Source organism: Sorex fumeus, unplaced genomic scaffold (genome assembly GCF_029834395.1).
Source record: "Sorex fumeus unplaced genomic scaffold, SorFum_2.1 ptg000098l, whole genome shotgun sequence".
Lineage (NCBI taxonomy): Eukaryota > Metazoa > Chordata > Mammalia > Eulipotyphla > Soricidae > Sorex > Sorex fumeus.
This window is the reverse complement of record NW_026606155.1, coordinates 19758950-20044212: the sequence shown is the minus strand read 5'-3', so window position 1 is coordinate 20044212 and position 285263 is coordinate 19758950. Positions and strand designations below refer to the sequence as shown.

At 52.6% G+C, this 285263-nt stretch overlaps 2 protein-coding genes across 4 annotated transcripts; one reads left to right on the top strand and one right to left on the bottom strand.

Annotated features, from left to right (window-relative positions):
• Positions 1-13661: 13661 nt before the first annotated feature.
• LOC130041273 (histone H3.1-like) lies at positions 13662-14800 on the bottom strand. The gene is made up of 4 exons (XM_056133337.1): positions 14714-14800; positions 14613-14669; positions 14312-14403; positions 13662-14052 (listed from the first exon to the last, which is right to left on the bottom strand). Exons 1-4 carry the CDS (start codon positions 14798-14800, stop codon positions 13662-13664), a joined length of 627 nt encoding a protein of 208 aa, XP_055989312.1.
• Positions 14801-41778: 26978 nt separating this feature from the next.
• ESRRB (estrogen related receptor beta) lies at positions 41779-212548 on the top strand. 3 transcript variants are annotated; one of them, XM_056133628.1, is made up of 7 exons: positions 41779-41795; positions 155682-156091; positions 179199-179315; positions 195999-196109; positions 196622-196783; positions 205305-205574; positions 212229-212548. In XM_056133628.1, coding segments are annotated over exons 1-7 (1317 nt in total). In that variant the 5' UTR covers positions 41779-41793; the 3' UTR covers positions 212474-212548. The 3 variants fall into 3 exon arrangements, with proteins under 3 accessions (XP_055989603.1, XP_055989602.1, XP_055989605.1); XM_056133627.1 differs by lacking the exon at positions 41779-41795 and adding an exon at positions 101090-101367; XM_056133630.1 differs by lacking the exon at positions 41779-41795 and adding an exon at positions 101310-101371.
• Positions 212549-285263: the final 72715 nt, after the last annotated feature.

The following is a 285263-nucleotide window of genomic DNA, read 5'->3' as shown; positions in this document are numbered from 1 at the left end:
GCCACCTGCAAGACAAGTGCCCTACCTGCTGTACTATCTCTCCAGTTCCTTTACTTGTTTGTGGCCAAGAGAAGCCAAGACAGATGATGAATTAATCAGTGCTATTGACTTCCTGAAAGGGTGAGTGGTTTATCTCACGGAGGTGAGCATTCTCCACAGAGAGCAGAAAGGAGGTGTGAGCACAGACAAGAATGAGCACAGACAAGAACACACGGAAGGAATTGGCAAAGGTAGAGAAGACAACACATGCCGGGACCCCATTAAAAGTTCACCAGGTTCTCATTGAGGTTTGTCACATAGGTAATCAAGCATAGAAGGTGGGAGATGGGAGTGGAGAGTGACACCAGGCCTCATCCCCACAGCAAAGCCAGAATACAGGACAGACAACCAACAACACACACCGTTTTGAGCTGATGGATTGAGCTGTTCTTCATTGTCTGCCTCCAGCCACTCCAAATCCAGGCACCTCTTTCATTCAGGGCACCCTCACCAACATCAACATGTGGGGTCTTATTTCCTCCCTTCCTTTAATCATTCTGGAGAATCAGAAAACAGTGGAAGGCAAAATAGCAAGGTGGGGAGGGGGGATTATCAGAGAGGATGAAGCGGTCAGGAATCTTGAAACAGAGCCCCCGGCCGTCTTGGGGTTTGTTTTACGTGCTTAGAAAATGCCAAGCTCCTGCCTTGCCTTTCCACCCCGTTCCCCCTCTCCCAACCCCATCTCCAGACTCTCACTGTGGGCCATCTCAACACGGAAATGGCGAGCAGGGGGATGGGGAGGCGAGCACGCCTGCTCCCATAACGAGTTTTGACCTTGTTGGCGTGACGTGTATGTGCCGGTGTGTGCTCCTGCACGGGCGTATTTCTTTATTCTCTTTGCATGTACCTCTAATTGATCTTGAAAAGAAGGGACAGTTAAAGAAGACGTTAAGGTGAAATGAAGCCATAACTGCAGCTGGAGACTTTTATTAAGTGTGGCAAAGTTCCCTGGGCTGCGCTGAAATTGTTTATTGATTTTGGTATGGCTGGGTGCTCGGGAGTAATCGCCCAGAATGCCGCTAGAGAGAGCGTCTTGTTAGCCCACGCTCAGCATCTCCTCAGTGCGCCTCTTTAACCTGTAAATAAATACCCCTGGTTAACTCCTAAGGTGCCTCTGTCTGGGACCAGAGGCCGAGGCTTGCAAAGTGCATCCCTGCCTGCCCGCAGCAGCAGCAAAGAACCAATGGGGTTTCATTCCTTCTGCTGCAAAGCGTGGACCCCGGGAGGGAAAACAGGGTCAAGTTTGAGAGGAAAGGTACAATGAATGGGTCTCTGTCTGTAGTGTGGCTTTGTTTGGCCTTTTCTTGGGGTTCTCTTAGTCTCGCTGGCAGGAGGTTGGATGAAACCGACCATGTGAGATCTCTCAAGGTGGTGTTTTGTAGGTGCATCTGTTTCTCGTCCTTTAAGTTCCTGGTTTTACTGTGGCTACAACTAGACCTTCTCTGGATTCTTATTAGGGTCAAGCGCCAGGGCTACCTCCAGGAGGCCAGCCTGCAGAGGCAGCTGAGTGGCAAGAAAACAGTGTACAAAGGTGTTGGGCCTATGCCCTCAAGGCTGTGAGAAGGTGGAAAGAAAAAAGGGTTTGTAAGATTGGGAGAGACAGAGAGAAGGAGAAGGAGAGAGAGAGAGTATGAGGGAGGAGAGAGAAGGAGAAAATAAGGTGAGACACGAGAGGAGAGAGAAAAGGAGAGAGAAGAGAAGGGGAGAAAAAGAGAGATGGGGAGAGAGAGAAGGAGAGAGAGGGAGAAAAAGAGAAGAGCATGAAAAAGAAGGGGAGAGAGAAGAGAGATGGAGAGAGGAGAGAGAGAAAAAGGAGAGATAGAAATAGAACAACTTGTGGGAGAGAAGAGAGGAGCAAGGAAGGAGCCTGGGTCCCCTGGCAGGTGGTTGCTGCAGGCACAGGTAAGGTTGGTGTCCCATGAGGACTCTAGGTTGACTCTCAATGAAGTCAGATTGTTTTTTTGTTTAGTATTTATTTGTATTTTTGTGGGGGTTTTTTTGTTTGGGGGCCACACCCAGTAGTGCTCAGAAGTTACTCCTGAGTCTGCACTCAAGAATCACTCTGGCAGTGCTTGGGGGACCATATGGAAGACCAGAGATGGAACCTGGGTCATCCTCACACAAGGCCTTCTGTACTATCGCTCCAGCCCCCGAAGTCACATTTGTGAAGCTATTTTGCTTCAGAACTACAGTTTGCAGTGATGGGGGAAGTATCAGGCATTGGTACCAATACATTATATTATTCCACCTCATCCAGTGAAGCAGCCACACGGCTGTTTTCTTGTTTTCTCCTTCACTTGGAGAGCCATCTGCAATTCCCAGCAGCATTCTTTGCCAGCTCCACCATGGTGCTTTGTCTGGCATACACTAACGGCTCCCAAATCACCAGGCTGAAGAGTACTTGGGACCAGGGCTTGCATCCGAGTCCTTCGACACGAGGAGCTATTCCAAAAAATCACACTTGGCTAAGGCTGTGACTTGAGAGGTAGAGAGCAGCCTCTATCTGTGGGTTCCATGTAGCAAGTGGCCTGGGGCACCACCAGGCCTGGCTCTGGTGGGCCCCCAACACCCTCCTCAACAGCACCAACAATAATACCAGCAACCATGAGTTCTGTGTGATGAATGGCCTCTCCAGCGATCCATAAACAATAACAAAGATGCTTTCTCAGGGCGCAACGTCCCCCTTGGTGAGCGGGAGAATTTCTCTGTGGCGAGGAAGGATGGGGGTACAAGACTCACAGGAGATTTGGGTTTTTATCCCTAATGTTCTGCCATTTATCCCTTGCCATTGTTTTTTCAGGTCTTCACTCGCCTCCCACAACAGAGGGTTCTGGGGCTGGGCAGGCGGCCCTTGTGGCAGAGCACGGGCACTGCATGTGGGGGTTCCGAGGGTCAATCCCCAGCATCACGTGGCTCCTGAGCACCGCCAGGTAAGCCTTCCTCTACTCCCCTCCACACACCCAAAGAAAAGATGCACACTTGTTCCCTATCCAACTGGTTAAATAAGCTCTGTCAAGTTGGTACTGTCAAGATGAAATGAGTGTGAAATCCATTCGCTCTGTGATGAAAGGTTCTTCCGTGGAATCCCAGAGCAGCCTAAAGATTTCCCAGTCCGAGGCCAGATTTTCCTCACATCCAGAGCTGCCCCCCTGAACAGCATGCTAGTAAAACAGTGAGATTCGAAGAGTCCTGAGTTTAGTTGGCTTCTGTGTTCCTATCCCATCTTACTTGCTGTGCTTCAACTGGAATTTCAGTATGAAGGAATTAGAAGGTGTCACACCTGTACCATCCAGAGACTTTGGGTTCTATGGTCTTGGCCAACAAGTTGACATGTCAGCAGAGTTTTGTTATCAATGTCAACTCTAGAATTATGTCAACAGTTGTGGCTTTTGTCTATATACAAAAAATAAATGGAAGGTTAAAAAAAAAGGAAAAAAGAGCCCTGAGGGGTAGAGAGGGGGGAGGTGAAACCATAATACAGTGGATAGGGCTATTGCCTTGTTCACATCCAACCTGAGTTCAATCCTTGGCATCCCATACAGTCCCCAGAACTCACCAGGAGTGACCTCTAAGCACAGAACCAACAGTCAGCCCTGAGTACAGCTGGGTGTGGTCCAAAACAAAATCAAAAGAGTCCTTGGGAAGAATCTAGCTTACATACATGACATATCAATATTCGCCTAAGATGCAGTGACCACTTCCTTTGAAAAGCAATAGGCATCTCAGGAAAATATTTGGTATCAAGAAGACCCATATTGAAACCTCAGCACCCTCTTCAAACCTATTATTTGTTTTCTTGGGGACCATGCCCAGCATCTCTCAGGGCTAAATCACTCCTCATTGGGATTGGGGGACCATATGGGGTGCTGGGGATTGAACCTGGATGCCTATATGCAAGACAAGCACCATTCCCCTGTACTCTCTTCACCTGTTTTTTCTTTCTTTATTTCTTTTGCTTTTTGGGGTCACATCTGGCAATGCATAGGGGTTACTCCTGACTCTACACTCAGGAATTACTCCTGGCGGTGCTCAGGGGACCATGTAGGATGCTAAGAATTGAATCCGGGTTGGCCGCATGCAAGACAAACACCCTACTTGCTGTGTTATTGCTCCAGCCCCACCCCTACACCTTTGAGTCTGATCCTAAACAATTCATTTAATTGTATGGTTTAACATTTCCACATATAAATTGGAGCTGTAAGAATGAACTAAGATCCTGGGGCCAGAGTCATAGTACAGCAGGTAGGGCTCTTGCCTCACACTTATCCAACCTGGGTTCCATCCCTGACACCCCATGTGGTTCCCTGAGCCCCATCAGTAGTGATCCCAAAGTCCAGAGCCAGGACTGAGCCCTGAACACTTCCAGGTATGGACCTCCCCCCCAAAAAAAATAATTAACTAAGATTCTATAAACCTTTATTCTGCAACAGGCCAGATGATCACAATTTCAGGCTTTGCAGCCGTTGAGCTGAGGCCACTGTCAACTATGTGGCAGAGTCCCAGATGGACCTTTCGTGAGCAGACATGACTATTCCAATACAAACAGCTGGGTGGGCCTCCCTGGCTGACTTCTGTTCTAGATGAATGATTAGCCCCAGAAGCTACCTTTCAAACACAGCCCAGGCCTTCCCTTTCATTCATTGCATGGTAGTTGGTGAACACTTAGACCAATCTTAGAAAACTTGTTTTTTGAAAAACCAATTTTTAAAAAATATTTTGAGTGGCCAGAGCAACAGTACAAGCAGATAGGACACTTTTCCTGCTCATAGCCAACCTGGGTTCAATCCCCAGCATCCCATCTGGTCCCTTGAGCCCCATCAGGAGTGATCCCAGAGTTATGTGTGAGAGAGGAGTCGTCCCTGAGCATGCCAGGTATAGCCAAAACACGATCACGATCACGATCATCCTGTTGTTCGTCGATTGCCTCGAGCAGGCACCAGTAACATCTCCTACGTCCTAGCCCTGAGAATCTAAAAAGTGCCACATTCAAGGCTCTTTCAGGATTAGGAGAATGAGACCCATCATTGTAACTGGTATGTGGCATATTGGGTACACCACAGGGAGTTTGCCAGACTCTGCCGTGTGGGCAGTTTACATTCGGTAGCCTGCCAGATTGTCCAAAGCAAAAACAAGATAAGAAATAAATAAATAAATAAATAAATAAAATTAAAATCTATTGAGGGGCCAGAGAGATAGTACTGCCAATAAGGTGCTTACTGTGCACACAGCCAACTTGGGTTCAATCTGCAGCAGCCCATATGGTCCCTTGATCCCTACTAGGAGTGATCCCTGAGCACAGAGCCCTGAGTACTGCCAGATGTGGTTCAAAAACAAACAAAGCTCAACTATTAGGGCCAGAGAGATAATAGAAGGTAAGGCTCTTGCCTTGCATGCAGTCAACCCAACTTTAATCTCCAGAACCCAATATGGTCCTTAAGCCCTGCCTGCAGAGATCTCTGAGCAAGGAATAAGCCCTAAGCACTGCCAGCTGTAGCCTCCAAACAAAACAAAACAAATCTTTTGAAAGTTTGTCCTGGGCCTGGAGCAGTCGTAATCTGCTCTCTCCCTAGTGGCTTATTTTCGGTTCTTCCCAAAGTTCCTAAATTCCAACCCTCATCCCAGCCCTCCCTCCCGCCCGCTCCTGATTTGGCAGTGGGCTGCCCCAGTCCCAGTGGTCTTGCATTATACCCCCAGTCCACGCCTTTTAGAGAATTTAGAGTTCCTGTTAGAATTCCTCAGTCTGTTGCCTCCATGGAGAAGAATTATTTCTGACCTCCCCTGACCCCGTCTCGAACAACAATAAGATGGGGATTGGGAGAAACGTGACACAAATCAATAGGTTATCCCAACAGACGTGATCTTTGCAGCTGTTTTTTCTCGGACCCTTGCAGCAGTAACAAAGATAAATAGCGACTCCCTCCATTGCCCTCGGTGCTGTTGGTGGCCCCGTGCTCACTGCGTGACCTCCAGTCCTGGGCAGCGGTGGGAGCAAGCAGGACGGGAATGGCAGAGAGCAGAGTTGTGAGCCCAGAAGAGGACCTAACGGAGAAATGCACATCCAAGGTGGCTCTGTACCCAGTGGGCTCAGCTCACTTGCCCACCCACATTCACCTCCCTTTAGTTTATCTTCACGTTTCTTTTTCTCTCTTCTAATTACTCAATTAATTTTGGGGGTCATACCCAGCAATGCTTAGGGGTTACTCTCTGGCTCTGTACTCAGGAATTAGCTCTGGTATCACTGTATCACTGTCATCCCTTTGTTCATCGATTTCCTCGAGCAGGCACCAGTAACGTTTCCATTCGTCCTAGCCCTGAGATTTTAACAAGTGCCACATCAGAGGCTCTTTCAGGGTCAGGGGAATGAGACCCATCATTGTTACTGGGTTTTGGCATATCGAATATGCCACAGGGAGCTTGCCAGATTCTGCCATGCAGGCAGGATACTCTCGGTAGCTGCCGGGTTCTCCGAGAGTAAGAACTAGACAATAGGAAGTCATGTGGCCACAAATATGGCCGTGCACTTTTGGGAGCTTGGTTTTATAGTTTCTGGATCGTGGCCGTTGATGGGATTACACGGTGCTGGGGGCCTACCTACTGGAAGATGGGGAATCTGGGTGGAGGAGGCCCAGTCCCCATTCAAGGAGGCTTGGAGATCTCAGCCCCGGGTCCCGCACACCTAAGTTCCTCTGTCAGTTCCTTCGTGCATGAGGCTCGAGTGTGTGGAGAGTGATCTTAAGCATGGCTGTGGTTAGTTCCGGAGGCTTTTAGCTGCCAGGGCTCTGCTCAGGGTGGAAAGGGAAACTCAACTCACTACCATCCAAGGGGCCCCGGTGAGGACAGCCAGGTGCGGGAGCAGGAGACTCTGCATTGTTCTCCAGCTCCTACCTTCACATTTCTTGAGCACCTACTGTATATGGGCCTGATCCTCTGGGAGTTAGTAGTGACTTTTGATTTCCTGACTTGATTCTGTGGGAAGTACAATGGAGACTGGGTCACTGTGACCGGGATCAGGCAGGAGGAGAGGGGAGATGCTCCTAATGCCTTCCTGGGTGCACAGCCAGGAGCAGATGGAACAGGCAGAGGCAACACTCTGCCTCTGTCTGGCTGTGCATCCCTCCTTCACTCTGATCCTCGCAACCAGAATACCACGAATACAAATCGTGTTCCTTTACTGTCTATAAGGTGTGGTCTAGAAGTCTCTTGCCCCCACTGACTCATAATTCTCACAGCAACCCCAGGAGACAGGGATGGTTAGAATCCCCCCCTTTTTTTCTCTTTTTGGGTCACACCTGGCTTTGCTCGGCGTTACTCCTGGCTCATGCACTCAGGAATTACTCCTGGAAGTGTTTGGGGGACCATATGGGATTCTGGGAATCGAACCTGGGTCAGCACGTGCAAGGCAAACACCCTGCCCGCTGTGCTATCACTCCAGTCCCTAGAATCCCCTTTTCTAAAAACTATATTATTTAGGACCAGAGAGCTAGTACATGCTTTGCACATGTCCCACCCAGGTTGAATCCCTAGCACCTCATAGGGTCCCCCAAGACCCACCAGGAATGATCCCTGAGCACAGAGTCAGATGTAAGCCCAATTGTGCCCAGCCAATTGGCTGAAAGCACAGCCAATTGTGGCCCCAAACCAAAAAAAATTATTATTTATCATTAAGACATTCCAGGGGTGCTTAGGAGACTATACAGTGCTGGGGGAGGAACCCAGGGCTCCCTCAGGCTAACCCAGGCTCTAGCCCTTTGAGCCATCTCTCCGGCTCATCATTCCTATTTTCTACAGGAGGACAAAGAGCACGTCTAACTCAGCAATCAGGCTGGGCTGGGCAGCCTCTGTCGTAGCTCTCACCCACCTATGCCATAGGTACCCACTTCCTTGCTCCCCAAGTCTGACTGAAAGCAGTGGTAAAAGCCAGAACGTAGGTCCCTGGAGACAACCCAGAGGAAAGGGGTGCACGTGTGGTGTGTACCAGAACCGAAGTTTGCCCCCTGATGCCGCCTCACCCCCATCACCCCTAGGTGTGGCTCTGGAGTCCTGGAGGCTGCCTGAGGACCCTGGGTCCCTGACACCACAGACCCGAGAGCACTACCTCCACATGGTCTCGTCCTGGTTGACTGAGTCGGGAAGTACTAAGAGCAGACTCAGCACTATGTCTCCATAGAGAAAAGCGCAGTCCATAGATGGACAGTGTCCCAGGATAGATAGAGGGAATGACCATCAGTCACACATGGAATCACTGACCAGACACTGCAGTGAGCCCAGAAAATGCCCCTGGCCCTTCTCTTCCCCACCGCTAGCACCGCAGTCAGCCTTATCTGCTGCTGAGCAAGTGTTCCCTACAGGCAACCTCTGTGCGGGTGACGCTCCCTACAGTGACCATCCCTACAGTGACTCTCCTTACAGGTGATCCTCCATGCAGTGACCCTTCATACAGACAATCCTTCATACAGGTGACTCTCCCTACAGGTGATCCTCCATATAGGTGACCCTCTCTTTGTGCAGGTGACCCTCCCTACAGGTGACCCTCCACACAGGTGACTCTCCATGCAGGTGACCCTTCATACACAGGTGACCCTTCATACAGACAACATCCCGTGCAGGTGACCCTCCATACAGTGATCCTTCATACAGATGATCCTCCATACAGGTGATCCTCCATACAGGTGACTCTTCATACAGGTGACCCTCCATACAGACAACCCTCCACACAGGTGACCCTCCATACAGGTGACCCTCCATACAGGTAACCCTCCATGGAGGCTGGGGAGGGTGTTCGGCCTAAAGCTGTCAGAGGCCTGCGTGGAGGGTGCTGCGGGCATTTGGCTGGGGTCAGTGCCCACCACAGCCGTCCTCAGAGGGGCCCTGTGAGGTCAGCACTGGGGCAGCATCATGGTGGGGTGGGTCAGGGCTGCCCTTGGCAGGGACAGTGGCACCAGCTATGCCACTGGGGGAGGTCGGAGTGTCTCACTCGTCACCCACGTGAATGGTCCCCCTTGCCTGGCATTTGCACACCAACGGCAGTCCCTTGCCTCTGTCTCCAGGGGACACTGGCAGGGGCCGCAGAAGAGCTGTGGGACTCAGTGTCTCCCTGTTCCTGTGGCGGACTCCCCCAGCACTAGAGAGGACACCAGGGTGCCTGTGCGTCCCCCTCAGGGGCTGCGGGAGCCTGAGTGCATCTCAGGCCGGGCACTGAGGTGTGTCCATCTGAGGTGTATCCCTGGGGGGATCCAGGCATGAAGGGACAAGGAGAGGAGGGCAGAAGGGGGAGGGTCCCTGGGCAGGAGGCCCAGGGACAGGTGTGGCTCCTGCCCAGTGCTGGTCCTGGGCACACCTGACTCTCCCAGGAGCAGGGCGGGGCAGGAACCCTGCTCTCTCCCATCACCCCCTACTTGAGTTCTGCCTTTTTTTTTTTAATTTTTTGCTTTTTGGGTCACACCCGGCGATACTCAGAGGTTACTCCTGGCTCTGCACTCAGGAATCATTCCTGGTGGTGCTCGGGGGACCATATGGAATGCTGGGAATCGAACCCGAGTTGGTCGCATGCAAGGCAAATGCTCCAGCCCCAAGTTCTGCCTTTAGTAAGGGTGGGTCTACCCGAAATCCCAATCCCCTAGGACCTCTCTGTTTGCTCCTCCTCTTTCCAGGCTTCCAAACAATAGATTTCCAAGCTCCCTCACATCACAGCAGCAGAATGGAGTGACTAGGAGAGCCTCCTGGAGGTAGGCAGTCTGCCACTTTCCTGCTGTGCTCTGGTTGTCAAGTTCCTTAACCTCCCTGGGCTTCCATTTCTTTGTAAGATGAGGAGAGAAAAAGACTGACCTCACAGAGCTGAAACAAAACTCGGTATAGGAACAGAAACGCCAGGCATTCAGGACCGGGCTGAGGGCCTGGTGGAACAGAGAGCAGGGGAGAGCTCACGTTTGCTCTGATGTCCCGTCTGCATGGTGGAGCGTTGAGGTTACTTACGAGTCTGCTTTCCCTGTAGAAGGTTTAGAATAGGCTTCTCAGAAGAAGTGAGTCCTAGGGGATGATTTTAAGAAAGGACACTGTTGATGAATAGGGTGGCGTGGGTCGTGAAAATCTGATCTTCATAAAGACTTAGTGAGATCGAGCAATTTTATATACCCCCTTATTTTGGGGGGCGGGTATGGTCACACCCGGCGATGCACAGGGGTTACTCCTTGCTCATGCACTCAGGAATTACTCCTGACAGTGCTCGGGGGACCATGTGGGATGCTGGGGATGGAACCAGGGTCGGCCGTGTGCCAGGCAGGTGCCCTGACTGCTGTGCTATCACTCCAGCCCCTGTAACCCCCCTTATTAATGGAAGTGTACTTTGCCACGGAAATCTATAAAACCACTGATAATCCCACATAAAGCTTTGATTTTAGAATGCATCTGTACCTAAGTATATATATGCACTAGATTTTCTTCTTCATCATGTTTAGCGTTTACGTTCATTTGGAAATAAACCGTCACACCCCAGGCCTTCTCAAAGACTCTACAGACCTCGAACCATTTTCAAAGAAATGTTGAAAATGCAAACTGCGGTAAAAATAAATAAAAGCTGATCGTATTGGTGGAATCTCATCTCCATTAAAGGTAGCACAGATATTTTATGGAGCTTTGCAAAGTATAAAGGTAGAGGCTTGGGGCCGGGCACATGGCACTTAGAGAAACAGGCGGCTCGGATGAAAAACAAGGCCGCTGCCGGATGTTGGTTGATGGCCGGTGCCCAGCTGAGAGGGCAGCCGTGTGTGAGTCCTATGCATGGCAGTCGCCGAGACGCACGTCTGTGCAGAGATGTTACCTGTCTTTTTTTTTTTTTATTCTTTTTAAAAAATTTTCTATGGAGGAGTCACACCCGGTGATGCTCAGAGGTTAGTCCTACTTTTGTACTCAGGAATTACCCCCGGCATTGCTTAGGGGACCAGAGGGGATGTCGGGGATTCAACCTGGGTTGTCTGCATGCAAGGCAAACTCCCTCCCTGCTGTACTATCACTCCAGCCCCTGACATTGCCTGTGTTTAGCCGTGTGTCTCCTGGCTCATGTTCTGTTGCCATCAGCGGGATGCTGAGCTCCGAGCCATTTCCATTGCAGCTCTGACTTTGTTCCCTCACAAGCCCCGACTGGCTGCTCCCCATGTCTTGTGCTGGGCTGTGTCAGCGGAGGGCCCTGGGGAGCCAGCAGCGGGGTCCCAGATTCTCTCTCTGAGCCCAGAAGAGGGCCTGGCAAGCTCCCCGTGATGTATTTGATACTCCAAACACAGTAACAACAAGTCTCACAATTTGTTGTGAGAAGTCACTGGTGCCCGCTCGAGCAAATCGATGAACAACGGGAGGACAGTGCCACAGTGCTACAATACTCGAGAGTTTCAGGGGGTCACTGCGCATTTCTGGGGGGTGTGCAGGACCCACAGCATCCACTGCCAGAGCTCCAGTGTCCCCCCAACCAAGACCCCTTTGTCCATTCCCCTCCAGGGTTTACACGGAGTTAACCATTCCTCAGTTGAGTTTTTGCTGCTGTAATGATCCTAGCCCACATAGGGGTTTTGCTTCCCGATTTATTTTAATTGGTGTAATCCCATCAACACCCCTCCATGCTGTCTCCAGAGGCACCGCTTTGTCATTGTTAACGGCAGGGCAGTATTCCATGGCTCGGGAACACTCACCCTGCCTGAGCCAGGCCTCTGCAGGTGGGCATTTGGGAGCAGGAGGGAGGAGCAGGATGGGAAGGGGAGGAGCCAGGGGAAGGAGCCAGGGAGATGGCACATGGGGAGGAGCAGGGGGAGGAGCAGAGGGGAATGAGCAAGGGAGGGAGCAGGGGGAGGAGCAGAGAAAAAGGAGCAGGGGGAGGAGCAGAGAGGGAGGAGCAGGGGGAGGGGCAGAGAGGGAGGAGCAGGGGAGGAGCAGAAAGGGAGGAGCAGGGGGAGGAGCAGGGGGAAAGAGCAGGTAGGGAGGAGCAGAGAGGGAGGAGCAGGGGGAGGAGCAGAGGGAGGAGCAGGGGGAGGAACAGAGAGGGAGGAGCAGGGGGAGGAGCAAGGGGGAGGAGCAGGGGGAGGGGCAGAGAGGGAGGAGCAGGGGGAAAGGAGCAGATAGGGAGGAGCAGGGGGAGGAGCAGAGAAGAAGGAGCAGGGGGAGAAGAGGGGGAGGAGCAGAGAGGAAGAAGCAGGGGGAGGGACAGAGAGGGAGGAGGCGGGGAAGAGTAAGGGGGAGGAGCACGGGGGAAAGAGCAATTAGGGAGGAGCAGGGGGAGGAGCAGAGGGAAGGAGCAGGAGGAAGAGCAGGAAGGGAAAATGGGGAAGGAGCAAATGCCTCACGTGTCGAGTCCTTCAGCCTCCCGTGGCCAGTGCGGGAGGCCTGCTTGTGCCGTAACGGGCATGGGCGTGTAGAAATGGGCCCAGAGGGGCCAGGCAGCTGCAGCAGGGCCAAGTGTGCGGTGTCTGGAACGTGCTGCCAGGCGTGGTGGATCAGGCCCTTTTGGGGAAGGGTCCTGCCCCTCTCACCACTGCCCAGAGGCTCCTGGTGCCCAGAGCCCGTCCCCGAGGCCACTATCCCGTCTCCCAGCCAGCTGGTCCTGTGCTGCTTGCCAAGGAGACAGTCCGGGAGGATAGAACAGCGCTGAGCGCGACCTGGGCACCGAAGGCCCTTTTCCCAGAGCACTCAAACCTGCAGGGAGCCGCCCCCCAGCCTCACCTCAGGGACTCTCCCGGTGTTCCCCAGGTCACCTGTGTTCTGAGGAGACTCCTCCCAACCCACTGCAAGGCTCGGACACCCCCACCTAACTGCAAAGGAGCCAGGATTCTGCAGTCAGTGACCAGCTCTGCGACTGAACTTTCTGGAAGGTGCTCGGTGAATGCCATCACCACCGTCCGTGCTCTCACTCGTGACTCAAGGCACCACCATGAGGCCACATGCAGGTCCTCATGGGTGTGGCAAATAGCCCTGCTCCTCAGGAAACTCAGGGTCTGCAGGGGGAGACAGGCCCACCGTCTCTCCTGGAGCTGACCCTGCATCCGGGACCCACTATGCTCTTCTTGCCCAAGTACTTCCAGTGCCCGGGCCTTCCTGACAGGGGACACTATGATAGCTCATGCTGGGTGACTCCTCACGGTTTCTCTGGAAGCAGCTGCGTCCCATCGTGAGCCTGGTCCAGGAGCACCACAGATTATCAGCGTGGTTTGGATGGCTCCTGATCGCGGGTGTCTGTAGGTGAGAAGAAGGACCCCCCTTCCCTCTCCCACAGACCATCCTCAGGACAGTCCCCCCCCCCCCGCCCTCCGCCTCTCCCCAACTCAGCCCTGGAAACCATCACTTGTCACTGTCATTTCGTTAATTATCGATTTACTGGAGTGGGCACCAGTAGCGTCTCCATTTGTCCCAGCCCTGAGTTTTTTGGTTCTTTTTTTTTTTTTTTTTTTTTTGCTTTTTGGGTTACACCCGGCAATGCGCAGGGGTTGCTCCTGGGTCTGCACTCAGGAATTACTCCTGGCGGTGCTCAGGGACCATATGGGATGCTGGGAATCAAACCCGGGTTGGCCACGTGCAAGGCAAACGCCCTACCCGCTGTGCTATTGCTCCAGCCCCCCAGCCCTGAGATTTTAGCATCATAAACGTTATGCTCTCTCTCTATGGATGCGGCACGCCAGCTGGATGTCCTTGGGCATAATGGTGACATGCTTGGCTGGGAATGCACAGAGGTTGGTGTCCTGGAAGAGCCCCACCAGGTAGGCCTCACATGCCTCCTGCAGCGCCATGACCACCGAGCTCTGGGAGCGCAGGTCGATCTTGAAGTCCTGCGTGATCTCGCGCACCAGCCACTGGAACGGCAGCTGGCGGATCTCGCGTAGTGCCATGGTTTCGGGCCAGTAGCAGTGCGGCTTCTTCACGCCACCGGTGGCTGGCGTGCTCTTGCAGGCTGCCTTGGTGGCCAGTTGCTTGTGGGGAGCCTTCCTGCCCATTGACTTGTGTACTGTCCGCTTAGTACAGTCCTCTCGTTCTTCCCAACTAAGCTGGAGACTCCTTCAGGGTTAGGGAAATGAGACCCATTTTAGCTACTGTTGTTGGTATATTTGGTATGTCACGGGTGGCTTGCCAGGCTCTGCCATGCGGGCTGGATACCCTTGGTAGCTTGCCGGGCTGTACAGGAGAGAGATGGAGGCTTTGGGGGCCATCTCTAATCGTCCCTGCAGGTATTCCCAGTCTACCGGATATAAGCTCCTGGTGACCGGCCTGCTGTAACAATTTGTACACTGATAACACGCACCTGCCTGCATCTCCGGGCAGCACCTGGGGCATTTTCGGCCCCAGGTTGATCACCTTGAGGTGGATGGAGTGTGCCCGGAGGATGTCGAACAGCTGGCAGAGCAAGATCCCATTTCATAGGGTCTGTGCCAGGTCGAACACCTGAGCCGAGTCCCAAGTCACTCAGTAGTTGGCGGACAGCGTCCCAGAGTGGGCAAGTCACCGCACAGGTCACTGTCACTGCTCCACGCTCAATGGTGCTGTGACTCGGCCCAGCTAGGGGAGGCAGTGGTGCTGGGGCCGCTGCCGAGGTCTTTCCTCACCTCGCCAACACCATTCTGTCTCAATCCTGCAAAGCTGCCGGCGATGTCCAGCAGGAACTACGCTCAGAGCTCCAGCAGGCATCACACGCGGAACTCCACACCCGGTGCACTGAGCTGCGCATCACCCAGAGCGAGATGGTGAGCTGGGTTCGGGAGAGTGCGAGGGGTCCAACTGGCGTCGTTGCCATCTTGTCTCACTGGAAACCATTCTCCCCAGAAAGGGGGAGAAGGGGGAGGGGGAGGGACAGTCCCCCTGGCCAGTGGTTCCATCAGCAGAAAACTAATCCTCAGGGGGAAGGGGCAGAGTAAATGTGGGGCAATGAATTAAAATGAAAGCATTGGGATCAGACAGACCCCAACTCCAAGCACAATCTGCCCCAACATGCATTCTCCCAGTTACCAAGCTAAGAAAGCCCAATTAGGCATCCCCACAAAGGCATCTGCACCCACAGATGGGAACATCTCAAGCACCTGTCACCCCCAAAAGAGAAGTGAGCCTCGCACAGGGGGCTCTGGGTCAGCCCCACACAGGCTCGTGGAGCGGGAGCGTTCTGCAGTACGGATGGAGCGGGCCATGCTGGGCCCCATAATGGAGCTCAAAGCTCGGCAGAGGCCCCCACTGTGCTTCCACTGATGCCCAAGGCCCCTGCAAGGCACATCCACTGGAGAGTAGAGAAGTAACTCCTGGACCCGAGGAGCAGGTGGGGAATGTGGAGGGATGGCAAATTGTCACCATCACCTTTGTGGCTTTTCAGTGGGACAAGGAACATTCTAAAAACAGGTGGTGGTAAAGATTGTGCAACTTGGGTTAGAGAGATAGTTCAGGGGCTAAGGCGCTTACCTTGTACATGGCTGAGGGGGTTCAATTCCCAGCACCCCAGTTAGTCTCCTGAGCCCCACCAGGAGAGATCCCTGAGTGCAAAGCCAGGAGTGAGCCCTGAACACTGCCACGTGTGACCCCAACCCAACCCCCAACAAAATCATTTTGCGTGGACATAGAGAAATCTCATAGTATGTGATTGACCTGCCATTAAGCCAGTTGCAAATCAGATTATGTCACTCAGGCTGCCAGGTCACTGCCTAGGTTCCTGGCATGCCCCACTTTCATATATCAGCCTGGAATGTTTCTGGAGTTTGCTCTGGGGCACACACGTGCTCTAAGATCTTTCTGGGTCAAGGCCCTCTCCTCACACCTGTGAAACACAAGCCAGACCAACCACGGGAGAAAGGAAATAGAGTCCCCAGAGACAGATGGGCTTCGGGTTTGTGTGCATCTGGGGCCTCGTAGGATGCCAGTCTCTCTCTGCCCACTTCCTGCTCTGTTTTCTCTGGGTCCGTTCTATTCCCAGGAAACTCTTCCCCTCGTGAAGCCAGCCAACTTGAGGCATCAACAGAATAATTTTGTGTGGACATAGAGAAATCTCATAGTATGTGATATGGCAGGTTATGTCCATGGGATTTAACCCTAGAAAACATATTCATCCCCAGTGGGCGGCAGAAGGTCCCAGGACTTAGACTTAGTAAAGCAATCTCAGGCTCATCCTGAACCTGATGGCTGTGACAAGAGCTGGAGTGCTGATTGGCCAGAACCTGGTCACATGTCACAGGTAGGTGGGGTCAGCATCACCTCACCCACATTAATAGAAAATGACAGAAGCCCCTCGAATGGAAATGAAGAAACTCTAGGAAAGGGAACAACCAACAGCCAGATGCAACACCTTCACTTAGAACACCTTCCCTGGAATTGTCGCCTCCTTGGAGATCCTAGAGGGATTCTACAACTGTTCTTTCTTTTTCTTTTTCTCTTTTTATTATATATATATATATATAATATATAATATGCCAAACACAGTAACAACAGGTCTTATGGTGGAGACATTACTGGGCCCACTCGAGCAAATTGATGAACAACGGGAGGACTGTGACCGTGATAATAATTCTTATTATTATGTATATATACACTTTATGGTTTCTTGAAATTTTTTAAGCTTTTGAAAATTGTGGTTCTGTGATTTATAATACTGTTAATAATGGCTTCCCATGTATGTAATCCCAACACCACACCCCTGACCAGTGTCCCCCACCTCCTTCCCCAAGGACCCTAATATTCCTCCATTTCAATGCTCCCCCACAACTCAGTTGTGTGGATCAGTTCTTCTTTTGTGTTGCTTTTGGCCCTTCGTTGCTCCCTTGCTGTGTATCTTTCAGTCCCACATATAAGAGAGATCATTCTGCACCTACCCCTGCCCTGACTTGCAAACGCCTTACCTTGAGGACTTTAAAAAGGGAGACAAAATAGACTTCTTATTCTTATCTCTCAGAAAGGCTTGGAAGGGTCTTTACTCTATTTTTTTGGTTTGGTTTGGTTTTGGATTATACCTGGGGGTGCTCAGGGCTTCCTCCTGGCTCTGTGCTCAGGGATCACTCCCGGAAGGGCTCGGGGAACCGTATGCAATGCCAAATCAAACCCGGGTTGGCCGCGTGCAAGGCAACCTACTTGCTGTACTCTCTCTGGCCCCCAAGAGTATCCTGGATTTATTCCTGGAGGTGCCCGCATAACCAACAGCCTTGCAGATCACCTCCACAGCTGCAGGGGCATCTTTTGGGTCCCCTGACAGCCTCTCTGAGGGAGTGGGGGGGGGATCCCAGCTTTGCCATGAACAGTGGTTGCATGCCCTCCCCTGCCCAGCATTCCCCATCACTCCTTGTGGACTGGGTGACGCTGGGTGTGCAGGACGCAGGTGACCTGCTACCGAGATGGTCTGGTTCCGGTCCATCTGGGTCTGAGCATTCGCCTCCCTGTGGAGCACAGCTGGCCACCCCCCCCACACACACCCCTATGCATGTGCACACATATGCTCACGCGTGTGCTCAGCCCGCAGGGAAGTTAATAGAGATCTACAACCCCGATTGTACGTGTGCTTTCGTAAATAAATATATTAAATAGGTAAGCCAAATTTATTTCTGGCAACAGCTTGCTACCAACCCCTCCCCCTCTTCTCCGCAGTTCCCGCGGCAACTCCAGCCTCTTCCACCCCACCCCCAGGCGTGACTTTCTCTCTTAAAATTTTATTTTTAATTTGTTGTGATGAATGAGTGACACCTCTGACAGCCGATTCGCAGAGATTAATAGAAACGACACAATATTTACGTCGGCGCTACGAACAATTATCCTGCCATCTATCTCTGAGATTATCTTCCTGATTGAAAACTACTCATCCGTGTAATCGGAATTATTTGGAATTAGAAGGGAATTTATAGCCCCCCAGAGCGCACTCTCTCTCCCCTCGCCCGCGTCCACACCTCGAGCTCCATCATTCTCTCGTCCCTCCTCTGGGCCCCAGATCTTCTCCCGGGTCTGTGTGATGGGGCCAAGAAAATTCTCTGCTTCTCTCGGGAAGCTCTGGGTGAGGTGAAGGTGGGGAGGGCAGTGGCATTTCTGTAGCCTTGGTGTGGGGGACTGTGGTGGTGCTGGGGATAGACCCAGTGTTTGTAGGGAGAACGAGACATTAGATGTCAGCGGTAGCAAGGCTGGCGCATGAGCTCAAGATGGATGAATATAATCTGGTCAAAGAGGTTGCCGACGGGGGGAGGAAAGGTGACTTTGGGAAGCACGCAGTGCAGTGAGCAATCTACAGGAGCATGCCTGGCCCCCAGCAGTGGACCTGGATTGCTGAGGGTACAGGGCTGAGGCTTAAGGCCCGTGGGGCCAGGCAGGACGCTCTGGAGCTGGACCTGGACAAAGGTGAGGGGTGCCGGCTTGGGGCAGAGGAGGTTCCCTGCAGGTGGGAGAGACCGGAGCATCTGTGTGTCCCACTGGAGAGGGAGCACCGAGGTGGGAGGACGGAGAGGCAGGGCATCTGTTCTGTTTGGTTTTTGGGGACAGGGGCACACCCAGTGGAGCACAGGGCTGACTCCTGGCTCTGTGTGTAGGGAGCACTTCTGGCTAGACTCAGGGAACCAGATATGGTTCTGGGGGTTGAACCCAGATCAGCCATACGCAAGGCATGCATCCTGCAAGGTATGATCGCTCTGGCCCTGGGTGTGTGTCCTGCCTGAGATCTTCCCGGGTGTGGGTGTCAGGGGGAGGTAACGCAGCCTGGGACCCCTCATTCTGCCTCTTCTGAATGTTGGGTCCGAGGCAAGGTCCTAACCACTGCCAATCTCTCAGTTGCCCAGGGGGATGGTCCTCCCCACAGGCAGGGACAGTCTGGAAAGGGAGACGAAGTCTCTGACCCCGGGATGTGGCCAGGATGGGTGAAATTGTGGGTGGGCAGTTCCCAGGACTAGGAAAGGCTCAGTTCCTGTGGGGGCCTCGTGCGAGCACTCCTGACCCAGCATTCCCCCAGGAGTCAACACGTAGGCACCCCATAGCCCTTTCCCTGCTGGGTGCCACAGTCAAAGAGCAGAAGGGAGGGTCTCTCTTGTGGGGGGTGAGGGTTAGGACCCCCAAACTGTTCTCTGGTGTTTCTTCTATGTTCCAAGACTTGAAACTACCACTGTGTGTTTAGGTGTAAACCCTACCCAGATGCCACGCCAAGTTCTCTCGTATCTTCAACCCACATGACCCCCCCATTACCCCTCCCCAGGGAAGAGCTAGTATTAACACCCCCATTTGATGGGTAGGAATCGAGGCACTGAGGGATCGGGTGGTCAGTATGGGAGCTCACCCACACAGGGTCCTCATGCCAGCAGTCACTGGAGTTCATGCCGCAGGACAACCCCTCCCCTGGGCTATGGACTGTCTCCCAACCCTGTGAAGAGACTATGACAGTGATATCTTCTTGGTTCAAAAAGACTGAGGGCATCTGGCTCCCATGCTCTTTTTGTTGTTGTTGTTGATTCACCACGAGGTACAGTAACAAAGCTTTCATGTTTAAGTTTCGATCATACAGTCATCAAACACCCATCCCTTCACCAGTGCGCATTTTCCACTACCAAAATCACCAGTATCCCCCCACCCCACCAGATTCCACACCTCCCCCTGCCTGTCTGGCAGACAATTTGCACAATACCCTTCTACTTTAGTTACCTTAGATATTTCGAGACCAGTCCCACCACCACTCACACCTGCCGAAAAGGCAATGCTAGACAATGTGTTTGTATTGTTTGTTAGGAATGCAATATAATGTCATGCAGCTGCGAGAGTGGCCACACACTCTAGGAATTCTAAAATTTTAATAATTAGGGTCTGAAGAGGTCACTGCAGCAAGTTGCTTGGGTCCAAGGTTTGTTGGTGTATCTCTGGATCCTGGCCATGTCCCACGCTCTTTAATTCTCCATGTCTGCTCTGAGGAAGCCAGCTGCCCTGTGGTGAGCTTCCCCGGGGCACAGTCTCAGGGATCTGATGGTGCCTCTGAGCCTCAGCACCTGCTGATGATGGAGTGAGGGCGTCTGAGGTTCCCCACCAGAGTCCTGAGAGGACAACAATGTCTGGTGGGACACTTCAAGCCTGCCATAAGGGAGTGACTGTGCCAGAGGGACTCAGCCAGGCAGGTCCAGCCCTCAGGAGCTCTGAGAGGGGAAGAGTCATCTGAGGCCGCTGAGGCTGGGACTGACTATTACTTGGCGGCCGATAACCCCTGAGTGAGGCTCAGCCCAGGCTGATTTAGCCTGAGAGCATGAATCCTTCCCCACTTTCTTCCCTGGCCCCTTCGAACCAAGCCACTCACAGTCTGCTCGTCGCTGTGGAGGGGACGCGGGCTTGGAGGGGCTTCCCAGGCTGTCATCTTCCAGATTCCAGTCACCCCCGGAAAAGAGGTTTGTACCTTTCACTTGGCAGAGCTCCTTCTCAGGCTGCTTGAAAGAAACCGGAGAAATGCACGTTCTTGAGAGGAGCTTCCTGCTTTAGAGGGCTGGTAGGGAGGAAAGCGTTCTCAGAAGAATCGATTTGAGAGACATACCCTGGAAGAACGATTACCTTCAGCCTCCAGACTGTCAGTTCATCCAGAAATGGTCCAAGCCCCACAATCCAGGGCTTCAAGGGGAGGCTGGTAAGGGAAGGGAGACGCAGGCATCAGGACCCACAGGACTGCCTGGAGCAGCCCGTCATCAGCTCCAGACTCGTGCCACGCAGCTCTCAAGCGCCCTGGCCTATACGAGCTGGGAGGATGCGGAGCTGGCAGGCAGATTCAAGCCTGTGGGGGTCTCGGCCCCGGCAGCCACCGGCCTTTGTGCTTGCCTGCTCCCCTCCACAGGGATGCAGGATGCAGAGAGCAGATGCATGGATCATGCAATGAAGTAAACCACTATGGGGACAAAGAGGGGCATTGGACAGCTCCCCAAAGCAAAATGAGAGTGAAGTCACCCCCAAAAAGGGTATGCTGGGGAGATCAAAATAAGAAATTATCTACTGCCTTACATTAAAGTGAAGTCACCCCCAAAAAGGGTACGCTGGGGAGATCAAAATAAGAAATTATCTACTGCCTTACATTAAATCACCCTACCAACACACAGGCACACGCATGCACGTACACACACACACACACACACACACACACACACGTGACATTGTCCAGTGAGCAATGTGGAGGCCTTAGGATCTTAGGAGAAGCCTCCAGGAATGAGGTCGTCACCATGGCCATTCATCACGTGGATGCCCGCCCTGGCCTCCATAGATACCCATCAGCTTCTAGGTCCCCCTTCCCACTGCCCGGGCCCCGTGTGTGTGCAGGAGACACAGGCAGGCCAGGGAGAAGCTACCGGGGAGGAAAAGTCTGTGAAATACCATGTACAGTCGCCCCTTTCTTCGGAGCCTCTTTGGATGCAAATAGACGATTCTTCAGAGGCCCCGGGCAGGGCCCAGGGACAGGCACTGAACCTTATTTAAAAGCGACAGCAAGATGTCTGTATTTGTTTGGGACTGGGGATGGCAGGGCAGGGGGCACTGCCGTGAGGTGTGTGCTATTCTGAGGGGGCCCGAGAGCCGAACAGACGGAGCCTTTGGTGCCCCATTAGCCCCAACCGGGGGGCAGGATCTCGTCAATGCTTGGGCAGCGCCGGTGCTACTGGGACCTGCACCCCAAAGCGAGGCCATGGAGAGTGGGCGCTTGGTGATCCGGGGCCATGGGCGGGGGTGGGGGGGTGGGGGGTGGCAGGCGGGAAAGTCACCGGGGTAACCAGCCTTAATAAAGGTAGAAGATGAGCTGCAGGCGGGGGAGGGGGGGAGTGGGAGGGAAGGAAATGATGGCAGGAGAAACAGATGCAATTGAACAAGACTCGTGGAGATGGATTTCCCTGCCTTGCTGCAAACTCAAATCCCAGTGCTCAGATTAATTAGCAAGGAAATATTTTCCTGTCTGCAGAAAAAGGCTGCGGGATTGCCAGTGGGACGTGAGGGTGGGCATTCTATCAAATAACTACTAATTAGGTTACTTCCCACTGCTGTTGACATGCTGAGGACACACTCCCGGGCCAAAATAATGCGGGGGAGGGGCGAGCGCGAGGCCAGGCGCCTCTCTGCTCTTTGTGGAAAATGGTTGGTGGGACGAGGGAGGGGACGGGGCTCCCAAGCCTCAAAGGGCCTCGACAGAAGAGAAACAACGGGCTGATTAGCAGCCAGGATGGCCGACCCTGTCCCTCTCGTGGCTTTCCTGCCTTTCTCCGGATGCTGGGTTTTGTTTTTTTGTTTTATTTTTTATTTTTATTTATTTTTATTTTTGCTTTTAGGGTCACGCTAGCGATGCACAGGGGTTACTCCTGGTTCATGTACTCAGAAATTACTCCTGGCAGTGCTCGGGGGACCATACGGGATGCTGGGAACTGAACCCGGGTCAGGCCGCAGGCAAGACAAATGCCCTACCAGCTGTGCTATCACTCCAGCCCCTCTCCGGATGCTTTGAAAGCAGCCCCGGCCCTGGGAGAGCCCTGGGTGTGTCCGCACCCATAACAACAGGTCTGGGTGCTGAGAAGGAGCACGGCGCTCACCCAGGTCTTGGCTGCTGATCAGGTGGTTCTCCAGGGACTCCACCACACAACAAACATGAGCATAGGGCTGAGAGATGAGCTGGCATTGGCCTCATGGATGCTCCATGCAAGTATTCCGAGCCCCTTGGTTTGTTTCTAGATAAAGAAAGTGGAGTTCACGGGCTGGAGCGATAGCACAGCGGGTAGGGCATTTGCCTTGCATGCGGCCGAACCAGGTTCGATTCCCAGCATCCCATATGGTTCCCCCAAGCACCGCCAGGAGTAATTCCTGAGTGCAGAGCCAGGCGTAGCCCCTGTGCATTGTGGGGTGTGACCCAAAAAGCAAAAAAAAAAAAAAAAAAGAAAAGAAAAGAAAAAAAGAAAGTGGAGCTCAGAGAGGGTGGATAACTCTGCAGTGTCACAGAGCAAGGAAAGTGCACCTGCGATTTTGCAGCTGGCCCTGCCCTCGACCCTGCCCTGGGCTCTGCCCTCGGCTAGTGACCAGTCAGTAGCCCCTTCCTCTGTTCCTGTGAGTTCAGTTCTGCCCTCCCACTCCCACCCAGAACATCATCCTTTCCCCAGGGCCCAAGACTTGGAAGTCGTCATCTAGTTCCCTAAATTAGAGACCCCACAAACCAGGCCTGGACCTGGTCAGCCTGGCCAGCTCTCTGCACAGTGCCCACGGGGGCTGGCCAGCACCTTGTGCTCTGACTTCCTTGCAGGCTGGGCTGGGAGCCAACATCTGTATGAAGAGTCCTCGGCCATGTCCCTCCTGAGCCCATCTTTCCTCCTCTATCTGCCCTTCCCTGGGGAGCTAAACTGGATGCCTAACGGGCCCCATAACTCACAGGGGCGCTTCCACCGGGGGAAGTCCAATTCTTGCCCATAGTTTCCTTTATCCCCTCCTCAAAGCTTCATTTTCGTGCTTCCACATCTCTCGGTAACCTGGGTCTCCTGTGCACTAAACTTACACTTGGCTTCAGGCCAAGGACGGGGTCTTCCTCGCCTTTGTTGTCTCTTGCACTGGAAGCTGTCCCTGAGATCTGTGATGCTCTGCGAATGCTGTTGAGTGAGGGAACGATTACCTGTGTCCCTCTCTTTACCTTGCACGCAGGGCCAGAGCGATAGTACAGTGGGTAGGGCACTCACCTTGCCTGCAGCCGACCCGGGTTCAATTCCCAGCACCCCTCGACCCCTGAGCCAGAGCCAAGAGTAAGCCCTGAGCACTACCAGATGTGGCCCCCAAACTAAAATAATTTGCATCTTGCTTGCCTTGAAATGTTCCCCGATTTCTAATGCCTCACCCGATGCCCCACTAGGGTGCAAAGGGTCGAAGTATTCCCTGCTAAGAAGACCCTGGCCTTGGGGCTGGAGTGATGGCACAGTGGGTAGGGCGTTTGCCTTGCACGCGGCCAACCCGGGTTCGATTCCCAGTATCCCATATGGTCCCCCGAGCACCGCCAGGAGTAATACCTGAGTGCATGAACAAGGAGTAAGTAACTCCTGAGCATCGCCAGGTGGGATCCAAAAAGAAGAAGAGGAAGAAGAAGAAGAAGACCCTGGCCTCAAGATCACTGCCTCCCCAGGGCAGCCAGGGTCCCTGACGGTTCAGTCATGGGAGATCTTGCTGCTGCTGCTGCTGCAGATAGAAAGGGGTTCAGGGCCTTCCCTTCTCAGGAAGCCAGAGCCTGGCTGGAGCAGCTGGACCTGGATCTATCAAAGGTGGGAGCGGGGAGGGGAACCGTGCGGCAGGGAAGGAAAGAGTGTCCTGAAAATGCTTCCTTCTTGGTGAGTCCTGTGTGAGCAGAAGGAGTGTATCCACAGAGGGGTGAGAGAGCAGAGCAAGTGGGTTACCTAAAAATAGCAGGGCTGCTCCTGCACCGTGTGAGGCGGGCTCAGCCGCATGGCTGGGGTAGCTTCCGCCACCTGCCTGGTGGGCAAAAGAGAAGAATCCTATGATACCCCCGCCTCCAGGTGGGATATCTGCACCCTATTCTAGAAGAATGAATGGGACAGGTGAGCCAAGCGAGACATTCTGGAAAACCCAGAGGACTAGGGCCGTCTGCGGGGCAGGAGAGATGGCCCCTCAGCGGCAGGCACCGGCTTTCATGGATGGGATAGTGAACTGAGCTCAGGCCAATGCCAGGAGGTGGGCAGGCGAGGAAGGTGCATTGACTGTTCCTCAGATGGAGAAGGAGGTCCTGTGTGTGGATGCCCCAACCCGGGCACACACAGTAGGTGCTCAGTAAGGGCACAGAGGGGGAGCCAGGAGGTGGCAGTTGAAGTGCAGAAAGGAGATGGAGGGAGCCTGGATACTTACATCAGCCTGAGTGGTCTTGAAGAGAAGGGATGGATTTGAGAGCCAGAAAGTCAGAGGTCGAATGCCCGACTCTACACTTAGCAGTGCGGCCTCTGAGAAGTGGCTGCAGCCTTCAGAACCTGTTGTCAACTGTAAATATAAACGTGGGGATCAGGGGGCTGGAGCGATAGCACAGTGGGTTGGGCGTTGCCTTGCACGCGGCCAACCCAGGTTCGATTCCCAGCCTCCCATATGGTCCCCCGAGCACTGCCAGGGGTATTTCCTGAGTGCATGAGCCAGGAGTAACCCTTATGCATTGCCAGGTATGACCCCAAAAGTAAAAAAAAAAAGTGGGGATCAGAAGGACTGGGGAGATTATACAGGGGTTAAGGCATTTGACTTGCATGTATATGACTAACCCCTGTTTGATTTCTGGCACTACGTATGTTCCCCTGAGCAACACCAGGGGTAAGCCCTGAGCATAGAGCAAGGAGTAAGCCCTGAGCACAGAGCAGAGCCAGAAGTAAGCTTTGAGCACTTCTGGGTGTAGCCAAACCTTCCCCAAATTGAAATCGTTAGGACCATCTCTGAAAATTTTTGGCATCACTCAGTGGTGACTTGATAACATCAAGCATCTGGGCAAGAATGGGCTCTATCAATCAATGATTGCTATTTTTATTTAGCCTCATTTGTTATGAGTACCATCAACAAAGCATCATGTTGGAGTCTTAGCAGTTAGAATAGTATTTTAAATAAGAATTCAATTAATAATGCAAATCTCGCCCCCCCCCCATTGATGCATGGATTCGATGGACTTTGAATAAAAATAACAGTAGGCTTTTATAAAATAGAAATTGACAGACATCGTTTAAAATTTATGTGGAAATGCAAAGACCTCATAATAAACTAAAACAATTTTGTCAAAAATCGAAGTTGGGAGATTTACACTACCAGATTTCAAGACTTACTACAAAGCTACAGCAATAAAGCACTGGCATAGGGATCAGCATATTGACAGGTGGAATAGATGGAAAGTTCAAATGTAAACCCATGGATATAAATGGTCAATTGATTTTCTACAGAGAGGCCACGGTTTTCAACGAGGAAAGGATGGTATTTTCAATAAATACTGCTGGGATGGCTGGATGTTCCTTTGGAAATAAAACAAAAACCTCGATTCTTCTTGCCTCACACCATATACAGAAATTCCGTAGACCATGTGATGGCTAATCTTCTGTTGTGTGACTGGACATAGGGGGCCTGGATGTTTGGCCCAGCATGAGTCTGCTAATATTATTATTTCTGGAGGGATACTTTCTGATGAGATTAGCACTCAGATTAGTCGGTTGAGTCAGGCAAATTGTCCTGCATTGGGCAGACCTCAGGCAATCAGCAGAAGATCAGAGGGAAGGTTGGTATTTCCGGGATTGAGAGCACGGTCCTCCCGCTGGACTGTCCCTCTGATTCCCATCAGAGGGTATTTTCTTGGTGTTTTCTTACCAGCAGACCCGAACTAAATCTCAGCTCTGCCTGGGTCTCAAGGCAATCAGTTTTCAGAACAGAATCTCGTCACAGACTCTCCTAGATCTCAGCTTACCTTGTCTCCCTGTGCATCTTGGAACTTTTCTGCATGCATAACCATGTAAGCCCGTTTCTTATAAATACTAGGTAGGCATGTGTTCGAGCTCCCTGGCCCATCTTTAAAGCATATTTTCTACAGAGGTACAGTTGGCTTTTGTGTACTGACCTTGAATCAAATACCTTGATAAATTTGCTTGTTAATTTGAGTGGCTTTCCATCGATATTTTTTGTATTTTCTCATAGGCAATCAGATTGCCTGCAAATGGTGACAATTTTATTTCCTCATTTCCCATTCTGACACCTTCTATTTATTTTCCTTGCCTTGCTGCTCTGATGAGTACCCCAGTAAAATGTTCAACAGAAGTAATTTTAGTAGACATTCTTATCTCATTCCCAATTTCATAAAGGAAGAAAAACTTTCAATAATTTTTATTAAGTATATAGTTTCTTGTAGGCTTTTCATAGAGTCATTAATAGAAGAAGTTCCCATTTACTGTTGGTTGATTAATTTTTTTAATTGTGGTATAGATTTTAGTAAAATGTTTAGCCTCTGTTAAAATGACTATTTGTTCCTTTTTATTCTGAAAAGATAGGAATTACATTAATTGGGTGGGGGAATCTCACTAGCCACTATCAGAGAGCCTGGGGACTATTCCTGTGATTCTCAGCCGATCAGGATGGCGGTTCTACTGGAGGGCCAAGGGTTCAGTGCTGACCCAGCCCTACGGTTCTAGGGATCGCAGGGACAACTCCAGGGGGGCTCAGAGGCCTCCAGGGCTATACCCAGCAAGGCTTCAGGATCCATGTGGTTTCAGGGACTGAAATGGGGTTAGGTGCATATAAAGCCTGTCCCCTAACCCTTGAACTATCTCCCTCACTCTGCATTTGCTTAGAGCTGGGCATGGAGTGCTGGGCATCAAACCCAGGCCCTTACACATGCTAGGTGTTATCTCTGTCTTTGGCACTCTCTCCAGCCTCTGCTTGCTTTTCTGTTGTTGTTTTTGGTTTTTGTTTGGGGATGATACTCAGGGATTACTCCTGGCTCTGCGTTCAGGAATTACTCCAGGTGGGGCTTGGGGGAATGAGATGCTGGCAGTCAAACCTAGGTTGGTCGTGTACAAGGCAAGCACCCTACCTGCTATACTATCACTCTGGCCCCTCCTTGCTTTTTGAGGTCTGTATGACAATCATTTATTCCTGAAGCGAATGAATGTTGTGGTTCGGTTGGGTTTGGTGGATCTTGCTAAGGGTTTATCAATCAGTTTACAGTCTTCTGAGAACCAATATCTGATTAAAATAATTGTTTCTCACATACATATTTATGTTCTATCTAAATAATTTCTGCCTTTTTCTCTATTATTTCTTTTGCTTTCTCAAGACATAATTCATTATTGATTTTTAATTCTTGCTATGAATTCTTTGCTTCCATCTTTCATGTTTTATGATATTTTCAATTCCAGATATAAGATTTCCTCCAAATACAGTTTTTAATTCACTTCATAGCTTTTTCTATACTATATGTTTACGATCATTTAATTATCAATATTTCCTATTTTTTATTGCAATTTCTTCTTTTACTTACCTGTTCCTTAACTGTGCTTTGTTTAATTTCTAAACATGTAAGAATTACCTAGCTATTGTGTTACAAATTTCTTGCTGAATTACTCAGTGTTCAAAGGAAATGACATGATTTATTTTTATTTTTAAATATTTACTGGGAATTGTTTTTATGGTTTTGCATAAGGTCAGTTTGGCTATACATTTTGTAATGTGCCATTTAAAAACGTTTGTTCGTGGACCTGCGAGATAACTCAAAGGACTGGAGAGCATGGTGCATGCTCTATCCCTGAGCACCCCTAGGTGTGGCCCAAAAAACACAATTTTTTTAAAAAATAAAGGCGTATTGTCTATAGGGTGCAACATATGTCTGTCTGTTCGCCATGTTGACGGAGGTACTGGTTTTTTTTTTTTTTTTGTGAAACATCATGAGGTATAGTTGTAGACTTACAAATTTTTGTGCTTGGGTCTCAGTTATACAATGATCAAGTACCCCATCCCTTCACCAGTGCCCATTTTCCACCACCACGGGTCCCAGTATTCCTCCCACCCCCATCCCCCCCCATCCCAATCTGCCTCTGTGGCAGGGCATTCCCTTTTGTTCTCTCTCCTTTTGAGTGTTGTGGTTTGCAAAAGAGGCATTGAGTGGCAATCATGTTTGGTCTATAGTCTACTTTCAGTATGTTTCTCCCATCATGGGAGGATCCTCCCAACACCCTTTATTTGGTCCTCCCTTCTCTATCTGAGCTTCCTTTTCCCCTAGCATGTGTGGCTGTCCTCCAAGCCATGGAGCAATCGGTTAGCGTGCGGTACTTATATGGCAGTGCGAGCGGAGGTGCTGTCTTTTGAGTCCCTCTTTTGCTTGTTCTATCACAGCTGCTTTTCCTATTCCATAGTGAATTCGACATGCAGTGCACATGCCCTCCTGTTCCACAACTCTCTCTCCATCTGCACGTTTACCTAGGGGACCATTGTCCTTCATGCTGAGGAACCGCGAGCAGAGTTATCCTCCTACAAGTCATTCACCAACCAGAACTTCCTCCAGCAGGGAAGCGCCAAACAACCCTTGCCCGGGCAGCTGCAGGAAAGCCCAGCCCCCTGCTGGTGCTCCAGGCTTGTCTTTCTTGAGGGATTGATTGACTCAGGAGGAGCCCCACAATCCCAGAGGCAGGGTTCTTATTCTCCTTCCAGAGTTCAGAGCTACTTGTTGAAAGAACCTCTTAGGATTTGGCTTACAGGGTTACCAGGGGAGGGAAAGCCCACAGAGGCCAGAAGATTCTTCTCTAAGCACACAAGGAATGGGGCATTGTAGCTGGCCCAGCAATTGCCTTAAGTCTGGGTTCCCCTACAAGCCTTAGATAGGACTTTGGTTCTGCTCCTTCACTTGGGCGATGATTTAGGGTGCCCTGGAAGGATCCAGGGAAGGTAAAAGAGGGAAGGAGAGAAACAGCAAAGGGTGGGCTAAGGAGACAGTCCTTGCAGGGGTGGGGAAAGGGCGGTATTTCGGAGACTGCACACTGGGAGCCCCTCTGCCACACCCTGTGGGGAGCATGTTTCAGACTCCTTCTGCTAGAACTGGGAGCTGAGGTTTTCCCTGTGGCTGTCCTCGGGTTTGGAGGGGGCCCCTGGGGGCATGAACCTCCCACCCCTACTTTCAACAGAGCAAGTGCTGATGGTGGGGACAGAGGAAACAGGAAATTGAGAAGAAGAAAGGAAGATGAGGACCAGGGCTTGAGGCGGAGACAGCAGGCTTCTGGATTCCCTTGGAGGCAGGTGAACCCCGACAGTGGTGGGGTAGCGGAGCCAGCCCCATGCACCCTCTGAACAGATATCCCACATTTCTCTTCTGGTAAAAATCTCTTCCAGCATCCGTTCTGCTTCTTCGCCAAGCATTGTGCATGAATCCCGACTTGTGTTTCCAAAGTGGGCAATACCACAGCTCTGGAGGCCGCTGCAGTGGGGCAGTGGGAGGTGGGGACCTCAGGTAACATTGGGGGTGGGGAGGCTTTCTATTGGTTTGCTTAAACAAGGCAGATTTCCCAGCCCTTGAGTATTTCTTCTTTTGGAAAGGGGGCAGTAGGTCAAATCAGTTGGGGAAGCTCTGAGCTAGCCACAAATACCAGACCCCCCAACCGCGGGCCTTCTGGCTAATAACCAGCCCTCCCTGGCCTGGTGCATTCCTGATGGTGGGGCAAAAGCTGCTGGATTATTGCTTAACCCAGGCCACACACGCATGAGAGCACAGGGGCCCGAGGGGGGCTTTGTGGGCCAAGTGCAGCTCCTGTAACAGGTGGGTTGACCGGGAAGGCCCCCGTGGAGGTCCAAGGAGGAGCTCTGACATGCCCTCCCCTACCTCTCCTCCCCTTTGATCTTCTCCAAATCAACTGGGGCTGTCTAGGCTTCTGGAAAATGAGTCTTGCCCACCTATTTTCTTGACCATGTCCCTCTTTGAGGTCAACAGTCAGCTCCTTGGAAACTCAACAACTCCAAGTGTTCTGAAGTTTGTGCCATTTATCAGCACCTCTGCTTTAGCGTCTGCTAGCTTTGCCTTATAATGGCCTCTGAGGCCTCATATCTGTTGCCTGGGTCCATAGCTTCCCACCTCCACCCCTCACCCCTGCATCACAGCAGGTGCTCAGTAAGGAAGCCTCCGTGAATGGAGGAAGAGGGCTGGGTGGGGAGGGCCAGCTACCCCAGACAAGAGGGCCTCCAAGCTGGCTCTTCTTCCTGGACCTCTTGCTAACAAGTCCTCACACCCTCCACCCAGAGGACCAGGAAAGCTGATATAAGCGTGTTGAAAAGAGAGAGACTTCTGTGCCCAGGTGTGTGCAAAGCAGGCCTCTGGGGTGCCTCTGTGGGGAGGCACAGCTCTCTCCTGGCCCCCTGGTTTAATGTGTAAGCCCTCACCTTCCCTGAAGGTCAAGTTTTCATTTGCCCACGTGTTTTCACCTTGCTTGGTCTCCTTGGTTATTACTTCCAGGACCGCTGCAAACTGTCTCTGAGCCTCGGCGCCTCTGTCCAGGCCAGGCCATGCTAACTAAATGGGTTTTCACCGAGATCATCTTGTGGTCTCAACACAGCATACCCCACCCCGTGATAGCACTGCTAGAGAAATCAGCAGTGACCAAGGAGAGACAAAAACTGAGGGGTCTGCTCCACAGCGGGCAGTAGAGGGGCCAGAGAGCTGGCTGGAGGACTGCGTCCTCATCTTTATCAGTCATACATGATTCCTGAAAGAAATCTGTAGCCAATGGTGTGACACTCACCATCATGAGTATGCTGATGTGGCAGGTATGTGGCTATTAATTGTCTCTTGTGTTTCTCTGTATTACAATGCTTCTGTTGGGGCTAGAGTGATAGCATAGCAGGTTGGGTGCTTGCCTTGCATGCTGCCGACCTGGATTTAATTCCCAACGTTACATATAGTCCCCCAAGCCTGCCAGGAGTGATCCCTGAGTACAGAGCCAGGAATGAGCCCTAAGCACCATTGGGTATGGCCCCAAAACCAATAAAATAAAATAAAATAAAAATGTTTGTGTGGAAAATCATCTCATTCAAAACTTCCAGACTCACAACTCCCTGTTTATGAAGGAAAGGAAGATGTTCCATTCTGGAATATTCTGTCTGGATCATAAAGGACTCTCTGGTTCTTACTTGTGACACCCTTGCCTCTAAGTCTCTTCCTGGCAAACTCTTATTTATCCTCCAAAACCTGTTTCAAATATCCCCTTCTCAGTGAAGTCTTCCTTCATCTCCTCTTCGGAAGGGTCATCTGTTCCTGAGATTGAGCTCTACCACTACCTTGCTTATCAATGTCTAACAACCCTGAGCAGATTGTATCACATTTGACTTGCTGGCCTGTGTAGCTTCTCCCAAAGCATTCTTAGTCATGCTTGTTTCTTTGTCCTCTGATACAGAGTGGACACTAGCAAAGACTAACAATAACGACGCTCTGGGATGTCTGTTGGATGAATGAATGAACGTGTAACCTTCAAACAAGCTCTAAAAAAGAGTATTATTAAAGGATACTTGTGTACAAGGACCATGCTCATTAAAATTAGCTTTATTTATTCATTCACACAAACTCAGCACGAACTCCATGGAGCTGCTATTAATGTTTAGCGTGATTTACTCTAAGTGCTAGAGATGTGAAAATGTGTTTCCTTTCAAAGGAAAACCCTTCTGCTTTTCGTCCATCCCACCCTCCATTTGTCTGAATTAGTGGGGCTTTACTTAGTGCAGGTCCAGTCTTCACACTTGCAGGCTGGTTGCATGGAAATTTAATTACGTCTGAATCGACTGATGGCAAATACCGAGCAATCTGTGGGGAAAGATGATGAAGTTCTAGTTACTAGTGAAGGAAAGCTCGCCCTGTCCTTGCAGGGATAGTGGTGAGACACTCTTCTGCCAGAGTGTGGCTGGGATGGGAACCTCCATGTGCAGAGTTTGGACCTGGGGGATGGACGGGGGCGGTCATCTGCAGCCCTGCAGGGTTCTGGTGTAATGACCATAAACAGAGAGCTAGTGCAGGTGGGTAGGCACTTGCCTTGCATTAGGTCACTTTGGTTTGATTCCCAGCACTGCATATGGCCTATTGAGCAATGCTAGGATTAATTGGAAGCAGAAGTCATCCCTGAGCATTGCTGGGTGTGACCCAACTCCGCTCTTAGGCTTCCGGGAAAGGACAGGTGATGGGAACCACAGCAGAGCAGGTGATGGAGGGCAGGTCTAAAGTGGGAGGGGCTCTGTCCCTGTCCCAGCTTGGCCTTTCTCAAGATGGGACTTCTCCAGAGCTACATCTAGCTCCATTTTCTCATCTGTGGAATGGGTAGAATGGGATCTCCTCCTCCTGAGGTGACTATGAGGGGCAGAGAGAGGAACAAGCCCTGAGAAGTACTTAGACTCAGAGGAAGGAGCTCTCCAGACCCCCCTCCTGAGCTCCACCACTGAGAGGCACAGGTTGCCTTTCATAGCTGCCCTTGGTTCCTCAGCTGCATCCTCAGTCCTTGTCCCATCGTCCTGAGAGGCCATGGGGAAACCATTTTGTGAAGTGCTACAGATCCCATGGTCCCCTAAGTGTAGCCAGGAGTGATTCCTGAGCACAGAGCCAGGAGTAAGCCCTGAGTAAGCTACATACAAACCACTGCATGTAGCAAAAAAAAAAAAAATGAACATGTGCAGTGGAGTGCCAGAAACAACCACTTTTTGTGGAGACTGGGGCTTGGGGACTTGGGACCTGGCTGAGGGGAGACACTGGCAAGTGTATAGGACTTCAGTATGAAAAAAAACGGAAGGAACAAAAAATAGGAGATGGCATTCACACCTCTGACACCAATTGATGTTTGCATTCAGAGATCATAATTCATCCATCACATCTGTTAGAATGCTCTGGGTGTGGACCGGAGCAATAGTACAGCAGGCAGGGTGCTTGCTTTGCACGTGGCTGGCCTGAATTTAATCTCCAAAATCCCATATGGTCCCCCGAGCACCAGCAGGAGTGATTCCTGAGTTCAGAGTCAGGAGTAACCCCTGAGCACCACCAGGTGTGACCCCGCCCCAATAAAACCACTCTGGGTATAAGTCACAGAAACCGCTCCCAGCAACTGAGCCTTTAAGTGCCTGCATCATCTCAGGGTTGGCTTTGGAGCCTCGGACCTGAATGTCCTTCCCTCCCCAGGCTCAGTCGCCTGCCAGAGACAGGCTTTTCTACCCCCAGCTTTCCTTGTGGTTGCAACAGGGCTTCTGTGGTTTTCCGTGCCTTTGTCTCTTGATCATGCCCCTAATTGCTCCCACCCTCTCCAGACTCCCCCTACAGTCTTGTCTGACGGGTGTTCTCTCACTCGTAGGACACTGGAGACCCTCCATGTGGTGTGTGGGGCCCAGCCAACCAGGAACTACAGCAGGACAAGACTTAAGGCAGACACACTTGCTCAAGCTCACCTTCTAGAATCTTCTGTTCCTTTTTCCTGAATTCGTTCCCTAATCATACTAGCTGGCAGGAAGAAGCCTATGTCTGCCCAAGCATGTTTGTTGCAAGGTAACTGCCTACACCTGCCAGAGTTACAGGACATCTGAGTGACCACCAGGTGACCAGCCACAGCCACCCTGGGGCACATTAGGAAGGAGACTGCGATGAGTCAACAGGAAAAAGCTCTGTGTGGCCGGGCAATAAGGACTTGCTCAGGAAGGCAGTCTATGCAAAGGGAGGCAGCGGAGGTGCGGTCCATGCAGAGGCCTTGTATGGCATCCATAGACAGCAAACGGGTCAGGAGAATCGGAGCAGACATGGTTAAACTGTGCCTCACAGCACAGGCTTTTGTGTCAGACAGATGCAGGTCCAAATCCTGTCTCTCCCCTTTTCCTGCTCTGCAACCTTGGGCTCCTCATTCACTCTCCAGCTGCCTGCCTGTTTCCTGGGTGAAGCTGGGGAAAGAATCCCTGAGGGAGATGGGGGAGGATGAAGGTATTGCTGCGGCCAGGATAGTCCCCAGCAGCACACACGAGGGGGCGCATGCCCCCCTTTTTTTACTGCTTTGTTGCAGCATGAGGCCCAGGACTTGGGTGCAGGGGAGCCTTCGGGGGATCAGGGGTCGGGGGTGAGGGGTGGAGGGGTCCAGGAGCCCGTGGGCAGGAAATGGACAGGGAGGGTGCACACTTGAACCAGGAGGGTGGAGAGTGAGAGTGGGAGTAGGAAGCTAAGGAGGCAGAAGAAGTATGTTTGTGAGGGGTCAGAGTGGGAGGAGGCTCTAGGGATGGAGGATGGAAGACATTGGGAGAGAGAGCCCGGGTCTGGGGGGCCTTCGGTCTCTTGACTGGGGCTCCCTTTAGGTCAGTCTCTATTCTGGTACCTCCCCTTCCTCTGAGAAGAGGAGCTGCAGACAAGTGTCAAATGCTTTGCCCCCTGACAAATGGTCTCTGCACCCACCTACCTGCGCCCTAGCGGGGTGGAGTGGGAGCACCTCCCAGGGGGTCAGCCTGTGCTTCCCCCCACCTCCTTCCCTGCAAGAGCCCCCAGTCTGGGGCTGAGTTCCCCACCCTCTACCCTGCCAAGAGCCCCTCCCTGCTCCCGGGTCCTGGTGTATAAAGTCCAGGAATCCGCCGGGCCCCCTCTGCGCTCCTGTGTCCCCAGGAAATGATTAATGGCTCGGCTGTACCACGGGACTGTATTTCAGTCTCTTCCCCGGCAGATAGATTGTTCTTTCCAGATAAAGCGGGGGCAGCCCTCCCTGGGCGGCGGGTCCCTGCCCACCCCTCACTGTGCTCTGTTCAGGACTCTGAAAGGGAAATGAGCTGATAAGCGAGTGGGGGCAGGGGTGGCCATAGCTCCCGTGGCCCTTCTAAACGGTGTAAAGTCACCTTGGTGCGCGGGGGGCTAATGGTGCAGGAGAAGCCCAAGACAGCCCCGTGGTGGCACGGAGCCAGGTCATGAGTCTATGGCGGATGGGGGATGGCAAGACCCCGCCTCCCGCTGCCCCTGTCTTTTCTGTGGTGATGCTCACGCAGCTCCGACTCAGCCCAATTCCCCATCCAGGCAGATGCCACTGAATTGTGTCCCCCCAAATGATGGGAAGTCCCACCCATATTACCTGGGACTGGGACCTTATTGGGAAACAGGGTCCTGGCAGACAACCAGCTTGGTTTTTGTTTATTTTTGAGTGTTTGCTTTTTGGGTCACACCTGACGGTGCACAGGAGTTACTCCTGGATCACGCACTCAGGTATTACTCCTGGCAGTGCTCGGGGGACCATATGTGATGCTGGGAATCGAATTTGGGTCAACCCCATGCAAGGCAAATGCCCTACTCACTGTGCTATTGCTCCAGCCCAGCTTGAAAGGAGGTCAGTAGAGGGTGGGCTGTCCCCAGTATGGCCAGGTCTGGCCAGGGCAGACTTACATGAGGCTGGGGGGTACACATGAGGGGACGCATGCCCCCCTTTTTTACTGCTTTGTTGCAGCATGAGGCCCAGGACTTGGGTGCAGGGGAGCCTTCGGGGGATCAGGGGGTGAGGGGTGGAGGGGTCCAGGAGCCCGTGGGCAGGAAATGGACAGGGAGGGTGCACACACTTGAACCAGAGGGTGGAGAGTGAGAGTGGGAGTAGGAAGCTAAGGAGGCAGAAGAAGTATGTTTGTGAGGGGTCAGAGTGGGAGGCACTTGCCTTGCATGCAGCTGGTTCAATCCCCGGCACCCCGTATGGTCCCCCTAGCCCTGCCAGGAGTGATCCCCGGGCAATGATGGTGTGGGCCCCCCTGCAAAAAAAAGAAGAAAGAAGAAGAAGAAAGAAGAAGAAGAAGAAGAAGAAGAAGAAGAAGAAGAAGAAGAAGAAGAAGAAGAGGAGGAGGAGGAGGAGAAGAAGAGGAGGAGGAGGAGAAGAGGAGGAGGAGGAGGAGAAGAGGAGGAGGAGGAGAAGGAGAAGAAGAAGAAGAAGAAGAAGAAGAAGAAGAAGAAGAAGAAGAAGAGAAGGAGGAGGAGGAGGAGGAGGAGGAGGAGGAGGAGGAGAAGGAGAAGGAGAAGGAGAAGGAGAAGGGAGACGGAGACGGAGACAGAGAAGGAGAAGGAGAAGGAGAAGGAGAAGAAGAAACTTAGCCAAATACAAGTGCACACCCATCAAACACCATGTGGCCTAGAGGCAGAGTCTGGGGTGCTGTTACAAGCCAGGAGGTGGAAGGGGTCCCCGGAAGCAGTATAATTCAGGGCAGGTGTGCAGGAAGAGCCAGCCCGTTTGCATCATGCTCTGGGATTTCCAGCTTCCAGACTGGAGAGAGAAAGAGCAGTGCTGCGGTTTGAACAACTTCGGAAACTCACAGAGGAAAACTGATCCTCCCCATGGGTCTGCGGTGAGTGCGGCCCAAGGACTCCCAAAGCTGGCATCTGGGGAACACAAATAGTCCCCAGACCTTCAGGGCAGGAGGTTCACCCCAAAACACAGGCGGCAAGAACAGGGGCAAAGAATGGAGAATTGGGGGCTGGAATGACAACTCACCTTGCACACTGCCCACCCGCATTCCACCCTCAGCATCCCGTATGGTCCCCTGTGCACTGCCAGGCCAGGAGTGCAGAGTTAGGAGGAACCCCTGAATATCACCGGCTTGTGGCCCCCAAACAAACAAACCTAAAGAATGGGGGACTGGTGGATGACATAAGTCAAGGAATTCTGCAGACCGTCAGGCTATCCACAAACAGTCCCCCCAAGTTCCCGCACTGCAGTCTTCTGCCCTCAGCCCACTAGCCAGCCTCTGCAGACCAGAGCACAGCTGACAGCCGGGTGCTTCCTAGGCTGGTGCTGCTGAAACCTCTAGAGGAAGAGCCAGAGAAGCTCGAAGGCACAGGCTGAACAGAAGTCAGCCCAGGCCTAAGGGCAGGTGTGGGGGGAGGCCATACCCCCTGAGCAGATCCTGCTCGCCCCGGGGCCCTCCTCAGCACCCCCTTTGCTGAGTCCTTTTCTTCACAGGCATCTCAGGACACTTGGGGCGACACCTCCAAGCAGAATTTCTTTGTTGCAGACGAGGAACCTGGAGCTCGGAGACACCAAGGGTTTTACCAATTTCCCAAGAATAAGCAGAAGATAAGTGAAATGAGTCAGAAAGAGAGGGACAGACATAGAAAGATTGCCCTCATCTGTGGAATATAAAGTAACAGAATAAGAGACGAACACCCAAGAATAGTTGAAACAAGTGCCAGGAGGTTCGCTCTATGGCTTGGAGGCCAGCCGCACATGCTGGGGGGAAAGGCAGCTCAGAGAAGGGACTACCAAGTAAAGGGTGTTGGGAGGATCCTCCCAGTTTGGGAGATGCATGCTGAAAGTAGACTATAGACCGAACATGATTGCCACTCAATGCCTCTTTTGCAAACCACAGCACCCAAAAGGAGAGAGAGAACAAAAGGGAATGCCCTGCCACAGAGGCGGGGTGGGATGGGAGGAAGATGGGAGGGTGGTGGGAGAGATACTTGGGATCATTGGTGGTGGAGAATGGGCACTGGTGAGGGAATGGGTACTCGATCATTGTATAACTGAAACCCAAGCACAAAAATTTGTAAGTCTACAACTGTACCTTATATGGTGTTTCACTAATAAAAATTAAAAATAAATAAATAATTTTAATGAATAAATGAAAGAATAAGCAGAAGATGGAAGATTTCACCTGGTCTCCGCTTTAATTGCTCTGTGTATGGTGTGGGTGTGTGTGGGTGGGATGTGTGGTAGGGTGTGAGGGGAGGGGTCCAAGGTGTGTGTTGTAGTGGTTATGTATGTGGGGGTTGGTGTAGGGTATGGGGTGGGGTGTGGGAGTACGATATGAGGTAAGTGTGGTGGGGTGTGGGGTGTGAGGGATATGGGAGCTGTGCATTCATCCATCCATCCATCCATCCATCCATCCATCCATCCATGAATATATGTGTAATGTGGGCATGTGAGGGTATGTGTGTGTATTATGTGGAGGGGGTGTACATGTGTGTGTGCTGGGGGGTGTTTGTAGTGGGATGGGAGATATGTGCAGGCAGGGTGGGTGTGGCAGATGTGCACAGCCGTATTGTGTGTGGCGGGTAGGGTGTGGGGCTGTGTTGTGTGTGGGTGTGTATGTGGTATGTGTGGTAGGTATGTATGTGTGTGTGGTATGTAGTGGGTTTGGTGTGGGTATATGTATGGTGTGTGGGTATATATGTAGTGCATGTAGGAGGTGTGTATATGTGTGTGGTATGTGGTGGCTATGGTGGGATATTATGTATGAGTGTGTTGTGCGTGGGCATGTGGAGGTGTGGGGGACATGTATGTGTGTGGGTGTGGGGTGTTATGTGGAGGTGTGCGGAGGTATGTGGGGCGTGTACGTGTGTATGGAGCATGGTGGGTATGGTGTGTGGGTATATGTGGTGCATGTGTGTGGTGAGTGTGGTAGGTGTGTACATGTGAGTACATGTGTGTACATACATGCATAGGTGTCTCCCTCTGAGAAGCCTGGGGAGGCTGGTCCCTGAGTCCAGGAAGGCAGAGGCCCAGGTCTCCCTGAAAGCAGCACGGCAGGGGATCCCGTGTTCAGAGGGGCCCCCTGGGATCCCCTCTGGGGAGGGGTGGAGAGAGCCGCCAGAGCCAGGGCGCCCCCTCCTTGGGAAGAGGCCCAGGTGGAGAGGCGCCCGGTGTCCTGACGTCTCCTGTGCCTGGGGAGCAGACCCCTCTGTGGCGTCTGCGAATGAGGGAGACACAGGGGGGAGCGACACCTTGGCTGGTGTGAGTAGAAGAGCCCAACAGAGTGGGGGTTCTCGCGAGCACCCTTCTCAGGGAGCCTGCGGGCCTGCGAGCAGGAGTACTCGGGAGCCCAGTGCCCAGTTTGCTGCTCTGGGCAGATTCTGTAGAGTGAACCCCAAGTCCTCTCCAGTCTCCGCCCTCCCAGGGCTCGAAACTGGTACTCTAGGAGAGTTGTTAGTCCAGAGGAGCTCGAATGGCGAGTCACTGGGCCTTCATTTGCTCACTCACACACTCAGACGCACTCACTCACTCACACACTCATACTCACACTTGCTCACTCACACACTCATACTCATGCACACTCGCTCACTCACACTCACACACAATCACTCACATGCTCATACTCACACTCGCTCACACACTCATACTCACACACACTCACTCACACTCATACTCACACTCACTCACACTCATACTCACACTCGCTCACTCACACTCACTCACACACTCATACTCATGCACACTCGCTCACTCACACACTCATACTCACACTCGCTCACTCACACACTCACACTCATGCACACTTGCTCACTCACACACTCATACTCACACTCGCTCACTCACACACTCATACTCACACTCACACACTCATACTGATGCACACTCGCTCACTCGCTCACTCACACTCACACACTCATACTCACACTCATTCACTCACGCACTCATACTCACACTCACTCACACACTCACACTCATGCACACTCACTCACACTCATACTCATGCATACTCGCTCACTCACACACGCTCACTCACTCACACACTCATACTCACACTCATTCACTCACACACTCATACTCGCACTCGCTAACACACTCACACCTTCAGACACACTCACACTCATACTCAAACTCACTCACTCACACACTCATACTCACACTTGCTCACTCACACATTCATACACACTCACACACTTGTTCACTCACTTGTTCTCTCTCACACCCTTATACACACTCATACTCGCTAACTCACACATTCATACACACCTGCTCACCTACACCTGTACAAACACACACATACTCACACTTTTCTCTCTCTCTGTCTCTCTCTGTCTCTCTGTCTCTCTGTTTCTCTCTCTCTCTCTCTCCCCCCCCCCCCCCGCCCCGCACCCTTGGAGTTGGAACCCTTGGAGTTGGAAGCCTCACCTGAGCCAGGCACCTGAAATGTCTGGACCGAAGCAGGCTGGTGGGCTCTGCCACCAGGAGCTTGCGTTTCCAGGACGTGTTCCTTATGGACGTGTCCTGCTCCAGCTCCTGCAGGTCACACAGACTCTGACTCCCTCCTGGGGGTTCCTGGTGACCTGGAGAATAAAGGCGGAGATTACACGAAGCAGAGACTCTCTTTGCCTTTAACACTCCAGGAAGCGGAGGCGGGGATGAGAGGCGGAGCTCCTGAGCTGTGGAATCTCCAGCACGTGTGCCAGGCCAGGCAGCCAGGGCAGAGGGACAAGTGCCACAGAGCAGGGGGTGTCCTGGCGCAGGACGCAGAACGGGGCTGGGGACCCAGCCATTCCTGATGCCCCTTCCACCTCAGGGGACCGCCTGGGAAGTCTTCACCGGCAGAGCAAGCTGCCTGCCAGGTGTGCCCCCTTTGCAGGAATCGGGGCGAACCTGCTTCTTAGAATTCCAGAGAGCGGGCTCATTCCCCCAAAAGACTTTTCTAGAAACTTAGTTCCTAGGCAATCCCAGACACCCCAGTCTTGGGCAGACCCCAGACCTTCCCACTAGACCTTCCACTCCTCAGCAGACCCCAGACCTTCCCCACCTGGATCCCTCAGCCTTCTGCAGACTCCAGACCCCCTCCCACCGATCTCTCAGCCTTGGGCAAGCCCCAGACCTCCCCCTTCCCACCGATCTCTTAGCCTTGGGCAGGCCCCCAACCTTTCTGCCTTGGGCAATCCTTGGATGGAGGATGCCAGGCCTGACCCTTCATGCTATGACACCCACCACAACCCTAGGACCTGCCTTAGGCACAGGCTCTCCCAAGCTTCCCTCCCAACCCCCCAACCTGCCCCCTGCACAGAGACCTGCCTCACCTGCCCCCCAGAAGTCAGACGGACCCTTAAGCCTGAGTCCCGGATGCCCCTTGTGGGCTCCCCTCCCACCTGGCAGGAGGGCTGGGAAGTCTCACGGAAGGCCCTTGCTGAGGAGGGTCAGAACTCTGAGTCCACCCAACAGGATCCGGGGGCCCAGGATGGGGCCACTGCCTCATGGGGTCTTGGGGTCATGACCTTGGCCACCCACAACCCCACCTCCACCCATCAGCTCTCTCCTGGAACCCCAAAGACCCCCACCCCCACCCCGCAGTCCCTGCCACTCACTGGCTCCTCTCCCGAGACCCTACACCTCTGTGCTGGGCTCCAGGGAGGCAAAACCCAGAGCGGAATTTTTTTTTTCTGTTTGGTTGAAGACCTGGTTATGACTGTGAGATTTTTTTTTTCTGTCAGCTGCCTGTTATATCAATCACGGAGTCGGGATCTATTTATAGGTCGGGAGTACTGTGTCCTTAGTCACAAAGAGACACAGACGGGGACCGTCAGCGGTGCCAGAGCAGCCGCAAGAGTCGGCACACGGGAACACCTGAGGGGCAGCCCGGCCACACAACATGTGAGTGACAGACGCCTCCCTGCCCACACCTCCGCTCCTCCATCCTCTCCCCCTCCTCTTCCTTCTCCCGCTTGCTCCTCTGCCCTCCTCACTCCCCTCTCTCTTCTTTTCTTTCACTTTCTCTCCCCTCTCTCCTCTGCCCTCTTCTCTCTCCTCTCCTCTCCCCTTCCCTCTCCCTCCTCTCCTCTCTCCCCTCCCCTCCCTCGTCCCTCCTTCCCTCTCCCCCACCCTTGCGTGCTTCTCCTGGGTCTCAGAGCTGCCAAGCCCAGGGTGGGCATGCTGTGTTCTGCAGAGTGTGCTGGGAAGGTCAGAGGGACTGGGACCGGGCCGCTGAGCGGGACGCAGACTCACAGAGTCAATAGACTCCTTGCTCTTTTTGTTGTTTTTGCTAAGGAAAAACTCATGGGTTCTGGCTCCCAGCAGGAAAACTTTGATTAGCTGCCGCCTCTGCCTTGGGTAGAGCAGAGAGAGGAGGGTTGCATGCAGCAGCAGGAGTGCGGGAAGAAAGTTCCCCAGGCTCACTCAAGCCAGGTGATGGGGGCTCCCCTGGTAGGTCTGGGTGCTTCTGGGTTCAGGGGGAATCCTGAGGATTCAGACCACTTTGCGTTTCTGGAGAACAGGAGGAGGTTTCTGCTCCCTCACAGAGAGGAGAGACTGCGCTGGCCTGTTGGCTCCCTCCTTGGGGGTATTCTGGTCCTTGTGCAAAGGTCCAGACTAGGCGTGCAGTGCAAATGTGCAGAGCTGAAGGCGTGTGGCCCTGCATCCTCCCGGCAGGAAACTTCCCATCAAGCTTCTCCTTTCAAGCCGGGCTGATTTCCAGCCACCCAGACACAGGCTGGGTGCAACTGTGGACTCCACACACCACTTGGCCCCTTGGGGGTCCACGCCACCCTGAGGCTTCTGGGAGAACTCAGGGGACTCTCTTCCTGGGTAATGCACGACATCAGCTAAAAATTAATTGCCCTTTGTTTTGTATTATTTATAAGTCTTCCTAAACTTGGGAAGGAAACACAATGGTGATACTTAGCTTGTATTATATTCCGGAATTACTGTATTTCTTTCTTAAAAGTCTAATAGTCCTGCTTTTTATTTTATGATGACCATGACCCATGTATACTATAAACCTACTTCTTGGTTTGTTTGGAAAAACAGTACCCTATCCGAGATATAATTCTTCTAATAATTTATTAAATTAGCAAAGCAGATGGGTCTGGATTTATTATTATTATTATTAATAATAAAAACAAAGGTGTGTTGTCAGTATTTCTAACTTGAGGTAAGTTCATTACTCTGGATAAACACGTATGTGTAGAGAGATCATTTAGTTGCCTTTTCATTTTGACCTTTATGAAACCTGGATGGGCCTTCTCATGGTTCTTTCTAGTCACTTGCATTTCATTCAGAATTACGAGTGACTTTAAGAGAGCCATGAGTTATTTTGGAGTAGAAAAATGGAGATCAGGAAGGCATAAGAAAGTAGGAGATAAACTTTGCCCATCGCTGGGAGTAAGATTGCACTCACTGGTGAAGAAATTCAGAATAAATTCAGCAGCCTGGTATAAAATGGGAATGTTGAAGCCTCCTCTGGATAGTAAAGTGAGGAAAGTAGAGAAAGAAAAAAAAAAAGATGCTCAGGGATGGAGAACATCAGATATGCAGCGTTACTCCTTTCTGGATTCCAAGAACTCTATTTGGATCAATATCCAACTCGGGGCTTGCCACAAGAGCACAGGAGTCGGCCGAGGGTGGGTTATTGTTAATTAACGCTCAAGTGGATTCAGTGATTGAGACGTTGCATTCAGAACTCTCAGCAGTCAGCTGTTTGCAAAGCGGAACTTGGAGCCTGGGACTTTCAGATCTCACCGGCTTCTTAGAGAAAACGTGACCTGTGTTCACCTTTTCTCACAAGAGCATACGGTTTCCTCTCCTCGTCCCTGCTGGCCCGATGAAGTGCAGCGGGAGACAGCTGGCATTTCTGAGCCGCCCTGCGTTCTCGTTAGAATGCAGGTGAGGGTCCCTAAGGCCAGAACAGTCCTTCCTTTGGCAAGGGATGCTTTCCTGCGGGATCGGGCGTTGGCAGGCACGGAGGGCCTGGCTTTCATCCTCAGGTTCTGGATGTGGTTTCCCAGACTTAGTTGGGGACCAACTTTGCATCAGGTCTTCTCTGGTTACTTACTAGCTGCTTCAATAACAATGAATTTTGTGTGGATCGAGCTCCTGTCAAAATCATTCCCCCATTCCCCGAACGGATTCCTTCGTCTCAATCAGTCCTGGGTTCTCTGACTCCTCGTCTACCGCTCCTTGTTGTGGATTTTGCCTGATGTAAGGGCATAGTTGCCCGCATGGGGGTTTGTACACGGATCTGATATGCACCCTGGCCCTCTGGCCAGCACACACACACAGCAACCCAGACTGATTTCCTGTTACATTGGAGGGGGTACGACCAGGAATGGGTGCTTTGAATGATCCCAGTACAGCGCCATCAATTTCAAGGAAGAAGAAATCTCACAAACACCTGAAAAGTGCTCTGCTAATTCAAACACTTTTACATAAATGAGCTCCTTCCACAGACCATGTAAATAGTAATGGCAGCTTAGAGACAAAGTCCGTTCACTGGTCTCTCTATCCTCTCTGTCTCTGTCTCTGTCTCTCTCTCCCCCCACCCCCTCTCCTCTCCTCTCTCTGCATCACTCCACTTACAGGGTTATCTGTCCATCTTCTTCTTATCTCTATTTTTACATTTCATTATCTTTCCTTCTCTCCCTCCCTCCTCCCTTCCCTCCCCTTGTCGCCTTCCCTGAAAACACATTTCTATCTGGCACAGAAAATAAACTCAGATTGTGGGTAGTTATGTTAATCTAATTCAATCCTCAGCGGGTTAAGAGTGAAATTCTAATAGTGGAGCTGTTGAGGGCTTTTTTGTTAATGGCTTGGGGATTACATTGAGTTAAAGGCTCATTTCCTAATCAAACAGAGAGGGAGAGAGTGACTTCGAATATTTATGAGTCTCCCAGTGAGAGTTTAAACATTCAACTCCAAAAGCAGGGTTTCTGCTGGAGGAAAGAGTTAAAACCCCTTAGGGCTGAGAGAGAGAGAGAGAGAGAGAGAGAGAGAGAGAGAGAGAGAGAGAGAGAGAGAGAGAGAGAGAGAATTAGCAGTTAAGCCATCAGCATTTTTAGGTTGTATAGCTTCAGAGAGGTGGAGTAGCTGGGGGCAGGGGTGGGGGGTGAGAGGGGTTATTTCAGAAACTGGCAGGGTTCGCTGATGTATTCAGAGCTGAGTTCCACCCTACAGATGGGGCCTGGGGGTCCCCTTTGCCTTCAGCAACCCAAACCAATTCTCCTCCTGGAGTCAGAGGTGAGGTGTGGAGACAGGGCAGGGGATTTACAGCAGCAGGAGAGCTGGAAGGACCCACAACAGTCTTCGACCTCTTCTCCCCTCCCCCTGTCCATCAAGACTTCTGTGACCCCCCACCCCCCGCCCTCCATCCAGAGCAAATCCTGAGATAGAGCAATAGCACAGAGAGGAGGGTGCTGGCCTGGATGCAGCCGACCTGGGGACCTGGATTTGTCCTATAACCTGAGCACTGCCCAGTGTGGTGCGAAAACCAAATACAGAAAAACAAAACATATTCCCCTCATCTCCAGCTGCCCCGGAGGTGGATGATGAGCTCCTGGGTTCCGAGTCGCCCTGCTCTGGGGTATTCTGCTCAGCGGGACCTCCCAGGGCCCTGTGCCCAGTCAGGGAAGACAAGAGGCACCCCCGCCAAGGTCAAGCAAAGTCAAGGTTCTCTAGAGGTCCTGAGGCTTCCTCTCCCCCATTTCTGCAGCTACAGTCCAGGACAGGAAAAGGCAGAACAGGCCCTGTCCAGCCCCCACCTCACCCTGGGGCTCCTCTCAACCTGAAAGCAGGCGGAGATCTCCGAGACTAGAGGGTCCAAAAGTTCTCTGGGTGCATCTATTTGTTCTGCCACCAACCAAGGGAGCAAGGCTGGCCTTGGGTTTGGGGGGTTTCCATGTTTCGGGGCCACACACCCAGCGGTTCTCTGGGGCTGCTCCCAGCTCTGGGCTGGGCGGGGGTCGTTCCTGCTGGCCTTCTGGAGGATCAGGTGGTACCAGAGGTAGAAGCGGGGCCTCCCGTGTGCTGATCTCACACTCCAGCCTGCATGGCACCTCTCTGGGCTTCCGGGGTCCCAGAGGCACCGCGCAGCTGCCTTTCTCTCCACAGGGCTTGGACCCCCGAGCCCTGGCTCCGCCCCTCCTCACAGCAGCCTTGCTGGTGGCCCGTGAGTCTCACATCTGCCCTTTGTACAGTCAGGAGGCTCTGAGCATGTGTCTGAACCGCCTTCCTGGGAAACGTTTACATGGTTGGCAACTCCCTCCTGGGAAGTCCTAGTCAGCTGCCCTCCACTGTGGAGTGAGGGCTCCCGTGGGTCTCCCTCCTTGGGTCAGGGACTCCCCAGCTGTGACCTCCGAGGTGCTCCCCTTGCACTCCCAGCTGAGCCCCAGCTTGCGTGACTCCCCCCTCCGGGCCCAGCCCCCTCTCAGCACTCTGGGGGTAGGAGAGCAGTACATTTACCTTGCACGTGACCAGGATTTCATCCCCGGCATCCCATAGGGTCCCCTAAGCACTGCCAGGAATAATCCCTGAGTGCAGAGCCAGGAGTAACCCCTAAGCATCACTGGGTGTACACTCCCCACCAGTCCCCCCTCCAAAAAGAGTGCACCTGGGCCAGGAGTTGGCTCAAAAAAACAGAGCACATGCAAGAGACCCAGATTTCATCCCTGGCACCACATGGTCCCCTGTGCACCACCAGAAGTGAGCCACAACACCACCCCATCGGAACCCGTGCATCATGGGGTCGTGCATCTCCAGGACAGGCAGTGTGTTCGCCAGCACTCCTGGGGTGTGGCCTCTGTTGAGTGGGGGACCCTAGAAGCATTTGCTGAGCCAGGCGGCCAGTCTCACATCCCTCCACCGCCCTTGCTTACGCTGCTTGCCCCCTGCAAATCTCAGTTTTCTCATTGATTAAGCGGGAGTAAGCCTCAACTCTGCTTCCAAAGGTCTCTGGGATGCTGAAATGCAGGGTGAGTGTCTGCTCCGTAAGTGGGAGCACATTTGTACACTTCCCATGATCATGCCCTGAGCACCCATGTCACCCCCAAAGAAAGGCTCCCCCAGTAGCCTTTCCAGCACTCAGCTTGTACTGCTAAGGCAGAAGCCCAGGGCGTGGCGGCTTAAACCACAGAAATCGATTTTCTCCTCATTCTAGAGACCGAAAGTCCCAGACCAGGGGCCAGCCTGGCCTCGTGGCTAAAGCCTTGGTCAAGAGGACAGTGAGATCTCTGGCCACTTCCTCTATGATCAAAAGGGAGCTCACCCCAGCATCTCATAGGGCCCCCTAAGCACTTCTAGTTGTAATTCCTGAGGACAGAGCCAGAAGTACCCCTGAGCATCACTCAGGGTTCATCCTCGAGACCTCCAAAGGCACCTCTGAAAACCATCCTGAGGAAGGTCGGGGCTCCCACGTGTGAACTGGGCAAGGGGCAATATGGTACTCAGCTGTGCCGGGTTGTACCTCCTGCACCCTGCGTCGGTCTCCTTTCACCCCTCAGTGGACACCTCCACTAAGGAAAGCAGAGGAGATGCAGGCTTCACTGGAGCCCCAGCCCAGTCCCAAACTGGGGAGACTGGGGAACTTGGGGCGGCTGGACCATGGTGGGAAAGTGGAACTGAGGTCCACCCAAGGAAGAAGGCTGCCCCCTGCCCATCTGCTCCTTTCAAATGGTTTGGTCCCAGCAGCCCTGGGCCTGTCCAGGATGTGGACTCGGGGCTCTTTCTGCAGCCTCTCTCTGTCTTCCCCACTCTCGACACACCCCACTCCTGAACCTGAGGGCTCTGAGTGTCACACCAAAGTCCCTGCTAGGCTGACCCCCACTTTCACCTCTGTGCTGCCAGGAAGAGCTCCTCGCCCCATTCCTCCCCACCGCTGCTTAGCTGCTTCCTTCCTGCAGGTGAGCCCCCTCCCAGGTGCTCATGTACTTGTGTTCCCTCTGCTCTCTGGAAGGGGACCACTGTCAAGGATGGCAACACTCACGCCACCTCCTAATATCCATCACACCTCAGTTCCCCATGACCCATTCTGACACCCCGTACCCCTCCACACCCCCCAGCATGTGGCTTGTTCAGTAAACACCTGCTCAGCAGAGAAGGGCCCAAGCATCCTTGCTCCACGCCCCCCGCCCCTCGGGTGAGAGCTGGCCCTGAGCGTCCATCTACCAGAACCGCACCAGAGGGTGACTGGGGCCTCCAGCCCTCCTTCCTCTGTCCCTCCTGCTTTCCCAGTCTGCAAAGGGGAACAGCGGAAATTTGACTCTGCTCTGTGAAGGACCTTCATCTGTGGTTCAAGTTCCCCTTTCTGGCCTGCCAACTCCTGTCCCCTTTCTGCTCCCTTTGGAGGTTGCCACATGGGGGATGAGGGGCTCCTGGTCTCTCCCCTCAGGTACTGGGTGGTACCCATAAGAGAGAGCCCTTCCCTCCAAGGTACCATCGGTGTCTGCATCGGTGCTCACTGTGGCCATGGCCTGGGGCAGGTGGAGAGACATGAGGAATGTCTGATCTTGCCCTGGATTCTCTCTGCTTCCTGCCCCTTTGGAGACAGAGCGACTCAGACTATTGAGGGTTAAATGATGGTGGTGAGAAGCTGAGGCATCTCTTGGGAACCAGAGGCTGGTCGAGCCCATTAATTAGCATGGCTGAGGGATCTTTGCAGCAATATTCAGGAGTGAAATTATCGCTGATGAGTGTGTGTGTATGTGTGTGTGTGTGTGCACAACTGGGATGGGGTCAGTATTAGGATAAGAAATAAGGAGGAGTGTTTGCTTTGGATTTAGTCATAGGAAAAGACCACTCACTGCCACTCACATCCAAATTGCTGTGGTCATAGTAGGACTTCGCATGTCTATGAGTCTGCTGACAGGGTGGAAGGCTCCCTGAACACTTTGTACAACTCCTGTGAATCTAGGATGACTTGGAAATAAACCATTTTGTTGATTATGGTGATAATGATGGTGATGGTTATGATAGTAATGGTGGTGATGGTGATGGTGATGATGGTGATGGTGGTTGATGATAATAATGATGGTGATGGTGATGGTGATGATGGTGATGGTGGTGGTGGTGGTGGTGGTGATGGTGATGATGGTGATGGTGGTGATGATAATAATGATAGTGATGGTGATGATGGTGATGGTGGTGGTGGTGGTGGTTGTGGTGATGGTGGTGGTGATGGTAATGATGGTGATGGTGGTGTGATGATGGTGATAATGGTGATGGTGGTGATGATAATAATGATGGTGATGGTGATGATGGTGATGGTGGTGGTGGTGGTGGTGGTGGTGATGGTGATGATGGTGATGGTGGTGTGATGATGGTGATAATGGTGATGGTGGTGATGATAATAATGATGGTGATGGTGATGATGGTGATGGTGATGGTGGTGGTGGTGGTGGTGGTGGTGTGATGATGGTGATAATGGTGATGGTGGTGATGATAATAACGATGGTGATGGTGATGGTGGTGATGGGGTGGTGGTGGTGGTCGTGATGATGGTGATGGTGGTGATGATAATAATGATGGTGATGGTGATGATGGTGGCAACAGTGATGAGGTCGATGGTTATGAGGATAATGGTGAGGATAGTGATAATGGTGATGAGGATGGTATTGATAATGACAGTAATGATGGCCACATTTGGCTGTTGTAATGATTTTCTAGGGTCCCAGGCCAAAAGAGTCCAGAGAAAAGAAACTTTCAAAGTTCCAATATTCTTCCCATCCAGTCTCCCAATGGCTTACAAAAATATATTAGAAGACACTTCTCTAGAGGAGTTAAAGGGCATAGTTCCCTCTGCTTTCACATAACCAGTGCCACTTGGATTTGGGGCAAGCTGGTCAAGACTTCCACCCCTCCTGGAATTGTCCACAGCCCAGCTCAGGTTTCTGAGGCCCAGGAGAGAAGGCTGACAGTTGGGGGAGGGGGGTGTGTCCTGGTCCTCCACAGTGTGGGGGAAGTCTCAGAAATGTGGAAGCACAATGTTTTCCCCAGAAGAGTAAAGAGGCAGGATGGATTTGTTTTCCACTTCTTGGATGGCACATCTTTAGGGAGTACTTAGCAAGGTAAAAAGAATGAGAAGTTTCCAATGCTCCATGAATACACAATTTGTGTATTTCCAAGGATTTGGAGAATGAGCATCAGACCCTCGTGGGGAAATGATGAGTCCGTACTGCCGGCTTGGGCTGGGCATACATGTGTGCAAGCTGTGGAGTATGGTCAGCCACGCCGGTATCTCGTCTTTCCAGCTGAGTGTAATCTGAACGGAACATGTAATTACTATTTACTCTGGAGTACTCAGTTGAGAACAGCCGCATGTAATGAGAGTTAATCCTGCTCCACATGCCCGTCTGCCGTGTCTCCTTTAGAAACCAGTGGAAATTCAGTGCCGGCGTTCACCCCAGAACCTGGGGGAGATGAGAAGATACTAAACCCCACAAGTTTGAGTTCTACTCTTGGGCCACTGAAGTCAGATAATGGTAATTTTTTTTTCTCCTGTAGAATCTTCCCTAAGATCTCTGCTTTTAGTGTTAGATGCTTCGAAATGGAGGCAGCCACCTGCCTAGTGCGTGGGATTTGATGGATTTGGACAGCCAGTTGCATTGATAAGGGAAAGATGTTCTGGTGGGGAAAATGATAGAGAAGATTAAAGCATTTCTGTAAAGATACGAAACAGGCAAAAGATTCTGCCATAGCCAGAGGGTAAGGGGGTGGGGGTTGCAGACATCCCCCTGGTAGCCATGGAAGGAGAAATGGGGTGGAGGGGGGGGACCATGTGTGTCTGCTGGAGCAGCTAGTCTCTGGCCACATGCACGTGTTGGCTTTGGCTTAATCTGACTCCACTTTTGCTTTCTTTCCCCTTTTAATTTGAAGGGATGCATTTGTCTAAACATTGGCAATGGGGACAAAGGGTAGAAAAGTGGATGGATTGTAATGACACCTGTGGAACCTCCTTGCTAAAAGCTCAGAAACATTGCCTCAAAAGATGACACTCAGGCTGGAGTGCTCGCACAGCAGGTAGGGCGTTTGCCTTGCACACGGCTGACCCGGGTTCAATTCCCAGCATCCCATATGATTCCCTGAGCACCACTAGGGGTAATTACTGAGTGCAGAGCCAGGAGTAACCCCTGTGCATTTTCAGGTGTGACCCAAAAGGGAAAAAAAAGGTGACATTCTGGGGAGCTGGAGGGATAGTTTAGCCAGCAGGGCATTTACCTTGTACATGACCTATTTGGATTCCCGAGCCCCAATACCCTCTATGGTTCCCTGAGCCAAGCAGGAGTGATCCCTGAGCCAGAGCCAGGAGTAAACCCTGAGCACCACCAGGTGTGAGCCCAAAACAAAAGCAAAAAGAAAAAGATGACATGCTGCACTGAGAACTCATTTGCAAGAAATGAACTGACTGTGGCGGGGGTGGGGGGTGGATGGCCTTCGAGTGGGGGTCACTTGAGGGGAACGGGTAGTTCTGGGGTGCCAGTGATCAAACTAGGGTCAGATACATGCAGGACAAGCACCTTAACCCCTGTGTTGTCCCCTTCTGATTTGCTTCCAGAAGCCCCGTCTAGAGTGACACCCCACTTTTCTCTCTGCCGTAGGATCTTGACCTGGAAAAGGGTCAAGGGTGGGGGTAGAGTTGAACTGCTCCCCAAGCTGCTGGGAATCTGTCACGTTTCGTCACGCTATTGTGTGGCCCTCCCCCCTCCAGAAGCAGGGCTTTGTGGGCAGGTAGTGTCATCACCCTGCTTAGAACCCGCAGACAGACACCCCACATGCGGCTGCATCTGAGAAGCCTGGAAGGCAACCCTCACCTGCATCCAGTATTGACTTGGCAGTTCCCAGAAATGCCTGGGTTTGGGGGTCCCAGAGAAAGCACAGTGGGCAGGGCACTTGCCTTGTATGCTGTGAATCTGGTTTGGATCCTCAGCATCCCCTGAGCCCAATGGGAGTGATCCCTGAGCACAGAGCCAGGAGCAATCCCTGAGCACTGCTAGGTGTGGCCGCAAAACAAAACCAAACAAAAACAGAAAGGGAGGCCCTTGAGTTTCTGTCTTCTTTGTTCTCCCTTATTGGTCAGAGATGGTGACTTGGTGCCTGCATGGTGTAAACTGAAAACGTATTTTAGTTATTCATGAATTGAGCTGCTTAAAACGAACCCAGTGAAGACGTTCTTAGGAATGACATTGGTCCCAGCTGCCGGGTTTCCTCTCCAGACCATTCCGTGGCTTCTGCTCTCTCTTTATCACATGATTAATGTTTTGAATATTTCTCTCAGAGACTGACATAATAAACAGACCTTGGAGCACAAAAGCCCCCTCTCTGTTTTCTGGGTCTCTGTGTGCTTCCTTGTAGAGATTTTTTTTTTCTCATTTTTACTAACTGGCCTTGATTGTTAGGACTAATGGCAGTGAAAATTCCTTTTCCCGTGCCTACCTTCTTTCTGAAATATTCTCCCAGAAGTCTGGCCCCGACCCCCATTGATCCCCCATGCCCCTTTCCACTTCTGTCTTCACCGTTTCATAAAGTGGAGAAAGCACTTTCTTGGCACGCTGGCCTCTTGATCTTGGACCTTTCCGGGTCCTCCCCAGAATCTCCCCCAGGAACCCTTTCTTGCCGCTGGACCTTCACAGCTCAGAAGGTCTGAGCCACTGTCATTTCCATACCCAGCCTGGGGACATGCTTTGTTCTCCAGCCCCCGAAACCTCCCTTCTTCTTTCCCCGGGCCACGTTGCACTCCTCACTGTCTTCCACACACAGCTGCAAGCCCCCTCCCTCTCCCCTGGCGGTCTCCAGCCCTTTCCAGTCCCACCAGAACGCTGTGGCATGTCGCTTCCTCAAGACCTCTCTTCCATGCCTCTTTCTTGCTTGTCTCAGGCTCCTTCATTTCTACCATTTTCATATGACCAGTAACTTCCTCTTCTGCATGTAGGCAAAGGACATTTCTCTACCCCAGGTGTGTGTGCTGGAAGGCTAATCTCCTTAGCCTTCTCTCGGTTGCTGTCGCGATGTCAGGGGTCATACACTGCTGGCGGTGGTGTGCCAGGAGGTCACTCTCTTTGTGACTCTGGGGATCACACAGGCAGAGTCATGGGAGGTGGCGGTGGGGCAGACATCCTGAGTGACAGGGCAGGGATTGAACTTGAGACCACCTGTATGCAAAGCAAGTCCTCTCCCGCGGGCCCACAGCCCAGCGCTCTGCATCTTCTGCCCTGCCTGACTCTCCTGCCTCCTGCACGCACTCTTATTCCCATATGGATGAGGAAATGGGGGTGCCAGGCAGGAGTGTGCTCTGATGTCCCTTCCACAATACCCTACACTAATGGGGCCAGGGAGATGGCTCAGAGGGCTGGAGCACAGGATTTTCAGGCGAGAGTCCTGGATTTAATGTTCTGCACCACCCAAGCACTGCTGGGAGCAACCTAGAGTACAGCTGAGTATGACAGCTGCCCTCATCCCCGTCTATCCCCCACCCCCAACACACACACACACACACACACACACACACACACACACACACACAAACCTCACAAAGAAACCCTTTCATAGCATACGCATAAACTCTGAAATTCATCCAACGTTTTCTCAGAAATCGTTGGTGGTTTTTTTTTGGATAAGGCCTGGGCTTACATTCCCCATATCCCTGAATCCTGGTAGATGAATATCACAACTCAGGTACATCTTACCAAGTTAAGCCTTCAGTTAATCATCCCAACCTCCCCTTTGCCACTGCTAACAATTTTGCTTTTTCCTTAATTAATTCCTCTATCATTTTTTTGAACCACACCTGACGGTGCTCAAGGGCCACTCCTGGCTTTGTGTTTAGGGGACATGCCTGGTGGTGCTCTGGGGACCATAGGCAGTGCCATTATTTGAATGATGGGGGCTGCACATGGTTGGCGAGCACCTTGATCTTCTTACTGTCTCTTTGGCCCAGTATTTCCCTTTTAAAATAATGATCTTAGGGCCAGAGCAATAGAACAATGAGTAGGGTGTTAGCCTTGCAAGCAGATGACCCAGGTTTGATCCATGCAATCCATATGGTCCCCCTTGTACTGCCCGGCATAATTTCTGAATGCAGGGCCAGGAGTAACCTCTGAGCATTGCCGGGCGTGACCCCAAAACAAACAAAATAAAATGGAAAATGATTATAGTATTTCTCTTTTTTCCTTTTATTTTTTATTAAGACATCATCACTGGTCATATCAGTGCATCAACGACCATGATCCAGAGACTCACAAATGAATCTTAGAACCGAGCAGCACATGGCAGAGATGTTTCCAGCACCCAAATATTTAAAATTTTAGAATTCTAGGAGCATCTCGTACTTTTTTTGTTGTTGTTGGGTCACTGTGAGATAGATTCTTACAGACATCTCATACTATTTATAAGAAAGCAACACAAAATAACTTATCTAGTATCTGCCTGTGGGGCAGGCTTGAGTGCTGGTGGGAAAATTTGAAGTGATGGTGGTGAGAAGGTGTAATGGTGGTGGGGTTGGTGTTGAAATGTTGAACGTAATCAATTATTGTGGACTTTATGAAAATGAAAGTTTTTAAAAGACACCATCATTTACAAAAATATCTAGCTGGATAGAGTATTTTGGGTGAGGTGTTCATTTCGTTGAGTTTTGGTACTCTTTCCCTTCATACTCTTCTGGCTTGCGGAGTTCCATTTGATAGATCTGCTGTATATCTTATGTGCTTTCCTTTGTATGTAAGTCCCTATTTTGATCTTGCTGCATTCAGTATTCTGTCTTTGGATTTTGTCATTTTCAATAAAATGTGTCTTGGAGTTTTCCTAGAAGAGTCTATTGTCTCTGGGGCCCTTCAGGACTCTTGAATCTTCGTACCTGTAATCCTCCACTCTGGGAAATTCTTATCAATGATTTCTTTACTGTTTTTTTTGTCACATTTGCCTTCTTGTTCTTCAGGGACTCTGATAATTCTTATGTGTTCTGCTTGAACTCATCCCATAGTTCTCTGGTGTGCTGTTCATTTATTTCTCAGACTATTTCCCACCTTTGGCTCTTTCCTAGCGGTTTCCTCCACCTCATCTTGGAGCTCCTTGATCTTTTCCTCAGCTTCTGTTATTCTGCTATTCAGAATTCCTATAGACTTTTTTTTTTTAGATCACCTACCATCTTCTTCGTTTCTGTCATTTCTGAGTGTAGTTGTCTTTTTATTTCAACTCTCATTCTTCTCTGTGCTTTGCTGACTACCTGTGCTGTTGTTACTTTGAACTCGTCAAACATCCTCGTCATAGTGTTGCTAAAGACACTGTCTGAGGATTTACTGGTCTTGTTTATGTTTTCAATGGTACTGTTTTTGCTCATTGAGCTTGGGGAGCTTCCACATCTTTACCCCACTGGTTTACTAGGATTCTTGCTATACTGGGAGTGAGCCCTTATATTTAAACCCCCTAGAAGGTGCTGTGGGATTAGACTAAAGTCGTTCTCTTTCTTCTCTGCCCATCTTCACCAAGTGACAGAAAGAATAACTGTGAGTAGCATGTAATTTGCTGAGTAGAGCTGCCATGCGCTTCAGGAAGTGTGATGTGGGCCCTTATGATAGCCCAAGTCAGGTGTGGAGGCTGCTGGGCTCTGCCTCCCCTTCCAGAGTAGACCAGGTGACGTCAGCCAGGAGCCAGCCTCACCTGGAATGGTGGTGCAGCAGGTACAAGGGCTGTGGGCCTGTTAGTATCCAAGTCTGTCCTGTAAATCTCTCCAGAGAAGCAGGCAAACTTGTGGGTAGAGCAGAGACCTTGATCCACCCGCCAGATCTAGCGTGAGGAGTTGAAAGAGGTGGGCCAAGGCCCAGGTCCTATTTCTATGGCACCTTCCCTGCTCCTCCCCTCACTGCCTTTCTTTCTTTCTTTCTTTCTTTCTTTCTTTCTTTCTTTCTTTCTTTCTCAGTGGAACACCATGAGATACAGTTGTAGACTTACAAACTTTCGTGCTTGGGTTTCAGTTATACAATGATCCAGTACCCATCCCTCCACCAATATCCATTCTGCACCACCAATGATCCCAGTATCCCTCCCACCCCACACCCCATCCTCCCTACCCTACCCCGCCTCTGTGGCAGGGCATTCCCTTTAGTTCTCTCTTTCCTTTAGGGTGTTGTGGTTTGCAATAGAGGTATTGAGTGGCCATCCCTGCCCTTCTGTCTTGTTCCACAGACCTGCAGCCAGCATTTTCCTTCCCTGGGGTTTCCATATACGGTTTTCATCTCCAGGCTGAGACCTTACCCCGCTGGTGAGCTTGATGCTGGCGCCTCCTCCAGCAGCACCATGCTGGACTTACGGGTCCTTCCCCTGGGTGTGGGCTATGCCCCACCAGAGCCCACCCAGGGATTTCTGGTTGAGGGAAGAGGGAAGAGAGGAAAGGACTCCTTCTCCATCTCCTGTGACTTCTCTCCTCTCCATCCACTCTGGCTCTTGGGGCGGTGGTCCTACTTGGGTGCCAGAGCCGGTGCTTACAGTGTGGGGCCAAGTGTCCTGTCTGGCCTCTAGCCTCCCGTTGTCTGCTGGACATGGTAATTGGAGTGGGCGGAGATGGGGCTGGGGGTAAGTCCTGTGACCTTTGAAGAAATGCTAGTGGGTGTCGGGTAGTCCCTGCTGGGATGTCCCCCTCCACCCACCTCCATCCAGGCCTGTGACATCACTGAGTTCCTGGCACCCACCTTTCCTGGGAACTGTGTTTCCAGCCCAGTCAGAGTTTCTCCCAGGCTCCCAGGCTCCCTCCCCTCCCCTGTCTTTTTGGAGCACCCCGCCCTCATCCCCACCCCCGGACCGGCCTGGTGTCTCCATGGAGGCTCCTGAGAAAGGCCCGGGTATGTTTCAGAGTCTGGCCCGGTGGCTGCCATAGCTGTGTCATCTCGAAGTTCTGGCACATAATTCTGGGCCTCCAGATTCCCTGCTCTGTAGCTCTGTAGTTCCTGCACCGGGGCACAGCTCAACCTCCAGGACCCCTGGGGATGTTCTCCATGAGTGCAGAGGGCAGGATGGAGGAGCTAAGTGAACTGGGGCAGGAGGAAATGGGACCAGGGCTGGCCGCTGGTGTTCTGCCTTCCTGGTATCTCGTGACCATAGGGCATCGGAGGGTCACAGTACTCATCAATATGAAACTGTGCTCACTCAGAATTTCTCAGTCTGGGTTTCTCCCAGCCTACTCAGGTAGCCCTGCACTGCGGGGGGGGGGGGGGGGGGGGCCTCTCCCTGAAGCTCCACACATTCTAGGCACATGTTCCAGCCCTCTGAGCTCCCTCCTCTGCCCAAGACTTTGATTCTGGAAGTGGGAAGAGGGTGAGAATGAGTTTGGCTTTGAAAGACATTTGGTGTGGTTTGCACTTGTCCCCCGCTGCTTTCTGGCCCTGCCAGACCTTAAAAGGCTATCATTCTTTTTTCTTTCTTTCTCTCTCTCTCTCTCTCTCTCTCTCTCTCTCTCTCTCTCTCTCTCTCTCTCTCTCTCTCTCTGTGCCAAGCACAGAGTATGGAAAAAAACTTCTTCCTGCCAGGAGTGTTTTCTATTGCTGGCATATGGCTTCCTGGAGTGTAGCTGTGGGACGCCCAGGCCACCATCTGCTGGTATTGCCACACTGGGCCCAGCCTAACCCCAGGACCCCATCCACAGTTTTTGGCCGCTGATGGACTGGAGGAGTCCAGGCTGGACTAGATGACCTCACAGCTGTGCCCATAGCTCCTCGGAGGGCTGGAGTTTCTTTCTGTCTGTCCCAGGGGCCCACCCGGCTGTGGGGCAGAGGGCTCACTGTCCTTCACCACCAGCAGTTCACAGCGCCTGGCCAGTGCCAGCCATTGGCAAAAGACACTCAGCCAAGAGTCACGTGTGTGACTGGGGCCTGGGCCCCAAGCTGGCGGGGGGCTTGCCAGTTTTTTCATGTCTCACTGACAGGTCTGGAAACTCCGTGAGAATCGATGTTCATGGGTCCAAGGAATATAGCAGACAGGTGATTCTGCCAAAACACTTGTTGGAAAGGGCTGAAAAGATACTGACAATGTGTGGGGTTTCAAACTGGAGTCCAAGGACAAGAACTCAGATTGTGGGCCAGAGGTGGGGGGGGGGGGGAGAAAGAGAGGAGAGAGGAGAGAGAGAGAGAGAGAGAGAGAGAGAGCGAGAGAGAGAGAAAGAGGGCACCACTGGGGCACCCCCTGAACACAGTCAGGAGTAACTCTTGAACATCACCAGGGGTAAATGTTTTATTTATTTAAAAACAAATAAAAATAACACTAATAATAATAGAACCTGTGTGGAGGAGGAGGAGCAGGAGGAGGGGAAGGAGGAGGAGGAAGAGGAGGAGGAGGAGGAGGAGGAGGAGGAGGAGGAAGATAGGCAGGAGTCTGTGATTTTGAGTTTTCTACATGAAATTGTGCAGTATCTCTTCCTGTGATTGGTAGCTGTCGCTTAGGAAAATGCCCTGCAATGTCTACCCAATGTTGCATCTTGCAGAATTGTCCTCCTTTTTTTAAGCCTGAGCCATGTTCCATGGTATGTGGACACACCTGTCTGACCATGTCTAGTTGTATCCAGACACATATATTGCATGTGTAGACCTGACTCATTCATCCATTCACCCTGTGATGGACACTGGGGCCCTTCTGTGGTTTACTGTGATGAATGGCACTGCTCATACACGGATGGATACACAACACTCTAAGACCCTGCATTCCAATCAGATCTTTGGGATATATACCCAGAACTGGAATTGCGGAATCCTGTGGAATTTCTATCAATTCTTAGAGGACTCTCCGTCCTGTCTTTCCAAGTGGCTGTACCATTTTACAACCCTATGGACAATGCACAAGGGCCTGGCTCTTCCACTCTTCATCAGAAATACTGCTGAGGTCCTCTGCACATTTTTGTGTTGTTTGGAACTGGGGTGGTGGGGTGTATGGGTGGGTGTAGTAGAGTTTTAGGAGTTCTTTATTTGAATTAATATTAGTTTCCTTATCAGACATATTATTTCAAATACTTCCTCCCATTCTGTAGGTCATCTTTTCACCTTGTTGATCGTATCCTTTAATATACAATTTTGAAAAAAAGCTTTAATTGAATCACAGTGATATACACAAAGTTGTTCATGATTGGATTTCAGTTATACAAGGTTCCAACACCCTGTGTTGGAACCAATGAACATTTCCCACCACCAATGTCCCCAGATTCCCTCCCCAGGGATTGTAGGAGGGAAAATAAACAATTTTTAAAACATTCTTTAGTTTGGGAGACGTGCCCTGAGATGCTCCAGGTTGCTCCTGGCTCACTGCTTGGGGGACCAGGCAGTGTCAGTGACAGGCACTAAAACTCAGTACCTGACCTGAGAAGCATGGGCTTCAACACTTTGAGCCATTTCCCAGCCCCTCCCCCAAATTATTATCAAATCCAAAATGGTACACATGTAAGGTCAGCTGCTCTACCACTGAGCTGCAGCCCCAAGTCATGATTTTTTTTTATTTTAGTGGGTTAGGAATGTGGCTCAGAGAGGTGGGGCCAGAGTGGTAGTACAGAGGGTAGGGCACTTGCCTTGCACATGACTGACCTGGGCTTGATTCCTGGCATCCTGTGTGGTCTCACAAGTCCTGCCAGGAGTAAATTCTGAGCACTACTGGATGTGACCCAAAAACTTAAGGGTGGGAGAGGGAGAGAAAGGGAGGGGGAGAGGGAGAGGGTGAGAGAGAAAGAGAGAGGGAGAGGAGAGAATGAGAGAGGAAGGTGGAGAGAGAGAGGGAGAAGAGGAGAGAGAGAGAGAGAGAGAGAGAGAGAGAGAGACTGCCTTCCATATGTGAGACCCTGGGTTCTCTCCCTAGTGCATGTGCACACACACTCACACACACACACACACACACACACACACACAATATCTTTTCCTCTCCTGCCTATGCCTTTTGGGTATAGCCAAGAAATCATTGTCCAATTTAATGTCATAAAACTGTTATCCTACATTTTATCCAGAGAGTTTTCTCGTTTAAGGTCTTATATTTAGGACTTGGTCCATTTCAAGATCATGTATGTATATGATGTTAGACAAGGGTCTGGCTTCGTTCTTTTGTGTCTGTGGATCTTGAGTTTTCCCAACGTCATTTGCTGCAGAGGCAGACCTTTGCCCCTGCATGAGCTTGACTCCCTTGTCTGAGAGCACTGACCATACATACGAAGCTTTATTTCTTGCACTGCCTCTCCACGTTCTTGCAAAACCAATTGACACTGTGGAATACCACAGCTGCAGGGGACCCCAAGTAAGGGAGGTGTATGTCCCCATTCTCAGGTCAGAGAAATGAGGCAAGGGATCAGCACACTCCCGGCTCAGCACTCGTGCCAATACAGGACCTTCGTGAGCTAAGGAGCTGTCTGATATTTTGTGTGTGTTAGCAAACGCACACCTGAGTATTAGGATGGTGATGTAGGCAGGACGTGGGGAGAGAGGAAGCAGGGGGAAAGAGCTCAGGTGTGTGATTTATTGGATGGAAGGCGACTTAACTCCTGAGTCCGGAACCAGGCACCACCCACTCTGGGTAATCTGGGTGACACCCTGTGCCCCAGCACCCAAGAGCAGACCACAGCGTTAGAAGGCCTGCGCATGCGCCCCAATGCAAACGCTACCTGAGAGGTGAGCCGGCCCCCATCGCCCAGGCTCCGCCCACCTCCGCCTCCTTCCTGCCCTTCCCCCGCCCTTGGCGCCCTGCTCCACCTCTGCTGAACAAGCTAGGTGGCTCTCCTACCTCCGCGCTCAAGGATGCTTTGGACTCTCCAGGGCTCAGAGCTCAGTTCTCTGTCTTCCCTGGAGCCAGAAAATACGAACACCTCCAACGAACCAGAGTGTGTGTTCATTGAGTGCATGTGTGAGTGTGTGCGCATGTGTGTGCGTGTGTGCATGCATGTATGTGTGTGTGCGTGTATGAGTGTGTATGCGTATGTGCATGTGTGAGTGTGTGCGCATGCTCATGCGTGTGTGCATGTGTGCGTGTGCATGCACATGTGTGTACATATATGTGTGCATGTGTGTGTGCCTCAGCACGTGGTAGTTGCTCATTACATTTTGTGACCACTTGGGAAGAGCAGGGAGCAAGGTGCCAGGTTGTAACCGCTGGGGTTGAGCAGACGCTGAGGTTCGGGGCTCCTTGGCTAGTTCTTAGGGCTGTTTAGGAAACAGCGAATGGATCGGGTGTCTGTTTAGTCACCACACCCCCTCCGATGTGCAAGGGCATTTTCCTTCTGGGAGAGGGGCCACCCTTGCACATGCTTTTCCCCAGCACGGGGAAGGCGGGAGGAGGAGCAAGTGGCCTGGGTCCAGGAACAACCCGGCCAGCTGCATTCTAAGTCCCCTTTGACCTTATGCTCGCAGTGGCCAATGCCACCAGGCATCCTGGCTCGGGTAAGTCACCTCCAGATGCCAAGTGCCCACCTCGGTGTGTAGGTGCTGGGAGGCTCAGAGCAGCGGCCACAGCGGTGAATGCACCCCTGGGCCCGGCCCCGTGGCAGGCAGCCCGGGCCAGCAGGCGCGGACCAGCGGACCAGCGTCCCCCGGAAGGTGAGCGGCGGCGGAGTGGGGGTGCCCGCCTCCCTGGCCGTGCTGCGGCCGGTCCCAGCAGGTGCTCCCTAATTAGCAATCTCTTCATTTCCAATCAAAGCACCGAGCGGCCCCAAAGCCTGTCTTTATGAGGGAGCCAGCAGCGGCTAGGGAGGTGTGGGGGGGATAATTGTCTTCGCCAGTGGCGGCAGTAAGCGGGCTGGCTAATTCATTATTGTAATAACTTTGCGCGTCCTTGGGGAGGCGGGCGGGGGAGGGGCCGCGGAGGCAGGGGTGGGGCGGGGTGAGGGCCGGCAAGGGGTGGGGCACCGTCGGGCCAATCAGCGCGGGCGCCTGCGCCCACCCACTCCCCAAGCTATGGCAGAGGTAGGGAGGGGACAGTGGCTAGGGCGTGGGGCCACGCATGCAGGGAAGACCCCTGGTTCCGAAGGGGCTCTGGGTTCTGACTCCCCCGGCCCCCCACACACAAACTCTCTACGGCTGCAGCCTCAGACAAGTCTGGGATCAGGGCTGGGGATGTGGGGTCCCTGCAAGGGTTCAAATTCCCTGAGTGCCTGACCTTGTCTTTTATACGCATGTACACACACGTATGCACACCCGCATGCACGTGCACACATACATACACACACATGCGCACACACACATGCACACACACACACATGCACACACCAAGCACCCTGTGAGTCTCCTAATAATATCCCAAAGAGCTGCTAAGCTGCTGGCAACTTTTGTGAGGAGAGGGAGTGGACAGTACTCAGGAGGCCCAAGGAAAAGGAAGTGGACAGTGCTCAGGAGGCCCAGGGGAGGGGGGAATGGACAGTGCTCAGGACCACTCCCTCGATCCTTAGTCCTTCAGGACTTGGGACTACCAGGCCCCATGTGGGGGGCCTCCTTCATGCCTACCAGGCCTGGGCTCCAGCCCCCACCTTTCCCCTGACCCCCCACTGTTTTCCCCTGGCCCTCCCTGGCCCCCCACTCTCCCAGCATGGGTGGTCCCCATGAGGGCACAGGCTAAGGTGGCTGAAAGCTGGTAACCCCTAGGTGGGGACTCAAGCTGAGCCTCAAGACAGATACAGAGGCAGGAAAGGTGGGTGACCCTGTGGGGACTCAGCAAAAAACTAAGACTCATGAGGGTCCTGGAATGGAGTAGGTGGGGGGGGGGGGTGGTGAACAGACGCTTGCGGAAGCTTCTGGAATAAAGACTGATGCCTGCTGACTCATGGGCTGAGGACTCTTCATCTTCTGGAACCCAAAGCAGTAGCAATAACAGCCTGGCTGGGGGCTTGTGACAGGCCAGTCCTGCCCCTGGGGTGGCCTGGACAGAGGCAAGGGATTGACTTCTGACTCCCTGGGTGCCCTTTCAGCATCGAGCTTGTGTCCAGTCTGGTGCCCTGGCCAGGAGACGGATGTGCGTGAGAAACAGGTGCCCAATTCCTGAGTCTGAGCCCTGAGCACTTCCCGCCTCTGTGGGCTCAGGGGGCCCCGTGTCAGGATTGTGGGCTCCCAAGCAAGAGCTGGAGCTGTCTCCAGCGGTTCATTCTCCTGTTTACTCTCAGTTTGCTCGTCTGTGAAGTGGGGAGACTGAGTTGTGGGGGTCCCCTGTATGAACCCCTTGCTCCCTCAGCATGAGGCCCTGCAGGGGTGGGGACAGAGCTCCCCTGTTCTTTGTCCCGCTTCCATATTTCCTCATCTGTGACGTGGGGAGGATAGTGAACTCGGGACTCCGAGTCTCCCCAGTGTATGTGTGTGTGTGTGTGTGTGTATGTGCTTATATGTATGCATGTGCATATGTGTATATGTGTGGGTATGTGTATATGCGTGTGCACATGTGTATTGCTCATGTGTGTATGTATGCATGTGTGTGCATTTGTATGTGCATATGTGTGTATGCACGTATGCAAGTGTGTGCATGTGTGTATTGTGTATGGATGGATGTGCGTGTGTATGTGTATATGCTTGTATGTAAGTGTACGCATGTGTGCATTGTGCATAGGTATTTGTGTGTATGTGCATACACATGTGTATATGCATGTGTATATCGATTATGTTTGTGTATGTGTGCGTGTATATGGATGTCTGCATGTGTGTATGTATGTGTGGGCTGTGTGTGTGTGTGTGTGTGTGTGTTCCTGGACCCTGCCCCCAGTGTAGGGGCAGCATCCCTCGACTTACGCTTGGTCTGACCCACAGAGAACACAGCAAGATCGAGTGCCCACCGGGCCATCTCAAGGGTCAGCAGGTGTGTCTGGAGCTGACCTTCCGCAGGCTTGTGTGGGCACTGCATGAGTCAGAGAGAGCCTGAAGGGGCAGCCTCTCTGGAGAGGGGCAGCCTCTATGCATTTCAGCCTCTGCGTCTGCAGGAGCGCTCCCTGGGAGTCAAAGGGGCAGCTGGTCAGTGCAAACAAGTGTCCCGGGAGAGGCACTGGAGTCCTTGAAAAGATCCTGCAAGTCACACTTGTCAAAAGTGCAAAGAGGGGGCTGGAGCGAAAGCACAGCGGGTAGAGCGTTTGCCTTGCACGCGGCCAACCCGAGTTCGATTCCCAGCATCCCATATGGTCCCCTGAGCACCGCCAGGAGTAATTCCTGAGTGCAGAGCCAGGAGTAACCACTGTGCATCGCTGGGTGTGACCCAAAAAGAAAAAAAAAGTGCAAAGAGGAGGCGGAGAGTTAAAACAGCATGCGGGTGCTTAGCCTGGCATGAGCCTCTGGGGTTCAGTCCCAGCACCCCACTTCATCCTCCTGAACACAGAGCAAGGAGTAAGCCCTGAGTACTGCCAGTGGGGCCCAAAAGCAAAACGTCCAGAAACAGGCAAAGCTTGTTTTAATAAGAGGCTTTCTTTAGCTCACCATGACCAAAGGTCAGCATTCGGGAGAGGCGGCCCGTGGACAGCATGATGGCTGAGCACTCCGACAGCCTCCTTTGTGGGACTCAGAGTCCTCTCTTGCTGCCCTTCTCCGGCAGACGAGCTGCATTTCAGGGGCTCCCGCACAGAGGCCCCACTGGACAGCACAGGCTGGAGGTTAGAAAGCACAAATGCCTGAGCCGCTTGCTAGCTGTGTGACCTCAGGCACACTGCTGACCCATGCTAGGCCTCAGTCTCTCTGTCTGTAAAACGGGGCGGTGGTCACACCCACAAGGGCCCAACCAACCCTGCCTAGCTGGCAGAAAGCAGGAGCTAAGGAAGGTTAGGAAGCAAGCAACAGAACACCACTGAGGGAAGAAGAGGTGAGGCAGAGAAGAGCCGACTGAGGCAGGGGTGCTGGAACCCTGGTGGGGTGGGAGTGTACCCTGTGACCAACTTCGCCGAACTTGGTTTGTTTCAGCTCCAGCAGCAAAGTAAGAAAGCAGAGAGGGACTCTCCCAAGACTGAGATCTTACCTGACTCCTGTTTCCATCTGGAGGGGGTGCGGGGGAGCCCACGCGGGGTTCAGGCAGGGAGCTAGTGTACCCCTCAATCTTCCCCATCCTATTCCAACTGCAAAACTGTTGCCTGCTGCACACTCACCCCATCCCCCCCCACCCCCCGCCGCCCATCTGGGAGGCAACGAGGGGCCTCAGCTGGAGGGGGATATTAATGATTCAATTTTCACCCGGGTTCCACTCCAGGGCCTCGCTGGCGACATGCATTTTTAATCATAACAAAACAGAATGACAAAGGGAGTCATTTGCTGCCAAGCAGCCCCCGCTGGCTGTACCCCACCCCCTCCAAAGGGTCTGTTGGGGGAAGGGAGGGGTGCTGATTTCTCAGCCCCCAAGGCAGTCCCCATTCTGGGGCCCAGACTGCCCCCCAGTTTCAGGGGGAAGTAGCTGTGGACACAGTCTCCAGCCTATGGTGCTTGGCTAGTCTTTCTGTCTGTCCCGAGGCTTCTCTTCAGAAAGGGGCTGCTGGCCTCGGGGGTGGGGGTGGGAGGGTCATAGGTGAGGGCTGGCGGAAGTCCAGTAGGGGCAGGTAAGACTGGACCATGTCCCCACCTGGGGCCGGGAGCAGGAGGAGAGAGGGAAGATGTGTGATTTGAAGGGATTCCAGTGGGTTTCGCTTCCCTGGAGCCATTCTCTTGCGCCTTGACTAGGTTTGGGGGCTGGACCCCCGCCCTCTGAGCCATCCGGGTCCCTCGTGAGCTGGCCAGCCACTGAGGCACCTGATGGAGGTGGCATCTTCCTGGTCAGTTGGGGTCACCTTCTCTGGGCGCTGGCCTTGCCGGGCCAGTGACCACCTTTGCAACCAGAGCACGAGGAAAATGCCTGTCCACTCTCCCCAACCTGGGCTTCCCCTGACCTCCCTGACTGCCTGGCCCTCTGCCCTCTGCACCATGCCCTGGGCATCTCGCTGCCCTCTGGCCATTATCCTGTCCACTGGCCAAGGAAGAAGGACTCGGCACCAGCCGCTTTCACGCATCCCCGTGGTTTACCCAGTGTTGGAGAACGGGCCGTGGCCACACTGGCTGGGGGACAGACAGAGCCTTACCACCAGCATCAGCAGCTGGGCATCAGGTGTCTCCTGCATGTTTTCCCATCTTCCCTCATGTCTGGGACACATCTGGGGCTCGGTCGCCGCTGGTGAGCTGGGCTATTCCCCATGGGTTATTCTCTGTGGGCCATGTCCCTCCTTGTGGTTTCATGTTTGTGAGGCGGCTGGTCCTGGGACCCCCGTCTGCCTTCCTGAGGAAGTCCCTGTCTGATTCCAGTAGCTCTGATCCCTGGGCTAATCCATGAAAAGTAACCGTCATGTGTTAGGGGGTTACTCAGGGGTTGGGTACTCCGCACTTTGCCTATACCATTAACACAGTTGTGTTGAAGCGTCACAAGCCCGTAGAGTGGATGCTGTTACTCAGTTCAGCGAATCAGAGATGAAAAGCAGGCCCAAAGAGAAGTTACTTGTTCGAGGCAGCACAGCAAACACCAGGTAGAACTGAGTCAGAAGGCCAGGAAATCTGGCCCCAAACCACGCCATCCTGTGGCTGCCTCCCACCGTGGAGCAGAAAAAGTTCCTGCACCCCACTGGTACCCAGTGGCTGCCCTCGGCTGCTGGGGAGTCGTGGCCATGCTGGAAGTCCTCTCCTGAACCCCTCTCTTGTGCCTGCTGGGGATAGTAGCAGCGGCCAGGCCCCAGGGCCCACCTGGCAACAACTTCCACACCCCAGGTGACTCCTGGTTTAGTGGGGATTGGGGCAGAGCTGGGGTGGAGGGCAGTTGGCTGCTCCCAGATGGAGGGAACGGAGAGGGGCACCCCTCATCCCTGGGCTCTGGGGCTCAGTGCTCCCTGCCACCCTCGCCCCCTGGGCCCCTCTTCTCAGAGCAGGCACTTCCCCATCCCCGGTCCCAGGGTCCCAGAGCCCAGCCCAAGCAGGGAAGACGCGTGAGGAGAGGAGAGAGAGGCCACAGGCTGGAGGAGCAGCTGCCGGGCTCGGCACCTTCTGTCACTCACTCCTACCTCAGGAGAGCTTGGCCAGGGTGTGGGATGCAGCAGGAGGGCCCCGTGGAGGTGCGGGTGTATGGGGGGGGGCACAGAGACCTGTGCAGGTAGCCAGAGGCCCTGCCCAGGCCTGACAGAGCATGTCGTGCTGAGGACATACCCAGGAGAGGGGCAGACAGCCCAGCGGTGAAGGCATGTGGAAATGGTTCCATCCCCGGCACCCCATATGTTCCCTCTACCAGGGGCACAGAGCCAGAGTGAATCCTGAGCACTGCCTGGCATGGCCCCAATATCAGAATGAGGAAGGGAGAGAGAAGGGAGGGAGGGAGGGAGGGAGGGAGGGAGGAAGGAAGGAAGGAAGGAAGGAAGGAAGGAAGGAAGGGAAGGAGGGAAGGAGGGAGGGAGGGGAAGAAGGAAGGAAGGAAGGAAGGAAGGAAGGAAGGAAGGAGGGAAGGAGGGAGGGAGGGAGGGAGGGAAGGAGGGAGGAAAGGAAGGAAGGAAGGAAGGAGGGAGGGAGGGGAAGAAGGAAGGAAGGAAGGAAGGAAGGAAGGAAGGAAGGAAGGAAGGAAGGAAGGAAAGAAGGAAGGAAGGGAAGGAGGGAATGATGGAGGGAGGGGAAGAAGGAAGGAAGGAAGGAAGGAAGGAAGGTAAGAAGGAAGGAAGGAAGGAAGGAGGGAAGGAAAGAAGGAAGGAAGGAAGGAAGGAAGGAAGGAAGGAAAGAAGGAAGGAAGGAAGGAAGGAAGGAAGGAAGGAAGGAAGGAAAGAAGGGAGGGAAGGAGGGAGGGAAGGAGGGAGGGAGGGGAAGAAGGAAGGAAGGAAGGAAGAAAGGAAGGAAGGAAGGAGGGAAGGAGGGAAGGAAAGAAGGAAGGAAGGAAGGAAGGAAGGGAGGGAGGGAGGGAGGGAGGGAGGGGGAGGGGGAAGGAAGGAAGAAAAGGAGGGAGGGAGGGAAGGAGGGAAGGGGAAGGAAGGAAGGAAGGAAGGAAGAAAGGGAGGGGGAGGAAGGAAGTAAGGAAGGAAGGAAGGAAGGAGGAAAGAAGAGAGGGAGGAAAGGAGGGAAGGAAGGAAGGAGGGGGAGGGGGAGGAGGAGGAGGGAGGAGGGAAGGGGGAGGGCTGGCACTAGCTGAGTCCCATCCGCAGCACCACATGCCCCCCTCCACCACCAGTACCACTAGGTGGGGCCTGCTGTCCCTCCTCCCGCCCCACCCCCAATCACTGCTGCCCCGAGCACCAGGCCAAAGCCAAGCAGAGCAGCACTGCATTGTGGTCTCTATAAAAAAATATATAAATGTATTAAAAAGTGAAAACAGGGGCTCATGCCTAGCACACCTGTCCCCGCACCCCTGGCAACGCCGGCTCTCCCAGCACCACCGGGAGTGACCTGGCATCTCGAGACCTTGGGGTCAAGCTGCACCATGTCCTTGGGCCCTAGCATCAACCAGGTGGCCAGCGGGCCAAGAGTAGCCAGAGTGGCCCTGGGCCCACTGAGCACCACTCGGAGAATTCCCTCCACCCAAATAAGACACAAAAGAACAAGAGCAGAAACCCTGAGGTGGGGCGCTGGGTCACCCAGATGAGGCGCCGGCAGGGAGAAACCTCTCCGGGGGTCCCTGTGCTGACCCACGGTGTCCCTGGGACCCGATCACAGCGAGGCTGGAGGGTGTGCCCTGCCCCACCCTGCCCTTTGAGCGAGAGTTCCAGGAACGAGGGACCCTCTCAGCCCATCCCACCTCAGCTCCCACAGCACAGCAGGTGGAACCCACAGATCCTCCCAGGGAAGGGGCGCGTGAGGGGCGCAGAGTAGGTACTCAGATTTCCCTCTAGATTCTTTTTCTGTGCGAGGAAGGAGAGCAAAGTTCTTGTTCCCACAGCTGCCTGAGGCGAGGGCTCCACCAGTCAGGGCTCTTCTAGAAACTTCTGCCACTCTGATAGGACACTCTGATAGATGTTCTGAGTGGACACTCCCCAGGAACAGGGCCTGGGGGCCTGGTTCTCTGTCATGTGCACTTTCATATAGTCACGCTCACCTACAGTCCCCTCACACTCAGTTCAATTCAATTCACATACACTCAGGCACTCATACCTCCATACCTACGTGCATTGTTCAACTCATAGATATTCATACACACACACTCACACTCATTCACATTCACACACACTCTTACACACTCACTCATTGTTCGACTCATACACATTCATATACACTCACCCATATACACACTCATGCACTCAGACTCGGGGCTGGACTGACAGCACAGCAGTAGGACGTTTGCCTTGCACGAGGGCAACCAGGCTGACCCAGGTTCGATTCCTCCGCCCCTCTCGAAGAGCCTGGCAAGCTACCAAGAGTATCTTGCCTGCACGGCAAAGCCTGGCAAGCTCCCCGTGACGTATTCGATATGCCAACACAGTAACAACAAGTCTCATGATGGAGACGTTACTGGGCCCTCTTGAGCAAATCGATGAACAACGGGAGGAAAGTGACAGTGACAGTGGCACTCACACTCATTCACATTCACACATACTCTAACACACTCATTGTTCAAGTCATATGAACTCACCCATATACACACTCATATGCTCACACTCATTCACACACACTCTTTTTTTTTTTTGCTTTTTGAGTCACACCCAACAATACTCAAGGGTTACTCCTCGCTCTGCACTCAGGAATTACTCCTGGCAGTGCTGGGGAGACCGGGGATTCCGGGGATCGAACCCGGGTCGACCGCATGCAAGGCAAAGGCTCTACCCACTGTGCTATCGCTCCGGCCCCTCACACACACTCTTCTACACTCATTGTTCAACTTATATGCACTCATATACACTCCTCCATATACACACACTCATACACTCACACTCATTAATCAACTCATACACTCACACACACACACACATTGACACTCATTGTTCAACTCAAGACTCACAGACACTCACACACTCCCTCACACACATTTTCATTGTTCCCTCACATGTGCTCACACACTCTCCTACACCCACACTCCTACACACACACACACACACACACACACACACACACTCACAGACACACGCTCACACAATGCAGGCTCATGCTTGTGGCTGGGGCAGGGTCCCTGAGGTGCTGCGGGGTCTTCTGGGGACAGCAGCCTCCGCCGCGTCCTTCCCGCTGCAGGCCTCTCTCTGATTTAAGGGCAGGTTTTATTCCCCGGCTGCCCCGGGCTCCTCTCTCTCTGATTGTATTAAAGTCTCTGCAGTTCTCCCCTCATTAATGATTGGCATATTTTTACCTCTCACTAAAGGATCTTCAAGGCGTCTCCCGGGGGGCCCCCTCTCAAATGAAACAATTTCATCCTGCTCCAGAAACGCATCGAAAAGGCTTTGGCAGGATCTTATCACCCTTTGAGAAAGCTAATCAGATTACTTCTACGCATTAGCCGCCACCCAGCGTCGCTCCAGCAAGCCCTGGTCTGGCGCCACTCTGGGATGGCACGGAGCAAGCAGACGGGCACCTGGGCAGCCCCACACCCGGCCTCAGGGGCAGGGGGGGCCTGGCCCAGTGTCTGATACCACTCAGCAATGGTCCCGGTGAGCTCCGGTGGGCCCCGGTGGGCCCCCTCCTGTCTGTCCTCCTGGTCAGTTGCAGCGCGGGTGGGAGTCAGTGTGGTTCTCAGAGCAGGACAGACCCCCGACTATTCAGGAGGACACACACAGGATGCCCCTCTGTGTCCCGTGTGCCAAAGGGCCTTTAGTTTTTTTCCGGAGGGATTTCGGGGCCACACCTGGCCGTGCTCAGGGCTTCCTCCTGGCTCTGTGCTCAGGGATCACTCCTGGTGGGCTCGGGGGACCATGTGCAACACCAGAGCTTAAAGGGGGTCACCAGAGTGCAAGGCAAGTGCAGGCCGCCTGTCCTCCCATTCCAGACCAGAATAGGGGGTTTTGTTTGTTTGTTTGTTTGTTTGTTTGTTTGGGACAAACACCCTCTGTGCCCAGTGCTCATTCCCGGCTATACTTGGGGTGCCATACAGGATGCTGAGGATCGAACCCGGTTGTCCACGTGCAAGGCCAGCGCCGTACCCAGTGTGCTCTGGCTTCAAACCCTGGATAGGGATTTATTTATTTTTTTTTTTCATGAGAACTATATTTCAAAGAAATGACTACAGAGCGTGCTGGAGCAATAGCACAGCGGGTAGGGCATTTGCCTTGCAAGCGGCCAACATGGCTAACCCGAGTTCGATTCCTCCGCCCCTTTGGAGAGCCCGGCAAAGCTACCGAGAGTATCTCACCCCCACGGCAAAGCCTGGCAAGCTCCCCGTGATGTATTCGATATGCCAAACATAGTAACAATTGTCACAATGGAGACATCACTGGACCCGCTCGAGCAAATCGATGCACAACGGGAGGACAGTGACAGTGACTACAGAGCGTTGTTGTTGACTGAGAATATGCTCTCCCGTGTGCCTCCTATTTTCATAACAGCATTGCGGGACCGAGAACCTCTGCTACCCCGTCTCACCGCACACTATCCCTGCCCAGCAACAAGTAGCATGAATTTATTATTTAGCTCTCTTAAAAATTCCAGGTTTTATTTTTATTTTTGGCAGGGGGCATGGGGGCACATTCTGATGGTGCTCGGGGGATTACTCCTGGCTCTGCACTCAGGAATTACTCCTAGCAGTGATCCGGGGACCATATGGGACACTGGGATCAGAACCCGGTCAGGGATGTGAAAGGCAAACACCCTGCTGCGGTATTATTGCTCCTGCCCCCCCCCATTTTAAAAATCATTCCCCTTCCCTTCTCTTTGCTCCTCTTCCCACTTTCTCTCTCTTCCTTTCTTTCTCCTCTCTTCCCCTAGCTCTCTTTTCTCTCTCTCCACTCTTCTTTCTTCTTTCCTCCCTCCGTTCCCTCTCTCCTCTTTCCTTTCTCTTTTCCCTCCTTCTGTCTCTCCCTCTCTCCCTCTCTCCCTCTCTCTCCCTCTCTCTCTCTGTCTCCCTCTTCCTCTCCCTCTTCCTCTTCCTCTCTTCCTCTCCCTCTTTCTCTCTCCCTCTCCCCCTCTCTGTCCTGATGTGGGTCACACACAGTTGAGTGTGGCTCACCCAGGCCCGCCCTCATGTCTGTGTCTCCACAGTGAGAGTCTAGACTGGCTCCTGGCTCCAGGATCCCTGGATGAGCAGAACCCAAGTTCACGATAGGTTCCTGTGGGTGATGCGGGCCAGCTGGCTTTGACCCTGGCTGCCACAGCCAGTGCTGCCCCTCAAACAGCCTTGCCAGCCACATAGGTGACTGGGTGTCCACAGGGCTGGTTCCCTGACCACCCTAGGGCCTTTGTCTCCCCACCTCTAATGCAGGGGTGACCAGAGCACCTCCTGCCTCTGTGGTGGGGGTGAAATGAGGCCACTCACGCGCAGTGGCCCTGAGCAGTCTCTGTTCCCACGCCCCCCCCAGCTGCCCCCTGCCTCTTGTGGGGGCCCCAGACTGCAGACACAACCCTGCCCACTGCCCACCCAGCTTCAGTCTGCTTGAGAAAGTGGGGGACACTGCATGCACACAGCACCCAGAAATGATCGGGCCACCAGACATCCGTGGCTTGTCAGCCCACGAGCCTCCTGAGGCAGCCCCAGTCTGGGACTCTCCCCGGGACGGCCAAAGGACACATTGGTGGGGTTGCAGTGAATCTCCTGGGGTCCTCTGTGTCTCTCCCTCTGGCCGCTGGCAGGAGAGGTGGAGGGGCCAGGCCAGAGAGGCCAGCTGGGCTGTTCCTGCATCTTATCCGTCAGGACTCTGATTAGCGCCTGGGAGACCGTGCAGGGGCAGCTGCCTTTATCACGGCCCGCGCATCTCTAATTACTGTGCACTGACAGATAACGACTAGGGGCAGGACGGGGGCACCCAGGAGGCAGGAGAAGGACAGAGGGGCCCAGAGGGGGTAAGGCACTTGCCAAGGAGCCCACCCCCTCCCCCACCACGGAGGGGCTGCGGCGTGGCCTGGTCAGGTAGGGGGAGAGCGGGTGTCAGACCTTCCCCGTCCGTGGCTTTGGCTGGGTCCCTAACACCAGATGTGTCCCTCTGGTGGCATTTTGTGTTTGCTCAGGGCCAGCTGCCTCGGTAGACAGGGCCAGGCCGCTAGCTGCGGCTGACACGGCCACCAGTGTCAGCTCCGCTTCTCGGGGCTCAGGGCTCGATGCCTGCTTGGGGAACTGTGGCTCCACCATGAAAGGAGTCTGGCCGCCGCCTCCTGGGTGCCCACCGAGAGCTTCCTTCCGGGAAGAGGAGCAGATTAGAGCAGCATTTCTCACCGGGGGGGGGGGGGGGGGGGCGGGGGAGGGGAGGGGACAGGGAGAAGGATCAGGAGGGATTCTGGGTCAGTGGAAATCCCAAGGGGGCCACAGATGAGAATCGCGTCAGTGGCGGGCTACTCAGTGCTGGGGTCTGCATTGAGGGTTCCAGGAGGAAATGAACAAAAGGAAAGAGACTGGGGACTAGCCATTGACCAGGCAGGAAAGGGAGCAGCATACACATTTTTAGAATCCTCGGAGGGGGGGGAGGGGGAAGGGAGAGGGGGGGTGCTGGAGCACTAGCACAGGGAGTAGGGCGTTTGCCTTACACGCTGCCAACCTGGGTTTGATTCCCAGCATCCCATATGGTCCCCTGAGCACCGCCAGAGGTAATTCCTGAGCGCAGAGCCAGAGGTAAACCCTGTGCATCGTCGGGTGTGACTCAAAAAGCAAAAATAAAAATAAATAGAATCCTCCAGCGGAGGGTGAGGCCAGGATCCACAGGCTCGGGGCCATCTGAGTGATGCCTGGGTGTCGTAGGAGATCCCAGCCTTGTGCAAACCCAGACTCACCTGTCTTCAGGTGGGCAGTGAAAATTCTACTGGGAATGGGAGTGGGAGGTGAGAGCCAACTTGTTTCTCAGAGCCCCCCATCCCCCCCCCCGCATGGCACACCCCACCCCCCTGGCCCCATGGCCTGACTCAGCCTGGACTTGAGCCACGGCCACCCCTGGGTGGAGCTCAAAACGTGTAGACGCGAGAGTCGGGGTACCTACCAGTTGGAGCGCTGCCTCCTGCCACCCTCCGAGGCTCCCAGCATGTGGACACTGCCTGAATCCCCTCCTTTGGGGGTCCTCTACAGGCTCCCTTGACTAGGTGTGATTGAGCCCATCACTGATCATGGGTGGTTGGACTCACTCTCCCATCCCTGACCCCTCCCTGGAGAGGGAGGAGACCCGGACTGAAGGTTTGAACTCAGCCAGAGCTATAGGACAGCGAGGAGGTGTTTGCCTGGCACACAGTTGACACAGGTTACATCCCGGGCATCCCAATTGGTCCTCCGAGCACTGCCAGGAGTAATTTCTGAGCGCAGAGCCAGGAATAATCCCTGAACATTGCTGGGTGTGCCTCCCCCTCCGAAAAATAAACAAACAAGCAAAAAATAAAAAAGAAAGTTTGAACTCTTAGGGTGGGCCACACTGAAAGCCTTCAAAACAAACAAACAAACAAATAAACACTGTCCTTCCATTGTTCATCGATTTGCTCGAGCGGGCCCAGTAACGTCTCCATGTGAGATTTGTTGCTACTGTGGAGTATTGAATATATCACAGGGAGCCCTGCGGGCGAGATACTCTCGCTACCTTGCCGGAGAGACCCGAGAGGGGCGGAGGAATCTAACTCAGAGGAATCTAATTCGGCTCAACAGGGCTGGCTGTGCAAGGCAAACACCCTACGCTGTGCTATCACTCCAGCCCAGAAAGCCTTCACACAAAGTTGCCTCATTGAGGCCGGAGAGAGAGAGCACAATGGGTAAAGCGCTTGCCTGGCCTGCGGCCAACCCAGGTTCCATCCTTGGCATCCCCTGTAGTCCTCTGAGCCCTGAGCGCAGCTGGTTGTGATACAAAACAAAACAAAAAGTCACTTCCTTAACAAAAGACATTTGTTTTGCCGTCCGCGTTTGGGACGTTCCCAGGGGTTAGGAACCCTGTTCCAGAAATGGATGAGGGTGAAGAGATCGTAAGGTGGGTTACCCTGAGTAGGGCTGAACTAGGTTCTGCCCACTGTGGTGACCCAAGCCACCCCTCTAGGACTGACCTCTGAGCACAGCCCAATGTGATTCCAAAACAACAAGAACAAATACGTATAAAGCCAAAATGCAGAATGGATAAAGGCTGATAGACAAGTCCCGGGATGCTGAGAATCGAACCCGGGTCATCCGTGTGCAAGGCAAACGCCCTACCCGCTGTGCTATCACTCCAGCCCGGATGGGCAAGTCTGTAAGCCACCCAACCACAGAGCTTCTGGGGGGTTCTGCTCTTCCGCACAGGGCCCAGCTCCCCGGAGGCCACCCTCACTGGGTTGCTGTCTGAGGGTGGGTGCAGGGGGAGCAGGTGGGGGCGGGGGGGGGGGGGCTGGGGTGCAGCTGTGCAATCAGAAACTGCCTCCAGCTGCGCCCCCAGAGGGGGCAATAACATTTCGCAGTGCAGGGGTCTGCAGTGAGGGGTGCGGAAGGTTCCCCTTCCCCAACCCTCACTGTCCAATAAAGCATCCCGTCCACCACCTTCACAGGTAGTAGTAGTCCAGGGGTCCCTTCCACCTCTCTGGGCATGGGGACCAGCCTGGCAGGGAAGGAGCGGGGAGGTTCTCTTAGATTCTGCCGACACCTGGGCCGGCCCCCTCCCACCCGACACACATACACCCCGGGGTCTTGGGGGCTGCAGCCAGGCTGAGCCCACCCACACCCAGCCGGCTGGGTCGGAGGCGCTGCCCGGGATCAAGCAGATGCCCGTAATTGGACTGTTGTTCTTTCATTTTGCCACGTCGTCGCGCGCGGATTATAGACACCACATGCTATAGATTTCCTGTCAGAGCTCATGAATCAAGCCGCCGCGTCTTATTTACTGTTGGAGTCACAGCGCTCGGGCTTCTCGCGGGCAGCGGGGGTCTGTGGCTGCGGGGGGCGGGGCGCTGGCCCGGACCCTGCAGGCTGGCTCGGCTGGGTGCGTGTGGGGCTAACCGCTTGCACCCCATCCCGCCCCCCTCCACCCGTGTCCTCCGGAGCGCTGCTGACCGTCCACCCCTGCGAGTCCGCAGGACCAAGAGTGGTCATGATTCTGGGGCTGGAGAGATAGCACAGCGGGTAGGGCATTTGCCTTGCATGCAGCCAACCCGGGTTCGATTCCCAGCATCCGGGGCTACTGTGCTGCTGTGCAGTGCCAGGACCACCCGGCAGTGAGCGCTCGGGGGCGGAGTGGGGGGCTCTGTGGGACTGGCCCCATCCACCCTACCCCTGCTGTCCTCCCCAGCTCCACAAGGAAAAGTGTCTGCGGGCATTTGACAGGAAGCTCTTGACTGTTTCCCGGGACTCAGCAAGAGCCTTCCTAGCATCCACTCCCCACAGCACCATCCCGGGGAGACCCTGTTCCACAGGGCCAAGTCCGGCTCCCAGTCCAGGCCAGCCCCAGTGGGTGATCGGTCCTGGGTGGGGTGGACCCCCAGAGGCTGGACCTCCAGAGGTGGACTCTCAGAGGCTCCAGAGACTGGACTCAGGAGACCTAGGACCTGGCCCCTGCTCACACTTGCCCTCTCTGCCACCTCCAAGGGTTCTGCAATGTGTCCCCCACCCTACCCCCCACCCCACCCCGGGACTTCTCAGCAACCCAGGAGGGAAGCTTGATTGTCTCCCTCCTAGTCCACACCGTCCGGGCTAGTCTGCGGAATCCTTCCGGACGAGACTCCTCCTTTCCTTAGTTTCTGTTCACAATCTTCCCCATCATCCCACCTTTCCTGTGCCCTTGGTCCAGGGAGATGGACAATGTGGTGGGGAGGCCACCAAGCTGGGAAGGGACTTGGGACAAGGTGGCTGGGTCTCTCAAAGGCTCCTGATTTGACAGCTCTCGGGCAGATGAAGGGGATATCAGCTCTCTGGCTGGAATTGATCCCAGCGGTCCAAGTCAAGTGGGTGGTGGGAAAGAATGAAAGGAAGTTGTTAAAAGGCAAAGAGAGAGATGAATGCACCAGAATGAGTGTTCTAAAAGGCGGGGCTTGATTGTTTTCTCACTACTGGGTCCTTAGGACCTAGAATAATAGGAAGGAATGGAGGGAGGGAGGGAGGGAGGGAGGGAGGGAGGGAGGGAGGGAGGGAGGAAGGAAGGAAGGAAGGAAGGAAGGAAGGAAGGAAGGAAGGAAGGAAGGAAGGATTGATTTTCCAGAAGCCAGGCAAAGGCAGGCTTGGATAGCCATGCTGTTCTCCACACAGATCCTTCTCACTTTGATTCCCAGGCATCTGTTCATGAAGGGTCCATGCTCTCTTGGAGAACCTGGGCGTATGAACTCTGTCCCCCACCCTCTCAACTGCTACCAGCCAGTTGCTCCTCTTTCTGAAATATTCCCCCTCCATGACCAGTCTGAGCCCCGAGAGCACATTCAGAGAGACCTGGCCCCTTCCCTTGCTCAGAAGCTGGCCTGATGAGCCAGAGGGAACCCCGGCTTTTCCCATTTGTGGATCCTCCCTCTGGCCAGCTGGGCTGTGGGGAGCAGGACCCGAGTTACCCTCTATGGGCAGTTCAGGACCAGCCACTTCCTTGAGACCTGCGTGCCCAGAGAATCTCAGCCGGCTCAGGGGAGAAACACTCGCCAGGGGTCCGGGTGACTCAGGGAGTGAGTTCCAGGGGACACAGGCCCCCAGATGGTGGAAGCCACACGTCCTTGACCTCGCGCTGAAGGTGAGGAGGTGCCACCATTGCCAGTCGGGCACAAGCACTTGCAGAGCCCGCGGGATCCACATTCCTGGCCCCAGCGCCAGGGCACTCCGGGGAAAGGCAGCGGACAGCTGCCTCCAGGCACATCGGGGGGTGACTCAAAGGGGCGGATGGCCTCTGCTTGCCCCTCTGGCGGCCACCTGGACACAGCAAGAGGGGCTGTTCTGCCGCTGCCTCTCCCTGTCCCCTCCCGGTACCGGGAACCATCGCGCCTGTGTGATGCAGAGTTCTGGCAGCACTGAATGAGGCTGGCAGAGCCTACTGGCAAGCAGGCAGGGGACAGGATGTAGCACACCTGCCTGCCCCCTGCCCCGCCGTCCTGGCTGTGAGGGCCGGCTCGGAGGGACAGCTTGGGGGACAGCGACACAGAGCCTGTACTAAAGAGGATGGCCCAGCCAGTGTGGGGAAGTTATTCGGTGTCCTCAGAGATACTCCCGGGGCAGCCCAGCGCACAAGTGACCCAGAACACAGGCTCTGGGGCACAGACTTGGGAAATCAAGGGGCCAACAAGAAGGGGGGGGACCCTTTTCTCGTGTGTGTGTTTGTGTGTGTGTTTGTATGCCCCTATCTCCATGTGTGCATTGTGTGAATGTGCATGTGCATATGTGAGCACGTGTCCACATGTGTGTGAATGGGTGTGCATTGTGGGTTTGTGTGCATCCATCTGCATGTGTGGAGGTGTGTGTCTGGGCCCGTGTGTACATGCGTGCACTGTCAATGTGTGCGCATGTATGCATTTTTGAATGCACGCGTGTTTCTTCTCCTTAAAGGACCCAGTTGGATGCATTTGGAGCCCCTCTGATGAAGGTGGGCTAACTCGACTGTGTTTATCTCCTGTGAGGACACAGCCACAGATCCAAGGCTCAGGGTCCCACGTGTGTGTTGGGGGGTGCACTCTCCTCATGCCGGCCGTGCCAGCTGTACTCATCTCAGTCTCCCGGAGCTCACGCAGGCTGCGCTTCCCCTCTGTCGCGCTTGGCTTCTTCTCCTCAGTGCTCCAGACCAGGAACCCGGGGGATGCCCTGGAGGGGGTGGGGGCACCCCAGAGGAAAATATTAATCAACTCTGAGGGTGAGATCCAGGGTTTTCACTGACCTCTTCTCCCCTCACCGAGAACAGCACCCAACAGGGTAGGGTCCGCGGGACGATGGACTGACAGACGGGCAGATGGATGTCAGGGCTCTGAGGCTGAGTCGGATTTTAGCTCTGCGAGCCCTGGAAGGTTCCATTCTCCCCAACAGTGGTCTCCTCCTCTGTAGAAGAGCGTGAGCAAACACTTCCCATGCTCTTGGGGCGACCGCATGAGCTCCGTCGCGCCTCTGCTGGGTGAGGTCTGTGGTTTCAGGTTGGCACAGCTGGAGGGATGCCAGGTGCTGCACGGAGGTGCCCCCCCATGAGTGTCTCAGGGCGAAGGCTTGAGTTGCCCTAGCCTGGGTCTAGCCTCAGACAGAGCAGGGGACCAGTCCCTCGGTGGCTTAGAAGAGCCCTTGATAAGAGCACAGGCTCTGGGGATGATCCCCAGCGGTGCCAAGGGTTCCAGCTTTAGCCCTTGTCACTGGGGGACTTAGGTCAGTTTCCCCACCGTGCAAAGTGGTTAATAAGAGCACCTGCCTGGGGGCTAGTGCAGAGAAGGCAGCGAGGTCTGCTTCTAGGGACCAGTATCACATTGGCTAAGTCCCCTGCGCTGCATCTTTCGAGCCTCGAACCCTGAGATGGGGGGGTGCAATGGGGGGGTAGACCATGAGGAGGACTTCCCCAGGGTTCAAAGGTTGTCCCTTGCCCGCTGCTGCCCGGAGCGGCGCGCACACGCCGCGCACTCCGAGACCCCGCGCGCCCTCTGGTGGCGCGCGGCGGGCCGCGCACAGCACCCTGCGCTGCCCTCCCGTCTGGTACCTAGGCGTGCACGCAGCGGGCATCTCGTCCCAGGCTCGGTTTGATCTAGGTTTCCTCCCCACTCGATGCCTGTAGGAAGAGTTTCCCCTTCTCGCTGTCTTCTTCTCTCCCGGAGAGCCCCAGGGACGGGCAGGGAGGGCAGAGGGCCCGGGGGGACCCTCGGTGAAGGCCCTGCCCTTAGATTCTGGAGAAGAGCTGCTGGGGTGGTTCTTCCCATCCCCTCTGAGTGAGGCTGGGCCTTCTCACTGGTTTTCGTGCACCCCACCTCCAACCCCTAGGACCAGCAGCCTGCACCCCAGAACTGTCTCTTGTCCTGGAATGCCCCTTCACCCTCTGGCTCTCAGGCTTAAAGATTTCATCCGCCTTGGGGCCGGAGCGGTAGATAGTGCAGCAGGCAGAATGCTTGTCTTGCATGGCACCGACCCGGGTTCAATCCCTGATCCCCCCCCCCAAATACCACCAGGAGTGACCCCTGAGCCTCTGCTGGTGTTGCCAAAACACAAACAAAAAGATTCCATCAACCTGAACGCGGCGTGATGTGTGCAGACCCCACATCACGGTGGCCACGGTGGCCTGGGCCTCAGTTCTACACCCCAGCAGCATCCAAGGATGCTGAGGTGGGCACACAGTGAGGATCTAGATCCTGTTGGTCGGCTCCGCACTGTCCGTTGCTTCCCTGCTGGCTCTGTGATTCGTGGTCATGGATTCTCAGGCCAGGACTGACCCTGCTTGGCACACTCTGGGGCAGGGGCAGTCTCCCGGGCTCTCCGGGGACCACCCGCCAGGCCTGCTTGCTATTTTGTCCAATATGCCAGGATCAGCAGCAGAGAAACCACCTTTACTGAACAGGCTACATTGTGCAAAAGTTCCCATTGCAGAGTTGCAAGCACCGAGGCCTCCTCCCTGAGAGATTCAGTAGCACAGAGTGACCCAACCCAGACAGGCTCGGATGTACCCTGCCATCAGGCAAGTCGCTGCGGTGCACAGGAGTATCCCATGGAGCCCGGAGCATGGAGCCCCAGCTGGGAGCTTGGGAATTAAGCAGGAAGCGGGGACAGTGCCAGGGGCTTGGGGTGCTCTCCGGAGGCAGTCGGGAGCTCTGGGTGCAGCCAGGGCATCTGCTAAGGGGCCCACACCCTCCTCCCTCAGGGACCCTGGTGCATCCCTCTCTGGGTCACTGACAGCCACTGTCCACCCTCCTCTCAGCCCCCTCTGTCCCCTCTCAGTACTCTGCCCCAGTGCTCCCGGGGGGGTGTAGTGCCGAATACACAGGCTGGTTTTTGCTCAGGTCACAAGGCCTTAGGTCGCTCTTGCTTCTCTGGAGATGATGAACCATATATATATATATATATATTATATTTTTTAATGAATCCCCATGAAGTACAGTTACAGACTTACAAACTTTCGTGATTACGTTTCAGTCATACAATGATCGAGTACTCATTTGTGGAATATAAAGTAACAGATTGAGAGACTAACACCCAAGGATAGTAGAGATTAGGGCCAGGAGGATCGCTCCACAGTTTGGAAACCGGCCTCGCATGCTGGGGGGCAAAGGCAGCTGGGATAGAGAAGGGACCACTAAGGGAACGATGCTTGGAGGGCTTGGGAAGAGAGATGCGGGCTGAAAGTAGACTATAGACCAAACATGATGGCCGCTTACTACCTGTATCACAAACCATAACACCCAAAAGGAGAGAGAGAGTAAAAGGGAATGTGCCTGCCACAGAGGCAGGGGTGGGGGTGGGGGGCGGTGAAGATGAGGTGGGGGTGACGGGGATACTGGGAACATTGGTGCTTGATCATTGTATAGTGAACTCTTGTTAAGGGGTCAGAGAGATAGTACAGTGGGTAGGCACTTGCCTTTCATGTGGTCAACCTGGGTTCTATCCCTGGCACTGTGTATAGATTCCTGAGCACTGTCAGGAGTGAACCCTGAGCATAGAGCCAGGGATAAGCTCTAAGCACTGCTGAATGTTATCCCTCCCCCCCCCCAAAAAAAAACAGAAAATGAAGCAGCAGCACTGGGAGAAGGAGCAAAGAGAGATCACATGTAGGCAGGCAACCCTGTTTTGATCCCTGATACCACATGGTCCTCCAGCCCCCAGCTCCCGCCTGGCACATAGGCAGGAGAAATCCCCAGGAGATGAACCCCCAGGAGATGCCTCCAGGGGCTACCCTCAGTTTCAGCCTTGGTACCCCATACCCCCTAACCCCCACACCTGTGACCCAAGCTGAATCATATGGCTGGACCCTCATGCAGAACCATCAACCCACACTGCCAAGCCAAGTACTACCCACCTTCAGGCCATCAAGCACTCCATGGAACCCCCTCCCAGCCCTTAACCCCCAAAGGCTTAGATCTCCTGACCTATCCGCTTGACCCATGTGGCCAGGACAATGTCAGCATTGCTGGCTGCCTTATCTGAGCCTCAGTTTCCCCCTGTGTGGGTCAGGGGTGCTGGAAGAGGAGAGTAGCCAGGTGGCTCCCACTGGGATGAGGTCTGCCCGGCAGCAGCTGTTCTGAGGCCCCCGATCTCTATTGGGGAGAGCCTGAAACTCCCCTCTGTGCCTCCCCCATGCCCACCTTGGGGGACTGAGGGAGAGGGGCAGACCCCGATGGGCTGCAGGGATGGAAGTAGGGCCTGGCTCTCTCCGTGGCAGGTGGTGCTGTCACAGATGTGGCCTGGAGGGAATGGGGTGGGGTGTGGGGGTCGCATCCTACTTTCTTTCATAGGGGGATGGGCATGGAAGCAATTTCTGGGCTGCCAGGACTGCCGCTCCTCTTCCTTTCTCCCCCCGGGCAGCTGCGTCTTCAGCTAAGGCAGCAGCTCCAGCAGGCCGGTCGGAGAATGTGTGTGAGTTTGCTGGATGGGTCGTGCTTGTCTGCAGAACGTTTGGGAGAGGTGCTGGGGAACCTCGCCCAGAAGGTTCTGAACCTGAACCCCGGTTCTCTGCCACTCTGCAGGAGCTCCGGGGGGACAGAACCAGCATGGTTTAGTTTTGATTGGCTTGGTTGGGGGTCTCACCTGACAGTGCTCAGGGATTCCTCCAGGCTCAGTGCTCAGAGCCAGGGAAAGAGTTGGAGTCTCTAGAGTACAAAGCAGAGGTCGGTACTGTGCTGTTCACTCTGCCTGCTGAGCCGTAAACCTTCCCCCTGCCCAGATCAGCATTGTCAGGCCAACCCGCCGCCTCATGTCGTGTAGCCCCCGCCTACCTTTCAGGCCACGCGAAGCCGAGCCAGTTGTGTCTCTTGGGGCCTATGCCTCTGAGCTCACTCCAGACCTTCCCCCCTCCTGGGCTGTCTTGCTTTGGGGGTGGCGACCAGTGCCTGAGGAACAGAAGCACGGGTAAGTGAACTCCTGTCCTTCCCCCCACACTGCCAGGGCATCCCATGATTTTGGCCTCTCCCCAGGGGCAGCACCAGCAAACACTTTCTGCAGAACCCGCTTCTTCCCTCAGAGCCCCCTCTCCCTCCACACACCCCTGCGGCAGGGTCCCAGCTCCCCACTACAGTGCCAAGGAGTTGTCGCCCACCAAATAGGGCTACTTAATAGTTTTTTTCACACCCTGCCTTGCACACGTTTGATCCTGGTCCCCCCGAGCCCCATCAGGAGTGATTCCTGAGCACCGATCCAGGAGTCATCCCTGAGTGCTGCACGGGGTGGGCCACAAACAAACAAAAGTTAAAACCCTAGTAAGACCTATGGGGACGGGGTGGGGGGGGGACCTCAGCCTCAGGAATCTCACCTCTGAGAGCAGTGTTTCTAAGAAAAAAATCCCAAGAGAAAGCAGGTGGCTCAAGAGGCTTGTGGCAGGGAGGAAAATACAGGCATGGGCCTATTGGACTTGGGGGGCAGGGAGGGGTTGTTTCAAGGGCGAGCAGGAAGCCGGATGCCAGGTAGGTCTGGCATGAGGTGAACGGCAGCAGGGAAGGAGTGAAGAATCATTTCTGGTTCCGGCGGAAACTTCACTTCTTTAAAATATTTTTCCTGGTTTGACATATTCCTGCAATGAAAGAAAATAAAAATGTGTGAAAGGGGTCGTGGGGGTGAGTAGGCTGTGGCAGGAGCTGGGGGGATGCCAGTTGGGTGTAGAGGGGCCCAGTGTATTTCATGAGTGTGTGGGTGGGGAGTGTCCAATCGGCACAGGGTCCCTCTGTCTGTCTGTGACGCCAATGACCAGGGGAAACGGGAGCAAAGGAGGGAGCTTTAAGACCGGAAAAGGAAGGGCACGGGCTCTGGTGCCAGGAAAGCAACCGAGCACAACCAGGACAGGGTTCTCGCCCTTGTCCGACGTGAGTGATGGCTCGGTTGGCAGTTTGGTTGTCTGGTTCTCCTGTGCTGGGGATGGAACCTAAGGCCTCAGCATGCACAGCGAGTACTGTACTGCTGAGCCCCTCCGGGGCCTTTCATGGATCTTTAAGCTTCTTTCTCTGTGTTTGTTTGAAGACCCGGCTGCAAGACTTAAGAACTTTTTCATTATTTCTCAAACCTCTAAATGAGTGGCTTTCAGACCCAAATTAGTGGTTGTATATCCAGATCTGCATGACTCAAAAACTTGCCAAAACATGCATACATCTACACGCACGTGCGCGCGCGCACACACACACACACACACACACACACACACACACACGCGCGCACACACGCACACAGCAGCTGGTGTGTGGTAAACTGGGCAGAGATGCTGTGTTTCTAGCCAGGCTGCTGTCCGTTGGGATCCACTGGAGATCCCTGGGCCTAATCGAGGAGCCCCTGGGGTTCCCCCATGGTAGTGAGGGAGGCCTTGCTGATCAGCATCCAAGCAGAGTCTTCCTTCAGCTAAGCCCTGGCTAGCGTCCATCCTGAGGAGTACTTTGCATCCCAGAGGAGGTGTGTGACACAGCCCATTGTCTGTGGAGGCCCAGGGTCTAACCCACCATGTGATCTCCTGAGCTCTTCCTGGAGCAATCTCTGGGCACGAAATCCAGAGTAGTTACCACCACAAAAAAAAAAAAAAACACTGCCAGATGTGGCCCCCAAACCCGAGAGAGAGTGTGTATGCAAGAGAGAACAAGAGAGACAGACAAAGAGAGGTGTGTGTGATGCACATCTTCCGAGGCTGTCTGGGCCTCGCTGGTTTCATTTCCCAGGTAAAGGTAAGGTAAAGGCCCTCCCGTTGATCGTCGATTTGCTCGAGCGGGCTCAGTAACGTCTCCATTGGAGACTTTTTGTTGTTACTGTGTCTGGCATATCGAATACTCTCGGTAGCTTGCCGGGCTCTCCGAGAGGGGCGGAGGAATCGAACTCAGGTCGGCCATGTTGGCCGCGTGTAAGGCGAACGCCCTACCCGCTGTGCTATCGCTCAGAGGATTTCCCAAGAGAGAGGGAACCACCAGGGCTGCAGGGAAAGCAGCCTGTGGCAGGACTCCCATCCCACGGAGCAACCACCATGAAACATGTTTGAATTGCAGTGAAAATTCAAAGCTGGCCCACCATGGGCCCCTTGGCAATCCGAGCGGTTCTGCTTGGACCCTGACACCGCCTGAGAGTCTGCAGCCCCAAGGTGGGCTTCACTACAGGGAGCGCATGGAAGTGGCGGAAGTGGGCAGGAAGTGCTCTAAGAAATCACAGATGGGGCTGGAGAGGTAGCACAGTGGGGAGAGCGCAAGCCTTGCATGCAGCAGACCTGGGTTCCATCCCCAGCATCTCATATGGTCCCTGAGCACTGTCAGGACTAATTACTAAGTGCAAAGCCAGGAGTAACCCCTGAGCATCTCCTGGTGTGACCCAAAAACTGAGGGGGGTGGAGAGAGAGAGAGAGATAGAGAGAGACAGAGAGAGAAGAGCATATTACTAGGATCCAGGGACGGCCAGAGTGAATGAGAACAGCTGTGGACCAGGGCCTTGGTAGACTCTGCCAAAGGTTGGGGGCATCAGGGACTGTGGGCAAGTTATAGGGGGAAGACAACTAGGAGAAATAGATTCCTCTCCCCAGAGCTGCGGCCAGGACCTCCGGCTGGAATGCACAGGGCAGAGCCCGTGTCTGTCAACCACCTTTGTGCCAAGCAGGCACTATGCTATGTGCCCAGTAGGAACCATAGAGCAGCTTGAGCCCTGGGGACATGCTCCCGTCACCACACTGAAGGGTCATGTCACTCACAATGCATGTGCAGTGTGCAAGCACAAATGGCTCCAGTAGGGAGTTTCTGGCGGGGGAGACGAAGGGGACGAGCACCCATAGTCCCCACCACTGGCCATCCGCAGGGCTAGGGCTCTTTCCGGACCTCTCCCCCACCATAGCTTCCGCTCAAGGCCGACGCTTACATACTTGGTATGTCACCACCCCTTAGTGTCTGATTGGTTCATGCCTAGTACTAATGATGGTGTGAAACCCATTTATCTTATTGTCACTGTCACTGTCCTCCTGTTGTTCATCGATTTGCTCGAGAGGGCACCAGTAACGTCTCCATTGTAAGACTTGTTGTTACTGTGTTTGGCATATTGAATACACCACCGGTGTCATGACAGACAAGTGTCATGACAGACAAGACCATGCTTGCCAGGCTCTGCCGGGCGGGCGGAATACTCCCAGGTGGGCAGAATACTCTCGGTAGCTTGCCGGGCTCTCCAAGAGGGATGGATCACTTGAATCCTGGTCGGCCGCATGCAAGGCAAACGCCCTACCCGCTGTGCTATCACTCCAGCCCATTCATCTTATTACAAAAAAAAAAAAAAAGCAACCCATCATCTCACCTCCATAAGGACTAATCAGATCACATCTTAAAGGCACCACTCGGATGGTATTTATAGAGATGCCTGCTTCCTTTACTTCCGCTCCTACAGATAGGATCTTGGATCTTGGTTCCCCTCTGACACTCTCGCTCAAGAAAACATAATCTCTTAAGTGAATATAAGTGTTGTTATTAAATGCCCTTCGGGGGCTGGAAGATGGGGCACTTGCCTAGCACATATGACTGATATGAGTTTGATTCCTGGGACCCCATAGGGTCCTCTGAGCACCCCCAGGAGTCATTCCTGAGTGTTGAGCTAGAACTAACCCTGAGCACTGACCCTCCTGCACCCACCCTCCCCAAAAAATACCCACAGATACTCTTCACTAGTAGTGGGTAATAAATGAGAAAGAACACTTGACACGAACATTCTCAGCCACTGATTTCACACTGGTTTTGACATGGTCTTGTCTGTCATGACACTGGTTGAGAGCTACAGCACAATGAGGGTTGGGTCCAGGCTCACCGACTGCGGGCCCAGCTACCTCTACGTGGCTGACACTGTGCAGAGGGCACGAGATCGTGCTGAAAGCTGTATTGGCAAGCTGCTATCTCCACACCCCGGCCTGCTCGCACACCGCCCAGGGGCCACCAAGGAGAATGTCATTCTACACACAGGTCTAATTTATGGAACTGGTGCTTCCTGTTCCAGTGCTTTGCTCATTGGTTGCTTGATTGATTCAATACTGTTTGAAGAACATGGATTTTAGAGATAGCAGGTTGATTACGAAAACATGCCCCACAGGTGTAGGGAATCTATAGAGGTGAATCACAGACTCCCCCGGGGCTGGGGGTGAAGGACCCTGAGTGGAATCCACTATCCTCAACCAGAACAGCTACTTGCCACATTGCATAATGACACCCAATGTACAATTGGATCTTAGGGAAGAATCTGAAGGCTCTCCTTGGTTTTAAGTTTGAAAGTTGTTGCTTTAAATAAGGTACGTGGGACTGGAGCAATAGCACATAGGGTAGGGTGTTTGCCTTGCATGCAGCCAACCCAGGTTCGATTCCCAGCATCCCATATGGTCCCCAGCATCACCAAGAGTAATCCCTAAGTGCAGAGCCAGAAGTAACCCCTGAGCATCGCCGGGTGTGATGCAAAAAAAAAAAAGGCACATGTGGGCCAGAAAGATAGTATAGGAGGTAAAACTCTGGCCTTGCATTTAGCTGTGCCAGCTATGACCTGGTTCGAGCCTTAGTACCACTTGTGATCCTCTGAGTACCTCCAGGAATGATCCCTGAGCACAGAGCCAGGAGTAACCCCAGATTACAGCTGGGTATGGCCCCACCCACCCCCAAAAGTATTTGTAATCTTACATATCACATACATTCCTGCTTGTAGAGAGTCTCTCTCCACAGACCAGCCTATGGCACTCATTGAGTTTTGTTTCTTTACTTTTGGGGCCATATCAGTGATGTCCAAGGATTCCTCCCCACTTTGCACTCAGGAGTCACTCCTGGTGGTACTCAGGGGATCAAACCCGGATCAGCAGCTTACAAGGCAAGAGCCCTACCCACTGTGCTATTGTTCTGGGCCTGCAGTCCTCGTTGAAGACTTGTTAAAGAGCAGAGTGCAACCCACATGAGGTTGCATAGATGAAATGTGAGGGCCATTTAAAAAAAAATGTCTGGCCAGAAGGATAATACAGCAAGTAGAGTGCTTGCTTTGCATAAAGCTGGCCCGGGTTCCATCCCTGGTATCCCATATGGTTTCCGGAGCATCACCAGATATGATCCTTGAGCACAGAACCAGGAGTAACCCCTCAGCACTGCTGGGTGAGGACCCCAAACAAGAATAAAACAAAATAAAATAAATCTATTTTATGATTTGTCATCAATAAATCAATAAATGTTTACTTTTTTTTTGTTTTGTCCCTTGAGGGTTTTGTTTGTTTCTTTGTTTGTTTTGGGGGTATACTTAGTGATGCTCAGGGCCTATTCTTGCCTCTGTGCTCAGGGCCCACTCCTGGCAGGGCTCGGGGAACCATATGTGGTGCTGTGGATAGAACCAGGGTCAGTTTCATGCAGGATAAGTGCTCTCCCTGCTGTACTATCACTCCAGCCCCACTATATGATTGATTTTATACCCATTACACATATCTATATACTACACATAGCGTATACACTATATATTATACACATATATATGCACTAAAATCCATCAGGTGGGACTGGAAAAATAGTACAGTGGGCAGGTGTATGGGTAACTTGGGTTCAATCCTTAGCACCCCCTAGTGTTCCCTGAGTACTGCCAGGAGTAATTCATGAGTGCAGAGCCAGGAATAATTCATGAGCATTGTCAGACATGCTCCCCCCCCAAAAAAAAATACTTATCAGATGTAAAGGAGTCACAAGTGGGAAGAGTTAAAGATGTACTGCTCTGGTCCATCCTGGGACAAGGAGCAAATCTCATTCCTTAGAGGGCTGGGTAGATTGCGATCCAAAGAACAAAAGGAAATGCTCATTGGCTGATGTCAAAGAAACAAACACCCATTAGGCATCTGTTTGGGACAGGGGAAGGTGGTTAGGGACCACATCCAGAAGTGCTCTGGCTCTGTGCTCAGGGATCATCCCTGTCAGTGCTTGGGAGACTGGGGGTCCACTGCATGTAAAGCAAGTGCCTTAACCCATGGACTGTCTCTACCTCCAGTCCCCTATACACACACACACACACACACACACACACACACACACACACACACACGGTATCTCCATGACCCTTTAAACTGAAAGGGGAAGGAAAGGAAGAAGATAAGAAGCCCTCCTCATTTTGTTAGGAAATTTGTTCTACCTTCAGAAGGGACCTCCTAATTTCTAGGGTGTGTTTGCAAAACTCACTGAAGCTTATCCAGCTAATTTGAGGATTGCTGCCCATTTGAACCTGCTCCAACCAAGCAAATTGACCCTAATGGGGACATGGTGCTGCCTTTTCGTCACCTCCTCTTACTTCTTCCGGCCGCCTTTCGCCTTCTCCAAGTCAGAGAAAGTTACAATTTACCCCTTGGCCTCATTCCATAAAGTGAGCTGGTTTCTTCCCCTCAGAGTGATATTCCTTCCCTCTCTCCCTCTAGTGTGGGGATCCCACCTCATGCTGCTTGGAGAACGGCCTTCCTGGAGGAATGACCACGGCTTACTGAACGCGCTGCAGGGAGGGCGAGAGATCGGACAGCAGGTAACGCACTTGCTTTGCACACAGTTGATGCCGGTTTCAACCCTAAACACTGCATACGGTCCTCCTGAACATTGCAAGGAGTGATCCCCGAGTGCAAAGCCAGCTCTGAGTATCACCGGGTGTGACCCAAAAATCAAAACAAGACAAAACAAAAATAATCCTGGGAAATGAGGACCATCTCTCTCTCTCTCTCTCTCTCTCTCTCTCTCTCTCTCTCTCTCTCTCGCTCTCTCTCTCTGTGTGTGTGTGTGTCTCTTTCTCTTTCTCCTCTCTCTTTCTCTCTCTCTCTTTCTGTTTCTTGGTGCCTCATTGGGGACAGGAAGAGATAAAGAGCAACAACAATTAGAACTAGGAATGTAGCTTAATAGTGGAGAACTTGCTTTGCCTATGGGTTCATCCCTGACCCAGAGAGAGAGACAGAGACAGAGAGAGACAGAGACAGAGAGAGAGAGAGAGAGAGAGAACCAGGGTTGGTGTGAAGACCTTAACTATCGAACACCTGGATGCTTCTGTAGACAGTCCAACAAAGGAGGGATAACACAGACTAATCATCATCTTCACTGGATTATTATTATTAGCACTGTCCTCCCATTGTTCATCGATTTGCTCGAGTGGGCCCAGTAAAGTCTCCATTGTGAGAATTATTGAAGTGTTATTGACCCAATGTCTTCATTTAAAACAAACCATTCAAGGGGCTGGAGTGATAGCACAGCGGGTAGGGCGTTTGCCTTGCACGTGGCCAATCCAGGTTCGATTCCCAGCATCCCATATGGTCCCCCGGGCACCGCCAGGAGTCATTCCTGAGTGCAGAGCCAGGAGTAACCCCTGAGCATCGCCGGGTGTGACCCAAAAAGAAAAAAAAAATTAAAACAAACCATTCAAAATGAAGAGCAAGTGTCCATGTTAAATAGAATGTTCAAATTCAGTAGAATTTGCCCTGTGGAAAATAATCTATAAATTACTAATATCACATCCTCAGATCTGCCTCCTTTGCCCGCATGAAACTTTTTAAGAAACTCCCAGTGCCCGCTTATACTCAGGAGCAAGGGGTGTGAGGGTCTGCCCTGGGAGCAGCCTCTGCCTCCTGCCTGTCTATGTGGATGGCATCACCTGCACACAGGAGCAGATGGTCCCAAGCTCAACCCTGTCTTCAGTGAGATGGAAGCCCTTGGAGCTCTTAGGGTGTTCTCTCAAAACACCCGTGCAGCAAAGTGTGTGAGTTTGCAGCTGACTTCATAAATTCCTCCAGGAATGTAACTTGCATTTAAAAAAAAAATAAGTAATAAGGGGCTAGAGCGATAGTACAGTGGGTAGGATGCTTGCCTTGCACATGGCCTTGCACATGGCCAACCCAGGTTCCATCCCCAGCATCCCAGAGGGTCCCCTGAGCCCTGCCTAGAGAAATCCCTGAACATAGAGCCAGAACAAAACAAATGAAAAAGAGCTGCTAGGCTTTTCATTACTTGTATTATATTTTTTTGGGGGTGGGGGACAGCCAGAAGGAGAGAAGGGGGCCCATGTCAAGAACAGATGTAGCCTTCCCAAGAAAGTAGCTTAGTTTTGTTGGTAGAAAGCAAAGCACGGGTGAGGATAGCATGTCCCGGGCCTTCTGGGACGGGGAGAAGCAAGGAGCATGGACAGAGCTACTGAGGAAGGAGGTCACGTCATCGGGTTTCAGGTGACTTCAGGCATGGGGCCTTTGGGAATTGCACCCAGAGCCATGGTGTCCGGGTGTCTGGGTGAGTGGGGGGCTGAGGAAGGGTATACCCCCCCAGTGAGCCCCCTCCATCTCCGTCCCCCTCCAACCCCCCTCCTGGAAGCAAAGAAGTAGGCAGGGAACTGGATGAAGGTTTAAGCGGACTCCAGATGGGGCCATGTGCTGAGTCGGCCTTTCTGGAAGGCCCATTCCCTCAAACACAGAGCCTGCGGCAAGTATTAACACGATGACACTTGGGGCCAGGGAGGGCTCTCCGAGGCTGAGTGCATGCTTTGCATGCAGGAGGCTAATGCTTCATCCCTAACACCACAGGGTCGCCTGAGTGCAACTGGAAGCAAACTTCAAGCACCGGGAGCTAATAGTGGCCCCTGAGCACAGCTGGGTGGGACCCTTCCTCAAAAAAAAATTTTTTTTAAAACAAAAAAAAACCCAAAATGATACTGATACTTGGGCCAGAGAACTGCAGAATCCCTAGAGCACTTCCAAGATGAACACCCCTCCCTGAACACTGAGCCTGAGGTGGGCCCTGAACACCCCCAAATATGGCCCAAAAGCCAAATAATGCTGACACTCCATTTGGGAGGCAGAAAACCAGGGAACTGAGGGCATTCGAAAGGGGAGAGTGTGGAGTTCACGCACAATTCAATCAGCCTAATTAGTGGCTGAATAAATCGCAGTACTACTACATAAAAAATAAATAAAAATAAAAAATAAAAAAAAGAATGGGGAGAGTGAGGCAAGAACAAATGCCAAGGAGAGAATCGACTCATTGAGGGCACCTCTGCCCACGCCAACCCGGAAGAGCAGTTGAGAGGTCCACACTTGTCTTTCCGGAAGGTCCGCCAGAGAAATCATCACACCCCATAGGAGGGCACAGAGGACAGAGTAAAGGTGAGCGTAGGGAAACCGCCTTCCTGGACTTCTGGGGTGCAGCCTCTGGACGAACCGTAAGCCACATATCTCACACACGTCCCCCAGGGGGCAGATAGCCAGGCAGAGTGCTGGCCAGGGAGAGGAAGGAGGTGTAGAGGGAGACTCTCCCTTCTCCACAGCATGCGACACCTTGCAGCACGCTTGCCTCTCTTCCTGGGGGGACCCCATTCCAAGGCCGCTCCCACCCTCTCCACTCTTCTGCACATCCTTCCCGCTCCTGTCTGCTTTTGAAGAACATCCTCCGGGGCTGAGTACAGAGTCCTCTGCCTCTCAGGGAGAGGACTGGCAGCCGCTCCCGGCTCTGCTGGTCTTTGTCCAATGACCCCCGAGGCTGACCCAGGTTCGATTCCTCCGCCCCTCTCGGGGAACCCAGCAAGCTAGCAAGAGTATCTCGCCCGCACGTCAAAGCCTGGCAAGCTCCCCATGACGTATTCGATAGGCCAAACACAGTAACAACAAGTCTCACAATGGAGACGTTACTGGGCCCACTCGAGCAAATCGATGAACAACGGGAGGACAGTGACAGTGACAGTGACCCCTGAGCAGTGTGGCTCCTGCAGCTGGGGGCTGAGTGGGAAGCCACTGCTTACTGTGCTCCTCAATACGCCCCTGCCAATCCCCCCCACCCCCACCCCTGTGTCTCTCTGCCTTACTGCCCACCCCGTCTCCACAGCACGCTCATTCCGAGGGCATCGCTGACAAGCGTATCACCTCTGTTTATCCATCTTAAATCTTGCGTCGCGGCTGCCTTTTACTTGCTTTTCTAAACTCTCTTTGGTTCTTCCGCTGTTTCCCTTCCTGCTTTGTCTGGTCCTTCTTGGAAAGGTGAACTCTTCTAAGTTGGGAATCCAGCGAAAGCTTCATATTTCCAGGGGTCTATGAGGAAGGAGGGTTGAGAACTACCTTGCAGCCAAGCTGGAGACTTCGGGGCTGGCCGCCGTGGTGGGTTCCACGTGTGTCAGGCTCTGAGACAGGGCAGGTGTGGGGTGGGGGGGCTGCCTTCCTTAGCCCAACATTTATTGAAGATATAAAGATGGGCAAGCACTTTTCTTCTCTAAGAGCAGGACTGAAAGCCATCCCCTGAATCAGGCAGTGTACAAAGGCACAGCACTTCACCGTGAGTAACACACATTTGATTTTTTCCTAAAAATCTGATTTTTGCCAGCTGCGTTTGCTCCTTCCTCCATTAGACACTTTATTACAGAAAAAAAAACACACACTGCATTTTACACTGAAAAAAAATCAAAGGTCAACTAGAATTGAATTTTTTAAGGCCAAATATGCTCTGCCCATTAAATGTCTTTGTTCCTACCAAATCGCAACACTCTCTACCTATGTGTGTACTTTAACGCAGGGTTTCTAAAACTCTTCGGCTCCTGACCCCTGTTTCACCCCAAATTTGCAACCACCAGAGCTTCCAGAAGCACCTGGAGTTCCTACCATGTTGGATTTTGAATTCGATTTTTTTTTTTGTTTGGTTGTCTTGGGGTTGGTTTTTTTTTTTTTTTTTTTGCTTTTTTACACTTTTGGAAACCTTTCTGCAATTGCCAAATTTTTTACCACCCCCACCCTAGTCAGTTATGTGAACCCCTAGTTGAAGAAGTTAAGCTTTAGAATGAATTTCCCTAAGGTTTTGGGTCTTAGGCAGGGAATGTACTTCAAGCAGCAGAGGCCATGCCTAGCCTGAGTGAGGCCCTGCATTAAACCCATGGTACCACACGCCCCCCTGTGCACTTCCGCTGGGTGCGGCCCCTATAAATGAACTGTTTAATTCTCGTGATTTCTCTAAGATAAGTCTCCTGCAAAATGGAAATGCCCAAGGAGCCATGAGCTGCCAGTTTGCAAAGCAAATTATTTGTTCTCTCTGACCGGCCTTCGCCATGAGATTTTTTGCAGTTAAACTATCATTAGCCACAGAGCAATTTTTTTTTTAACCAATGATTAAACCCTAGAAACAAATCACTTACCCTACCCTTTGAAACCAACTACTTTTTATGTTTGAATTCATTCAAAAAGGTTGTAAGAAACTGAATATAAATTTATAAGAAAACAAGGTCAAATTTCCTTAGAGATATGGGAAAAAAAATCCACAACTCACTAAAGGAAAGTGTTCTATTGCAGAAACCATTCAGCCAAGAGGTAACTGTTCAATACTTCTTAGGGTCCAGGTACCACTAGGAAGCCATAATCTGTATTTGTTGTCTGTTTTGGGTTTTGTTTCTTTGATTTTTTTAGGGGCCGTATCCAGGGCTGATGCTTGGCAGCTTGATGGTGTGACCTATGATGAGGGCACATAATAAATGTAAAAAAAAAAAAAATGAAGGAAGTCTTGCTAAGTGGCATCAAAGGGCTTGGCTCTAGTCTCTGAGTTTTACATCACCACTTTTAGCATGAGTGTCTCCACTTTGCTTTCCAATTATTAGATGATCTCATCAGCCCAGATGATGGCCCAGACCTGAGGGCCTGATGTTCAGGACTGACTGTCCTTGGGCTCTTCCGGGCTCCTTGTCGTGTGTGAGGGGCCACGTGGTGCTGGAGGTGAGCCCAGGACCACCCTCCCCCCGCCTGTCCCCATGTATGAGGCATGTGCCCTATGGCAGACCCCGCCCCAGCAGCCTACCTCTTCTTCCTTTTACCTCTTCCTCCATCTCCCCCTTCTTTTCTCTGTCTCCTCTCCCCCAACTCCCAGAAACTTGGCAGGCGACAAGTCCATGATGGCCATGAGGGGTCCCTATTGTCCTGGGGACTTGAAGGGAAAAGATCTCTGTTCTTAAGAAGATATGGATGTGTCCTTTCTGACCCCACGCCTGCCAGCTCACTGCCATGCCACAGGATGGGGCTTGTAGGAAGGATCATCCTTCCCAGCAAACAGACCATCAGGGAACGCAGACAGGAAAGGAGTTAAGCACTGGCCTTACCTGCAGTCAAACCATGGTTATAGATCCCCAGCACCATATCTGGTCGCCCTGAGCCCCATCAGGAGTGATCCCCAAGCACAGGGCCCAGAATAAATCCTGAGCACCACTGGGTATGGCCCCCAAAGGCAAACAAACAAAAACCAAACCAGAGACTTTCCAAGTGTCGGTTAGTTGTATTGGTGAGAATGGAATCTTGTGACTCAAACAAAATATCAAAAGGGCTGAAGATGGTAGCTGCAGCACTGGCATTGTCCTGGTGGCCTGCCAAGCATGGCCAAAGTCAAGTAGTTTCCTCAACACGGCAGAGCCCCACAGAAATGCATCCTCAGGGCCTTGCTTTTTTTTTTTTTTTTTTTTTTTGAATCACTGTGAGCTACAGTTACAAAGGTTTCATGTTTGAGTTTCAGTCATACAATGATCGAATGCCCATTCCTCCACCAGTGCGTGTTTTCCATCACCAATATCCCCAATATCCCTCCTGCCACCCCACCCGGCTCCATCCCCTGCCTCTATGTCCCCTGCCAGACAATTTCCCTCTTACTCTCTCTCAACTTTGGGGCACTATGGTTTGCAGTACAGACACTGAGAGGCCATCATGTTTGGTCCTTTATCCTTTACTTTCAGCACACATCTCCCATCCCAAGTGATTCCTCCAGCCATCATTGATTTAGTGATGTCAGGACCTCACAAGGAGTCGGGTCTAGTTGACCCAGTATTGCTGTGAGGGACTTCTGTGTCCCTCTACAAATAAAATTAATAAGTTATAGAGTTGACTGGACTGGAGTGATAGCACAGCGGGTAGGGCGTTTGCCTTGCACATGCCTTGACCCGGATTCGATTCCTCCATCCCTCTCGGAGAGCCCGGCAAGCTACCGAAAGTATTCCGCCCACATGGCAGAGCCTGGCAAGCTCCCCATGGTGTATTTGATATGCCAGAAACAGTAACAAGTCTCACAATGGAGACATCACTGGTGCCCACTCGAGCAATTAGATGAACCATGGGAGGACAGTGCTACAGAGCTTTGACCATCTAGAAGTTCTCCCAAGAGCCCCAGGGGGAAATTCAGGCGATGACACGAACACTGGTAGGGTTTTTGCCACTCAGGACATCCCCTTCAGAGTCTACCTGTGGTGCCATGGCTGCAGCCTAATGGGACATGAGCCGTCCTGCCCCCCTAATGGCCCATTACAGCATAAGGAAAAGCCATCCTGTTTCCACAGCATTTATCTGTCAGCAGGAGACTATTACGAGAGCACAAACTCACATTGTATTAGCGTTATCAGTTAATTATGATCCTTGGGACATGGGCCAGCCAATGGTAGGCCAGGGTGCTGACCACCCCTTGGGATATAACCCTGCACCCCCAATTCTAGCATGTGAGACCAGTGGGCCGGCAGAGGTGTGGGGCTGGAACCGGCCATCTGGGGGCTCCGTGACACACGAGTCAGGCTCTCAGTGTAGGCCAGGCCCCCCACAGCCACTACAGATTATTGAGGGGCACACTTTCCTGTACAGACCCCCCTCAGCCCTCTACTTGGTGGGGGGCAACAGAAGCATCTTGGAGTGCTTGAGCGCCTGTCCACTGCGGTACCTTCTCCATCCTGGTAAGAGTGGCCACCAGTCTGGTGTGTTTCCCCTGGAACATGGCATGGGAGGGTACAGGCACGAGCTCGGGGCAGGGCATAGGAATGGCCTCCCACGGAGTCCTCACACTTCTGCACACAGGGCGCGTGGCAGAGATGCTCCGAGTCCTGTGGGCTTTCAACGTTCCTCAGCACTCTTAAGTCTGCGCCATGCCTGGTGGCTCCTGTGAAGCTTGTGGCTAGGCTTGGAAGAAGAGAGAGGGCTCCTCTCACTGGGGAAACACCGCACAAGGAAGGGCTTCCAGTTCCCGAGAAATGCAGTTGGCCGATGCTCTGGGTGCACAGAAATGATGGGACTCCCAGGGCCCAGGGGCTGCCTCAAGCAGGGGTGAAGCACCCAGATGAGGTTCGGTCAAGAGGGTCAGGTGTTCGCACTGGGGTCAGAGGAACAGGTTATGGCGAAGAAGCAGGAGTGGCCCTGGAGATGCAGAAGTGAACCAGAGAGGAGCCTGGTTAAGGCTCTCGCTCTGGGAAGGAGAGGGGTGGACCAGCAGCCCTGTTTGTGGTGCTTTGGGAGCCTGGGGAGTTTGGGGGCTAGAGGATACACTGTGTCTGGAGTTGAGGTAGGGAGGTTCTTACCCATCTGCCACCCAGAGCACAGCCTGTAAGGCACAGTGGGGCAGAAAGCGCATCCATCAACTAGTGCCTCCTGGGGGGGGGGGGGAGGGGAGCACAGAAGCCCCCTGTGTCTAGGTCCAGGAAGTGTTGGGGTAGGGTCTGCCCAGCCTGCATTCCTTAGGGAAGGACTTGACCTCTGGGGAGGCAGGAGCCGGGACAGGGAAGTGCAGGGACTGGGGCTGCTGTGTGACCTTGGCAGGTCAGCACCACACAAGGAAATGCACTTATTTCCTATTTGCCAAACCTCCCCCAGCTTCTTAACGATTCCCAGTCCCTCCTAGGGAGAGAGGCCTGTGGCGGCCAGACATATCTATTTAAAAGTGCTTGTCACTGACCAGAGCGAGATGTCGAACCTCCACACTGTCCAGGACTCCAGTCTGGGCAGCCTTTTATTCCAGTTCTTTTGCCGGACTTGCCCCTGGAAGGGGGAAGAGGGCAGGAGTGAGCCCTACAAGAAAACAAACGGGACTTGGCAGGGAGGATCACAGTTACCTGCCTCAGATGAAAGTCAAGAGGGACGCATGCTGGGGTGGTGGCACCAAGGGCTGGAAGGCACGCTCCGCATGGGGGGCTCCTAGTTTGAGTCCTGGTACAGCATTGTCTCCTGAGCATCACTGGAAACAGCCCCCAAGGGTGACCTCCCCCCTTCAAGAATAGCCCATGAGGTGAGCATAGCGGAGTGTGGCCCAAGCGACAAAGCAAGAAGAAAAGGAAAGTATGAAATGATGAATGGCTGAAAGAATTTATTTTTGGGGGCGGTGGGAAGCACACCTAGCAGTGCTCAGGGCTGACTCCTTGGCCCTGCACTCAGCGATCACTCCTGGCAGGGCTCGGGAGACCATCTCAATCAGGGATTGTACCCGGGTGGACAGAATACAAGGCAAGGGCCCTCCCCTCTGGACTACCGTCCGGCTCTGACTTTCCATCTTAAAGGAACCTAAGAGTTTTGCTCACACCACGGACACCCCCTCGCTCCGCTTTGTTCTCTGGAGAAAGATGACTTTGTCAAGGTCACACGGAGTGGCCCAGACCCATTCCCAGCGTCCTCCGAGTGTTCCACACTGCTGCCCCTCTGGCTACAGGCTGGTACTGCATTGGCATGGGCAGCAGTCCTGCCCTCCTGTTTGCTGGCTGAGGACTGAGGGAGGAAGGCTCCCGGTCAGGAGACACGGGGAGCAGCCACCTCAGCCTGCAGGGCTGGCTGGGGGCTCCCCGCGCCTCCCTCTGCAATTCCTAGGCAGAGAGAAAGAGCTTGGGCTCAGGGCTGCTGGCCGGGCAGCTGGCTGGGCCATGGAGCAGGGTAGCCTGGGTCTATGGTTCTCCTTCCGGCCTGCAGACCGTGGCTCGGCCAGTTCCCAGGGGACACCCCTCCCTGCCTTCACCGCTCCCCAAGGCTGTGTCTCCGGTGTAGACACAAGCACCGTGCAGTTTCGCCTCACTCTTGAATCAGCAGGACCACTCCTTGGACCCAGTCCAAGGAAATGCTTTGGGTTCCCTGCTCTGGGCTAAAAGGGTCTCTCTGTGCAGGGTCCCACAACTGTTCTGTGTACCGAGTTAAAAGTGATGTACCCACATAAAGTCAGCTGGTCCCCTACAACCAGTCAGGGTCTCCCTGCCTCTGTGGGCTCGGCACACCGCCCCAAATGACAAGAGGTTAACAATTCATCTAGGAAGTCTTTATTGAACAACTGTTATGTCCCAGGCTCAGACCCTGCCCATGGAGCTGATGGTCTGTCCAGAGTGCAGGGTGGATGCATTACTCATATCCATATAGCAACCAGATACTTTATCCAAAAAGTGAGCAACAGAAGGTTCTGGAAGGTGGGTGTTCTACGTGGCGGGTGCAGAGACTGAGCCTGGTGACACGGGAGCTTTTCTTTGAGGGAACAACAAGAAGGACTGCTTCTCTCTCCTAACTGCAGGGAGAGAACATGATATGCATATTTCTTTCTGTTTGTTTGGTTTTTGACACCCACCCCACCCCCAGCGATGCTCAGGGATTACTCCTGGCTCTGCACTCAGGAACTCCTCCTGACGGTGCTCAGGGGACCATATGGGGTGCGGAGGATTGAACCCTGGTCTGCCATGAGCAAGGCCAATGCCTTACCAGCTGTAATATTCTGCCAGCCCCAAGGTACCCATTTTGAAGAGTTCCCTCTTGCCCTATATTTAGAGGATGGAATCCAGAGAACCAGACACCTTCCTCAGGGTAGAGATGGAGGTGTGTAGAAGCCAGGCTTGAGGAAGGTGTCTGGGCATCCCACATGCCATCTGAAATGCCACTCATGACCTCTGTGATTTAAAAAAAAAAATCGAGGACCGTGTGTGTGTGTTGTGTGTGTGTGTGTGTGTGTGTGTACACACGTGCATGTGGGGGGTGTGTCTAGTGACAATACAGACATCTTCATCCATCTCCATGAGATGCTCCCTGAGCCCTGTGCCCGGAGAATCCCACGCACTCCCCCACTTCAGCATGGATGAAAAATCTCAGCTCTGCTTCCCAGCCGGCGCACACCTCCATTTATCCAAGTCAAGTATCATCTGTGGTGCTCCCGCCGGCTGCCCACTCCCCAGCACTCCCCCCCCCCACAACACTGGCTCCTCCTAGGGATCCCCAGGCCCTCCAGGCTTTCACTGCTGAGGTGCTTGAAAGCTGCCTGCTCTTCCACCCCATTCAGACATGATTTTGATGATCAAATTATGGCTTTTCCCTACTGCTCATTGTCTTCCGCAGCTGATAGGAGAACAAGGTGAGGACAGGGGGAATCTTTCCTCAGGGCCTCCCTCCCTCCTTTAACTAATTCTATACTTGCCTTCGCCTCACACTCATTTGAATCATCAAATTGATTATTATCCCAGTGGCTGGCACATCTCACAAGAAGAAGAGCCCCAGAAAAAAAAAAAAAGAGGAGGGTTGGAGAGTTGACATATTGCTGAGTCTGGTAGAGTGCCACCCTAAAGTCGGGAGTTCCAGGAAGCAGGAGAGTTTATAGGGATGGGGTGCGGTTGGGGGTGGGGGGGCAGAAATCAGGTGTCAGGTGGAAGAGCCCTGTCTGCTGGGCTGCCTCCAAGTGGAGGTGACGGGAAAGCTGGTGGTCCTAACAACACCTGTTTTAAACCACAAATCAGCAGGCATTTGCTGGTGCCTGCGCCCTGGGGCAGGGCGGGCTTCTTTTCCACAGCCCCGGGAGCATTCTACAGCCCCACCCCCCTCCCCCAGACACTCTCTGCAGGAGAGCGGTTCAGGACCCACTGTCGCGCAGGCGTTGGGGACCCGCAGAGTGGAGGGTGAGGGTCTGTTTCTTTTCTGTTCTCTCCCTGGGATGACCCTTTGCACTTTGGTGCTTCTCCTGGGAGGCTGTGAATTTCTAAGGCCGGGGCGGACCTCTCGTCCTTGGTGAGAGGGCAGGGAAATATGACTCATTTTTTAAACATGGAAAACCACCCTCTTCCCAAATGCTTGACGGGGGGAACCCTGGAGGTCTGCCAATTAAGGTGGAGGGGAGGGTCTGTAAAGCTGCAAATCTTTCACCCCACCCCCAGTACCACTAGCTGGACAATATTTCTCTCTCTCTCTAATGGAGAAGAGCGCAGGCCTTGCGGCTCTAACACCTGAGTCCTCCTACTCCTCTGGACGTGGGGACCCCGCGTGCGCGTCCGGTTCCATTGAAGTCTCCCAGGCGCGCCCCCCACCCCTCCCCCCGCCCCGCTCGAGTCTGTCACTTTAAGTCCAGCCCCTGAGAGATAGCCAATAGGAGCCAAACCATACATCAGTCTGGCTGCCTTAAAGCTACAGTAGGGTTAGTGGGCTCCAGGTCTCGGGTGCCCGCGCCGCCTCCGCGGCTGCCCGTCCCCGCTGCCCGCTGCGGGTGCGTGCGTGAGTGGGCGCGCGGGGCTGGGCGCGCTCGGCCCCCGGCCTCCCGCCCGGCCCGCCGCCGCCTGCCCGTGCGCCCCTGCCCCGGCGCGCACCTCGCCTGTGCCCTTCACGCGCTCTTCGGCGCCGGTGCCCGCCGCCTCTTTCTCCACCAAGTGGGAATGCTCCAACGGGACTGATGGACGTGTCGGAACTCTGCATCCCGGATCCCCTGGGCTACCACAACCAGTAGGTGCTCCGCGCCCCGGGGGTGGGGGTGGGGGGTCTGGACGTCTCCTCCTGTCCCGCGCGCGCGGCGCTCCGTGTCTCGGGGAGGAGGAAGGGGTCTCAGTTCTGGGAGCCCTGCAAGTGGCGGGGACCCCCGGGGCTTTGCGGGCCACGTCGGAAGGGGGAAGGCGCACGCACACTTTCTAGGGCTTCTTCTCCCGCGTCTCCAACTTCTCCCGCCACCCGCCTTTGGCAAACCCTGACTTTTCCCGGGGAGAGCCGCGCTTGAGCGTGCGCTCTGGTCTTTCTCTCCACTGTTCCCGCACGGGGAGAAAAAATATATATATATTGGGAGTTTTCTGGGACTCCGGGAGGAGCAAGTCAGAACAGGTGCGGGAAGGGCAGGAGAAGTCCCGGAGGAGAAGCGCGGGGCGGGGGGTCCCCAGACCTGGACGCTCATTTCCAAACTGGGCATGAAAAATGATCCTGGTAAGGGAGCGAAGTCGAGCGGAATCTGGAGATCCTGGAGACCGCAGCGCTGGTCCAGTGGACCCGGTGGGGTGTCCCGAGGGCGCGCACGTGGCACCCGACAGCCGGGGGGGGGGTGCAGGGGAGGGGACCCCCGCGTGCTCGGGCAGGTGGGGGGGGGGATGCATTTTCCGCCAGGTGTGGGAACTGCCGTCCGGTCGCAGGGGCCGAGGCAAACCAAACGCAAAGTTGGTTCCCTGCGTTTGGAGGGACCCACGGAACCGATCGGAGCGGTGTCCTGCTCACTCCTGCTGGGGCGGCTTTGCCCAACCTCGCGGGACCCGGGGGTGGTCGGATCCGCCAGGGCGCACGCGGCTGGAGCGGCGCGACCCGACTCCCAGGAACCGCGATTCCCGGCCCGGATCGCACGCTCAGCGCTCAAAGAGGAAAAGTGGGAAGCGGGGAGTCCCCTACCGCACCGGCCCACCCGGGGTGCTGGGTCCCGACTGGTCACAGCGAGGGGCCTCCGCTACCAGCTCGATTCCTCCCGCAAACCTTCAGAAGCACCCCGGGGACCCACCCCGCGTGTTTGCTTCCTCGGGCACCGAGCGCCCTCAGCGCCCCGGGCCGGTGGTAATACCCGGGCCCTGGGTATGGGCACTCCGAGGGACCCTCTCAGCTGGCTTTTAAAAATTAAAATCACAATTAGACGACAACTTCAAAGTTCTCGCGAGCCTGCTTAACTTGGAGCGCGTCTGGCTTCTCTTTTTTTTTTCCAGAAGCAAACTAAATTCGCCCAAGTCAGTTCGCCCCAATGTCCTCTCTCTCTCTCTCTCTCTCTCTCTCTCTCTCTCTCTCTCTCTCTCTTCTTTGCCGCACCGCTCCCACTCCCCCCCCCCCAAAGAACCACGAGATCATTAAAAATAAATACTGGGTAGGTGAGGGTGGGTGGCTGCACAGATCCCGGCTCTGAGCCCCGAGATGGGGGTGGTGGGTACCATGCCTGGCCGAGGAGGCAACTTTGGAGCTTGTGCATGACGGAGTCTGGTGCTGTCACACTGACCTTTTTGGTTCTAGTTTGAGCAGACAACCCCTTTAGAGTCAGCCAGAATTTAGACAGCAGGTAGGAAATGAGAAGGATGGGCCCTGGGTCAAGGGCGCTGATAAATTAAAATGCATTCAGACGTCCATCCGCTTGAAAAGGGGCTCTTCCTCCTTTGAAAAGGTTGCCCAATCTCACCTGCAGAGTGGCCGGCTAGGATGCTGCAGAGTGCTGCGTCCTCCCCAAGCCAACAGCAGCCTGCCCCGGGGAGCCAGTGAAAGGAGATTCAGGCCCCCCGCTGGTGGGGTTCTTTCCCGAAGTCACCCCATCCTACAAATACCAAGTGTTTCAATTCTTTAGGCTCCCGTGCCTTGTCCCTTCTCTGGACTCCACATGTGTCTGTATTCACCTTCTCTGCCTCAAGTCATAGCCGATCCCTGTGCAAATTCATGGGAGGGAGACTTTGACTATGGGCACCCGGAGGAGGAAAGCAGTGAAATGTGGGGTCGGGGGGAACCATAGCAGGTTGGGGATTCATTGAGGTGTGGGCACTGTTGGCAGGAATGGAGAAGGGCCGCAGGAAGGAATGAGGAGGTGGAAGGCCTGGGTGTGTGGGGTGGAAATGGAAATCATTTGTGAGGGAAACTTGACGGGGTGGATACTTACCCTCCCTGGCTTCCTTGCAGTGAACTCTCCTTCCACTCAGCGAGGCTCAGGAAAAGGCAGCCATACAGGAAGCACAGGGAAAATAGCAGGAATATACCTGCCATCCCCACGGAATCTCAGTGAGGTGCTCCTTGGAATCCGTGACCAGGCTGGGCAGTGTTCCTGTACACATGTACTCATGTGTGGACCTGTGTCTGCTGTGGTACAGGGGCACAGAATTTCCCAGGAAGGGCTTCTAGAGGTCAAGAAGCTGATGGTGTGTGTGTGTGTGTGTGTGTGTGTGTGTGTGTGTGTGTGTTTAGGGGGCAGGGAGGTGAATGAGAGGGGTTGTATCGGTCTGATCACACCCTCCCCCAACCCCATCTCACTTCTTCACAAGTAGCTTTCGAGGCTTTGGAAGGACCAGGATGAATGCATCATTCTCCTAGGGAGACTTCTGGGGAGCAGGGCTTGGTAGGTTCCTTACTTTGTACGCAGTTGCTACCCACTGCTGCTCTTCCGAGCCCCGAGAAAACCCAAGGTCGCAATCACCACTGACGGGTTAGGAAGGGCTCCCAGTCTTTCTCACCTGCTAACGTAACAAGAGCATATCTGGGTGCTTTGGTGTTCACACTTTCCCCAGGTGAGAAATGCACGCACACACACACACACACACACACACACACACACACCAAGAAATGCACCCACACGGTTGCACCCACCCACACACACCCGTGTCTTCCTACCTTTCTGTCCTTCATTTTCATTTTCCTGTAGCCAATCCTGTAGGTGACTCCATTACCATTTCTAATCAATATTTTATGTACATACATAATCAGCTGGAGTGGGAGTCAGTGTGCCGGCCGGCGGGTGTCTGTGTACAAACGTCTCCCTGCCCTGGCCAGCCGAAGACTATTGGCATAAAAACCTGGGGGTTATTGGAGGGGGGAGGGGGGCTGCCTCTGCCTTCCGATGCCCACTTTGGCTGATGTTAAAGAAACAAAGAACAAAGTGTCCTAGAGGTAAGATATGTGGGTTCACACGCGGGGAAAATGCCACATGGTAATTCAGAACCACTGGCCCAGAGAAAAACAAAGGGGGGAATTAATTTTTAATGGTATGTTTGGAACTAAATCAGTGAAGAGAGGGGGTCCTGATTTTCCTGGGGAGGGGCTCTAGGGGGCCCCTGTGCACCCTTCAGGAGTTCTGGGTTGCTGGGGGGAGCAGCTTGGGGTGTCAGGGGGCTGGGCTTGTTCAGCACCCCCAGGCAATCCAGGAGGAAACTGGGAGGCCAGCAGGGAGGGCCCCGGTGCCCAGAAAGTCCCTTTCCAGCTCAGTGACATCCTGATAACTGGAAATTTCCTCTGGAAGCTTATTCTCTTTCATCCAACTCCCTCTGTTTTAGAAACAGCCCTCTGTTTAACCAGTACTTAGCACCGATGAAAAGATGTTTCTTGAAAAGGCGTACATGGAGGAACAACTGATGCCCTTCCAACCCCTCACCACCACCAAAACAGGAACCTTTTCATGCTATTGACTCGGAGGAATCAATACATATTCCATTTAGTCCCAGAGATGGGAGGCACGGGGACTTTCGGGGAAAGACTGCAGGGGGAGTAACTGCCTGCTGGGACATGTTCCTGGCACAGTCCTGCCTCCAGGAAGGCCCGCCCCCCCCCCCCCCCGCAAGCTTGGGGTCCCCCTAACTCCACCCTGCAGCTCTGTCCCTGCTGGCAGGTGTGGGCCCGGGGGAACCTGTGGCCACATGGTGGTTTTTTTTGTTGTGTGTGTGTGTGTGTGTGTGTGTGTGCTTTTTTGGGGTCACACCCGGACGTTGCACAGGGGTTACTTCTGGCTCTGCACTCAGGAATTACTCCTGGCAGTGCTCGGGGGACCATATGGACCATATGAAATGTCGGGAATCAAACCCATGCAAGGCAAATGCCCTCCCCACTGTGCTATCGCTCCAGCCCCGGCCACATGGTTTTTTTAAGATCATGTAGACTCATGGTTCCGGAGCACTCTGCACAGTGCTTTTCTGCAGGGGAGCCGAGGAGTATCCTGGGCTGCCCCAGAAGAGGGTCCCTTGGTGCAGGCTGTTGAAGGAGCAAAATTTGGGAGCAGATTCGGGGACAGAGATGTTCTGGCCGGCTGCTGCAGGGACTCTGGGATCTGTCTGCGGCTTCCTCAACATGAGGAATATTCTTGGTGGTTCTAATTTGAAGGGGAAGGAACAGATATATAGACCAGAATTCACTTTTGTTTTGTTTTGTTTGTTTTTTTTTTTTGCTTTGGGGGTCACACCCAGTGATGCACAGGTGTTATTCCTGGTTCTGCACTCAGAAATTACTCCTGGTCGTGCTTGGGGGACCATATGGGATGCTGGGAATCGAACCTGGGTTGGGCTGCGTGCAAGGCAAACACACTACCTGCTGTGCTATCACTCCAGCCCCCAGAATTCACTTTTTTGAAGGAAAGTGCAGCCCACATGCTAAAGCCTACCCCCGGCCCTACCCATGCCTTCTCCTAGCTATGGGGGATCCTCAGCCCCTGCCCACCCTTCCCTGGCAGTGAGGCCCTTCGAGGCTCTTCCTGCTCCACCAGATCAGCCTGGAATTAACCAGAACCCCTCTCCATTCTGCGGGCGGCTTCCGTCTTCCAGGTGTGTCACTCTGGACCATCCCCCCACCCCACCCCTGCCCAGGGGACCCCAGCGTCCTTTGCTTGTGTACCCTCCGATGTGTTCTGCTGTGACTGTTTTTTTTAAGGGTTGGCGGGGGGGGGGGGGTCCCCAGACGGTGCAGGGAGTGTGAAAGGCACCCCTTGGGGTGGGTTTAGGCCAAACCAATCTGAGTCCACATTAGCTGGTTTGCCCTTGAGCCCCTTCGCTGATTTCTGGTGATAAATCAAGGGTGTTGTTTAGCACTGCAAGTGCGGTGACCCGGGCCAGCTCCTCTCTGGGGCCCTCCGGGAGCCTCTGGCCTGGCCTCGCATTCCTTGGAAGAGAGTCTAGTGCGTGAAGCGGGGTGGCCTGGGGCCCCTGGACACAGGCTGCCCCCGGACTGGTTGGAGGCTCCCCCAGGGAGGGCGAGTTTATAATTGCAAATGTAATTAGCAGCCAGGCTCTGGGGCACAGGAAGCTTCACTTCTCTCACACCAGTGACCTCTGTAGTGGCCCGCAGATTAACCCTCCCCGGCCAGTCTGCCCCTGGCCTCTGCCGAGGCCACTGACCTTTTGCTACTAATGGCAGCGCGGTCCTGGGCAGTGGGGTGCGGGCCTAGACCTTTTCCTTGGAGGGGCCATCCACGCAATGACCGGGAGGTTGCCTGAGGCTGTCCCTACTTCCCTAGGCTACTGGGCCAGCGACCCCAGCTTCTGTGACAGAGTGACCCTGTGAGGCCTGTCCTCAGGGGCCTTTCCTCCCTCCCCGGGGCCGCATGGAGGATACTGGGTGCGTGCTGGTTTGTGGGCTTGGGGGGCAGTGCCATTTGATTCTGGGTGCGCGCTGGCCTGTGGGTTTGGGGGTATCGCTGGGGGAGAGCCGGGTGCTCAGGACCTCGTGAGCACAGCCACAGCTCAGCGTGTGGGAGTGATTTCCCCCTCTCGGGCGTTCTCAGGGCTGTATGAACACGGGGCGGGGGGGTCCCACTGGGCTTGTAGCAAAGCACAGCTCTGTGAGTTTGGGGGAGCAGAGATGACCTCTCCACAATCAGCCTTCTTCCCTACTGTCACTGTGGTGTCCCCGCCTGCCTCCCCCCTCCCACCCGGCCAGTGAACTTGAATGGACCGTGTACTTGGGCACTTTGTAATCGGGATTAGGATAGAAAGGATCTCACAGCCCCTTGACCTCCCTCCGAGCCAGGACTTAAGGGGATATCTGGCCCTTTCTTGTTGTGGGTGAAGCCCCTGTTAGAGAACAGAGCCCTGAACCCCGAAACCTCCAACGCAGTGCCCATTCCTCAGAGAGTAGTGGTGGTGGTGCGGGGCAGTCGCCGTCTGTGTGTGCCAGGGTGGTTGGAAACTGGGATGGGGGCTCTGCGATTCAAGCACGGCCCCTGCTCCCCTGCCGGACCCCTCGGACAAAGGGCTGGCTGTGACCACTTTCCCAGGGGACCCCCTTGATTGGATGTTTCCAGGGGGTGAAAGGGTAGGGGGGTTGCAGGGAGGGAGGAGTTGGATTTTTCTGAAAGGCCTCTCTTCAGAGTTTTGGTCTGGGTGGTGCTTGGGTGGGGGGGATGAGGGTCCTTCCCTGCCCCGCCCTGCTCCAGGAGAACAGATGGTCACACTCAGCCAGCCTTCGGCAGCTCTGTTCCAGGTCCCACTCGGTCCCTGAGTAACAACCAGTGACACTGGACTTTAAAGGGGCAGGTGTTTACTCACGACAAATTGCTCCAGGTATCAGCCCACGGGACTTAGAGTATGGAATCAGACCGGATGGAAAAATCTGATAAATGTGCTGATTTCAGAGGTTGAGTTAAAATAAATGCCAACGTTTTCCTGAGGGTTGGAGGTATAGAATTTTTGTAAACCTCCATTTTGCGATTTTTTTTTTAAATTACTACATTTTACTTTCGAAAAGGGCCACCCCACCCCCACCCCGACCCCCACTCCCACCACCACCTTTTCTTCCTTCTCTCCCTTATTCTGTCCCTCCCTGCCCTTATTCTATTCAATAGAGTGGTTCAGAGTTCCTGGGATTGAGCCTTTTCCGGGAGCGGTTTTCTGAATAATGCTATTTTATTCCTCAATGTCATTTCATCCAGAGGTCAAAAGGCAGTTAAACAAACTCCGACAAGGTTTTGTTTTTTATCTTCTGGCTTCAAATGTGATCAATGCTCATTTAAAACTGTATTAGGGTCCTCTCCTGGCCGTTATAGTCTCCTGCCTGACCATCAGTGTTGCCTGAGATATCGGTGAAAAGTCCTGGGACACGGTGTGCCCGGTTAGAGACGCAGGCTTTCCCGTCTAGAAAACTGAGCCCCAGAACCCCAAATGCTGAAGCGGCGGTTTAACTTGTCTGGTTCCTGCCTCCCCCAGGAACTCGAGTTAATGAATTTGTTTCTTGTTTATTTCAGTCTATCATTTTTAAAAATTGTGTTACATGTACTAGATGTATGTTTTTGGTATTTTTACCTGGTGTTATTTTTAGAAGACACCTGGGAAAAAAAAGCCTTTTGAGTAACACTGGCTTTTTCGTGGAAATCTGGTAGAGGGAGAAGAAAATAAAGGATGATGGTTCATGAGATTTCTTGTATGTTTTCAGAGTTAGGATTTGCCTTTGTCAGGGCCGGAGCTAGAGGACAGCTGGTAGGATGCTTGCTTATCTTGCCCTTGGCTGACTCAGGTTCGATCCCTGGCATCCCATAAGGTTCCCCGGCATCCCATAAGGTTCCCCCCCACCCCACCCCGAGCGCCGCCAGGAGTAATTCTTGAGCACAGAGCCAGGAGTAACCTCTGAGCATCCTGGGTATGGGTCGAAAATCAACAAAAAATGTTTTTTCCTTTGTCTCCACTCTACCCCACAAACACACTATTTTTACTCCAGCTCGTTCTCATTTTACTTTTGTGTTTTAATCCCTCTTTGAGTGTACCTGGTTCGGTTTGGGTTGGTTCCCCACATCCTCCAGTATATATTTGGGAAGAAGCAGAGACGTGTGCGTGCAAGTGTGAGTTGTGGGTGTGAGTTGAGTGGTCTTGAGGGACTGGGCGTCATTAGCGAATGAAGTCCCAAAGCAAATGCCCTTGGTGGCCCCTGTTCCGAGTCAGCCTGCAGTGTGCCTTGCTCCGTCCCTGTTGGCTACCTGCTCCTGGCGGAGGGTGGAAACGAGGGTGAAGAGCCCCTGTTTCCAGGTGAATCTCAGGGTGTCCGTATCTGTTATGGGCAGGATGGAAGGTGATAGGGGCTGGAGGTCCGCAAAAGCAATCACGTTCCTTCCCTTTCTCGTTCTCTGCTCTCATCTCCCTCGCTCCTTCCTTCAGCTTTGGTTGGCATCGTCAGGAGGCAGAGTAATTGAGCTGGTCTGTGCTTTTGTTTTTGCCCTCCTAATCGATCAACAGAAAACATTCCCCTTTGATGGCAGAGTATCTCTCCGGCAGGCGTGCAGCGGGCGGCACTTACCCGCTTCCCTTCACCCTGACTCTTTGTCATTTATCTCTGGGGTGTGTTGGCACTGTCTGCCTAAGCAGTCACACTAACAAGCGTTGGCCAGAGAGAACGCCGCTTTCGCAGAAATAATAGCAATGTCGCGATGGTGGTAATAATTATGGCCACGGTAAGAACAGCTTACGGCATTTTCTCCCCCCAAAGCACAAAGCGACGCTCATAAGCAGATTTTATTATAACTGAGTAAGGTTTGCTGTCTCGTCCTCTCCCCCCCCATCTCTTCCCCTACACCCCCCACCACCACCAGTGTCTTCCTGCACACTGCAAATGTGCAGAGGTTCCAGGTTTGCACGTCTGCGTTCCTCCAGGAACTAAAACTGCCTGTTCTCTGGATCCGAACGGAAGGGCAGAGGAGAATGCGGTGCTAGCCACACGGCCAGCCTGAGAAACGTGGGGCGGTGTTTGCCTTTGAAGGAGGAAATGGAAGCGGCTCTTGTCAAGGCAAGGGTGGCCGGGCGGGGACCCCGCGGTCCCCTGCCTCTGAGGCCCATGCCAGGCCGCCGCTCCCGTGCCCCCTCACCTTCCTTGGTCCTTCTGCAGAAGGTTTGCAGACCAAAGGCACACAGAGGACAAGGGGTTTAAGGACATGGCTCAGGGGAAGAGCTGGAGAAAGAAGTGGAAGAAATGAAAGCACCTTGCTACCTTTGACCCTTTCCTGAGTGCTTAGGCTTCACAGAGGTGGTGTCCCGCGCACCTGTATACCTCAACCTGTTCTCCCGAGGTGAAGGATTGGAAGAGGACACCTGGGAACAGCCCCCTCAGGAGCCCCCCACCTCTGGAACTCTTGACAGGGACTCCCAGCTCCGCTGTTTATTACGGGCAGTGCCTGTCACTTTCTCTCTCTCTCTCTCTCTCTCTCTCTCTCTCTCTCTCTCTCTCTCTTCCCACTTCTGGGTTTGGACACCAGAGTCCGAGGCATCAAAGTTGCCAGGGTCCCAGGCAACCTAGATTTTGTTTTTCTTTCTACTTTAATATTCTTATCACAGTATTACTCATTTTTGCCTTTCAAAACCAAGCCAGACCTTAAGGTGGAGGTTCGCTCTCTGATTATTAACTGATCTTGTTAAAACATAACTCCCTCCCCAGGAAGACCCCCCAGAAGAGCGTGGCAGTGCTACCCAGCTCTAGACACGCTGCCCCTCGCAGTGAGAAACGTTATAGCTTCAATTCCCTTGTTGGACCCTGAGTAAAAAATTAATTCATGAATAATAAAAACCAATCAGTCTTGTTGAGTTTAAGAAGGATTAGGAGGAAAGGGTGGGTTTTTTTTTCTCATTTTTTTTCCTTAGAACATTTGGATCTGTGATTCATTGTCCGGGAAGTGCCGGGTGGGTTGGAGCCGGTCTCATTCACAGCAAACAAGCAGTTTATTACCCCGTGGTGTAACATCTTTCTGATCAGTGAGGCCAACTGGCTAGACTGTTAAAAAAAAAAAGAGAGAGACTGTGCGGGGAAATCCCTCCACTCCCTTCCAGCAATCCAGTTCTCCAAGTAAGTGATTTTTCCGGGAAATGAAGGGAGCTTCCTGCAGAAGTGGCACACAACCCAAGTAACCAAGGACCCTTGGGTGCCTTTGGAATTGGCCCTTTTGTTAAAAGCCCAGGCAGAGTCCAACTGTTGGTTTCTCACCCCTTTTGTTTCCCTGGGAGAAATTGACCAGAAATTGACAGCCTTTTCAAACTTGATTCTAGTTTCCACTAATGTTAACTGCCTGCCTCCCACTGTTGTTTGAGCAAAGTTTAAACAGGGCTTTCACCAAGAACTGGTACATAGTAAGTGTTTATTAAATTTCCTATGTTATTATTAATTGACTTGCTTACTTCTAGAAATTATTTTTCATTCTTTGGACACACCTTCTCGGGAGAATGCAGTGAAATCGGGGTGCTTGAGCTGGTATCTCTGTTTAATGCGATCAACACAAGAGGATTAGAGAAGGAATTCCCATTTGGGACTGTGGTAGTGGAAGGAAATATCCTTCGAATGAATACTTAGACCCTTTGGGATAAGAGCTGCTTGGTACAAACAGTTAAATTTGGGTCTTACATAAACAATCTTTTTTTAAAAAATTATTATTATTATTATTATTATTGTGCGAAGGGATACCTGTGAATTTGTTGCTAAGTCTGGCTTCTCCGCCAATGGGTGTTTACTTAAGTTAATGTAGTTAAGAAGCAGTTTCTTTTTTCTACTTTTGATGAAGCTCAAGAGAATGATTATGTCGAGTTAAAAATTGATTAAGTGATTTACAAAGTTATTCATAGTTGGTTTTAAACATAGTGTATTCTTTTCCCTCCCCTAGGGTCCCAGGGTCCCACCTCCACCTCCCTCACATCCCAGTATCCCCAGCCAGCCACCTTGACAGGCGCATTTTTTAAATTTGGTGGTTGAGGTTTGGATCTTTTCTTTTCAGGGGTGTGTGCAGTTTTTTAAATGACTACCCTGAACTGTTTGCCAGTGTTTATTAATGTGAGCTTGAGCCTGCCCTGAGAAGTTCGAAGACACCAGTAGTTTCCAGCATCCAGGAAGGTTGATGTTGTAGTTAGGGAGATTAACCTGCCGGATGAAGTATCCTAACACAGCACCCAGAGCTAACGTGTTTTGCTCTAGGAAGGAGCAGGGTAAGCTGGGTCTTTCTGGAAATCTGGAGGAAGGAGCTGGACGTCTTGTATCAAGAAGCAGGCAGTTGGCAACTACCTAGAGCTGGACCACAGAGGCCGCAGCAGCGTGACAGAAAACCACCCGCTGGAGTGTTAGGCAGTAGAAGATGAGGGGCTCAGCCGGAAACAAAGCCAGCAGGGAACATGAGTGAGCCGGGCTTTGTTCCTCACCAGTCAGGAGCCAGCAAACCCTGTTTCTCCACATGCACCTCTCAGAGCAAGCATAGTTGCACAGCCTCGGTGAAAACAACCATTGTTTTAAACCAGGTACCCTGGAAGCGCAGAAAATGGGAAATGGAAGAGCTCTAGAGCCCCCTACAGGCGCTTAGTGGAACTGCATCCCCTGGGTGCCTGTCCCACGATAGGGTCCTTGCCGGAAGGATCGTGGGGCATTCAGCGTGAACCTACAGAAACTCAGGGTCCTGGAGAGGAGTTGAGAGCTTGAGAGTGAGCTCAGAAAGCAGCTCTGGGTTTGCACCCACCGTTCAGAGCCAGGCTCTAGGGCTTTTGGCACTGCAGCAACCTCTCAGTGTGAACTTGTATGAGCATGTGCGCGTGCGCGCGCACACACACACACACACACACACACACACACACACACACACACCAATTGCCTTGACAGAGGTTTGCATGCATGTGCACACACACGCACACAGACACACAGACACAGACACACACACATACACGCCAATTGCCTTGACAGAGGTTTGCATGCATGTGCACACACAGACGCACACAGACACACAGACACAGTCACACACACACACACACACACACACACACACCCTTTGCCTTGGTAGAGGTTTGCCTGACCTCCATTCTGGGAAATACCAGCCAGGGCTTTTGTGATTCTCATCATAGTAGCAGTGACAGTCATGAACATTTAACCAGCCCTGTCCGTGTACCATGCCTTGTCCACATGCGCCACGTGTCACATCTGGTTGGGGTGTCGGGATTCCACACAACAGGGCCAACTGACCCTAACTCCCTCTGTTTGATTTTGTTTTGGGGGCCACATGTGGTGATGCTCAGGGCTTGCTCCTGGCTCTGCACTCAGTAGTTACTCCTGGTGGTGCTCGGGGGACCATGTGGGATGCCGGGGATCGAACCTGAGTCAACCACATGCAAGGCAAATGCCCTCCCCGCTGCGCTGTGCTATCACTCCAACCCTGACCCTCACTCCCTCTTGACCCTCTTTCCAGTGACTCTGAGTCCAATCTCAGCATCCTCACTCTGGACACTGACCTGGGTCCCAGAGGCACTGCACACCAGCACATGGTCACCTGGCAGCATGGCACTCCTGTATGCTTCTCTCCATCTTTGAGTCTTTACCAATCTCTCCCTGCACACAGGGACCCTGGCCATGGCCCAGAACTTCAGACTTCAGTTCTCTCTCTCTCTCTCTCTTTCTCTCTCTCTCTCTCTCTCTCTCTCTCTCTCTCTCTCTCAAGAACATCTCCTCCCCCTCTCCCCGTGGACTGTTTTCTTTAAATCAGCAGCCTCAGATCTCTTCCTTTTTGTGCACTTGCTGCTTCTTTCTTACACCCAAGTGCAATCTGCTTGGAGAACTTCTATTGATGCTTCAAAGCCCTGCCCTGCTCACTTTCCCCCCCTCTGTGGGAGGCCACGTCTCCCTTTGTAGCCTCACTCTGGCCCCAGCCCCTGGCTGAGTTAGAATATGTTGGCTTTGAACATGGGCTGATCATGAGCGCCAGGATTCAAGCTCCTTCTGGGCCTAGTACCTAAGACCACACCTGGCAGAAAGGAGAGGTTCCATGTATCCTGGTGGCACTGACCCGTGGAGGTTGGAAGTGGGAATCCAGGGAGTCCTCAGAGGGGGTGGAGGGGGCCTATCTCTACAGTGTCTGTTGGCTCATGGGCTCAGGCCTGGCCAGCCGACTGGGGGTCCGGACCACCTCGTGGGGTGCAGTGTGAACACTGGCCAGGCGGAGGGTCTGCATCCAAGCCCCTGGGATGCGCTGGAACAGCTCCGACGAGTTTGGAAGAGGCATCTTCACTGTCTTTCCAGGAATCCATGAGGCAGCTGTTGGGTGCGTCTGTTCTTCTTTATACTCACAGTCCAAGACATTGTAATAAAAAAGCAAAAGTAAGGGGCCAGAGAGGTGGGACAGCGAGTTGAGTGCTTGCCTTGTCACATAGCCGACCGGGTTCGATTCCCATATGGTCTCCTGAGCATCAGGAATGATCCCTGAGCACAGAGCCAGGCTGGGACATGCAGAGCTCAGTGGCAGGACACTTACCCTGCGGAGTACGAAGCCCTGGGTTTGGTCCTCCGCACTGCAGACGACACAAACAGGTAGCAAGGACTGAAACCTCCCACTTCCTAGCATGGACCACATCTGACTCTGTCCTGCTGGGGTCCAGCGGGTGGAAGTCCGGCGTGATGCTCCAGGATTTGCTGCTCTGCCTTTAGTGACCCCGAGTGCCCTCAGGCTTGTGGCTCAAACCTGGCTGGATGGGGAGTGTCTGTGGAGTGAACCTTGCCCCCTTCTCTAGAGGAGGGACCCTCCTTCCCTCACTCCCTCCCTCCCTCTCTCCCTCTCCCTCTCTGTCTCTGTGTCTCTCTTTTCTCTCTCCCCCCTCTTGCTCTCTCTTTCCCACTGTCTCTCCCTCTCTCTCCTCTCTCTGTCTTTTTCCTCTGTCCCTTTCCCCCACTACCTCCCTCTCACCCCTCTCCACTCCTTCCCTCCCTCTTCCTCCCCCTTTCTCTCCCTCTCTCTCCTTGTTGTCTCTGTGTCTATCTCTGTCTCCTTTCTCTCTCCCCTTCTCCTGTTCCCTCTCTCTCTCCTCTCTCTGCTCTCTGTCTTTTTCTCTCTCCCACTCCCTCCCTCCCCCCACTCCTTCCCTCCCTCTTCTTTTCCCTTTCTCTTCCTCTTGCTCCCATCCTCCCTCTCCCTCTGTCTCTGTCTCTTTTTCTTCTCTCCCTCCCTCCCCTGCTCTCCTCTCCCTCCCTCCATGCCCCCCCCCCAGCCTGAACCTGAACTCCTTAACCCCATCCAGTTCCCGTTGCTGCTTTAGTGCCATGTTCTTGGTGGCCACCTTGGGGCCCTGGCAGGCACGGAGCACTGTGGAACGGCCCGCAGGTCCCATTGATGCTGCTGCTCTACCTGGAACCAGACCCGGCCACACCCGTGTTCCCAGAGGGAGAGGGCAGCCGGGGCCCTGGTCAGTAGCAGTGCCTTAGCAGGGAAACGTCGGTCCTCTAAGGTCCCAGGCTCCAAGGGCCTCCAGAGTAGGTGTGTGTGTATGGGGGAGGGAGGATTAGTGTGGGAACTTGTCCCCCTGGAGCTGCCGAATTAGCATCAGAGCATGTGCTGGGGACCATTCCTGATCTCCGTCCGTACAAGGTACCCAAGAAGGGGGTCACTGGCTGGGCGGGGGCTGGGGGGGGTGAGGAAGAGGAAGGGCCCATCACCTGCTTAGTGCAGAGGAACCTGAGGTCAGAGGGGTTGAATGACTTGGCCCCGGGTGACATGAGGGACCCTCTCACAGAGCCAGCCAGGGGGCAAAGCCATGCGTGTCATGCTGGAAACTGCTCAGAACTCAGGGACCGTGAGACACCCCCTCTCCGAATGCCTGTGCTTCCCGGCCGACCTTCCTGTCACTTTTCCTATTCTGCCTCATGACTATGACCACTCACGGGATGCTTTCATCCCTCCCCAAAGGAGGCGGAGTGGGCCCGAGGGTTCTTCCATCCCTTTTCACCTGGTGGTGATGGAGTGGGGTGGGGTGGGGGTGCTGAGGGGAAGCCCTGTTGCCAAGGGGACCGGGAAGGCTGGACAGCACAGCCTGGGCCTGGCCTCTTAGGAGTGGGCGGGTGAGTGAGCTGGAACTTGGGGCCCTCAGGGAGCAGTGGGGAGGAGGGAGACTGCCTGAAGGGGGCTGTGGCGGTCTATGCACCCTCCATTTGGGGTACAGGTTTGGTCTCCATGTATACTGTGAACCCCCCACCCAGTGGAGCGGTGCTTGAGGGTACCCTGGAAGGTTTGGGGCAACGGGAGGACCCTGTCTGCTGTCCCCCATGTTCAGCCCCGCTCAGCGGACAGCCCTCCTCACTCCGGGATGGACCCCCACTTGGCTCTAGAAGACGCCCCCATATGTAGGTCACCCATCTATCAGCCTCATTGGCCCTTCACCCCTGTGAGTCTTGATGCTACCGGGGTAGGGCTGTGCTGATAAGCACTAGAATAATGACCCGGAGAGCTCACTCTTATAATTGTACCCTGGTCACCTCGAGGGGTGACTCCTGAGCACCGAGCCCGGAAAAGCTCCTGATTCCACCAGGTGTGTCCTCAGATCCAAAATAAGTAAATAAAATATGCCCTGTGGTCCGCCCGCCCATCTGTTTCAAATTTTCGCATAAAATACCTTTATTGCCAAAAATAGATCCTCATGAATGACTCAGGTTCAGGCCCCTGCACTCATGATGCCCTAAGCACTACCAGGAGTGGTCCCTTCCCTCTAAAAAAAGGATTGGAGCTGTCCCCCAAGCACAGGACCCCATGGCAGCCAAGCCTGGTGCCCAGGAGAGCAGGTTCAGGTCTCCGGGTCAAGTGCAAGGCTCAGGGTTTGGGCAGGCTGAGTGTCTAGGAAGTGACCAGGCTCAGTGTCCAGGGTGTGTAGGTTTTAGGTGAAGGCCGGAAGCAGGTGCCCAGGTACGGCAGCACCTGAGGGTCTGAGTCCAGGCCACTTCCCGGAGGGCAGAAAGATTGAGGGGGTGTCTGGGGTGGGGTGCCCAGACCGTGGATCTCCTCGCTGCAGTCTTCTTAGCAAGAGTTCGCTTGAATCTGGTGTCTGTAGAAATCTTGGCTCCTGAGTGCACAGGGGAGGCCAGGCAGGAGGAGGGCCGGGCATCCAGGGAAAGCGGTTCCCCTCTAGTGCTCGTCCTTCCTGCCGCCCTCCTGCCTGCGCCCTGGAGGTCTGTGTCCCTGGTCGCCGCTGCCCGCGGTTGTGCTCAGGGCTGTGGAAGGCCGCTGCTCACACGGATTCCGCCTCTTTCTGATCTTCTCTTCTCGGTATCCCTCTCCCCAATCCCCTCGAGCCTGCGGCCAGTAGGTGTCTGGCAGAACTTCGAAGCCTGGGAAAGACCCCAGGAGGCACACGGGCACCAGATGTGGAAACTGAGGCCCAGGAGGATGGCTGGTGTGCAGCCCCCCACCCCCCACCCCCACCCCCGGCTCCCTAGACCCCTGCCCGGGAGAGGCCGGTCTTTCTGGCTAGATAGATAGGTGCTCTGTACTGTCAGCCTCGGGGAGGGACTCCAAGGCTGCGGATACTGAGGACGTGCCCCGGAGCCTGGAATCTACAACCGTGATGTTCTATGGTGCCCGCTGCCATGCCGGGTGCCCGTTCCCATCCAGGCCCCACCGGATCACCAGAACCAGGCACAGCCCGGCGGGCCAGATTGGCCCCAGCGGTGCCAATTCCCAGACAGCCAAGGATTGGGGCCGTGGGGCTGGCTCTGTGGCAGAGGGCGTCCGCTGCGGGGGTGAGACCCTGGGTTCTGTCTCTGGCATGGCAAAAAGGGAAAAAAAGAAAGAATTGGCTGCACTTTCGTAGTTGGATGGACGGTGATCGGGCTCAGGCTGCAGTGGGTGCCCCTCTCGTCTGTCCCTGCCGGCCTCTGCTCCCCTTTGTGCTTACCTCCTGGGCTCTCCCTTTGGGCTGTACTCTGTTCTGAGAGCCCCTGTCCTTTCCCAGTGACCACGTGGAGCTAGGAGACCCTGTAGGCCAAGCCCATGCCTTCTGGGGTGCAGGATGGTGCAGGCATTAAGGCATGTGCCCTGAGCCAGATTCCTGTACCCCAAGTGGCCCAGGTGAGCCCCGACACCACAGGGGACCTCCACACAGCATCCTGGCTACGCCATGGAGGGTTAGCAGTGCTGTGGCCATCTACCCAGTCTGAGGTCATTATCAGGGCCAGCCCGGCACGTGTACGCGTTGGAGGGGCTGGGTGGGACCTGTGGAAGCACATTGTTCTCATTCTCCTGGCAGCTCTGCCAGAACCCTGAAGCTGCTTGAGACTCCTGACCCTGGAGAATTTTTATTTATTTTGTTTTGGTTTATTTGGAGCCGGGGGAAGCAAACCCAGCAGCGCTCAGGGCTTGCTCCAGGTTCCGCGCACTGGGATTTCTCCTGGCGATGCACAGGGGACCATATGGGATGCCGGGGCTCGGACCGGAGCTGGCTGCGTGCAAGACAAGTGCCTTCCCCGTGCCATGGCATCTCTCCAGCCCGGTGGCACTGGAGAATTTGTGACTGCCCCCGTTGAGTGGTATGTGAGCGCACATTCTGTAATGAAAGCATTTGAATTTACAGGTAAGGAAACCAAGACAAGCAAGCTAGCACAGCCTTCTATGAAAAGCCAGTTAAAGGGGTCCACCAGGGGCAGAACATTTGCCTTGTAGGATTGTAGGAGTGAAGCTCTGGGTTTGATTCCCTGCTCTGCCCAAAAAAAAAAAAAAAGCAAATTCTAGGAGTTCTTATACAAGCTGGGAAGGACAGGACAGACAGACTTCTAGAAGCAGGATCTGTCCCTGCCCTGGCTCGCTTCCCTCCAGCTCCCCCTCAAGACCCCCGACATGTGCCTCCCTCCCAGCGGGGGGCACCCCGGCTGGCTGGAGCCACACAGCCCACCCAGAGCCAGCAGGCTCGGCAGGGCTACCCACAGCCTCTGCACCAGATTCTTCCTATATGTCACACATGGCAGAGCCGGCGAGGGAGTCACTGCAGGCTCGTGATGGGGGCACGAGGCTGCCCCCCTGCCTAGGCCAGTGTCCATCTCGTGTCCCCAAGGCTTCCTGTCCTCCCACCGCCCTGACACGGTGGGCTGACTCGGGAAGGGACGAGAACAGGATCCGCCTTTTTTCCCTGGATGGGGACCTGGGAGAACACCATCTGGCTTCTCGCTGTCCACCAGCCCCCATGCCTTAGGTTAGTGAGTCGGTGGCTTCTGTCCTTGCAGGACCTTTGGATTGAAGGTCACAAGAAGACACACACCTCCAGAAGCTGCTGATGGGGCCTCCCGGCGTCCCAGTGCCTCTGTGGAGACCTGGCCAAGGGTGACGCGGGACAGCTTAGAGGCACGACCCTCGTCACCACCCCGATGGGCCAGCCTCCCAGGTCCAGATCTGATGAGCCGTCTGATGCTGCCAGCTCTGAATTTCCTTCCCCTGCAAATCAGCCAGAGCACCAGCTCCCATCTGGGGTGGTACCAAATGTGCAGTTTGACCTTGGCCCTGGCTCTCTCAGTTATATAGTCACCAGCTACGTTTTTCTTTCAAAAGAAGGGGCAGAGAGGCAATGTGGAGGTTAAGGCACTTGCCTGGTATGACTGACCTTGGTTCAAATCCCAGTAATACAGAGGGGTGTCCCCATAATTAATAAAAGGGGGAGAGCTCCCAGAGAGATAGTTCAAGGAGGAGCCCTGATTGGCCCCCTGAGAACTGCTAGGAGTGTACCCCAGGTACTCGAGATGTGGCCTCCCCACAAAAAAAAAGAGAGAGAGATGAGACTGGGGGTGACTCAGGGACAAAACTCTTGCTTGCACATTTGAGGCTCTGTCTTTGATCCTGGGGATCATAAGAATAAAAGGTTATATGAAGTTGCACATTCTCCACCTCGTACAGATGAGAAGGAAGTCTTGGAGGCACACAGTGGGATGGCCACAGTGCCCATGACAGACAACCCGGGTTTGAACCGCAGCTTCCTTCCCGTTTATTGGGCCGGACACTCCTGGACATAGCTAGCCTGGTTTCTGTCTGTCCTTCATCTCTTGTTTGGCAGTTGTTTGGGACTCCTTTGTGTGCATGTTTTATCCCATCAGAATTCAAAGGTGGGGGCCGGAGCAATAGGACCGCGGGTAGGGCATTTGCTTTGCATGCGGCTGACCCAAATTGGATCCCTGGCATCACATATGGTCCTGTGAGCACCTCCAGGAGTAGTTTCTGAGTACACAGTCAGGAGTAACCCTTGAGCATCACCAGCTGTGACCCATAAAAAAAAAAAAAGATTAAAAAAAAAGAAAAAAGAATTCAAAGGCACACAAGAGGGTCTGGTGATGTGCTCCGTGGTAGAGCATATACTTTGCCTGCATGAAGTCCTGGTTTCAATTTCCTGGTACTGCAAACAAAACAAAACAACAAAATTAAAATTTTAAATATACATAGAAAGGGGCCCGAGAGATAGTATAGTGGGTAGGGCTCTTGCCTTGAGCATGGCCAGCCACTGGATAAACACCAGAACTCAAAGCCAAAAAATAAATGTCCATTAAGAGAGAGGGGTGAGGGGCTGGAGCAATAGTAAGGGAGGTAGGGTATTTGCCTTGCATGTACCTAACCCAGGTTTGATTCCTGGCACCCCATATGGTTCCCTGAGCATCTCTAGGAGTGATCCCTGAGAGAGAGAGAGAGAGAGAGAGAGAGAACTGGAGCGATAGCACAGTGGGTAGGGCATTTGCCTTGCACGTGGCCAACCTGGGTTCAATTGGGTTCAATTCCCAGCATCCCAGCCCTGAGCACTGCCAGGAGTAATTCCTGAGTGCAGATCCAGGAGTAACCCCTGAGCATCGCCAGATATGACCCAAAAAGCAGAGAGAGAGAGAGAGAGAGAGAGAGAGAGAGAGGTGAGGCAGAATAAAGATTGCACCAGAAGCCTCACCAGAACCCTGCAGTCAGGGTTACTCCTGACTGTGCACTCAGAAACTACTCTACATAAGAACAGGGGTGCAGAGTCATGGGCACTTGGGTGATAGAGAGATAAAGGTGGACATCAATACCATAAACTCGTCCACTACCCTAACCGTGCTACCTAACATTGTGAGGGCAAAACTGATGCCATGACAAGCTGCAGCTAACATTAAGTCTCAACTTGGCCTCAGTTTTTGTTTCCCTGGAGCAGGACTTGCAGTTGCTGGTAAACTCCCAGTTGAGTAATTTGCCGAGATAAGGAATTGGGCAGTTGGGTCTGACCACTCATGAGGGGTCACTGTGCCCTCCTTAGAAACTGTTACTAGGGGCTGGAGCAATAGCACAGCAGGTAGGGCATTTGCCTTGCACGCAGCCAGCCTAGGTTCGATTCCCTGCATCCCATATGGTCCCCCAAACACCGCCAGAAGTAATTCCTGAGTGCATGAGCCAGGAGTAACTCCTGTGCATCGCTGGGTGTGACCCAAAAAGCAAAAAAAAAAAAAAGAAACTGTTATTAACCATTGCCAAATTGCTGACCACCATTGTAATTGGACCAATGCTAAAAATAAACCAGTACATAAATGGCTTCTTAACTCTGAACCTTAGATAAACTGCTTGTGATTTGGAGTCGGGGTCCTTGTCGGGACTCCACTGCATTGGATGAGATTAGGACCCTAGCTCGAGCTAGCACTGGCTCGGGCTTGTAATAAAGTTCCTTAATTTTTGCATTATGGTGTGTAGACTTGGTCTCTCCGCAATTGGGAATCTGAAACTCGGGCACAACAACATACATATATTTAAATGACTGGGGGATGAAAAGAAGGAACCACCTGAATATTTCAGCACCTGAAAAAAAAAAAAGTCCATTAAGAACCTGGGGTGCTTGGCAGGTGAGGTGGTGGGAGGAGGGAGGCAGAAAGGGGGTGTGTCCTGCCCCAGAGAGGGACAGTTTGGGGTGTCTCATTCTGACTGCCTTTCCAGGCACCGGATACTGGATGTGGCTGGTGCCACCCCTGAACTGTGGGCATGGAAGAAGCTCTTCTGTGCCTTCTTGTTCAGATGGAGAAACTGAGGCACAGAGAGACTGCGGAGACGCGGTCCAGCTTGTGCCCTCTGACACTGGGCTCAGGGGAGGGGCTGCAGGGAGGGAGCAGGAGGGGACGATGCAGTGGCTGTGTGGCTCCCTTCCTTGTCCCCTCTGGTGGTTGGCACTGCTGTGGGACCCATGCCCAGCAGGGCTGGGGAACAACACCGGGGACCCACCTAGGCAACGCCCACGGGTTCTTAGAGCCACACTCCTGGCTCCCAATCCTTTGATTGGAGGTAGAGATCCCGAAGCTCAGGTCAGAAGTGGGGTGCATGGTTCCCCCAGGCTGTGTCCCCAAGTCCCCCCATTTGCCACCTTTGCAGATGGATCTGTCCACACAGCAGAGGTGGACTTTCTGGGAGGACACACAGAGGTGGGCAGCTCTGTATTGGCGGCTGGGGAGAAAATGAAGGTTTTGGAACCAGGCACCCAGAAGCCCCCAGAGCAGGAGGCCGAGGCCAGGTGCTGGTCACAGACACCTCATCTGAGCGTCTGTTCTCTGCCCTGCGGTGTGATGGGATGTGATTGACCGGCGTGTGAGAGGGCTGGGGGGAGCACCCCGGGAGGCGGTGGTAGGCCGCACCATCCCCTTAGAATCAGCACCCCAGTGGCAAATCTTCTTCCCTTGGGTGGGTTTAATTTTTGAGGCAGCCAAGGTCATTTGGCGGCGAGGGGAGGGAATTAGCTGGGTGACAAAGCTGAGCCAAGCGATTTTTGATTACAAAGAGAAGTGAGCCTGGGCCTTGCTCCCCCGCTCATCTGGTCTGTGGGGCGGCTCCCAATGCAAGCTCCAAAAAAGCATCACTGGGTTACGGGGTGGGGGTGGGGGAGAGGGGCCCCAGGTGACCCCGGGAGGGGACAGCTCTCGCCCGGGTGCGTAAGTGGCCGGCAGTGACAGTTACTCTCTTGACCTCAGATCACACCATGCTGCTCCTCACCAGCTGCTGAGTTGATGGGGCTCATGGAGGTCTCCAGGGGACCCCAGGTCGTGCTGACCAGGGTCAGACACAGGCCCTGCCCATGTGGAGGAGCTAATGGCTCTGCAGCTGCCTGTGACCTTCATACTCTCCTGTCAGCTACACATGACCCAGCAGAACTGCACCGCTTGCGCCAGGAGCCCACTCAAGGGAGAGTCTGGTTGGAGGCAGAAGAAGGGCACCCCCCCCCAAATCAGCCCAGTGGAGCGACCCTGAAAATGGACCCTGAACTCTCTCTCCTGTGCTACCATCCCCTGGCCCTTACCTTCTGGATGAACCTCTGGAAACCCCTTCTGTGAAAGCGGGTAGGGCATTTGCCTTGCACGCGGCCAACATGGTCGACCCGAGTTCGATTCCTCCGCCCCTCTCGGAGAGCCCGGCAAGCTACCGAGAGTATTCGATATGCCAGACACAGTAACAACAAAGTCTCCAATGGAGACGTTACTGGGCCCGCTTGAGCAAATCGATGATCAACGGGAGGGCCTTTACCTTTACCTTTACCTTTATTTTATTTTTTTTAATGTAGAAGTACTTCTTGCTCAGTAAGCCACCAAGAGTATCTCGTCCGCATGGCAAAGCCTGGCAAGCTACCCGTGATGTATTCAATATGCCAAAACACAGTAACAGCAAGTCTCAAAATGGAGACATTACTGGGCCTGCTCGAGCAAATTGATGAACAACGGGAGCACAGTGCTACAGCCATTGGTTATTCTGATTGCATTGGGCATAAACTCCACATTGCTCTTTTTTAAAAATTTTTTTAAAACATTTTTAATTGAATCTTTGTGAACTAGACCATTATAAAACTGTTCATAATTGGGATTCAGTCATACAGTGACCAGTGACCCAGCACCCTCCCCCCACCAGTGTACATCTCCCACTACCAATGCACCCTGTTTCCCCACCACTGGTCCTAACACCCCACCCCACAACCCCAGCCTCCCTCTATAGGAGGCACTTTCCTTCTTGCTCTCTCTCTCTCTCCTTTTCCTTCTGTGCATTATGGTTTGCAATACAGGTGCCAAGAGTTCACGGTGTTTGTTCAGGGCATTCAGTATTTTTATCGGGATGATAAGACTGGAGTAGCTTTCAATTGGGTGGCAGCTGTGAGGTGTGAATGCGACTGCCGAGGCTTCCGGAAGTACAGGGAGGTGGAGGGAGGTATCCTATCCTGATCCTGAGAAAGCCTGAAGATTTTGGTCACAAAACCTGCATACTTGAATTTCCAGCAGATTATATCTTGGTAAGGTCCGTCCTAACATGATGGAGTCAGGGGCTGGAGCGATAGCACAGCAGGTAGGGCGTTTGCCTTGCACGCAGCAGACCCGAGTTTGATTCCCAGCATCCCATATGGTCCCCCGAGCACTGCCAGGAGTAATTCCTGAGTGCATGAACCAGGAGTAACTCCTGTGCATCACTGAGTGTGACCCAAAAAGAAAAAAAAAAAAGATGATGGAGTCAGGCCAGGGTATGGCAGTGATTTTGGATTGTGGGAACAAGTGACTGCTGGGGGCTCTGTTTGGGCGGGCACAGGCCAACCTGCCCCACTCCGATTTACCCTGGTCTGTTCAGCCATGCACAGGTTCAAGATTAACTGTGGTTTTTGATCTCTTCCAAGATTTATCTATGCGTCTCTGAAGCAAGCTGGGTAGTAGAGCTTGTATGCTGGCGCTGGAGTTGTTTGTTGGATGTGACTGCCAATGATTCCAGGAATATAGGAAAGTAGGGGGAATATCCCATCCCAACTCCGAGAAAGCCTGGAGATTTCAATCACAAAACCCACATACCTGAGTTTTTAGTAGATTATATCTTGGTAAGATCCATCCTGAGATGGTAGGGTCAAGCCGAGGGTATGGTGGCAATTTTGGATTGTGGAAGCAAGTGGCTGCTGGGCACTCTGCTTGGGTGGGCACAGGCCAACGTGTCCCCCGTTGATTTACCCTGGTCTGTTCAGCCATGCACGGGTCAAAAAACTGTGGCTTTTGATCTCTTCTGAGATTTAGTTATGGGTCTCTGACGCAAGATCGCTAGTAGAGCTTGTATGGTGGTACTGGAGTTGGTTTGTGGGGGACTGCCAGTGCTTCCAGGAGTATTGGGAAGCGGGGAGAGGTGAGGAGAGAAGGCAGAGATTTTTGAAGTTTTGAGTAAGGAAACAGCAAATCATGCCCCCTGATTTGGGGAGAAAGGCAGAACCAGATGGGATGGGAACCTCAGAAGGGTGGCAGGTGGCGGCTCAGCTGCCAGGCTGCAGCCCTTGGGCAGGAGGACACAGTGGACGGAAGGCTGGGCCTTGGTGACCTCACTTAGGTGTTCAGGCCATGAGTGGGTTCCACTCTGGCACTGCAAAAAAATTAAAAAGGGTTAATTGTTTAATTTTGTTGTTACTGTAATTGTTTAATGGCTTGATGCTGCTTCTTGGTTTTTTTGTTTGTTTGTTTGTTTGAGGGGAACACACCCGTTGGTGCTCAGGGCTTACTCCTGGCTCTGCACTCAGGGATCACTCCTGGCAGACTCAGGGGACATCTTGGGTGTTGGGGATCAAACCCCAGCTGGCCGTGTGCAAGACGAGCACTTGCCCTGCTGTACTATAGCTCTGGTCCCTGGTGGTTCTTTAGGTACTTTTTTCCCCTCTTCAACAAAATCGTCATGTTGTATGGGTTCCCAGAGTTGGTTTATGCTGGTTCATGAGGTTTATGCTGTGAGACTGGAAATCGGAGAACCCCTGGCTTAGAGCTCAGGTCTCTACAGACTGAACCACAAGGCAGAGAAGTTGGGGACGCAGAATCTAGTGTCTTCTTTGGTCGCCTTTGCAGGAGCCAAAGCCAGGAGCTGGGCTGGTCTTAGAGCAGCCCCTCAGCCCCCCTGCACAGCTCAGAGGCAGCTGGTTCTGAGGTGCAGATATGGGAGTTGTCTCTGCTTTGCTGAGTGAGCGCCCCCAGAGTGTGTGAGCCCACTCTGGATCCTCAGGGTGCTGGGCTCCCGCAGGGACCAGCCTGCTGGATGCTTGGAAGAAGTGAACCTTCTTGTGGTGGTTGCATTCAGGTCCAAACCCGCAGAATGGAGAGCAGTGCCTGAGTGCAGGGACCCCACAGCTGTGACACGGAAGGAAGTTAGCTGACAGTCCCTCAGGAAAGTGCCCGCCTTCTTCCTCCTCATCCCCATCTTCTCAGCCGGAAGGACTTCAGATTAAAGCCCAGAGTGAGGGCCTGGGCCAGAGTACAGTGGGCCAGGCATTGCCTTGCATGCGCTGACCCGGGTTCAATCCCTGGCACCATAGATGCCCCAGATGTTCCCTGAGTTCGCCAGGAGTGATCCCTGAGTGCAGAGCCAGGAGTAAGCCCTGAGCACCAACAGGTGTGTTCCCCCCAAACAAACAAACAAACAAACAAAAAAACAAGGGGCAGCATCAAGCTATTAAACAATTAACCCTTTTTATTTTTTGCAGTGCCCACGTCATGCCAGGAGTGATCCCTGAGTGCAAAGCTCCCAATACTTCTGGGTGTGGCCCAGTAACCAAAATAGCAAATGCCAAGGGCGAGGGGGCACCCCTGATCTGTTAACTTGAAGAGTGCCCCGCTCTGTGTTCAGCCAGGGCACTGGTGTGGGCTGAGATCACAAACTCTGGTCCTCACCTGCAATGTTCCCTGCCAGCTTTGGGGAACTCGTGGTTCGGGGGAATGGTTGTGCTGGTCAGTGTTCTCCAAGGAAACGGAATGACTAGAATGTGTGCTGCATAGACACAAATGTTCATATATGTGTATGTCCACGCATGTGTCCTGCTATGGGTATGCTACACACACACACACACACACACACACACACACTCACACACACACACACACACACACACACACACACACACACACACACATAGGAGTGGGTTCCTGGACTGTGGAATCTGCCAGGTGAGTGAACACCAAAGCCTTCAGACCAGGAGGACAGGGACTGTTTCCATTGCAGATGCCAGCAGGATCCAGACCCAGAAAGAGTTGATGCTTAGAGTCCAGAGGTGCTAACCGAAAGCCCTTGTCCCAATCTGCAGGCAGGCGGGCTGGAGGAATTCTCTCCTGTGCTGGAGAAATTTGGCCTTTGGCTCTTCAAGCTGATTGGATGAGGCTCACCTTTGTGGTGAGGGCGATCTGCTTCACTTAGTTTGCCGATTTTCTTTTTTTAAGATTTCTTTGACTTTTGGGTTCTTGAGGGCTTGGCTCTGTGCTCAAAGGTTGTTCCTGGTGGTGCCAGGGATCAAATACTCAGCTTCCCATAGGCAAAATATGCATTGAGCTCTGTCTCCAGATCTAGCCTGCCAATATCAGCGGTCACCTCCGGAAACACCCAGAATAACATTGGTGAAATACCTGGACATCTTGTGGGCTGGTCGAGTGGACACATAGCATCACACTGATCAGAAGAGTCGGGGGGGGGGGCGCTCTCTTGCCCTCATTTGGACTCACCAGGGTGCAGGGATGCAGGAAAGGCAGGAGAACCTCAACTGGAGGGAAAGAAGCTGATTTGTATGTTCACCTGGTGTTTTCCTGATTTCTGTGAGCAGAGCGCTCTGTGTGTACGTGCGCGTATGTGTGTATGTGTGCATGTGTATGTGCGCATGTGTGTGCATATATGTGTGTGCATGTATGTACGTGTATGTGTGTGCATGTGCTTGTGTGTACACACATGTGTATGTGTGCGTGTGTGTGCATGTGAGTGCTTGTGTGCACATGTGTGTATGTGCATGTGCATGTGTGTATGTGTGTATATGTGTATGCATGCACACATATGCTTTTTGTGCATATGTGTGCGTGCACATGTGTGTGTGCACGTGTGTGCATGTGTATGCACGTGTGTGTGCTCGTGTATGTGTGTATGTGTGCATGTGCACATGTGTGTGCATGTGTGTGCTCATGTGTGTACATGTGCATGTGCACGTGTGTATGTGTGCATGTGTATGTGTGCATGCACACATGTGCATGTGTGCGTGTGCATGTGTGTGCATGCATGAGTGTGCATGCGTGTGCATGCATGTATGTGTGTGCACGTGCTGTGCATGCACGTGTGCACAAGTGTGTGTGCGCACTCATAAGTGTACGTGCCCATGGATATAACTGTACCTGTTAGTCCAGCTGGGTGCTCACCTGGGATTTGGCATTGCCTTCGAGATGCCCTGGGCAGCCTATGTGTATGTGCACTTACCGCATGCACTCACACCACATGTAAGTATGTTCCTGCATTGTTTAGTACATTTCAGCTATATTGTGCCCCCAGGCAAGAAAAGTAGCACAGCAGATAAGGCATTTGCCTTGCATGCACTGACTGGGTTTGACCCCCTACATCCCACCAGGAGAGATCCCTGAGCACTGAGTCAGCAGTAAGCCCTGAGCACCACAAGTGTGGCCCCAAAAGAAAGAAAAACAAGCAGAAACACTATATATACATATATATATATAATGTTTCTGACATTATATGCTGTTAGTGTTGCTTATCGCCTGTCACTGCCTAGAATGGTGACTGAGCTCAAGAACCTGATTTTCTGTGTTAGAAAAGAAAAGGAACTTTGTTTACTTTGCTAGAAAAGAAGGTTGCTAGCAGTGGTTTCTAGCAAAGAAGGTTGCTACAGTTTCAAAGTTTCATGTACCTAATAAGGACTGTAAATTAACAACCGAGTGATGGGTGTTTCAGTAACTGCCCTTTCTGTAAACCCACCCCCAGACGCGATGCTCCCCTTCAGTCCATCCCCTCTGCACCTCTGCACCTGCCAGAGACCGTGGCCCTCCCGTTCCACCTCTCCCCCACTCCTGTTTCTCCCCCAACCCTACCCAGCTCCCCCCCCCCCCCCCCCCCCCGCTACGTGCCACCCCCCCTGCCCTCAGCCCTGATGAATCAGTCTTCTCTGACTCCAGCCCAGCCTTTAAAATGATCTTAATGATATTTTGACATTTTTTTTCCCCAAAATAACAGCATTTGGAGCCAGGATCAGGAAGGACTTTGTTGGCCAAGTGGCCCATGAACCCAGAGAGGATGAATGAGGTGTGGGCATCAAAATGGTCTGTTAGATATTAGTAATTTTTGACGAAGTCCCAGTGCCCAGAGGCAGGTGAAGCACCTTCTAAGCCTTCTGGGGAGGCTGCTCGGAGCTTCGCCCTGGGCTCGAGGTCGCAGGCAGCCCTGGGACAAGGTGGAATGTGCCCCGCAGGGTTTTCTGCCTGTATAGAAACACAAGGCAAGTGCGCTCTGGCCGACTCTGTCCCCGAGGCCCCTGGAAATGATTTTCCTTTTCCTCTTTGGGAGTCTGTACATTTTGTGCGTGTTTTAGAAACAAACGCCTTTGGGAAAAGGCACCTGCTAGAAGTTCTGTGTTTCTTGGGCCATGTGGGCAAACCCAGCCTATTCCAACCCTCGAGAGGTACAGGGTGGGAAAGGGATGGGTGAGGGCAGAGGGAGGGGGTGTGGAGAATGTGGAGATGTCTGCCAGGGGCTGAAAGGGGGGGGCCAGGACTAAAGGGTCTGGACTCTTCTCACACTGTCAGTTCACCAGGAAGGGCTCAGGGACTTTGCACCTGCTGCCTGGAGCGCCTCTCCCTAACCACTGGGCTCTCCATTTTTTTTTTTTGTTTTTATTTTTTGCTTTTGGGGTCATACCTGGCGATGCACAGGAGTTACTCCTGGTTCATGCACTCAGCAATTACCCCTGGTGGTACTCGGGGGACCATATGGGACGTTGGGAATCGAACCTGGGTTGGCTGTGTGCAAGGCAAATGCCCTACCCTCTGTGCTATTGCTCCAGCCCCTGGCTCCCCATTTAAGCTCTCCCTTTCCCATGGCCGACTCTGCCCCAGAGTTATCCTGGGGTGGGGTGAAGACAGAGAGCACAGGGCAGAGGAGCAGGCTCTGTCATGCTGGGCTTGCTCTGACAGACCCCCTCCTGGACAGGCTGGACCCCTGCAGCCTCTCCAGCCCTTGTGACCCCCCTCAGCCCCCAGGAAAAGCAGGCAGGAAAGCAGGGGCTTCTCGGTAAAGAGGTAGAGGAGGGGGAGACTGGGCGCTGCCCTGCATATGGTGGGGGGACGGTGCCCCGGAGGCGGCATCAGAGCCTTGCCTATCTGCGAAGGCTTCCTGAGGGTTCTCTGCCTGGCTCGCAGAACAGTGCTCCTTGATGTTTAAGTTGTGTGTGTGTGGTGGTAGGGTGTCTACTCTTCGCAGTGCTCAGGACTTACTCCTGGCTCTGTGCTCGGGGATTTTCGTGGCAGGACTTGGAGGACCCTGTGTGCTGTCAGGAATCAAACCCTGGTTGGCCATCTGCAAGATAAGTGCTTGCCCCACTGTATAACCTCTCTGGCCTTTGCTTTGTAGGACACACTTGGGGGTGCCCAGGGTCTGCACCTAGCTTAGTGATCAGGGCTTGCTCCATGCAGTGCTCAGGGGACCGTGCAGTGTAAGGGACCCTGTATCAATGCTTGTGCTCAGCCTGTTGTGCTCCATTTGGCCGCCACATCTTGGCGGGGGGGGGGGGGGGGGGGTTGTCTGCCTCCCAAGGGGTGCTCAGGAAGTCCAGGAGCTGTTCCTGGTGAGTCTTGGCTGGTGGCTGCATGGGAGGGCCTGAGGATGCGTGGCTGCTCAGGCCCTGCAGTGCCAGCACTGCCCTGGGACACCCTGGGGTGCTCAGGGGCTCAGCAACTTCCTTTCGTTCCCTCCAGTCCCCTGTGATGGTTGCGATGGTGGTGGTTGCGAGGCTACAGTTCTCCCATCAGGGTCCTCATCTCCCCCTGGCTCGGCTGCCAGGCTCAGTGTGCAGGTAGAACCCAGCACCCAACGGGGCTGGAGCGATAGCACAGCGGGTAGGGCTTTTGTCTTGCACGTGGCTGACCCGGGTTCGATCCCCAGTATCCCAGATGGTTCTCTGAGCACCACCAGGAGTAATTCCTGAGTGCAGAACCAGGAGTGACCCCCACCCCCCCAAAAAAAAAAAGAAAAAAAAAGACAACAGCACCCAAGGCACCGTGAGTGCCTCTCAGATCTGACGCAGAAGGAGATCTGCACATCTATGTCCACGCCGCACCCAGGACAGTAGCCAGTGTGTGGCAACAGCCCAGACGCCTAGCTATGGATGACAGGATCGAGACGTCGTGGTGTTTATACACAGTGGAATACTCTGCAGCTCTAAGAAAGAACAAAATCATGCAGTTTGCAGCAACATGGAAGGAACTAGAGGATATCATGCTGAGTCAAGTCAGAAGGAAAAGAATAGAGGGAAGGGGGCATAAGACAGTGGGGAGAGCGTTTGCCTTGTACACGGCCAACCTGGGTTCGATCCCTGGCATCCCATATGGTTCACCCAAGTACCGCCAGGAGTAATTCCTGAGTGCAGAGCCAGGAGTAACCCCTGAGCATCGCTGGATGTGACCCAAAAAGACACACACATGCACACACACACACACACACACACACACACACACGAAGGAGAAGGATAGAGGGCTGGCAGGTTGGTACAGCAGGTAGGACTCTTGCCTTCCATGCTGCCAACCTGGGTTCGATCCCCGGCATCCCATATGGTTCCCCCAAGCACCACCAGGAGAAATTCCTGAGTGCAGAGCCAGGAGTAACTCCTGAGCATCGCTGGGTGTGACCCAAAAAGACACCACACACACACACACACACACACACACACACACACACACACGAAGGAAAAGGATAGAAAGCTGGAGGGTTGGTACAGCAGGTAGGACTCTTGCCTTCCATGCTGCCAACCTGGGTTTGATCCTGGGCATCCTATTTGATCCTCCAAGACTGCCGGGAGTGGTTCCTGAGTACAGAGCCAGGAGTGGCCTCTGAGCACTACTCAGTGTGGCCCCAAAACAAAAACAGAAAAAGTGAAAGACATAGATACAGAATGATCTCTCGTATTTGGGACTTTAAGATACACAGCCAAATAGCAACGAAGGGCAAAAGGCAGAATAATGGGAGAACTGGCCCACACAATTGAGTTGGGGGCTTTGATAGCAAGGGGTGTTGGGGTCCTTGGGAGGGGTACACTGGTGATCACTGTGGGGTTGGAGTTATGTCCATGAGAACCTTTATTAATAGTATGGTAGCACTATAGCACTGTCCTGCCATTGTTCATCGATTTGCTCGAGCAGGTACCAGTAACATCTCCATTGTGAGACTTGTTGTTACTGTTTTTGGCATATCGAATAAGCCACAGGGAGCTTGCCAGGCTTTGCCATGCGGGCGGGATACTCTTGGTAGCTTGCCGGGCTCTCGGAGAGGGATGGAGGAATCGAACCCGGGTCGGCTGCGTGCAAGGCAAAACACCCTACCCACTATGTGGTAAACCAAAATATATTCAAAAATCTTTCTAAAAACGTGGAAGAACAGAACAAAAGTGACACTCAGACACACAATTAGGATGGCTCCCAGGGGCGAGGGAAAGAGGATTGGTCAGGGGGGGACCGGAGAGAGAGAGCAGTGGACATCGACCTGAGTCCAGTCCCACCTGGTTCCCTGAGCCCCACCAGGAGAGATCCCTGAGAACCACCAAGTGTACACCCCCCAAACACAAAGGGACATTCTGATAGTGTGATGCTCTAGAACTTTGGGGGTGACAGCGGTGAGAGTATACACAAAGATGGCGGTGGAAAGTGTCTCGCAGCTTCTATTGTCTTATAAGCCAGTAAGTCAATGCAATTGGATTTAAAATTTTCAACACATTAGTTAAAAAATAAAGTGTTGGCTGGAGCTTCACAACCAGAGACTGAATGTTGGGATCTGGGGCAAAGACCTGGGTCTTGAGGGCTGGGGGGGTGAGGAACAGGACAAGCCTGGACTTTTGTCCCCTTGATTCCCTGGGCAGAGCAAGATGACAGGCACGAGCCCACAGCTGACACAGCTAGAGTACAGTGTGCCCCAGCCCAGGGCGTGGTACTGGATGGGGAGGGGGAGAGGTTGTTCCTCTCCAGGGTAGCGGCCCAGAGCCCACAGAGCTGGTGGAGGGGTGGGGGTGCGGCGGGAGGAGGCTGGGACTCTCAGTTTTTCATTTGGGTCTTGATTCCCCTTGGCACTGGACTTCTGGCTTTTTCTCATTTTCCCTTTTACATTTTTTTTTTTTTTGCTTTTTGGGTCACACCCAGCGATGCTCAGGGGTTACTCCTGGCTCATGCACTCAGGAATTGCTCCTGGCAGTGCTCGGGGGACCATATGGGATGCTGGGAATCGAACCTGTGTTGGCCATGTTGGCTGCATGCAAGGCAAACGCCTTACTCGCTGTGCTATCACTCCAGCCCCATCCCTTTTAAATTTTAGAACCGTTTCTCAGAAAGGCAGTACTGCCCCTGGAGGGGGCCTGGCTGAGATGTGGGGGGTTGGGGTGGGGGTGTTAGTAATCTCCAATGCAAGGGTGTGTGTGTGTGGTGGGGGGAGGCAGGGAGGGTTGCTTTCTAGCCTTTTGCTTAAAGGAGTAGATTTCCAGGGGGTGCTGAGTGATTTCTTTCTGAAAAGGAGGTGCAAGGACATGGGTCCAGAAGCTTCTGGAACCCTGGCCACAGTGGCACTCAGCCGGCAACGTGGGCTCAGCTGAAGCTCTGTTGTGAGTGAGGAGGGGGCTGAGCTGTCTTGGGCAGGGGCCTGATGCCCTTGCGATGGCCACAGAGCTGCAGGCCACAAGGTTCAGCCCTGCGGCAGGGAACCTGCAGGAGGAAACGTCCATCCACTCCCTCACTTTCCCAAGCAGGGTGAATCCCCCCACCCTAGCCTGATTGGAGGGGCTGCCCTGTGGCCCGGGATGTCTCCGGGGGCTGGTGGCAGGTGCCCCCGATACTGGACTCGGGGTCGGGACAGACGCCAACAGTGGGCCTCTGCAGGGACCAGGCGCTGCTGTTCTAGGATTCAGCAGAGCAGACTCACATGGGTCCCCCTGGGCAGGTCTGAAAGCATTTGGCCTTGGTCCAGAAGGAGAGCAACAACAACAACGACGACGATGACAAAACCACCAAACCAGGCTTGCAGGAACCTCAGGGCGTTTGGCTCTGTTCCCTGGTTTCCTCTTCGGCTCATGCCACAAAAATGTAGTCAGCCCTTTCACTGGGGAACAGCGGCGGGGGACAGGGACTGATCACGGATGGCCCTGATCACACAGGAGCAGTCGGGGAGGAGCTGCCCCGTGGCACTGGGAGCACTCAGATCATGGGTGTGGAGTGAGCAGGATGCTAGAGGAGAGAGACCCCTGCAGGAAGGGGCAAAAGGGTGCTCTAGGCAGGCTCTGTGGGGTTTCTGGGGCAGGGCTGGGATGTGGTCTGTCTGAGTGGATGGACCTCCCCCCTCCCTTGAGACGGGTTGCTCTGGAGACAGGCTGCCTCCTTCGTGTGTGCGTGTGTGTGTGTGTGTGTGTGTGTGTGTGTGTGTGTGTGTCTGTGTTATCTCTGCAGACTTTTTTTGCAGCCTCCTCGACTCAATACCATTAGTGCGTATCTGAAGCCCTTCCATGGAATTGATCAGAAAGTGGGCCTTGTGGGGGGGGGGGGGGGGGGGGACCTAATCGCATTTGAATCCAAGATGGTATCTAATTTCCTGCGTCTAGTGACTGACTTAGGGACCTCTCTGGGAGCCAGGGACCCCTAATTTGGTTTGCGAATACATTAGCCAAACAAACTGTGGGGGCTCCTTGGAGGAGGGGTGCTTTGGGGCAGCGGGCAGGGAGATGGTGGGAAGACATAGTAAGGGGGCAGGGGTGCTTTCTGCACAGGTCATGGGTGTGGGCTGCACCCAGGATTTCCAAGACCCTGCAGTAGTGGCTTTCTCCTGTTGAGAGAAGGAAGCAAACTTCAAAGGTACTTACTTGTTACTGAATCGTTTGCCGTTGGTTGAGTCCTATGTGTATATAATTTTTAAGGTTTTTTTTTTTTAACCCAGCAATGTTCAGGGGTTACTCCTGGCTTTGCACTCAGGAATGACTCCTGGCAGTGCTCGGGGGACCATATGGGATGCTGGGAATTGAACCCGGGTCGGCCGCATGCAAGGCAAATGCCCTACCCGCTGTGCTATTGCTCTAGCCCCCTAATTTTTTAAGTTTTAAAAATAGCAATATTCACACACATAACTTTAAAAAGTCAGATAATGGGGCCAGAGAGATAGAACCGTGGACAGGCACTTGCCTGGCGTGTGGCTGACCTGGGCACTACTTACTATCCTATACTGTCCTCTGAGCCCCACCAGGGGTGATCCCTAAGTACAGAGCCAGGAGTTCGTCTTGAGCACTGCTGGTGTGATCCCTCACAAATAAGTAAATTTGTGTGGGGGCGGTTTGGACCACATTCAGCAATGCTCAGGGTTGACTCCTGGCTCTGCACTCAGGAATCACTTCTCGCAGTGCTTGGGGTGACCATATGAGTTGCTGGGGATTGAACTCTGGTTGTACTATTGATCCAGTCCCCAAATAAGTAGAATTTTAAAAATAATAAAATCATTTCAAATCTATGTAGGCAAATACTCTGAGTCATATCCCAGCTCTAAAGCTAATACTTTAAATGGATCTATGGTGATTTAATGAGCGCAGAGTGGTGTGAAATAAGTGAATGTGATCCCAGGCAGACAAGAGATGCTCAGTCAGATTTCCCATTTTTTTGGTTCCCTTGACCAGTTTTATATCAAGGTCTTGTTCATTTTGGGAGGTGTGCGGGTACATCCCCAACGGTGTTCACAGGATCCAGCAGCCACTCCTTGTGGTTTTCGGTCTGGCTACGTGGGCTCGATGGGTCACCACTCAGGACTGGGGCCATAGAGATCTCAATAGACTGCAGGCGGGCAGTGTGTGTGGGAGACTGGACTGGGGTCCAGTTAGGGGCACTGCAGGGGCCTCTGAGCACCACAGGTGACCCACAGCATCGCCATTGGTCAGGTGTATTGATGTGACCCTAAAACAAACCCAAAACCCCAAAACCCAAAACCTAGTACTTGGCTCTTGTATGGCTGATGGTGTGCGGCTGCTCAGGCCCTGCAGTGCTGGGCATCAAACTTGGGGCCGTGTACATGGCATCACATGCTGCAGCCCTTTCTGAGCTGGCCTGCCTGTCTGCCTTTCTCCCTTGCTCCCTCTTCCCCTTTTCTTTTCCCCTTCCCTTCCCTTCCCTTCCTTTCCCTTCCCTTCCCTTCCCTTCCCTTCCCTTCCCTTCCCTTCCCTTCCCTTCCCTTCCCTTCTCCCCCTCCCCTCCCTTCTCCTCCCTTTCCTCCCCTCCCCTTCCCTTTCCATTCCCTTTCCTTCCCTCTTACTTCCCTTCCCTTCCCTTCCCTTCCCTTCCCTTCCCTTCCCTTCCCTTCCCTTCCCTTCCCTTCCCTTCCCTTCCCTTCCCCTCCCTTCCCCTCTCAAATCCCTCCCCCTTCCTTTTCCCTGTTCCTTTCCCTTTCCTCTTTCCCCTTCATTTCTCCCTTCTCTTTCTTCTCCACTCTTTTTGATTTGGGGGTCCCACCCAACTACCCAACAGTGCTCAGGGCTTACTCCTGGCTTGGTGTTCAGGGATTGCTCCTGGTGAGTCTTGGTGGTGGACCATATGGGATGCCAAGAATTGAACTTGGGTGGGCAAGGGCCTGACTAGCTGTGTTATTGCTCCAGGCCCCCTCTTCATTCTTTCAAGTGAACCAATTTGAATTCTCACTCAACTTATTTCTTGAGTGTCTGCTGTTTACTGGACACCTGCTCTGTGTGTGTGTGTGTGTGTGTGTGTGTGTGTGTATGTGTGTGTGTGTGTGTTGGGGGGGGCAAGGACTAACAAAAGCAAGTGACTCCTGGGCCAGAGAGATAGTGCAGAGGGAAGGGTGTTTGCCATGCATGCAGCTGACCTAGGTTTGATCCCTGGCATCCTGTTTGGTCCCCTGAGCCCACAGGAGTGATTCCTGGGTGCAGTGCCAGGTGCTACTTCTGAGTAGTGTTGGGCATGCCCCCCCGCAAAAAAAAAAAACAAATAAAGCAATGGTTCCTACCCTCAAGAGGCCAGAAGGGAATTGGGGGGCCAACAGAGAAGAGGGGTGTGATTGCCCATGGAGCTGTTTCGGGGGATTGGAGCTTGCCAGCGGGGTGAAGAGACTTCCTTTCCCTACCAGGAAGGTTTTGCAAGGGCCAGAAGCTACCCTCTAAAAACCAGAATTACGTAACAGCTGGATTAAGGGCTGATTATTAGCTTTGCTTACAGATTTTCCGTTTGCACAAGGATTAGCTCCGGGTGCCTTGAAATAGCAGGCTTGGCCGGTGCATCTGTATCGCAAAGAAAGGGTGAAGAGGAGGATGAGGAGGATGAGGAGGACGAGGGGGCAAGGCCTGCAGAAGTTCCCTAAGCCTGTGATGTGACAGTCCTTTGAGCCTTGGGCACCTGCTTACTTGGTGAAGAGAGAGCCTACCCCTGTGCCTGGACCCCCCCATGCCCCCTGTAGCAGGAACCCCTTGCCTGTAGAGCAGATGGGGGAGCAGGTTCAGCTGTCCTGGGGCAGGGGCGGGGGGTTGTGGCTGACAAGTCCTGGCTGACCCAGGGGTTCCAGTATCACACAGCACCTGGGGGTCCTGTGAGCTGCCCAGCTGTCTGTGGTGCTCCTGTCTCCCCCCCGCCCCCCCCCGCTGTGCCATCCCCTCGCCTCAAGTCCCAAGGCCCTGCTACCTCCCCAAGTACGTATCTGATGTCCCCTCTTGCCTGAGACTGACGGTGACAGCCTCCAGGCCCTCCCACGCCTGCTCTCCTTAGCAACCGGCTCCCAGCCCGCTTGTCCTTCATGGTGCCCTAGGCCAGAGTTCTTCAGCCTTTTCGTACCTGCAGAGTGGCTGCACAGACCGGCAGTTCCTACCAGGGCAGTAGATCAGCACCTTTCTACACCTGTGAACCAATAGATGCTGGTCTAAGAACACTGACCTCCATGATGCCTCCTCCAGGAAGCGTTCCCTGACTTCCTTCCCCTCTAAGAAGGCTGACACAACTCTCCCCAGTGTTCCTGAGTGTGACTTGGTGGGAGGATGAGGATGGGGAGTGTCCCAAGAAGTCCAGGGGCCACACCCAATGACACTCGGTCAGCTGGACCTAACAGTTCAATATTTGGTCCCTGATAGTGCTAGGGACCACCAGGGTACACCCAGCAGTGCTAGCGGGGGAGGGGAGCATGTACTTCTGGGGACTGACCCTGGGTTGGCCTCTATGCTCTCTCCCTGGCCCTGTGAGTGGGTCTCTGCGGACCCTGTGTATCACTCTCCCTTTTTCCTCCATGGCAAGCTCGTTGAGCTAACAGGCAGGGCCCCTGTTCCATCCACTTGGTAAAAGTGTCGTAAATGAAACTTAATCAAGAAATGGTAACTGGGTCGGCGAGAGAATACTGGGGTTAAGGTTCTTGCCTGGCATGCGGTTGATCTGGGTTCAACCCCCAGCACCGCCTAAGATCCCCTCAACCCTGCCAGGAGTGATCCCCGAGCACAGAGCCAGGAGCAAGCCCTGAGCATTGCCGGGTGAGGCTTGGAAACAAAACAAAACATAAACAAAAAGATGGGCTGGAGCAATAGCACAACGGGTAGGGTGTTTGCCTTGCACGCGGCCAACCCGGGTTCGATTCCCAGCATCCCATACGGTCCCCCGAGCACCGCCAGGAGTAATTCCTGAGTGCATGAACCAGGAGTAACTCCTGTGCATTGCTGGATGTGACCCAAAAAGAAAAAAAAAAGACAGAGGAAGAGGTCAGTGTCTCTGTGTTGCCGTGTTCGAGTCACACCTGGGGGTGCTCAGGGAACTGTTTGGTGCTGAGTTCAAGTCCTGTATGCAGAATATCTCCCCTGCCCAGTGAGGAGGGCCCGTGAGCGTCAGTCTCAGAGATGTGGAGCTTCCCCACCTCGTGTGCTCCTTCAGAGCGAAACCCGGCATCAGACAAGGTGCGCCCGCCGCCTGCCTCTGCCCTTGGGAATCCGTGACACTGCCCCTCAGCTTTCTCACCCAACGTTCTCCCTCAGGAACATTGGGAAGCGAAGTGCTTCCCAGAGTGGTTCATGCTTTGGCGTGTGCCGGCGTAGGATTCTGGGTTCGGTGGTGGTTTTTACTTTGCAGGACCCTGGATTTCTGCCCCTCGTGAGCCCCCAGGCTGCTGAGCTGGCTGTTTCTCTCTCCCCCCCATCGCTCCGATAAACTTCCTCACTTTCCTGCCACCCCAACCAGTCAGCACAGAAATAATCCAATTTTATTTGATTATTAGTCATTTCTGCCGCTATTTTCGTTCATTCCTTTTTTTTTAAAAGCATTCTAGATTTAATTGAGTTGATTGATTAGCACATTACTGATTGGAAGGGGACACTGTGTCACCTTCCTGCCCCACCCCCACCCCAGCTTAGACTGACCCCCTGGAGAATGCCATCCCCCTGCCCACAGCTGGTGTGACTGAGCCAGGAGCCTGACCTTGGGGGGTGGGGGGCTCAGTGGTCCGGGACAATTTCTCTCCTTCTCTGCACCTGTGCTTTTGCTTCCGAACGGGGACAGAACCTTCCGCGTGGAAGTCCCTGCCCACCTGTGTCTGCTCATTCCCTTAGGTCCCTTCTGGAGCCACTCTGTGCCCATTGGCAGGTCACGGTGAGCTGGACAAGGGTCCTGCCTTCTGCCAGCTGGTGGGGGAGATGCATAAGCAGGTGGAGGGGTCTCGTGTTTATAACTTGGGGGTCCGGGGAGGTGACGCCATCCATGGGGAGCTGAACACATGCTTTGCATGCTGGAGCCCCCCAGGGTCATTGCCTGGCACTGTTTGCCCTGGGAACACCACTGGCATGGTGTTCTGCATCCTCTTTCCAGACCCGGTGCTTGGGAGAGGCTCAGCAGCTTGTCTAAAGTCACACAGATAGTGGGTGCGGGGCGGGGGTCGGGGGTCGGAGGGAGTGGACAATGGAGACAGAATGACAGCCAAGTGCGGCCTCTAGATCCCGGTGACAATATGGAACAGTTGCAGAAAGGTCTAAAACGGTCCGCTGTGGGGACCGGGGAAGGAGTAAAGCAGGCAGGGTTTTCGCCTGGTACCTGGTTCCAAACCCAGCATCCCAGTGTCCCAGATGGTCTCCCGAGAGTTGCCAGGAGTGGGAGAGAAACAAAAAAAAGGTCAGTTTTGGAGCTGGGGTGTGACTCCGTGGGAAGGCACTTGTCTCGCATGCAGATCTGCTGTTTGATGTCTGGCACCGCAACAAAAAGAGAGGAAGGTTACCTCATCTCCCCCAAGTACCACTTTGCTTTTTATTGTTGCCTTATCTCCGTATTTGGCTTTTCTATGCGGTGACTACGAAGCCGAGGGCAGTGGTGTATTTGTGGGGGGATGAGGGGCCAGAGTGGCTGGAATAATGGCAAGGGTGGAAGTGACGTTGGCCGGGCAGCCAGGGCTATGGAGCAGGGAGGGGTCAGGCTGTTTTCCCCAGATGTCTCCCTGCTGCCTTCCAGCTCCTGATGTGACAAGTTCAGTCAGCTCTGTGGCATTATTCACCTACACTGAGCGTGTGTGTGTGTGTGTGTGTGCGCGCACATGTGCACGTGTGTCTGCGTGTGCACACATGTTTGAAGTATTTTTTCGCAGCTCCCGTTTCAGGAATGTTTTGCTCCGATGCGCTGTCGCAGATGGCTGGGCTAGGAGGGAGAGAACCGAGTCCATATTTGCTGGTTCTGGAGCATCAAGGCCACGCTTGGGGACTGGGGGAGTGTGGCAGGGGAAGGCTTTCAGGGCAGTGGGCTTCGTGTGTGTGGGGAGCAGAGAGAGGAGCCGGACGTGGGGACAGAGACCCAACACCAAACGGGCAGCACGACCAGGAGTAATTCCCCAAGTGCAGAGCCAGGAGTCACCCCTAAGCATCGCCCGGTGTGGTCCCAAAATAAATCACAGTAAAGCATGAGTCCTGAGCCTCTTGCCCTGCTTTTCATCGGCCGCTTTTCTTTTTCCTTCCAGTTGAAATAAGAAAAAAAAACCCATTCCGTGGCAGTGTCACCTTTGCTGAAGCTGCAGAGCAGTGCAGCTCGGTCTGTGACTGCTTCTCTCCTCCCTCACTACCTTCCGCCGTCACAGGGGTGCCCACAAAGGCCACTGAGCTCTGCGCCAGACTTCGCGTCATGTCACTCCACGCCGACCCTCTGCCATCTGCCCTTTTCTCTTTAGTTTCCTGAGCTAGGGATGGTTTGTCCATCTTGCCTCAGTTTTCATGGCCTTGAGCGCTTTGTTTTGCTTTTGGCTTGGGGTCAGACCTAGCAGTGCTCAGAAGTTACTCCCGGTTCATTGCTCACGGGATTGGACTCAGGGCCTCCCGGGTGCAAGACCTGCCCTTCAGCCTGTTGAACCCACCCTCCTCTTCCTGGCCTTGACCCGTGTTGGAGGCACCCAGGCCAGGCATTTTGCTTTTGCATGTTTTGTTTTGGGTTTTGCTTTTGAGCCATGCCCGACTCAAGGCTTACTCCTCCTAGCCCTGTGCGCAGGGAGCACTCCTGGCTGGGGCTCGGGGGACCTAACCAGGCTTAGCTTGGGATCAAGACCTGGTTGGTGCTGGATTGGAACCTGGGTCGGCCCTGTGCCAGGCAAGCTCTGTAATCCCCATAATCTCTCGGGGCCCCTTTCACATGTTTGAACTTCCGGCGTAATGCAGAGAGGTTGTGGAGTGTTCAGGTTACACACAGAACTCAGGAGTCTGAGAGTCCTGGGTTCAAACCTTCTTCCTGGTCCTGATCCCCAGAGCCACATTGGACAAGGATATCTCTGGCCTCCATTCCCCACCTTCATTGGGCAGAGAGAGAGACCCCACCCCGCTGTGGAGGTGCCTGATGGGTCCCCAGTGCCCCCTTGTCTGTTCTATCTGCCACTAAGATCTCCCTAAGGACCCTGGGGCCAGGGGAAGGCTGTGACTAACCCAGTGGGGTGTTGGGGACAGCACGGCAGGAGGCTGACAGTCTGCAAAGCTTCAGAAAATCAGCCTCTAAATGTGATCTCATGGTCTCTCCCTAAGGTGCTCGAAAAAGTGAGCCCCGTTTTAGAGGTGGAGGGAGGGGAGCTCAGGGAGGCTCACGAACTGCTGAAGGTCAACGGAGGAAGGATGGATGGGGGAGGGGCAGAGCAGAGGCTGGTCCAGGAGGACCCGCAGGGGGTGCTTCCTGCAGGGAGCCTGGCCTGGGCTGGTAATGGGTGGGTGGGTGAGTGAGTTGGATGCCTGGGACCATGTCTCCCCTGCTCCCCGGTTGCTGGGATGGAAGAGGGGTCTGTCATGGGGCGTGGGGTGGCCAGGAGCTCAACTCGGCTCTTCAGAGCTGGAGAGAGGGGCACTGGTCAGTTGAGGGCTCCTGTCTTTCCCCTGCATTGATCTCCTGCTGTTGTGAATGCAGGAAGGTCTTCCAGTTGTCTTGGGGCTCTTTTTTTCCCTTGAGGTGATTTCATTTTTAACCCCTGCGTGGCCGGGGGCTCTGCTTCCCAGGCAGGTGTGGGCCTGGCCGCTTCCTTCCTGGGGAGCCGGCTGTGACCTCCCGCTCCGTGTCCCGGGGTCTCTGGCAGATGGAGAGTGCCATCTCTGCTCTCCAGACAGGGAAGTGGAAGTGACAGACGACACCTACCCAGTGCGTGTCTCAAGGACACGCGGCTTCAGGGCTAGGCAGCTTGGCAGCTCCTCCCTGGATGCTTGCAGCCAGGCACGGTAGGAGCTGGAAGATCCTTGTCCTGTTTGTTACTGTTTTGGTTTCCACCCCCCGCCCCCCAAAATCGGAAATGGGGCTGGGAAGGTGACTCAGAGGGCTGGAGCAGGAGACCCTGGCTTCAATCCTTTGGCACCACCTGGTTCCCTGGGCACAGAGCACAGATCTGGGAGTAACCTCTGAGCATCGCTGATTGTGGCCCCCAAACCAGAAAGCGCAAACATTTTATTGATTGGGTTTGTATGTTTTATTTCGTTTTTAATCCACACTGGCGATGTTTGGGTTTTCCTGCTGGCTCTGTGCTCAAAGTTCACTCCTGGTGGGGCTCAGAGGACCATGGGGATGCTGGGGATTGAATGGGTCAACTGCATTCAAGGCAAGCACCCTACCCACTGTACTACCTCTCCAATTCCAGAAATTGATTATTATTACTTTTGGGGGTTTAGGGATTCACACCCAGTGATGCTCAGGAGATATTCCTGGCTCTGCACTCCGGAATCACTCCTGGTGGTGCTTGGGGGGCCGTATGGGATTCCAGGGAGCGAACTTGGGTTGGCCACATGCAAGGCAACTGCCCTCCCTGCTATACTGTCACTCTTGCCCCAATGGAAGAAAGATTAGACGATTTTTTAAAAGTGCAGAACAGTGTGAGGCACAGCGGTAGAGATTGAACCCCGTGTTTCCAGCCCTGGCTCAATTTCCAAGGCTGCAAATAAATAAGAGTCTGCTTGGAAAAGGAAAGCGGGTCTTAGGGATGGCCTTTGGCTGGGTGTGGGTGGAGGGAACCCCAGGGTAGCAGAAGCCCCAGCCATGGGTGCGGGGATGGATTCGAGTCCATGTCTTTCCCCCTTCACATGCCAGAGAAGTTGGTGGCCTTGTGGCTTCTATCTGTGTGTCCGCTGATTTTTCCATCTGTGAAATAGGTCAGAAAGCCCAGGTTCCTGTGAGGACTCGGTCTGGATCTGTGTGAAGCCCCGAGCACTGATTAGCTCAGGGCCCTTCCACAGAGCATGGGGACACAGAGGCCATGCCATCCTGAGATGGCAGAGACACTGGCTAGGTCAGGGGTGTCTCAAGGCTCCTTCCTGACTCACAGGACAGCAGCCCTGGCCGCTCACGTCCTGCTTCTCAGAAGGGAGCCTGTTGTCCCCCGCGCCCCCGCCCCCCCCCCCCCAACTGGCTGTGCCTCTCCAGCCAGGGGCTGTAGGTGTCATTGCCAGGAGTCTGTGTCTCCACAGGAGGAAGACTGCATCCTGGAGCAGCAATTGAAATGCAAAATAACATTTTGATCGAGCCAGCAGGCTGTTTATTTATCAAATCAATAGTCAGAATGCTCATCTGGAGAAGCCGGGTGATAAGTGACAGCATTTCCAAGGACAGGCCTGAACAATCCTGAGCCCCCTGCCCCCACACAGCCCAGACTCAGGGAGGACCAGCCCCACCTCCCTTTTTCCTTTGCTCTTTGTGGAGACCACTGAGGCTTGAGCCGAGCATGAAGCTCTGCTCTCCCTTAGTTCTCTGGAGCGTTCCATGGCTGGTCCTTCAGCCATGCCTGAGGGACAAGGCGGGGAGGGGGGTCATGCGGTCAGTAGGTGAGGAAGCCACCTTGGGGGTCTCTCAAAGTTCTTTCCCAGCCTTGCTTTTCCACTTCTGGTGTGGCCCCAAGCCCAACAAGACCACCACCAGCAGTAGCACCACCAGAGGGGCCTGGAAGGTGGCTCAGTGGGTAGCTCAGGCCTTTGCATGCATCAGACCTGAGTCCACTCCCAGCACTGCCAAGCACAAAGATGCAAACAAGCAAACACCCAAGCCCACAGGCACCCAAGTCAGCTGGAAGGGAGGGAACAGCCAGGTGCACTCCCCAGTTCCCCAGTGGATGGCTGGTCTCCACTCTTGCTTCTCCCAAGCACCCACCTCCCCACACACCCCTGCACAGGCTGGCTCTGGTGTGTCTTGTCCCTTGGGAAGTGGCTGTCATACCTATGTTAGGGGAAAGGGTGACCTGCAGCCTTGGGGACTCATGGCCCCCATTGATCTTCTTGTTTATTCGTGGATTCAGCCACTTTTTATTGAGTACCTATTGTGTGCCTCCAACGTGTTATAGCCCGAAGAAATCAGATATAGCCTGGAGTTCTTGCAGGGGGAAGGAAGACCAGGCAGGGGTCAGGGAGACGTCGCTGTGGGCTGAGCATGTGGCCGCCCTGAGTTGGTCTCTGGTAACCCCTGAACACTATCGGAGTGATTCCAGAGCGCAGAACTTGGATTAGCCCCCAGCACTGTGAAATAGGACCCAAAACAACAGCAATGAAAGACCAGGCTGTTTGGCCACAGTGTGCAGGGGAGAGTGGGCAGGGACCAGTCTCAGAGAGGTGAGGGGCACCCCCGCATCCTCGGGGTCCTCTGAGCAGACCTTAGGATACCTACTTCATTGGAGTGCCGTGGGACATCCCTGGCAGTTTCTGTTTGCTTCTGAAGCCATCTGTGCCCCACCACCAGGGGGCGCTAGGAAGCTGGTGGTACCGGTCTCTGAGAGTTTGGGGTCTTCTGGGCGCTGTCAGATGCTCCTCTGGGTTCACTGGTGAACACTCTAGAGCTGTGTGATGTGATCATGTACAAACAAAAAAATCTGCTCCCAGGAGGCCAAGGAACTCTCCAAGAGGCACCAGCTGGGACGCAAACCTGGGCAGTCCAGAACCACCACTGGGGACTCTCTGGCATTTGGAAGTAGCCCTGTCCGGTGCCCGGAGGTGGGACCCCTAGACCAGCCATTGCAAGCTTCATAAGGGCGGGGCATATGAAGCTGATGTGAGCAAGTCTGACTCCCCTCGCAGAGCTCTGGAGGGGTTGGGGGGGGGGGGGGCGTTGGGGCATGGCACAGAGCTATGATGCTCTCCCTCCTCTCCTCTAAACATACTCCTCTGTGGAGATGATAACCAGGAGCAGGCCGGGTGTACTCCTGGGAGCGCCCCCCCCCCCCACATCCCCAGTACCTCTGGGTCCTGCAGGAAGTACCTCCCCGGAGAGCACCCAGAGGTGGGCTCAGGTGTCTTGTTGGCTCCCCAGAGGGCACCCCTGAGTCCACTGTAGGAGCCGTAGGGAGCAGGCACAGCCAAGCCTGTGCCTGTGGGTAGTGGGGGAAGCAGGGGGGCCACTGGTGCTCCCCGCTGCCGGCGCCCTGCCGGCCCAGGGCAGACCCTCCGCCTCCATATGGCGCCCCTTTGGCAGCGTCTCTTCTCCCTGTGATGGATGCGGCCGGGAAAATCGTGGATAAAAGATCCCGATTGAGAGGCACTAATTACCCATCATTATTTTCCTGCCGTAATTTGTGTGGAGCGAGATTTCAATCAGTTGTCTGCAGCAGCCCGGTTTGGACTAATCTTTCTAACGACAAGATGCTTAATTACAGATTTCGCCGGCGCTCCCGGGCGCAGAGGGAGGCTGTCAGGGCAGCCCGTGTGCTGATGGGTCACTTGGCAGTCTCGGGTCCGGGAGGGCTCCCAAGGCAAGAGGGAGAGACTCGTGGGGTAGGGGTGGGAGGTGAAGGGTTGTTCCTAAGGGTCCCAGCTCTCTGGGTTGGGGCAGCAGGTGGAGAGAGGGGGTGGGGTGTTACCTTGGGAAGGAAGGACCTCCTCTCCAGAAGCTCAACAGTGCCTGACACCCCGAAACTCCCAGCCAGTCCCGAGCTGTTCAGTGCCCTGAGAAGTGGTACCCAACTGGCACTGGGACCTCTGACTCTCTGTGCTGGGGAGGGGGGTGGGGGTGTGTCTGTCTGTAAGGCTAGTCTGACTCGTGAGACACACGTCACTGTCAGCAGTGAAACAGGCATGCAGAACTCCCGGGGACAGTGAGACAGGGCAGGGGTCTACCTGAATGAAAGAAATACCGGAGTCACCTGAATTTAAGGAAAATGTGAACTGGAGAGATAGTATAGCGAGTAAGGCATTTGCTTTCCATGTGGCTGACCCGGGTTTGGTCCCCAGCACCCCGTATGGTTCCCCAAGCCCTTTTAGGAGTGATTCCTGAGCACAGAGCCAAGAATGAGCCCTGAGCACTGCCAGTTGTGGCCTCCTCAAAAAAAGAAAAAAAAAAGCGCAAAATGAAAATGTAAATGAATGGATCCCAGACCTGAATCAAGCCTGATCCTTCGGTCTTAGCACTTGTCATCACTGACCCCTTTTCTTTCTTTCTTGGTTTTGGTGGTTGGGTCACATCTGGAGGTGCTGCAGAAGTGCCTGGGACTGAACCCAGGGCTCCACGCAGTCCACAATGCCCTGTGAGCAAGCCGTCCGTCTGTCCATCTGACCCTGGCCTGGCCTTCCTTTTTTCCTTCCTCCTTCCCTCCATCATGCCTTCCCCTCCCATCTGCTTCTCTTTCTTTCTCCCTTCCTCCCTTCTTTCTTCTGCCTACTTCCCGCCCATCTTCTTACCTCCTCCTCCTCGTTCCCTCTTTTTTCTTTCTCCTTCCTACTTTCCTTCCCCTCTTGTCTCTCCTCTCTCTTGACCTCCCTTTCCTGTAAAAAGTACCCGTCATGAATCCATGGGCCCCTCAGTTCTGGGGGGTCCTGGGACTTTGACAGTTGCTCATATCTCGCTACTTGGTCCCTCCCAGCTGGCCAGCTCCCTACTCTACTTCTTTAATGATCCATCGAGGGGGTTGGGCTTGGTGTTGGGCCACACTCGGAGGTGCTCAGGGCTTCCTCCTGGCTCTGAGCTCAGGGATCACTCCTGGTGGTGCTCGGCAGGTCATGTGGGATGCGGGGGACCAAATCAGGGTTGGCTGCATGCAAGGCATTTAACCTCTGCTCTGTCTTTGGGCACTCATGACCCATATATTGCCTCGACAATATATTCTGTAATAAAACAATCCCCTGGGGCTGGGAGAGATAGTGTGGTGGGTGAGGCACTTGCCTTGCACACAGCCAACCCGGTTTCATCCGCAGCACCAGCTATGGTCTCCTGAGCACCGCCAGAGTAACCTCGGAGCACAGAGCCAGAGTCACACCATCAGGTGTAACCCAATACAAAACATAAATGAACAAATCCCCTTCTGATATAGCTGTTAAAATATTGTGTGACTGAAACTCCACCATGAAAGACAATCACGGAACCCCACCAGGAAACCCAATCTTGAATATCTTTGTAATCTATGATGACTAAATAAAATAAAACAGAAACAGAAACAATCCTTTCCTGTGGTGCTGGTGGTCCAGTGAGCTGGGGCCCTCCTGACTGTGGTGCTTACGAGGGTGCTGCTGGCCGTGCCTGTCATGAGGCTAGAGTTACTGGGCCTCTCACCTGTCTACCCGCTCACACTCTCCAGGGGCAGAAGAGTCTGGACTCCCAGGGTTGTGTGCTCTGTGGCACCCATGGGGTGCTTTCCGCACTGCAGGGACCATGGGATGTGGTTCTCTGCGTGGAGGTAGCACTGGGGTTCAAACACACATTCATAGGCGGCTACTTTTAGTCACCGAACAGCCTCTGTTTTGTTTTTTATTATTTGGGGTTGGGGGAGGGGGTCACAGCCAGCAATGCTCAGAGATCACTCCCGATGGCACGTGAGGGACCGAATGTGGAGCCAGGGATCGAACCAATGTTGGCTCCGGGCCAGACAACTGCCTTCCCCCCTGGGCTGGGCTCTGCCCCCTGCCCCCATTCCACTAGTGATGCTTGTGATCTTGCTGTTGTCTTGGTGGGGGCATGCCCAGGGAGCCGCCACCAGGACCACACCCAAGGGTGCACGGGAATCATCTGGTGCCAGGGATCAAACCCAGGGCAAGGCACGTGTCCTCTCACTGGCCCCTGCCATTATTTTTTTCCTCCTTTGGGGCCACCTGGCTGTGAACAGGGCTTATTCCAGGCTCTGCAATCAGGGGTCACTCCTGAAGGGGGTTGGAGGGCCATATGTGGTGTGGGGCAGTGAACGTAAGTTCCTTAACCACTGTTCTGTCTCTCTGCCCTGTTCTATCTTTCAGGATCCCTGTAATATTTTTAAAGCAAGTTTGGCTGTTACTTTCTGGTACTGCGGGGCTGACCTGTCCTATTAGAGCCTTTAGGGATGGTTTGAGAATCTCCTTTCATGAACAAGAAGGTGGCCTCTGCTCAGCCATAGAAAAGGGCATACAAGGGGCTAGTGAGAGAGCTTAGTGGACTGGAGCATGTGATTTTGCGTGCATGAGGTCCAGCTATGATCCCTGAGCTCTGCCCAAAAATGGCCCTTGAGCAGGATAACCCCTGAGCATGCTGAGTATGGCCCAAACCATAATTTTTATTTTAAAATACATGTATGAGTCACTTGATGAGAAGCCGTTTTTCTTCTGTCGTGCGGTCCCATTTCAGGCTTATTTATCCTCTCCATGCTGAGCCAACTCTTTCCCCTCCTGTCAATGGCAAGTTCCTTGTTGAATTCACCTTCATTCGAGCTCTGAGGGCTTTGCAGGGCGACCCGTTGGCTCCCAGCTTCTGGATTTTCTGCAGGGACTTCCCTGGTGAATTCCTAGCAGTGGCCAAAATCGGTTGAGTGTCAGGTTCAGCACACAGCCAGCTCGGAGATGTGGAGACGGCGGTGGCGTGGGGGCGGGGGGTTGTTCAGGGTGGTCTGTCATAGGCCTGAGCCCCCTTCAGAATAGGCACAGAACCTAGAGGGAGCTTGGTTGACTCCTAGGTACCTGCTGCAAAGTGCTGGAACTGGGTGCCTGGCCAGTCAGCTAGTATGCAGCCTGAGAGAGCGAGCTCGGTCTGACCCAGATTCTTGGCCCCAGCGGTGTGGGCTTGATGGGAGAGGAAGCCAGCCTGGTTGTCGGACCCTGGGACCAGGTCTTCCCTGCCTTTCCTGGAGCGGCTTCTTTGTGCCTAACCTCCCTATCCCCATCCCACAGTGGAGCGCCTGGAGGGCCCCAGAAGATCTGGGCATCCAGTTTTGAATTCTCTGCAGGCGGGGCTGGAGAGAGCTCGATGGGCTGAGCTGTGGGTGCAAGAGAGGCCAGTGAGCCTCCAGTGTCACCTGCTTCCCTGAGCACCATTGCAGGAGTGATTCTGGAGTACCTTCAGCACTTTCAGACATATGCATCCCTGCCCCACCAAAGTGTTTTAGCATCAGGGAGATCATTCAGCAGGTTGTATGGGGCTGGAGTTGATCGCACAGTGGTCAGGTGCATCCTCGGCGTGCCGCAGACCGGGGTTTGATCCCCACCATTCCATATAGTCCCTGAGCACCAAGAGAGCAATTCCTGAATACAGAGCCAGGAGTGATCCCTGAGCATCACCAGGTGTGACCCAAAATAAACAAACCAAACTTTATCCATTCTTCCCTACATGGGGAATTCCTTTTCCTTTTTCTCTATTTTCCAATGAACTTTTCTACTTTCTAAAAACTAATAAATAGGGGCTAGAGTGATAGCACAGCAGCGGGTAGGGCGTTTGCCTTGCATGCGGCCGACCCGGATTCGATTCCCAGCATCCCTTATGGTCCCCTGATCACCGCCAGAAGTAATTCCTGAGTGCAAATCCAGGAGTAACCCCTATGCATCACCAGGTGTGACCCCAAAAGTAAAATAAATAAAAATTTAAAAAAATTAAAACTAATGAATAAATCAGTGAGTTGGAGCAGGCCTGAAGTTCCAAGGACCCTCCTTGACACTTCACAGCACCCAGACAGTACTGGAAAGTGAGGACTGAAGTGTCCAGCCTGTGTTGCTGGGGTAGAGTGGCTACTGGGCCTCCAGGTTCCCTGGTGAGGCCCCAGAGTACATCTCTGCTGGGGTCCTGGCTTCGCTCCTTGGAGCTGTGGGGCGGGCGACAGGGTAGCCAAGCAGGTGAGTCACTCAAAACTTGCCCGTGGAGGGCAGGAACTGGTTGGAGAAGGATCGTCAACCCCCCAGATGCCCAGCAGAGACCAAGAACCCCCTTCCCTTTACGAAGTGCGGGAGGTCCTGCCACCCTGGGAGTCAGGACCCACCCTGGAGGCTGCGAGGCCCCCATGGAGAGCCCAAGTCTGGGCGGACAGCTGATCGACCCCATGAGGGACCTGGGGAGCACCCAAGTCAGGATGGGGACAGGGGAGGAATTGAGCAGGGGCTCCAGCTGCCTCCTGGGCTCTGGTCACTCACTGCTTTCAAATACTGCACCCAAGGCCCCTGTGCCCTCCCCAGGAGGAGTCAGTAGTCATTGACCTGGGAGGAGCTGGGATCCCTGCTTTCAGCTTTCAGCTCCGTTGATGCATCATGGATTCCCCCTTTCCTGAGCTCCTGAGTGCTAGGGTCCTCTCACCCCACCAGAGGCTGACCACCTCCTGCAGCCTGGGGACCTTGGCCTCAGAGCTCACCCTACCCTTCCTGTCTCTCTGCTCCTGCCCGCTTGCCTGCTCCTTCCTGCTTGAGTCGGCTCCTGCCACCACGGCAGCTGACCTAGCTCAGCCCTCAGCCTGCTCTGCCTGAGCTTGCTGCACCATTGCTCCATTTTATTTATTTTTTTGCCTCCGAGGCACCCCATTTCTTGGTCTGTAGGTCAGTGTGGGAGTGTTTCTGATCCTGGGCAATGTCTGGAGAAGGTGTTGTTGGTCTTACCTGGGGGTGACTGGCTCCTACTGGCTTGCACGATAAGCACCTTATCTGCTGCATTGTTTCCCCGCCCCCCCTTTTTTTTTGCTTTTGGGCCGCAGCCTGTGGTGTTGGTCTAGGGGCTTCTCCTGGTGCTTGGTTGTCACTCCTGGTGGAGCTCAGGTTCAGAGGATGCTGCAGTGCCAGGGGTCCAGTCCTGGGTTCTGGCATGCAAAGGTGCAGTCCAGGCCCCTGAACCATCCCCACTATCCTCTTTGGCTTCTTTTTTTTTTTTTTTTTCTTCTTCTTCTTCTTCTTGTTTTGGCCACACCCAGTGTTGAGCAGGGATCACTCTTGGCAGTGCCTGGGGGGAACCAGATGGGATGTCAGGGATGCAGTAGAGGTGGCCACAGGCGACACAAGTGCCTTACCCTGTGCTATCTCTGCTGCCTCATCTGGGATTTTTCAATACCCTAAATTCTTCCCATTCTGAACACTGCCCCCAGCTCCCAATCAAGGAAGCCGATCATGCAGGGCAATTACCTCCCAAACATTCCTGCTTCGCCCCATCATAGTCAACCCTGAAGTTCAAGTAGCCGAGCCTGAGCAGGTACCAGAGGTGCCCCAGAAATGCTCCATTCAGGCACCTCTGCATGCCACGGGAGCTTGCAGCCGGACGCATGGGCAGCGTCAAAGCCATTTTCTGTCCGCAACCTGCTGGGGCACTGGGCTGACCAGGTCCCTTGCCTTCTGCTTGCTCCTCCGCCTGTTCTGCACCTGCTGTCCGGCCCCACAGGGCAGGAGGGGAGGGGACAGGTTGCTGAGGGTCAGTCTCAGCCGTCCTGTCCTTTGCCTGCAACCTCCACAGCCAGGCAGCCCCAGGGAAACATGTGCCCCCAGGGGGTGTCCACTCATTCTCAGAGGCCAGAGGCCAGGGAGTCCTGTGTTTGGACAGTTTTTCCTGGGGCCCTGCAATCGGAGAAGACTGCTGTGCTCCCTGATACAGCGCTGCCCTCCTGAACTCTTCTAGTTCCCAGCACAGACTTTGCTTCTCGTAAGGTGGGAGGGGCGGGGACATGCTCAAAGCCAGGGGCTTCAGGAAGTTGGAGTCCAGCTGGGCTTAGAGAATGCTCACTCCTTATGGCCTGGCTGGGCCACTCCTGAGTGTGAGCCAGTGAAGAGCCTGGAATAGAGAATCTCCGTGGAACATGAACCTGAAGGGCTCCGTCCCACCTCCAGATAGGAATGTGTGAAGAACTGCATCAATCAGCGAAGACCAGGAGAGACCTACCAGCATGGATGCCACCTGCTATTTTTTAGATTAGTATGGTTTTTATTTTGAGGGGAGGGGGGTCACACCCAGCGGTGCTCAGGTCTTCCTCAAGGGACCATTCGAGGTGTCAAGGATCAAACATAGGTTAGCCGTGTGCCAAGCAAGTGTCCTATCCACTGTACTATCACTGACTTTTAATTTTTTAATTTTTTTTTGCTTTTTGGGTCACACCCGGCAATGCACAGGGGTTATTCCTGGCTCTGCACTCAGAAATCACTCCTGGCGGTGCTCAGGGGACCATATGGGATGCTGGGAATCGAACCTGGGTCAGCTGCGTGCAAGGCAAACGCCCTACCCGCTGTGCTATCTCTCCAGCCCCTGACTTTTAAATTTTATTTGAAAACTTTTCTTAGTTTTTAGGCCACATTCAATGATGCTTGGGGCCTGTTCCTGCTTCTGCCTTCAGGGATCACAGCTAGCTGGCTCAGGGGACCATTTGGGATGCCTGGGATGGAACCCAGGTCACTGCTGTGTACAAGGCCGTGCCCTACCCGCTGTGCTATAGCTCTGGCTCCAATCTGACTCCTTCTTATGCTCTGTGTTTCTGGTTCTGTGTATCTGGTTCTTCCCTTCCGGCAAGATCAAGAACTGATATTATGGGCTCTACCTGTCCTGTTCCAGAATCTGATTAGTGCTTGGCACCAGGCAGTGCCCAGAATATGGTCTGACTCTCCCTGAAAGAGGCTCCAGGGAGGGCCAACAAGATAATGCTTAAAGGCCTGGGAGACAGCTCAGAGGGCTGGAGTGCACATTATACATGCAGGAACTCAGGGTTTGATCCCAGCACCACGGGGAGGGTAGCCACCTCCTGCAGCAATAAATGAACTAGCCCCCGCCATCCCTCCCAGCTGCTTCCTTTGCCAATGCCGAAGCCAGAGCAAATTAGTTTTCTTAGCATGGAGTATCAGTCCTCTGAAACCAAGGCTGGGGGGGGGGGGGGGGCGGCGCGAAACCAGGGTCTTAGGGATCCTACAAGGCTCGCGGCTCTCAGGGAGTGGCTGCAGTTTCATCCCTTGCCCTCGGGACACCGGTTTCTGGAATTCCCAAGGGACCGAGGGAGGCGGGTGGCATCCAGTGTGAATGACTTGGTCCTGCATTCCCTTCCTGCAACCCTGGAGCCCTTCCCAAGGGTGGAGGGCTGGATTCTGCAGGATTTTTCACTTATGCTGGGTCTGGGCTGCTCTGGTGACCAAAGAGACCAAAGCAGGTTCACAGAGGATGAGGAAGTGCTGGGTGACCCCAAAGGTGCACATGGGTCTCCTGGGAGGCCTTTTTTTTTCTTTTTTTCTTTTTGGGGTCACACCCAGCGATGCACAGGGGTTACTCCTGGCTCATGCACTCAGAAATTACTCCTGGCGGTGCTCGGGGGACCATGTGGGATGCTGGGAATCGAACCTAGGTCGGCTGCGTGCAAGGCAAACACCCTACCCGCTGTGCTATTGCTCCAGCCCCCCCCCCCCCTTTTTATTAACTCAACCATCCCCTGGCAGGTACTGGCCTCTGCTGAAGGGGAGGTATCTGAGCTCCAGCCAGAGATGTAGAATGGCTCAGGGGAGGGGTTCATCCCAATACCTCCTGAGATGCCAAGGAAACTTGAGGCTTGTAGGAGACTGAACTTTCTGCACCCTGCTCTCCGCCTTCCAACTCTGCGCGCCCTGAGTGAGCTTGGGAGAAGCAGGAGCCAGCTCCCTCTCTTCCCTCGGAATCAGAAGCAACTCCAGGCTTCAGAAGTGCTCTCTGGAGGGCGCTGAGCTCCTGGTCGGTGCCCTCTCGGGAAGGAGGGCAACTGACTCTGAAGTCCTAGAGGGGGCAGGGTCGATGGAAGAGGGGTCCCAGGGCTATGTTAGTGTGGGTGTGGTTACCTTCTGGTTGGGGTTGTAAGGCACCCCCTAAGGCACTGCCTCTGCCTCTTGGGGGTAGGACCCTGAGTGCTGGCCCCCCCAGGTCTCCTCCATCTGTCCCATAAGTTTTCTGGGGTCTTTCCCCTCTCCTTTCACCTGGATCTGAGCTCCTGCTCGCCTCTGCAGAGGTCACCTGGCTTTGGGAACCCCTCCCTAGCCCCTCATTTTAGAACCTGTGTTGCCCCAATTCCCAAAATGTGCATCTTCACCTTCCTAGCTAGAGTTTATTTTTTTTTTTGGCACCGTGCCCCACCTCCAGAAGCCCCGCCTTCCACCTGGGACTGGGGATGTGATTGGGTCACACCCCTGCCCGTCTGCTGCTGGGAGGAGGGGTTTCTGGTTCCTGGAAACAATGAAGCGTCCAGGGGCTGACCAGGGGACTTGGGCAGATGGAGGCCAGCGGCTGAGCACTTGCCCTGAAAGCCTGTGTGTAGCTTTGGGTTTCATCACCCTCACCGCCCCCCCCCCCCCAAAATAAAGCAACTTGGGGGAGAGGTGGGAAAATTCTTGGAATTGGGAGACCCTCCCACACACCCCCATCCCAATAGCTGGCCCCTCAGGGGCTCACACAGAATGGATGGAGTGGGATGGGGGGGGGTGCCCTGGGCCCAAAGAGAGCCTTGGGCCTCTGCCTCCTCCACCCCCAGGTGTCTGGCCCAGCCTCAGTGACGATCACCTGAGAGCAGCTCTGAGCTGGGCCTCACCTGATGTCCTGGGTGGGCGGAGCATGGGAACCTGGTCCTCAGCTCGGGCTACCCTGAGGGTGTCTGGGTCCCTCTGATCACCCAAGTACTGTGGGGTTGGATCCACCCCCTTTGGTTGTGGTACCACCCCCTCGCTCCACGGGCTCCATTATTCCCAGTTTGCCAATCCCCGCCTGGGGCCAGCGATATGCAAAGGAGGGGAGGGGGCCCGATCTTCTGAAATGCAGGATCACAAGGCAGGGGCCTCTCTTGGTGGAAGAAGCAGAGGCAAGGCCAGGAACTCGCTGGGGGCTGTGGTTCCAGTTGACCTTCTGAACCTGCCTTTTATCTCCGAACCCGGCCTCCCAGCCCCTCCCCAGCACCCCCCCTCCGCCCCCCCTCCAGGTGCCCATCCCAGCCCCTCCCCAGATCCCACCCCCACCCCATCCCCGGAGCCCAAAGCCGCCTCCCCCTCGCTGATCGCTCTTTCTGTCCACAGGTTGCTCAGCAGGATGTCCTCGGATGACCGGCACCTGGGCTCCAGCTGTGGCTCCTTCATCAAGACCGAACCGTCCAGCCCGTCCTCCGGCATCGACGCCCTCAGCCACCACAGTCCCAGCGGCTCCTCCGACGCCAGCGGCGGCTTCGGCCTGGCCCTGGGCACCCACGCCAACGGCCTGGACTCGCCACCCATGTTCGCGGGCACCGGGCTGGGCACCACTCCGTGTCGCAAGGGCTACGAGGACTGTGCCAGCAGCATCATGGAGGACTCGGCCATCAAGTGCGAGTACATGCTGAATGCCATCCCCAAGCGCCTGTGCCTGGTGTGCGGGGACATTGCGTCCGGCTATCACTACGGCGTGGCCTCCTGCGAGGCCTGCAAGGCTTTCTTCAAGCGGACCATCCAAGGTGGGTGCCGGACGCTCTGGGGAAGGTTTAGGGGGACCCCTTCTCCACTGGTGCAGAGATTCTGGAAGGCCCCCCTTTTTTGGGGGCCATAAGGTGTCAATGCTTGACTCGTGGAAATGAATGCATCTCCTGAAAGTGAACCCCACGTGCTTTACCACCAGGGTGCCTTTCCCTAGTAAGGGGGACACTTGCGAGTGAAGTGCGTGCACCCCAAAAGCCCGATCCTGGGGGAAAGTCATGATTAAGTAGCATCATTTGCCCTGCAGATCTGGACCTCTGGGAATATAAAGGAATCGTTTCCTCATTTTCAGTTGTGCCTCTGAAATGATTCTTGGGCAACGTCCTCCCTGCCCCTTCTGCAGAGTCTGTCTCAGCCCAGCGGGTCCACCTAGGCCCGTGGCCATCTGGACAGCTGCCTATCTGCTGATCCCTGTTTCGATGGTCATGGGGACTGTCCTTTCCATGAATGTGGAGGGGATCTTCCTGATGGGTGGTGTCTGCAAGCTCCCCTGTCTATGGAAATGGGGCTTCCCGGGACTGTGATCAAGTTCACGGACCACGGCCCAGCCCAGAGGCACCTTAGCCAGCCAGTCCTTCTGTCGGGTTACCTGCTGACCCCCTACTAACTCACTCAGAGAGCCACATTTTTCTTCTCCTTCCTTTCCTTCTTTTGGGGGGCTTGTGGAGGGGGGTGATGGTGGAGTGGGGCACACCCAGCTGTGCTCAGAGGCTACTTGTGGCTCAGTGCTCAGGGATCACTCCTGGCGGGGCTCAGGATCATACGTGGTGCTGGGAAAGAACCTGGGTTGGCCTCTATTAAGGCCAGTGCTCTAACTGCTCAGCCATCTTTCTGGCCCCAAGAGCTGCATCTTTCTTAACTCCTGCCGGTGAAGGTCTTGGCAAGCGAGGGTGACTTGGTTCTAGGTGCGGGGGAGGTTAGATGAACAACTGGGCTCAGAAAACTGACATGAGCCTGCGGGAGCCCGTGAAACCCTGGGGTTCACCTGTCCTTACCCTGCCCGTCTTCCAAGGGCCCTCATACCCCTCCCCTCCCCTCTTCTTCCCTGTAGCAAAGCTTGCCTGGATGATTTTCAGTTTATTCATTCAACAAATATTTATTCGCTTTGATTTCTTCGGATGATTATTTATTAAACCTTTGGAGGGCATTCGGATTGGTCCTGTTTCCAAGTCTGTTTGTTACTTGAGATGGTGTGGGATGGGGTGATGCGCCCTGGCCTCAGATCAGACAGCTCTGTAATATGGTACACTATCATGGTTGTTATTAGCAGTAGCTGAATAAACACTGGCACGTTTGAGTATTTTTAGTTTTACACCATCATTTAAGACTTAATGGGACCTGAGAGATAGTACAACAGGTAGGGTGCTTGCCGTGTAGGTGGCTGACCCGGGTTCGATCCCCAGCACCCCAAAGGGTCACCAGGAGTGATCTCTGAGCACAGAGCCCTTAGTAAGTCCTGGAGCATTGCCAGGTGTGGATCCCCAAACAAAAAGAGTGATCCCTGGGGCTGGAGCAATTGCACGGTGGGTAGGGTGTATGCCTTGCATGCAGCTGACCTGGATTCAATTCCCAGCATCCCATATGGTCCCCTGAGCACCGCCAGGAGTAATACCTGAGTGTAGAGTCAGGAGTAACCCCTGTGCATCGCCAGGTGTGACCCAGAAAAGAAAAAAAAATCCATGAGCACCAGAACCACCACCACATGTGGCCCAAACACTCCTCAAATTATTAGTATTAAGACAACAGACAAAAGGGTTTTTTTTTCTTTTAGTGTTGGGCCTCACTTGGTGTTTGGGAGCTCCTCCCAACTCCACTTAGGGACCTGGAGGTGCTGGAGATTGTACCAGACCCTTCTCCTGCTCACAAAGTGCATAGAGCTTCCTCTCCGCCCTTTGAGTTAACTCCCCAGACCCATATTTGTTTGTTTCTTCATACCGAGCATCCCTTTGAATTGGATTTAAGCAAAATAGTTATCACCTGTGTTGACCAGGATTTAGAATATTCTAGTTATACTTGATAATTGAAAAGCAGAGAGAGAGAGAGAGAGAGAGAGAGAGAGAGAGAGAGAGAGAGAGAGAGAGAGAGAAAACCCAAGGCTTGCAGAAGGGCAAATCTGTTTTACTGTAGTTCCAGCCCCACCGCCCTGTAGCTTTCCCAGAAGGAGGCTCCGTGCCAGCTGCTCTCAGCAAATATTGATGGAGCACCTCCTGTGTGGGGCCCGGGCCAGCCCCCAGCTCCCGTCTCAGCACCGCCGTTTCTGCCAACCGCACAGCCCCAGCCCCGGGCTCCTCTGTCTAGGAAAAACACTGCTGGGTGCTTCTGCTTGGTTTCCTCTTAGCCCTTTGCAGCCCTCTTCTTTCTAGGCTGTCCACTCCTCGGTGGATACTTGGCAGAGCAGAAAGTTTAGGCCAGCTGAAAGGACCAGAAAAGGAGTGATAGTACAGCAGATAGGGTGTTTGCTTTTTTTTTTTTTTTTTTTTAATGTAGGAGTACTGCTATTTATTCAGCCACTGATTAGGCTGATTGAATTGGGCATGAACGCCACCTTACTTTTTTTTTTTCATTTTTTATAATTTTACTTATTGAATCACTGTGAGAGCAGTTACAAAGCTTTTGGGTTTAAGTCTCAGTCATACAATGAAACACCCGTACCTTCACTAGTGCCCATTTGCTTTTGCGCACGACCACCGCGGGTTTTGATCCTCAGCACCCTGTGTGCTTCCCAGAGCACTGCCAGGAGTAATCTGAGTACAGAGCCAGTATTAAGCTCTGAGCATTAGCAGGTGTGGCCCCAAAACAAACAAAAGAAACAAAAAAAAAACCCCAAAGCCCCTAAAATAACATTTTTTTCCCCTTTCTTCCTTGGGACATGGCTTTGATGAAATTTTAGACTCTTTGAAGAAGTGAGTTTTGGAAAAATTACCTTTTGCTTCTCTATACTGTTCTTAAGTGGGTGGAAGTGTTCGAGACCAGATTTGCTCCAAGGGGAGGCTGTGTAGGCCCCCTACCCCCCATCTCTGCTCCCCATCCCCTAGTGGGGGCCTGGTGCCACTGAGGTGCCTTCCACAGGTGTCCACAGGCAGGACTTGGCTTGAGTCTGAATTATTTGCTTTCAAGAGTAGGATAATGATCTCTTCCTCGAATCAAAGGACAAACAGCAGCCATGGGTGCAGTTACAAAGGGGCCACCTTGTTTCTTGGTCATGAGAAGGGTTTCACTTTTATAACCAGAAAGAAGTTTCCATCTGGGACAGGAAGAAAATCAGCTTAAAGCCGACGGTTCGTTCTGGTTCTAGAACTCCAGTTTTGTTCTCACACTCTGAATTTGTTGTTTCTGAATGTACTACATGTAAAACAAAAAACATATATTTAGACAGGGCTAGAGAAATAGTACAGCAATTAAGGCTGTTTCCTTGCCTGGAATGATCCTTGTTCAGTCCTTGACTTCTCATGAGCACAGAGCCAGGAGTAATCCCTAAGCATCACTGGGCGTGGCCACACACACACACACACACACACACACACACACACACACACACAGCAAAGTGAAAAGAGGAAAAGTCAAACCTTTTAGTAGATAGCCACACAGGAGACAAGCTTATGAGAGTGTGTTGAGTCCCTAGAAGAGGGAACTTTGTTTTCTTGCTGGGGGGTGGTGGTGGGTGGTGGCGTCTTGAGTTCTGGCCGGGCTTGGGTCAAGATGCTGCTTTGTCCCTGACTTGGGGATGGTGCGTGTGAGCAGGTGGACCTCTTTTTCTGGAGGAGTGTGCGTGTGTGTTGGGGGCGGGGGGGAGGGCAGACCATTCTGGCAGGACTATGCTTTGCGAAGCTCGGGGCACCGCTGAACCTGGGTTCTCTGTCCCTTCTCCCAGAATGTGGGTTCGGTTCAGGGGCCTGCGGGGGTCTCTGGATGCTCTTCTTCAGGGGATCTTCTCCAAAACTCCCATCTCCATGTCCAAAACACGGGCTTCCTTGAGGCTCTGCTTCCTTGTTGGCAGGACTCCAGGGAACCCTGTATGGTGTCAGGATCGAACCTGGGTCAGCCGCGTGCAAGCCTGTTATTATTATTATTTTTTTATTCTTCTGGAGCCACTTTCAGGGGCTCGAACAGCCTCCGTGCCGTGAAGGCTCCTAACCTAGTGCCAGGGAGTTCTCAGATTCTGCCAGCGCATCCAAGTAAGCAGATTTATTTGCTGGCTTCCTGCAAGGGTTTTTGATGGCACAGTTGCTGTGGGCACTGGGGAAGGGAGGCTGGTGAGACCGACGGGTAGGGAGAACCAAGTGAGGCTCGGGCTGCAGACTGCTCGCGTGTGCTTTTTTTGTTTGTTTGTTTTGCTTTTTGGGTCACACCTTGCAATGCACAGGGGTTACTCCTGGCTCTGCACTCAGGAATTACTCCTGGTGGTGCTCAGGGGACCATATGGGATGCTGGAAATTGAACCCGGGTCGGCCGCGTGCAAGGCAAACGCCGTACCCGCTGTGCTGTCTCTCCAGTCTCTCGCCTGCGCTTTTAAAATCAAAATTGTTGAGACCCAGCCACTTCAAACATCCCTGTCAGCTGGGCGCTTTGGTTGCTGAAGTGGATCCCAGATCTTTCTGGACGCAAAGCCCAGAGTATTTGCTCTTCTCTGGCTTCTTGGCAGGAAAAATGGATCTTGCCTGCACTCCAGGCAGTCAGCCCGTAGATGAAATTCTCCTGGCCTTGCGGGTTTTGGGACCCCTCCTTACCTGTTAAATATTGATCCACTATTCATTTTATGCTATGATGGGTATTGTTGGGGTGGAGGGAGGTAGTGGTGACCCCCAGATAAATGAGCTCAGATACTGTGACTCAGGCAGAGGTGATAAAGCTGCATCTGATTATATTGATTAGCTTATCTAAAGAAGAAATCCCTTTGAAGATCAGCTCTGAGGCTCCACCTTGCCAGCCCAGGCCCCACTTCAGGCTGCTGGAGGTGGGGGGTTCCTCTGGGTGGCCTGATGCTCAGATCACTTCATCTGAGCACCAGCCTCTGATTGCTGTCTTGTTCCCCCTAGGCCTGCTGGGACTGAGTGTTGTGTGTGCCCCACCCCCACACTGTCGCCCCAGGGTCTCCCATTGTACTTGAGAGAAGCTCCCTGGTCAGTCCAGGTTCCAGAAGTAGAGCCTCAGTCCACCCCCCAGAGAGTGATCCCTTCTAGGGCTGGCCAGTTCAGTGTTGGGGTTTGAATGCCGACTTCTAACTGGTCCTTGGGCTCCCCAAAGTACCAAAGCAATGATGGAACCTTTGGGGGCACCTCTCTCAAGCACTGGACCAGAGCATCTTTTTTTTTTTTTTTTAATTTTTATTAGTGAGACATCACGAGGTACAGTTGTAGACTTACAAATTTTTGTGCTTGGGTTTCAATTATACAATGATCAAATACCCATCCCGCCACCAGTGCCCATTTCCCACCACCACGGATCCCAGTATCCCTCCCACCCCCCATGCCTCCCATCCCACCCTGCCTCTGACAGGGCATTCCCTTTTGTTCTCTCTCTCTCTTATTGGGTGTTGTGGTTTGCAAAAGAGGCAATGGGTGACAATCATGTTTGGTCTATAGTCTACTTTCAGCATAGAGCATCTTATTTTTGTTTCTAGGCCGTACCTGGTGTGCTCAGAGGTTACTCCTGGTTCTTCACTCTGGGATTGCTACTGGCGGGTCTCTGGGGGACCATATAGAATTCCAGGGATGGAACCTGGGTCAACTGAATGCAAGGCAAGCGCCTTACCTGCCGTGCAATAGCTCCGGCTGGGTATCCCAGATCTTGACTTTGCCTCTTTCTCATTAAGATCTTAGAAGTCCTGGCAGGGGGCCTACCTCGGCTTGTTGCCCCCAATCTGCTCATTTTTTGGTGTAAAGTCTCTGCTGCATCCATCTGTTAGTTTTGCTTCCAGTCTCTGCTGGAAGTGGAAAAGTCGGCTTGAGGCTGAGCCCTGAGGCTCAGCCCTGCCCCTCTGGCTCTGCCTCCCTCCAAATCCTTCCTGTTTTGCTGAGACCCTCCTACCCATTATCTTTTATCCTGCTCTCCACCATCAGCATTACAGTACTTCTTCCCAGGCTAATTGTAAAGACAAAGACTCCTCTTCTCTGCATCAGATCTTTTTGTTTTGGAAGCTCATCTAGCACCTGCCAGGCACATGCTCTTTCTCTGGGCCCCCTCCCTGTCCCATCTGGCCCCCTTTTTGTGATCTATCTTTAGGCCCCGTATCTCTGCTCAAGCTTCAGTTGCTTTTGGGAGTCTGAATACCCATCCCAGAAACATGCAATCTTAACATTGTTACTTGGGATTTATTTATTTTATTTTGGGGGGACACACCTGTGCACTCAGGGTTCCGGAGACCATATGGAGTATCGGGAATTGAACCTGGGTTAGCTATATGCAAGGCAAATATCCCATCTGCTGTACTATGACCCTGGCTGGCTGGCCCTCTCCTTGAAAATTTTAGAAGCACCCCAACACCCCTCTGGAGAAGCCCATGTTTTCTCTTGGACATGTATCTCTTGCTTTCTCTCACACTTCTCCAAGTAAATTTCTTTCAATAAAAAAAAATACACACACACACACACACACACACACACACGCTGCAGCTTGTCCTCTGCCATCAAACCTGTTTCCCCATAATCCTTAGCCTTCCACTTTTTGGGGTTCAAGCCAGAAATCTAGTCCTGACCTACACACACACACACACACACACCTTGAACTTGGCACTAACATCTTGCTTGGGGTCATATTGATGCCCCAGGACATCCTTGGCACCCAAGGATGGTCTCTGGGGTGATTCTACCAGGACCTGGCACCTCTTCCTGTCTCTGCTGTAGATTAGCTCAACTGTTGTCTGCCTGTTACAGGACCGTGGCACACTGTCTGCTCCACACGTGGCAGTCTTCTTTTTGCTCTTCCACTTCGACTTCCGCCCCAAAGGTTAGCATTTCCTTCAGGAAGGTTCCTTCAACCCCCCCCCCCCCCCCATAGCTAGTACCTCTACCAGATTCTGGAGGCTTCTGTAAGTCCATCTGCTCCCCTCCCAACACAAGCAGCCTAACGTTATGGCCGTGGCTTTGACTTGCCTGCAGTTTTGAGAAGACGGGTGCATGTCTCTCTGAGCCAGATGTTTCTTCACCTTGTTGCACCCCAGTCTTCTCCCTACACCGGGCACAGAGGAGGTTCTCTTTGTGTTTGAATAAAGGAGATTGCCAAAGTGATTCCTGCTTTTCTTGATGGGGGCAAACCAAGGAAATGTGGGCGATTTGCATATGTAAACTTTTGGTATGTAGATAAGATAGTCATGTCTACTTGAACAGTGTGTTAACTGTTGTAATTGTATATTTTAAGTTAACTTGTTATAATTATATATTCAAAAACAATGCTATATATAGTTGTCTTTTTTGTTTGTTTTATTCGGGGTTACCTGAGAGTACTCAGGGCTTACTCCTGTCTCAGCATTCTGGGTTTACTCCTAACAGAATTTGGGGAACCATATGGGAACCTGGGGATCGAATGCGGGTTGGCTACTTGCAAGCCAAGCCAAATGACTTACTCATGTACCGTCTCTCCGGCCCCTGTACTCATTTTGGGGGGCCATCCAAGCAGTGCTCAGAGGACCAAGAAGCCACTCCTGGTCATCCTCAGCCAACAGCCAGCTGGGTTAGCAGTTCCATACTGGGTGGGTGCTGCAGTGCTGGGGGTTACCCATGCCATCCAACGGGGATTTGGGAGATCCATGGTCCTGGATTAACCTGGTGTGGTATATGCCAGGCATGCCCCTTCACCCCATACCCTCTCCCATCACACCTCTTGTGCAGTCAGATTTATCAGATTCCTGTCCCTGAAATGTTGGCTTTGTGCAGTGAGCACAGTCCCTAAGCCTTTGGGACTGTTCTGTTTTAAATCTGTATTTTTTTTCCATCAAGATCTCCCCCCTCCCCCGCCCCGTATCTGGTACTAGCCTGCTTTTGACCCTGAAATTTGTTAAGTCTTGCCTGGGAACAATTAAATTTGCATTTGATTTCTTGAGTTGATCCAGTAGATGGATAGAGCCTTGGGTGGATCCAGTGGATGGATGGAGCCTTGGGTGGATCCAGTGGATGGATGGAGCCTTGATTGCAGTCTGGGGGCTGGGGAGGGGCACGTGGTGGTGCTCTCAGTGGAAGGTGGTTGATAAAACACCCTTGGGGTGAGATTTCACAGACTCAAAACCTGACTTGCTGTCTTTGTCTGTTTTTCTAGTTTTTTATTTGCTTTGTTTTGGGGCCTCACTTGGCGATGTTTAGGGGTTACTACTGGCTCTGAGCTCAGGATCATTCCTGGTGGGCTTGGGGGACCATACATGGGATGCCGGGGATTGAACCTAAAGCAATTCCTGTACCTGCTCTATCACTCTAGCCTCTTACCCATTTTTCTAAAATATGTCCTTACCACTAGCAGGTATGGCCCAAATGCGAAACAAAAACAAACAACAGCACCTATAAAATGCCAAGACTGAGGGTCAGGAAGATGGCGTGAAATGAGAACATGTTTTGCTTACAGACTTGGCCTCGATACCTAGCAGCACCCTGGTCCCTGAGCACTTTTGGGTATGAGCTCCCTCAAATTAAAAAATTTTTAACTAAAAAATTTATTTTTTAATGTTTCAGTTTATAAAGCTTTTTGTTTGTTTTGGGGGCCATACTTAGCAATGCTCAGGGCTCACTCCTGACTCTATATTCAGGAATCACTTCAGGTGGTGCTCCACGGACCGTATAGGATGCTGGGGATCAAACCTGGGTTGGCCATGTGCAAGTCAAGGGTCCTACCCACTGATAGTACTCAGGGCTTACTCCTGCCTCAGCATTCTGGGTTTACTCCTAACCTAACTTGGGGGACCATATGGGATGCTGGGGATCGAATACGGGTTGGCTTCTTGCAAGCCAAATGACTTAGTCATGTACTGTCTCTCCGGCCCCTGTACTCATTTTGGGGGGCCATCCAAGCAGTGCTCAGAGCCACTTCAAGAAGCCACTCCTGGTCATCCTCAGCCAACAGCCAGCTGAGTTAGCAGTTCCCCCTCCATCCCTCCCCCCCCACCCAACTCTATAGTGTGGGTCAGTTTCCCCATTTGTTGCCTTTTGATCTTTCTTGCTTTGTTGGGGCTGGACTCAGCTTTTCTGGGCCGTACTCAGCTCAGTCTGGGCCATGCTCAGCTTTTCTGGATTCAGAGCCCAGAGGACAAAGGATTACACCATGGTACCCTCCTGAGTTTAGCATTTCTTTCTTTCTTTCTTTCTTTCTTTCTTTCTTTCTTTCTCTTAAATAAATAGATTTTATTTGGAGGGTTTTTGGATTTTGTTTTTTTTTTTTTTTAATTTTATCGAATCACCGTGAGATAGTTATGGAAGCTTTCATGTTTGGGTTACAATCACACAATGATCAAACACCCATCCCGCCACCAGTGCACATTCCCCACCACCAATATCTCCGGTATACCCCCCCTTTCCCACCCTCCCCATGCCTCCATGGCAGATATGATTCCCCATAATCTCTCTCTACTTTTGGGCATTATGGTTTGCAGTACAAACCTGAGGGGCCATCATGTTTGGTCCTTTATCTACTTTCTGCACACATCTCCCATCCTGATTGATTCCTCCAGCCATCTTTTTCTTAGTGGTCCCTTCTCTATTCTAGCTGCCTTCTTGGAGGGTTTTTTAAGATGTGGAGGGGAAGAGGGTGAGAGTAGGAGAGAGAGAGAAACGTACTCAAGAGAGAACGTGGGCTTCTCCAAGCGTGGAGAGAGCCCCTATACACATACCAGCATTAGACACAAGAGCATGAAAGTATACATCTCAAGAGGGGAGATGATCAGGGCCCAAGCAGCACATGCGCAAGCTTGGTGTTTCTTCAGGCAGGAGTGGAAGGCATTGATGAATACTTGAGGCATGGCCCTGTGGGCCTGAGTGGAGCGTAAAGCTGACATCGGATCCCTCCCAAAGTTCCCAGGGCCTGTGGCCAACTTTGCAGGGACAGGAGGCCCCTTGAGCACCACAGACAAGAAGGATCAGGCAGGGAAGAGGCCCTGGCACAGTGCTTACGTGCTCACCTGGGACCCTGATGCAGGCTGGGAAGGAAGATCCGCAGGGAGAGGGGCAGGGGATGATGGATGGGCGCCTCTACTTTGGAGTGCCTCCAGGCCTTTTGTCCTGGAACACGAGTCCTGGGATCTCAGGGGATGCTGGCAGCGAGGGTGGGAGTGTGGGGACGGGGTACAGATGCACAGCCAGGGATGGGTGTGCATCTGGAGCCTGGTGCTCACCAGACAGCTGACCTTGGGTAGGTACTTGGGCCTCAGTTTCCTCATCCATGTAGTCAGTTGAAACTGGTTGCCATCTGCTAGGCAGCAGGGGAATGAGGGAAAAATGGACTGTGGTGCCACTGTACAGAGAGCACCAGTATATGCCAGGACATTCCTCTTGAGAACTAACATTTAAACAGGACTGAAGATGGATGGGCTGGAGCGATAGCACAGGGGTAGGGCTTGTACGCAGCCGGCCCGGCTGAGCTGGATTCGATTCCTCCGCCCCTCTCAGAGACCCCGGCAAGCTACTGAGAGTATCTCGCCCACATGGCAAAGCCTGGCAAGCTACCTGTGACATATTCAATATGCCAAATACAGTGACAAAAAATCTCACGATGGAGACGGTACAGGGCTCGCTGGAGCAAGTCGATGAACAACGGGAGGACTGTGGACTGTGACTGTGAAGTTGGATAGGACCACACGCCCCTTTCTGTGGGCAGAGCAGCAAGGCAGGGACTGGAAGTGTTGCATCTGCTCTGCTCAGGAAGCAGTGCTCAGGGAAGGAAGGCCTGCGTGGCTATTTGGGAAGAGTGCAGAATGACACTGTGGATCAGAGGCAGGGTCACCTGTTTAGACTCCCATCTGTGGGCCGGAGATGGAGCTCACTTGTTGAGCACTTAGGCCCTGGGTTCCATCTTTGGCACAGCTGGAAGTTGTCCCTGACCTCCACCCAAAGCGTTCGAGGAAGAATGTGGAGTAACTTACAATGGAGATGGGGTCTAGAGAGTGTACGGCAGGTAGGAAACTTGCTTTGCATGCAGCTGGCCTGGGTTCGATCCCCGGCACCACATGAGTTCCCAGCACTGTGACCCCAGAGCACAGAGACAGGAGTGAGGCTTGAGCGTCACTGGGTGTGGCCCCAGAATGAAACCAGAAAGAAGCTCAAGTGCTTTTTCATCAGTGGACCAGATATGTGGCTCTCTAGTTAGAACATGAATTGCCTGTGTGAGCCCCCTGGTTCCATCCCCAGCACCATGTGGTCCCTGAGCACTGCTGAGAGTTATGGTGGCCAAACCACTCCATCTCCTAAAGAAAATCCAGCTGTTCAGTTTTCCCCCCCAACTTTCATTTTGCTCTCCCTCTCCCCCCTTGGGGGTGATGCTTGGTGCTTGCAATGTGCTAGCAGATTGAGCTTGATTTACTTACCTCATTTTTGGTGTTTGGGCCACACCTGGCGATGCTCAGAGCTCACTCCTTCCTGGCTCTGCACTTAGGGGTCACTCCTGGCGGGCTCAGGAGACCATATGGGGGTGCCAGGGATTGAGCCCTGGTCAGCCGCATGCAGAGCAAATACCCTACCACTGTACTATTGCTCTGCCTAGATCGGCCCTTTAGGCGAGGGTCTCACGCAGATGGCATGGTGGAACTTAGTGGCTGTGCTCACCAGGGTTTGCTCTCTTCCTAGTTGCAGTGCTCATTCCATCTGGCTGTGGTGGGGCCAGACTTTGCTTGTGCTGGACACAAGGGGTCCCGGGGCAGAGATGCCAGATCATGCTTTGAGCATACCATGTCACCCCTGCAAGGTGGGGTTCCAAGCCTCTGAGCCATTCCCTTGCTCCCCAACTGTGCAGTTTATCACTTTTTTTTTTTCCTTTTTGGGTCACACCTGGCGATGCACAGGGATTACTCCTGGCTCTACACGCAGGAGTTACTCCTGGCTCTACACTCAGGAGTTACTCCTGGCGGTGCTCAGGGGACCATATGGGATGCTGGAATCGAACCTGGTCGGCTTTGTGCAAGGCAAATGCCCTACCCGCTGTGCTATCTCCAGCCCCAGTTTCTCACTTTTTACTTGTGTCAGCCCTGGGCAACTTAGTTTTTGTCAGGGCCCTCATCTCCTTGTCAGTAAAACAGGGCTAATAGTTCCTACTTCTAGGATTTGAGGGGGCTGGTGGTAGGGGGACACTCAACTGTGCTGAGGGATCACTCCTGGTGGGGCTTGGGGCAGGGGAAACGACCATACATGGTGCCAGGGGTGGAATCTGGGTCCACAGCATTCAAGGCCTTTGCTTCACTGGCTGTCCTATCTCTTTGGCCCCTAGAATGTTCTTGTAGAGTCAAAGGGGACAGGCACTCATAGTGTTGAGTTTAGTGCCCAGGATATGGGGTCCACTAGCAACGGTGGGTTGGGCGTGGGGTGTGACATCAGTGTGTGTCTCTGCCTGCAAGGCCCGTGTGCTCTGCCATTCCTGCAGTTTGGAAGCAGAAGCAGGGGAGGAATCGAATCTTCTAGAAACTAGAGGATTCTGGCTGTGTGGTGGAAGGCAGTGAGGCCAGGGGACCGCTAGCTCAGCACTCAGCCCAGGACAGGGGGAAGGTTTGGCTTGAGAAACCTTTGCAGGCGGCATCAATGTAATGACTGATGGGTTGTGAGACTCCCTCTGGCTTCTGCTTCAGGCTACAGGGGAGAGAAGAGAAACCCTGGGGACAGAAGCTAGGACATTTGCAGATGGAAGAGAGGAGGGGTGAGAGAAGAGGTCGCAATGTAGAGTAACAGATGTCTGTTCACAGTTGGCCTGGAGTCCAGACAGTGGAACCTGAGCAGGGTGTCGGGTCTAATGGGATTTTGGGCAATGAGTGGTTTTCTGTGGGACACCCCCGACCCCTACCCTAACACTCACCTGCAGCCTGGAGCTCTGGGCTCCTTAGAAATGCACATGTTTCAGCCTTGCAAGGGGCCTACCTGGGTTCAATCCTCAGCATCCCAGATGGTCCCCTGAGCATCTCCTGGAGTAATTCCTAAATACAGAACCAGGAGACTAGGAGTAATTCCTTAGTACAGAACCATTAGTAATCCCTGAGCATTGCTGGGTGTGACACAAAAAATAAAAGAAATTTAAAAAAAGGAAAGAAATGCACATTTTCAGCCCCACCCAGACCTCCCATGGGCTGGGCCCAGCATGCAGATTAGACCTGCCCTCTGGGGTTAGGAAGGAGGGGCCCTGTGAAAAGGGGCTGTGGTGTTGGGAGATGGAGCTATGTGTGTCATCCTGGCTACAGTGGTTTACAGTGCCTGTGACAATGGCATGGCTGTCAAGTGCATGCCCAAACGACCACCGAGACGTGGAAACCTGCTCAGAAATCCATGGCCACACCAGGGCCCCCCCTGGAAAAGGCCCCCAAACAAAACAAAAGACACCTGAGCAAAAGTTCCATAACCTACACCATGGTGCTTTGCAATCAAATCCGTAAATAAATCTCAAAGGAAAAAAAAATTTTTTCCTAATTAAGATCTTTAGTTTTGCTTTTGGACCTCACCAGGCATTGCAGGGGTTGAACCTGGGTTTCCAGCCCCTTTGAGCTTTGTCCCTCCCTGGGTCTTTTTAGGGAACATAGTCTCCTGGGAGTGTGCAGGAGGTTGGGGGCTCCCTCTGCAGTTCTTGGCCAGCTGTGCTGGACAGGACACCAAGGGTGTGGTGCTGGTCAGGCTCTGCAGTGTCGGGAGTCACCCAAGCCACCCTGGTGATTCTTGGGGGTCTTCGAGCTGTTCCTGGCAGTGGTTGGGGGGACCATGTGGTGTCAGGGATCTAAGCAGAACTGGCTGCATGCAAGGCTTCTGCCCCATCCCTGACTGCCTCGCTACCTCCTCAGAGATGCAAGTTCTCAAGTCAAGGAAGTGGTTAGCACCTGTATTCCGTCCTCTGATTGTGCATGAAGAAATAGAGGCTGGGAGCTAGAACGATAGCACAGCGGGTAGGGCGTTTGCCTTGCACACGGCTGAGCTGGGTTCGATTCCCAGCATCCAATATGGTCCCCTGAGCACCACCAGTAGTAATTCCTGAGTGCATGAGCCAGGAGTAACCCCTGTGCATCATTGCTGGGTGTGACCCAAAAAGCAAAAAAAAAAAAAAAAAGGGAGGTTGGTCCCATGGAACCTCTTCCATCTGGCTATGCTCAGAGAAGGACTCAAATGTGGAACAGCCCCCTGCTGACTGGAGGCCTGTGTCAGTGTCAGTCTAACTGAAGTGGGCTCGTGGAGAAGCCAGGAGAGGGAGGTTGGTGGGTGTCTTGCTTTGGCTTCAGCTGCTTGTATGTTCCTGGTGCCAGGCACTAGCTCTGAGTTTGCCCTGGAAACATGGAAAGACTCTCAGAACCTCTGTCCCAGTAGGTGTAAATATCTGCAGGATGGGGGGGGGGGGGCAACTTTTTTTTTTTTGTCATGGGGAGTCACATCTGACAATGACAATGCCCAGGGCTTACTCCGGGGTCTGCACTCAGGAATTACTTTTGGCTGTGTTCGGGGGACATGGGGTACCAGGGATCTAGCCTGGGTGGACCTTGTGCAAGGCAAATGCCCCATCTGCTGAGTTCCAACAGATATATCTATATATTCAACACACACACACCATATTCCCCAGGTTCTGCCGTGCAGGCAGGATGCTCTCGGTAGCTTGCAGGGCTCTCCAAGAGGGACAGAGGAATCGAATCTGGGCCAGCTGTGTGCAAAGCAACTGCCCTATCCAAGCTACCCATGGGTATTTGATATGCCAAAACCAGTAACAAGTCTCACAATGGAGACGTTACTGGTATCTGCTGGAGAAAATCAATGAACAACAGGAGGACAGTGCTACAGTGCTACCTTAGGGGTTACTTTGCACTCAGAAATTACTCCTGGCAGTGCTTGAGGGGGCCCTATGGGATCAAAGCTGGGTTGACCTTGTGCAAGGCAGGCGCCCTCCCCCCTGGTACTATTGCTGCAGTCACAGCCTCAACAGTTTTGAAACCCTCAGCAGCTCTAGGTGGGGAGATGGGGGAGTGGAAGGCTGAGCCCAAGACCAGAAGGAGTTAATTAGCTTCTCTGGCCCCTCAGGGAAGCAGGTGTTGTCTGAAGGCCCCAGGGATATGGAAGAATTTGCTAGTTTCTGGGAGGGAGGTATGCCTGAGAGCCCCTGAGGCCTCCCTAATAAAGTTTCTTAGAGTTTACAAAGTGTGGGCTTTGATGGGAGAGATTAGGATGGTGTGGGCTGAGATGGCCAGATCATAAAGGGCCTCAAGGCTTTTCCCTGGAGGGAAGGTTTAATTTGTTTTGGGGGTCACACCCAGCTGTGATGTGTGTTCCCTTGGCACTCCAGCCCCTAACTTTGTGTGTGTGAGTGTGTGTGTGTGTGTGTGTGTGTGTGTGTGTGTGTGTGTGTGTGTAACATCTCCATTGTGAGACTTGTTGTTACTGCTTTTGGCTTATCGAATATGCCATGGGGAGCTTGCCAGGCTCTGCCATGCAGGTGGGATACTCTTGATAGCTTGCTGGGCTTTCCAAGAGGGGTGGAGGAACTGAACCTGGGTCGGCAAACGCCCTACCCGCTGTGCTATGCTCCTAGACTGACAGTTTCAGAAATTTCAAATCTCTTATCCAAGTACCACATGCACATGACTTCAGTGTGTCTTGTTAGGAGATCAGCCGCAGCCTGGCCCAGTCCTGTCCCCTGTATCCACTTAAGTCATCTGTCTTCTGGCCTTTCACTACCAGTTAGCTACTAATAGGGCTTTGCAGCTCCGGTTACTAGCTGGACAAGCATTTCTTCCTTTCCTGGGGGGAGTGTGGCGGCCCAGTTGGCTTCCACTGCCCAAGTAGGGTTTGTCCCCACTCCGCCTCCTCCTCTAACCTGCAGCTGCTTCCCTGACTTTTGGGGGGAGCATCGATGCCAAGGACCTGCTGGAAAGGCAGTGGAGGGTGAAATTGTGGGCAGCTTGGATGTGCTGGACTGTCTTCATCCAATCCTTCCCCCCACCTCCCCCCCACACACTAGATAAATACCCCCCTGGCCCCCACCCCCATGTGGGCTCTGGGCTGCTTCATCTTCCTGGGCTGCTTTAAGCACTTTGATACCATCACCTAGATGAAGCCTGTGGAGGGCTCCTCCATCCAGACAGGGGGCCCTGGTACAGGCGCTGTGGATCACCAAGGGAACGGATGGAGCAAAATGCGGAGGAAACCAGGGACTGTCGCTGTGACCTGCTTCACCCTTTGTACTGGATCCATTGTGTTTGACTTTTGTGGGCCTGCCTGAAAGTTTTCAAGACCTTGTTTGTTTTTTATTCCCCACAGTGATTGAGATTTTTCTGATTAAAAATATAGATTGGGGACGGAGTGATAGTACAGCGGGTAGGGCGTTTGCCTTGCATGCGGCCAACCTGAGATTGATCCCCGGCATCCCATATGGTCTCCCCAGCACTGCCAGGAGTAATTTCTGAGTGCAGAGCCAGGAGTAACCCCTGAGCATTTTTGGGTGTGACCCAAACAGAAAAAAAAATTGTAGGGGTCGCAGAGATAGTACAGTGTGTTGGGTTCTTTTTTTTTCTTGCTTTTTGGGTCATACCTGGCGATGCTCAGGGGTCACTCCTGGCTTTGTATTCAGGAATTACTCCTGGCGGTGCTTGGGGGACCATATGGGATGCTGGGAATTGAACCCAGGTTGGCTGCATGCAAGCCCTACCCACTGTACTATTGCTCCAGCCTCCTGGGTTGCATTCTTGCTTGCACATGGCTGACTCGTATTCATTTTCCAATTTCCCATATAACCCCCTGACTCCTACCAGAAGTGATCTTTGAGTGCGGAGCCAGGAGTAAGAACTGAGTGCAGCTGGGTATACCTCACCGCTCCCCCCAACCCCCCACCCCCAATCTACATTGTGTGTGGCAGGGGTTTGGATTTTGGGCCATACCCCACAGTGCTCAGGGGTTACTCCTGGCAGGGCTCAAGTGGATAGTATGGGATGCTGGGGACCGGATGCGTGTAAGGCCAGCTCCCTACCCACTGCCCTGTCTCTCCAGCCCCTTGTGTGCTGTCTCCCCGCCTTGTCTCATGTGTGCGCTGTCTGTGCTCAGTTGACTGAGCCTTGCTGTGCTCGATGGCTAGTACCAGTCCTGGCGTCCTCCCACACGTCCCCCCCTTGGTTGTTTTGGTTAGTTTTTCCCATCGAAGGCTCTCTAGCCAAGTGTCGGTGATCCTGGCTGTCTTGGATGCAGGTGGGGCTGGAATGTTGACTGGGAATGGTGTCGGGGGCAGAGTTAGAAAGGCGCTGGGAGCCTCTGTCTTCAATCTCTTCAGTCTTTCCTCCAATTTCTGTCAGGGCCTTGGGAGACCCAATAGCCCCCCTCCCCCTCCCCCCGCCCCAGCTTCACCCATGTTGCTGTTGGGAGGCACAGAGAAGCCTCAATGCTGGAATTTTCCACGGGACTCAGGGAAGAGACCCAGTGGTGGCACAGTGTAGAGCCAGCCCCACAAACCCACTTCCGTTTGCTCCTTCTGGGGGGGCCTGACCCCACCCCCTCACTGTGGCCCCGTGAAGCAAGACCTCACTTAACCTCTCTGAGCTTCATGAACGGCTGGAGTGACAGCACAAGGGGTAGAGCGTTTGCCTTGCATGTGGCTGACCGGGCCGACCTGGGTTTGATTCCTCCGCCCCTCTCGGAGAGCCCGGCAAGCTACCGAGAGTATCTCGCCCGCACGGCAGAGCCTGGCAAGCTCCCCGTGACGTATTCGATATGCCAAACACAGTAACAACAAGTCTCACAAATGGAGACGTTACTGGGCCCTTTCGAGTAAATCAATGAACAATGGGAAGACAGTGCTACAGAGCTTCATGAAAACTGACTTAATGCAAAATGATGTCTAGTGAATCCAGAATGTAGCTAGGGTGGGGTGGGCTGGAGCAATCGTCCGGGGAGAGGGTGCTTGCCTTGCTCATGGCTGACCTGGTTTCTATCCCCAGCATCCCATATGTTCCCTCGAGTCCCTACCAAGAGTGATCCCTGAGCACAGAGCCAGGAGTTAAATCCTGAACACCATTAGGTATGACCCCCACCAAACAAACAGAATGTGTTTTGGCTCTCCGTCCTGCCGCCACCCCTCTTTTCCCCCCCACCCCCCGCCCCTGCCTTTTACTTGCACAGAAACAGCATTGAACAAAATGACATTTTTCAAAGAACTACTATACCGGCAAATGCTTGTTTCCAGCTCTGCTGTTCACTCGCCTTCTGCTGCTCAGGGGAGTTTCCAAAACCCAGGCTGCAGGAGATCGGAGTACAGAGAGTGTCTTTCTTGGCGGGAGCCCCTCTTTTCAGCCTTCCTCCGTTCTTCAGAGACAGCCCTCACTCCTGGCCGCCGCTCCTGGCTTTGGGACGCTGTTGTGGGTCTGCACTGGGTGGGCCGGTGGGGGTTAGCCCCGTGAGACTGCCGTCCGTATTCCCGCAGGAGAGGCTAGAGGTGAGAGGAAGCCCGGAGCCATCACTCCAGCCGCCAACCCGGGCTCAGTCCCTGGCGCCACATCTGGTTGGCCAAGCCCCAGCAGGAGTCAGCAGTGAGCAGTGCCTGGTGTGGGCCCCCAGTGAACGGAAGAAATCATGAAGGGGAAGGAGGGAGGGAATACAGAGGATGTGGGATGGAAAAACTCAGGAGGAAAGCAGAGGGAAGAAGAGGGAAGTCGCTGTTTGACCAGGGAAGTGGGGAGGTGATGGATACTTGCCTCTTGGCTGAGTCGGGGAGCACAGGATGAGGAGGAACATCCCTGGGAGCCGGTTCCTTTGAGGAAATCCTGCGGGACCCACAACGGGTAGCACCACAGAGAATTTAAAGGGTGCGAGCACAGGATGTGAGTCTTCCTGAAGCTGAAGCTAGTCTGATCGATGAGGTCATCCAGATAGTGGGTCCGGAGGGCACGGAACGCCAGGGAGCTGAGGACAGTGAGTGCACGGAGAGGTGAGTCGCCGTGCCAGGCATCCTGGCGTCCCGTGCAGAAAGGCTACCTAGGGGCTGGAGTGATAGCACAAGAGGGTAGGGCGTTCGCCTTGCATGCAGCCGACTTGGGTTCAATTCCCAGCATCCCATATGGTCCCCCGAGCACCGCCTTGGGTTCAATTCCCAGCATCCCATATGGTCCCCCGAGCACCGCCGGGGGTAATTCCTGAGAGTAGAGCCAGGAGTAAGCCCTGTGCATTGCTGGGTGTGACCCAAAGAGAAAAAAAAAAGGCTACCTGTTGAGTTTGTTTGTTTGTGTTTTCGAACCACACCCAGCAGTGCCACAGAGCTTAGGCTCACTCCTGGTGGAGTCTGGATGTGGTGCCTGGAATTGAGCTGTGGTCAGCCGCCTACCAGCCAGCCATGCCTCCTGCTACTGTACTGGCTCTCCGGCCACGAGATATAGGAGAGGGTGGATTGCGAGTGACTGTCAGCTAAACCTGGTGACCATCTCAGCCTCTGAGCCCAGAGGGTGCCTAGGACTACTCCATGGTCATAGTCAGCCAATGGGCAGGTCCCAAGGCTTCCTCTGGGGGGCTGGGGGGGACCAGATCAGGCAGAGCTGGTGGTGATGGAGGGCTGGGATTTCTTCACACCCTGACATCACCCAGAAATCCAGGCCAGGCCCTTCCCACCAGCACAGGCGCTGAGGTCTTATCCCGGCAGCCCACCTTGGGGTGGTGCTCAGGGTCAGGCTGGGTGGGACCTAGAGAAGTTTTCTCTGCCTCCTTGGAAGGTGCCCGCCCCTGCGGGAAGCCAAGCAGAGTCCTTGGGGAAGCGTGTAGGCCACTGTCGGCCCCTGTGAGCTGAAAATGCCCTGCCGCCCAGGACAGACAGGGAGGAGGGATGTCCGGCTGCTCGGAGTCCGAAGTCCCTCAATTCTGATGCACAGAAGAAGGCTGAGCGCCGCCCCCGCCCCCCCCCCCCCCAACCGAGGATGGAGCTCTCCTAGGCTGCCCGAGGGACAGCAAGAATTCTGATGAATTAATCTCATCACTTTATCAAGGAGGCACTTACAGAAATTGCACAGCCCCGGCCACCAGCCTGGCTTTGTTGGCAGCCAGCCGCGGGAGCCATAAAACAGATTGCAAGGAACAAAAATAAATATATAACATTAGAACTAACTCTTCTCTCTCTCTCTCTCTCTCTCTCTCTCTCTCTCTCTCTCTTCCTCTCTTCCTCTCCCCTCTTAACCTCCCCCCTCTCTCCCCTCTCTCCCCCCTTCTCCCCTCTCCCCCTCCTTTCCCTCCCTCTCTCTTCCCTCCCACACTTTGATCCCTGGCACTTCCATGGGGAGCCCCTGGTGGTCCTGGGCCCTGTAGGAACCTTATATTGAACTGGTGGTTTGCTGGGAGGGTCCCCTGGACCCCCCTGAGTGCCACTAGAAAGGCTCAGAGGGGGAAAATAAGAACATTGCTCGCAGTCTTTCTTTTCTTGGTTTATTTGGGCCATACCTGCTGGTGCTTGGGGCCGCTTACTCTTGTCACCGTGCTCAGGAATCACTCCTGGTGGTGCTTCGGGGTGGCATATGGGATGCTGGGGATCGAGCCCAGGTTGGCAACCGCTTGCTAGGCAAATACCCTACTTGCCTGACCGGTACTATCTCTCTGGCCCCCATTGCTTGTGTTCTTGTGGCTTGCGTCCGATGCTCTTGTCCGGGGAGAGCCCCAGTGCGAGTCACACACACCACACGCCCTGCCTGACCAGGGTGACAGCTGCCCGTGCCGCTGAGCGGGAGTGTGAGACAGCAGCAGCTTCTGGGGGGGGGGTCCCCGAGGCAGCTTGGCAGGGTTGTGAGGTGGTAGAGATGGAGCAGAGACCTACGGGGTGACTGGTACTTTAGAGACCTCTGTGTGTAGGTTGGTCCTCAGTGCCCGGGGGCCCTGCCCCAGGCCAACAGGGTGACGGGGTGCAGGGTCATCATGGGAACCGGGGTACAGAAGCACAGTGGTCTGCGCTGAGCAGCTAGAGCCTCCCCGAGTTCTAGGAACCGAGAACCGGGCCCGGCGGGGGAGGCTGGGCGGAGACGGCCGTGTAGCAGGGCTGTGTCCCACAGAGCTGTCCTTCATGTTTATCTTTGTGATGTTATTTACATAATTTTCCTTATCCAGTTTATCTACTATCTGCTTGAACTTATTTATTGTTCCCATGCTTAGGTGAATATCATTTTCCCAGAAGCAGCCCGCACCCACCTGCTAAGAGGGTTGGTGTTCAGGAGACTCCCATCTCTGCCCCTTGTCGCCTTGTCACCTCCTGTCCTCTGCAGAGGGAGGGGGCCGGGGCAAGTGTCAGTGATGGGGAGAGGAGGCAGACGGTTGTGGGCCTCAGTTTCCCCATGACCAAAGGGGATCTTGCTGCTTTCTGGACACTCAGCAATCCCCTCTACTTCTTAGCCCTCTGCCTGTGTTTTCACACTGTGAGTGGAGTTTCTTGACGCCACCTTGGTGGAGGCCCAGGGACGAAGCCTCAGCCTCCTGCCCTGCTGAGGTCTGCTAGGTTAGCCTAACTTACCCCGACTCCTTGGGGCAGCGAGGAATTCTTTTTTTGTTCGTTTGTTTGTTTTCTTTTTGGGTCACACCTGGCGATGCACAGAAGTTACTCCTGGCTCTGCTCTCAGGAATTAACCCTGGCGGTGCTCAGGGGACCATATGGGATGCTGGGAATCGAACCCGGGTCGGCCATGTGCAAGGCAAACTCCCTACCTGCTGTGCTATTGCTTCAGCCCCACAGCGAGGGATTGTGTGGCCTTGGGTCATTCCATTGCTCCCATCCCAAGATCTCTTTTCTGGAGTGGGGCGTGAAGGGGTGTGTGTGAGGGTCCTTGTGAGGGCCGGGGAGCGGGCAGGGGCCGAGCACCCAGGTGGTTGGCATGGGGGGCGGGGACTGAGCCCTGGCTGTGGACAGCACCCCTGACAGCACCCTCCTGCTTTGGAGAGGCTCCGGGCAGAGAAGGGCTCTGGGCACTTTGCTCCTGCTCCCTTGAGGGGAGGAGTCTGGGGTCTGGGGTTTGTATTGAAGAAACCACAGGCATAGGCCAAGTGCTCTGACTTTGGGACAGCCCCCCAGAGTGCTGAGAGGGAGAGTGCTGAGTGGGAGAATGCTGAGTGGGTTAGAGTGCTGAGTGGGAGAATGCTGAGTTGGGGAGAGTGCTGAGTGGGGCAGTGCTGAGTGGGGCAGAGCAGAGTGGAGAGCATGCTCCCTGGCCTGGCCCCTTCCCTGCCTTCCAGCCCAGGCCCAGCACTTCCTTCCTGCAGGCCCTGCCTCTGGGTACACACCCTCACACTGGCCTCCAGGCTAAGGAAGCCTTTTTCTCTCTGGCTTTTGGCCCACACCCAGCAGTGTTTGGTGCTGGGGCCCCTCCTAGCTTGGCCTGGAGCTCAGGTTGGCCCCAGTTTTGGTTCTGGAGGCCCTGGAGGAAGGGGAAAACCCAGGCAACCTGCACTCCCCAGCCTGCGCCCAGCCCCTGGACCTCTTACTCCCCGGGAGCTAATTTTAAAGCTCTGTTTTTGTTTTTATTTTTGCTTTTGGGTCACACCCAGCGACGCTCAGAGGTTACTTCTGGCTCTCACTCAGGAATTACTCCTGGCGGTGCTCGGGGGACCATATGGGATGCTGGGAATCAAACCGGGTCTGCCGTGGGCAAGGCAAACGCCCTACCTGCGGTGGTGTCCCTCCAGCCCCTTTTAAAGCTCTTTGATCCTCAGATCTCGCGTTGCCCTTCCTCACACTTTTCAAGAGGAGGACACTGGGGCTCAGGGCCTGCCGGGCTTCTCTGAGCAGGTGAAAAGCTTTCTAGGCTGGGAGTGAGTCGGTGGGGTTGCAGGTGGCCACGGCAGGCTTCTCCCTCCTAGTTTGGAGCACTGACCGGGGCTGATCCTCGCGACTCTGGTTCCCTGGGCCCCAGGATCCCAGGGATGGGAGGTGGGGGCGAGGGTACTGGGAGCTACTGCGGTTCCTCCCCACCCACCTCTGCTTACTCTGCCTGTGTGTTCCCTACAGGGAACATCGAGTACAGCTGCCCGGCCACCAACGAGTGTGAGATCACCAAACGGCGACGCAAGTCGTGTCAGGCCTGCCGCTTCATGAAGTGCCTCAAAGTGGGCATGCTGAAGGAAGGTAAGCACCGTCGCCCGACCCCTGCCCGCTGCCCACTGCCCGCTACCCGCTGGGAGCCCATGCCACCCACTCCAGCCACTGCTGTCTTCTTGGGGGGTGCTCCAGTGTTCGAGGAGATGGGGGAGGGGTGGCTGGAGGGCAGGAGCTTCGGGCCCCCACTGTGGGCTCCTGGGGTCCTTCATTGATGGGTCAGGTGGGGTGGGTGTGAATGGAGGGGCCTTTGGGACCCTAGGGCGCTCCCTTCCTGCAGAGGAGAAGCTTGGTGCCTTAGTGCAGGGGACCCCTCTGCCCTGTTCCCCCCTGTCCGGTCTGCTTCCTCCATTCTTCCCTCCCCTCAGCCACTGCCGAGTATTGTCCGGCCACCCTGGCTGAAGCCTGGACATAGCCATGGGGGCGGAGTCTGGGTCTGGAGGGTGAACCCCTGAGTTAGGTACCTGCGCCTGTTCCCTGACCGAGCGTTTCTCTGGGACTGGTCCTCCCTTCCCATCTCTCCCAGCCATGCTGGGGCAGTGGGCGTGGGGGTGGGGGCAAGGAGTGGGGGGAGGCTGTCTCTACTGGCCTTGCATTTCTGAGCTTCACAGATATTATACTCCTGGTTTCTCCACACCCCCCCACCCCCGCAAATAAATTACATGCTGGATTTCAACAATTTTCGCTACTAGGAAGCAAAGGACTATAAAATACCTCCTTATTTTCAGTGTTTGCAGGTTGTGTTTTTATTTTGTGTTTGTTTGAGGGCCATCTCCAGGGATGCTCAGGGATGACTCCTGGCTCTGCACGCAGGAATCACTCCTGGCGGTGCTCAGGGACCAAATGGGATGCCGGGATCAAGCTTGGGTCAGTTGTGTGCAAGGCTAGCACCTTACCTGCCATATGTGCTATCTCTCGAAGCCTCAGCATATTGAACTATGGACAATGAGATTCACAAACTGAGAACTGTGTGGGTGCCTCACGCTGGCCTTGGTAGAGTGAGTCGATCATGGCAGGAATGTGCTCCATGTTTGGACAATATGCTCCTTGCCTCTTGGTCTCCCCAGTCCCTGGAAGTATGCGCCAGCATGAATGAGCTTGGTTCAGGAATGTTTTGGAGGAGAAGGGTTGGAAGAGAGACAGAGAAAGAGACAGAAACAAAGACAGAGACAGAGGTGCAGAGGGAGACAGGGAGACAAAGACAGAGAGATGTACACAGAAAGAGAAAGAGTAGGGGGAGAGAGGGAGAGAGAGAGAAGAGAGAGAGAAGAGAGAGGAAGAGAGAGAAAGAGAGAGAGAGAGAGAGAGAGAGAGAGAGAGAGAGAGAGAGAGAGAGAGAGGAGGGGCATATGTTCTGCCTGGCTTTCCAGGGATCTTTGGAAGTTATTACTGATCACCTGGAGTGTAGACTCTGGGCTGGAAGCCTAGAGCCTTCTAGAAGGGAGGAGGCATGGATTAGGCAATGGGATGATTGGGAGGGGCAGGGAGGAAAGGGGTGGTGGGAGTGAGTCTGGAATTCAGCCCCTGGGCTTCTGGGAGCCCAGCCCTGCTATCGGACACCTGGGGGCATCCTCCACCCCTGCCCGAGGGACACCCCAGAAGAGAACTTGAGTGGACCCTGCTTTATCAGTAGGATGGTGGGTAGTGACCTCTGGAGCACCCTCTCCCTGTTTTCATTCCAAGGCCCTTCCCTCTACTCCCGGGGCTAGTGCTAGGGGCCCTAGCGACCCACTTCTATCTCCATAGCCTGCTGACCTAGACATGACCCTTTCTAACGGGCTGCTTCCTGCACCCGCAGCTCCTCAGACTGCCTGGGCCGGCCATCTCCTTTCCAGAAAAGAATTATTCAGTGTCCTGCAATCGCACCCATGGCTGCTATACGTACTCCTTATTTCAGCTCCGCTAGGGGCCCTACTGCTGCTCTAAGAGGGAAACATTTTTTTTTTTCTTCTGTGTCTGGCTTTTGGGTCACATCCAATGATGCTCAGGGGTTACTCCTGGCTCTGCACTCAGGAATCAATCCTGGTGGTGCTTGGGGTCCCTAAGGGATGCTGCAGATCGAATCCAGGTCGGCTGCGTGCAAGCCAAAGTCCCCACCTCCCCAGCCCACCCACTGTACTACCACTCCAGCCCCGGAAACATTCTTAACCTCTGAGACGGAGCAGGCCCCTCTAGTCTTGCACTCTGCCTCATGGGGGGGGGTTCAGCTGAAGAAACACCCCCTCCCCCAATCCCTTTTTAGGTTTGTTCCGGCCACACTGAGAAGTCCCACAGACCTGCTCTTGGTCCATTTCACACCTCCATGCTTGATCTTCCCTTGTGTAGGGGGTACCTCCATCTTGTTGGTGACCTGCACCCCTGGCTTGTACACCTGGTTCTTTCTGCACTCCAGAACCTCCTGGGGTTTGCCGATGAGGAAGCCAAGGTGTGCAAAGACCGGGTGAAATGTACTTAGGTGCCACCAGAACCTTCTATGTGTGGCTTGGTGGCAACCAGAGGGTTTCGGAGCCTGGGATCTTTCTTCCTTCTCCGTTTTGGAGGGCAGGACTGTAGCCCCTTGCAGGGGAGCTGGGGGGTGTGGTGGATACCCCGGGGGGGCAGGGCCAGAGCCTGTGCCCCGTGTTTTCTCACTTCATAGCTTTGGAGGAGACTGGCCAGCAGATTCCTTCTGAGTTTTCAGGGTGCTGGAATTGTCCTCTGTGGTCAAGGCGAGATGACTCCCCTCCGCCCCCATGTTAGGGTCAGAGCTGCCCCTGGGCTTTGTGCTCCTAGCCTTGTGGCATAGATCCTGCATCTGGAAGCTTCTCTCGCTGACCCCTCTCAGCACGTGGGCAGGAGAGGGAGAAACAGGCTACCATGAGGGCTCCCCCCTGACCCAGGCCCTGGACCTGTATGCAGCTTTTAAAGAATTCTCTGCTGCTGGGAAGATAGCCGGGTCTTCCCAATGGCCTCCTGGATGGGGGAGGATATGGGGATTCTGTGAGCTGGTGGATGGGCGTGTGCTGGGCCCGGGAGATGACTCAAAGGGCCGAGTCCGCATGTGGGAGCCCCAGGTTCAGTCCCCAGCACCACCGGCTGTGTCCCCTCCCCTTACCCCCCCAAATAAAGAGCCCGTATCCCAGCGGGACACTGGGGAATTCTGGGGAGACCTGGCCTATGGGGAAACCCCCGTGGGGACTGGGCCCCAGCTTTGGCCACCCATACTGTGACTAGCCCCATGGTGGGTCCTGGACACTGGGTGGGGTGCAAAAGGGCCACTACTGGAGTATCACCCAGAGTGCTTGCCTTGTATGTGACTGATCCAGGGTCGATCCCTGGCACCCTACGTGGTGCCCCAAGCCCTCCAGGAGTGATCCCTGAGGGCAGAGCCAGGATCTGAAAACGGCTGAGTGTGCCCCTCATTGCTCCCCGACCCCAAAGAAACCCACCCAAAGCAAAAGGCTCTCCAGGCTCCCAATTCTGGCTATAGACATGCCCCAGGCTTTGCCTCCTGCCTGAGGTGTGACCCCCATAAGGCACAGGAGTTTTTGTTTTGTCTTGTTTTGCTTTTTGGGTCACACCCAGCGATGCACAGGGCTTACTCCTGGCCCTGCACTCAGGAATTACTCCTGGCGGTGCTCAGGGGACCATATGGAATGCTGAGAATCGAACCCGGGTTGGCCTTGCACAAGGCAAACGCCCTACTGGCTGTGCTATCATTCCAGCCCCAGACACCAGAGCCTTGAAGTTGCATTTCCCCTCTGACCCCAAACGCATTGCTGGTGCAGCTCTGGGGGACTTCATCAGTCCTCTCAGCAGCTTGTCCCTGCAAACTTCACCTCTCACTTCATTTCATTTCCCTCCCGGAGGGACCCTACCCCAGCCCAGCCCAGTCCAGCTCAGTCCAGCCCCAGTCCAGCCCACCCTTGCTTCCTGGCCTCACTCTATTCCCACCTCCCTTCAGACCCTTGTTCCATGTTCTCTGAAACTATTTGATTGCAGAGAAGCTGGGCTGACATCAATGCGCTGAGCCCCTGCTCTCTTTGTGCTCCCCTGGGACACTGGGTAATTGGGTTAGTGGCCAGCTCATGTCAGGGAATTAAAGGAGGCCCCCGCTCTGGTTTCCGCTGCTTAGGGTTGAATGACTTCGCGTGTGGAGGGTATTCTGCCACTGGCTTTTGCCGGAAACGCCTCTTTCCTGGCTCTGCATGAGGAGAGGACAGATGACTTACCTCTTAAATTTGAAAAAAAAATTTTTTTTTTTGTTATTTGTTTACTTTGATTTTGGGGTCGGCTGGAGTGATAGCACAGAGGGTAGGGTGTTTGCCTTGTATGTGGCTGACCCGGGTTTGATTCCTCTGTCCTTCTCGGAGAGCCTGGCAAGCTATCGAGAGTATCCTGCCTGCACGGCAGAGCCCGACAAGCTCCCCGTGGCGTATTCGATATGCCAAAATAGTAACAGCAAGTCTCACAATGGAGATGTTACTGGTGCCTGCTCGAGCAAATCGATGAACAATGGGTTGACAGTGCTACAGTGCATATTTTGGGGTCACACCCCGTGGTGCTCAGGGATTACTTCTGGCTTTACACTCTGAAATTACTCCTGGCAGTGCTTGGGGAACCATATGGGATGCCAGGGGTCCAACCTGGGTCTGCCACGTGCAAGGTAAGTGGCCCTAACCCCCTGAGTATCACTTTCTCTTGTTAAAATTACTTTGAAAGAAAAAAATCCTTTCGCACCAGAGTGATAGTATACAGTGTGTGGGGTATTTGTCTTGCATGTAGCTGACCCAGGTCAGATCCTCAGCATCCCATGTGGTCCCTTGCACCACCAGGAGTGATCCCTGAGTGCAGAGCCAGGAGTGACCCCTGAGCATTCATTGCTCAGTGTGGCTCAGACACCAAGAAGAAAAAAAATACTTTTCTCTTCCCAGAATAAAGTTGTAGTCAATGAACTGGACCCATGCACATGTACACCATGCATGCACACATCCATCCATACAGGCACACAACACATTCACATGTACATAGGTCTGCTCACACAGGAGCTTCCCTGGGGTCGGAAGTGTCTGGGTCACTAAGGCACAATGAACTGATGACCGGTGCGCTGGGTGGTCACAGGGGCTTGTTGGGCTGGTCCTTGTTCACCTGGGGAATGATGGAGCTTTGGATCAGCTGAGCAGTTTATGAGGACTTTGTGACCTGCTCCCTCTCCCCATCAAATTCGAAAAGGTGGAGAAAGGTCCCCTGGACCTCAGGGGTGTCACTAGTGTCTGCCTGGAGGCATCCTGGGCTCCCCCTCAACTGGGGGCCTAGAAACTCTTTCCTTGATCTCTGTGGCCATGTCTTTAGCCCAGGGACCTTCAAAACTTTCATGAATGAATGGACTTCTGATTCCTGCCTGGAACCTCTTTAATCCAGCATTTTATAATATAATAATAATAATAATGCTAAGATTCCACGTTTTCTTCTCATCCTGTGACTTTTCATTGCACTTAGAATAAATCTGGTGCAGGGCTGGATCAGTAGTACAGCAGGTAGTCCATTTGCCTTGCATGCGGCCCACCCGAGTTCAATCCCTGGCATCTCGTATGGTGCCCCAAACACCGCCAGGAGTAATTCCAGGGTGCAGAGCCAGGAGGAACCCCTGAGTATTGCTGACTGTGACCCAAAAACCAAAAAAAAAAAAAAGTTAAAAAAAAAAGAATAAATCTAGTGGTGCTCAGGGGCTCACCCTTGGGGATTATATGCAGTGCTGGGAATTGAATCCAATTGCCTCATGCAAGGCGAATGCCTTACCTCCTATAAAGTGCCTTACTTCTCTCCAGCCCTTGGAATAAAACCTTGACTCTGGTTTTGTGACTCACCCCCACCCCTGTTCCTTCCTTCAGTGCGTCCTGAATGTTCCTGCCTGCTCCCCGCTCCTTTTCTCTGCTCCAGCCTCTCTGATTTGCAGCACAGACCCTGCTTCCCTCAGACCTTCAGGCTCATCAATCCCTCTGGGAATTGGGATCAGCTTCTCCTTTGAGCTACTGCTGAGTTGTGACCTCAGGAAGGCCTCTTCCCCCACTTCCTTACTTGCTGTACTTTCAGTTGGACCTCATTGATTTCCTCTTTAAATTTCTCTGAGTAGGAAAGGCCTTTTATTTTTTGTGAGGGAGGAGGGACCACACCCAGCAGGGCTCAGGGCTTCTGGCTCTATCTCCTGGAAGTTTCAGGGGGGACCATAGTGGATGCTGAGGGTTTAACCTGGGTCGGCCGTGTGCGGCGCAAGCGCCTTACTTGACTGTACTATCTTTCCAGACCCAGGACTTTAGTTTGTTAATTCATTTTTTTTTTTTAACTTTGATACCTGCTAACATGTTAGTGATTGCTTTAGGGAGTCCCAGAACCTTTTGAAAGTTTGGTTCAAGCTCTTTTATGACACATACACAAGTATCTGTCCGGACAGCTTTGCCACCTTTCATGGGAAACAGTGTGGGGACATGCCCGGCAGTGCTCGTGTGCACCCAGACTTGAGCCATCCCAATGGCCCCGCCGGGGAAGCCAGGGTGTTGCTGAATCAGTGCTCAGAGGCAGACACATTCCCTGTCCAGGATTGGGGGCTGGCAGCGCATGTCAGTTGGGCTGTCCATGCTGGATGGGCAGTGGTGGTCAAGGCTCAGTGATGGTGATGCTCAGACATGTCTGGATTACTAGGCATGAGTTCTGCAATAGGTAGCAATGCCTCACATGTGCCGGGAGCGGGTGGGCAGCAGGATAGCCCCCTGTGCCGTGCCTGAGCTGGTGCACCCACATGTTTGTGGCCTTCTTTGGTTGCCCAGCTAGGCAGCCTTGGGTTCAGGGTAGCTGAACCCTGGTCCAAGAACAGAGTACCATGTTCTTCCTCAGCGTGGGGGGCAGGAGGGAATCTGGGCTAAAGTCCCTCTTCCCTGTTGGGGAGCAATCTGCCGACTTCTGGCTAGCTCAGGTTTATAGAACTGTCCTGAGGTGGGGGGTGCTGTGGCCATGTCCCTAGCAGAGAGCCATCAGAGATGGACACAGGATGCACCGGGACAGGAGGCTGGGCCCAGCACAGCTGCAAGCAGTCAGGCAGTGCTAAGGACATAGCAGTCAGTGGTGGGAGGACTTTGGTGAGTCCTCCCAGCAGGGCTGTCCGCCTATGTGGGCAGTAGGCCAGGCTATCCATGCTTGTCCAGGGGTGTCCTGACTGAAGAACTCCCCCTACCCCATACATACACACACATACCAAACTCCACATACATGTGTCAGAACAGGCTCCTTTGCTGTCACTCAGAGAGGTCACTCAGGTGTAAGGTGTGCCTACCTTATCCCCTGCACCCCGAGACCCAGCAGGGCAGCCTGAGACCTGTTCCATACAGCACCCAGTAAGAGGCAGCCTGGAGTAGTTGAGGCACCTAGGGGTGAAACCCAGAGGGCTCGGGAAGACAGGAAGGGAAAGGAGGGCAAAGATGTTTAGTGTCCATAGGGATGGGGTGGCCGCACCCCCAGCAGGTCCCCCACACCTTGCAAACCCACTGTACATTAGAGCCTCATCTGTGCGGGCTGGGCTTCTCTTTTCGGACATGGCTCACCTGGAGCTTGGTCCAAGTTGCACACAAAGGGGCCAGAGTGATGGTACAATGGGTAGCGCACTTGCCTTGCATTCAGCCAACCCGAGTTCAATCCCTGGTACCCAGTATGGTTCTCCAAGTCCTGCCAGGAGTGATCCCTGAGTACAGAGCCAGGAATAAGCCTTGAACACCACCAGGTGTGGCCCCCAAACATGAAAACAAACAAACAAAAAACCTGAATTGTTTTTGCAAAGATGCATCTTCTTGGTGCCTTGGAATCAGCTGCGCTCAAATCAAGAATTGGGTAAAAGTGGTGCCCAGACCGAACCACTGATCAGAATCACGAGAGCATATTTGAAAAATATTTCATTCCTAGACGTCCCTCCAGAGCTCCAAATTCAGAACCTTGAGGAGGCTGGGTGAGTCCTCCAAGTCTATAGGTGAAAGGCGGCAGTTGGAGTTTCCTCTGAACTGGGGTGGCTCATGGTGGAGGAGACAGGGCCCAGGGGTGACATGGCACAGTGCACAGGCTTCCTTTGTGGGGCCCTTGGGCTCAACTCCCTATGTCATCACCACACAAACAGGAAAAATGCAGCGTTTCCCGCCTCTCAGAGACTTTTCCTGACTCTAGGGGCCTGGCCAGTCTTCTTGCACCTCTGGAACCCTGGTGTTCACAGGGGAATTACAGCAGGTGTACACTGGTCCTCTGCCCTGTCCTGCAGACCAGGAGCGAGATAGAAATTGCCTTGTGGACCCTAAAGCAGTACCCAGATGTGAGGTGCTGTGTCCGGGACAGGGAGAGACGGAGGATGGAGAGTTCTGGGTGAAAGGAAGACAAGCCAGGGTTGGGCCATGCAGATTTGCAGTACCAGGAGAGGCCCCCCCCACCCCCATCCTCGGAAGTAGCCTGATGTGAGCAGGGCGGGGGCGGGGGGCTGCGGGCTGCAGGGGTGGCTGCGTCCAGATGCAGCTCCCCAGTTATTTTTAGTGCCTTGGGTATCAAAGAAAGAAACCTAAACTGCCCCCCGTGGCCTCGCCCCTGCACTCTTGGCTATTTTTACTTCCGAAAGACTGGGACGGCATCCAGCTTGGGGAGGGAGAATGAGATAAAAGGAGGGAGGCGGAGGGAAGCAGGAATTATTTTACTTCCATTAAGAAAATAGAAGCCTGATCCTCGCGAGTCAGCAAAGGGACATCTGATCCAGAACGCGGCCGCTTCGGCCTGTGGACGGCCGGGCCTGCGCCTGCAGGGGGCTGGGGGTAGGCAGCCAGGGGTGGGCAGTCCTGCTCCCTTCTTCCCAAGGAGTTTTTGCCCCAGCCACTTGGGGGTACTTTGCTGCTGCCTGTGCTCTGAGCTGCACGGAGCATTGGTTCCTGAGGACACGGGGACACCAGGTGTCCACTGCTGAGACAGGTGGTGTGACTTTACTCAAGGGCACAGCTTTGTCGCCAGCTGGGTGGAGGCTGCAGCTCGGCCCAGTGCATGTAATCAAGCGAGCTCTGTCGAAGCTGGGGGACCCTGTTTAACCGGTGAACCCCCATTTCTTTTCTTCATTTTTTAAAAATTTTTATTAGTGAAACACCATGAGGTACAGTTGTAGACTTACAAATTTTTGTGCTTGGGTTTCAGTTATACAATGATCGAGTACCCATCCTTCCACCAGTGCCCATTCTCCACCACCACTAATCCCGGTATCCCTCCCACCCCCCAATCCCATCCTGCCTCTGTGGCAGGGCATTCCCTTTTGTTCTCTCTCTCCTTTGGGGTGCTGTGGTTTGTGAAAGAGGTATTGAGTGGCAATCATGTTCGGTCTATAATCTACTTTCAGCATGCATCTCCCATCCTGGGCAGATCCTCCCAACATCCTTTATTTGGTGCTCCCTTCTCTATCTGAGCTGCTTTTTCCCCTAGCCTGTGTGGCTGGCCTCCAAGCCATGGAGAAACCTCCCTTTCTTAAGGCGTGTGTGTGTGTGTGTGTGTGTGTGTGTGTGTGTAATATAGGCATGTATACGTACACATACACCTATATTAAATACGCACACAACACACACACACACACAAGGCTTACTCATGACTCTGCACTCAGTGATGACTCCTGGCAGGACTCAGAAGACCTCATGGAGTTCCGGAGACTGAACCCAGTTCGGCCACAAGTGCCCTATCCACTGTACTACGTATTGCCCCAGCCCCGCTTATGGGTTTTATGTTGAACATACTTGGCTTTTGGATTAAGAGCCAAGTTAGAATTAAGGCTTCCCCTCAAAGCTTCCAGTTCAGCCCACACCCTGCCACCTTCAGATGACATGAAAGAAATGACTAGGAACTGCAGAGATAGGTTTAACCCAATCTTCTGCCCCCAGTTCCTAATGTGTTTTAGGGACCTGCATGTTTTGTTTATATTGTGTTATTTAATTGCACAAACCTGAGAAATCGGAAGTGTTCAGAACATTCTTTCAACCATGGGTTCTCTCCCGCTAAGCTATATCCCCAGCCTTTAAAAAAAACCAAAACTTTTATTATCGCATACTGAGACAAAAGTTCACCCACGGAGGTCCAGGGAGATAGTGCAAGTGGTGGAACACATGCCTAGCGTATGCACTGTCTTGAATTTGATCTCTGGCACTGAATGGCCACTCCTGTATCACCAGGTGTATCCCGGAAAGCCCCCAAGACTCAAATTCCCAAGTACTGAGTCACCAGGGCCCCACTGCCAGGCCACACGTCTCCAGAAGTGCCCCTCCCCAAACCTACAGTGTTGTCTATGTAAAAGAAAGGGGGAAAAATCAGGGCCTGGAGTGAGTAGGGTGTTTGCCTTGGACATGGCTCACCTGGGCTCAATCCCCAGCATCCCATATGGTCCCTGAGTACCACCAGGAGTAATTCCTGAGTGCAGAGCCAGGAGGAACCCCTGAGCATCACCAGTTGTGGTCCAAAAAGCAAAAAAGAAATCACCCCTTGAGATCTAATTTACTAATTTATTTCTAGTTCTTAGTTCCACACTTGGTGGTAATCAGGGATCACTTCTGGTGGCAATCAGAGTATATGGTTCCAAGGACCAAATCAGAGTCAGCTGTGATGTGCAAGGCCAGTGCCTTGTGCTATCTCTCCAGCCCCAAGTATCATAATCAACATAGGAGCTAACGAAGCACTGACTTTGGCTTATCTGTAGTCCTTTAAGAGTATCATATCTAATCTACTCTTTGATCCACTCTAATTCTGCCAGATATAGGATTATTATCCCCAGTTTTCAGATGGAGAGACTGAGGCAGAGGCATGAAGAAACTTAACTAAGGTCTCCCAGACAGGAAATGATAGTGTCAGGGACAGCATCCAGGTGGAGCCCTGGGTCTGGTGCTTCTGCTTCATGCAGCCACGGACTTTGGGCCATGCCCCAGTCGCTACTTGGTCCCATGCCACTGGTGGAAGGACCCACATTTGCATGCAGGCTGCATTAAGGGAGCATCTCAGAGGACCCAGCATTCTGCCTCTTCACTGTTTTCTTCCAGCTCCTGTGAGGGGAATCTAGCACATTCCACCTCCAAATGGAGATCTTCCCCTGGGCTGGAACAGGTGGTCCCTTCCCAAGTAGGTTTTATTGTTGTTGTCCTTTTGGTTTGGGGGCCACACCCAGTGATGCTCAGGGGTTACTCCTAGTTCTGCACTCAGGAATTACTCCTGGCAGTGCTTAGGGGGTGCAGAGATCGAACCCAGATGGGCCAGGTGCAACGTGAGCGCCCTACCCCCTGTGCTGTACTAGAGGTTTAATACGGGGAAGATCCCCAAGGGCTGGGTGGGGTCCAGGGAACTGAGGGATGGAAATAATTGGGTGGGAATTCTTCTGAAAGGCAAGGAGAATTGTAACTGCATTTAGAGGTCAAAGTCATGGTCATTCTGACCCAGCAGGAGGGGAGGGCTGTGGGCTGGATTCCAGAATGTTCCTGCTCTGATTGCCTGCAGTGCCTCCGGCAGCAGTGCTGGGTGGGATCCCAGGTAACTAAGGAATGGGGGAGAGTAGAAGGGACGCGTCCAGCTCCGGCGCAGCCCCCTGCCCAGCCTCCTGCACAGAAAGCTACCTTTGTCTTATGCAGAGCTGCAGGGATGCCCAGAGTGGGTGATACTGTTCTGGCAGGGGCTGGAACGATCCAAGGGTTGTAGTCGCTTGGGCGCGGAGGTGGTAGGGGAGGAGTTCACTTTTTGTGTTTTTGCTTAAAGAAGGCAGATTTGGTGGGCAGGGTTGGGACAGTGGGGCAGGGGGTGGGGAGTCTTAGGGTAGGGGGGAGGTGCTGAATCACTTTTGTTATTTTCCTGAAATAGAGGGTTCATAGGTCAGATAAGCCCAGGAAACTGGTCTGATAAGGTCTCTAGGTAGGATAGTCCCACCCGCTTTGAGGGGTGGCTGAGTCTTGAGTGTGTGTGTGTGTGTGTGTGTGTGTGTGTGTGTGTGACATGGACTAGTTCAGTCCTCTGCTGCTTCTTCTCTTCTGCCTCTGAGACTCAGCTTAGAGCTCCCAGAGCCACAGGCTGCCCGGAAGTTGAGAACACAGGCTCCAGCGTCAGAGTGCATTTCTGTTGTGTGACTGGCTGCCCATCTGTAAAGTGGGCTCCATCCTCATTGATGCTTCCCCTGTCACAAACCCTAAGGCAATATAGGCAATGCTTAGAGCAGGGGGCTTGTGTCAGTGGATGTGATTTACTCCTTATATTTGTGCAGGGGAGCATGGGGGCGGAGTCCTGGGCTCTGCTCAAGGTCTCAGTTTTGTAGGAGTGTCTATTCCAGAGATTATCAGTTGCTTTTTGGTATGAGTATTAAAATTTTGTCTTTTAGATTCTAAGGGACTAAAGTAGCGATCAGTGGTTAAAACTGTGTGTATGTCTGATATTGGAGATCCAGAACTTTTTAGATACATATTATTCATGCTTCTTGAAATTCAAAAGTATCAGTAATATAATATGATCTACTTATAATATGATCTACTTATAATATGATCTACTTAATTTTAAGTTAAGTAGTACTTGATTTCTTTGGGTTTTAGGCCACACCCAGCAGTGCTTAGAGGTTGCTCCTGGTTCTGTGCTCAGGGGTCACCAAAGGTGGGGCTTGGGACCATATGCAGTGTTAAGGAGCAAAACCAGATTTGCCCCATGCAGGGCAAGAACCTTTGCCCCATATTATCTCTTTGATCCCTAATTAGTAATTAATTTGGGGGGGGTATTTTGGCTTTGGGACCACACCTAGCAGTGCTCAGTGCTTACTCCTGGCTTTGTGTTCAGGACCATACTCGAGGACGATATATGGTGCAAGGGATTAGACTAGACTTGGCTGCATGCAAAGCACACACCACAACTCCTGTCCTCTCACTCTGGCCTCCTAATTAGTAGTTTTAAATGCTTCCTGAGCCTACTTTTCAGTAAGGTATTTTACTAATACAAGAGCATAAACAATAAGGCTGCTCTTATTTCACATTCAGGCCTCTTCTTTTTTCATTTAATGTTTGCAAGACTTAAGCATTCCAATTTAAAAAGTAATTGCCCGCCGCGTCAGTGGAAATTGCTTTCTGCTGCAAGGTACCGTGCTCCTGACTGCAAGTGGCTTAAGCCTTGATGAATGAGATTGATTTTCCCCCCTCCCAGGAAGTCAGGAGCCAGGCCTTGGTTTCAGCCTTAGTCTCCAGGAATCCGTCCCTCTTCCTTCTGCCAAGCCCATTTGGTTCTGTTTCGTGAGGGCAGATGATTACCACCGCTCTGCACTCCCCCTTTTGGGTCAGGGAAGGAGGAAGCGGAAATGAGGTCCCCCAGCCTGTCACTTCCTTCCTGGATGCCAGCATCCGGGGCTGTTCCCTTTGCTCCCCATTGGCCAGGAACGGGTCACGTGACCAATCCAAGCCCCCAAGGAAACAGGGGAAGCAGGGACATTTTTCCGCTACAAATTCTGGGTTCTGTAGCACATGAAGTGGGAGTGGAGGAATAGGATGAAGATGGGATTGACATCTATAGCTCTGGCTGTCAGAAACAACGATCGGAAAGTGCTGTCTTACTCCTAATGGAGGTGAGGTGACAGTTTGCCACTGCTCCTGAGAAGCCAGGCCTCCCTTATTGGGAGACTTCTTGTTAGGAAAATTGTGCGCATTAAAATTGGGAAAATCTTAAAACAACACATTAGCAGAATGTAGAGTAGGTGGCTCATGTTTAGATTGAGTGCAGAGGAATTCAGACCCCTGTCCCCTGTCCTGGCTGTGAGGAGCTGACCTCACAGGGCAGGGAAGATCCCATCTGTAAGGATGGTTGCTTGAGAACACTACAGGTGGAGAAGATGTCTAAGAAGGGTCAAGAGTTTGGGGAAGGGAGGATCCTCCCAGGATGGGAGATGCATGCTGAAAGTAGACTATAGACTGAACATGATTGCTACTCAATTCCTCTTTTGCAAACCACAGCACCCAAAAAGAGAGAGAGAACAAAAGGGAATGCCCTGCCACAGAGGCAGGGTGGGATGGGGGGGATGGAGGGTGGGAGGGATGCTGGGATCATTGGTGGTGGAGAATTGGCACTGGTGGAGGGATGGGTACTCGATCACTGTATAACTGAAACCCAAGCACAAAAATTTGTAAGTCTACAACTGTACCTCATGGTGTTTCACTAATAAAAATTTTAAAAAAATTTTTAAAAACTTAAAAATTAAAAAAAAGAGTTTGGGGGAGGGACAGAGTCTTAAGGGGATTGAGGTATAAAGTGATGGGAGGCAGAACTGAGCAAATAAGGGAGTAAGAATGGTCTACCCCAAGGGGGTGACTGAGAAGGGGAGGGAAGCACCAGACCCTTCGTTTCCTCATCTGAGTGCTTCGTTTTGGCAAGGTACATTTCCATCAGCTGCTAAGCTTGAGCTCCAAAGATGATAGGCTGGTAAGAGCCATAGTACAGTGGGTAGGGTGCGTGCCTGGCACATGGCCAACCTGGGTTTGATCCCTGGGACCCCCTATGGTCCCCAGAGCTTGCCAGGAGTGATCCTGAGCACAGAGCCAGGACTAAGTCCCGAGCACTGCAGGGTGTGACTCCGAAAGAAATACCCAAGAGAACCAAAGATGAATGGAAGGGTTTGGCTTGACTAGGAGGTGCTCGCCGTGTACCAGGGATCTGGACATGGGTGTATGTGTGTGTGAAAAGCTCCTGTTGGACCAATGGCCACTGTAATGGACGAGCTGGACTGGAAGAGTCCAAGAAGAGTTGGACTGAACTAGCCCATCTGAAGCCGCCCGACCAGGGCCCTTAAGGGGGAAGCCAGGTAGTGGCTTTTACCAGCCCTTTTGGGGCTAGTGTGGTCAGGAGAAATGACACCACATCACCTGGGTAGGGGCCCGCCTGCTCCCGCCTCAGTCCACGGGAGCAGCGTCAGGTCCGGAAGTGGTGTAAGCCCTACAGTAGAGAGGATGGTGCTTCTGGAAATGCTGAGCCGTGACCACCACCCCCCCCCCCCCCAAGAGAGCCCCATGGAGGGATCAGAGCTGCGGGTCCTGGTCATAAAGGGAAGGGGAGCACGGAGGTGGGAGGTGGGGTGGCGCGGGTGTGGTCAGCTTCCCTCACCTCCAATCCCGTTAGGGCTCTTAACGTTTCAAGGGGTCGCTTGTTCCTGCCCTGGTCATGCTGTGCCCCTCATCCAGAGGCTATGGCAGGCACAGCAGCTCTAGGACCCTTCTGGTCTCCCGCCTTCCTCTGCCTCCCCCAGGGAGGTCCCAGTGCCTGGGACCAGATTGTGCTGGAAATTTCTGCCCGAGGCAGGGAAGGGGCAAGGTTCTGGGAGGTGCTGCTGTTGGGCTGGGAGGAGAGGGACAGACCTTGCCGGTCAACTCCTGTCACTCAAGACCCAGTCCTGGTCAGGAAACGCAAGTCTTCATGAGTCATTATGACTCAGAATCTGGTTGGTGGTGGGGGGTTCCCTATTTTCTTTAGTTTTAGGGGGTTTTTTTGGGGGGGGGGCGGGGGACACACCTGGTAATAGTCAGAATTTCCTCCTGGCTCTGCACTCAGGAGCCACTCCTGGTGGATTTAGGGGACTAGATGAGGTGCTGGGGATTGAATTCGGATTGCAGTGTGCAAGGCAAAATGTCCGACACACTGTACTATTGGTCCGGCCCCAGGGGGGTGTCCTTGTTTTCTGCCAAGGCTGTAGGTGGGTAGGTAACCTGTGTGTGCCTTCCAAGGAGGGCTCTGTCCTGACCGCTGCCTGCTCGGAGTTTACATGGTGGCGGGGTGTCTTCATGAGGGAGCTGGGGCAGGGAGCATTCTGGAAGGTGGTGTGGACGCCCTCCTCACCATGCTGGAGGCCTTGGAAAGGACGTCTATCCTGAAGTAGAGGTCACTGCAGAGTAGCCGCTGCTCCGTCTTCTTCAAGACCACCTGCACCCGGGCTCCGGGAGTCGCTGGATTGGGTTCTAGAGATTCCCTTGGAAGGGAGCTGGGTCAGGGGCTTACCTTGCCCACAGTATCCAAAATACCCTTTCTGGCACCATCCACGTTCCCGCCAGGAGGGATCCTGAGCACACACCCAGGAGTAAGCCCCGAGCATGGCCAGGTGTGGCTCAGAACCCAAACAAATAAACAAACAAAACCCACAAGCTCCTGCAGTCACTTTAGGGATCAAATCAGGACCTCCCACCTACTCTACCTCTGAGCCCCCTCTGACTTCCACCCCGGGCTCTTTAAGAGAATAAAGTTTTTTTTCTGTTTTTTTTTTTTTTTTTTTTTGCTTTTTGGGTCATACCTGGCGATGCACAGGGGTCACTCCTATCTCTGCACTCAGGAGTCACTCCTGGCGGTGCTCATGGGACCATATGGGATGCTGGGAATCGAACCGGGTCGGCGGCGTACAAGGCAAATGCCCCACCCGCTGTGCTATCTCTCAAGCCCCAAGAGAATAAAGTTTGAGGAGCTCCTGGGAGCTCCCTTTGCTCCCCCGGCGGGCTGGGCATGTTCTGCTTCTGGCCTCTCTGCAGCCTCAGCTCAGGAGAGAAAGACATGAGCTGCGCTGGGGGTGGATTTCAAGAGTGTCCAGCATCTAGGAAGGACCCAGTTGGCAGTTGGTGCCTGTCAGTTGTCGGGAGGATGCTGAGATGCCAGGATTGGACGCGTCCACCATGCCTGAGCCGTTCTCCCTTCTCTTCCTCGCAGGAGTGCGCCTGGACCGCGTGCGTGGCGGCCGCCAGAAGTACAAGCGCCGGCTGGACTCGGAGAGCAGCCCGTACCTGAGCCTGCAGATCTCGCCGCCCACTAAGAAGCCACGTGAGTTCCGGGGACCCCAGCACCTGTCCACCGCCCAGCTGGGGATCCGGGCCAGTTCAGCGCCTGGGGCTGGGGTGGCTCCGGTCACCTCTACTCCATGGCCTTTCCGTTGGGAGGTGACACTGCATCCTCTTACCCAAACCTCAAAGCTTCACCCCTTGGGGGAAGTCACCAGGCAGCAGCCCTTACAGGGACGTTTTTCAGTCCCTCAGAGCCACCGTGGGCCACTCTGGACTCCCCAAGAAACCGTTTTCTCCCCACCACTGTCCCCTGTCACTCTTTCTGTCTCTCTGTGTCTCTGTATCTCTCTGTCTCTGTCTTTCTCTGTCTCTGTGTCTCTGTCTCTCTCTGTCTCTCTCTGTCTGACTCTGTCTCTGTTTCTCTATCTGACTCTCTGTCTCTGACTCTCTGTTTCTGTCTCTCTCTGTCTCTCTGTCTCTGTCTTTGTCTCTGTTTCTGTCTCTCTCCTTCCCTCTCTCCCTAACAGCAGTTCTTTCCTTGCCTTGTCGCAGTGACCAAGATTGTGTCGTACCTGCTGGTGGCCGAGCCCGACAAGCTGTACGCCATGCCTCCCCCCGGCATGCCCGAGGGTGACATCAAAGCCCTGACCACGCTGTGTGACCTGGCAGACCGGGAGCTGGTGGTCATCATTGGCTGGGCCAAGCACATTCCTGGTGAGTGGGACCTGGACTGTGGTCCTGGGCCAGTGGTGCTTCTCGGGGCTGCTTTTCTCTCCGGGTGCTGTCTGGAGTTACCAGAGAGACGTCCAGAGGGCCGAGGGCTCTTGGGAACCACTAGAGGGGCTCTGAACGTGTGGATCACAGGTGAGGCTCAGGGCAAGTGCTCTGAGTCACTGCAGGCCACAGAAACAGGCCTAAGCTGTCTAGATCTGTCAGGGCCACGCTAGGAAACCAGGCAGAGGCTGCACAGGCTCTTGCCCATCTTCCGTCAGGCACGAGGTGGGAAGCCATAGGGACATTGGGGCATAGGGGGAGGGGTGGGGCTGCTGGTTTAAGTGCTGGGTCTGCAGCACATGGACTGTGTCTCATGGGGAACCGGGAAGCCCAGTGGTGAGAGCCACCTTCACGGGCCTCAGGAAGCTGATGCTGGTGTGTGCGTGGGAAGCCAGAGCAGCCCCCCTCTCAGATTGTATCTGCTGATGTCAGTGTTGCTGCTTGCATGAACCTTCAAGAGACCCTTTAGGTTCTAGGATTGCAGAGTATCACTGGGGTGGTGTGGCTCAGTGGTAAGGCTCTGCTAGGAGAGAGACATCTACACATCTACAGTCTTTCTGTCTCTCTTCTCCCTCCTGCTCCCTCTCTTTCCCTTTCCTTCTCCCTCTCTCCTGCCTGTCTTTTTCTCCTCTCCTCCCCTCCCCTCCCCTCCTCTCCTTTCCTCTCCTCTTTTCCCCTCCCCTCCTTCTCTCTCTCTCTCTCTCTCTCTCTCTCTCTCTCTCTCTCTCTCTCTCTCTCTCTCTCTCTCTCTCTCTCACACACACACACACACACACCCCAAACCATTTTTGTTCTGGAAAACGCATTGAGCATTTTCCCAATGATAGGAACTTTTCCTTTTAGCACAGCGGGTAGAGCGTCTGCCTTGCACGCAGCCAACATGGCCGACCCGAGTTCGATTCCTCCGCCCCTCTCGGAGAGCCCAGCAAGCTACCGAGAGTATTCGATATGCCAGACTCAGTAACAACAAAGTCTCCAATGGAGACGTTACTGGGCCCGCTCGAGCAAATCGATGATCAATGGGAGGGCCTTTTACATTGTCTTCTACCCCCCAATCCCCCATAGTAGATTTTTTTCCTTCCTGATAGCTGATGTGCTCTGGTTTCTCGCCAGCACCAAATACTCTACCTTGCACACATGTGGGGGATCTTGGTACTGTATACATGGTTGAATCTGAGCCCCCTTTTAGTAACTGAGTTCTGGTGTGTGAGCACTTCCTGTTTCTGCAGTCTTTCTGCATTTGGTATGCTTGGTCAGGTAATAGGTGCGCAGAGCTGAGGTACTGGGCTGTCCTCTTACCAAGCCTCAAAGCTTCATCCCTTGGGGGAAGTCACCAGGCAGCAGCCCTTACAGGGACATTTTTCAGTCTCTCAGTGCCACTGTGGGCCACTCTGGCTTTAGGGGAGGGGGATACCTAGCACAAGTGACCACCCTGGATCCCCCAAGAAACCCATTTCTCCCCCATCCCCTGCCCCCCCCCCCCCCCCCCCCACACACGTCCTCGTAGGAGACACATTGTGCATGTGGTGGATAGAAAGGAGGAGGTGGAACTGTGGTCACTTAGCCTCAGGAAGCCCAGAATTCCCTCCAAGGTATCCCCCGGGTAGCCCCAGGGCATGCTGGGGATGGGGGATCTGGGCCAGCGCCTCCTTCCTAAGGAGCTCAGCTTCTTGGGATTAGGGCTGGTGGGTTCTGAATCTGCCCTGTGCTGGGTCAGCACGGGTGTAGGGTCAGGCTTAGATACCTCAGCCTGGATTGTTCCACTAACCCAGGGCCAAATCGGGTACAATTCCCCTCGCTCCCCCCCTCCTTAACGCCCCCCCCATCCACTGCTGCATGCTGGTGCTGGCTCACGAGTGACCCCTGGAGGTCCTGGGGGTTACTGCTCCCCTTCACCCCTACCTCCCCAGAGGTGGGGTGTTGTCTCCCCTGGACCCATTTTCCTGTGCCCGCTCTCCAGCCCCTTCTGCCTGGCCTTTCGGGTATCTGCTGCGGGCACCTTGGTCCACCCGGGCCTAGGTACCATCGGCACTGACCCTATGGACAGGTCTGATTTTTTTTTTCTGGGCTTCAGTGACCTCCCCTGTGAAGTGGGGGCCCTGTGGGCCCCTCCCAGAGTGGACACTTGACCAGCCAGTGCCCGGGGTTTGTCTGGCCCTGAGTATAGTATAAGTGAAAGGCCACTTTCCCACATCACCTCCTTGTCCAAAGCAGACTAGTTTTTTGCAGAAACACGGGAGGCTGGTGATAGAGTTCAGTGGGCAGAGCGTGTGCGCACATGCAGAAGGCCTGGGTCAAGTCCCAGTCCCACAGGGTTCGACTAGGGGTGCCCCTCCCCTCCCAAATAAACCCAGGAATGCTCTGTTTTGAATTGAATGCTAATGGCATAGGTCCCATACTCTCGCAGTGAAATTATTTGGGCTGACCTTCCAGTGTTTAAGGCAAAACAAATTAGTGGAGGCTGCTGGTAAAACTCTTATTAATAAAAGTAGCTGCTGGGTTTAAAATTAACCTGAGGGGCTGGAGTGATAGCACAGCAGGTAGGGTGTTTGCCTTGCACATGGCTGACCCGAGTTTGAGTCCCAGCATCTCCTATGGTCCCCTGAGCACTGCCAGGAGTAATTCCTGAGTGCAGAGCCAGGAATAACCCTTGTGCATGGTCGGGTGTGACCCAAAAAGCAAAATGATAATAATAATAATAATAATAATAATAATAATTACTGAGAGGCAGTAGAACAGGGGACAGGGGACTGTGTGTGTTTTGGGGGGAGAGGGCAGAACAGCAGCAGCCTGGGGACCTCCAGGACTGACCACTGGGTGGGGATGTGAAGGGCAAGCTCCAGAGGACCCCTGGCAGAGGGCACTCGTATTTCTGCAGGGCATTCCAGAGACTGATAGCTCCCAGGGGTGAGGGGGGTGATCCTGAGCTTGAACATGGGAGCCTTTCCTTGGCCAACCCCGGGCTGGTTGAAAAATCCTCAGGGTGGCCATAGCGACCAAGCTGGACCAGTGTGGAGCCTTGGCCTGAGACACTGGCGTGTGCTGTGAATGTTTGAGTCCCTTCGAGGGTCTCTCGCTGTAGGTGCGGGGAGGCGAGGTGGGGGGGGGCTTCTAGGACAGCCCCCATAGTGCTGAGAGGCCACACAGAGCTGGGATGGAGCCCAGGTGCCCCTGCCCGCTTGCTTCCCAGCAGGTTTGTCCCTTTGTCCCTTGAGTTACTCCCAAGCCACCCCCCAGAAGTGAAGCATCAGACCAGAGTACCCCTGTGAGTTGCAACCTCCCTACCTCCCACCCCCTCACCCCCCTCCGGGGATTCCTGGCTGGATTGTCCAGGCAGCCCATCCAGGCGGGCCTTGGGGGACTCTCCGCCTGCCTCTGGCTCCCCCACCCCCGGCTCTGACTTGTGTGCAGCAGCCTCTGGGTGGAGGACAGAGCCCCCGTGGGTCTGCTCCCAGGTAGCCCCGTCTGGCTCACGCTGCGGATGAAATATGGGCTCGCGCATGACAGCAGCTGCGTCCGGAGTGGCCTCGGATCCTATAATTACATCTCCCTTTATTACCTCTGCTAATGGCCCTCCAGGTCGACAGAAACGATAATAAATTAACAGATTATGAACTCCACTTGCCACAAATTATGTGCTTTTTTTTTCTTTCTTCAAATTCAAGAAGCTCATGCTTTTAAGGGGGTGGGGGTGCCCGAGACAAGCCCGGGTGATGGGGAGCAACTTTGTGTGTGTGTGTGTGTGTGTGTGTGTGTGTGTGTCTGTGTCTGTGTGTCTGTGTATGTGTGGTGGTTGTTGGGGGAGGGGGGGAGTCAGCCCAGCATCCTGGAAGAGAGCGAACACCTGACCTCCAGGGGTCAGCCAGATGCCAGGGCGGGCCCTGCAGTGCCTGGGATCTGGGTGACATCCCAACCTCTCCCTCAGCCCCCCTCCCGTTCAGAATTGCTCATCCTGCGTGTGGAGGAGGAGCCCCAGCTGGATGGAAAAGCTGAAGTGAAGGGTGCTCCTTGAGGGGCAGGGAGCACTGACTCTCATCCCTTTGTTTGGATTTGAATAAGAGGAGGAATTTGTGTTCCCAGTAATTGTGGGTGTGATGGGACAGTGCTTGTGTTTGTGTGTTGGGGGAGGGGGCAGCACCCAAGGGGTGCCTGCCAGGGGATCAGCGCGTGTTCTAGGCGTTTCCCTGTTCAGTGGAATCCCACCTTGAATGCTACTTTTATTCCCATTCGACGGATGAGGAACCAGGGACTTAGAGGTGGCCCGGGGTGGGGTCCCAGCGGGTGGTGCCCAGAGGCCAGTGCTATCTCCAGCTTTCTTGGGTTTTGTTTTTTGTTTTGAGGCCACACCTGGCTGTGCTCAGGGGTTCTTCCTGACTGCTCGCAGGAGTCACTCCTGGCGATGCTCAGGGGACCATGTGGGATGCCGGAGATTGAACCTGGGTCCTCGGTTTGCAAGGCAAATACCCCACCCACTGTGCTATGGCTCAGCCTTGAGTCCAGTGTCTGCTTCTTCTCCTTCACAGCTCCCCTGGGGCCCTTGATTTCATGCCACCACTTCTGTTTACACGAAAGCTGCTTGCATGTGTGATGAGCGACCTCTAAGGCTTGTGTGGCTCAGGGTCATTTCAGAGGGACCCAGCAGACGCTCCATGAATGTGAATGTTCCTCTCAGTATCCTGTTGCTTTCCTTCTAGAAGGAACCCCTGGCAGTGGATTAGTGAATTGCCAGGTTGAAGGAAAACAGACCTTTAAAAAACTTGATCCTGGTGGTGGGAAGTTAGACGCTGGTGGAGATAGGTCTTGGAACTGTGTATGATTAAAACCCAGTCATGAACCGCTTTGTAACCATATATCTCAGTTACTTTGTAACTGTGTGGTTCAATTAAAAAAAAAAAGCAACTGTTGTTTTGAGGCCAGTGCTCAGAGACCACGCCCAGTCACCATGTGGTAAGGGTGTAGACTGGTACCACTCAACATTTTTGGGGCGAGTGAGGTTCCTTGTCCAGACATGCTCAGGGCTTATTACTGGCTCTGCACTCAGAGATCACACCCTGGTGGGCTTCGGGGACCATATGGGGTGCTGGAGATCAAACCCAACCCCCCCCTTAGGTTCAAACACCCCACTGTTGTACTCTCCACTTCCTTCTACCCACACCCCCAACTCAGCTCTGGAAGTCACCTCTGCTGCTCAGAGCAGGTCCTGATTTATGCAGCTGTTTGCAGATTTTTTGCTTGTTTGTTTGTTTTGTGTTTTTGTTTTGGGCCACACCTGAGCGTGTACTCCTCTCTCTAACTCAGGGATCTCTCCTGGCAGGGCTTGGGATCTAGGTGGGATGCCTAGGGATCGAACCCAGGCTGGCTGAGTGCAAGGCAAGCGCCCTCCCCACTGTGCTACTGCTCTGGCCCTATCGTGCTGTTTTTGGGCGTCTCAGACATGAGCAACTTCAAAAGCCAAAACCTGACCAAGAGGTTTGCCTGGAATTTCGTCTGCTGTCCCCATCTCCTCCTGCAGAGGGAAGGGTTTGGTACTCCTACCCCACCCCCACCCCCACTCCATTGTCTTCTTTCGGACATTCACAAGTTGGATCCTTGTGGACATAGGGGGAGGTGTGTCCATCCAGGTAGGGACAAGTGGGGAGTGTGGAGGTGTGCTGGGCTCAGCTGCACTCACAGTGGGTGGGGTGGGTTGCATGCCAGGCTCCTCAGCTCACCTGGCTCACTCAGGGTCTGAGAGGAAGAGAGAAGCCAGGGCTGAGGACCCCACACCCCAAGACCAGCCTCACCCAGTGATATGGAACTCCCCAAGGCTCCGTCTCCTCCCAGCAGGTCCCCCCACTGGCCTGTGTGTCTCCCTTGCTGCCTTAGACTCAGGCAGTAAATCCGCTGCCTCTTGGCTCCAGGACTCCACGGTCTGACCATGTCATTGGGACGTGTTTTCTTGTAGCTGGGAATGAAGATGTGGGCATCTGTCTGCTCTCTGTGCTATGGAGTATGAAAGGCATCTCTGAACCCAGATGGGTGCTCTGCATGTGGGTGGGAGGGGACTGTGGTCCCCTGGAGTTTGGGATTCAGCCTCCAGAACCCTGGCCACCCCACTTCAGAGGTCAGTCTCCAAAGCCTCCTTATTTAGACCCCTATCCTCAAAATTTGGAACTGGGCGTTTTCTCAGATCGAAGGAGGGTCTGTGTCTACTTCCTGGGTGGCGGGGTGGTGGTTGAGGGACTTAGTGGTGATGTGTGATGTGCTTTGGTGGAACTGTCTCTCTTGGCTTCAGCTCTCCCGGGGGAGGACCAGTTCCTGTCTGTGCTGGCCCTCCTGTCCTGCCTTCCTGTTGATCCTGGGTGGGTACTGAGCAGGTGCTCAGTTAACATCTGTGGGAGGCAGGAGGGAGCTACATGCCCGGCCCAACCATCTTGCCTTCTTTTCTAGAAGCCTCCTCCTCACCCGCCCTCCCTCGCTGTCACCTTTCAATTAATTCCATTGCCTCTTCCTTTCAGCCCCGCCACCGTCTCCCCTCCCAGTCCGGCCGCCCACGGACCCCTGAGCCGCCCCCCTCCCCCCACGTGCCTGCTGATTGGTATCTGTTAATTAATGTCGCCCAGGGCCTCTCCTGCTCAGAGGCCCGATAAGGGAAATTGGATGTCCATTTCTATCTATCTTTTCTTACCTCCCGGCTTGTCCCGCCACCACACACAGCCACACACCCTCCCAAGCCGGCACGTTGACCCCCTGGGCTCCGGCGTCTCAGCCAGGAGAATCTCTCTTTTGTCCCTCATCCACGGATGCCAGCGGTGCAGGGGTGAGGGACTTCCTCCCTGGACATGTGGGTTGGACCTGAGAGGGAGGGCACGGGCAGAGGGTGGCTGCAGGGTCCAAGGTGAACCCCGAGGGCCTCGTGCATGTCCTGTACATGGGCACTGGGTAGAAAATAGGAACAGCGATTTTCAGAGATGGGGGAAGGCAAGGACTGTGGGTACCCAGACAGATGGGCCTGTTTGGTTTGGTTTGGTTTGGTTTGGTTTGGTTTGGGGGCCACACCTGGCAGTGCTCAAGGGCTGACTCCCGGTGGGCTCTGGGACAATATGGGGTGCCAGGGATCAAACCTGGCAAGTGCCCCACCCGTTGTGCTTTGTGCTTTGAAGCTCAGGACCACATGTCAGGCCACCAGGAAATTGTCCGTGGAAACTGCATCTAAGAGTGTTGTCCATGGAAACTGCATCTAAGAGTGTTGTCTCTCATACCATTGCCCCCCGCCCTGGTGCAGATGTGCTAGGTCAGAAGTGCCATGAGGGCCCAGTGCCAGTTCTGCATCCCCAGCACCCCCCAGAGAGGCCCCAAGTGCGTAGGGCCTTTAGCAGGGGAGCCAGGGGCCTGTAGGCTGCTCTAGTGCCTGACCACCTGGTACAGTGGCCTTGACGGAGCCTCCAGTGTTGGGATCTGCTGCTGCCCACTCCATGCTCCTCATCGCCCTCCTTTTCTTCCTCCTTCACTCCACGTATATCAAGATGCCAATGACTTAATGCCTAGTTCAGTGCATATATAAATACAGACAGAGGCCACACCCAGTGGGCGGCTGGGGGGACAGGGGTCACTCAGCTACTTGGGAGCCACCAGGGCTGCACCTGTTCTCAGGTGTTCTCAGGCGGACTGTAGGGAGCATGTGGTGTTGGGGATCGAACTTGGGGCCTGGCGCTTGCCAGGTGCAGGAGCGCTCTCCTGGCCCCTGTGTCTCATGCTCTGTAGCCACGGTCTCGGGGAGACCTTGGTGTGATCAGAGCAGCCGCTGCCCCCTCTGGAGCCCGTTTCACAGGCTTGGAAACAGGTTTGGAGAAGGGACTTTCTCCTAGTATGCAGAAAGCCCCCAGCTCACGGTCAGAGGGGCTTCTGGGACTCTAGGCTCGTGGGAACAGGCCAGCAGGGTCTGGGAGAACACTGCTGGTGCAGTGACCCTGGGGGATCAGTGTCCTCTGAGCAGGTGAGCCCCTGAGCTCCTGTGGTCCCTGGGGCCCTTTGTGGCCTAATGGCTGGGCTGGACCCCTGCTGGACCACCCTGCACCTCGGCATAAACAGGGCAGCACTGAGGTTCCAGCATTGAACCCCCCAAACCTCCCCTGGTTTGAGCAGAGAGACGGGCCTGGGAAAACGCTCCCAAACCCCCAAACTGGAGGGGCTCCTTAAATCACTCCTTAAATGACACATGCCTTTAATTCCTGCAAAAACCTCTCCAGTTGAAAACTCCCGTGGAACTGAAAGCCAGAATGAGGATAACAACTGTCAATATTGACGGAGCTCTCATGAGCTCTGTCTTTCCACGAATTCCTGCCTCGTGGCAGCGGAGGAACAGGGAGTACAAAGGGAGGGCAGAATCCTGAAGGGCCGCCTGGGGAATTCCTCTCCCCACCCCTGCCCTGGAAGCTGGCCTGACCCCGTGGTCCCCCACCCCTCCCCCCTCTCCCCACAGGCTTCTCCAACCTCTCGCTGGGAGACCAGATGAGCCTGCTGCAGAGTGCCTGGATGGAGATCCTCATCCTGGGCATCGTGTACCGCTCGCTGCCCTACGACGACAAGCTGGTGTACGCGGAGGACTACATCATGGACGAGGAGCACTCCCGCCTGGCGGGGCTGCTGGAGCTCTACCGTGCCATCCTGCAGCTGGTGCGCAGGTACAAGAAGCTCAAGGTGGAGAAGGAGGAGTTTGTGACGCTCAAGGCCCTGGCTCTGGCCAACTCCGGTAAGAGGGGGGTGCAGGGCGCCGGCGGGCTTCATAAAGTCATTTCTGCAGGCCTGGGAGGGCGGGGGCACAGCCCTGAACCTGTGAGTTGAGGCCACTCACTGGGCGAGATGGGGCTGTCCAGGAAGTTGTGTGGACAACCAAGATGGTGCAGGGAGTGGCCTGGGACTGGCATGCCCCATACTCCGTTAGGCCCCTCCTGACACCTTTGCCCCCAGCCAACACAGACACCATAGAGCTCGGGATGCCATGGGCTGGCAGTGGGCCAGTGTTCCTCACTCCCACATGCCTGATGTTGTTCTGTGCTCCAGACCAGTCCCAGGGTTGAGGCTGGGGAACTCCAGTGCCAGGCTGGCCCGTGTCCGATCTGCTTCTCTTCTTCCCCTCCGGCAAGTGGCCTCACACTGTGCCTCAGTTTCTTCATCAGCAAAAGAGGGCCCAGCAGACAGTCCCCCATCTACAAGACGTCTTAGTGGTGGGATGCCACTTCCACGGATCCTTAACCGCATACTTGCTTTGTGCACAAGTTACGCTGTTGAGTGAGTAAGCTGTGAGCTTCACTCTTACACTCATTGGGCAGACTCTCTGTCATCGACCCACTTTACAGACGTGGAAGCAGAGGCTCGAAAGGGAGAGCAAGGTACAACCAGGGTCACACCGTTGTAAGGGGCCAGAGCTGGTGTACCTTCTCTGCATGAGGGAGCCCCAAGACCCAAGACCATATGGTTCCCTCTACCATATATGGCCCTCAAACAAAACCAAAGCCAAAGCGTCAGGCCTAGAATTTAAAAAGAAGAAGAAGAAGAAGAAGAAAAGAAGAAGAAGAAGAAGAAGAAGAAGAGAAAAAAAAAAGAGCGGGGAGGGTCAGGGCTGACCCTCAGACCAAGGTTCTCTGATTCTATAATTGACCCCAGTTTGTAACTGCCTCTTGGTTCTAACAGCAGCAGCAGAGAAAAACCTTCCCAGAGCATCTTGTCCTCGGTCTGACCGAGGACAAAGGAGGCCTCGGGCTCTTACTTAGTGCCAGCACCGCCTGGCTGGATTCTGGGGAGAGAGGCTGGCAGGTATTAGGCAGTGGTGAGAGTATATGGTGTGGTCTGTCCACCGGTGGAGGGCAGGTCCCCCTAGGTGGCTGTTGGAGATAGGACCCTTCCTTGGACGGAGTTAGATGAGAAACACACAGAATTTGTTTTTGTTGTTTTGGGGCCACCCCTGGCTGTGGTCAGGGGTTACTCCTGACTCTGCACTCAGGAAGGACTCTGGGCATTGCTGGGGGATCTTATGGGATGCCTAGGATGGAACCCAGCTTAGCCATATGCAAGGTGGACACCCTCCCCGCTGTACTATCGCTCCTGGGGACACACACAGCCCTGCTGTGCCAGGGCATAGGGTGGAGTTAATTTTCTAAGTCCGGTCAAGTGGATGCAAGTTCAGCTCTGACACTTTGTGGTGCTCCTTTGGGTAAGGGGGTGAGGAGCGGAGAAGAGAGAGCGCCAGCCCCTGGGGGAGCTGGTACCATTTTCCTCTATCTGTCACCTAATGGGCGGCCCCAGAGAAAACTCAGATGCTGCAGGTGCCCTTCAGATCCCTGTGATTGTTCCAAAACCCAAAACAGCACCTTGGACAGCTGCTTTCTTCAGAGATCTCCTTTCATTGGACTGTCAAGGGGCCCAGACTGGCACCCCGGGGCCTCAGTAGCCACCCTCGAGCATGCAGGGGAGCAAAGAGCTGGAGTTTGTGTGGACTAGAACTGGCTACACCGAGGCCGTGGCTGCCTTTTCCTCAACTCTCGCCTCTCCAGACCTGCCTTTCATGCTGCTTTCTCTCGAAAGCTCTTGTCTGGGGCTCTGCTCCCCGGGAGCCTCACCTAATATCAAGAAGGAAGTGTTTTACTATAGTTAAAGTTTCCCTCCCCTCTTTTAATTTTATTTTAAAGTTTCTTGGGCCACACTCAGCAGTGCTCTGGGGTTACTCCTGGCTCTGCATGTTGGAATCACTCCTGGAGGTGCTCGGGGACCATATGGGATGCTGATCAAACCTGGGTCATCACCATGCAAGGCAAATACCCTACCCACTGCACTATTGCGCTAGCCCCTCAAATCCCTTTATTAAAGAAAAAAAATTATGAAAACAGACTAATTAAACAATTGGGGAGGCCGCTCCTCTTGGTGGTTAGGGGCTTCTCCAGGCTCAGTGCTGGGGCCCCACTGCCAGGGAAGCCGGCAGTGCTGCAGCTCTGGAGGGCATGTGCTCGACAGCCCTTTGAGCCTTCTCCCAGCCCAGTACTTAGTTAAACGTTGATCTGCTTCCAGAGGGACCATATCCTCCGGAGGGTTCTGATAGCAGGTCTTCCTGGTCAGTCTCTTGTTTTCCTTGGTATGGCTAGACATCTGGACATGCCACCATCATTGAGCCAGCTATAGCCCTGCCCTTCTTAGTCCTTCCCTAGCCCTTGGGTCAGGCCCCCTGAGCCAGCTATAGCCCTGCCCTTCTTAGTCCCTCCCTAGCCCTTGGGTCAGGCCCCCTCGCTTACTAATATTGTGTTACTGATGCTCAGTCGGGATGGAGGAGCCCTTCCAGTTTTATTATCAGGAACCAAGTCCGTAATCTGCATCAGACTTACTCTGTGCTGGACACTTCTGTGGGTTGTATTGAGCGTAGGGACATTTCTGCATTGCCCCATTTTCTGCAGACAGTTCTGCCACCCTTGCTGGCCCTGCTGCTGCCTCCTTAGAGTGGCTGGGTGGTTAAACGGGAAGATGGGGAGGCGGGGAAGGGGAAGCAGTGGACAGAGGTCCAAGCGCACACACTTCGGTTTGGATGCCCTGGACCTCCTCACACCCACCCTCAAGCTTTTCCGTGAGGGGAGGAGGGTGATGGGAGCACTTCAGCTGGAGCTCCTTCCGGGTGGCTGTGGGGCCCACCAGCCTCCTTCTGTCTTCATCTCCATCTGTGTACATGCCCATGGACACACACACGTGTATGTCTGTCTAGACATGTGCTTGCATACAGATGTTTAGGCACATAGACAAACATCGCATACAGGAATGCACAGATGAACTCCAACACATTCATATGGGTGCATGCATAGGCATGCATGAACATACAGCATATCCACATACAGATAGGTACCCAGGCTCATGCACAAACGCACACGGAAGCGTCGTACACAGCAGTAGGTGTACACACTTATGTGCAGATCCATGCAGTGAAGCTCATAGATGCATATATAGGCAGATCCAGACAGACCTGATTTCTTTAGAACTCTGGTCCCTTTGGCCCAGTCCCAGCTATTTCCAAGCCCCCAGTCCTAACAGTTTTATTCACTTCCCGTTTTCTGCCTGTAATCGATTGCTCCATGATGCATCCAGATCATTAAGCATCACACTTAAGTTCCCCTCCCCCACTGTGAGCTCCTTGTATATGCATGGACACAGGATGTAGCTGGATGGATCTGAAAAAAAAAAAATTCTCTGAGACCCGTATGTATGCACACGACCGCTAAGTATAGGATCCAAGAAAGAGGTTTGAAATGACGCCCCAAGGTTGGTAACTTGCCCAGGCAGTGATGCCGTCATTCATTACCTGTTCTTGAATGCTCGTGCCCAACACACCTTTGGTCATTTACTCTTCTCTGCCCCTTTGTAGAATGTTTTCCTGCTCCGGTTGGACCACTGACAGGACTTAATCAGTTGCATCCTAACTGCTGGGTCACACACATGTCCAAGGGATTTGACCTCATATCTCCAAGAGAAATGGGGGATTCAGACCTCTCATAAGAAAATGGGGAATTTGGGGTTCTTATTATGTCCAAAGACAATGGGGGCCATGGGGGATATGAACCTCTTTGAGAATTGAAGGTTCTGACACAGATCTAGGACGGAGGGAGTACAGTGGCTCTGATGGAGGGTTATTGGCACATTGGTAGTGGTGAACAGCCATTTGAGGAGGCATGCGTGTGTCCCTAAAACATACACTATTGTGAACCGTTGTCTCTATAAAGTAAGACGTTAAAAGCTGCAGCGCAGGGTGGTTGATGCCACCATTTACCAAGAGGAAGGGCCACCGAATCTGAAAATTGGGGATTGACCTTATTTCCGTTGACGACACCTGCACATGCATAGACAGACATAGCAATCCACGTGAGAGGCACAGCCTGATACAACCAGTAGGAACCAGTCTGAGCATGCTTGGTCATGGGAATCCGGAGGGACAGCCCCATGGCATCCCTGCTGAGGGAACAGGACAGGACAGGACCACTCACACTTGGCTCAGCTGACATTGGACTGAAGAGTCAGGCTGTGGGGCATGTCCCCAAAGCACGGCCCCTTGGGAGCCGCCAAAAGCAAGTTTCACCCCAAGTCCCAGCCTTCTCCAAGACGCTCTGGCAGCAGGAGAAATTCATAGCCATTGATTTTGTAATTAACAGTTTATCAATGCCATCGATACAGACTTGCTGATGGATTGCGAAGAAATTAATCTTGCAGTGTTATTTGATTTCATTTGTGGTCGAAGGCAGCTGCCAATTGGGGCCTCCCAGGGGAGGGTGGGCCGGGGGGAGCGGAAGCTGATGGAAGGTGGGGACAGCACGTCTTTGGGGGAGGCTCAGCTGGGAGTGGTGGTGGGGAGGTGCTTCCTGTCCTGTGCACAGAGGCAGCAGCTTGGAGGAACGTGCAATGCAGCCTGAGTCGTGGCCTGTGCTGTGCCCATCCTGTGGGCACTTGGCTCAGTCTTAATGAGTTGCCACGTCCATTAGGTGCTGTGACACCTTGCCGAGCAGCCCTGCCACCATCTCTGCCAAGAGGCGCTCTGAGGAGTGAGGACGTTCACTGAGAGCCTGAGTGACTTGGCCAGGGTCACATGGCATCTGAGACTTCAGGTCTTAGCTGCATCTACCCCCGTTCTCCTAGAGGACCCTTGAGGCTGCATCCCTGGAGGCCCTGCAAGAGGGAGCAGGAGGGGGTCTGTCCGGGTTAGAGGTCACTGGGGTCAGCCAGGTCGGAGGCTGTCACTTGGTAATAAACCAACTAGCATCCCAGGGGCTGCTCTGTTCCTTTTTTTTTTTTTTTAATGAGGGGAGGAGTGAAAGTGGTCACACCTGGCAGTGCCCAGGGGCTGTTTCTGTCCTGACTCAGGAGTGACTCCTTCCTGGCAGTGCTCAGGGAGTCAAACTGGGTTGGCCACATGCCCCTGGTTCTATCTCGTAAGTCCTGACCCCAGCTGTTCTTGGGGGCTCCACTTAGAGCTTTAAGCTCACATGCTCCCTTTCCCTCCTGCCTTGGGTGGGCATTGGGTGTTGCAGTTTGGGGGTGGTAGCTTAGGATATTTGGGGGGCAGGGGTCTCTTTAGTAACTCTCTGGGGCCCAGAAGTCATTCCTGGTAGGCCTCTGCCACCTGGGCCCAAGGATGCAATGCTGCGCGGGCCACCCTAGCTGTGCAGCATGGGGAGACTCAGGCTTTGGGGGAACATCTGGAGGCTGGTTATTTCCCTGAGGGTCAAGAGGTCAGGAGGTGGACCAGGGGAGACCCCCTGTGGGTGCCTCTCTGCCCCGCTAGCATATTTTTTAGACACCCCCCCCCCCCCCGCCATGGTTGGGTTCTAATCCCTTCCCAGGGTTTTAGAGAACACCTGCCAACCCTCTCCTGCAGTGCCCTGGCCCTACTCCCTCCCCATGCCTGCCCTCCACCTGGGCTTGACTCTGGGAGCTGAGCCCTTCATCTGTGTCTGTTTCCCTCCTGGCCCTCTTGAAAGTGCCTGGTGGCAGCCACACAGTACAAGTAGTGGTGATGGTATAACTGTGTTTGGGGTGGGGGGTGGGAGCAGTAGTGGTGGAAATGGAGGGGGGTGCAGTCAGTGGTGGTGGTAATGGTAGGGAGGTGCAGTGGGTGTAGTGGGATGGTAGTGGTGATGGGGAGGGGAGCAGGGATGGTGATTGGTAGTGATGGTAATGGGTGCTGGTGTTCTGGATGAAGGGTGAAGGGAGTGATAGTTACCGGTGATGGCAATGACGTACAGGTTTGATGATGGGGGGGGGGAACTGGTAGGGATAGTGACCGTGTGCTTGGGCCACTAGTCAGGCATGCACTTGGGGACGAGATCTGACTTTGTTTGGGGGCCACTCTAGCTGTGCTCAGGGCTTAACTCCTGGCTCCGATCAGGGGTCACTCCTGGTGGGGCTTGGGGGTGGAGGACCGTAGTGGTGATGGGGATCCAACTGGGTGTGCCCTACCTTCTGTGCTATCTCTCCGGCCCCGAGGACTTATTTAACCTCTGACCTGTGCTGGCGCCACCCTGAGGATGCTGACGCACCTGCTCTTGGGAGTAAATTGACTGAGGGTGATGGGCATGTCAGAGTCCTACTCCCCAAGTCTATTGCGGGGTCCGCTTGGCAGGGCAAGCACCCGTCCACTCACAGTCAAGCCCTTTGTGGTCTTCTGCGACTCCCTTGCAGGGGCAGTTATCCAGAAATGTTCAAGGGGGGTAGGAGAGAGAGACAGAGACAGAGGGAGGAAGAGGGAGGGAGGGAAGGAGAGCCCTGGTAGTCTCTAGCCTTGGAGCTGGTTTCTCCCTTGGCAGGGGGAGCATCCGAAGCGCCCCCCCCCCACCAGCAGAGTCCTGGCCACACCCCCTGACGCTCACCCTTGCGTCCCCAGATTCCATGTACATCGAGGACCTGGAGGCCGTGCAGAAGCTGCAGGACCTGCTGCACGAGGCGCTGCAGGACTACGAGCTGAGCCAGCGCCACGAGGAGCCCCGGAGGACGGGCAAGCTGCTGCTGACGCTGCCCCTGCTGCGGCAGACGGCCGCCAAGGCCGTGCAGCACTTCTACAGCGTCAAGCTGCAGGGCAAGGTGCCCATGCACAAACTCTTCCTGGAGATGCTCGAGGCCAAGGTCTGAGCGCGGCCAGCACCCTCCGCGTGGACACACGGCCACCAGCCTCGCTCGTCCGCGCCTCCCCGAGGAGGGGCTTTCCCGCCCCCATCCTGTCGTGTGCGCGCACGCGCACTCGGACTCCGGGCTGTTGTGGGCGGGAGGCCAGGGGCGGGGCGCAGGGTGCCTGGCTCAGCGGACTGGCCTGGGCCAGGCTGACTCCCCCCCGAGATAGGAGAGCACCGAGGACCCCACCCCCTTCTCCCCTCCAGACCACCAGGACGCAGCATGTACATTTCCTCGCTCCTGTCCCTGACCCCCGACGACCCCCCGGCTTCTCCATCCATGGCCTGGGTGGGCACTGATCTGCTCATGATGCCAGAGGCTTGGCTTGGGGACCCCCTCGGCGGCTTTCCCGCCTTGTAGGAGGTTTTGGGGGGACCCCTTAATAAACCCTGCACCTTCCGAAGTCCAGATCGCTGTTTTGAGGCCAGTTCATTTATACGAGGGTGGCCGCCCTGGAGGCCGGCTGCCTCTCTTCCCCTGGAAATTCCCCCTCAGACCCCAGCCTCTACCTGGAGGCACCCTCAACAGTGGAGTCACCACCAGGATGTCTCTGAACCTGCCTCTGGGTTCTGGCATCCCTTCTGCCTTCCAGCAACCTCAGGGGAGGTGGTGAGCAGCTGCCCGTGGGATGTGGAGAGGTGTGGGGGGGGGTGTCTCCCCTGGGGGCACTCACTGGGTCTTGGACAGCACCCAGAGGGTTGGGCCACATGGACAGGGGTCCCAGTCAATCTTGGAGGAGCACAGAAAGGCCCACGAGTGGAGCTGGGACAGCTGAGGGCCCTGGACGCCCAAACCCCTCTCTGAGAATCACCTGTGCCTCTGGCATCGAGGAAGCATGGCACAGGGCGAAGAGGAAGATGATTCTGGTGCCGTGTGGAGTGACCCAGCAGCCACGGCTGGGGTTTGTGGGCTGAGTGCCAGGGCCCAAGATCTGGGAAGCCACTATCCCAGGCAAACAGAGTGGCTGGGCCCTGGGTCTCTGGGGGTGTTGCTGAGAGCCATGTTGGAACCCATGTGACTGCTGTCTGATTTGCAAGGACCGTCTGAGCGTGCACAGATGGGTGAGGGCCGAGGGGGAACCCTCCTTACTAGTGGCTCCCCTCCAAAGCAGGTGTCTCTGCATGTCCCTTGGCCCATGTTCCCTAGAGGCCTACACTGTTCTGACTGCCCTCCCCATCACCCAGACAGGCAGCCTCTGGTCATGAGCCACCAGGAGGCCACAGACCTTCCCTCCAGTCTCCTGATTTGTCCTGGGAAAGGGCCACTCCTGGGTGGGCCAGCTAGGATGCAGCACCCAGCTCACTGGACAGAGGGTATTCGGTGCTGCAAGTCTGGGGTCCTCAGAGCAACTGTCAGCATCTAAGCTCCCCCCTCCCTCTAGCCCTTGGGGGTGGAGGCAAAGGTTTCAAGCCCAGTTTCCAGCTGTCCCAGGGGCCAGGCACTGAGATCTGCCTTGCTTAGAGAACTGAGCTTTGCTTGGTGGGTTACTCCCCTGCCCCTGCACACGCATACACGCACACACACACACACGCACGCACACACACACATGCCTCTCATCACTTGCTTGAGGAAGTGGAGCGGGGCTGGCCTCACTGCTTGAGACCTTGGTATTCTGGGCCTAGGCCACCCTCTTAACTCGGAAGAGTGTCTGGCTCCAAGCCGTGGTCTAGGGGCTATCTGTGGGCCAGTCTGAACAGCCCTTCCTGGCTGTGACCTGGGTAGCTTGGAACCAGCCATGTACAGACTATATCTACAGCCATGCCCAGTGGCTTGTGGTAGAGGGCAGGTAGGGGAGGTAACACGGCCAGGGTGAATGGGTTGGCAGGCATGTTGTGACCAGAATATCTCAGCGATTTGGGACTCCTTGGTGGGGGGGTGGGGGAGGAGGGTTGCCTGGGTATTCTGGGTCCATTGGATATTCAGAAAGTTTAGGGACCAGAGTTCTCGTTGGAAGTGTCCCTCGTTTGGGGACCTCCTATCAAAAGGGGAAGCTTGAGTTCACAGAATTTATGGCTCCCCCCTCTGCAAACAGAAGGGAACTGGAGTTTGCCTCCAGAACTGCTGTTCCTGGAATGTGTCCAAAGGAAATAGCCTGGCTCAGCTGTCCTCTGGGTTCAGGTCCCCGACGGGAGCCAAGAAATGAAAATCGAAGACTCCAACCCTGGACCAGGTGGTACTGGCTGGGTCCCCACCTCCCCGAGTCTTGGTGGAAACTTTCAGACTGGTGGTGTCACCTGCGAGCCACGATGGGGTGGGGGAGGGTCTTCCGGTTTGAATCTTCGGGAAGCGTCATTTTCAGACGGGAGTGGGACAAGGTGAGGGGAGGCCACATCCGTGGCCGTCGGGTTGGGGCTGCACTTCCTTCTGGACTCATGTTGCCTCCCTACACAGGTGGGAGCTCTTGGGGTGAGGGTGGGGCTGGGGCAGTGCCATACCCGTGATGACCACAGGGCTCATGCGTGGACAGCACCAAAGAAGAGCGCTACGCGGGAAGATTGTTTTATTTTCGGAAAATGAGTCTATGGCTGGAACGGCTTCTGCAGATGTATATATTTTTGAAAGTGGTGGTTCCTCTTGCATCACTCCCCCCGGACTTATCTCTGCCTCTGTGCTCTCCAAAGACCCCCCTGTGTAAATCACATCCCCCTTGGCTGCTTCCGTCCTGGTCCCTTGTATCTAATCTAATAAATACGGAACAGCCTGCTGGACTGCTTAACTGCCTTCACACCTTGTCTGTCATCCCCCCCCCCCCCCCCTAGCTGCACCCCCTGGTGGGCCGGCTCAGCCTGGGAGTTCCTGGGGACTTTCATAAGTCTCAAGAGTCACTTGGCAGCTGGAACGTAACTGAGAAGGAGGATACAGGTCTAAGGAAGCTTGTTTCCGCTGCCTAGACACCTCATTCTTGGCTGTGTCAATTGGCTGTGTCGAGGGGACATGCACAGGGGCCCAAGGCCACCCCTAGCATAGCATGAGGCAACTTTGCAGTGCTGGAAGTCAAACCCAGGGCCGCATGTGTTAGGGTCCACTGCTGGAACAGTATTTTTTTTTTTTCTTTTTTTGGCTCACACTCAGCAATGCACAGGGGTTTACTCCTGGCTCATGCACTCAGGAATCACTCCTGGCAGTATTCAGGGGACCATGTGGAATGCTGGGAATCGAACCCCGGTTGGCCACATGGAAGGCAAACGCCCTACCCGCTGTGCTATCTATCTGCCCCTGGAGCCATATTTCTGATCCTTCTACTATGTAGGCGGGTCAGGCAGCCTCTCCCGACTTGGGTTGGATGACTTGAGGTGAGGTCCTGAGAATATGGAGCTCCTTAGCCCCCGCTGTGCCAGAGACCACCAGTGCCACCCTGGCAGTGCTTGGGGGCCACATAGGGATCAGGTTGGGGTCCCGTGTCTGCTTTGCACAGAGCTCTCTCCTCACTGCCCTACTCATTGTTTTTGGTTTTGGGGCCACACCCAGTGATGTCCTGGTTTTGCACTCAGGAATCACTCCTGGCAGTATTGGGGGACTATATGGGGTGCCAGGGTTTGAACCTGGGTTGGCCACATGCAAGGCAAGCTTCTTACCTGCTGAACTATCTCTCTTCCTCTTTTCTGATACCAGAGAAACAGGCATCACCTCTGATGTAGGTGAACTGCAGTTACTGATGTCTGAGGGGGTGGATGCCATGCATGAAGTGTGTCTGCACAGAGCTCTCCTGCTGTACCAGGCCACACACAGGACCACAGAGGCAGAGGAGGAGCCTGAAAGGAAGCAAAAGATCATTGTGAGGGAGAGACGCTCCAGCCTTCACTAGCAAACTGTATTTGAATCTATATGTGGTCTGCCAGTGGGGCAGGTGCCAGGCAGGGTTTGATCCAGAGGCTCACAAAATCCCCTTATGACCACTTTGATTCTCTCAGCAAAGCCTGGCAAGCTACCCGTGAGGTATTTGATATGCTAAAGACAGTAACAAGTCTCACGATGGAGACGTTACTGGGCCCATTCGAGCAGATCGATGAACAACGGGAGGACAACTGGGAATTGAACCCGGGTTGGCCGCATGCAAGGGAGGACAGTGCTACAGTGCTTTGATTATCTCAGCTCTGCCCTCAGCCTAGCATCCACAGTAGCCTGACGGCTCTCGGCTTTTGGTTTCACTGGGTGAAAGGGCCAGAAAGGAAATTCCTCCCTGCAACTGGCAGGTACCTCAACTGGGTTCTAAACTTAGGAGGAATTTCTGTCCACCATAGGGACCGGCTTGAAATGAGATCATACCCACCACCAGACTTGCTGTCACACTGAAAGGCCCAGATTGCAAGTCTAGGAGGCAGGCAGGCCACCAAACGCAGTGCCCACAGAACTCACATTCGTGGAGAGCTCAAGGTCTGTTGCTTGGCTTGCAAAACGAGTGAGTTGTGGGGGCTGGAGTGATAGCACAGCGGGTAGGGTGTTTGCCTTGCACGCGGTCGACCTGAGATCGATTCCCAGCATCCCATATGGTCCCCTGAGCACCGCCAGGAGTAATTCCTGAGTGCAGAGCCAGGAATAACCCCTGTGCATTGCCAGGTGTGACCCAAAAAGAAACCCCCCCCCAAAAAAAAACCGAGTGAGTTGTTCATTTCCAGAATGCTTGGAAGAGAAGTTCCACACAGCAGTGTTGGAACTTGGTACCCAGCACATCTCATGCATCAGTAACTAGGAAAGAGGGTCGACTGTCACATGGTGCATTGTGATCAAATATATATATTAGATTATCTGGTACTACTTCCGTTCAGACAGAGAGTTGTGTTCAGATGAGCTAATAGCTCGGTTTTCCAAACAATTTAGCTTTGTCTTCTCATTCCTTTCCCAAACATTTAACCTTCATTTATTAGGGCGGGGGAGATGGAAACTTCAAAGAAGGGTGAAAAACACAACGATGGGGCATTGACTCAACAGGTGCCCCCTGAGCCCCTCACCCTACCCTACCGCCCAGTCCTGCATCAGGCCCCGGTGTAGTACAGATACTGCAAAGGTTTGGAACGTGGAGCACATGAGCTGGTGCAGACAGACAAGAATCCTCTAAGAACACAGAGAGTGTGTGAGAACGTGATTTGTTCCATACAGTTTGGGGGCATGGGATCTCATTTTCAATGATGTGTCCAGAGAAATGTGGAGGAGAATGTACGCTTGAGCATGAAAGTGAGTTTCACACCTGCGGGGATCTGCTGACAAAGGCCCCGAGCCCAGGGAGGAGCGTGTGCAAAGGCCCTGAAGTAGGAGTGTGCTGGGGAGGTTCTGGAACATTGGGACAAGTACAGCAAAAGTGGGCTGGGTGAGTGGTGACAGACCAGTAGGGAGCTGACCACTGTGATTATGACCAGCACAAACCAGGGGAAGACCAAATGCAGGGATGGAGTGATAGGGGCAGGCATTTCAGCAGGAGAATTGGGGGTGCCGGTCATGACCTATGGGAAAAGGTGCTGGGGAGCCCTTGGGCCCTGAGTTTGACCCCTGGGAACCATGTGGCTTTGAAGGAGATGAGATGCACACAGCTTATGTTTCATTATTTCCTGGGGGCTACGGGGAGCTAGTGAAGCTCCATGTGGCCTTGATTAAAAACAACAACCAAGTAAAAGATGGCCTGGGCTTGACGATCGAGTGGCTGAGGCATGATGGGAAGAGACAAGACAGGTAGGAAAACAGGATGACTGTCCACCAGGTGGAATGTGTTAGGGGACAGTCAAGCCTGTTTGCAGCACTGTCGACCCTCTGGACAGGTGCTCAGGAGGAGATGAACCCGAGGGTGGCTAACTGGGGAATGAACCTCTATAGGGATGCATGGAACAGAGGCGAATGCCTCACACCAGCCAGCGCTGGGCACCGAGTGGGGGCTGGAACCGTCCGGAGGTGCGACTGATAAGCAATTTCTGTTTGTTCACCTAAAGAAGGTAGATTTCCAAGGAGGTTCTGAGTGGTTTTCCTGAAAAAGAGGGACTAGGAAAAAACAAGCTTAGGGATCTCTGCTCCAGCCTCAAAGACGAGAAAGTAAAATTCAGCCCTGAAAACACAAATTTTGGGCACTGGAGGGATAGCACATTGGGTAGGGTGTTTGCCTTGCGTGAAATTGCTGAACCATGTTCAATCCCGAGCACTTCTTATGGATCCCAGAGCCCTGCTACATAGCCGAGGAGTAAGCCCTGAGCATGGTCATGTATGACGGTAAAACAAACAATTTTTTAAAAAGTTCAAGAGTTTTGGAATTGGGGAGATAGTACAGAGGTTAAGGTGCTTGCCTTACATGCTCTAGATCCAGTTTGGTCCAGGTACCACATATGGTCCCCAGCCCCTCTAGGAGTGACCCCCAAGCACAGACCTGGAACTCACGCTGAGAGTATGGTCAGGAGTCAGTCCTGAGTATGATGAGTGTGGCCCCCACAAACCCAACCAAACACAGAATTTTGGAGGATGCGGGGGCTGAACGAGCCCCCTTTGGAATCACGTACTTGACAGTTGAAAGAAATGCACTTAAACTGAAGTCTGCCTGGGACTCAGAAACACCAGTGTCGCAGGACTAGGCGACTTGACCCCACTTCTAAGTTTAGTTCGCCATGGAGGTGATTGTGTCTTTTTTTTTCTTTTTGGGTCACACTCAGCGATGCTCAGAAGTTAATTCCTGGCTCTGCACTCAGGAATCTCTCCTGGTGGTGCTTGGGGGACCATATGTGATGCCAGGGATTGAACCCAGGCCAGCCACGTGCAAGGCAAACTCTCTGCCCGCTGTACTATCACTCTGGCCCCAGGTGATTGTGTTTTGAGGAGGCATTGGGAGTGTTGGGTCATGCTGGATGGCACCCAAAGATCTTGGTACCCGTTGGGTAGAATCCAGGGATGGTGCAGGCCACTACAGTGCAGGGAGGGGGCAGCAAGGCAAATGCCACCCAAGACTGATCATGAGCTGAACTTGAGATGCCCCCACCCCCACCCCCACCCCTGGGAGACACGTGCTAGGCATTACCCAGGGCTCTGGGAAACAGCATGGGGGGACCAACTCATCTCCCTGCCAGACGCTGAGGCCTGATGGACACTCTCCCATCTGAGCACCTGGTGCTCAGCACCCGGTCTCATGACCTCTCACTCCCAGGATCCGGGCTTCCTGCAGCCCTGCTGCATCCCCTTCTACTGTGAGTTGTGATCCAAGGGAAAGAGCCCCATGCATGCTCAGGCTCTGCAAGAAATGAGCTGTCGGGGGCAGACCCAGGTGCCAGGGTTGTGGAAGCATGCTCACAGTGCTCAAGACAGAGGTGACAATCTGTGCCGTCCTCCCAACCTCCAGTCCTAGGCTGCCCCGACATTCTTGCTCCATCAGCGGCTGTTTTTGGCTGACTTCCTCCCCTCACCTAGAGGCAGGCAGGGGCTTTGCCATTCAAACCCGGAGCCTTGGGACTCCAGTCTGGGAATCAGGCCAGCCTGGCAGCCCCGCCAGACTCCGAGTCCATGAAGGAGGCCAGCGCCCTTCCCCACACGGGGCTGTGCAGGGTGGATCCATAGGGACCCTCCTTCCTACTCACTCTCCCCGGGAAACTTCCCACTTCTCAGACTCTCCGTTGGCGGTCCAGCTGCCCAGACTCGCTCTGCTGAGAGTCCCCAGGAAGCTGTCACTGGTGTGTCACTGCCAAGGCACCGGGCTTCACCCTGGGGATGGAAGAGAACCTCCTTACCTCCCATCCGTCTTCCCCAGGCAATTCACCACCACCACCACCACCACCAACTCAATTGAACTGGTGTGAAGTTTGGGTATAAGGAAGACTGCATAGCCATAGGAGACACATTCTCTCCCTGCGCCTGCTGCTTTCTTTCATTTTGGGGGATGAAAGGCTGGAGGACAGGTGGAGCCACATCCAGCAGCACTTAGGAACATTGGGACTTAGAGGTACTCCTGAAAGTGCTCAGAGGTCATTGCTGGTCATGCTTGGGGGCCCATCTCCCTGAGAAGGAGCCGGGGTTGGCAGGGTGCAGGGCCGAGTCCTCAGTGCAGCTCAGTCATGATCATTCTTTCTGACGCTTTGTCTCTCTGCCCTTTCCTCCCCACCCCCACCACCCTGTGGTGATGGTTGCACACATTTGGTTCTGGTGTCCACACCCATATTGTTGCACTCACCCAGCAATGCCCGGCAGCCACGGCGCTCCCACCCTGGCTGTGATTGCCGAGATGCCCTCTCAAGTGCCCACGGGGCGTTGCTCTCCTGCACTACTTTCTAGTTGTGGAGCTGGCTGAGGGCTGCGCGTTGGTTGCAGTGCTCCACGCATGCCATTGGAAATCGTCTGGGGGCAGAGTGTGAGGGGGGGGGGGGTCGCAAATGGCCTTTCCCTCCCTCCTTCCCTCCCACCCTTCCTTCCTTCCTTCCTTCCTTCCTTCCTTCCTTCCTTCCTTCCTTCCTTCCTTCCTTCCTTCCTTCCTTCCTTCCTTCCTTCCTTCCTTCCTTCCTTCCTTCCTTCCTTCCTGGTGAAGGCAGCTGCCTCTGTGGCACGGGAGAAGCTCCAAGGGCCCTTCAGCCGCTCCTGGGCACAGCTCTGCATGGCTGCAGTTCAGGTCTGTTCTGTGACTGTCAGGCCACCGTCCAGACACGGGCCAGTTGTCTGCAGGCTCTGGTGACCTTTCCCGCCCCCTCACTGAAGCACAGGTGTCTGCTCCCATCCGGGCTGCTCACTGCCCCCTGGTGGCCGGGCTGGAACATGCCCCACACATTGGTGGAAGACACCACGGGTATCTGCCAGGGGCTTCTGGGAGAGGGACCGCAATGCCCACGGGTTGTCAGGGACTTCAGCCAGCACACTGCCTGCCAGCAATCCACCTGGGAAGAGAATGTGACTCCAAAGGCCTAGAGGAAACTGCTAGGGTCTTCAGAAATTAAAAAAAACATCCAGTCTAACTTCATGGTCCCATTTTCCCTTTTTTGAGGGGTGGGAGGGACGTGGTTGGTGTGCCGACCACAGGAAGCAGTACTCAGAAGCAGTCCCTGGTTCTGTGCTCAGGGATCACTCCCAATGGGGCTTGGAGCGCATAGGGGGTGTCAGGGGTGGCTGCGTACAATTGTGCAGAGTCTTTACTTGCTTGGTGATCTATCTGACCCTGTATTGGCTGGTTTTCTTTTGGGGATGGGGGGGGTGAGATTGGGATATTTTAGGACCACACCCAGCTATGCTCAGGGCATACCTCCAGCTCTGCGCTCAGGGGATCACTCTTAGCAGGGCTCAGGGGACCATAGGAGATGCCAGGGATGAAACCCAGGTCAGCCACGTGCAAGGCAAACGCCCAACCTGCTGAACTATAACTCTGGCCCCTCTGGTGACTTTTTATTCACCATCCTAAGGGTCAGGGGAGAGAGGTGCAGCCTCTTGAGGAGGGAAAGTCTCAGCTGTCCATTAGAAGTTGGAGCTCAGACGGCAGAATCCTGTCCCCAAGGCATAGGACTCGTAGGGGAAGGCCCTTGCTGGCACCATGGGATAAGGAGGTGGACAGGGTGTCCAGAGATGGTATTCTGTTTCCCTCAAACCCCTGGGGCTGCCTAAGGTCATTGTTAGGGACTCCAATGTCCCCACGGGAGGACATGTGGGGGCATGAATGTCTGGTACAGGGAGGTGCTGGGCAAGGACCATCTCCCCAGGAGACTCCTTGACACGGAGTGGGGGGTGGGCAGGTGAGGGACCTGGGGGGGAGAGAGAGAGAGAGAGAGAGAGAGAATAGAATAGAATATGGGGTTCCTCAGAGGCTAAGTTCCTGGAAGGAGACAAAGCTCGCCTTCCCCTGGAAATTGCTTTGTTTAAAATGCAAAGCGCAGATGTGTTTAGCTGACACCTCGGCATCCATCACCCTATGCAAATGCCGACCCTGGGGAAGAGAAGCCCCTGTAAGTCACTCGGATCCCCTAATCAGGTGCGGTGGGGCTGGCAGGCCCAGGAGTCACTGGGGCGTCTGACAGCTCACTGCCAGGAGAGGAGACTGAAGGGTGGCTGGGCAGGGAGCCCACCCTGGGCAGTGGGCCCGGACCACTGTCCATGGTGGGGTCCAGCCCAGCCACTGGACCCCTCAGTCCCTTACCATGCTGTGGCTGCAGAGGCAGAGGATCAAAACTCTAAAGAAGGAGCCTTTGAGTTCAGGGATAGTGAAATAGACCCTTCTTGCATGGGTAGAGATCACTTCTGGCGGGACTTGGGAAGATACGTGGGTACCAGGCATTGAACCCCAGTCAGCCACATGCAAGGCAAACACCTTACCACTGTACTATCTCTCTAGCCCTGTCTCTAGTTTAGCACAGCCTGGGGAGGAGGAGTGGAGGAAGACGGAAAAGCTCAAGTATTTTATTTTGCCTTAGTTGCAAAATCATTCATCACCCAAAGAGAAAAGAGACCACTCAGAACCCAAGAGAGCTGCCCCTTGCCAGAGCGAGGCACTACCCCAGCGCCATTCCCTAGACCAGTCTGGACCATCCTCCAAGTAGGTTTAGAACCAGAATGTGCTAGAAAATGCTGCAGATGATGACAAATTAGTGTGGGTATCGCTTTGTGCTTTGGAGCACCATAGTAATAGTCGAACCAGCCCTGAAGATGGACGAGTGTGGTTGGCTTGATTCTCAGATAACCATCAGAACTGCCTCGGAAACTCTTGGCAGAATGAGCGCGAGTTCTCTCATGGACTGATCGTCCGTGTTAAAACCGTGTTTAGTTACCAGTGGCCACTTCAGCAGACACTGCATCCTCTCCGCTGTACAGATGAGTAGCACTGCCAGCAGAAGGCTGCTTTCCAAGCTGTTCTGGGATGTGGTAGTCATGTTGGTACTCTACCCATTTGCAATCAGCTTCATACACTGAGATACATACGAAGCAAATGTGAGCAGTTGCTACTTTATTTTCCAGGTCAAGGCCCAGGCGATTACTCATTTCACTGTAGTACCAAGTGGCTCACCTCATCTATGTCAGTGCTCAGTTCTCTGTGAACGAAGAGAAGATTCTGGGGCCAGAGAGATAGTACAGCGGGTAGGGTGCTTGCCTTGTCCATAGCCAACCTGATGTTGTATATTTGATCCCTGGCACTTTGTATGGTCCCCCAAGCACCACCAGGAGTGATCCCTGAGTGCAGAGCCAGGAGTAAGCCCTGAGCACCACAGGGGGTGTCCCCAAAGTCTCCAATGGAGACGTTACTGGGCCCGCTCAAGCAAACAAACAAGAGTAAGGAAAATACCATCTCCTTCCACGTGATCCAGAATCCCATCTTTCCAAGACTCATACTGCTAGTATATGTTTATGGACATGTGGTATTTGTTGGCAAATGGTCATCCAGTCGCTGAGGGTTCAGGAGGAAAAGGGACAGAGTCTAGTGTGGGCAACCACGGCTCATCCTGACTTTCCCATTGCCATTCCCCAGGCCAGTTTGGACCATCCTCCAGAAGCTTCCTCGCTGGCCACCCATCTAGATTTCCCCTCGACTTTCCCAGCCCTTACTGGCCCACTACCCTCCATAAAGCAGCCCTTACCCCTCTCCGTGGACTTTACCAACAAGTCTGCAAATTCGGGAAGTTTCCATGAAACAAAAACCTTCCACCTTTCCATCTCTCGATCATGCCAACAGTCCTGGAACCTGCTCTTGTTTCTAATGGTTCTATCTGCTGTGGGTCTGCCCGGGTCCTTCAGTAAGCAGACAGAGGCCAGGATGAGGTCAGGAATCAAAAAGTTTATTGGTGAGCTCAGGGGTTGAAGAGTGTTTCATGTCCACATGGGGCCTCTAAATGTGACCCTGTTTGGAAATAAAGTGCCTATGGGTTTTCCCACCCCCAGACCACAGCCTTAACAGGTACATTGAAAATTTTAACTATATAATTTAGGCCGCTTGCTTTTGGTAATATTAGCTCTGGTGGTTAAGATATATCCACATGGCTCTCCTTTCCCTCCAGTCTTGACCCTGCCGCTCCAGCCCTATTGGGACCTTTGTTCTCTTAACTGTGTCATCTCAGGCCTGGAATGATAGTACAGCAGGTAGGGCATTTGCTTTGCATGCGGCCAACCTGGGTTCAATTCCTAACATCTCATATGGTTCCCCGAGCACCTCCAGGAGTAATTCCTGAGTGCATGAGCCAGGAGTAAACTCTGTGCATCGCCAGGTGTGACCCAAAAAGCAAAACAAAACAAACGGTGTCATTTCTCTTGCACCTTCAACCTTGTACATCTCACTGTCCTCCTCCTCTCTCCTCTTTAAACCAGCTCAAACCTCACAGTTCCTCTTCCAGAAATGGTCTCACCTCTTCCTGAAGCTCTCAAGGTTCCCATCATCTCCTTCCCACATTCTCTTTGTCCATGATCCCCTTCAACTGCATTCCATATTCCATCAGTGTGGCCTCTCTCCGTCTATCCAATGCCCGCATCTTCTCCCACACTCTGCACTCGGTTTTGTTCTAATGCTGCCAAGGACTTCATCAACACAGCCTTATTGGAATACAAGTTCCCGAGGTTAAGGACTTTGTCCAAGTTGGGTTTTGCCTCTCCAAACCCCAAGCATGCTGCTTTGTCCAGCAGAGTTGATCCCCAGGCATTGAATTCCATTGAGGGGTCTCTTGGACTTCTGAGACTCAAGGTGAAAGTGTTTCCCCCAGGGCGAACACAAGAAAGCTTCCTTCTGTATCTGGGGGCGCAGAAAGAAGGGGGATGTTGGCTTGGAGGTGGGGGTTGGGAGAGAGTGAGCAAGAAGGGGAAGAGGCAGAGGGCGCCAGCTTTTACAAGAGCGTGATGAATGATAACAGCGCTGGGAAGGAGCCCAGACATCCCTCATGCTGTCAGAGCCATGCGACCAGCACATTCCAGGACGCGGTGCCAGGCAGGGCTTTGCTTTCCGAAGAGACTTGGGGCTCTCAGCTCCCTGCTGCTCATTGTCAACAGCCCGATCCATCTTCCTTGGGATGTCTTCTGAAACTGGGGGGAGATGGGGACCCTGGGGTTGCTGAGAGGAAAGGGAGCCAACTTGGGCCAGCTGTCCTCCCCAAGGTCTCCTTCCTGGGGTAAGAGGGTCTCATGTGACTCTCTGGGTCCCTTCCATGCCTGCAGCTCCCGAGATGGGCTTGGCTTCCACTGGGGCTGCCAGGCCTTTGTTCTCCCATTTTTTATGGAGCCCCAAACGATGAATGTAAAGATGCTTTAAAAGAAGCAAAGAAGCAGCCCAGCTAGGGGATGACGAGGCCCAGAGATTTGAATCCTACAGAGTTTGTTCCTTTGCCCAAGATGACGAAGGAAGTGGAAGGGCCTGAGCTCTGACAGTCCGAGAACCAGCCTTGGCCTTGGAGCACTGGGAGCTCCCAGTGATTATTCAGCCCTTCTAGGTTTAATGATTTCCTCATTTCTCACTTGTACGGTCAAGTACCCTAGGGTATCTTCGGTTTTCACCTCCATTTCCTCCTTACGTAACCCACTAGCCGAAACCTGTGTTCTGCTCCTCATTCCCACCTCTGTGCTCTCTGTATCTATCTTTTCACCAAGGGGTGAGAACAGTCTGAGCCTGGCCAATCAGAGTCTGCCACAGGGTCACATGATACCATTCCGCCACACGATTGGTCGTGACTCCAGTTATCCAGGTATCCCTGGGGCTGGATATCCCCTTTCCTCCTGGATTCTGCAAACTATTCCGTAAGTCTCCTGATAACATCCCTCTTTTTCTTGGGTTAAGGTCTAGAGCTGACCATCAATGACTCTGACTACATGATTGGACTTTCTCCAGGATCAGGAAGTTGATGACATTGACCATGAGGCTGCCTCCCCTCCTGAACAGACTCATGAGACAAGCAGAGAAGGAGCTTGCTGAGTTCTGCAGCCTGAATTTGGAGAGTTCCAGAGGAGACTAGAGGGCCCCCAACCACTCGTGCCCCAGTGTGCCTCTTCCTGGTATTTCGCATCAAGCCAGATCCTTATAGACCTGTGATCTGAATACTGCATCGAGGGCCCAGCCAGCCAGAAGCAGTTCCCAAAAGCCTTGGACATGTCTGACCCACACTGCCCAATGGCAACCAAAAGCTCAGCCAGGAAGTGGCCCTGGGATTCCTTCTCATTGCCTCCCCTCCCACCCAACTCCTCGGCCTGGCCAGGGGAAGAGAGCAGGCTTTGTCCTCAAGAAGCCCCCAACAATTTCTTGTTGAACGTCTCACAGCCCAGGTAGCTGGAAAGAAAAAATTTGAGTGAGAGCAGAGGTCAGGGACTCAATGTCTGGGGGACAGAGAGATTTCACAGCAGGTAGGGCACTTGCCTTGCATGCAGTCAACCCGAGTTTGATCCCTGACATCCCATATGGTCTCCATCGGGAGTATTCCCAGAATGCAGATCCCAGAACAAGCCCTGAGCAGTCTGGGCTGTGGCCCTCAAACCCAAAACCCAAAACAAACAGGGACTCAATCTCTGCTACAAAGGTTTGAGCGTAAAAATAACAAAGGGGAGGGGTCAGAGCAATAGTACATTGGGTGAAAGCACTTGACTTAGCCAACCCAGGCAAGATATAGCCAGTTATTCAGGAGCCTTTAAAACCCACTAAATCTGACCATTGCTAATTCCTGTATCTTGAGATTGAGTTGGTAGCTAGGTATACACACCCATACCTCATTGCAAGATCACACCCATACTGTCTTCCAGCTCGGGGGATCCTGCACTCCCAGGTCACGGAAGGCCTCTGCTAGTCCCCATCCCTCACCTGCCAAACACGGTCTGTTCTTCAGCACCCCGAGAAAGCATGTCCCTGAGGCCCCAGTCCTATCGAGACCACGTGTCGGGCATTATAGTGGGTTACCAGCTGGCCCAGGTTGGTCTTGCACTAGGCTGAGCACTGGGATCATGATATGGGGGTCCTTGTGTTTCCCCAGTTGGGAGGTGGGGCACATGCATCATGCAAAACTATACATGTTCTAAGCCTTCTCTTTTGCCCATTACTCTTCATTAGGCCTAATTAGAATGCCACTGAGTAATCATATTATTCTAATGTGCCATGTAATGATTAAGAATAATGGTGATTTCCACTTTTCTTATCCTGTTCCCCTGCCCCCAACTACATTTTTCTCTCTTCCTGCAGAAAAGCTACACATTTGCTTCTGTTTTTTTTTTTGGGGGGGGGGTGTATGTGGGTGGGGAGGGCACACCCAGCTTTGCTTAGGGGTTAGTCTTGGCTCTGCACTCAGCATCCAGCGAGTTTGGGAGATCATGGGTTGCTGGGCATGGAACCCAGTTGCTTGTGTGCAAAGGAAGCACTCTACCTGTTATACTATCTCCCCAGCCCAGTTTCACCCCACATTTGCTTCTTGATGATTTTTTGTTTGACTTTATTCCTTCCACCAAGGAATAGAAAGGTGCTAGCTGGTGGACTGCAGTTCTTCCTTTCTGGAATTACAGTCCCTGGTGTCATTATGCCAGTTATGGAATCTGGCACCAAATGTTGCTAGTAGGGTTGGGACAAGACAGAGAGGAGGAGAGAGCTTGATTATGTACACTTTGGGGAAGGTGCTCTCCTGGACACTTTCCCCTTCATTTTCCATGCAGGGTAAGTGATAGTCTTAACTATCACATCCGGGACCATCCAAATTAGAGAGTATGAGATCTTCAAGGTGGCTCTCAGGGGAGAGCAGAGGGGACAAGGGAAAGGAGAGTGGAACCCAGCTGCCTCCCTGCCCCCCCCCCCCCCCCATGGCACCACATGGGATATTATCACACATGGAAAGTTCTTTCTCCTCAGACCCTAATTAACTGTTTGCACAGGAATACCCAGATTTTCTGGGTAGGAATAGTAAATTCTTGAAATATGGAACTTTGCTGCACCCTCTCCTCAAATAAGGAGACTTCAAAACATCCACCCTAAATTTAACTTGAAATAGAAAGATGCTGGAAGTCCACTATTAATTTAAGGTGAGCTAGTTGCTCTGGTGCTGGGTAAAGATCATGGACTCTGGCATTAGAAGGGTGGAGCAAGTCATTTCTCTTTGAGCCTCTGTTTTCTCTTCTCTCTGGAATATGGGAACCAGAGAGAGAGAGAGAGAGTGTACAGCAGGGAGGGTGCTTACCTCACCTGTGACTGATTTGGGTTCAACCTCTGGCACTCCAGATGGTCCTCCCGAGTCCCTCCAGGAGTGATCTCTCAGGGCAAAGCCAGGAGTAAATCCTGAGCACCGCTAGATGTGGCCACAAAACAAAAAGATGGGACTCGATGCTTACCTCCTAAGACGAATGGTTTGTACAGAGCACCTAACATGAATGATTTTATTAATCGGCACTTAATAAAACTTTCATTGAAGGAAACTCAGCCTTTATCCATGTTAAACCGGGCTGGATCTCCCCAGAGAAATCACACAAAGACAAGTTGTGACGCAATAAGCAAAGGGTCTTTATTGGCTAGCTCGGTTAGCTTGAACTAAGGCCCTCATAGGGCTCACTAACACAGTGGCAGCCTTCTCGGAACAAGCAACCCCAAGTCTCAAAAGTGAGGGGCTTTTATACCATAGCATTATATAATAGGGACTTTTCATGGACCACCCTTTTGGCCACAGTCTGAGGGGCTTTTCACTACCTGTACTTAGCTGATTGGTTATAAGTCAGGGTTGCATAAGAGTTATATACAGGTTATTTATATAGGGTGAGGGCTTCCCTACCTGCAACTGATTGCTAACCCTTAGTTGTTCTCACCTTTGTTATCTCACTTCAGGAAATCATGACTCAATTCCAAGTATCTGTGCTCAGTTCCAGGAATTCTGGAACCGAAACCTAGGCCTAGCTTCTTCTGGCTTCTTTATGAGCCAGTCATGGCTCTGCCTTTGCATCTCGCTCTCATCCATATGAAAATGTGTTACTTACCTTTAGAGGTTAGGCTGGAGCGATAGCACAGCAGGTAGGGCGTTTGCCTTGCACGCAGCCAACATGGCCGACCCAAGTTCGATTCCTCCGCCCCCTCAGAGAGCCCGGAAAACTACCAAGAGTATCTTGCCCGCACGGCAAAGCCTGGCAAGCTACGCATGATGTATTAGATATGTCAAACACAGTAACAACAAGTCTCACAATATTACTGGGTCAGCTCGAGCAAATCAATGAACAACAGGAGGACAGGGACAGTGACAGTAACCTTTAGAGGTTAAAATTCCATTGACTAGGTTTTAGATTGCCATATTAAAGGAAACACTTCTTGCCTTGTTTTTTAGCTCTCATGCTTGTTCTCTCAGAGCCCAGCAAGCTACCGAGAGTATCTCACTCACACGACAAAGCCTGACAAGCTACCTGTGACATATTTGGTATGTCAAACACAGTAACAAGTGTCACAATGGAGACATTACTGGGCCCGCTCGAGCAAACCGATGAACAACGGGAGGACAGTGACAGTGATGCTCATTCTTCATCAGAGCCACTGCTCATGGGCTGTCCTGCAAGTGACCTGCCTTTGATCTGTTTTCAAATCCTGTTTCTCAGCTGGCACTACTTGGTTCCCCAAGCACTGCCAGAACAAGCCCCAAGCAGAGAACCCAGAGTAGCCTCTCAGCACCACCTGCTGTGGTCCCACTGCCCCCCAACCCCAAATCCCTTTCTTTGATGTTTTGCAACTTGACAGTTTGCTCCATTTGGTATGGATTTCTTTTTGCTATTTTGTTGTGCACCCAGGATAAATAGGAGGATTGGCACCTTCCAAGAACTCTAGGATGCCCCTAGGCACGAATCGTCATACCTGGGCCCTTTCCGGTTTCCTGATGGCAGCCGCTTGGGATCTGAGAGCCCTAAAAAGATGATATTTTCAGGGATCATTTCTACAGTTCGTTACTAGAGAAGTTTCTCTGATCCTGTCGAGAGGCCTCAATTCCTCATTCTGCCAGTGGCCCCCTCTCATGTTTGCTGTCTTTGTCTCTCTGAGCTAAGTTTTGAAAAGAGTTTTTCTATATCCTTGATCTTTTTCGTGGTTTTCTCTTTAGTTGTGTCTTAATCTCTCTCTAACCTGTCCATGGAGACTTTCATCATTAGGGTTCCCATTCTTAGGGGACTTGTTCTTTGTAAAGACGTTTATTTCTTCAGATCTATTTGTTGCAGACAGAATACTGACCTCCCCGGAATGTCCATGTCCTAATGTCTGGAGTCTGAAATGCATCACATGATATGATAAAGGGGAATTTGAGGGAAGGGTGGGGGTGTTTGTGAGACATCCATGTTTGGTTTTGTTGTTATTTTAGGGTAAGGTTTTTTTTTGGTTTGGGTTTGCTTTTTGTTTGTTTGTTTGTTTGTTCTTTAGGAGTAAACCCAGGTGTGCTCAGGACTTAAACCTAGCTATAAACTCAGGGATCACTCCTGGTAAGTTCTGGAGACTATATGTGGTGCTGAGGATTGAACCTGGGTTAGCCACTTGCAAGGCAAGTGTCCTACCTACTATACTATGGCTCTGGTTCCCTGTTAATTGTCTAATTATCCTGTTGTATGTGCCTACATCCCTGCCAATTTCACACGATTTTTGTTACTATAGAGTTGTAGATTACTGCACTGTAATACTTCTTGATGAACTTGGAAGATTTCTACAGTGAAACAATCTGAATCTAGGGTTTTTATTTTAGGAATTTGTTTTTGGTAGAGGGGATTTGGGCCCACATGGTGCTCAGGGACTATTCCTGGCCCTGTGTTCTGGTGTAATCCCGGGACACTATATGGTGCCAGGGATTGAACAGGGGTCACCGCATGCAAAGCAAATGACTTATTTTCTGTACTATCTCTCTAGTTCTTACTTTGGGAGTTTTAAAATTACAAATTCAATATTTTCAGGTGGGATAAATGGGTAGAAATGGATCACTTAAAATATTTTAAATTAAAGACTTTTTTTTTATTAAAAAAAATTCTGGGGAGTGCCCACCTGGGGGCCTCTCCCAACCATTCTTGTTTTGAAGTGAAGGCCTGAAAGTTAGTACTTGGGTTTCGGGATACTAGGGGTTGGTGCTCTGGGGGCCGTATAGAACCAGGGATCACATTGGACAAGGCATGTTCTCCATCCTTTGAGCCATTTCTTGCAAGTGGGTGTTTCTTTGATATTGTGATGACACCAGGAGGTTGGTGATGGGTGTGGTGAGGTGCTTATCACTTAGAATTGTAAAACTCTGCAGTCCCAATTTGACTGCACTGTAAAACAATGGTAAGGCCAAAGAAAGTTTGCTTCATTAGACTCAACATTTCTCAGAAGTTATAGGGCTATTTAAGTGGCTGATTTCAGGGATAGCCCAGTGGTAATGAGCCCGCCTGGCAGACACGAGGCCACGAGCCCCAACTCTGCATAGCCCATGACACGCATTGAGCTGTCAGCTCTGCCATTTGAAGTCCCTGGCCACAGGACAATGTGTGCCACTGCCCGATGGCACTGAGGTGTTTGGGGTTGGCACAAGCGCCCAGGTGAAAAGGGTGAGTTTACAAAAGGAGAGAGAGAACAAAAGGGAGTGCCCTGCCACAGAGGCAGAGTGGGATGGGGGGGGGGTGGGGGGTGGGAGGGATACTGGGACCCATGGTGGTGAAGGATGGGCACTGGTGGAGGGATGGGTATTTGATCATTGTATAACTGAAACCCAAGCACAAAAAATTGTAAGTCTACAACTGTACCTCATGGTGCTTCACTAATAAAAAATTAAAAAAAAAAAAAAGGGTGAGTTGATCTGGTACAGCTACACAATGGAATACTATGCAGCTATTAGTAGAGATCAAGTCATGAAATTTGCTTATAAGTGGATGGAATGGAGAGTATCATGCTAAGTGAAGTGAGAAAGAGAAAGAGAGGAACAGACATAGAAGGACTCCACTCATTTGTGAAATATAACATAACATAACATAACATAACATGAGACTGACACCCAAGGACAGTAGACACAGGGCCAGTAATATTGACCCATAGTTGGAAGCCTTCCTCATGGGCTAGGGGAGAAGGCAGCTGGAATAGAAAAGGGATCACTAAGTCAATGATGGCTGGAGGAATCCTTCGGGATGGTGATGTGGGCTGAAAGGACCGAACATGATAACCTCTCAGTAACTGAATTGCAAACCATAAAGCCCACGAGCAGAAAGAGAGTATGGGGGGAATTTGTCTGCCATAGAGTCAGGGAGAGGGTGGGAAAGGGGGGTATACTGGAGACATTGGTGGTGGAGAATGTGCTGGTGGAGGAATGGGTGTTTGACCATTGTATGATTGTAACTCTAACATGAAAGCTTGTATCTCACAGTGATTCAATAAAAAAAAAAAAAGCAGGATGCAGTGGCCTTTCAAAGCAGTGCTGTTTCTTCCACTGGGGCTCAAGGCCCATATATGTTCCTAATGCCAGTGTGATGGCACTCGGAGGTGGGGCTGTTGGAAGATAATTAAGCCCTGAGGATAGGGCCCTCATGAATGGGGTTAGTGACCTTAGAAACCTAGAGCAAAGAGAGAGCAAAGGAAGCATCCAGCCCTAGCCATTAGGGGGCGCTCATCTGATCCTTTTCCCCCAGCCACAGCTACACAAGAAACAGTTGTTTCTGGCTTCCAACAGATGGCATGCTGTTTTCATAGCTTGACTGTACTAAGACATTAAAGGCAGGACCTGGGGAGATCGTACAGAGGGTAAAGCACTTGTTTTGCACACAGCCGGCCCAAGTTCGATCCCGCCACCCCATAGGTCCCCTGAGCCTGCCAGGAGTGATACCTGAATGCAGAACCAGGAGTAAGCTCTGAGCACAACCCGATGTGGTCCAAAAACAGAAACAAAACGAGGAAGAAAATAAAATAAATGTAAGACATGTTCTTTAAATATACCCTCTGTCTTTTTTTGTTTGTTTTTAGGGCCACACCTGGCAGTGTTCAGGGCTTACTCCTGGTTCTGTGCCCAGGGAGCTCTCCTGACAGTGCTCATGGGATGATATGGGGTGCTGGGAATTGAACCCAGGTCAGCCATGCACAAGGCAAGTGCCCTACTCCTGTTCTATCTCTGTACTATCCCTCTCTATCTTCTTGTTTGTTCTGTTTGTCATTTTTTTTTCATTTTGAGTCACACTTAGTGATGCTAAAGGGTTACTCCTGGTTCTGCAGTCAGGAATTACTCCTGGAAGTGCTCAGGGAACCACATGGGACGTGGGGATCAAACCTGGGTTGAATGCATGCAAGGCAAATGCCCTCCCCACTGTACTATCACTCTAGTCCCTCTGTCTTTTGTTTTGTCTCTGTTTTCTGTTTCTATGCCATTTTCCAGATTCCTTGAACTGTTTTTTTTTTTTAGGATTTATTTTTATTCCTCTGAATCTTTTCTGAGTATCTCTTTGTAATTTTGTTAGTGGGAGCTCTACCCTTAGAAGGATCTATAGACTATAGTCTATGGCCTTTTAGATATGTCTATTCATAGGTATTTCTATGTGCTGAGAGAAATGCATTAGAGGGGAGAGACGAGGGAGGAAGGTATGTCTTGAACTTTAGTGTATACACAGACCCCCTATGTAGTTTGTGCATTAAATGCAGCTTCAGATTCAGTCTATCTAGAGAGGACCCGAGATTCTGTATTGCTAACAAGTTTCCAGATGATGCTCCCAATCTGTGGGGCCACAATGCTATTGACAAGAGAAAGGCCAGAGCTCTGCATGGGGACTGGGGTCCACTTCCAGCTCTGGCACCCACGGATGGGGCAAATCACTCCCCACAAACTCCATTTCTGCACTTGTGAGATGAAGAGAGCAATAGTTCCTGCGTGTGGAGGCAGAGATATGCTTCTCGAAGGGACTAGCCCAGAGGCAGCAGGTAGACCAGAAGCCCCAGCGGATAGCGTGGGCCTGGGGAGATTTGGCCAGTGCAGGGTTAAAGCTCCTGCGCTTGCCCAGAGACAAATGTTTTGTGTTGAGGAGTTGCTGCTGGGAAGGAAAAGGAGGGGCTGTGAGGGGGGGGGGTGGGGGTGGGGAAGAGGACCCTTTTTTATTATTCTGAGGTGCATTTTAATTTGCACAAGCGATGCTATGTCTGTGATGGATGACACAGAGGGAAAAATTACAGCGCGAGAAGCCCGGCAATGGGGGGAAATAAAGGAGATCTAGCGAGGATTAAAAACAGCCCATGGCAACGTTGCATCCTGATCAGGGACCAGGGCTGGCCAGGCGGGCGGAGCTGGGTGGAGCAGGAAGGGCCAAAGAAGGAAGTGGAGATGGGGCAGTTGTCTGATGATGACCGACCAGCCTGGACCCCTTGCATCCTGGAGCCACAGATTCCTCCCTCCGAACTCTGACCAGGCTGCAGCAAGAAGGAAAGGCACCACAGAGCCAGTTTTGAGAACTGAGAAGTTGTCGGAAGCTGGTTGTTCCCTGTCGCCTTTTGAATCTCCCTCCTGGGTGTCACTGCCATCTCGGACTGTCCAGCCAGGAACCTTCTGGGGAGAAGTTCTCTGATCTCTTCTCCTGTGAGCCACATCCAGGAACCCAGTGGCAGCATTAGTCACAAGTGTTTGGGCCCAAGGAGAGCAGCTGGTGTTGGGGACAAAGCCAGGATGCTCCTCTTGTCCTATTGTCTATTTGTTAATAGATCCCTGAAGGTGGTCCAGGGAGCTATGGATGTTCAAGATGGACTTTAGCTCCGGGTGTTCAAACCCCTGTGTGGTTCAAGGTCCTTCAGAGCATGGGGTTTGAAATCAGGGGCACAGTCTGGCATTTGAAACTTTTCTTCTGAGTAGCTGCGTGACCTTGGGCACATTACTGAACTTACCTGTGCTTCAGTTTCTTGAATTCCAGAACAAAGCCGGATCAATATCCACCTCAAAGGGATGACCGTGAAGCTTAGGTCAGATTGAGATGCGTGGGCCAGGGGAGTAGCTCAGCATAGAGTGAGCACAGACATGGCTGTCCAGGAAGGACCTGGGTTGATGCCTGGCATGACAAAAATATAAAATAAAATAATAAAACAAAGCAAAAGCAACAAGTGAGAGCCTCTGCCTGAAAGGAGCTAGACAAGGATTCAGGAGAAGGGGAAGGCTGAGGAAGGGCAGAGGACTCTGGGATGGACAGACCAGCCTCTCTCCCTGTACAGTGTCCACATGCAGGGAAGGAGGCATCTGTGCATGCCCTGTCATTTGCTGTCCTATGTCCAGGCCTCGGCTCAGGGCAGTTGCTTTTCAACAAGCTCTTAAGTTGTGGGAGAAGTTGGCCATGGTGTCTTGGTAAAGTAGAGATGGCTGCCCACCCCTTCCCTTTCAGGAATGAAGCTCAGAAAAGTCCTCTATGTCAGAAAACCACTCCACAGCCAGGTAATGCTCGTCTACAGCCCCTCAAGGGAACTGTCGTGAGGTGGGGCTGGAGTGATAGTACAGCGGGAAGGGTGTTTGCCTTGTATGTGGCCAATTCAGGTTTGATCCCCTGGCACCCCTCTGAGGTCCTCCAAGCCCACCAGGAGTGATACCTTAGTGCAGTTAGGAATAATCCCTGAGCACTTCTGACAGTGCCAACTCCCTCCCCCAAATGAAAAGAGAGAGAATAGAGGTGAGGTAGCACCAAGGTAGCTTACTGAACGTTAATGGTCCAAGAATAAAAACAATAGAGACACTGGTAAAGGGATTGATGATGGAACAACATACACCTGAAATGCAATCATAGATATTTTTGTAACTTTGTAATCCACAGTGATTCAACTAAAAATTTTGAAAAAGGAGAAAAAGATAAAAATAATTAAAAAAACCCCCACCCAATTGAGAGGTCTAAAGGAACTCACCTGCATGTGCACGTGTGTGCGCACGCGCGCGCGCACACAGACACACACACATGCTGACAGCAGCCTTCTTCAGGATTGGGTGCACATAGTAACTCATGTTCTCAGCACCCAGATAGTTATCCCCAAGTACTTGGCGACGTGCCACTTCAAAGTGCAATATGCGAGCTCCTTCGTCTCACCCTTAGGACATCCCTCAAGACAGTCTGCTTTGTATGGAGGAGGCAACAATGGCACAAGGTGGTTAAGAAGCTGACCCAGGACCTGGGAGGAGGCTCGGGAGGTGAGGCATGTACTACTATGTGTAAAGCCCCAGGTTTGATCCCAGCACTGTGTGGCCCTCCCCAGCATCATGTAGCACCCTTATACGTCAGGACCCATTATCCTTGGGAACGCTTGACTCACAGAGTGGACAGGTCCCCCAAGCAGTCCTTGCTTGAAGGTGAAGTACCTGGTTGTGGGCCCACGTGCTCAGCCTTTCAGTAGAGAGGCTCCAAGGCCACCTTACATGACTTCCATGTGGGTTTCAGGGAGTTGATACCCCCTTTCCCTAAATATAACGCACTTGGGAATATGTCCTCTGCTATTTTCCCCTTACCTTCCAAAAACACACCATCCCCTCATTTTTTTAAAAAAATTTTGACTTCTTAAATGTTATTTGTTTTCATTTTGGTATTGTTTATTTAAGTAAAGTTTATTTATTTATTATTTATTATTATTTATTATTTATTAATTATTATTTATTATTTATTATTATTTATTTATTTATTGTTTATTTATTTATTTTTAATTGAATCAACATTGAGGTGTACAGTTACAAAGCTGTTTGTGATTGGATTTCAGTCATACAATGTTCCAACACTCGTTCCTTCACCAGTGCGCATTTCCCACCACCAATGACCCCAGTTTCCCTCCTGCTCCCCACTTACCCCGGTCTGACTCTATGGCAGACACTCCTCCTCCTCCTCCTCTTCCTCCTCCTCTTCTTCCTCCTCCTCCTCTTCCTCCTCCTCCTCTTCTCTTCTTCTTCTTCTTCTTCTTCTTCTTCTTCTTCTTCTTCTTCTTCTTCTTCTTCTTCTTCTTCTTCTTCTTCCTCCTCCTCCTCTCCCCCCTTCTTCCTTTTCCTTCTTCCTCTTCCTCCTCGTCCTCCTTCCTTTTCCTACTTCCTCTTCCTTCTCTTCCTCCTCCTCCTCCTCTTCTCTCTCGCTCTCTCTCTTCTTTTAGCATTATGGTTTGTAATACAGGTACTGAGAGGTTATCATATTTGTCCCTTAATCTACTTTCAGCACTCAATTCTTATTCAGAGTGATGTTTTCCAACTATCATTGTCATTAACTGCCCTCCCACACCACCACTCGTGGCAAGATGCCAACCCTGGACCAGTCCTCCTGGCCCTTGTTTCTACTGATCTTGGGTATTAACCTCATATATATATATATATATATATATATATATTTATATCTCACAAATGAGTGCAGTCATTCTATGTCTATCCCTCTCTGACTCATTTCACTGAACATGATACTCTTCATGTCCATCCATTTATAAGCAAATTTCATGACTTCATTTTTCCTGGTGGCTGCATAGTATTTTGTTGCATAGATGTACCATAGGTTCTTTATCCAGTCATCTGTTCTCTCGCACTCGACCATCCTCTCATTTCTCTATATTCCCAGTGATACTTTCTAGGGCCACCTCCCAAAGGAACTATTTGTTCTCCAGCCCTTATTCTCCAGCCTTAGGAAGAATTGAACCGGGACTCTACCCTCTCGCTGTCTTTGTCCCCACACATGAGGGGCAGCCAACCCTCCTCTGAACCCTTGAGATAAACCCCTTGAGATAAACCCTTGGGATAAATCTGTGTGGTGAAGGACCTAGGGCTCTCGCTGGCACCTGAGAGAGTGACTCTGTTTCTCCCTGAGCTGCCAGGGAGAGCAGGACCCAGCCAAGACAGAGCACAGGGAGCTGTGTGCAAGGATGCTTAGACCCTGGTGCTGATGAACACACCAGACCTCAGGCCTTTCGTGATAAGGGCATAGAAGCCCCTCACTAGCGGGTGACTCCGTCTCACCAGAAGGACCTGCTGTACCCAGGACAGGACACTCTCTCCGGGAGCTTGGGGCTTCTCACCACCTGCTGCTCCACCGAAGCTCTGCACAGAACAGCATGGCCAACAGCACGCACCTTAGGGATGCGCACACACTTGCCCTTGCTCCTCTGAGTGTGTGTGGGGTGTTCCTCATCTCCCTGGGCTGCAACCCTGTGCTTCTGAGCTTGCTGTCCACGTGGGCTCAGCTGCTATCTCATACTCACAGTCCATCCTGGAGAACGTCCTCCCGAGAGTCCAGGCTAGGCCAGTGTCCAAGCTGCAGAGACCCACCCAGGGGCAAAGGATGGCTGAGGGCTCATGCCTGGTTCCAGCTGGAGGGTGTCACCGCTGCACTGTGCCTTGGTGTCACTGCTGCACTAGCCTCCTTTCCGCAGGGATACACATCCCACCCTGCTCTCCTCTTGATACTGCCTGCTCTTCCCGTGATGTCAGCGACCAGCCCCTGGGCAAGTCTGTTGGGTCTCGGTGCCGAGAGCCCTGGACCACACTGCTGCACAGGATGAGGACATGGGTCCCTCCAGGCTTGGCCTCCAAATGGAGGCTCCTAGAGGGAAATCAGGGCTAATGCCCAGTAAGATGGGCATGCGTGGGGCTTCTGGCAAAAGAACTGTGTCCTTCCAGTTGAGGTAGAGAAAGGACCATCATGGCAAAGATAGTTGGAAATGATCCCTCTGGACAAGAACTGAGTGTTGAAAGTAGGTAAAGGGATATACATGATAACCTTTCAGTATCTGTATGGCAAACCACAATGACCAAAGGGGGGAGGGGGAAGAGAGAGGGACAGAGACAGAGAGAGACCTGTCGTGTGTAAAGGTCCATAGCATGGCATGGTATGAAGATATCTACATTTCTTCTGTATTGATTTGGTTTTGGTCAAACAAGCCTCCCCTCTAGGGGGATTGGTCAATGGTTGAAATCAACCACAAGTGTGTATGGGACGGAAGGTAAGTAAGAGAGAGAAGGGACCAGTATGACGATAATAGCTGGACAAGAACTGAGTGTTGAAAATAGGTAAAGAGATATGCATGATAACCTTTCAGTATCTGTATTGCAAACCATAATGCCCAAAAGTAGAGAGAGAAAGAGAGAATGAGAGAGAGAGAAAGAGAGAGCCTGCTGTAGAGGAAGGGTGGGCAGGATGTGGTGGGGGGTGGTGAGAGGGAAACTCAGGACACTGTTGGTGGGAAATAAACACTGGTGGAGGGATGGGTGTTGGAATATTGTATGACTGAACCCCTACCATGCTCAGCTTTGTAACTCTGTTTATCATGGTGGCAGAATAAAAAATAAAAATAAAAAATAAAAAAGAGCCATGTCCTTCATGCCCAGGAGCTGGCCAGCTGCTGTGCTAGGGAGTAGGAAGCACACAGAGCACGCACAGTGTTCTGGGCTGAGACTACATATAGACCTTGGGGGCCAGAGTCCAGTGTCAGCGGGGTATTTCTCACCTCTCTAGGGAACAGGCCTTCCTGCCGCATCCAGTTTCTGGGGTTCCAGTCTTCCTTGGTTTGTAGTCTAAGAACTCCTATCTGCCCATCTTCCTGTGGATCTCCTCTGTGTCTGGGTCATTTCTTCTGTTTATGATAAGAAATTTGTCAGTGACTTTACAGCCACCTAGCCAATCTAGAGATGAGCACATCATGACACCCTTAATCTTTTTATATTTCCTCCCCACGGGGCAGGGGTGGGGGGAGTGGTACACAGGGATGTTCAGGGCTTACTTCTCGCTCTGCACTCAGGAATCACTCGTGGCAGTGCTTGGGGGGCCATATGGGATAACCCATGAGCTTGGGTCAGCAGCATGGAAGGCAAATGCCCTCCCTGCTGTACTATTGCTCTGGCCCACTTAATTATGGGCTGGAGCGATAGCACAGCAGGTAGGGCGTTCGCCTTACAAGCGGCCAACATGGCCGACCCGAGTTCGATTCCTCCGCCCCTCTTGGAGAGCCCGGCAAGCTACCGAGAGTATTCGATATGCCAGACACAGTAACAACAAAGTCTCCAATGGAGACGTTACTGGGCCCGCTCGAGCAAATCGACGATCAACGGGAGGGCCTTTACCTTTTACCACTTAATTTTATCTGAAAAAAACAAAACAAAACAAAACAATACAAAAAAAAAAAAACCAACCCTCCTTCCAGCGGAGGTCAGAGGTACTGCTTCTAGGACAGGGACCTATCTTTTTTTTTTTTGGAGGCGGCACCCTAAATCCTTTGCAATCTCCAAACCAGTCATCTGGGGAGTGCCTGGGTCTGAGCTAACTTGTTTTGTTGTTTGGGGCAGGTTTCCTCAAACTAAAATGCCCTTTCAGCTTTAACCACCCCCTGGAGGTCCCCAAGTGTCTACTTAGCTGGATTCAGATTTCCTCTGCCTGGACTGGAGAGATAGCAAAGCGGGTAGGGCGTTTGCCTTGCATGCAGCCGACCCAGGTTCGATTCCCAGCATCCCATATGGTCCCCTGAGCACTGCCAGGAGTGATTTCTGAGTGCAGAGCCAGGAGTAATCCCTGTGCATCACCGGGTGTGACTCAAAAAGAAAAAAAAAAAGATAATCTTAAGCACAGATTTCCTCTGCCTGGGAGCCCTGTCTGGGCACACAGTCTCCTGGAGAGAACCCGGATCTCTCTGAGATGTCTGGAGTCCCCTGCTTTATCTATCCATGTCCTCCTAGCTGGATGATACAGGCAGACGTAATCGCTCAGCCCCTGGAGACCATCCGCACCAGACGCACCTGCTCCTACCCCCTCACCCCTGCCAGCTGCGGCCAGAGGCTATTTCTGACGTCTATCCATCACCGCCTCCCACACCCCCCTTTACAGCCTTCCAGCCAGCCCCGCCATACAGACGGGGCCCCGTCCAGGTCAATTTAAATTAATTTTGTCCATCAGATTTCATGAGACACTGAATCAAGGGCTTTGCTGAAATATCAAAAAGCACTAAATCTCCCCCTGGCCCCTCTCCGCACTAATATTACAAATGAGTCAGCGTGGGAGAGCGTGTGGCTTCCCGGCACGGCGGCTGCGTAAACCTGCCACTTGAGTTTACGGCTGCGGCTTCTGTTGCACTCCGGCTGCTTACTGGATTTTCTGCCCGTAAAATTTATCGTAAATTTTTCATCATAAAACGTGTGCTCTGACTCGCCTACAAATGCAACTTATGGCTGCGCCTCCCCAGGGGAAAGTTGCTGGAATGGGTTTTTCTTCCTCTTTTTTTCCAAGTCGGGTGCCAGTGGATTTCCTTTCCCTCCACACCCTGCCCGGGGTTCACCCACCCTCACTTGTTGAAAGCAGATGTCGAAAGAGTTGCTGAAGTTCATTAGCTAATTCTGGCTGGACCTTTCAGTCTGCATGCCACAGCGCTCCCTGATTTATGCCTCTGCCTCGCATTTAATTTTTCTAAGTGACCCTTTACCTGTTTTTTATGATGACTTCCTAATCGCACCCCATTTCTGAACTTTATTTTTCTTATTAAAGACAGGTTCTAATAGGCAGTTCATTTCTCAGCCACTTAAGGACCTTGATTAATTTCCCCCCCGCCCCCCCCCCCCCCAACCTCTCAGGGATGGATCGCCTTTCTGGGGAGTATTTCTTCATCCTGGGCCTGACAGTGCTGAAGCCTGCACTGGAGAGATGGACACGCCTGGTGACGTGCCTGAGATCCGCCACCCTGGGCACTGCCACGTCTAAGTACATGGAAGTAGATAAGCCAATACCCAGCTTCTGCTTTAATTCCTGCCTCCACCACTTCCTAGGGACATGGTGCTATTTCAAATCCCTTTGCCAGAATAACCAGTGCTGGCATGGATGTGGGGGAAAAGGGACTCTATTTCATTGATGGTGGGAATGCCTACTGGTCCAGTCTTTTTGGAAAACAATGTGGGCATTCCTTCAAAAACTAGATATAGAGCTTCCAGCAATACCATTTCTGGAAATATATCCCAAGGGTGTAAAAAAGCACAGTAGAAATGACATCTGCACCTGTGTGCTCATTACAGCACTGTTCACAATAGCCAGAATCTGGAAACAACCTGAGTGCCCAAGAACAGATGACTGATTAGAACAAACAAACAAACAATGGTATACCTACACAATGAAATACTATGCAGCTGTTAGGAAAGATGAAGTCAGGAAATTTGCTTATAAGTGGATGGTCATGGAGACTATCTTGCTAACTGAAATGAGTCAGAAAGAGAGGGATAGACATAGAATGACTGCACTTATTTGTTTTGAATATAAAATATGAGACTAACACCCAAGGACAATAGAGACAAAGGCCAGGAAGATTGCTCCATGGTTGGAAGCCCGCTTCATGAGCTGGGGGAGAACGTAGCTGGGATAGAGATGGGATTACTCAGTCAATGACAGTTGGAGTTATCACTCGGGATGGGAGATTATGATCATGATCATCCTGTTGTTTGTCAATTGCCTTGAGCAGGCACCAGTAACGTCTCCTTCGTCCTAGCCTTGAGATTTTAAAAAGTGCCATATTCAAGGCTCTTTCAGGGTTAGGAGAATGAGACCCATCATTGTTACTGGTATTTGGCATATTGGGCACGCCACGGGGAGTTTGCCAGACTCTGCCGTGTGGGCAGGCTGCATTCGGTAGCCTGCCAGGTTGTCCAAAGTAAGAATGAGACAATAAAATGTCGCCGCCCTCTCCTCTCTGGAAAGAAAGATGGCGGCCACATGGGAGCCTTGTGGACAGCAGGTATGAGCCGGGAGTGTGGGGGCGACTAAAACCTCATGGGAAGGGGGGCGTTCCGGTCCGTCCTTCACGCCCTACCGAGGTCACCAGTTGCCCCCCACGAACGGCTCTCCAGCACGGCCACAGCCCCAGAAGCACAAGGGCTTAATGCAGAACCCAGCAGCTTGGAGCAGAAAAGTGAAAGGACTATGCGTTAATCCAGGCAATCATTTCTGCCCAGAGGGGAAAGGGTGTTGCTCCCTTCCGCCCTCCTCCCTCTGGAAAGAAAGATGGCGGCCACATGGGGGCCTTGTGGACAGCAGATATGAGCCGGGGGTGTGGGGGCGACTAAAACCTCATGGGAAGGGGGGCGTTCTGGTCCGTCCTTCACGCCCTACCGAGGTCACCAGTTGCCCCCCACGAGCGGCTCTCCAGCACAGCCACGGCCCCAGAAGCACAAGGACTTAATGCAGAACCCAGCAGCTTGGAGCAGAAAAGTGAACGGACTCTGCATTGATCCAGGCCATCAAGTCTGCCGGAGGGGAAAGGGTGTTGCCCCATTCGCCCTCTCCTCTCTGGAAAGAAAGATGGCGGCCACATGGGAGCCTTGTGGACAGCAGGTATGAGCCGGGAGTGTGGGGGCGACTAAAACCTCATGGGAAGGGGGGCGTTTCGGTCCGCCCTTCACGCCCTACCGAGGCCACCGGTTGCCCCCCGCGAGCGGCTCTCCAGCACGGCCACAGCCCCAGAAGCACAATGACCTAATGCAGAACCCAGCAGCTTGGAGCAGAAAAGTGAAAGGACTATGCGTTGATCCAGGCAATCATTTCTGCCCAGAGGGGAAAGGGTGTTGCTCCCTTCCGCCCTCCTCCCTCTGGAAAGAAAGATGGCGGCCACATGGGAGCCTTGTGGACAGCAGGTATGAGCCGGGGGTGTGGGGGCGACTAAAACCTCATGGGAAGGGGGGCGTTCTGGTCCGTCCTTCACGCCCTACCGAGGTCACCAGTTGCCCCCCGCGAGCGGCTCTCCAGCACGGCCACGGCCCCAGAAGCACAAGGACTTAATGCAGAACCCAGCAGCTTGGAGCAGAAAAGTGAACGGACTCTGCATTGATCCAGGCCATCAAGTCTGCCGGAGGGGAAAGGGTGTTGCCCCATTCGCCCTCTCCTCTTTGGAAAGAAAGATGGCGGCCACATGGGAGCCTTGTGGACAGCAGGTATGAGCCGGGAGTGTGGGGGCGACTAAAACCTCATGGGAAGGGGGGCGTTTCGGTCCGCCCTTCACGCCCTACCGAGGCCACCGGCTGCTCCCCGCGAGCGGCTCTCCAGCACGGCCAGGACTCCAGAACACAGAAACCAATTTCTTAACTATCTGACTTTCAGTAGAAATACTTCCAGGGTCAATAGGTAAAAGAGCAGAAATCCAAAACCAACATTTAATTCTTGAACCCAGCCGTAGAAAGCAAATCACTTCACAATGCTTTTTCAGCATGTCTGATTTGGGGGGGGGGTAAACTCTAAATAATAGTGGTGAATCTTTTATTGAAACAATGAATCTAATCAAAGCAGATAGAGTGTTAACTAGAATTCATCTGCTTCACAGGGACGGGGAGGGGTGGGGGGTGGGGTTTTATTGGGGTTCTTCATGGTAAAAAATAAGTATTGGTAAAGGGAAATGTGTTTGATATTTGCATGACTGAGACATAAACCTGAAAGCTTTGTAACCTTTCCCACAGTGATTCAATAAAAAAAAAAAAAAAATGTCGCACAGCTGCATCCGAGAGCTGGGTTTTATAGTCTCTGGGTCTTGGCCATTGATGGGATTACACGGCACTGGGGGTCAGTTTGTGGGCGTGACCCCTGCCTACTGGAAGATGGAGGATCTGGGTGGAGGATGCTCAGCCCTGATCTGAGCAGGCTTGGAGATCTCAGCCCCGGGACCCGCATGCCTTTGGAGATGGGAGATGTGTGCTGAAATTAGACAAAGGACCAATGTGACCGCCTTTCAGTATCTGTATTTCAAACCATAATGCCTCAAAGGAGAGAGAGTAAGAGGGAAATTGTCTGCCATAGAGGTGGGGGAAGGGGGAGGTGGGGGAGGGTTACTGGGACATTGGTGGTGGAAAATGTACACTGGTGGAGGGATGGGTTCGATCATTGTATGACTGAAACTCAAACATGAAAGCTTTGTAACTGTAGCTCACGGTGATTAAAAAAATTAAAAACAAAATCTCTGTGCCTCAGTCTCCTCACCAGTCAGAGGACAACACTAGAACTAGAACCTCCTGGGGATCATAAGTATCAGATCTTGAACAGAGAAGTTCCCGGTTCCCATTATGCCCATTCGGAGAAAGACTCTTCCTAGAGTTTTTCACTTACGTCCTTCTCTGATGGGAAATTTCTTCCATTGAGCCGAGTTGCAGAGGGGCTGGGTGGTCACAGATGGAATCTATGACTCAGTCCCCATCCCTGGCCCCCCCAACACCTGCCCTGGAGGAGACAGTCCTGCAAACAAGCCTGTAGCTCCAAACAGAAGGGAGAAAGGCTAGAACAAATTGCTGCCAAGTGCTAGGGGCTCCGTGGAGGGTTCGTTCATTCTCAGGAGTGGAGGAATGTGTCTCAGAGGGGTCCTGTGATTGCAGAAGAATAGGAAGGAAGGATGAGGCAAGATGAGGGAGTGGCCTGGAGCATAAGTGGACTAGTGAGACACCCCCCCCCCCCCCCCGCCTCCATTACTCTGACAACAAAAGGCCCCGAGGAGAAGAGGCCACTCCTGGAAGCCATGAAAACCCATCACAGGTCAGGCACGGGGCCCAGCGCCACCCACATCCATGCCCCCAAACTCCGCCATTTTCCCAGTTGTTGCTGTTGTTCTTTGGTTTGGGGTCACACCCAGCAGTGCTCAGGGTTTGCTCCTGGCTCTGTGCTCCCAGATCACTTCTGGTGGGAATCAGGGGACCATATAGGGCACCGGTGACCAAACCTGGGTCAGCCATGTACAAGGTGTGTATGTGCTCTCTCTACCCGCTGTTGTCTCTCTCCAGCCCCACACCCTGGGGTTTATCAAGCTTCCCTATGCAGCTGCTTGGCAGATGCACACTTAGCGTAGTGCTACTCCCTAATTAGAGCACATCGGTGCCTTAATTCCCGGGGTCCACAGGCTAAGGATCCCCTCTGCAGGGAATTCCTGCTCCTGCTGGTTGGCACTGCTGCTCCCTAGGCCTGCTCAGAGCTCGCCTGGACGCACAGATACACAACACAGCACCATAGACACAACCACATCTGTGTCCCCTCCCTTACTGCAGCAGCACCCCCCCCACACACACACACACCCATCAGGCACTGAAGGACCCCCAGTAAAGACTCTCATGAACCAGGAGACTCGTCTCAGATCAATGGAGCTGATTCTGGCATGGATGGAGGGTCCCCAGAGCTAATGAAGCAGACTGTCTGTGTCACTCCTGATTGGAGTACTTCAGGGGGGCTGAGGTTGGCAGCTTTGATTGTACACCCAGGGTGGTGTGGAGGCAGGTCACTTTGGAAAAGGCCAGCCGTCAGTCAAGCAAGCCCTGCCTGCTGCCGTCTGCCAGGGCAGGGGGCTGTGGAACTGTGGGGCTGTGGTCAAGGGGGTTGGTGGCTCAATTTATCTCTATGGAAAGGGGGGTGATTCCACTTGGAGGTATGATGAGGGGAATTAGATCAAGTCACGTTTGAAGTGTCAGTTTGAGGAGCCGGAGTGATAATACAGAGGGTAGGGCATTTGCCTTGCATGCAGCCAACCTGGGTTCGATCCCCGGCATCCCATATGATCCCCCAAGCACCACCAGGAGTAATTCCTGAGTGCAGAGCCAGAAGTAACCCCTTGGGTATGACCCAAGAAGCAATAAAATAAAATAAAATAAAATAAAAATGAAGTGTCAGCTTAAGACAACAGGGTGCTGCTATTATCACTGCTACAACTATGCTATCATTCTTTCATTGAGGGACTTACACCCAGCAGTGTTTTGGTGCTACTCATGGTGCACGTCTCAGGAGTCACTCCCAGGGGTGCTCAGGGACCCAGGTGGTGCTGGGGGTTAAACCTGCGTCAGGTGCATGAAGGCACACACTCTAACCACTGTACCAGCTCCCCATCTCAGCATCCCACGAAGCTGTGACAATCGGCTTCAGCTTAAGCTCTCCGGCATTGAGTTGTCTCTCCCTGGATTGTATATGAGATGCCCTTTCTCACTTACCCCAGTCTTCATTACTGCTAACTACTGTGTCTCTCCTCTGGCTTCCATGATCCCCCCCCCCCCCCTCACTTCCCTAAGGAGCCTGGCAATTCTTTGCTGTGTCTGACTAGCTGCCTCCTCAGTCAAGTTTGATGGGTGGATGGTGGCGGCGAAAGACCTAAATGAACACGAGCGATCTAAACTCCTTTTGGGCGATGAGAGATTTCAGAGTGATAAATTACCGAGTGCATAAAAACATATGAACTGCAGGTCTCACTGGCCTGCTGGGAGGAGGCATCAATTCCGCATTCACTCACTGGGGCTTGGGGTGGGGAGGGGGGAGAGAGAAAGCACACAGGTGGTCCTACGAGCCAAGCCCACCTCCTTCCTTTCTTCCCTGGGCAGATGCCTCACCTCAGTGAGCCTCAGATGCAGCAGGGATGGGATGAGGCATTGCAGAGGGTTCCCCTGAGACCAGAGCTAATCACGTGTGTGACCACCAGGGCTGGTGCCTTTCCCGGGGTGTTGAGGGGGGGACATGCCGCCAAGTCCTGGCTCTTTCCCTCGACTTCACTCTGCATGCAGGGGCTCAGAGTGTGCTGTGTACACTCAGGCTCTGCAGAGCTGGGTTACAGAGAAGCAGACAGTACCCCCAGGGTCAGCACTTAAGGAGGGTGCCCCCCAGGGTTCTGCACCCTGATTGCTTGCTTGGCCTGCAGTCCCTGAGTCTTATCCTGGGCTTCAGGGGAATTCTTTCACCTGTCCTCAATTCATACTCAATTGCATTAAATAGCTCTCATGAAAGTGGCTCAGAATTCACTTCAGAGGTTCTCAGACCTGTAGGAAGGTGTAGGTTCAAATCCAATAAGAGCAGGAGGTCTGTTCTCAGGCAAGGCCTGTCCCCCGATAGATGAGGTGGGCTGCCCTGTCTCTGGGGTATACTGAAAGAATGTCTCAGCCCTTTCTGGCCTAGGATTAAGCACTTTTCAAATCAACTGGACACTGAGCTTGTCAAGTGCTGAGTTTGTGTGACTACCAGGAGGTAGGAAGGAGAGTTAGGGTGTCCTCAGCATGGAGGAAGAGAAAGAAATGGTTTTCTTTTTTCATTTTTTTGGGGTGGGGAGCCACCTGGCAATGTTCAGGGGTTACTCCTGGCTCTGCACTCAGGAATTACTCCTGGAAGTGCTCAGGGGCTTATATGGGGTGCTGGGTGAGCAACATGCAAGGCAAGCACCTGTCACTCCAGCCCCCAAAGAAATGATTTTCTGGAGGTCACAGAACAGACTCGCTTTGAAGCATGGGGTAAGCCACTGTTTTTCATGTCAGGATCAGAGACTCCAGCACGACGCGTGCGGCCGACTCAGGATTCCAGGGTTCAGGTGCTGCCCCAGGCCTCCTAGTTTGTGCCCCAGAGCTGAGGTTGCAGTGAGATGCCCACCCATCTCAGTCCCAAGAGAGCGAGGCTCTGACTGACGGGAGACAGTGGGTGCTGGGAATGGCTTTGGTAGAGGCTTGAGCTGGCGGGCATCAGAGTCAGATTCTCACTGGGGATTCTTACAGCGTCACAGCAAACCAGAGCTCAGGAATCTTTGTTAGGATAGTCAGGACTTGGGAGGGGAGGGTGTGGGGCTGTTTCAGGTTGATTCGTAGAGAATACGGTTGCAGGGACCCCGAGTTGTGAAAGTGACTCAGTACTGACTGAAGTTGGGACATCTGTGCAGCTCAAGGTTATTCTAAGTCAGGAGTAGCACCAGAGGCCAAAGTGATAGTGCAGAGGGCACTTTTCACACAGCCAGTCTGGGTTTGATCCCTGGTACCCCATATCGTTAGCATTGTCGTGAGTGATTCCTGAGCACAGAGTAAGGAGTTAGCCCTGAGCACCACCAGGTGTTGCCCCCAAACCAAAAAGACAACAACAAAACACCCCTACCCCCTCAAAAAAGTACTCTGGGACCAAAGAGATAATATAGTGGGTAGAGCATTTAACTTGCTTTCAGCCTGCCTGGGTTCAGCCCCCAGCACCCTTTCTGGTCCCCTGAATACTGCCAAGAGTGATCCCAAGTACAGCCAGTGTGGTCCCAACCCCTAAAAAAATAAATAGACAGATAAATTAAAGTTTTTTTTTGATTGACTCATTGTAAGATAGTTACAAGGCTTTCATGTTTGAGTTTCAGCCATACAGTGATCAAACATTCATCTTTTTACCAGTGCACATTTTCCACCACCAAAATCCCCAGTATCCCACCTCCCATCCCAACCCTTCCCCTTCCTATGTGGTCGACAATTTCCACAATACTCTCTCTCTACTTTGATTACATTCAATATTTTGACACCAGTCCCACCATTATTATTTGGAATTTTCCCACCACCACTCAAACTTGCCGAAGAGGGACTGCTAGACATTTTATTTTGTACTACTGTTATGAATAGTATATGATGTCACGTGGCTGCAAGAGTTACAGCACGCTCCTGAAATTCTAAAAATTCAATAATTAGATTCTGGAGAGATCTCTGCAGCGAGATGCTTGGTTTGGAGATTCTTTTGTGTGTCTCTGAATTATGGCTGTTTAAAGAGCTTAATTAATGGGCTGGAGTGATAGCACAGCAGTAAGGTGTTTGCCTTGCACACAGCCAGCCTGGCCGAGCTGGGTTCGATTTCTCCGCCCCTCTTGGAGAGCCTGGCAAGCTACTGAGAGTATTCAATATGCCAAATACAGTAACAAGAAGTCTCACAATGGAGACGTTACTGGGCCCGCTCGAGCAAATTGATGAACAACGGGAGGACAGTGAGCTTAATTAGTAGCTGGAAGCAGTTGGTGGGCATCATCTCAGAGTCCCATGGGGTGGGGAGACAAGAGGGACCGGCTCCTCTCCCATCCTGTAAGACCTGGTGTTTGTCTTTACTGCTCCCGAGTACTAGGCTTTTCACTGGATTATGGAAGATGGGATTCCTAGGGGGCAGGTGGAGGGACAGCACCTGCTTCCGTCTGGAGTAGCCCAGTGAAATTGACCTATTGCATAGTCCGGAGGCATCTCTGCAGCGGGTTGCTTGGTTCTGAGATTCTTTTGTGTGTCAATAAATATAAGTTTTATAAAAAGAAGCAGCACCAGGCTTGGAAGGCAGAAGCTTTGCTAGAAGGAGTTTGGGGGCCCTGCAGAATTGCCCTCCCTGTGGGTCCTGGATAGGGCCAGAGGTCAGAACCCCCACACAATATGCATTTACTGTGACCGTTGCCATCGTAATGCTGGGGTTGGGCTGGGGACTGGGTAGGAGCCACATGGGGTGGGGAAGAGATGCAGGGGGCAATCTAAAGCTCTAAATCTCTTTTTCCAGGGGGAATCCCATAGCACCTTCCCATTGGTTATCAGAGCCGCAGGCTGACTCTAGCCAGGACTACAGACTGGATGGGGACAGAGGCCTGGGACTAAGTTCAAGGGTGAGACGGACCCCCGTAACCCTTCCCACATCTCCCCAGGCTTCCTGGAGTGAGTCTGAGCCCAGGCAGCGTCTTGTGCCCTCTCTCTGGAGGGACCCCTGCAGATGGTCAGAGAGGCAAGGGCCTGTGGGAGGGACAGGAGCTTTGTGCAAATAAGTGGTGACCAGAGAGAGGGGGGCTGGGGAAGGCTAGAAGCCTGGGGGAGGGCTGAGACTGGAGGAGAAGGGAGAGGGAAGTGGGGGGTGAAGGCATTTGTGAAATTAAAAGGCAAGGCCCCATCAGATGGCGTTGGGCAAAGAAAGCGCGTTACAGGCAGGAGTAATTGGTAATCGGAGCTGATGTGAAGAAGGGATGATTTATGGGAGCATGCAGACAGGGGTGGAATAATTTTTGGAGCAGAACGGGGAACTTACTGAATGCCTGAAACTCAGCTACTTATCCACTCGCTCTCGTGATGAATTAGCTCTTGTTTAAAGTAACCGCGGCTCCATTTTTCATTCTGATTACTACACTTGATATCTTTCTCTCCCTCTGTTTCCCTCTGACCAATGCCCCCTTTCCAGGCTCTGGGGGCACCAGTACTGGGTTTGTGGATGCGTCATCCCTCTGCCCTCGGTCCCCTCCCCCCCCACCAACCCCCATGACCACATTAACTCTAAACAGCCAAGTCTCAAACCCAGCCACTTTGAAATACTGCAAAGATTAGGAATGGGAAGACTTAGTGAAGATTCGAGACATAGGGCTGGCCGGTTTATCCACACTGGATGGTTGGAATTTCTTAGCCCTGATGTGGACAGTTTTTCTCTAGGTAGGTCTGCCGGATGTGAGGTCAAGCAACTTCCCATCCTCCCTGCGTGAGGAGGAACCCCTGTGGGGGTCCCGGCTGGGCCTCAGGAGGAGCGATTTAGATTAAACTGTGCCTTGTATTTTGTCCACATCCTAATTGCCACCATTAATAAGACCCATTTTGTAGGGTGCAGAAAGCAGCTTCTGGGGTGGGAAGCAGGTATACAAACAACACAAACATCTATTCATTCTTCCAGTGCCACCTCTTTCTTCTTCTTTTTGGTTTGTTTGTTTGTTTGTTTGTTTGGGGCCATACCTGGAGGAGCTCAGGGTCTACTCCTGGTTCTGCGCTCAGGAATCACTTCTGGTAGGACTTGCATCAGAACCCAGGCTCCAGGGGGCTGTGTGTAAGATTAAGCTCCTTTGCAGCTGTGCAGACGCAAGAGAAGAGGAAATAAGCTGTGTTATTTTATTGGGGGTGGGGGTAGACCCCTAATCAGCTCAATTCTAGGCCTTAAAGGCTTTGGGAGCACCTGCTATTGGGGGTATTGTGGTTTTTATTGTTGCTCTTTTACTTTTGTTTGAGTCCCAGAATTTACAACACTGTCAACGATAGGGTTTTATGCATGCTACGTTCCAACACCCTAACCCGACCAGAGTGCCCCTTTAGGGCCCCTGCTTCATGCCCCTGCCCCCTCCCCCAACAGCAGGGCACGCTCAGTTCTGTAGACCAGTTCCGTAGATCTGTAGACTCAGTTCTGTGGACCAGTTCACAGGTTCTGTTGCTTCCGGTCATTCCTTTTCTATGTGCTTCTTGCTGTGTTGTGGCTCTTACGAGCCTCACTGTCATCATACTCATCCAAGCAGGCTTTGCCTTTCGTCTGAGTTGGCAGTTCCAGTTGCACAGAATAGAATCTATCCAGCCTTCACACTGCCCCATACATTTGCTGATGATCAGGACACAGACTGCAATGACTGTCATTCAGTGGGGTGGGGGGGGGGAGGGAGAGGGGGCACTGCATAGGGGTGAAGAGAGCGGGCCTGCCAGGGTTGCTGCTGGGGTCGGGTGTCCCATCTGAGAACTGCCCAGCCTGCTGTGTGTAGCATCCATGTCCCTTCTCCAGTGCCCAGGTATGCTTCCTCGGTGCAGGAGGGGATGAGTCGCTCCTGGTTGGCAGAGATGGAACCAGGACCCTCTAGGAGGCTCGAAGACCAAACTGGGAACAGTTAGTGACACCTGCCCCCCACCACACACACACACACACATACACACACACACAATAGAAAGCTACAGGAGAGGTAGCGCCTTGGAGGGGGGGTCCACCGGGTCTGAGGCACTGAGTGCAGTGATAACTGCGTGGGGAGCTCCCAGTCCACACTCCTCACCTTCAGCACCACCTCCCTAGACCATGCTGGGCCATCTCCCACATTCAGGGCCAGTGGGTGTCCTGGGGTGACCTCCCCTACCTCTGCCTGCAGTCTGCAACCTCCGTGGTTATCTGGTCATTAGGAAGAAATTCCAGAAAGAGGTCACTGTTAGCAGCCCTGGGCACCTTAGTGTCTTATGTAGAGTCAGTCATGATGGGCACTTTCCTTCTCTTCTGCTGGAATGTGCTCCTTCTCTCGTGGGGCAGAGAGGCAGAGAGGGGCAGCTCCCTGAGCTGAGCTGACATGTTTCTTAGAAAGCAGATCCGATGCATCCTTTATGCCTAGAGAGACCCAGCAAGCTCACACCAACGCACCCCGTGAGTCATCCTTCCTTCTGTCCCTCTCTGCTTTCATCATATGTCCAGTCAGTCATTCATCCATTCACCCATCCATCCATCTGTCTGGTCATGCTTCTGTCTATCTGTCCATCCATCCATTTATCTGTGTCCATCCATCCATCTATGTGTCCACCCATCCATGTGTCCATCCATCCATTTGTCCGTCCATCCATCCATCCATCCATCCATCCATCCATCCATCCATCTGTCCTTCTGTCCACCCATCCATATGTGTAACCATTCATCCATTCACCTGTACATCCATCCATGTGTCCATCTATCTGTCTATGTGTTTAACCATTCATTCATCTGTCCTTCTGTCCATCCATCCATCTGTGTCTCTCCGTTCACCCATCCATCTGCCCATCCATGTGCTCATCCATCATCAGTTCATCCATCCATCCATCCATCCATCCATCTGCTCATCCATCATCAATCATCCATCCATCCATCCATCCATCTATCCATCCACCTTCTCGTCTACCATCCATCCATCCATCCATCCATCCATCCATCCATCCATCCATCCCTACTTCCCTCTCTCCATCCCATTCTTCCCTCCCAAGCACTCAGAGTTACAGTTGAGTCAGACCACAGACTGGAAGACTCTGGATCAGGTCGGCCTCAGGGACAAAATCCAGCACAGCTCCTGCTTTTCCAGCATGGGGACACAGGCCCACTGCATCAGATGAGCAACTGGAGACGCAGCCTGTCTCTGCTCATTGCTGTGTGGTGGGCACACAGCACAGTGCTGCAAACCAGAGAGCACTCGGTGAGCTTCTAGGAGGTGTGCCTCCCCTACGGGGATGTACTCCAGTCCTGGCAGTGGTGGCATCACACACCCATGATACACCACACACCCAGCATCCAGGGAACTACAGCCATGTGCAGTGACCCTTTGCAGCAGTCCCAGTAGGGGGTGGGGTGGGGTGGGGGTGGTCTTGCTCCTGTGTTGTTACTGCTCCTCTCAAGACTTGGCCACAGGGCTGGAGTGATAGCACAGTGGGTAGGGCATTTGCCTTTCATGCAGCCGACCTGGGTTCGATTCCCAGCATCCCATCTGGTCCCCTGAGCACCACCAGGAGTAATTCCTGAGTGTAGAGCCAGGAGGAACCCCTGTGCATAGCTGGGTATGACTCAAAAAGCAAAAAAAAAAAAAAAAAAAGACTTGGTTACTTTGAAGCCCAGGCACCAACCATGGTCTCTCCCCAGAGCTGCCTGCCGAGGGGACACAAGCTTAGAATTTGGGGTGAGGCTGGAGAGAGGTGGGATGAGTGTGGGGTGAAGTGGCAGGGTCAGATATGGCATCAGGAACTGGGTGCAGGAGGCATGGGTGGTATTTTGGGGCTCTCTGCAGGTGATAGAGACCCCCAAGTCCTCATCCCTTAACCCAACAGACGTCCAGCAAGTGGCAGGGGTGCTGCCAGTGGGGGAGAGAAGATGGGGTGTGCTGGATGTGGGTGGACCCTTGCTCTTAACATCTTCCCCCAGGTAACCACAAGCATGACAGGGAGAGGGAGGTAGAGAGTGGGGTTCAGAGGTACCAAAGTGGGGTCAGAATTCCAGCTTGTTCAGTAGCCCAACTTCCCTCTTCCCAGGGCTCCTTGCGCCTTTAGGGTGAGTTGCATCAGTTCATAATAAACCTGTCCTGGGCCCATCAAAATCGCATCCAGGGAGTGACAGGGGGAAGAAGGAGGGGGCGGGGGAGGGGCGCGGGCCCAGCCCCCCACGGCAGCAGCCGCAGCAGCCCCCTGCTCACCTGGCCCATAATAAATAGGATGAAAGGCACTCCTGATAAATGCCCATGTCAGGGAGAGATTTTACCTTCACTCAGAAACAATGTAATATCTCGGCTATTACCCAAAATAATTTATCAATGTGTAATAGCTTTGTGCAGACCTCAGATAGGAGGGGAGCCGCGCGATCCCAGATGGATGTGGCCTACCTTCGGCTTTTAATTTTTAATGTTCGCAGCCAGCTTTGCATTAAAGGCCAGGTGTCATATAAAGACTTCATGTGAGAGGGGAGCCCATGCATTCTAATCAAGGAGGAGCGCCCTGGCTGGCGGCTGTCACTTCCCACTCTTCCTAGCCATCTTTTGTTTTCTTCCCTCCTGGCTCTGTCCCCCTCCAGCCCCAGGTCACACCCTTCCCTTCCTACCATCCCAGGGGGTGCTATGCCAACTGGACCCGGACAGCCAAGGCTAAGATTCCCACCTCTAGGCCCCACGCTGAGCTTCAGCTGGAAGGACTGCAGACCTCCTCATTCATTATTTTTACTCATTCATTCATGTATCCCAAAGCGTTTTTGTTTGTTTGTTTGTTTGTTTGCTTTTTGGGTCACATCCGGTGATGCTCAGGGGTTACTCCTGGCTCATGCACTCAGGAACCACTCCTGGCAGTGCTCGGGGGGGGGGACCACATGGGACACTGGAAATAGAACCCGGGTCAGCTGAATACAAGCAAACGCCCTACCTGTTGTGCCATCGCTCCAAAGCATTTTTGAAGACCTGTGAGGGTCCTGCCCCCTGCTCAGCCCTGTGCACAGTGGGAGAGGCAAGGAAGAGAATTTTTACTCTCTTGCTCCACCCGCACTCCAAGTTTATCATCTTGCTGGTCGAACACGCGTTGATGCAAACATGTCTGTGCCAACAGGATTTGCAAGGTTATAGAAGATTTCAGAGAAACCCGGAAATGTCATCTTCCCCATGTGCTCTTGTCTGGCAGACGGTAAAAATCTGTGCCTCTGGGGATCTGCACACAGACTCGCACCCATCCTGCTTTTATTGTCCTTTTTATGCCCCATTCCCCTCCAGGACACTCAGTGGCTTCTGCTACACCAGGTCATTGTTCTATTGACCTGTCTTCAGATCGAGGAGCATAAGCCCAAGGAGGGCAGGAAGGTCAGTCGCTTGTGTCTGTCCCAGGGGTCCTGCTGCAGAGAGAGAGAAGAGGCGCTGCTCTGGAAAAGGTTCTGAGTGGATTAAACATCTGAGTGGGGCTCAGAGAGCAGGAAGGGAAGTTGCAGTGCAGGTGACGGGAAGAACAGGGTGGCTTCCTGCACGGGCCACAGCCATCTGGTTACCCAGTCTCCTGCCTTTCGCCTGCAGCTCTTTAGAAGGTGATGTGGACCCTGGGCTATTCCTGGGCCCCCACTATTCATCACCTGGTTGGTGTTCAGGGCTTACTCCTGGCTCCGTGCTCAGGCATCACGCCTGGAAAGCCTGGGGGAAAAGGATACTGGGGATTGAGCCTGGGTCAGTTGTGTGCAAGGCAAGTTTCCTGTCCACTATATTATCTCTTCAGTGCCAGGACACTCTATGAGCAACAAACTCTTCAGGATGTCTGAGCCTCAGCACTTGTGACATTGGGGGACTGTTGTCTGTCTCGGGTGGGGTTGTCCTGCACACAACAGGCAGAAGTGTCTGGACCCCCTAGATACTGCCTCTCCCTCCGCTACTATGACCACCCAAATGTCTCCAGATAGGGCCAAATGTTCCCGGGGATGACATGAGACTGCTAAGAAGCCTTTCTGACCCGAAAGGAGTGCTCAGAAAGGCTGTTTGAAAAAAAAAAAAAAGATAGGCTGTTTGCCCAGGAGGAGCCGCAGAGCTGAGGTTTCGGGACATCGCTGCGAGGAAGGCAGTTTGCTCTAAGTGTTCATCTGGGGTTCTCCTGGGAGGAGCCCGAGAACTAAATTGACTTAAGACAGAGCAGCAGGAGAAATTCACACAGACCCTATAATGCATGTTTTACCTTCATAAGGAATGAAGACGTGAAGAAATAGCAAGACCTCCGTGGTTTTTCTATTTGGTGGGATGAGAGGAGACAACTCAAGAGAAGTGGCTGAGCCACTTGGGGGAGGTGACAGGAAGGGAAGTGTCGCTTTAACAGAGACTGTGAGCCTGGAATTCATTTGGTCTCAACTTTTTGTCCTTGATGATAAGAATGCATTTCCCTTCTGGGGCAGGGAAAACGCCTTTTGTGTAAGAATTTCGTCTTCTACTTTTAAGAAAAAAGGGAAGGTCCGAGTTTTAGTTTGTTCTGCACACTAGAATGTGGATTTTTTGTTTTGTTTTATTTTGGGGGTCATACCCAACTATGCTCAGGGATTACTCCTGGCGCTGTGCTCAGAGATCACTCCTTGTGGTGCTCAGGGGACCATCTGCGGTGTTGGGATTCAACCTGGCTAACTATGTGTGGTGAATGCCTTAACCCCTGTACTAGCTCTTTGACCCCAGAAAAAGTCAGAGCAGAGTTTTGTTGTTTTTTTCCTTCCACTTGCTGTTTTTCAAAGAATTTTTAATTATTATTATTATTATTATTATTATTATTATTATTGAATCACTGTGAGATACAGTTACAAGCTTTCATGTTTGAGCTTCAATCATACAATGATCAAACATCAATCCCTCCACCAGTGCACATTCTCCACTACCAATGTACCCAGTATAGCCCCCTTTCCAACCTTCCTCCTGCCTCTGTGGCAGACAATTTTCCCCATACTCTCTCTCCACTTTTGAGCATTATGGTTTGTAATACAGATAATGAGAGGCCATCATGTTTGATCCTTTATCTACATTCATCACACATCTCCCATCCCGAGCTATCCCTCCAATCATCATTGTCTTAGTGATCCCTTCTCTATTCCAGTTGCCTTCTCCCCCAGCTCATGAGACAGGCTTCTATCTATGGGACAATCTTCCTGGCCCTTATCTCTACTGTCCTTGGGTGTCAGTCTCATATTACACAAATGAGTGCAGTCCTTCTACGTCTGTCCCTCTCTTTCTGATTCATTTCACTTAGCATGACACTCTATGTATATCTATTTATAGCCAAATTTCATGACTTAATCTTTCCTAACTGCTGCATAGTATTCCATTGTGTAGTACCAAAGTTTCTTTAACCAGGTGTCTGTTCTCGGACACTCAGGCTGTTTCCAGATTCTGGCTATTGTGAACAGTGCTGCAATGAACATACAGGTGCAGATGTCAATTCTACTGTGCCTTTTACACCCTCAGGATATATTCCCAGAAGAGGTATTGCAGGGTCACATGAAAGCTCAATATCTAGTTTTTGAAGGCATGTCCATATTGTTTTCCAAAAAGGCTGGACCAGTCGGCATTCCCACCAACAGTGAAAGAGCATCCCTTTTCCCCCACATCCACGCCAGCACTGGTTGCTTTTGTTCTTTTGAATGTGTTCCAGTCTCTGTGGTATGAGGTGATATCTCATTGTTGTGTTGATTTGCATATTCCTGATGACTAGCAATGTGGAGCATTTTTTCATGTGCCCTTTGGTCATTTGTATTTTTTTTTGAGGAAGCTTCTATTCATATCCCCTCATTTTTTGATGGGGTTGGAGAATTTTTTTTTCCTTGTACAATTCTTCTAGTGTCTTGTATATCCTGGATATTAAATCCCTTATCAGATGAGTATTGGGTAAATTTTCTTTTCCATTCCGTGGGCTCTCTCTGTATTTTAGTCACTGTTTCTTTTGAGGTTCAGAAGCTTCTTAGTTTAATGTAGTTCCATTTGTTTATGTTTGTTTCCACTTGCTTGGTCAGTGGTGTTTCATCCTTAAAGATGCTTTTCGCTTCAATGTCATGGAGGGTTCTGCCTACATTTTCCTCCATGTACCTTATGATTCATGTCTGATATTGAGGTCTTTAATTCACTTTGACCTGATTTTGTGCCTGGCGTTAGTTAGAGGTCAGAGTTCAATTTTTTGCAAGTAGCTGTCCAGTTTTCCCAGCAACACTTGTTGAAGAGGCTTTCCTTGTCCCACTTTACATTTCTTGTTCCTTTGTCAAATACTAAGTGATCATATATTTGAGAGTCTGTGACAGAATATTAAACTCTGTTCCATTGGTGTATGGGTCTGTTTCTAGTCCAATATCATGCTGTTTTAATTACTACTGCTTTGTAGTACAGTTTGAAGTTGGGGAAGGTGATACCCCCCATTTTCTTTTTCCCAAGGATGGCTTTAGCTATTTCTGGGGGTTTATTGTTCCGTATGAATTTCAGTGTTTTGTCTATTTCTTTGAAAAATGTCATGGGTATCCTGATAGGGACCACATTAAATCTGTATAGTGCTTTGGGGAGTATTGTCATTTTGATAATGTTTATCCTCCCTATCCATAAGCAGGGGATATGTCTCCATTTTCGAGTGTCCTCTTTTATATCTTGAAGCAGTGTTTTGTAATTTTCCTTGTATAGGTCCTTTACCTCTTTAGTTAAGCTGATTCAGAGGTACTTAATTTTCTGAGGTACTATTGTGAATGAGATTTTTTTTAATTGACCTAAAATAAAATTACGTTATTATTTTCTTTTCTTTTTTGACCAATTAAATTTTTTTAAAAAATTTTATTAGTGAAACACTATGAGGTACAGTTGTAGACTTACAGATTTTTGTGCTTGGGTTTCAGTTATACAATTATCAAGTACCCATCCCTCCACCAATACCCATTTTCCACCACCACGGGTCCCAGTACACCTCCCACCCCCCATCACCCCATCCCACTCTGCCTCTGTGGCAGGGCATTCTCTTTTGTTCTCTCTCTCCTTTCAGGTGTTGTGGTTTACAAAAGAAGCATTGAGTGGCAATCATATTTGGTCTATAGTCTATTTTCAGCATTCTTCTCCCATTCTGGGAGGATCCTCCCAACACCCTTTATTTGGTACTCCCTTCTTTATCTGAGCTTCCTTTTCCCCTAGCATGTGTAGCTGGCCTCCAAGCCATGGTCCAAACCTCCTGGTACTAATCTCGGCCACTCTTGGGTGTTAGTCTCCTATTTGTTACTTTATGTTCCCCAGATGAGTGCAATCTTTCTATGTCTATCCCTCTCTTTCTGACTCATTTTGCTTAGCATGATATTTTCCATGTAGTACCACTTGTATGTAAATTTCATGACTTCATCTTTTCTAACAGCTACATAGTACTCCATTCTGTAGTACCAAAGTTTCTTTAACCAGTCATCTGTTCTCAGGCACTCAGGTTTTTTCCAGATTCTGGCTATTGTAAAGAGTGCTGCAATGAACAAACAAGTGCAGATGTCACTTCAACTATACTTTTTGCCTCTCTGGGGTATATTCCCAGGAGTGGTATTGCTGGGTCAAATGGGAGCTCAATTTCTAATTTTTTTAGAATCGACCATACTGTTTTTCAAAAGGGCTGAACCAGTTGGCATTCCCACCAGCAGTGAAGGAGTGTCCCTTTCTCGCCACATCCGTGCCAGCACTGGTTGCTTTTGTTCTTTTGGATGTGGGCCAGTCTCTGTGGTATGAAATGATATCTCATTGTCGTTTTGATCTGCATCTCCCTGATGATTAATGAGGTAGAGTATTTTCTCATGTGCCTTTTAGCCATTCAGATTTCTTCTTTGAGAAAGTTTCTGTTCATTTTTTCACCCCATTTTTTGATAGGGTTGGATGTTTTCTTCTTGTGGAGTTCAACCAGTACCTTGTATATCCTTGATATCAACCACTTGTTGGATGTGTATTCAGTGAATATCCTTTCCCATTCTGTAGACTGTCTTTGTATTTTGGTCACTCTTTTTTTTTTGAGGTGCAGAAGCTTCTTAGTTTAAGATAGTTCTATTTCTATCTCTGTTTTCACTTGCTTGGCCAGTGGTGTGACATCTTTGAAGATACCATTAGCTTCAATGTCATGGAGGGTTTTTCCAACTTTGTCTTCAGTGAACCTTATGGATTCCGGTCTGATGTTGAGGTCTTTAATTCATTTTATCTTACTTTTGTACACGGGTTAGGCAGAGATCTGAGCCCACTTTTTTGCATGTAGCTGTCCAGTTTTGCCTGCACAACTTGTTAAAGAGGCTTTCCCTGCTCCACTTCACTTTTCTTGCCTGCTTATTGAAGATTAGATGATCATATGCTTGGGGGGAGATGTCAGTATATTCAACCCTGTTCCATTGGTCTACAGCTCTGCCTTTTTTCCAGTACCATGCTGTTTTAATTATTACTGCTTTGTAGTAGAGTTTGAAGTTAGGGAGGTTGATTCCTCCCATTTTCTTTTTCCCAAAAATTGCTTTAGCTATTCGTGGGGGCCTATTGTTCCATATAAATTTCAGGAGTGTTTGCTCCATTTCTTTGAAGAATGTCAAGGGTATCGTAATAGGGATCATATTGAATTTGTACAGTGCTTTGGGAATTATTGCCATTTTGACAATGCTAATTCTCCCGATCCATGAACAGGGGATATTTTTCCATTTCCTCATGTCCTCTTTTATTTTCTGAAATAGTGTTTTGTAGTTTTCTTTGTACAGGTCCTTTACTTCCTTAGTTAAGCTGATTCCTAGGTACTTGATTTTCTGGGGCACAATTGTGAACGGGATTGTTTTCTTCATGTCACTTTCTTCTCTCTCACTATTTGCATATAGGAAAGCCATGGACTTTTGGGTATTAATTTTATAGCCTGCAACTTTACTATACAAGCTTATTGTTTCTAGGAGTTTCTTGGTAGAGGTTTTAGGGTTCTCTAAGTATAATATCATATCATCTGCAAATAGTGAGAGCTTGATTTCTTCCCTTCCTACCTGGTTTCCCTTAATATCTTTTTCTTGCCTAATCACTATTGCAAGTATTCCAGTACTATATTGAATAGTAGTGGAGAGAGTGGGCATCTTTGTCTCTTCCCTGATCTTAGGGGAAAGGCTCTCAGTTTTTCCCCACTGAGGATGATGCTTGCTGTAGGCTTGTGGTAGATGGTTTTAACTATATTGAGGAAAGTCCCCTCTATCCACTGGGATTATTTTTTAATGTCTCTTTCTTCTCTTTGTATATAGGAAAGCCATGAACTTTTGGATGTTGATTTTGTAGACTGCCACTTTACTATAGACACCCATTGTTTCTAGGAGCTTTTTTCAAGGACTTTTAACTCAAGAGTCAGCAAATCAGCGTAGTGTAATTTTGGAGTGGTATATCCTGAAAATTTTTGCCATTGTATGCCCAAATGCATGTTCCATGCAAAGAGGTTTACACACTATTGTTATTTACTTACTTGGGGATGGGAATTTTGGGTTATATCCTGGTGCTCAGTGGCTATTTTTGCCCCTGTGTTCAGGAGTAATACCCCTGGAGCTACTCATGGGGATTTGAACATAGGTCAACTCTATGCAAAGCAAATGCCTTAGCCTCTGTACTCTCTCCTCTCAATAACAATATCATTGACACTAGCAAAATGCTAGACGCAGCCAAAGTGACTAAAAAGACAAGAATGGGTTTTCAAAGCTTATAGTTTTCAAAACTCATTTCAAAAGGCAAAATATCAGGCTGCTGTGGAAATAGCAACATTGAAGATCAGTGACAGAGAAGCAATTAAGTTAAAAAAGAAAAAAGCAGTTTACGCAGTGGGAGAAGGAACACAGTCTCATTTCTTAAAAAGTAAAAACAAAAGGACATAATCTTTTGCTATTTCATGACGAAACCATACGCAATTTTTCTCCTGATAAAATATAATGGTAGGGAAACAATTACCCCGTACATAGAAAGCTCTCCTATGCATTTCAATCTGCAAGGTCAATAAAGGACAATAATAAACCCAATTACATGTTACTGTAAATAATATCCTTTTTACAGAACAGAGCTGATTTTTAAAGAATAATATAAAAGGTGAGTAGTATTGTTTTTCCCACATGGTAGAGCCTGGTAAGCTCCCCATGACGTATTTGATATGCCAAAAACATCAACAAGAAGTCTCACAATGGAGACGTTACTGGAACCTGCTCGAGCAAATCAATGGAAAATGGGAGGACAGTGCAGTACAGTATTGTTTTCACTTATGCAAATCTCTTTAATGTCATTTGGGCTATTTTGCTTATGTTTGAAGTACGTGATGTGCTTCTACTGCATTATTCCATATCTAGAGATATGTGTTTGGAAGAGGGAGGAATAATATAGTAGACTCTCCACAGAAGTGTAGACATTTAATAATACACCCAAACTCAACAAGTGGTAACGATCACTTGTTGTAAAGTGCAATTTGGAACTCTCACAGTGAATGTTTTGTTCTTTGTTACATTGAGATGCACAGACCTAGTTCATTCTCTGAAGGAATCTCTTGCACGAGATCTTTGTAACATCCTATATTGGTCATTTGCAAAAGATTGGTTCACCTGTCCTGTAGCGCTTCCAGATGTTGGAGCATTTCATTATATAGAATAAAAAAACTCGTGCTTGTTAATATCACCACTGATCTTATCAGAGAGCCTTTTAAGTGTGGGAACCCGTCAGTCACAGTGGCAGATAAAAGTTTCAATTTTATCATTGGCAACAAGTATTATCAGTTATTTTCCTCACCTCAGATGTGAGTGAATATCTGTCAAAGACTCAAATCTAAATAACTAGTTTGTCACTTGCTCTTTCAAGAAAAATAGTTTTCTGTGAGAAAGTGGCGAGTTCATCTTTCACTCCAGACACACATGTGGTTTCCTTCAGGGCTACTCAGCTTGAGTATTGGCAAAAGGTTTTCTGTGAAATCCACATTCCATTGTGCAGAACAAGAAGCAGAGGTAGGGAGTTTTTTTTTTCTTTTTGGGTCACACCTGGCAATGCACAGGGTTACTCCTGGCTCATGCACTCAGGAATTACCCCTGGTGGTGCCCTGGGGACCATATGGGATGCTGGAATCAAACCCGGGTCGGCCGCGTGCAAGGCAAACACCCTACCCGCTATGCTATCACTCCAGCCCTGGTTGGGAGTTTTAAAAATAAAAAATGTGGGGTCAGAGGCCGGAGCGATAGTACAGTGAATAAAGCTCTTGCCTTGCATGCACCCAATCCCCGGTTCCATCCCTGGCATCCCATGTGGTTACCTGTGCACTGTCAGGTGTAATTCCTGAGTGCAAAGCCAGGAGTTATCCCTGAATATTGTCGGGTGTGACCTAAAAAGCCGAAAAAAAAAGTGGGGACAGAGAGACAGTACAGTGGGTGGAGCAATTGCCTTGTACATTGGCTGAGCTGGGCTTGAACCCCAGCACTTCATATGGTCCCCTAGCCCTGCCAGGAGTGATCCCTGAACTTAGAGCCAGGAGCAAGCCCTGAGCATCGCTGGTTGTGGCCCTCAAACAAAACAAAACAAAACAAAATTACTGCTTCACCGAGAACTTTGGTGGGTTGGGTCTTAACAATTCTCGGACAATCAGGGTGCAGTGCTATTTGGAATACTATGCAGCTCAGATGTTATGGTGCTAAGGTTGCCTCTGTTGCCTCAGTGGTTCTTGGGGGATCTCAAGGGCTGTACCTGGCAATGCTCACTGGACCATATTGTGCTAGGAATAAAACTGGGAGTGACCTATACTATCTGTCCTTTCTCTTTGGCCCCACCAGAAGTATTTTTCAGTCACACTGCTGTTCCCGTATGAAGTCAGGGCAGCACAGACTATAATGACAGCATTGGGCCTTGCCACAATTCGCACAAAGGTACCTGGTGGTCGAGCTACTATTGGCTCAAATGTTAAGCTGAGGGAGAGATGACTAACAGTTTGGCATTTATCAGAAAACAGTTCTGACTTAGCTGGCCCCTGGGAGCAGCTGAAGATTTCCTAGGGGCCTGAGAGTGGTTGCTCTAGGGAATCTGACCAGAAGCCTCCCTGCCAGGAGCAGCCTAGGACCTTTACTCCACACTCTCTAAGTGCTCAGCAAAGTGTTTCTTTTTTTTAAAGTTTTCATTTTGGATCACACCCAGTATTGCTCAGGGGTAATTCTTGGCTCTGCACTCAGGAATTACTCCCGGTGGTGCTTGGGGGACCATATGGGATGCCGGGTATCAAACCCAGGTTGGCCGCGTGCAAGACGAATGCCTTACCCGCTGTACTGTTGCTCCAACCCCATGCTCTGCAAAGTGGGTCCATCGTCCCACCCTCAATGCTCAGGCATTTCCCACGCAGTCCAGTGAAACCCAATTTATTTGAAGTTAATCCAATAGATATGAAGTGTCTCCTTGCTGTATTAATCACAGCACGGCTTTGAGCATATTTGAACGGTCTTTCAAATCTGTTTTTTAATCACTCATAGTTAGATGGTGTTTATTTCCCTCGCTAATAGTTGAGGTAATTTACAAGGATATAGATCTAAAATATAAAGTCTCCCTCCGCACACATTTAAGTGGGTCCTGCGCCCTCCTCCAACCCCCCTCCTCAGCTTTCATGTTGGCAAAACATTTTCCACTGCTCTTCAATTTCCTTTTGCAATTTTCCAAATGAGAGAGCTTCTGGGGAACGTTATTCTGGGGTTTTTAATCATTTATTCCCTGTAAACATTGCCCGGCCTTATGTGATTGGGTTCCAGAACTGCAGTGGTCTTCTCTGCCCATTTGAACCTCCTGCTCTGGGAGCTGGGGATGCTGCTGACTGAAGCTCTGTGTTCCCTGCAGGTGTAGCACAGTAGCACAATCCTCCCATTGTTCATTGATTTGCTCGAGCCGGCCCAGTAACATCTCCACTGTGAAACTTGTTGTTACTGTGTTTGGCATATCGAATATGACACAGATAGCTTGCCAGGCTTTGCCATGCAGGTGATATACTCTCAGTAGCTTGCCGGGCTCTCTGAGATGGGCAGAGGAATCGAACCTGGGTCGGCCAACTCAGCCGCGTGCAAAGCAAACGCCCTACCGCTGTGCTATTGCTCCAGTCCTGCAGGTGTATGAGGTAGAAACATACATCTCAGACACCCACATGGGGGCAGGGGCAGAGGGAAGGAGAAACCCTCATGGCCACTGGTGCAAATAAACATTGAACCCAACTTCTACGGAAAACCATATGGCAATTTCCCAAAATACAAAAAAAAAAAAGGATTGACCATGTGACCCAGCATGGTGAGAAAGTTATGCTGGAAGAAAAGGGAGAGAGGGGGTGCTTTCACTCTTCGAGGGCTGGAGCAGACCACTCTCTGATGCTTTGTGGGAGTCCCGGAGGGCAGACATACTTCCTCCAGGGTTAGAGACACTTTTCCAGGGACATCGATGTCACATTTGGTCCCTATGGCCTCTGCCATCTGCCCAGAGGAATGGTGGAGTGTTGTCCTGGTTTCCTGACCTGACCTTTAATGCCAGTAGGAAGACTTTAAGGTATCAGGCCATGGGCCATGGGTCTTTGGTGCCCCAGAGGAAGCCATCAGCAGAAAAAGTTACTGTTAGTGCTCCTGAAAGCAGAGCGGCAGCAGTAAATACCTGTCGCATACGAGCAGGCACTTTGCTCCTCCCTGGACACTTGGGAATCTGGGACATCTTTTCATTGACCCAGAATTCTGGTTTTGTTTTTTCTGTGGGGTTGGAGAGGCACATCCAGTAGTCCTCATGGGCTACTCCTCATTCAGTATTCAGAAACCATTCCCCAGCAATGCTTAAGGGACCACGTGGTGCCAGGAAGTTAATCCTTGTGTCAGGCATATGCTCCAACTCTCTCAATCTCGGTCTGTGACCCTTAAAAAACTTCACTAGAGGGGCCAGGGTAATACAGGGTACAGTGGAGAGGAAGCTTGCCTTGTATGCCTTGAACCTGGGTTCTGTCCACAGCATTCCATATAGTCCCCAGAGCACCACCAGGACTGACCCCTAAGGGCAGAACCAGGAGTAAGCCCTGAGTGCTGTGAATATGACCTCTAAAAAAAAAAAAGAAAAATAATAAAAACTTCACTAGGGGGCAGGGATGAGGTGTAGTGGTTTGAATAGATCCTATATATACAGACATACACAGAATATGGGTTCAATAACCCCTTTCACCCCCTCCCCCAAAGCAAATAAGAACTTCACTACCTATGATAATCACAAGAGCAGAATCTGTTTTATGAGTGTTTTTTATTTTTATTTTTTTTCTTTTTGGGTCACACCTGGCGAAACACAGGGGTTGCTCCTGGCTCATGCACTCAAAAATTACCCCTGGTGGTGCTCGGGGGACTATATGGGATGCTGGGAATCGAACCCAGGTTGGCTGCGTGCAAGGCAAATGCCCTACCTGCTGTGCTATCGCTCCAGCCTCTTATGGGTGTTTTTAGAGGTGAGCTAAATGTTAGCAATTGCCTAACCTATAATAAATATTCAATTGTAGTTAGAAGTTATTTTTTAGAAGTGGTTATGATTATTAGCAAGGCACAGTGCATGGAGAAAGCCTACGGTCGAGTCCTGAGTGTGAGACGCCAGGCAGAGTTCCCTCTCTAGGCCAGAGGGGACCATTGTGAGAGATGCTCCCAGCATCCTCTCCCCACCAGGTCAGCCTGTGCTTCATCCTGTCCCCTCCAGCCTCCACTCCAGGGAAGGGGGACTGGGTCTCTGGGTCAGTCAGGCTTCTAGGGCTTAAGACCAGTCTCTCCTCTAGGTCTCTGGGACACAGGGGTCCCCAGACACTTGGAAACTTGAGTGAAGCCTTCCTAAGGGCCTCTCACCACCATCGCCCAGACCTCTGCATCCCACATATGTGATACTTTCCCTTCTACATTCTAGCTTCTGTCCACAGTACAGTATTAGCCAGGGTCCAAGCAGACTAGTGAAGGGCAGGGGGAAACAGAGGTGAAGGGAAAGGGAGGAGGCAACGGCTAAGGTGTTGTCCATGATAATTTCCTCTTAACTGGGCATAAAGTGGTGGTGGGGGTGGGGGAATGGCAAGGGATAAATGTTGAGGGGACACTGGTGGAGTGTGTGGTGCTGGAATGTTGTGTGCATGAAACCCCCCATTAATAGTAATTTTTTTTGCTTTTTGGGTCACACCTGGAGATGCACAGGGGTTACTCCTGGCTCTGCACTCAGGAGTTACTCCTGGCGGTGCTCAGGGGACCATATAGGATGCTGAGAATTGAACCCGGGTCGGCCACGTGCAAGGCAAATGCCCTACCCGCTGTGCTATCTCTCCAGTCCCATTAATAGTATTTTAAAGCATAGTGCCTAAAAAGATAAGAGAAAGAGAATATCCTCCTCAGAGAAACCTCGGCTCTGCTTGTAAAACCATTCAGCTGATGGAACCAGACCCACCCAGATCATTGAAGCTACAGTCAACTGATTATGACCTTCAGGCCCACCAACAAAATATCCTCACAGAAACCCCTAGAACAGTGCTTGATTGAACAACTAGGGACTGTAACCTAGTAAAACCTAAAAAAAGTCGGACCAGAGAGGTAGCTCGATAGGCTGCAGGAGACCAGGTTCAATCTTGGGTACCACATGGAATGATCCCTGAGCACAGAGCCAGGGATCACAGAGTATTGCCTCAAAATAAAAACAAACAAGCCAAAAAAAAAAAACAAGAAAAAAGCAATGGATCCAAGTATGTACACAAAAATCATCCTCCATGTATGAGACCCTGGACTCCGTCCCAGCACCCAAGACATAAAACATCACAGCATTCCCGCACTATCCCTCTCCCCCCAGCACCCCATGGACTTGTTGTTCGCTTCAGGACACAGCTATGGGTGTCCATGCACACTCCAGGGAGCCCACCCTGAGTCAGGCACCTCCAGATGTAGTGCGGCAGGGGTTGCCGAGAGCTCAGTTTGGAGAAAGACCCACAAATGTGTTTGTAGATAAACTTTGGGTGGGGGAGCACACCTAGTGTTGGCAGAGAGAAAGCCCAGTGGGTCAGCACCTTGGACAGAGCTCATCATAGTAAGCACTGTAGCACTGTTCTCCCATTGTTTAAGGATTTGCTCGAGCAGTCCCAGTAACTTCTCCATTGTGAGACTTGTTGTTACTGTTTCTGGCATATCGAATACAACACGGGTAGCTTGCCAGGCTCTTCCGTGCAGGCAGGATACTCTCAATAGCTTGCCGGGCTCTCCGAGAGGGGCGGAGGAATTGAACCCGGGTAGCCCGGGTCAGCTGCATACAAGGCAAATGCCCTACCCACTGTGCTATCGCTCCAGCATCCAAGTAAAAAGGGGAGAAAAGAATGACTGCACTCTTTTATGGAATATAAAATAACATAACAGGAGACTAACACCTAAGGACAGTAGAGATAAGGGCAGATAAGGGCCAGAAGGATCGCTCCATGGCTTGGAAGCCGATCTCATGTGTTGGGGGAAGAGACAGCTGGGATGGAGAACAGACCACTAAGTAAATGATGGTTGGAGGGCTTGGGAGGGAGGGAGATGCGTGCTGAAAGTAGACTATGGACCAAACATGATAGTTAGTACCTGTATTGCAAACTATAGCACCCAAAAGGAGAGAGAGAGAGAGAGAGAGAGAGAGAGAGAGAGAGAGAGAGAGAGAGAGAGAGAGAGAGTTAGAAGGAATGTGCCTGCCACAGAGGCAGGGGGTGGGAAGGGGTGGGGGTGGCGGGAGGGATACTGGGAACGTTGGTGGTAGAGAATGAGCACTGGTGGAGGAATGGGTACGCAATCATTGTATGTCTGAAACATAATCACGAAAGTTTGTAAGTCTGTAACTGTATATCACAATGATTTATTAAAATAAAATTAATTAAAAAAGAAATAAACCTGCGAGGGTTCCTTCCCTAAAAAAAAAGAGTGCAGGGGAAAGACAGGTAGCACAGAGCCACTCACAGTCCTAGCACCCTGAAGAAGGCGCCTCCTCCTGTTGTCTGGTCAGGACGCCTTCTCTGTCCAGGTGTGGCCCAGCCCTGGAACCTCTGACTTGGCCTGGGGCGGGGGGCTTCCCGGGTGGGCCTTCCCATGCCCCTTCCTGTCCTTGGGCAGCCCCGGGATTGCCTCTGTTTGACACACCTGCAAGTCAGCCATCTTCCCCTTCTCCGGGATCCAGACGCCCTGCCCGTGGCAGAGGGTCCCTCATCCAGGGCTGCACATTTCAAGATGTGTCTGTCCACTGTCCCCCCTTACCCCTGCAACCAGGTCCAGAGGCCCCACAGCCTGCCCAGCCCCACCCCAGCCCACTTTGGGAGTGACTGCATGAGGAGAGGCCTGAGCTCAGAACACGGGTGTGAGGCCCCAGGGGTGACCTATGATGGCCTCCTGGGATGGAGATGCGCAGAGGCAGGAAGCAGTGCTAGCCCCTGGTCCAGCCTCCCAGGCGCCCCCCACCCCGAATCCCCAAGGGCACAGTCTCCCCTTCTCCAGAGCCCATAGATGCCAATTCAGCCTCCTGAGCCATCACTTGCCCCCCGAGTTGGGGTTTGTGAGTGAGCACGGGTGGATCGCTGTGAAGAGAGAGTCTTCAGGGTCTTGTTGGGAATAAAACCCTCCCCGGACCCTGGCACGGGCACAGTCTGGTGACCCTGTTTCCATGAAGTCCCAGTGGAGCCCATCCATGGGATCAGAGAGTAGAGCTACTGGTGACTGGGGCGAGGCAGGGGGTGACTAATTAAAGGAATGGAAATTCCTGGGGTGACAAAAAGGCCAGGGATGTGGGCAGGCAGAGTCCGTACTGTCCAGTGAGTTGGTTGCCCGCCGCTGGGTGGGACGTTGGGCACATGGTCAACTGCGCTTTACCTCGACTGAAAAAAAATAAACACAACACCTTCCCTAGTACATGGAAGTGGGGGTGATTCTGTCCTCTGGAGACCTGGGGCTCCCTCCATCTAAGCAGAGAAGAACCTGCCCCCCCCCACCCAGAGCACCAAGGTGGGGGTCAGAGAAAGACCCACTGCACCCCTTCCTCCCAGCTGCGCCTGGCTGCCTGCAGCCCGGAGAGCAGAGGTGCTGTTTGGGAGGGCCACAGCTGCCTGCCCGGCCCAGGGGACCCTCCCAGGTCTCTGCTGGTGCCCAGAGGTCCCAGCTCTGCTAATCAGGGTCTCTGGCTAGCACGGTGACTGACTACCATGTCCTACAAATTAATTCGTTCCTTCAGGCCTCGCTGTTCAGAAGCGGCTGTCACCGCCTTGGCCGGGAGCTAATCGAGAGTTGCGATCCGTAGCAGAATTTCCATTTACGGCATCGCAGCCCCTGCAGGGGACACACAAACACACAGTGAAAACCTTGGTTCATGTCCTCGGCCTGCACTGACATGTACATGCATACACAAACACATGGACATACACACATACATACATACACACAGACACACGTACACACCACCCGTACTCACACACCACACACACCACACACATCACACACCACACACATCACATACAAAACACACCACACACACTCGCACACCCCACATACACCACATTGCACACGCATACACACACACACCACTCTACACACACTCATACACAACCCCCCACACCACACACCTCACATACTACACATCACTCATACTACACTCTACTCATACACAACCCACACACAACCCCCCCACACCACATGCTAAATAATACCCATACATATCCTCCTACACCACACACAAACCCTACATACTAGACATCACTCATACACAATCCCCCATACCACACACCCGCTCATACTACAACACCATTCATACTACACACCACTCATACACAACCCACACACACCACATATATCACACGTACCTGCAGACACACCACACGCTGCACATACACACACAGCACACATATCACATGCTACACACCACTCATACACATCCCCCACATACCACAGCCCCCAAATACTACAATCCACTCATACACATTCCCACACACACACCACATGTATCACACACATCTGCCTACACACGACAGATGCTCACATATACAAACCACACACAACACATACTCCACATACACACTCACAAACCACATACACATACACACATCACGCACATGATACTCTCTACACACACACCACAGACATACATACCCTGCATGTGCACACACACTGCGCACACACACATTCACTCCCTCTCAACTCATCTGTGCTATCACTAGCCCTAGGTAAGTGCAGCTCTTGGCCAGACACAGCCCTGCCCTCCTGCCCATGTTACCACGGGCTTGTCAGGCACCAGTGGGCCCGGGGGCCTGGCTCCTGCGCTGCTTCTGTGTGGGGAGGGAGTGGGTGAGCCCCGCAGATGGGGTGTGGGGAAGGGACGGGCTCTCATTCCCTCCAGCCAGCCCTGACGGGTCTCTGGGTGCAGTGGGTCTCTGGGTGTGGTGGGAAGGGCTCGCTCCTCCTCTAGGGCCGTATGCTCCTCCTCTAGGGCCGTATCTGACCCTGAGCTCCCTACACATCGCTGGCCAATGGGGGCTAGTGGGTGGCACCCAGGAAGTCTGTGGGGGAGAGGGAGGGGGACACAGGAAGGGACAGTCGCCCGCATGGGGGTAGTGAACAGGGTCCTGCTGACTCTGAGCGTGCATCTCAGCGATAGCCTCACTTACCCGCGTGTCCTTCTTCAAACGAACTGAACAACTACACTCATTCAGTTGTTACTCGCCAAGCTCGGATCTCACACAAGTTAGAACTTAGGGTACTTCCCCAAAGTCCCTGACAGGGAGATTGTATTCCCAGAACCCCTACGGCACTCTTTGAAGCTGTGTGTGTGTGTGTGTGTGTGTGTGTGTGTGTTGTAGTCACAACTGGGAGTTGCTACCAGAATCTAATGGGTGAGGCCAGAGATGCTGCCAAACATCTCATAATGCACTTGACAAAACTAGCCAGAGCACTATGGGGGGGGGGGGGGCAGAGGGCGAGAGAGGGAGTGAGAAAGAGGGAGCATGAGAGAGCTGGAATAGAGAGGGAGGAGAGGGAAGGATAGAGTGAGAGGGAGAGGGAGGAGAGTGGGACAGATGGGGGAGGAACAGGGGACAGTGAGAGGGAGAGAGGGTGAGCAAGAGCGAGGGAGAAAGAGACAGAGAGAGGGAGAGAGGGCACCTGACTCTTGGGCTCCAGGTGTGTGAGTGGCCCCATGGAAGGGGACCACTTCTCTTCAATCCTTTATCATGTTTTTGTTTGTTTGTTTGTTTGTTTAAAGTTACACCTGGTGTTGTTCAGGGCTTACTCCTGGCTTACTCCTGGCTCTGCAATCAGGACTCACTCCCAACAGTGCTCAGGGGACCAAATGGGAAGTCAAGGATCGAACCTTCGTTGGCAGCATGCAGGACAAGCGCCTTACCTACAGTCCTATAATTCCAGCCTCTCCTTTTCCCTGTTTAAAGAGGTTCCCCTGCTCTTGTTCAGTGGCTGAGGACCTGAGTCCCACACACTTGGTTTCCTCCTGGGCTTGTGGTGGTGCCTTCCCGGATGGGACTTGGGCATGTGGCTCGGGCTCAGGAATCGAACTCCACACCTCCTTGTCCTCCGACCGGCAGGCGTGCTGGCCCTAAGCTATCCCCTCACCCCCTCCTCTCACCCTTGAGCCGGCCTCCTCCTGGGCTCTTGCAAACAAGGCCGAGGTGAGCATGCAAGCATGGGAAGGGACATGGTTCAGGGGCATGAAGCTGTGACTTGCATCCCTGGGGCTGCTCCCCTATGCCAAGCATGACCCTGGCAGCTCTGTATTCCCTGGGGGAGCTCCTCCTTGGTTGGGTGGGTGTGTGTGAGCACATCTAGAGGATGCAGCCCCAGTGAGCATCACAGCTCAAAGGATACGTGAGCACTACAGCCAGGCATGCAAGCCCTGTGGGCACCCCACTACTGAAGGGGGTGAATCCCAAGGGCAGGTATGGGGGCCGTAAAACTGAGGCATGACCCCCTGAAAGCACAGTGGCCCAGGGCATGAGCCCCACAGCCATGCTTGTGTGCCACTTCCGGTCTTGTCAGCGACATCAACAGAGGAAGGGCAGACCAGGAAGGTGGGGTGAGAACCTAGAAGAATTCCTTTCATCTCCAACAGGGGCCACTCTGTGCTGGTACCATGGTAAGTAAGCTGAGATGTAGTAAGCTGCCCGGTGTCAAGAGTCACTCAACCTTCTGCTGGTTCGAACACCGGGGAATATTATATATATATATACATATATATATATTGCTTTTTTTGGGTCACACCCGGCAGTGCACAGGGGTTACTCCTGGCTCTGCACTCAGGAATTATTCCTGGCAGTGCTCAGGGGACCATATGGGATGCTGGGAATCAAACCTGGGTTGGCCGCGTGCAAGGCAAACACGCTGTGCTATTGCTCTAGCCCTGATTTTTTTTTTTGGTTCTGTTACTCAAATATTTTATTAGGTTAATATTTTAATAAATAATGGGAAAAAGAATATTACATTTTCTAAATATCAAAAATACACACTACTTGAAAAATATGATATAATAGGAGTAACTTCTGTATTATACCACCAGGCAATATGAATGTAATTTAGCTAATGAAGATGCATGAGATATCTGCATACAGACTTCTTACAATGAAAATGTGTCACTGTGCAGAAAGTAAACTAGTAGTATCTCAATACATATGAGAGAAAATATTTATTTATTTATTTATTTATTTATTTATTTTGCTTTTTGGGTCACACCCGGAGATGCACAGGTTTTGTGCATCTGGTTTTGTACCTGGTTTTGCACCCAGGGATTACTCCTGGCGGTGCTCAGGGGACCATATGGGATGCTGGAATCAAACTTGGGTCAGCCTCATGCAAGGCAAATGCCCTACCTGCTGTGCTATTGTTCTAACCCCCATGGGAGAAATTATTTTATTTTATTTTTTATTTTTGGATCACACCCAGCGATGCTCAGGGGTTAGTCCTGACTCTGTGCTCAAGAACTACTCCTGACAGCACTTGGGGGACCATATGGGATGGCAGGGATTGATCCAGGATGGGCCGCATGCAAAGCAAATGCCCTACCCCTGAAGTATCACTCTGGACCTGGGAGAAATAATTTTAAGATATAAATATTTCAGTAGATATTTTTGATGCTCCCCATATAATGTGGAGGATTAATACAACATTAATTCTTCTTATTATGTACTTTTTTGAACCACACAAAGGTTCAAAACAGTAGGGGTCACTTCTTGTTCTGCACTCAGGAATCACTCCTGGAGAGCTTGGGGGACCATAGGGTGTGCTGGGGATTGAACCCAAGTCAGCTGTGTGCAAGGCTAACACTCTGTACAATAAATAGTACAGAGGGCAATAGTACAGCGGGTACACTGCTGTTCTATTGCTACGGCACCTTAATATTCTCTTTAAAGTCAGGTATGCCTGATCCCAAAGCTTGAAGCTCTTTTCCATCATCTCTGCTCTTAAGTGGGTGGGGTCTGAGCTCAGCACAGCACCCGATATCTAACTGAACTTAGTAATGCAACGCTTGGTATATAACAGGGCTTGGTAAATCAGTGATGCTAGCAAGTTGAGCAGATACCTCATAGCTTTCTGACTTAGGCATCCAGCTCTCAGACGAGTAGACCCTCCTGATTGAATGCACTGAGAAGGGCTGTGGAGCTGCCCTTTCACTGGAGCTCTGCCCCCACTATTACTCGCTCATCCCCATCTCTTTTGGGCTAGCTCCTCTGGTGCACACTGACTCTTCTACCTGGGCACTTCCACAAGTGTGGAGGGGGGCTGCGGGTTACAATGGAACAAGTGCAAGGCTGCATGCTAGGACATCTCTTTGGGACACTGTAATTTTTTTCCTAAAATGTTAAGAAAGTTGAAAGGATTATTTGCAAGATCTCTTTGGTGGTAGGCTGCAAAATATGCCCCCGCCCCAAGATGTCGATGTTCTAACTCCCGAATCTGTAACTATGCCAAGAGATGTGGCAGGTGGGACAAAGTGAAAGATCCGAGAGGGGGACTTTCCTTTTTCCCTTTTTGAGTCACACCCGGGGATGCTCAGGGGTTACTCCTGGTTCTGCACTCAGGAATTACTCCTGGCGGTGCTTGGGGGACCATGTGGGATGCTGGAAATTGAACCCAAGTTGGCCGCATGCAGGGCAAACACCCTACCCACTGTGCTATTTCTCCAGTCCCCGCCCCTTCCCCAATGGGGTACTTGCCTGGAGTACCTGGATGGGGGTTAATGTGTTCACAAATTTCCTTCTAAGTGTCAGTGGACCCTCCTGAGTGAATGGACATTTCCTACCTGCCCTTTCACTGGAGCAGTAGGGCCCCACCCCAGAAGGCGGTCACAAAGGCAGTTTGGAGTGACACCAGGGGGCGCCCGTGAACCAGTGGAGCCAGACAGCCCTGGGGGAACAGCCACAGAAGTGCAACATCCCAACAAATTCATCTTTTTTTTTTTTTCACCACTGGCCAAGCAAGTGAAAACAGAGATAGACAAATGGGACTATCTTAAACTAAGAAGCTTCTGCACCTCCAAAGAAACAGTGACCAAAATACAAAGACAGTCAACAGAATGGGAAAGGATATTCGCTGAATACACATCCGACAAGGGGTTGATATCAAGGATATACAAGGTACTGGTTGAACTCCACAAGAAGAAAACATCCAACCCCATCAAAAATGGGGTGAAAAAATGAACAGAAACTTTCTCAAAGAAGAAATCTGAATGTCTAAAAGGCACATGAGAAAATGCTCTACATCATTAACCATCAGGGAGATGCAGATCAAAACCACAATGGGATATCATTTCACACCACAGAGACTGGCCCACATCCAAAAGAACAAAAGCAACCGGTGCTGGCACGGATGTGGCGAGAAAGGGACCCTCCTTCAATGCTGGTGGGAATGCCGACTGGTTCAACTCTTTTGGAAAACAGTATGGACGATTCTCAAAAACTTAGAAATTGTCAGCAGCTTGGAGCAGAAAAGTGAATGGACTATGCGTTGATCCAGCCCATCAAGTCTGCCGGAGGGGAAAGGGTGTTGCCCCATTCGCCCTCTCCTCTCTGGAAAGAAAGATGGCGGCCACATGGGAGCCTTGTGGACAGCAGGTATGAGCCGGGAGTGTGGGGGCGACTAAAACCTCATGGGAAGGGGGGCGTTTCGCTCCGCCCTTCACGCCCTACCGAGGCCACCAGTTGCCCCCCACGAGCGGCTCTCCAGCACGGCCACGACTCCAGAACACAGAAACCAATTTCTTAACTATCTGACTTTCAGTAGAAATACTTCCAGGGTCAATAAGTAAAATAGCAGAAATCCAAAACCAACATTTAATTCTTGAACCCAGCTGGAGAAAGCAAATCACTTCACAATGCTTTTTCAGCATGTCTGATTTGGGGGGGGGGTAAACTCTAAATAATAGTGGTGAATCTTTTATTGAAACAATCTAATCAAAGCGGATAGAGTGTTAACTAGAATTCATCTGCCTCACAGGGACGGGGAGGGGTGGGGGTGGGGTTTTATTGGGGTTCTTCATGGGAAAAAATAAGTATTGGTAAAGGGAAATGTGTTTGATATTTGCATGACTGAGACATAAACCTGAAAGCTTTGTAACCTTTCCCACAGTGATTCAATAAATAAAAAAAAAAAAAAACAAAAAAAAAAACTTAGAAATTGAGCTCCCATTTGACCCAGCAATACCACTCCTGGGAATATATCCCAGAGTGGCAAAAAAAGTGTAGTCGAAGTAACATCTGCACTTGTTTGTTCATTGTAGCACTCTTTACAATAGCCAGAATCTGGAAAAAACCTGAGTCCCCAATAACAGATTAAAGAAACAGGTTAAAGAAACTGGTACATTTACACAATGGAGTACTATGGAGCTGTTAGAAAAGATAAAGTCGTGAAATTTACACACAAGTGGTACTACATGGAAAGTATCATGTTAAGCGAAATGAGTCAGAAAGAGAGAGATAGACATAGAAAGATTGAATTCATCTGGGGAACATAAAGTAACAAAATAAGAGACTAACACCCAAGAATGGCCAAGATTAGTACCAGGAATTTTGCTCCATGGCTTGGAGGCCAGCCACACATTCTAGAGGAAACGGGAGCTCAGATAGAGAAGGAAGCACCAAATAAAGGGTGTTGGGAGGATCTTCTCAGGATGGGAGAAGCATGCTGAAAGTAGACTATAGACCAAACATGATTGCCGCTCAATGCCTCTTTTGCAAACCACAACACCCAAAAGGAGAGAGAGAACATAAGGGAATGCCCTGCAACTGAAGCAGGGTGGGGTGGGGGGGATGGGGGGTGGGAAGGATACTGGGATCCGTGGTGGTGGAAAATGGGTACTGGTGTAGGGATGGGTACTTGATCATTGTATAACTGAAACCCGAGCACAAAAATTTGAAAGTCTACAGCTGTACCTCATGGTGTTTCACTAATAAAAATTTTTAAAAATTCTATGAAGTGAAAAAAAAATCCATTTTAGATGCCTGATTTCTAGAACCGGGAGATCTATGTTGTTGTCAGTCACCAAGTTTGTGGTACTTTGTTCTAGAAGTGATAGGGAATTTCAAAATCCAATTTCAAAACCTTTGGAAGACTTTTAACTCTATTTGGAGGGCAGGGGGAAGGGGGCTAGGGGAGGTCATGCTCACTCACTTCTGGCTCTGTGATCAGGAATCGCTCCTGGCAGTGCTTGGGGGACCATACGGGATGCCAGAGATGGAACCCGGGATGGCTGCCTGCAAAGCAAATGCCTTGCCCGCTGTCCTATCTTCCCGAGCCCCAAGAGTTTAAACTCAGACCAATATTCCTGGGTTCCAATCCCAGTTTTGCCATGTTAGTAGCATGTGGCGAATCCCTGATCCTCTTTAGGTCTCTGTTTCTGAACATCTGAAGGAGCTGAGGACACCTGCTTGGGATCTTCCAATCCAGACTTGAAATTTTAAACCCTGAACGGTAGCTTGTGAGAAATACCAGATGAGATGTGACAATGAATCTCATATTTGGAATGCACTACCTAGCTTTGAAGAAAGTAAAGGAACCCTATAGGAATCAAAAACAAAGATGGAAAAAGAAAATGAAAAAGGGGCAGGCAAGCACAGGGACAGTTTCTCAATCCCCCTTCTTCCCACCCATGAAACAAAAGACCAGAAGCCATCCCAGGGAAGTGGGGGAGTTGGAACTGAGGCCCCATATTAAGCCGAAGATCATCAAAAGGCAACAATCTTAGTGCAAATCAAGGGGAGTGGAAGAGGATCTTCCAGCAGGCACAGGTCAATGGCGGGTTTGGATTTCTGTGTTTCTACAATGTTGAGAAAAATGGGGTTTTCTAGGTCAGTGATTTTATCTAAGGGATTCTCAACATGGTGACCCCAGGGGACATCTAGCAATGTCTGGTGACATTCTGGGTTACCATCACGGACGGAAAATGTTACTGACCTCCAGTAGGCAGAGGTCAAGATGGTGCTAAACATCCTATCAGATATAGGAGAGGCTCCCTGATACAGAAGGACCTGGCCCAGGTGGCAGGGAAATGAAAGGAGAGTAACCGTGGGCCAGACCTTCGAGAGAGAGAGAACAGGCATGGCCTGTCACACTTTGCCATCTTGATCTTGGACCTTGAGACCAATAATGATAGTAAAATGAGTCTGTGGCCAGTCAATGTCAAGAGCATGGAAACAAGAAAATGCACACAAACTCCTCTGGAGTATCCAACCAATGCCATTATTTTCACCCAAAATATCATGGCAGATCAGATCACAATCCAAAATTGCAAATATTCATGGAAATAGTTCAAAGTGAGTGAAAGTTGGCCATAGAGGTAGTGGAAGGGTGGGAAAGGGGGGTATTCTGGGAAGATTAGTGGTGGGGAATGTGCACTGATGGAGGGATGGGTGTTCGATCATTGTGTCATTGTAACTCAAATATGAAAGCTTGTAACTATATCTCACGGTCACTTAATCACTTAAATCACTTAACTTCCCATTAGTCGTCGATTTGCTCGAGCGGGCACCAGTAACGTCTCCATTTGTCCCTGTCACGTGCTAGTGTAGCCCAATGGCATCTGTTCGCTCCGGGAACATGAAGGGCCTCAAACCGATCGTTCATGATCTTGACGAAGAAGTCTGACCATCTGGTAGGTGGGCGGCCACGCGGTCTTTTGACATCTCGTGGAATCCAGTCGGTAACAGCTCTAGTCCAGTGGTCGTCTTTAAATCTCATTACGTGACCAGCCCATCTGATTTTCGACACCTTGGCAAATGAGACAGCGTCCTTGATTCTTGATCGTCGAAGGATGTCAGAACTCCGGATTCTTTCTCTCATTTGAGTGAAACGTGATATTCCAAGCATAGCTCTTTCTATTCTTCTTTGGGAGACCTGAATAGCATTCTCATCTTGTTTGCATAGGGCCCAGGTCTCTGAGGCATATGTTAATGCAGGAAGAACAGTGGAATCAAAGAGATGTGCCCGGAGCCGGAGGCTCTTCGTCCTCTTAGCTATTTCTTCGACGTTCTTGAAGGCATTCCAAGCCGCTCTCTTCCTCCTGCGCAGCTCGGGTGCCAGGTCATTTGTCATGTTGACCTCTCGACCTAGGTACACATAGCTGTTGCATTCGGAGATGGTCGTTCCATTGAGAGCAAATGGGGCGTCAGGAACGAGGCTGTTTCTCATAAACATTGTCTTCGTAAGATTCAGCTGTAGTCCTACCTTTCCACACTCACGGTCAAAGTCGGCCAGCATTTGTGCCGCTTGGCTGATGTTTGGTGTTATTAAAACAATGTCATCAGCAAAGCGGAGGTGGTGTAGTTGCCGACCATCTATCTTCACTTCCATTCCTTCCCATTCCAGTCGTCGCATGATGTTCTCGAGGGTGGCACTGAAGAGTTTCGGTGAAATGGTATCACCCTGCCGCACCCCTCTCTTGACATCAACGATCACTTCTTTGTAGAATGGTGAGATCCTGGTAGTGAATCCGCAATACAGCTCACGGAGGATCCTGATGTATTGGGCTTGAATGCCCTGATTGGCTAGGGCTTCAATGACCGCTTCCGTCTCAACAGAATCAAAGGCCTTCTTTAAATCAATGAACGTTAAACAGAGCGGCATCTTGAACTCCCGAGAAACCTCAATGAGCTGGTTATCGTGTGGATATGGTCGATGGTGCTGAATCCTTTGCGGAACCCGGCTTGCTCGCATGGTTGTCCTTCATCTAGTGTTCTGCCAATCCTATTTAGGATGACTCGAGTGAACAACTTGTAGATGACAGACAATAGGCAGATTGGGTGATAGTTGCCAATGTCATGGATGTCTCCCTTCTTGAACAGTAGTACGGTCCTGCTGGTTTTCCATTGGGACGGAACCTTGCATTCAGACAGGTAGCGAGTGAAGAGCCGAGCCAGTGTATTGATGAGTACTGACGGCAGGTTCTTCAGGTGTTCAGGTCTGACCTTGTCTGGGCCGGGTGCTGTTTGTTTCTTTACCGACAAAATGGCATGTCGGATTTCGGAAGGGAGAACGTTGGGAACGACATATCCATCCTGTGGAATTTGGTATGTCGGCAAGTGGACATGGCTGTCGAAGAGATTTGAGTAGAAGTCATGGATAATCTTCTCCATTGCCATTCTGGAGGATGTGATGGATCCATCAGGACGTCGGAGGGCAGTCATCTTGGTCTTGTAGTTGGCGAAGGACAGGCATGCGTTACGAATACTTTTCCCGGCTTCTGCCGCATCTACCAGTACTTCTGCTCTTCTCTCTTTGAGGTCTTCCTTGATCGCATCTCTGCACTGCTTTGCGAGCTCGGACGTTAGCTTGCGGTTGCCTGAGGCATGCGCCAAACCACGCTGGCGAATTAGCTCAAGAGTTTTTGAAGATAGGCAATTTTTTGTGACTATCTCTCTCTTGGCGTTCCTCGCACATTCATGGAGGTGCTGAACCAGTCGATCGTATTCCTCGTCAATGTTGTCAACAATGGCATCTTCCCATGTTGCCACACGGTGTTTTAATTAAAAAAAAAAAGAAATATATCTTGAAGAAAGTCAAATAAAAAAGACGACATCTCCAGGGGCTAGAGGGATAGTACAGAGGGTAGAGGGTTTGGCATGTATATGACTGACCCTAATTTGATCCCTTACACCTCACACTGTCTCTTAAATACCATCATCTAAGCCCAGATCCAGGATTAAGCCCTGAACCCCAACAAGTGCGCTCCAAGAAACAAAACAATATTACAACTCTGTTCTATACTAAGATCCATTAAGTTGCACTCATTAAAAAAGGTGAGTTTCAGACCAGGGAGATAGTAAGTGAGGAATAGACAGTGGGTAAGGTACTTGCCTTGCATGTGACCAACCCCAGTTCTATCCCCAACTACATCTAGAAGTGATTCCTAAGTCAGGGTTAGCTCTGAACAACACTACGCTAAACTCCCAATTGCCCCACCCTCAATAAAAACTATGTGAGTTATATCTCAATAGAGCTGTTATTTAAAAAAAGCACAATGATCAAAGGAGGGAGATCATAGTATACATATGCTGAAAGGGATTGAAGTCACATTGTTTTCCTTATAGCATTAGTTAAGAATCAGAAAATGCATAATTAGCATAAAATAAATGTACAATAGTAGTATTAATCATGCTTATTCAGTGATTTTTAATTTATCTTTATGTCCCAAACTTCTTATCTATTAAAAGGTACCAGTACAAACAATTTTACTTCTAGGTATCAATTCAGAGAAGAACAAAAAACTAATTCAAGAAGCTGCATGCCCTTTGTGTGCATCAAGTGCCCATTTACGGACAAGCAGATAGACTGAGGTATATGTATTCAATGGAATACTACTCAACAATCAGAAAAGGTGAGGTTTTGTTGTTTTAGTACAAAATAATTGGATCTGTGGGGCTGGAGCAATAGCACAGTGGGTAGGGTGTTTGCCTTGCACACAGCCCACCCAGGTTCGATTCCCAGCATCCCATATGGTCCCCTGAGCATAAGAGTACCGCCAAGAGTAATTCCTGAGTGCAGAGCTAGGAGTAACTCCTGTGCATCACCAGGTGTGACCCAAAAAGCAAAATGATTGGAACTGGAGGGAGTTATTCTAATAAAATTAAGTGAGAAATAAAAGTACAAATACATGATTTCTCACTTCTATGTGTCCTAGAAGGAAAGTTGACGGCTAATGAGAACACAGCCTTAGACTCTGACTGAAGAACCTCAGTAATCAAGGGAAAGAGGAAGGTAGAAGGTGTCCAGCAAATTGCTGGAGAGATGTTGGCACCATGGTGGTGGGTCTGGTGTAGTACAGTGTGTCCTTAAAACATGTAACTGTTAACGTCTTATAAACCTTTATGACCTCAATTAAAAAAAGATGTACCAGTGTAAGTTTCTATTCAGTTGTAGCTTCAATACCATTATCCTCAATTCTAAGGTTGTAGCCTATATCACCAACTTGATAAAAGTGGGGTTTTTTTTCCAAAATAAGAGCAATCTATCAAATGTATCTGGTTTTTAGTTGTACTCTGATTTAGCAACACATCTAAATGTGTAGTAGGTGAGAAAGTTATGAGCAGTAATGTAATCAGGGATGCTACTGGGTTGCTTACTGTTTTATGGTTCTAGATTTTAGATCAGTGGATGACTGGAAGCTCTAGAGGGGAACTGTCTGAGCCTGGAGCATGAGGCTAAGATCTCAGTCATGCACCTTTGCCCACAAGGCAGAGGAGCCCACAAGTGAGTCCAAACCAGGATGGGAGGCCAACACATGGGCTCAATGAGGAAGTGACCGTGGGAGCCTGTAGGCATTATCAGGGCTGAGTCTGACCAAGGACCCAATAGTTACTCAATGTGTGGTACCACCCACCTCCATGAGGCCACTCTTCTTTGGGGAGCTCACTTTCCCAATCTGGAAACCAGAAATAAAAGCAGATGACCCTATATCTGACAGCAAGAGAAGACTCTGTTGGCTCAAAGTTGGGCAGGATGGAGTTCTGTCCCTTAGCACCCTTGTCCTTTCCCCTGAGAAGGGGTCATCCTGCCAGGAGAGAGTGTTGCAGTGGAGGATTGCTCTAACATGCAGACATGACAGCAAGGGTAAACTGTGGCCAGGACTGCGAGGCTGAGCTACAGGAAAAGCAAAGGGAGGAAGAGGGGTGGGAGACATAGATTCGCAGGTGCCCATCATGACTGACTTAGACCACATGGAAAGGCCAGCTGGCAGGAGTTGGACAAGGCGCAGCAAAGGGGCAAAGTCATGAGTTTGATCCCTGGCACTGCCCACATGTCAGACTGCAGTCTGCAGCATTGCCAATTGTGATCCCTGGAAGCACACGTATACAACTTCCAGATGACAACAGGGACAACCAGAAGAAGGGGAAACACCATCACAGTAGGAAGAGTGGCATCCAATCACCTCCATCCATGATGATGAAACGAGAACACTGACCAAAGGGCTAAGGTGTCTCTGCCACTGTCTCTCACACTTCACATGAATCACTGAGGTGCTTGTTAAGATGCAAATTTTTATTCAGTGGCTCTGGGATGCTGACTGGGGGGCTGCATACCTAACAAGTTTCTGGATGCTGCCCAAACTGCCAGTTTACAGAGCAATGGCCTAGAAGGTACCAAACCAAAATGTACTCACTTGACCATTTATCAAATATTTCTAGAAAAGTCACTCTATGCCAGATTTTCTTTTCGGGAGCAGGGGGGAGCACACCCGTTGATACTCAGGGGTTACTCCTGGCTCTGTCCTCAGGACTCACTCCTGACAGGACTCAGGGGACACTATGGGATGCTGGGGATTGAATCCAGGTTGGCTGTGTACAAGGCAAATGCCTTTCTTGCTGTACTATCATATGCAGATGTTCTGAGTGCTATAGATTCCAAAGAGAGACAGAAGAAACATAAGAAAAAAAGAAGAAAGGGAGGAAGGAAGGTAGGAAGGAAAGGAAGGAGGGAGGGAGGGAGGGAGGGAGGGGAGGAGGGGGGTGGAAGGGAGGAAGAGAGGAAGGAAGGAAGGAAGGAAGGAAAGAAGGAAGGAAGGAAGGGAAGAGAGGGAGGAATGGAGGAAGGAAGAGAGGAAGGTATGAAGGGAGGGAGGGACGGGAGAGGAGAGGAAGGGAGGGAGGGACGGGAGAGGAGAGGAAGGGAGGGAGGGACGGGAGAGGAGAGGAAGGGAGGGAGGGAGGAAGGAGGGGAGGAAGGGAGGGAGGGAGGAAGGAGGGGAGGAAGGGAGGGAGGGAGGGAGGGGGAAGGGAGGAAGGAAGGGAGGTAGGAAGGAAGGAAGGAAGGAAGGAAGGAAGGAAGGAAGGAAGGAAGGAAATAGAGCTTCTTAATGAAACATTTAGGACATTCTAAATGAAATGACATTCTAAGTGAAAAGATATATATAGAGAGAGAGAGAGAGAAAGAGAGAGATAAAGAGAGATAGGGTGGAATGACTTAGTGGGGGGCACTTATGATTAGTGGTGCAACCTAGTCACCAAGATCCCACAGAACAAAGCTTGGACTTTGTGAGGACGGATCCTGC

Bases quoted from the DNA above. Each gene is read 5' to 3' on its own strand.
- ESRRB (XM_056133627.1), top strand. From the start codon at position 101,318: ATGGACGTGTCGGAACTCTGCATCCCGGATCCCCTGGGCTACCACAAC. The intron at 196,110-196,621 runs GTGAGTTCCGGG...GCCTTGTCGCAG, and splicing joins GCCGCCCACTAAGAAGCCAC to TGACCAAGATTGTGTCGTAC. The intron at 196,784-205,304 runs GTGAGTGGGACC...CTCTCCCCACAG, and splicing joins CTGGGCCAAGCACATTCCTG to GCTTCTCCAACCTCTCGCTG.
- LOC130041273 (XM_056133337.1), bottom strand. From the start codon at position 14,800: ATGGCAACGACGCCAGTTGGACCCCTCGCACTCTCCCGAACCCAGCTC. The intron at 14,404-14,612 runs GTGAGGAAAGAC...TTGCTCTGCCAG, and splicing joins GACAGAATGGTGTTGGCGAG to CTGTTCGACATCCTCCGGGC. The intron at 14,053-14,311 runs GTGCGTGTTATC...TCTCCAGCTTAG, and splicing joins CTGCCCGGAGATGCAGGCAG to TTGGGAAGAACGAGAGGACT.